The 288358-nt window shown below is 39.4% G+C and overlaps 1 protein-coding gene across 1 annotated transcript; it reads right to left on the reverse strand.

The window, feature by feature from the left end:
* Positions 1-6634: 6634 nt before the first annotated feature.
* Positions 6635-165515, reverse strand: DOK6 (docking protein 6). Its single transcript, XM_070748635.1, has 8 exons — positions 165435-165515; positions 116357-116464; positions 97506-97620; positions 79635-79754; positions 70315-70504; positions 65130-65268; positions 46577-46694; positions 6635-8991 (listed from the first exon to the last, which is right to left on the reverse strand). The coding sequence occupies exons 1-8, from the start codon at positions 165513-165515 to the stop codon at positions 8858-8860; spliced, it is 1005 nt and encodes a 334-aa protein (XP_070604736.1). The 3' UTR covers positions 6635-8857.
* Between the last annotated feature and the right edge of the window lie 122843 nt (positions 165516-288358).

Consider the following 288358-nt stretch of genomic DNA (forward strand, 5'->3'; position numbering starts at 1 on the left):
CCTCCTTTTGGCACGCAAATCAAAAATGGGTTGCCATCACTGTTCTAGATAGTCAGGCAAAAGGCTGCAAAAATCAGAGAATTCATATAGATGACTCAATCAGGAGCAAGTTTCCCCTTCAGGTGTGCCTTAAAAGAAGATGGGAAATTTCTACTTTGGGTTGGTTTTCAATGTTCTACCTTAAGATGACTGTTCTTGTTGGACTGGCATCCCAACCAAAAGAGATCTGGAGAATAAGAAGGAACTAACCATTTGGGAAATATAGAGATAGGTGTACATTAGATTCTTCAAACAAAAATACATTCTGGATTTATCTTTATCTGAACTGATTTTGTTTTGTGAAGTTAGTGTAGACCTGTGATGGCGAACCTATGGTGTGTGTGCCACAGCTGGCACAGAGAGCCCTGTCTATGGACATGCAAGCTATTGCCCATCTCAATTCCACTGTGCATGCATGTCTCTGCCTCTTGCCAGCTGATTGTTTGGATGTGTGGTGTGTCACATGTGAGATGTATGTACAGGTGGTGCGCATGGATGGTTGGGGAGGGTAGGGGTCTCATATGCATGCATGGGCATAGGAGGAGCATGGAGGAGCATGGGGATGTGGTGCACTTGCCTATAGCCCATTTTCAATCCCAGGAGACTTCAGAGAGGCATGCTAGGCTGAAAATGGGGTATAGGGATGTGTGTGTGTGTGCCCGCAGTGGCACATTTTTGGTCCCAGAGAGATGCTGAGAGACCTACTAGGCCCAAAACGACCAGCTAGGTCCCACAGAGTTGGCCTTCTCCGGGTCCCGTCAACGAAACAATGTCATCTGGTAGGACCCAGGGAAAGAGCCTTCTCTGTGGCAGCCCCGACCCTCTGGAATCAACTTTCCCTGGAGATTAGGATTGCCCCCTCCCTCCTTGCCTTTCACAAACCCCACCTCTGCCATCAGGCATGGGGAAATTGATTCCCCCAGGCCGTTTCCCATTTTATGCAAGGCTTGTCTGAGATGTGATTGTTTTTTGTATACTAAGGGTTTTAAATTGCTTTTTATTGTTGGATTTGTACCGTGTTTTGTCTTGTGAGCCGCTCCGAGTCTCTGGAGAGGGACGGCATACAAATCTAATAAATAATAATAATAAAACATGTGTGTGTGTGTATTGCATGTGCGGTGGAAGCGGTGGAAGTGATGTGCCGGTGCCTGGAGGCTGTTGGGGCCTGGATGGGTGTCAACAGACTCAAGCTCAACCCGGATAAGACGGAGTGGCTGTGGGTTCTGCCTCCCAAGGACAATCCCATCTGTCCGTCCATCACCCTGGGGGGAGAATTATTGACCCCCTCAGAGAGGGTCCGCAACTTGGGCGTCCTCCTCGATCCACAGCTCACATTAGAACAACATCTCTCAGCTGTGGCGAGGGGGGCGTTTGCCCAGGTTCGCCTGGTGCACCAGTTGCGGCCCTATCTGGACCGGGACTCATTGCTCACAGTCACTCATGCCCTCATCACCTCGAGGTTCGACTACTGTAATGCTCTCTACATGGGGCTACCTTTGAAAAGTGTTCGGAAACTTCAGATCGTGCAAAATGCAGCTGCGAGAGCAGTCATGGGCCTACCTAGGTATGCCCATGTTTCACCATCACTCCGCAGTCTGCATTGGTTGCCGATCAATTTCCGGTCACAATTCAAAGTGTTGGTTATGACCTTTAAAGCCCTTCATGGCATCGGACCAGAATATCTCCAAGACCGCCTTCTGCCGCACGAATCCCAGCGACCGATTAGGTCCCACAGAGTGGGCCTTCTCCGGGTCCCGTCAACTAAACAATGTCGGTTGGCGGGCCCCAGGGGAAGAGCCTTCTCTGTGGCGGCACCGACTCTCTGGAACCAACTCCCCCCGGAGATTAGAACTGCCCCTACTCTTCCTGCCTTCCGCAAACTCCTTAAAACCCACCTTTGCCGTCAGGCATGGGGGAACTGAAACATCTCCCCCTGGGCACGTTTAATTTATGCATGGTATGTCTGTGTGTGTGACTGTTAGCATATGGGGTTTTTTAAATATTTAAATATTTTAAATTTGTCTAATTGCTTATGATTTGTTTTTTACATGTTGTGAGCCGCCCCGAGTCTTCGGAGAGGGGCGGCATACAAATCTAAGTAATAAATAAAATAAATAAAATAAATGCATGGGGGGTAGGGAGAGCATGGGGCGGTCATGTGTGCATGCCAGGTGGTGGGAGTATGGGGGTTTTCGTGCACGCATGCAGGTGGGGTGTATTGCATTATGGGTGCCAGCACACATGTATGCTGTCTCACACGCACACATGCACTTTGGCACATGATGAGAAAAAGGTTAGCCATCACTGGTGTAGACAATGTCTGGAGAAATATTTGGTCTGTTTCCATTTTCTCTAAATCAGCGTCATGCAACATGGCTGAGTCCTGTGCTCTGAAGGGAAGGGAAGGCCCCCAAGGAAAGTTAATTTAATTGAACTAAAATGAAAAATGATTAGGGCCCCATATTATTCAAGATTTTGTCTGCTAGCACACAAAATTAGTTTGCAATCAGGTTGGGATCACAGCAGACATTTTCAGTGATCACAAATGTTATCATGTGTAATATGAATAATGCAAATAATATAAATATCAGATATTTGATTGTGGCACCACATTCCAAGAGTCCTCAAAATTTCTTGTCCAGCTTTTAGAACTTCATAGTGACACAGCAATAAAGACACTTCTTCATATAAAGCCTTTTCCAATCCTGTGCTCTGTTGGGCACGTTAAGAGTTCGATTCTTACCAACCTATGCCTAACATATTTCTATTTTGTTTGGTGAATAGCTTTTGTTCCAAAATTTTGAGCTTTATGGAGATGGCAAATTACACACTACATCTTGGTACTTGTTTAATCTGATTTAATTCAAACTTCATAGATGGTTTTGTTCACAGGGAAAACTGGATCATCACATCACACAGAGCAGAAGAGAAGTGTATTTAACTCTTTCCATTAATAGAACAAGAAACAACAGTAAATATATCATTCTGCCAAGACAGCACATCAGTGGACAGTAGCTGAACGCCATTTTAAGCCACACAAATCCTGCTTCTGCCCCAAATATCCTTAAAACAACTTTATTCACCCAAGGTGGCAGAAGCTTCTCTTAAGGAATCAACAACATCTTAGAGAAATATATATGGCTCACAATTTTTTCTTCCTCCAAAATGATTTAACTTTATTGACAGTTTACATTGTGAATTTTCAAGTGTGAGATTCTTAGTTTAGCTTATCCAAGGAAAATGAAATGGTTGAAAAGCAGATCAAACACGGGAAAGGAAAAAGTGAGGGTTGATTGATGATCTTAGTATTCACTGTTATTTTGAGAACATTTGGAAAAGAAGCTGGGGAATGGGGATGACAACAAGGTTTCAAATAATAACAAAGATGAGTAAGAGGTAGGAAGGCAGTTTGTGTTAATTCTATTTGATTCCAGTATTCAAACTTCACAGCATCATTGAAAACCAAAGACTAAATTACTAGACTGCACCAGTTAATTTTGAATAAATAATCATTCTAAAATGCCTTTAGTCACTGACAAAAATGTAGAGATCAAGGCATATCTTACAGGTGTAATAAAATGTTTGCAAATATTATTAAGAATAAAGAGAGTGGATCTCATTTAGATGGAGACCAAAACCTTCTCTTCCATTTCTATCAAAATAATGAGGGGATATTGCTGCAAAGCAATCCATTTCTTTCAATAACCCAGATTTACAACTTTAGGATGATATAACATGACCATTATTCATTTCAGTGTTTAGATTCCCTTTTACAGACTTTTCATTTTTATGTTTTGGTTTGATCAGCAGTTGTCTTCGGTGGTCACTATGGAATGCTGAGTGAACTCTCCATTCTGTGAAACTATTAAATCAGGCATGCAGAGATGCACTTCACATATGGTGCAGTATACAGGTGGTCCTTGACTTACAATTACAATTGAGCCCACAATTTCTGTTGCTAAGCAAGACGGTTGTTAAGTGAATGGCATCCCATTTTTGCCATAGTTGTTAAGTGAATTACTGCAGTTGTTAAGGGAATCATGCGGTCATAAAATTAATCTGGCTTCCCCTATTCTTGTCAAAAGCCTGCAGTCAGCTGGGACAGTGCAATTGTCACAAATATGTGCCAGTTGCGAAGCACCCAAATTTTGAACACATTATGGGGATACTGTAATGGTTGTAAGTGTCAGAACTAGACCTAAGTCACTTTTTTCTAGTGCTATTGTTACTTTGATCACTAAACAAATGGTTGTTAGTCGAGGATTGCCTGTAATTTAGTTCATGTACATAAAATGGGGCAACCCCCCCTTTCTTTGAAAAGAAACGTACAACCAAAGTAATATTGAGAGCATTCACCTTGAATTAGACCAAGCTTGCAGGTAAGTACAAAGAATTGCAACAGGATCCTCAAATAGCAAGTCAATAGATCTGCCTGCCAACTGGGAAACTCTGTGTAGTAGAATAGCTGGTTTCTCTTCGGTGAATGGGAAAGGGCAAGACTGTATAGACATGGAAGGCTGTATGCTCTTCTAAACCCATTTTGTAATTTAAGCCATTGCTTTGCCTTACTCATCTGGATACCCCTCCCCTTTGTTTAGGTCCAAATACACATATCTGTTTTCTTTTAATAATTTAGTTCATTTAAGGGCATTTCAATTATGGCCATCCCTGTAGATTTTTTAAAAATAGAAATTGTACAACAGGAGATGCTATGAACAAGTAAACACCCAGGGTTTTGTGAATAGTTTGCATTAGGCTGACCTTCCTTAATTGCCATTGTATAGGAGTGTTAGAACTGCAGCCCTTAGGTAACATAGGAATGCTAGCTGGGAAGTTTATGAATTAATATATGAAAGACACTTGATTGAAAAAAAGTTGCATTCATAGTATTTGCATGTGCCTGTTGCTTTGATCTTCGTTGGTCTCTCACTGAAGTTCACCATCCTAGCAATTCTGAAAAGAATGTGCGATAGGTAAATGAAAGCAGGTTCCAACAATGTTGTGACAATGACAATTATGTAATGGGAATATAGGAGACTTTTCTGAATGTTATTTTCTTAGAGGAAAACAAAGAACAGTAGTATTCTGGTTTGGGACATATCATTTTTAGTCATTTTGAAAACATTCGGTGGAAATCATTCTATTTTCCCCCTTTTGAGTTTAAAGAAAACTTGTTTGGATGAATATAATTTGTGTATAATGACACTGACTAATACCCTAATTAATCCAGAACAGTGTGACTTCATATTGAAATTGTCAAGTAGATGACCAGAGCTACGGCAAGGGAATGGCTGCATGATAGCACAAGCAGGAACAGTAATTTTGCATTGTTGTAGTCGGTAGCTTATCATTCTCCTGCAGAGGAAGTTGTTCTCTTAGTCAGTGGAAACATGGTGAGCAAGATAAAAGAAAATAAGGGGAAAAGATACTGGCATGGAGGGAAGAGTGATTAATTTCATCAGATCACACACTAGTTTCATTCAGCAGCTCTTCACTGAGGTGTATAAGCCTGCAAGGGATTAGACTGCAAGAAAAGCTTGGGTAAGAAAAATCTTCCACTGTAATGTTTTAATGAATGTTTAATTGAAGTAGACATTTCCTCCTCGTTGCTTACAAAAGGAATAAAAGCAAATCCCTCCCCCCCTCAAACTGAGGTAGATAAAACTTGATCTTTTAGTGGAATAGGAAACTTGATTCTCTTCCTCCCAACATGTTCTGTGCTGGTTTGAGAAAACAATGAAAAGCAGAAACTTCAAAGATGGAGCAGTCTGCTGGCAGTAAATAATTTCTGATGATTGCTTACTTACTATGCGTTTGGTTTGACAACATTTATGGAGGCTGAAGGACACTGGATGGGAATGTTTCTTTTTTGTTTTCATTTTTGTTTCACCATGCCTACATCTCAACTGGTTTCTTATACATCTCATTTTATGGCCGGCGTGAGTGCTATTTCACCTCATAAATGGTTGGGGACCCTACTTGATTTCTTTCTGCGCAATTTATTTGCAAGTCATAACATGTAGACCTTCTCAAAAATAACATTCTTGAGTATATGCCTGTGGGGGAGAAGATTCATACGTTGGATATGCTCCAATACAAAGCTTTTGTTAGAATTTTGTTCATGACTGGAAGAGCCAATGGTAACAAGCTCAGCCAATGAATAGACATAGCAACTAAGTCAGCCAATGGAAGTTAAACACTTTTGAATCTGTGTAGAGGATTGAAACTAAAAACTTAAGCTTTGCTCTCTGTCCACTCTAACTCTGAACTGAAAGTTTGTCCATTGGTGGAAATGAAACTGCTTGTAACTGTTGCTACATTTTAGAAATAATCTACCTATGGTATTATATACGGTATATATTACTCTGTTTATAAAGCAGTTATTGTATCCAGCTGAATCAGTCATCTGTGTGTGCTTCTGGACATTTATTTTTCTGATAGCTTTACTTTATTTTAGTTCTTTTGGCCTTGTTCTATCATGGAAAGGACTTCAAGGTTGATACCTTAGATAAATTACACATGAGCATTTACCACCACTGTCACTGTGACTTTCTTTTATTTTAATCTGTTTAGAATTGGACTATAGACAAAAATGAAGAAAGAACCTCTTTTATCTTGAAGAGTAATACCAGACATTCAAACATTGTATGGAATGCAGAATAACATTGCCAGATACTGTTTTGACAAGGGGACTATTGTATGATGCATGTGTTTCAAGTTTCAATATTTCTTTGATCTAATTTAGTTTGTTTCTAAATTCAATTCAAAGTTGTTAAAAATGCCACTCTGAGTAGTTTGCATTCCAAATGGCCAGGCTTGCTTTGGAGATCATCTGCACGAGACCATTTTTGTGTTCCTTTTCTTTAGTGCTTAAAAGATAATCAATGATAATATTTTCAATGTTGACATCATCAGTTTGCAGGATTCTGATTCTGGTATGGAATAATATTCAAATGATGGGTGACAGAGGATAGTAACAAATGATATTGTATTGATGAAAAAACCTGAAGAAATGGAGTTAAATCTGACAAATTAATATAACCATGACACATGTGGAATTTTGTAATATATTGTTCTGAAAAACATATTCAGATCTTCAATAGTTTCACTTCTTCTACTCATGGCTGTCACTGTTCATTTTATCTAGTTGGAAAAATTCGTAACCGTTAAAATATACTATTAGAAGACTACAGTTTTAAGCAATCCAGTTCCATGCGATTGACTGTAGGAAGGACTAACAAGTCATTGTTTATAGATAATCCTCACTTAACAAGTGCCCTTAACAAGTGTTTAATGACCATTCAAAGTTGTGACCAGCATTGAACAAATAACTTTATGACCAGATGCACTTGTCACATTTTTGTGACTGTTGCAGCATTCCTATGATCATTTTGTGTTGCTATTTGTTCACTTCACAGCCCACAAGCAGAATCAGTGGAGAAGCTAGCGAGAAATTGCAAGTTGCAGTCACATGATGCTTGGCTTAAAGGCAACATAACTTATTGACAGACTTGCTCATCCCAACAGTGATTGTTAAGTGAGGATTACCTAAATAAAATGTAAGTGCGAAATGGCTCTGGTATAAAACTGAGTAAGATAATACAGAAAATCCACCACAAAATGAATGCTTTCAAAATGGCAGCTGATTGGCCAGATGCATCACTTGCAAGCTACGCCCACCTCAGCTCCATGAAGGGAAAATCATTGTGATATATCACACGATGGCAATGTGATGCCACGAATTTGACACCTGTGCTGTATCAGAAAGAGAGAAAATCCATGTTGTTGCTTAAATTACATCCATAAAAAGAGCTGCTCTTGAAATTATTCTACCAGGCATTTTGCTGTGTAAAACTATGGAATGTTGGGCTGCCATCAAGTAATGTGATGTCAATTCTTACCTCCACAGTATACAGGGTTAAAAGTATACTGACTACAAATTCAACTATCCAAAAATTATCTACAAAAGGAAGACTTTGACAAGTGCATTGTAAACACGGTCTTCCTTGACATCTATAATCACTGTTCCCAGTAGAAAGCTGTGGATTATTAGGTTCAGAATGCACATAGATAAGAGCAAATCTGGGCATAAAAATTCAGTGTGGCAAATATTCTAGGCAAATTACCTCTTAATAACACAACACAATCTATTTTCTGAAAGGCTACTAAGCATCACCATGCCATCCCATTGACAGTATCTATCTATTTATCTATCTTGGGTATTAATTTTAATAATGAGAATCTGATTAAGAGTCACTGGCTTCTTCTCACAAGTGAAACTTTAGGCTATTGTCCTAAAGATAGACATGCATAAATCCCATGGAGGTTAATGGGACTAAAATGTGCATAATTATCGGAAGGAAGCCTTCCAAACCCTTTGACGTTTTGTAATATGTAAGAATGAGCCAGGCTGATGCCTTGGAGATAAAAGTGGTTACTGTCATGGACAAGCAGATCTGATGGCAGTGTTGATCAAAAGCCTAATATTGCAAACATGACATCCACCCTCTTAGAGCACATAATGTTTGTGGTTATGCAGAAACATCGACTGCAAACATCGATGGTTTTCAAGGGGAATTCTTCTTTTAAAAAAACATGGACCGAAACAACTATAAAATTTAAATAAATAAAAGACTTAGACTTCTGCCTCAAGGAAGCAGTGATCCAAGCTTTCACTTCCACTGTCATCAGGCGGGAGACTTCTTGGTTTTCACTACCAATTGTCTTCTCTGGACACCCAAGAAAAGATCAATGGCTTCCAGGGCCTGCAGGTAGGTTCCACATTAGAGTGTCTCTCTGTTCAAACACCAGATGTGTGTCATTGCACAAGGTCTGAGCTGTAGCTGAATCCATAGCTGCTGGAAAGGGACAGGCGTGGCTCATGCTCCTCAGCCTGTTCTGAGGTGTAGCTGGGAAATGTCTGTGCACGAGCCACCTTTGCAAGACTGTGTCCTAGAAAGGAAGGAGACAGAGTTTATGAATATTCTTTTTCTTTCTTTCTTTCTTTCTTTCTTTCTCTCTATCTTCTTTCTTTCTTTCCTTCTTCCTTCTTTCCTTCTCTCTCTTCTTTTTCTTTCCTCCATTCCTCCCTCCCTCCCTTGCTCCTTCCCTCCCTCCTTCCTTTTTCTTTTAATAATTGAAACCATTGCCCTATCTTTCTTTTGCTTTAAATGATTAGCCAACATCTTACCAGATCTTTCACCATTCTCCCAATATTTCTATATTTGTAACATATTTGTAAACATGTTAATGTGAATTCTTTCCCATGCGCTATTATAGTATTTAGCTTGTATTTCTTCTTTAGTTTTTCTCTGTACAAGTTAATAAATGGACATCTATTCCCCGTGCCCATTCAATTCACCGTTCAGGTCATTTTCCCCTTTAGTTTTTAAGCTTATTTTTGTACAACTTATAAGCAATAATTCAACCTCGGAATAAGATGTATGTGCTGTACATTCCATAATTCAAGTATTTGATGTTTCTGAATTGAAAGCAAATTATGATAAAGTCCCTACCGCATTTCCTCTACAAATTATTGAATAAGGAGACACAGAAATATCCATTTCAGCCATTTTATCTCTTTTACCTATTATTTAGAGAGGGCTGCATAAGTATATAGGTCTAAGTGCTAGGTCTAAGTGCTAGTACTATTTTTTATTTTATACAGTATATTGTTTTCAGTAACAACCGATCAATAACAACAAATAAGAATAGTTTCTAATAGCAGCATGGACAACAATTTTGGGCAATTAATGTTTAAAGCCATTTTTAATGAACCACTAATCATTAATGAACAGACCAATCATAAAACATTGTGAGTAGCAATATTATTATGAATGAAGGGAGAATGGAAAGCAGACTCTGAATCTGTAACTGTACTTTCAAGGGCAATATAATCATTAGATAATTGACTTCATGACATCTAATGTGAGAAAGCACATATAGCTTTATAACTTACTTATTGGAGTCTGTCAATTTGTTGACTCTCAGAATGTAATGTCACAGCTTAGATATCTTTCAGCTTTAAGAAGCTAATGCATAATTGTATTAAATGCAAGGTGGCAGCCAAATAATGAAAATAATGCGTTAGCGTACAGTTAGTTAGAATATTAGAAGGTTGTTTGTAAGTTCTTCCTGCCAGTCATTACTCATTCATGAGAGTCCATCTGAAGAGCTTGTAATAAACCAGAGGTTGAGTAAAATGCCTGTTAAATTAAACTTACCCTATTTATAAAACAGAGTCGCCTGGTCTTAATTTTGTGCTTGTTATCGCAGATATGCCAGAATTCCTTTGAAAGTATAAATCTAATCCCCATATACTGTGCCTTTTAATTACCCAGCATCTTTAAAACAGATATCTTATTTGGACTGTGAAGATCCACAAAGAAATGAAGCAACTTTATTTCTAAAGGCAAAGTATGTATTAAAGAACTTAAAGAGAAACCTGTGTCCATCCAATTACATACCTGTGGTGCTCAATGCTATGAATCAAGTAAGGTTACATTTTACATACAGCAATCCTCTAAAAAACGAGGGGTGTCTAATTCGTGGCTCACAGGCTGGATGCATCACATTCTGACCACGCCAACCCCCACTTTGACAAAAGGGGAAAAAGTGATGATAGGTCACGTGATGACATGAATTGGACACCCCTGCTCTAAAGAATGAGGGGAAAGTTCAGTAAAATATAAGTATGTATAGCCTAAGCCAGAAGATAAACTTTACACTTTATTGCCAAACAGAAGATTCTGATTTTGTAATGCTGAATAATGAAAGTACAAAAGGAAAGGGAAAAAAGAAACAAGAAATAATCATAATATTGCACATTTTCCCTCCAAACGCATCCTTAGTTCTATATTCACTGGGCTATAACATGACACTATCACCAAACTATGGATTGCTAAACTAGATGACCCCAATCCATTCTTTATGACATATATTTTTGCCCTTTCATTCATAATTAAACTATATAGAAGCTTCCTTTCCCTTGTGCATTCATTATCTCTATAAATCATTCTTCTCTTTCTCTTGGTTTTGCAGATACAGTACATATCTATTTTATTGCATTTAATTAATGCTCTTTAACATTTACTATTCTTACACTGCATGTCATTAACTAATTTATGCCTTGGTTGCTGTTCTGCCGGCGTGTCTCAACTGCCCGTAATTACAGGTTAATTAATCCAGGAAGACACACACCACACAATAAAAAGAAAACCCAAAAGTTTTTATAAACAGAACAAACGAAACAGCTCCCTTTTTAAATGTCAAAGGGATTTTCTGGTACACACAAAGCACAGGTTAAATGCAATCCAATTGCTCACCCAATAACTGGGAAATTGAGTCCAATTCTAAAGTCCAGAGAGTCCACACACACAATCCTGAACAACAAAAACCAAGATCTTGACGAAACAAGGCTGCACTTTTATCTGTAGCACTAATTACAGCAGCCTCACCCAACCACAGGTGGCCTCATTTTCTCTTGTAATAATCCTTCAGTTGTTGTCTCCTATGCATCACTCTACGCATGCGTGGATGTGTCATTAATTCTTGTTCAGAATCCACGGATGATACAGATAATTGATCTCCTCCTGGGCTGTCTGCCAAACTCCCCTCTTCCCTGTCACTCATGCTTCCTTGGTCAGAGGAGACTTCGTCAGCAGATTCTACTGGGAGCAAAACAGGCCTGCGGCATGTGGACCCACCTCCATATTCCTTGGGGCAGGAGCTGGGCCAGAGCTAACCACAACAGTTGCCGTCAACTGTGCTAAGTGATGCAGTATTGAACTTTACCATCCTCTATCCAGAGGTGTCAAATCCTTGATGACACATTGTCATTACGTGACGTATCACACCTTCCCCCTTTGCAAAATTAGGGTGGGTGTGGCCAGTGTATAACACATCCAGCCCATGGGCCACTCTATGCTTGCTCTATGCCTTTCATCAATCAAAGCCTTCACACATGTAATATATTTTAAAATGACAGATGATTCCACTAGTCTTGGTAGCACTGTTGTCATATTTTAGATACTCTTAACTATAATATTAGTTAATTTTGGCATATTTTGGTCAGTAAGGACAAGGTACTCCAATTCAGGAACTGTAACTGCTGCCCCCTCCCCCTCTGCAATTGCAACAGTAAAATGAGGATCCAAATTGTTCGGAGCAATATAATGACTCTGTAAACTGCTTAGAGAGGGCTGTAAAGCCCAATGAAGTGGTATATATGTTTAAGTGCTATCGCTATTCCTAATTCACCTAAGGAAGATGCTTCTCAGGATACGAAATCTAGAGACTCATATATGTGACTTTAAATATCAAATACTTCCACCAAAACTTGTAGATCACTAACACTTAATGAATTAAAAACATAATGCATTTAATCATCAGTTGCATGACTCCAACTCATATATTCAACGATGCTAAATAAATAACAAATGTATATTGAATTGAGTTTTTAATTCTTTATAATCTGGTAAACAAGCAAACAAGGAACTCATTCATCCTTTTGTAAAAATATATCCCTTCAAGCTTATAAGATTTATAATGTGATATTGGCCTGGTTCTGACTGTTGCATTCTGAAGATAATTTACCATCAAAGAAAATCCACTTTATTTTCTATCACATTTGATTTTTTAAAAATTTCTGATGGTTTAATGTTGCTTCAATCATGCTGACTCTTAGGAGCTCAGAAACAGAAATATAATACAACATACTATAAACTTAACATAAGTAATAATGATCATACACCATGATATAATCTTTAGGATCAACTGTCATGAGTAAAGGAATCAGAAGCCAAGAGGAACTTATTTGTAGGCTAATATCTAGAAAGGTAGCAATAAAGGTCTTAAAAGGGGAAAAAACTCTAAAGAGACACAGTTACTGGTATCAGAAAAAAAATTGCAGCTAATCCAATTGGTCTTATCCAGATTTGAACAACTGCAGGTATTGGACCACAAACCTGGCAGCATCATTTGGTTGACCAGTAATTGAGATATATTGCTGAGTATTGTTGTGGTTAGTTCTGGCCCAGCTCCTGCCCCAAGGACTGTGGATGTGGGGGAGACATCCACATGCTGCAGGCCTGGTGTGCCCCCCCCGGAGGAATCTGAAGATGAAGGCTCCTCTGACCAAGAAGACATGAGTGACAGGGAGGAGGAGAGTGTGGCAAACAGCTCAGAAGGAGATCAATTATTTAGCTCCTCCTTGGATTCAGAACAAGAGTTAATGATACAGCCACGCATGCGGAGAGCGATGCATAGGCAACAACAACTGAGAGATTATTATAAAAGAAAATGAGGCCACCTGTGGTTGGGTGGGGCTGTGGTAATTAGTGAGGCTGCTATAAATAGCAGCCTGTGGGTTTGGCCATTGTGGAGGATTATCTGATCGTTGTGTTTCATGACTGCTTTACTGACTGACTTGTTGTGTGCTGATTTTTCCCTGCTTTGAAACTAAACCAGAGCAAAGTGTGTTTCACTTTGTAAAAGAAGGACTTTGAATTGCCTCACAGCTGCAAGCTAAGTATCACAGGACTGATAAGGGACTTGTATAAATTACCAGTTTGTTTGGAGACCAGTGCTCTTTGCTATACCAAAAGAGGGCTTACTTTAAGTGAATTTTCATTATAAAGAACATTGTTTTGAATTTGCAAACATGTGTGTGTCTGAAATTTGTACCTGTGAATTTTTGGGAGGATTCTACCAGAGAGCCCGACAGAACAAGTATCATCAGAATATTGATGGTATCTGATGGGTAAAATATGACCTCTCCTAACCATTTTATATATTAAATAGCTTATTGAATAGAAAGGTAAGAATATCTATCCCTGAGACACCCAAAAAATCAGGGATCTGATTTGGACCACCTATCAACAATGGAACTGCCCATTCAAAAAAGAGAAGTCTTGTAACATTGTGCTTCCCATTCCTTAGCTCCTTTGTGTGTTAATCCTTCAATAAATGATTCTTGACAAATGTATCTTTTTCTTTTATGTACGCTGAGAGCACATGCACCAAGACAAATTCCTTGTGTGTCCAATCACACTTGGCCAATAAAATTCTATTCTATTCTATTCTAAATCAAGTCAGATTCATAATGGCCATGAACTCTGGACCCACATCAGATTATACACATCAGAATTGTCACTCTTGGAAATTCCACAGCCAACTCAGCAATGAAATCAAGCAGAGTCATTGCAAAAGAAAACACAATAAATGCAATTTCCATGAGGGAAATCAATTTCAAGTCTGTTGAAATTTAATCAAAAGATGGCAAAAGTTCCAAGGCTGCATATGCATGACAGCTGTAAGCTACAGACTGCTCATCTCCAAAATAGTTTATTTCATATTACAAAGAATGTGTAGTTTGAGCAGCAATTACATAAAGGCACTGTGGTTTCAGTTCCTAACCATTTCCACACAGTTTTACTCAGCAATCACAAAGTATAATCATGTTAGAGAAGTTCATTTCTTCAGTACAATAGCACTTCAGTGAGTCATGCAGCAACTGATTGCTGGGTTGCCTGGGCTATGTAACTCCATAGAACTCCATAGCTGATGTTTTATGAAATCTACTTAAGAAGCAACTGCAACAGTATTTAATGTCTTTATTAAGCCTATATGGAATCCTGTTTATGTTACTGAACAAAAATAGTTTGATTCAGGTACAGATTGGAAATATTACTTTTTTTTTAGAATGATTACTAGCTTGAGATGGGTTTTAAGACACAAGCCAAGATTGAGTATTGCCATGCTCATACTACCTCTCCTTGTCTGGAAAGCCTAGCTGGCATTACCCCAACCAAGTGATGCAAAAGCAAGTAGCTTTCAACTAATTTGTCTGTCATCTAGACATATATGTTGTAATGTAACAAATAAGTTTAAGCATAGCAACAAAGTTTCTGTAAAGATCCAAGAAAAAGTAATGCTGTAGCTGTAGCTGCTCAGCTTTTTCTTTCATTCAAATCTGTTTCAGTGATTGCTATATTCACAAAAGATTCACTATAGAATGGTTTTTTTTCCAGATTTATGGGATTTTACATCTATACACTGAGATATATGTAGCCTAGAGGTGGAGCTGTTGCGTCACAATCCAGAGGTTGTGAATTCAATCCTAGGTGGAGGCTGATGTATGGTCTCCTGCTTAGTCAGGTGGAAGGTCCCTTCCAACTCTTAATCTGTGAAATACAGTATAGACATTATAGCTATACACTGACACATGGACATTATATCTATACACTGAAATGAAATGTAGAAGTAAGCCATGGAAATTAATAGGATTTCATTCTGATATGACAAGCATAATATTGCTCTCTGAATCACCTCAAAACAGTGACTTGAGCACTGGGATGTTATTAAAAATATTAACAATATTTAAGCATGGTACTTTTTTAAAAAAAGCTTTAATTCTTAAGAATACCTATAAAATGTGAAACACTGATATGGGGACATAACTTCCACTGACAGTCTGAATGAAAGCAACCTTCTTCAGTAGATGAAAATGAAGTGGACATAATTTATAGAAACATAGTATATTGCTTACTGTTCAAATAATACTTGGTTCTTCTAATCCCGAAACATATGAATGACAACCTCGGGTTCTGGGGCCTTATTTCTCCCTTTTGGTCCATTCATTTCTTTCTGCTACACAAAAGGCTGCCCATGCCTGTAGTACTTAGTAAAAACTTCTTAATTCATCCTTTGCCAATTCAATTCACAACTCAGAATATTTAGTACATTTTTATGGACATCTGCTTTATTGTCCCAGTATGCACAGCCGAAAAATAAATAAAGAGATGATCACTTAATAAGCATAAGGGTGACAAGTTATGAAGAAGAGAAACAGTAAACAATCACGGGTCATCATGAGCCAGAGTTGCACTTACAGTTTGTCTTCCTGGATAATAAGGTTGTCTAAAAGTAATTTAGCAATTATGGCTATAGCTCACTTTTAGTTAATGCCAAATCAATTGGATAGCAAAGTTAAGTGGTGTGTTCAATTGAATGCATCAGGCTGAATATGAAACAGCCAATGCCACTAATGATCATGTGCAAATGATTACTTCTGAAACGACATCTAGAATTTATTATAATAGTGCTCAGTCCAATAATGTTTAAATCGCCTTGATTACTCAGGAGAAAACCATACCATTTTCATCCTTTTACTATTTAAATAGTTATTGCTAACTCTGCTTCCAGGAGGATACTTTGTTCCTTAACTCTTAGATAGTCAATAAGGCACATGCTGCATGGTACAATGATTATCCTGTTCTTTTCTAATTACAAAGAAGTAACTATAGGTTAGTAATAACTTATATACTTTGCAGATAAACTATTGCGTATGAACGCAAGACCTGCAAGAGAGAATAAACTATAATATATTTTTTAAATTTAAAATTAGAATACTTAAATTCAATGAAGGGAGCTCCATAAAGAGTGAAGGAATCAGATCCATATGGTAATCTCATTGTCTATACCAGGGGTCACCAACCTTTTGGACCTCAGAGACCACTAAATTCATAATTTTAATTCATTTCTTAGATATTCATGTATTTAATCTTAAATATTCATCTTAAATATTCATGATGTAAATATTGATAGGGACCATCTATGTCCAGAATAGGGGCTATTCTAAAGGTACATGGTCCTCCAGGCATCCCAACCCTCTTCCTTAAGCTATTCCCACAAAGCTCCATGTTGCCCATCTATTTCTTTCTCCATGATCCTGTATGAAGAAATGCTTCTATTGTCCCACACAGAAGTGAAAAAAGTCATTGTACCCTGGAATTGTCTTCTGAAAAACTGAAGGAAGACAAAATTCACTGAAGAGTCTTCCATCATGCCTCAAATTAGGGTGACATTAATTAGTTATTTATTAGAAAAATTAACTATTTTTTAATATTCCTAGAATTTAAATTGAACCTTGCTTTTTGAGGTGGCAGATAATAATAATGAATTTATAAAATACTATGAAATACAGAAAGTAACAAGGACAGGATGTCCATTTTTGCTACTGTTGTTCATTCTGGTTTTTGAATTTTTGAAAAATATTTGTATTATGTGGTATAATGCAATACAGTATACAATATTGTACAATAGAGATTTAAAACAAGATGGCAGAATATTTGGGTTGAAGATTAAAACAGAAATGTACAAGCTGGACCATTTCTGAATGATGGTTTCAATGCTTTTAAAATTAATAATGAGAAAACAAGATGTTCACAAAACATGACAATAGAATGGCAAAAAGAATTGATGGTGAAGACTGGGTTTCAGACTGAAAAAAAGTCAAATACTGTGGCATTACTATGACAAACATGAATTGTATGCCATTTCAAAATAATTAAATAAAAATAATTATGTCAAGATATGGAGTGAAATTAATACAGATCTGGAAATGAAAGAAAATTTCACTGTCCAGAAATACAATCCCACTATATATTTTCAGATTGATGCCTGAGAAGAAACAAATAAACTTGCATCAATTAATCAATCAATCTAGTCAGACTTATATGGTCTTGCCCTATCATTTTACTTACATTTATGTTCACATCAATAGACAGAATCTTGCCAGACTAAACCTTTACTAGTACTCTCACCCTAACAGATATACCTTGGGAGATTCTAGGGAGTGGCTATCCTAACAATCTTTCTCTACTGTGTTGACTTTTGTCTCACTCCCTTCCTTGGAATGTGTACCCTCCTTCTTGGAAAAATGTCACTTCACTGTAGTCCATCACATTCTATTTTTCTTTACAATGCCCACATATGGTTTAATTAACATGGCCTTTTGTTTTCTCCATTGTCTGGTATGTATTAGAGATAACATGAAAGCCAATGCCTTTGCATCTTACTTTACCGAAACCATAGAGTTGCACATTGCAAAACAAAATTGGAGTAACTACATTTATTTATACTTATGCATTACTACCTCTATGTTCTCCCAATAAAGTGGTGAGTGGTTACTTCAAAGAAATGTCCAAGCGGTTTTCTTATTATTCTTATACAGAATAATATATGAGAATGGCCTTGGGAAACAAAAAGAAAAGCCAGACTGAACAACAGGTATATAAAATATATTTCTGTCCACAGAATGGGAAGTTACATGGGAAATATTTTAGAAGACATCCTTCCCTAGTTCTTTCAAGACTGAAAGGAAAGGAGAGAAGGAATTTCCAGTCTTGCAAATTTCTTTTAATGTAACCTATTTATTATTTTGCTTGTTATATGAACTACCTGGTGTTGTGGTTGGCTCATGGCCAGCTTCTCTGGTCATTGATTTTGAATCAGAGGAACCAGGTCTGTCGGATCATAGGAGACCTGTTTGGCTTGCAGAGGAGTCAGACAGTGAGGGGGAAGAAGAGGGGGAAGTGGAAGTAGAAGGTGCCGGAGAGGCAGAGGCTCCTGCAGAGCCTATAGAATCCCCAGTCAGAGTCTTGTCTGGGTCAGATGAGGAGGGGGGTGATGGATGACCGCATCCTCAATGTTAGGGTGCGTAGAATGGTGGGACGCACTTTGCGCAGATGCAGACAAAGATTCTAGAGCACAGCTGGAAGAAATTAGGAAAGCTTGCAGCTGGCTTCAAAAGGGGAGGGCTTGCGAGAAGCTGTGTGGGAGTTATCATTTGGCAGTTAACAGGAACAAGGATACAGGAGTTCCTCAACTGACTTTTGAATCTTGAGACATTTAAGCCTCGTTGTTGGACATTTGATTTTGAGAACATTAGAACTCTAAAACCCAGTCAAGTGAGTATTTTGCAGAAGCTCCTCTAAGAGACATTTGTTGCTGGCTTGGGCTGTTAACCCTGACTTTTGGATTGTAAACCAACATTCCTGTGCAGTCATTGTGGTTCTAAGCCAATTTGTACAGAAATATAACTGAATTTATATGAGTCTCTCTGTCTGTTTGTACACTGCCTTGTTGCATGGCCAGCCTGTCAGGCAGAACACCTTGAGGGGCTAACAAGTGGTTTCTCACTGCCTTATTCAGGGACATTTCAACAATTACTGGTCTAAACTGCACTCTTGCTATTCCCTGGTAGTTATCATCCAAATAATAACCAGGCCTTTCCCTACTTAGCTTCCAAGACCAGATAAGAAAAGTAGGTGAAGAAACACTGATTTTTCTGTCTCTAGATCAGTGTTTCCCAACCTTGGCAACTTGAAGATATTTGGACTTCAACTCCCAGAATTCCCCAGCCAGCATTTGCTGGCTGTGGAATTCTGGGAGTTGAAGTCCAAATATCTTCAAGTTGCCAAGGTTGGGAAACACTGCTCTAGATAACATATGAAAATTGAATAGTTAGGTGCCAGGATTTATTTTCCAAAGCATTATATTCCTTACAATAAAATAACACATAGTATAGTATGCATTGAGTCATTTACTATTGTCAGGTTATGAGTCTATTGAAGAACTTTGAATTAAGGTTCACTTGAACATAAAATGGTTTCCTTGAATAGAGATAAATAGCAGCAGCTGTGTGTGTAACCCCGGTGCCTGCTGACTCAGATTAGCAAAAGTATTTTACAGTATGTTACATTCTTCTATGTTTTTTTTCTTTTCTGTTTTGCTGTGAGATAACAAAGATAAGAATCTAGAGAAGAGATCAAAAGAAGAAAGGAAAATTGTCTCCATGTCTTTCAGAGGTTGTCACAAAGAAAATGTGCTCCAAAAGGAAGAGATTAGTTTCAATTAGTGGAAATTGCTGGGAAATTTCATAACAGACAAGGTGCGAAAACAGTACTCGTACACTAGCTTATACTTTTTTCATTTTGGTTATGAAATGTTATGCATTCTGATACCTGTACAGTTTCAAATGGTATCATATTCAAGAGAAAGTGTAAAACTTGTGCTGTCTGATAAATGTGATTATGACACTCACCTTTATTTATAGCAGGTATCTTCAGGCACACTAATCAAAACATCACTATGCAGAAGGATACTGTAATCTTTGGGAGTTCCTCTAGAGCAGCAGCCTTGGTAGACAGCTTCACTGAGGCCATCCTTTAGCAACCCATCAAAGCTTTGGCTGAATACCCACATATATAATTACAAGCTTGCAAAACTCTTGGGTATATTCAGCCACTGATCTCCTCCCCTGGATCAAGGTTTTTATCCTGGTTCTAGCCTTGCATTCAGCCTGGGGATCATCAAAACACACACGGGGACAGCCATAAAAGCATCATAATCCCTCATCACTGGGGCATCCTTATTATGGAGGCCCACCTTCCACTCAACCTTCTGGGGCCATGGTAAGGCATTGTACCTTTGCTGTCTCAGTAGGGAAATTCTCCCTATATTCTTGCATATGATTCCACACTTGTGTCAAGAAAAAAATTAAAGCCTTGGGATCCCCATTGCATTTTACTCCCAGAAGATGAACCTTTGGAATTTGATGCCTCCAGGGAATCACCCCTGGTTGGTGGAAGGGGGGGGGGGGGCTTGGGCTGCTGCTATTGCTGGTGGTATCCCTGATGCCCCTGCTGGGTCTGGCTGGGTTCCCAAGGTATTTCTGGGGTGCCTGACACCCCTGCCTCCTCCCCAAATTCTTTGGCTCCCTTTCCAGCTGGCAGTGTATAACTTTCATGGCTTCTCTGATTCTCCAAAGCTCCCTTCAGCAAATTCAAAGCTTGGGTCAGCAGCAGGTCTTCCTTGTCCTCCTCTTACCAGGCTGCCTGCCCTTTTTGGTGCCTGCAGGGCATCTAGCCGCCCCATTCCCAATGACCATTTGGCACTCGCTGGCTTCACTTCGACCAAAGGCCCACACACCCACTCTGACTTCTCTCAACTCCATCTATATTGAGGAGGGGCGGATCCAGCTCCCTGGCCCTCCAGGTTGCTGTCTTGATTGGACATATTTTGCTTAGTCCCCTTGGTAGAGATTTTCTCCTGGTTGACTAATAAAGAAGAACTTGCTTAATGTCAGGCGTGTTTCCATTCAAAGTCCAGGAAATAAAAACCCCAACTCCATGTTGACAAAGATGAGTGCTTTTACTAGACAAGAACTGACAGTGACAAAAGGAAAGCAAGATCTGAAATAAAAGGTGCATAAATGCTTATATAAAGAACCCTAAAACCCTCCCTGAGAGCCCCCCTAGGCAATTCATCCAATCCCCATGTCCCAAGATGTCAGGTGGGTGCACTGACCGTTTGGGCTTCCACATCTGGTCCATGGAAGCCGTTGACCTTGAGTAGACTGTAAACATGTCCATGTAGCCTGGCAGTACGTGATTTCCTCCCTAGCCTCCTAATCAAGTAGAGATATCTTGCCCAGCATATTTCCCCATTCCTCACTCAGATATCTAACCTCCCCCCCCCCATTTCTATGGCAGCTGAAGTAAGCAGGCAGTGGAGGATGAAGCCATGACTTAACCCATGCAGTTTTTGTTCCATGGAATCCTACTTCAGCTGCAAAGATAGTCCTATGAATCTAGGCTTAGGTTGTTTTGAGTGAGTTGCAATGCTCTTAATGTTCCACAGCAATTCACTCAAAAGCATCTTTTCCCTTTGAATATGAAGTACTGTGTAAGCCTGTTATGCTCAACATTTTCTTTATATAGACTTGAATTTTACTGTATTATTCTGGTTCAAAACTATGAAGCCCAGCATTCATTCATAGTTAAAACATTTTAAAACACACACACACACACACACACACACACACACACACATATATGTTTTAAAATGTTTTAAATATGAATGAATGCTAGGCTTCATAGTAAAATTCAATACAGTAAAATTTAAAAATATGTGATATATATATATATATATATATATATATATATATATATATATATATCACATATTTTTGCTGAATATTTAAAATTAAGGGAGACTAGGATAGCACTATTTCATTATATATATATAATATTTCATTAGTCTATATCAGTGTTTTTCAACCAGTGTGCCGTGGCACACTAGTGGGCCGCGAGACATGGTCAGGTGTGCCGTGAAGCTCAGAGAGAGAGAAAGAAAGAGAGAGAGAAAGAAAGAGAGAAAGAAAGAGAGAGAGAAAGAGAGAAAGAAAGCAAGAGAGAGAGAGAGAACAAGAGAGAGAGAAAGAAAGAGAGAGAGAAAGAGAACAAGAGAAAGAAAGAGAGCAAGAGAGAGCAAGAGAGAGCAAGAGAGAGAGAGAATGAGAGGGAGGGAAGGAGAGAGAGAGAAAGACATAGAGGGAGGGAGGGAGGGAGAGAGAAAGAGAGCAAAAAAGAGAGGAAGGAAGAGAAAGAAAGAGGGATGGAGAGAGAGAGAAAGAAAGAGGAAGGAAGGGAGAGAAAGAGGGAGGGAGAAACAGAGCGAAGGGGAGGAAGAGAGAGAGAGAGAGAATTTTTTTGTCCAAACATTTTTAGCGCCCCCCCCGCTCAATGTGCCCCAGAGTTTCGTAAATGTAAAAAATGTGCCATGGCTCAAAAAAGGTTGAAAATCACTGGTCTATATACCGTATTTTTCGCTCCATAAGACGCAGTTTTTTTCCTCCCAAAGTAGGATGAAAAATCAGCCATGTCTTATGGAGCGAAGATGCAGTCAGGGGGGGGGGAGGCTCTGGAGCAGGGGGGGGGCCGGCGATATACTTATCTGGAGACCGCCGCCTCTGTCGCCGCCTCTCCTCTTCCCAACCCCGAAGAGAGCCGCGCCTTTTGGCCTCCGGAAGTGCTGGGCCGGGGGACGCCTCCACCCCGCAGGTTTAGGAGACGGAGCGGCACCGGAGGAGCGTTGGCGGTTCCGAGCCTTTGGGAAGGCTACGGGAATTGCTTCAGGAGGCGGGGAGGTCTCGAAGACCCAAAACCCAGCCAGTCGCTCGCAGCCGGCCGCCGCCTGTGCAAAGTTTGGCTGCGAACTTGGCTGGCTAGCTGCTGCCTGGTCCCCTCCCTCCCGGAGGAGTGTCTCCCTTCGCACCACCAGCGGCGCTCCCCCCGCCAGCCAGCCAGCCAAGCCCCGCGCCCGCCGGAGCCGGCTCTTCGCTCTCCCCCCGCCACCCGCCGTGTTTGCAGGAGGTGGGGAGGGTCGGGCGGCCCGCCAAGGCCAGGAGGGACGCCGCTGTCCCCCCTTCCCTCTCTCCGCCCGCCGCTGCGCCTCCTGCTGAGCCCCCTCGGCCCCGCGCGGCGCCTGTCAGAGGAAGCTGCCCTGTCCCGGCCAGGATCCGGGGGCGAGGTCGTCGGGGTTTGAGGGGCCCTAAACCGCCCACAGCAGAAAAACAGAAAAAATAAGGGAGAAAGAAAGAGAGAGAAAGGAAGAGGAGAGATACAAAAGGGGGAGAGAGAAAGAGGGAGAGATAGAGAAGGAGAGAGAGAAAGAGAGAGATACAAAGAGAGTGAGTGAGATAAGGAGAGATAAGAGAGAGAAAGAAAGAGAGGGACAGAGAGAAAGAAAGAGAGGGACAGAGAGAAAGAAAGAGAGGGACAGAGAGAAAGAAAGAGGGACAGAGAGAAAGAAAGAAAGGGACAGAGAGAAAGAAAGAAAGAGAGGGACAGAGAGAAAGAAAGGGACAGAGAGAAAGCAAGAGGGACAGAGAGAAAGAAAGAAAGAGAGGGACAGAGAGAAAGAAAGAGGGACAGAGAGAAAGAAAGAGGAGAACAGAGAGAAAGAAAGAGAGGGTCAGAGAAAGGGAGAGGAGAGATAGAAAGGGGGAGAGAGAAAGAGGGAGAGATAGAAAGAAAGAGAGAGGGGGGCTTGTTTGTATATTTTCCCAATTCCCCTAGGGCAGTGTTATTGTAATAAATATTTTAGCCTACTTTTTGGCTCAAAATATTTTTTTTCTATTTTCCTCCTCTAAAAACTAGGTGCGTCTTATCAGCAGGTGCGTCTTATAGAGCGAAAAATACGGTAATACGTTCTATTATTAAAGTAGTTCTATGGTACTAATATATATATAATTAGAACAGAGGAAATGTTACAGTCAACCACAGTGTAATGATGTGTAGGAATCACTGAAGATGTTCAAGTTTAAAATAGAATATTTTTTAGTAATAATTTAGACAACTAATCCACCAAATGAAGTAATTTGGCCAGTGGCAAAACAAGAAGAAAAAATCTCCCTTAATTCATGAATTATCACAGAGACTGGCTTCTAGTAATACAGTACCTCTGTTATTGAGGTTGGTAAGTGTATCCTATCTTTCACTATGCAATCTTCATTCTGTTGACTTCCTTTATTTTTGTTAATTCCCAAGAAAGGGATCATCTGGAACATGTTCAAGGGGGTATTTGTTCCATGGGGTATTTGTGAACAAAAGTGTGGACAGGCAGCCAAACAATGATTTTATATGTCACAGAACAAAGAAGAAGCAGCACTCTAAGGATTATCTTGTAGCAATAAAGCTCAACAACATTTCAAAAGAAATTCAGAAGTACAGTAATAGAAAACAGAAGGCTTTTTTTTTGCAACAGGAAAAAAGAAGAACTATAGACAGTTGGAAGACCCATTTAGGTATAGTGCCAGTGATTTAACACACTTTTTGTGAACTTCATGATGATATCATTTTTAAAGTCATGCCAACAAAAAAAATTCATATAAATAATTGCTTGATTTATTTTTGTGTTTGGGTTGGAAGAAAGAGAAAACTTGTACATTGGAATTCAGCACACTTAATGAGAACAATCTATGTAATCTATGAGAGCCGGGGTGGCGCAGCAGGTAGAGTGCTGTACTGCAGGCCACTGAAGCTGACTGTAGATCTGAAGGTTAGCGGTTCAAATCTCATCACCGGCTCAAGGTTGACTCAGCCTTCCATCCTTCCGAGGTGGGTAAAATGAGGACCCGGATTGTGGGAGCAATAGCCTGGCTCTGTTAAGAAATGCTATTGCTAACATGTTGTAAGCCGCCCTGAGTCTAAGGAGAAGGGCGGCATAAAAATTGAATAAATTAAATAAATAAATAAATAAATAAATAAATAAATAAATAAATAAATAAATAAAACCAATGTAAAGAGATTCAATTTACATTTTAAAATGTTCATTCTTTGTCTGCAATGGGAGGTGTTTTGGGGTTGTTGTTTTTTTGCAAGAAACTGGAAATAAATGCTTTCTGGCAAAAAAAAAAAAAGGCTTAAATCATGGTCGTGTGACTGTGGGATACCGCAAATAGCCATAAATGTGGGCAGTTTCCAAGTAACAAAAATGTGAGCATGTGACCAGGTGTGCGTATATACATGTTTGTCAGAACTTTGAATCTGGGTCATAAGTACCTTTTTGAAGATTTGTCATAACTTCAAATGGTCTCAAAGCAACCAGTCATAAATCAAGAACTAACTGTATGGCAAAAGTCTACATGGAAAAAAAAATACTAATGTTTACCTAATTTGAATTAAAAATCACTAAGTGTTGTATCTTATGATTACCTCTCTCCTCCCACTCATGACAATAACCATGTTGCTTGTATTTTTACAATTTATATTATTTTGTTTGTTTTCTTATATGAATTGATTGCTTATTAGTAACCTATGACTATCACTAAGTATTGTATCTTATAATTCTTGATGAATGTATTGACCCCACCCACCCTTTTATCTACACTGAGAGCATATGCACCAAAGACGAATTCCATATGTGTCCTTGGCCAATAGAGAATTCTATTTCAGCTGATGATTCCTGATTTCCATTGACTACCTAATTCATCAAGACAGGTCAAAGTCAGATGTGGTCTTAGCAAACACCAGGAGGAAAACAAACCAGATTATATGGGTGTTTTGTATAAAGATCGGTGGCGGGTTGCACTTGCTGGCATACCAGTGTGATATGCGTGCATCATGGCAATTCTATCTCGCGTGTCTGCTTGCACAATTTTGCTTCCATGGATGTGTAGGAAGCAAAACAGCACCAAATTCTCATGATCACGTGTCTGTGATTTCACTGAATTTTTGCATTTTGCATTTGTGCAAGAAGCAAAAAAAGGAATCAAAAATTTGAAAAAAAAGATGGCGTTGCTCAATGGACCAGTAAAGACAGCACTGGAGCCTCCGGACACAAATTGTGCAATCTGTAGGCTGCTACCGGAATGGCACATCATTGCATACAGTAGGAACCCACCCCTGATACAGATGCTGTGAACAGTATAAAATATGTTGCCTCTTTATTAAATAGATATAGTATGAAATACTGTCTTATGCTGTTAGTATAATACATTAAAATGTGACAAAAGATGAAAAAGTACATTTTCAGAAAAACTGTTTCCAGCTTATTCTACCTTATTCCAAAATGTTACATATAGTGAAGTCTACTGCCAAATTATAGGAGTTTCCCCCCCTTGTGTACTAGTAAGTATACAACTTTTGGGAGAAGAAACACATTTGCTTTTGTTGCATTTTTGTTGCTATTTACCAGATGACTTGCAAATAACAATATATAAGAATAGAGAATGAAATCTTTTAAATCTTGTAAAGTGATCCTATGGAGACCACTCTATAGATACTCAAGATGCTCTATTGAACAGATTATCTCTTAAATATTGGCTCCATCTGATGAACCATAATATGTCCCTTTAGTATTCATAATAAATTACCAGCATGGCCATCCCTTGCGCAAAATTTGACTACCATTTTTTTCTAAGCAGTTTGCTATTCAGCCCTTGAGAACTATAACCAACTTGCTTCAAGAAGCCAGCAGAATATTTAGACAACATTTATGACTGAACTCTAAAAAATCTTCATGACTAACTATAATCTTAAAACACTTTGGGGGATATTACTTACACTCACATCTATTTTAGTATTTCAAGATGATGAAGATGAAGTATATAAAGTGAAGTATTACAAAGAACTGAAAAAGGAATGCTTGGGATAGTTAAGTAGAAGGATGCCAATATTAAACCCTCTAAAGCCATTGCTTCAACACAGTTGATCAATTGTTGACTGTAAAGGCCCCAAGCAAATCCAATAACAATCGTAACAAATATTAAGCATTTTCACAATGTTTGTTCTGTTAAAACATACAAACATGTGAAAAAATAACAAAAATAATCATTTAAAATGATAATTTACAGGTAACCTTTGATTTATAACTGATTGTTTAGCAATCTTACCCAAAAGGTACTTGCTGGTTCAAAAGTACTGATCATTGCACCTCTCAACCCAGTATTTTGGCCAATCAGCAACCAGCCCACATTTATGGCATTCGTAGACAAATTGGCACCAACATGCATAAAAGTGTTAGTGAATATAAAATTTAATCTTGCAATAGTTCAAAAGCCTTTGGGAAGCCACCGAGAAAGAAAAGTAAAATAATTCAAAAAAGGAATAAGCTTATTCATTGGGTGCATTGTACACTGAAAAGATTAAAAGGAAACATTATGAGATACTTGAAGAGGTTTATTTCTATGCTGAAATAATTGTGAGGAGATTCAAGGTGGGTATAGCCTTAACATCTACTGAAAACAAAGTTGTCCTTGACTTCATTAAGCAAACTTGTTTTCTCTCTTTTCCAACTTGCAAACTTATAAGTTATTTTTATAGCAGGGATGACAAACATTAGTAGAAAGGATATTTATAGATTGTTGGTGTATATTTGTGCTGGTAGGATTAAGGATAAAAATTCATGCAAAAGCAACGAAGGGACGATGGCAGGAACGTTGTGAAAACTTTGGGTGGTTTGTAAAAACTCTATTTTTTAATGGCAAAAAAGTACATTCTATAAATAATTTTTAAAATTATTTTAAATTTAGTACAATCAAAATGCATACTTTATCACACTTTCTAAACACATTAAGGTCTTTAGCCATGCTGAAAACTTTCACCTATATATATTTTCATGTTTTGCATTAATTTCTACACATCTGTGCATTATATACAATTCTCTGTATAACACTAAGAAATTATGCAGTACAAAGTAATTGATCATAAGCTGTTTAATGGGTAATGACAATAATTAATCTTTTATAAGAATTCCCCAGGGTTACTTTCTTCCCAGCCATACCCTTTTATTCTGACCAAGTTTTGTGACTTAACAAAGCTCCATCAAAGCTACTTGCATTTTATGTATTTCAAAGTTTGAACTTGATCTAATTCTTTTCCTCTCTGAACATTCATTCATTTATGTTCCTTGTATTTAATGATCCTCCAAGGGGATGAAAATTACCAGCGGTCTGCAAGGAATATCAATCCTTCTATTCCCCACTATCCTGTCAGAGCTGAAGAAGCTTCTTGGATGAGAAGTAAAACATCTTCAAAATAAAAATAAAAAAACCAAGAAAGTCCAGTTGCCTCCTGAAGAAGCCCGTTTAAGTCTCTGAATGAATGTTTCAAGAGTGAAGTCATATTTGAGAGAATTACTAGGTTCTGTCTCTCACATACATATCTCTCATTTGGATGCTGGTATATAATTTTATCATGTACAGAAAGCTGCTCTTTCCCCAACCAGACAAACCAGACAAAAGAGATACAATAATTCTTTTAAAAAGAAAAAAGTACATGGCAAAACTACAAGAACAATTGAAAGAGAATTTGGAGGAAAAGGAAGGCAGAGTGTAAATTCGCAAAAAACTCTGTCTAGCAATTAGGTAGATAGATAAATCTTTTGTTTCTTTTTCCTTCTTTGTGCTTTTTAAAATACCACTTAAAAACAAGTTAACAGCCCATCATGATTATTATATGGAAGCTGTAACTTCTCTTTTAACAGAATGGCTATGCAGCCATGCATGATTGCAAATGATCAAGACATTTTTGCTAAAGCTATAACAGGGAAGAAATAATTTTTATTTTTAGTTGCCTATTAGCATCAGTAAACAAAGTGCTACAATACTGAGAAAAATGGTTGCAGAGATAATGGTATCTTGCTGCCTAAGAATATTATATTATATTGTTGACTTTTAATGCAACAGCATGTGCTACCTCTCTGGATATTATTATTATTTTGGGGGGATGGTAGCAAATGAAACCTTAGCACAATATCATGCTGTGAGATGCTATTGAAAATGGAACTATGGACACTCAACAATTTCCATGGGGCTTTCCTGATACTGTAAGTTTATTTATTTTTATTTGGTTTTCATTTCCCACTCCCCAAATAAGGTTTTTTATTAAAGCAAATATGGAAATACAAGGAGAAGGTAACATTGTAGCATCTCTGGCAGATAAGAATTGCAAATGAATGAATGACAGAAGGAATTAATGTCATTGGCTGTTTCATCCCTAACCCATAGATCAGGCAATTTATAAATGTTCCAGTTTAAAAGTTTTCTCTATTTTCCTAACATACAGTACTTTCTGCCATGATCACAGTTTAGGATGTTAAATTGACAGTGTGGTTGACATTATCCACTTTAAGATTACAGCAGTGGATTGTCTTCTGTTCCATTCACTGGGCCTTACTCTTCCGTAACTTACAGAAATGTTAGATATATTTCTAGACATCTAGAAATTATGCAGAAGAATCACAACAGGACTAGAAAAAAAAGGAGATTCATGACTGGTTCTCAGACTTGCAGTTGTTGCAACATCCCAACAGTTATGTGATCAATATTTGGACATTTGGTAATTAGTGAGCACTTACAACCATCACAGGATCCTATGGTCACATGATCACCATTTGTATTCTTCACAGCTGTTGTGATTCCGTCTGAGGCCCCTCAGGGAACGGCTGATCCTCTGTCGGCTTCCTGCTCAGAGGGGGAGGATGAGGAACAGGAGGTTCAGGCAGACGGGGAGGAGGAATCTCAGGCTGAGGGAGAGGGAGGACAGCCAGCGTCCCCCGAGAGGGAGCTCTCCCCAGCAAGCAGCCTGGATTCCTTAGATGAAAATGCACAAGCAATAATCGATCTCCGGCAGAGAAGAGCAACACAACGAAGGGGACAATTAGCCAGGTACTTTCAGCACTAAAGAGGCAACAGCTGGGTTTGGGTGTGGTGCTCTCTGGAAAGGCTGAAAAGGCAGACCCACCCTTTGGGAGTCCTGGGACCTGGCTGTGATCTTTGGCGTCTTGGAATTCTGGTTTGTGACTTTGAATACTGAAACCTTGGGGGGGAAAGGTGTGGGTCTTATTCTCTACAGTGGTGGGTGTGCCAGCAAGAAGTCTGCTGTATTGTCTGGCCATCAGGACTCTGCTGTGAAGTCTCATAGCCTGCCTGTTGGGAAGAACAGGTTTTTCTCTGTGTTTATGTTTCAAACTATAAAGTGCTTTTGCTTTTACCAGCGTGTCTGGCTGCTTTTTTCAGTTGGTGTTGAAGTCTGGGGGCACCCAGACAGAACAACAGCCAGCTAGCGACAGGCAAAGTCAACCAGGCAGCTGGCAAAAGCTGCAAGTTGTAGTCACTTGATATCATGCTTAACAACCACAGATAACATCAGGATTTAAAACCACAACTGGAAGTGATGTTGTAAGTTGGATGTGGTTGTATGATATTTCATTTATCAAGCACATCACTTAGCAACTGAGTTGCCAGTTCCTATTGCAATCATTAAGTGCATTTCAGGATTTTTCCATTATCTCTAAGATTAATGATTTCAGTTGAGTATTTGAGTTGTTAATTATTGCTACCATTGAGATTTTTTAGTAAACATACTGGATGGAATTTGGAAAGAGTTTTATTAATTGGCTTCTGCTGTCCAGAATAAAATAATACCAGTATAACTTCCTCCAAATAACTGCATTGATTATATATTTGATAATTATTTTAAGAGGTTTTTCTTCTTGATGTTTCATAATAATCAGGCTTAAGAATTGTGTCCGATTTTAATGGATTGCAGGTAATCCTCAATTTATAGCAATTTACTTAATGACCATTTGAAGTTACAATGGCAGAGAAAAAAGTGATTTATGATTATTTTTCACATTTACTATTGTTGCAACAGGACTAGACTACTTACGAGAGCGTCTTCTATCTAATACCTTCCAGCGACCGAAAAGAGTCTACAGAGTCGGCCTTCTCCAGTTCCTGTCAGTCAAGCAATGTCAACTGGCGGGGCCATGGAGAAGGGCCTTCTCTGCGGTGGCTCCTGTCCCCTGGAACCAACATCTCCTGGAGATTCATATGGGTCCCACCCTCATGGCCTTTCAAAAGGCCTGAAAAACATGGCTCTACTGGCAGGCCTGGGGCCGTTGAGTGTTATATTCTGCTCTGGACAGTAGATATGAATGCATGAAGTATGAATTTTAAATTGTATTTTTATAACTGTATTTTATTATTGTGTCTTTTTATTCTTGTAAGTTGCCCTGAGTCCATATGAAGAAGGGCGGACTATAAATTTAAACAAACAAACAAACAATAACATAATGCCTTTTACTAATCACCTGTCATAGTTATGTGTTGACCTATTTCATTCCTTAAAACCTAGACAGCAACTGCCATATTTTTTGGACTAGAAGACACGCTAGTGTATAAGATGCACCAAGATTTTAAAGAGGTTCCAGACCTTCTGTACATCCTGGTTTTTTTTCAAAAATTGACCCGTTTTTGTCTGGAAAGTCTGCAGAGTGCTCCTGGGGCCTGGGAGAAGGTAAAAAATGCCCCCCTTTTGTAAAAACAGTCCACTTTTTCACAAAAACGGGGGAGTTTTTGCCCTCCCCCAGCCATCAGGAGCACCCAAACTCTCTGTACACCCATTTTTGCAAAAAATGGACTCATGGATGAGAGGCGGGGCTTTGGGAGGCCAAAAATGGCTGTATTCGGTGTATAAGATGTACCGACATTTCCACTCTCTTTTAGGGAGGAAAAAGGTGCACCTTATGCTCCGAAAAATGCAATATTTATTTTGTCATTATTGCACCAAAGTATATTACATAGATGAAAACCAGAAGAAATTTGTTTATAAGGGCTTTTTTCCCCATGCTATGTTAATATTTCCCTGATATATTACAAGATAGTTAAGCCAATTTTCTTAAGCAAGATTTCTTGAAAAGAGATAATAGGATAAGTTCCTACATCCTACTAATCTATGAATGGCTATACATGATTTATAAATAGTTTAGAAACTGTACAACTATTGTATATTGGTTTAGGCAATGTATTAAGCCCAAAGCAAGTAAATCATATTATAGTTTAATGCAATACATGAATCTTTCATTGGGAAATTCTGCCATCTTTTAGAAGAGAGGAAAAACAAAACTAATTTTATGTACCATTGGCTGTGTGGCTGGATTACTTGTTAATGACTTGTACCTTAGGCTTTAGCAAAAATGTTGTTTTTCCTAACATCTAAGGAAAAAATATGAGATGCTGGTCTATAAAACTGTATTCATTTTATATAAAATATATTTACTATAGCACCTCTTAATAAATATATTTTATAGGAATTGAACTAACCTTTGCAGATCTCAACATAGATAATTATTTGCATCTAGCATTTCAAAGTCATCCGTTCTATTGTCAGGAATAATGAAAAACTATAATTAAGCTCTATAATGATTATCCCCTTGTATTTTAATTAGAAATATTTTAAAATGTTTTGCAGAAGAGACGGAGTAACGACACGGACACCAGAGCTGGATTTAAACTTGGGTCATTTTATTAAAATAAATTTGCATAATTTATTAATTAAATTAGCATGAATTAGCATAAATTTGCATAAATCAACATATTCAACTATGACCCGGAAACAGTGGACCTGCAGGGTCAAACAAACACTTCCGGGGCGGAAATGACGTAAAAGGTCAACATTCCTGGGCAACTAAGGGCGTAGTCGATGCTGGTCCAGGTGAGGGACCTCTCCCTCACCTGAGACCCTGCCATGCACTCGCATGAGGGGGGTCCCGCCGGCTCACCCCTACCCTGGGACTTCAATAACGGGACCCAAAGACAGGTTCCCCCCAAGTGCGCAGGTAGCACCCACCATGAGCTTGGAGAGAACCTGTCAATCATCCCCAAAGATGCCCAAGGGAGAACGCGCAGTTGCTGAACCACCACCCAGATTTCCGCCCCTAACCTGCCTACCCAAATGACCAAAGGTAAGCCAATTAACCTATTGAATGCAAGCACCCCCTAACCGCACATCCATCTCCCCAGTGTGGAATGGGCGAAAAAACAGCCATGCCAAATGGGCGAGGCTGCAAAAAATTCCCATTCGGCCCCCGAGGGCGACCCACCAATAGCACACTGCAAATTAGGGAAGGGCGGGTGGGTGTCTGCTCCTTTGACTGGGTCCGGGCGACAGGCTTGGCCCAGGGCCTGCGGCCCTTAAATAGGGCCAGCAAGCCCCGCCCGGTCCCCACGTCATTCCAGGCCACGTGGGCCTGGCTTTCCCGGCCGAAATCTCGTCTCGCGAGATTTCGGCCGAAAACAAAATGGCGGCCGCCATGAAGAGTCCGGTGTCTGCCCGGCCCTTCCGCAAAAGCGCCGTGGCCGGTAAGTCGAGCCGGCGATATTGCAGAAGAGACGGAGTAACGACACGGACACCAGAGCTGGATTTAAACTTGGGTCATTTTATTAAAATAAATTTGCATAATTTATTAATTAAATTAGCATGAATTAGCATAAATTTGCATAAATCAACATATTCAACTATGACCCGGAAACAGTGGACCTGCAGGGTCAAACAAACACTTCCGGGGCGGAAATGACGTAAAAGGTCAACATTCCTGGGCAACTAAGGGCGTAGTCGATGCTGGTCCAGGTGAGGGACCTCTCCCTCACCTGAGACCCTGCCATGCACTCGCATGAGGGGGGTCCCGCCGGCTCACCCCTACCCTGGGACTTCAATAGCGGGACCCAAAGACAGGTTCCCCCCAAGTGCGCAGGTAGCACCCACCATGAGCTTGGAGAGAACCTGTCAATCATCCCCAAAGATGCCCAAGGGAGAACGCGCAGTTGCTGAACCACCACCCAGATTTCCGCCCCTAACCTGCCACGGAGCGGGGGTCAGATCTCTATCTTGGCCCCCCGACTCCCCCCTCTAACTGCGCCAGCTCACGCAGAGACACTGCAGGTCCTGTAATAAAGTGGTGTTCCTCAGATCTGACAGAGGAAGACCAGCAGCCAGGTAAAGCCACAGCTGATCTATGGTGATGCGGGGATGGGCCACAACCACCCCGCCTAACCCTCTGACTACCGTACCCAGGGCCTTAACTCCCCTCCTAACCCGGTGAAGGGCCCTAAGGGAAATGGCGTCCCACCAAGCGATCCCCGTGAGGATCTTGACCACCCCCCTGCGTGGAGGGGCACACAGTGCGAAGCCACCGCAGGCAACGCGAGCCTGGCAGATCTGAAGTAGACCCCCAGGCCCACACAGGTCCTTGCCACCGAGGTGCAAGACCCACCACCGGGGCGCCGCCAGAGGATGCAGCCCTCCCAGTACCATCTGGGCGCAGCAATGGGATGCCGCCCTCCCAGCACCAACTGGGCGCAGCAATGGGATGCCGCCCTCCCAGCACACATCCAGGCACAGCAATGGGATGCCGCCCCCGGCACTAACTGGGCGCAGCAATGGGATGCCGCCCTCCCAGCACCGACTGGGCGCAGCAATGGGATGCCGCCCTCCCAGCACACATCCAGGCACAGCAATGGGATGCCGCCCCCGGCACTAACTGGGCGCAGCAATGGGATGCCGCCCTCCCAGCACACATCCAGGCGCAGCAATGGGATGCCGACCCCCGGCACCGACTGGGCGCAGCAATGGGATGCCGCCCTCCCAGCACCAACTGGGCGCAGCAATGGGATGCCGCCCTCCCAGCACACCTCTGAGCGCAACGATGGGATGCCGCCCCTGGCCACCGACTGGGCGCAGCAATGAAATGCCGCCCTCCCAGCCCAACTGGGGGCAGCAATGGGATGCCGCCCCCCGACACCACCTGGGCGCAGCAATGGGATGCCGCCCTCCCAGGACCAACTGGGCGCAACAATGGGATGTCGCCCTCCCAGCACCTCCTGGGCGCAGCAGTGGGATGCCGCCCTCCCAGGACCACCTGGGCGCAGCAATGGGATGCCGCCCTCCCAGCAATAGCGGTAGAAACGCCCGTCCCACCGCACACCCCGTCTCCCCGCCAGACAACAAGGACCCAGCCGCCACGACGGCAGGGTCCCCACCCCCGACGGTACCTTGTTGCTGAGTGGTCTCGGAGCGCTCATGACCCAAAGCAACACCCTCGGTTGCGTCCTGGCGGGGTCGAATAGAAAGGGACCAAAGGGGAACCTGGCCTAAGATCTTACCCCGGACCCTCAACAGGCCGTTCGTACCCTAAAACAGGCCGTTGACCGCCAGCGGTCGACTTCCCCGAATCCTCCGTATCGAGAACGCCGTTACCGCACTAGTGGCAGCGCCCCTCGAGAACAACGTTCCCTAATGGCGGGATCCATACTTGGCCTGGCCAAACCCTACATACTAGCACCCACCTACCTGAGGTAATGAGGTGGAAGGTACAAAATGACCTGACGGCCTGCGATAAGGCCCTGGCCCAACCTTCCGGCACCGTCACAATGCGGAAGTCACCGTAAATCAATAACCCCGCCCCCGCCTTAGACAAAAGGCGAAGCCGGCCAACCTGGACCATAATAGTCCTAACTGAAAGGCCACGCTGCCTAAGCTGGACACAAATATGGCCGGGTACACAACTGGGGCAGGCCAGCTATAGGGGTAACCCGTATACTGCCTGCAATCCCCAAACTCTTCACCTGCCTGCTGCTAAGCCCCCCAGAGTGCCAGACACTCCCGAGAGTGCCGTATCCCAGCAAGCCTCTACTCTCCACTGCCCAGGAGCCCACCCAGGCTCCAAAGGTGGACAGGAAAAAACCTCTGGCGACACACGTGCCCACGGGGCCAGGGTCCGAAACCGGGACAACTGACCACGGGACAAGGCGTCAGCAACCCCGTTATCTAACCCGGGGACATGCCTAGACAAAAGACAATGTGTTCAGGGACAAGGACCTGGCACAAAATGGCGGAAAAGCCGCATGACCCTGTCACTCTTAGAGGACAGGGCGTTCACAACGTGGACAACCACAAGGCTGTTGCACCAAAATGCACAGTCTTGCCCTAAACTGCTCACCCCAAAGCTCTAGGGCCACTATCAAGGGGAAGAGCTCCCAAAAAAGGTCAAATCCTTAATCAATGAAGAGGCCCTCCATTCTGGAGGCCACGCAGACCAGCACCGCTGGTCACCTAACACAACCCTGCACCTAACACAGGTCCCTGCAGCATCAGAACACAACTGCAATTCAGCTTCCAAAAGAAGCTCTTGCCTCCAAAAAGACAACCCCTTAAAACTTTCTAAGAACTCCCGCCACACGCAGAGGTCAGCCCTGACCCCTGCACATAAGCGGGTACGATGATGGGGCAAACAGAGCCCCTTCATCGCAGCATATAACCACCTAGAAAAAACCCTGCCCGGCACCACGACCCGGCGGGCAAAATTAAGTATCCCAACTAGTTTCTGGAGCTGCCAAAGGGTGACCTTCCTGCAGCCCAGAACCGTACCCAGGTTATCCCTAATTTTAGTCAACTTGTCCAGGGGCAATCTAGAAGATTGCACCTCTGAGTCCAATTCAATACCGAGGAAGGTAATCCCGGTGGCGGGGCCCTCGGTCCCCGCAGGGGCTAAAGGCACCCCCAACAGAGCCAAAGGGCTTCGAAGACCCGCAGCAGAGCAAAGCAGTGCTCTGCCCGCGCAGTCCCCGCCAGCAAGAAACCCTCGAGGTAGTGAACGCCGAGCCCAGACCGCTGCGCCTCCTGAGCGCCCACTCCAATAAGGTGCTCGAGCTCGCCCAAAAGAGAGCATGAGACGGAGCCACCCGTGGGTAAAACCCCGACCACATAAAAACACCTATGAAATGGAAGCCCAAAAGCCCGAAGCCGTCCGGGTGCATGGGGAGGAGCCGGGATGCTGACTTAATGTCGCATTTATCCATAAGGGCTCCAACCCCACACTGCCTTACCATGGCCACGACCGCATCAAAGGATGCGAGCCGGACTAAATAAAGTTCGTCAGGAACGAAATCCTTCACTGACTCCCTTTTAAGAAAAGACAAGTGGTGAATCAACCTAAATTCATCACCCACCTTGCAGGGGACCCCCCTAATGGGGAGACCCCAAGATTCGGGAAGGGCGGCTCCGGGAAGGGCCCAAGGCCCCTCCCCATGGCCACCTCTTATGCTATTCCGGACCGAACAATGCCGTCATGCCCCACAACCAACCTGTGGTTGTTGAACCCAAAGGCTTGCTCGAACCCATGTAAGGGATCCTGAATCCCTTGGAGAAACCTAGCAAGAGAGCGGCCGCTCTCGAGCGAGGGTGGTCGTCCCTCAACCAACCCCAATGTTGTTGTTGTTTTGTAAAGTAATTGGGCAGGGCCCAGCTTTCCCCCCAGTAGGTGGGGTTGGTACCCTGGACCCCCTCCCCTCCTAACCGTCCCCTTTTAGGGGCAGGGGCACATTGAAGCGGCATGAGAGCCCCGCCTTCCCACACGCATGGCTGTACATACAAAAGGGGAGAAACAAGCCCCTCTGCAGCAAACCCATGACATGCAGTGAACGGGTCCCACACTGTGGTGGCCCCCATGTCCAATCTCCCTGGCCCCGACGGGTAAGCCGTCAAAAGAGGCGAAGGCCCTACAGCCTGGGTTGGCGGGGTCAAACCCCCCGCCCCCGACACACCAGGCCCTGGCAAAAGCAGCCCCAAGGGCCTGTGTTCCTGCACTAGGAGCCAGGGAGGGGGGGCAAACCTGGGTACAGGTGTCCCCCCCCCCTGAAACAAAAAACCCCAAGAAACTGGGACCGAGTGGCAACAATATTTAAATAATTAAGTTAGACCATAACTGTACTGAAGTTTGTCCATGATTTCACTGAAATAGCAAAGGCTTGGAACAAACTTCCAGCAGGCCCGGTAGATGAATCCACAGCAACGGAATTCAAACATGCCTGGGATAAACACATATCCATCCCAAGATAAAATACAGAACAGAACAAGGGCAGACCAGAGGGACCAATGGGTCTCTCTTGCCGTTATATGTCCATGGTTCCATATAAATATGTGAAATAATTGCAACCATCATCAGTCCCATTATTATTAATATAATCTTGTGTACCCGTGATTCTTATTTTACACCTGAAGGAACCGGGGCCACCCGGGCCCCAAGAGGGCAGCAAAAGACCGCTGCCCAAACAGGCAGCGCAGCAGCAGGAAGCTGCCGCCACGGGCCCAACTGTCCTCCATTTTTATTTATTTTATGTTTATTTATTTTTCTTGTTTTTCGGGGGCCACGAAACGGGAGGGGCCGCACACGCGAGCCCTCCGCCCGAGCCCCCCACGTCCCCAAGGGGGCTTCCAGAACGATCCCCCCCCAGAAATAGGGGGGGCAACAGCCAAACGGCGCCAGGCCTGGCCTTCCCGCCGGACCCGAAGCCCCCCAAACCATTCCCCCGAGCCTCCGATGAGGCTCTCAAAATGGCGACCGCAACACGCGGCCGCCTTTCAGCTGGGTGGGGGTGGGAGGCCTCACACGGGACTCCTCCGCAAGCCCGTTGCTGCCCAAGAGCTCCTTCGGAAGATGGGCAGACCGCCAGCCTCGGATGGGCCGAAGCCTGCTGCCCGCTACGAGCAGGCCACCTCCAGCCTCCAACGAGGCCTCCAAAGCGACGGCCGCCTCCACGCGGCCGCCGAAAGGCTCCAGGAGCAGACAGCCAAGTGTCTGCTCCTTTGACTGGGTCCGGGCGACAGGCTTGGCCCAGGGCCTGCGGCCCTTAAATAGGGCCAGCAAGCCCCGCCCGGTCCCCACGTCATTCCAGGCCACGTGGGCCTGGCTTTCCCGGCCGAAATCTCGTCTTGCGAGATTTCGGCCGAAAACAAAATGGCGGCCACCATGAAGAGTCCGGTGTCTGCCCGGCCCTTCCGCAAAAGCGCCGTGGCCGGTAAGTCGAGCCGGCGATAATTTCAAAAAGCTAAATTATAATGTATTTTTCTTGTGTTCACAGAAATTAAATTATTAAACTATATTGTACAATTGAGTGTGGAGACAATAAAATTTGGACATAAATAGACAACATTTAGTCCATTATTATTTTCAATGTTCTTATGATATATTTATTCACTCTTCTATGCTAAGAATTCCAATCTTAAATACATTCATTTTGACACCTGCATATCAATCAGATACATATCTAAGAGTTTCAGTAGGAATTGGTATTAAATGAGTCAGCAATGTTAATCAATCACTTTGGTTAATTTTCAAATCTGGAATAAGGTATTTTCCTTCCACTAAAATATATTTTTTTACTTAAAAGAATTGTAGCAGTTATAGAAGAAAGAGAATTATAAAACAATTCAACATGCCCATATTGTGTTTACTTGAAAAATCTGTTTCAAAAAAATTCTTTGTTTTTCTTTATCAATTGCCTTTAAGACATAAAACCACATGCTGCACTATATACATGCATTTGTCTTTTGCAGTATTTTTAAGAGCTGACCACCTGCTGATGTTAATTTAAGAATAGAGGTATTTTTAAGAGAACTAAACATTTCATTTCTTATTTTCCTCACTTCACATTGTTCCAACTTAATCAAAAACAGTTAAATATTCTCTTAGGCAATACAGTTTGTAGGTTTTGTTATTTTCTAAATCCGAATCCCGGTTTTCAAAGAGATTATATAAACATATATTCAAAGGTATGCATATTATTGTAGCTGATAACAAGAAATAGTGCATAAACCATGTCATTGTCAATATAAAAAAACAGATCTTTAGGCCTTCTTAATCCATTCTTACCTAGAAAATGGCCAAATTAAGAAATGAGAAAAATACAAATAAAAGTAAAGATGCCCACAATTCAACGTGATTTGGAAGAAGTTCTTCAGACTTCATGTGAACATGAATATAGCATCTGTCATTCACTAAAACTACCCACATTTTAGGCTTTTATGGGAGCATGATGGAATTTTATGATCAGATTAGGTTGTGTGCTATTTGTACTTCTCTTTCCACTATACAAATGATTGCATTTCTAACAATCCATCTGTTAAACTACTGAAATTTGCAGTTGACACAACAATGATCGGCCTCATTCGAGACAATGTTGAATCCGCATACAGATGGGAGGTTGAGCAACTAACCTTGTTGTCAGTGTTCCCTCTAATTTTTTTGGGGGGGGGGCGGAAAAGTATAGTGTCTGAGCGGCAGTCCCTTCGGGACTGGGCGGCACAGAAATAATAAATAAATAAATAAATAAATAAGTAAATAAGTAAATAAATAAACAAACAAACAAACAAATAAATTAAAAACCCACCCTGTTTTGCCCCAGAGAATTTCAAAATAAAATACTGTACTGTGTGTTTGTAACAGTGAGATCATAATAGGGCAACTCTATCAATATCAAAATGCCACTTAAATAGTTGAGCTAGTTTCAAACTAGATTTTGATTTTCTTTCTCTCTTCCTTACTCCCATTCTTTTTCTTTCTCTTTTCCTTCCTCTCTTTTTCTATCTGTTTCTCTCTCTTCCTCTCTTCCTCTCTCTCTCCTTCCCTCTCACTCTTTCCTTCTCGGCTTCTGGGCAGGTTTGGAAAACTCTGAGTTGATGATGATTTTTAAGTGAGCGATTGCTCACTGCTCAGCTTAGAGGGAACTATGCTTGTGGTGTGACTGGAACAATCTGGAACTGAATACACTCAAAACTGTAGAAATTGTGGTAATCATAGTTTTCGGAGAGGGGCGGCATATAAATCCAATAAATCTACTCTAATCAGTGATGGGCCCCTACAGATACGGCAGGTACGCAGAACCGGTAGAAAAAAATTGATTCCTCCCCCCCCCCTATTTTTTTCTTTTGGGCATGATTTTCCTATCGCAGTAAATGAGGTTGAATGTGTATAATTTTTGAGGAGCTGTGCGTGCATGTGTGTGCACATACACATACAGTTTATATAGTAGATAATGTATATTTTTGTGTGCCTGTTGTAATATGTATGTATGCCATACATATGGCATATATACATAGAATTAAATAGTATATTTTGGATGTTCAATAAGAGAAAATAGATAGGGAAATTGTATCTCTTTGAGGTGAAGAGAGGCCAGGCACCCTAACCCAAACCCTTGACATGAGTGACATCAAGTTGGCCACCTTTAAGCCAGTTACATGACCTTTAAGCCACCCTGGTCACATAACCATCAGTCCTCATCCACAAAAGAAGACACACCCACAGTGTGGTAGTAAAAATATTTTCAGTCCTTCACTGGTGGTAATGTTTAGAAGAAACTTGCCCATACTTCTACCTCTTACAATATTATCGACACAGACTTCAGAGGATAATCAGAACTGCAGAAAAAACAATTGCTGCCAACCTGCCTTCCATTGAGAACCTGTATACTGCACGAGTCAAAAAGAGGGCGGGGAAAATATTTACTGACCCTTCACATCCTGGACACAAATTGTTTCAACTCCTACCCTCAAAACGTCGCTACAGAGCACTGCACACCAAGACAACTAGACACAAGAACAGTTTTTTTCCGAACGCCATCACTCTACTAAACAAATAATTCCCTCAACACTGTCAGACTTTCTACTAAATCTGCACTTCTATTCTACTAGTTTTTCTCATCATTCCTATCACCCATTGCCTCCCATGTTGACTGTATGACTGTAACTTGTTGCTTATATCCAAAGATTTTTATTAATATTGCTTCTTCATTGCTTATTTGACCCCTATGACAATCATTAAGTGTTGTACCACATGATTCTTGAAAAATGTATATTTTATTTTATATACGCTGAGAACATATGCACCAAGACAATAAAAATTCTATTCTATTCTATTCTATTCTATTCATTAGACAACACAGTTTCAATGGTAGAGACTTTCAAATTTCTAAGTGCTACCATATCGCAAGATCTAAAATGGACACCTAACATAAAAAAAAACATAATAAAGAATGTTCTTCCTGGGAAATTCAGAAAGCTCAAATTGCTCAAAGAACTGCTGATACAATTCTACAGAGGAATTATTGAGTATGTCATCTACCCCTCTATAACTGTCTGGTTTATTTTGCAACCCAACAAGACAGACATAGACTTCAGAGTCCAAAAGGAGTTGGGCAGCTCACAAATTCAATAAATTAAATTACATTACATTAAATTAAGAGGATAATAAGAACTGCAGAAAAAACAATTGCTACCAACTTGCCTTCCATTGAGGACCTATATACTGCATGAGTCAAATGGAGGGCTGTGAAAATATTTACAGACATCTCACATCCTAGACAATTCTTACTCTCAAAATGACACTATAGAGCACTGCAAACCACAGCAACTAGATACAAGAACATTTTTCCGAACACCATCACTCCGCTAAACAAATAATTCCCTCAACACTGTCAAACTATTTACTAATTCTGCACTATTACTAATCTTCTAATTATTCCTATCACATATCTCCTCTCACTTATGACAGCATGGACGTAACTTTGTTGTTTGTATCCTTACAATTTATATTGACCATTTCCTAATGTGATTTTATTGCTTATTTGTGCCCAGACCAGCTGCGGGCCACCATTCCTGGCGCTACCATAATGGACTGGTAGTGCAGGAGTGTGCGAGTGCCCGGTGTGCATGTGCACCCGGCGCAGGATTCAGCTTCTGAGCATGCGCAGAAGCCAAATCTCGTGTAATTAGGTGTGTGCAATTTCTAAGGTTTTTTTTGCTTCTGCGCCTGTGCAGGCACGGAAACTGGCAAGTAAGACAGCCACCACTCGCCCTGCTTGTGGCAGCTCTGCTGAGAGTGGCTCATCTGCTTTCTCATTCCCACCTGCTCCTGCTTGCTGCTCATGGTGGCCCTGTCATGAATGGCAGCACAGCTCCGCCCACTCGCCTGCTTCCCCTCGCTGCTCATGGTGGCTCCGTCACGAGTGGCAGTACAGTTCCGCCTGCTCCCCCTTGCTGCTGCTTGTCCTGTTGCTTGCCCGGCCATGCCGCTTGCCACTGCTAGCACTCCCGCTTGCCCCACTGCTCGCAGCACGTCCTGCCTGCCCACACCACCACTCCACCATGCAGCTTGTGGTGGCTCCGCCACAAGCAGGCTGCCCAGCCCTTACCTTACTCTGGTGTTCTGCCTCGAGCTCTGGTCACATGGCCTGCTCTGTGCTCTCCCGTGTCTCAGGCATCTGTCCTGCAGCCCGGGAGATCAAAGAGAAGGCCACGCGGCTGGAGCTAAGGCAGGCTGCTTTTGCTTCTGGCCCCAGCTGCTGCTCTCATCACGGCATGTGCAGCAGCAGAAATCTCCTTCTGGCAGGAAAAATTGCTGGTTTCTTTGCTTCTGTACATGAGGAATCACGCTGGTTGAGCGTGCACGGCGCATGCATGCTGGAGGGCAATGGAGCAAGGCTAGGCACTCCATTTCCGCCACCAGAACGGCATTCCCAGCGTTGTGGTTGAAGGCCCATCCCTGACCCAGACTATCATTAAGTGTTTTACCTTATGATTCCTGATAAACTTATCTTTTCTTTTATGTACACTTGATATGCATCAACAAATTCCTTGTGTGTCCAATCACACTTGGCCAATAAAAAATTCTACTCTACTCTACTCTATTCTATCAAAGGGTCACCACCTGCAATTTACACTACTTAAACATGACATTGTATATTGTTATTATTATTGTTGTGAGCCACCCCAAGTCTGCGGAGAGGGGCGGCATACAAATCTAATAAATTAGTAATTAATTATTATTATTATTATGACAAAATACACACATGCCTTCATACAAAATTATGCATATACTCACTTATATTATATGTCATGGAGAAAAAGCACGGTCTAGTTTGGATGTAAACATGTAAATAGCAAGAAAAACAAATTCTGCAGGTTTAGAAGACGGGTGGCATAGGGAACTAAGCTGGTACACAATCTGGTAGTCCTGCTAGAAATACAGTGGTACCTCATCATACGAACTTAATTGGTTCCAGGAGGAGGTTCGTAAGGTGAAAAGTTCGTAAGATGAAACAATGTTTCCCATAGGAATCAATGTAAAAGCAAATAATGCGTGCAAATCCTTCAGGAAAATCCCAAACTTTAGAAGGGAGGCGAACAGAGGGCAGGGAGGAGCAGCTAAAGGGTGCAGGTGGAAGAAGCAAGGCTAGGCTAAAGGGTGAGTGGGAAGGAAGAAAGGCAAGGGGGGCGCCCCTCCCTTTTCTTTCTTCAAAAGATACCGTTTCAGTGCCTTTGCAAGCATGCAAAATCTTTACTCCTCCAAGCTGCCCCTCCCTTTTCTTTCTTCAAAAGACACCGTTTCAGTGCCTTTGCAAGCATGCAAAATCTTTACTCCTCCAAGCTGCCCCTCCCTTTTATTTCTTAAAAAGACACCATTTCAGTGCCTTTGCAAGCATGCAAAATCTTTACTCCTCCAAGCTGCCCCTCCCTTTTCTTTCTTCAAAAGACACCGTTTCAGTGCCTTTGCAAGCATGCAAAATCTTTACTCCTCCAAGCTGCCCCTCCTTTTTCTTTCTTCAAAAAAGGGGAAAAAAAGAAACCCCTTCATCCCAGCAGCAGCTGCTTGGGTTCGTAAAGTGAAAATAGTTCGGAAGAAGAGGCAAAAAAATCTTAAACACCGGGTTCGTATCTTGAAAAGTTCGTTAGAAGAGGCGTTCGTAAGATGAGGTACCACTGTACTTTGAAACCTTCTCCCAGAGGGCAGCAACGGAAACAAACCATGAAATGGGTGTGTGGGGTCTCTAACAATGCTTTGAGCTCTAAGCACATAGCACTCATAAGTAGTATCCTGAATGACAGGAAGCGGGCTTCCTATAATCTTCTCGGCTGCCCTTACCACTTCTGTATGAACTTCCTCTCTGAGGTACTGCAGCCACCAAAGCAAACAGCGTTGCTGTTTGTTAAAAGGAACTTAAGCTGAGCTAATTAGAGGTCCAATATGTCTTTGGGTCACTATTAAAACATAGGCAGCCATACAGAATCTCAGCCAACAATATCTGGGGTAATGAACTGTAAGGGCAATAAGTATTGTTGTAGCAAGCATTTCTCTCCCCCCCCCCTTTTATTGTTTGTTGGAGGTGCACACATGCACACATACATACACATACTCCATAAATTCTCAGAATACCTCCATCTTTGGATTTTAAGTAAAATAGTGACACTGAGGGAGAATCTGATTCCACTCAGCCTTGTTTTTCTATTACTTTAAACAGAATTGTATTTAAGAAACACAAGGCAGTCACAAAAAATGACCTTGTGCTAGGAGCACTTAATTCTTCTTGGTATGTTTTTATTTCATCAAATTATGAATGTCCCAGATGATTTAAGGCTGTACAATTCTGTACAGGAAGAGAATATGACCTAAAGACATTGCTTCTGACAGTCCATCACTTTCTTTTAACAGGTAATTTCATTTCCCCCCCTACAAGACATCAGCAAAAAGCCATCTCAATTGAGGATTAACAGAATGTTAACTCTCAATCTCTGTACTTTGATTTATATACATAATCACATTCCCACTTATTAATATACCATGAATATTAATATACCAGAAGTATATTGTTTGGCAGATGTTATCAACTATAATGATTTTTATTGTGTCAATGTCAGTAAGTTAATAATTACACATGTGTGTTTCAGTAAACTGCTCATATAGTAGACTGAAATGATGATAAAGGCAAAAGATGATAACAAAGTAACCCAAAGACGGGAGGGGAGAATATGTAGGCATAAAATCATAATAATTTCAGTAACTAAACTGGATCTTATGTACGGTCCATCCTATAATTTTGACTGACTTGAGTGAATGAAGATATATCTAGAGGAAGCTGAATATGTGCCTATATTTCTCTCATTTTTCAAACACAAACCTCATCATTTTCTGGATTTTTTTGATAAAAACACAACTGGCATTTCTTCTTTGTTTGCAACATCCTGCCTGTCAACAACTACTTCAGCTTCAACCGCAATAACACAAGAGCACGCAACAGGTTCAAATTTAATATCAACCGCTCCAAACCTGACTGTAAAAAATATGACTTTAGCAATCGAGTTGTTGAAGCGTGGAATTCATTACCAGACTCCGTGGTGTCAACCCCCAACCCCCAACATTTTTCCCTTAGACTTTCCACGGTTGACTTCTCCAGATTCCTTAGAGGTCAGTAAAGGGCGAGCATAAGTGCACTAGTGTGTCTTCTGTCCCCTGTCCAATTGTCTCTCCTATAATAAAATATTATCTTATCTGAGGTGTACCTTTACATAAAAATAATTTGTCAGCAACCATCTTTTACCCAGAGAGTTACAAACCAATCTAAAAGTTTAGGGAGACTTTTTTTTTGTCCTTCAGTCATGATTTCAATAGAAATTTATTTTAAACCATACAAATATATTATGAATAAAAAAACACTTTTAGATTTCCCACGCTATACTTGAAGAATAGTGCTTTGAGTTATTATTTATTTATCTATGGTGACAAATGACCCAAATTCTGTGGAGAATATGCCAGTGTAAACAAAATTAAATCTTCTCTACCAGCATTTTCTATGGTAAATTCCATATGACCCTTCCACATTAGTTGCCAAAACTCAATACATCCACCCACTCACTCACTCACTCACCCACCCATCCATCCACCTGCCTTAGTAATTTAAACAATTTATGAGGTGACATTAATTGACATATTTTTTTTCACTGTTCAAGCATCTTACCTTGTAAACTATATATTTCTCCCACGCTGTTCTGCCGAGTGATGTGATGCCAGTATGCACTGCGAGGAAGTGAGATTGACTTAGGTAACGTCATGGGTTCAGTTAAACTGGTCTGAAGCTGTAAAAATAAATGAAATACACCATGGCATGTTTTTCAGTAATTTGCCATATGTGTTTCAAGCTAGCATTATCACAATCAATTTGATTTATAATTTAATTTATTTGACTTCTATGCTGCCCAATCCCATAGGACTCAGGGCAGCTTACAACAATAAAAAACAATACAATGATACAATGAAGTACTCATTGTACTTCCTCTTTGTAGCAGTATACTTGCTATTGTAGTTGCATTTCAAGAGGCAACCTATCTAGCAAACAAAAGAGAATTTGCTTTTCCACTCAAGGTTACTTTCAAACCTGTTCAGAAATATGATGTGTTTTATTTTTTAACAGAAATAAATAAAACCATTAACTACCCATATATTGAGCTGCATTAATAGCTGCAAGTGAGCAAAATTTCAGATATTGTCTAAGGGATGTTCAATTAGAATATAAGGATATATATTGTATCCTTAAGACTTTTATTAATATTGATTGATTGATTGATTGATTGATTTGATTTGATTTGATTTGATTTGTATGCCGCCCCTCTCTGGAGACTCGGAGCAGCTCAAAACAACAAAACAGTACAAATCCAATAGTTAAAAACAATTTAAAACCCTTAATATAAAAAACAATCATACATCTCATACAAACCATACATAAAGCGGAATTGGCCCAGGGGAATCAATTTCCCCATGCCTGACGGCAGAGGTGGGTTTTAAGGAGTTTGTGAAAGGCAAGGAGGTTGGTGGCAATCCTAATCTCTGGGGGGAGTTGGTTCCAGAGGGTCGGGGCTGCCACAGAGAAGGCTCTTCCCCTTGGTCCCGCCAGACACCATTGTTTCGTTGATGGGAACCGGAGAAGGTCAACTCTGTGGGACCTAGCCGGTCGCTGGGATTCGTGCGGCAGAAGGCGGTCTTGGAGATATTCTGGTCCAATGCCATGAAGGGCTTTATAGGTCATAACCAACACTTTGAATTGTTTAATATTATTTAATATTGTTTCCTCATTGCTTATTTGACCCCTATGACAATCATTAAGTGTTGACCTCATGATTCTTGACAAATGTATCTTTTCTTTTATATACACAGAGAGCATATGCACCAAATACAAATTCCTTGTGTGTCCAATCATACTTGGCCAATAAAGAATTCTATTCTATTCTACTCTACTCTACTCTACTACACTATAAACTCCCTATCTGCTCCAAGAAAAGGATATGTGATGTCTTTGGTATAACCAGCTCCTAAGAATAATTGTGATCTATGTACAAAGGTGTGCTCTCTACACATTTGTCTTTCTGAAATAGGGGGCAGATGGATTTTAGTTGACAGATTTGTTGGTAACAAATAACAAAGAGCATGCTAATCAAATGAAGTAGTGACTAAAGATGAAGGTGAATGAAAGTTACATGCTGCAAAAGCTACAGCGATCAATTCAGAAGGAGAGTGGTGCAATATTTTCCAATAGACAGCTGGTGCAATTAGTAGAAAAGGTTTTTTCATATAGTGTGAGCTGTGTGACCTGATGTTGAGACCTATGGTATTTGTAACTACTTCTGGTGACTAGGAGGACTATGAATAGCTGAAGTCAAGGGGCTGCAAATGTTTCTTCCAGAAAAGATGCAGTGTAATCAATCCTGAAAGAGTTGGTAATGCATTGTCTTCTGAAGAAGCTTGACAAACTTTGACCAATACCCAGCCTTTCCTTTCTGGGGGAGATTTTGGAGAATGTCACGAGAAGACTAGACTAGAATTCTTTATTGACCAAGTGTGACTGGATACACAAGGAATTTGTCTTAGGTGTATATGATCTCAGTGTACATAAGGAGAATAAAATACATTTCATCAAAAATAAAAAGACACAACACTTAGTGATAATCAAGGTTACTAATAAGCTATCAAATTATACTAGGAAACAAAAACAATATAATTGAAAGATACAAGCAAAGTGATCATAGTAATAAGTAGGAAGAGATAGATATTAGTAAGGAAGAGAAGAATAATAGTAATGCAGTCTTAAATTTTTGAAAGTGTTGTGGGAATTAGTTGTTAAGCAGAGTGATAGCTTTCAGGGAAAAACTGTCCTTGTGTCTAGTTGTTTTAGTGTACAATGGCCTATAGTCTCTTTTTGAGAGTAGGAGTTGAAACAATTTAATGTATGTCCAGGATGTGAGGCGTCTATAGATATTTTCACAGCCCTCTTTTTGACTCATGCTGTATACAGATCCTCAATGGAAGACGGGTTGGTCGCAATGTTTTTTTCTGCAGTTTGGATTATCCTCTGAACTCTGTGTTTGTTTTGTTTGGTTGCAGAGCCAAACTATACAGTTTTGCACCTGACTAAATTTCATTCTTTGCTATTGGAACATCTTATTCTCAAAGTTGAGGTGAGCCTCCATCCTTCTGGTTTTCCAGAAAAGTGTAAAGACCTGGCTCTGCCAAATAACGTGGGAATTTAAGAATATGATGCAGCCTTGGGAATGGCTGGTGGCTTCAGAGTATTTACTCTACCTTGCCATTTTTTTAGTCTTTTGAATTTTTAACTCTGAATTCCACCATTATCTTGCAAGTTTCTTAACTCAGTTTTAATTTGTGTTTTTATTCATGGTGTTTATTGTTCTATTTTGTTGTTATAAAACATCAAAAGATTAGATTAGATTAGATTTATTGGATTTATATGCCGCCCCTCTCCGCAGACTCGGAGCGGCTCACAACAATGGCAAAAACAGTACATAGTGACAAATCCAATACCCACCAATTCAATTACAGTTTTAGGTTAAGAAATTCATAAAAACAACCCCAATATATATAAAAAACAATCACACAATCAATCAAACACCAAAACAACATGGGCAAGGGGAGATTTTCAATTCCCCCATGCCTGACGACAGAGATGGGTTTTAAGGAGTTTACGAAAGGCAAGGAGGGTGGGGGCAATCTTAATCTCAGGGGGGAGCTGGTTCCAGAGGGTTGGAGCCACCACAGAGAAGGCTCTTCCCCTGGGTCCCCCCAGACGACATTGTTTACTCGACGGGACCCGAAGAAGGCCAACTCTGTGGGACCTAACCGGTCGCTGGGATTCGTGCGGCAGAAGGTGGTCCCAAAGATATTCTGGTCCGGTGCCATGAAGGGCTTTATAGGTCATAACCAACACTTTGAATTGTGACCGGAAACTGATTGGCAACCAATGCAGACTGCGGAGTGTTGGAGTAATATGGGCATACTTAGAGAAGCCCATAATTGCTCTCGCAGCTGCATTCTGCACGATCTGAAGTCACTTAGGTGTGATGGGCAGTGTAGAAACTTAATAAATGAAAATAATTATTTGGCCTCCAGTAATAGAACCACTACAGAAGCAAATCGCTTTTATTTTTTAAAATCTTACAATGGCTGCAGTACTGTTCTATGCCTTTGAAATGGCATAAGCATTTTGAGCTTTTAATTAAAGTAAAGTGGGGTGGCAGGCAGTGTTCCCTCTAATAGTTTTTGGGGGTGGGCAGAAAAGTATAGTGTCTGAGCGGCAGTCCCTTCGGGACTGGGCAGCACAGAAATATTAAATAAACAAACAAACAAAAAAACCACCCTGTTTTGCCTCAGAGAATTTCAAAATAAAATACTGTACTGTGTGTCTATAACAGTGAGCTCATAATAGGGCAACTCTATCAATATCAAAATGCCACTTAAATAGTTGAGCTAGTTTCAAACTAGATTTTGATTTTCTTTCTCTCTTCCTTACTCCCATTCTTTTTCTTTTTCTTTTCCTTCCTCTCTTTTTTCTATCTGTTTCTCGCTCTTCCTCTCTCTCTCCTTCCCTCTCGGCTTCTGGGCAGGTTTGAAAAACTCTGAGTTGATGATGATTTTTAAGTGAGCGATTGCTCACTGCTCAGCTTAGAGGGAACTATGGTGGCAGGGTGGTTTCTAGTTAGCTTTACTATCAGTTCAAGGTTGCGCTGGAAGTGCATGCTTTGTGCCCCCGTCGCTCCCAGGTTAAACTCATCCACCACGCGCAGGAGGCTTTGCGCATGCGCAGAGAGTTATTTTTGATTAAATTTGGCTCTGGTGAATGGGTTTCAAGCCAGGGAACCAGTATGGGGCGTGACCAGTAGGCCCTCATTGCCCGTTTGATGAGCAGAGGGAAAATTCCTGCTATCGGTTCTAGAAAACCGGTCTGAACCAGCAAGAACCCACCTCTGATATAAATGCATTAAAAGATCAGAAGACACTCCTCCACTAAACTTTTTTGAGATTCCAGGGCAGCCGGAGGGTGGAGGGAGGGAAGAGAAAGAGGGAGAAAGGAAAAGAGGGGGGAAGATGAGAGGAGAGACATATGTGAAAACTGACCCCTCCTCTCATTATTGTAAGACTCTTTTCTCATTATTGCTTAATGAATATAAACCTTGCAATATATAGACAAAGCTGTCTATCTAGCACTACTTCTAAAATTTCAACTAAACTTTACAGTTCCTATATCTGAGAAAGTGACCCGTGACATCTTTTCATTGAAAAAAAAGTGAATTGTAGATTTTGTCCAAGCCAGACCGGATTTGTGGGTAAGGCTGAGTAAAACTGGCTTACTACAGAAACTCTAAAAGGCACCATTCTTTGTAAAGTTCATGGGATTGCATGCAGCAATCTCGTTAGGAGATAATGATTCTGAAAAACAGCATTAATTCTCATGTGGTCTTTCTACTGCAGCCATTGTACAATGATTAAGGGACATCAGGGATGGGAATTAAAAGAACTTACAGGGTTATATGTTTGCATCTCACAACCTAATTTAAAAATATATAAAAACACTATAGATCAATACTTGCAGACATGGCATTCATTTAAACCATGTTTTGAAGTAGTAGTAATTTATTGATTAGCCTTTGTAACCCTTTTCAATAAAATAAAATAACAATAAAATACAGCATATAGTGTGATGGCGAATCTATGGCACAGGTGGTATGCGGAGTAATAATAATAATAATAATAATAATAATAATAATAATAATAATAATAATAATAATAATAAAATAATAATAATAATAAATAATAGTAATATATTAGATTTGTATGCTGCCCCTCTCCGAGGACTCGGAGCGGCTTACAACAGGACAATACACAATATACAAATCCAACAGTTAAAAAAACAGTTTAAAACCCTTATAGAAAATAATCATACACTCAAACAAACCATACATAAATTATAGTAGCTAAGGGGTATATTAATTTCTCCATGCCCATATTTTAGGGCATACGAGGCGTTGCCCTATCTCAGCTCCATTGCACATGTGTATGCTGACCAGCTGCCGAGAAGTCGTTTTCACCTTTCCCAAGCTTCAGGAAAGCCTCTGGAACCCATGGATGGCACAAAACAGAGCCAATAGGCATTTTTGTTGGGCCATTTTCCACCATCCACCATTCTGTAGGCTTTCCTGAAGCCTGTGGAAGGCCAAAATGACCTGCCCTGCCCTCTGGAAACCCCAAAATCAGATGGAATTCATTTGTCATCATTCACAGGTTCCAGTGGCTTCAGTGAATCGTGGGGGCAGTGCAGAGAGTTGTGCATGCATGCATGTGGGAAGGGCATTGCATTATGATTGTGGGCACATGTGCACATGCTATTTTGCACGCATGTGCCCTTTGGGCACCCGAGCAAAAATAAATAAATAAATTGCCATCCCTGGCATATAGTCTGTTTCTGGTGTAAGGTAGGAAGAAACAGTTGTAAAATACATATGTATATATATTATATGGCAAGTGGTAGAAGTGATCATATTTAGCCAGTGTTCAACAACTCAAAATATTGCTCTAGAATAGGGCTTTCTTAAAATTTATGTGTGACTCAATGACAAGCCTTCCCCATTTTTAGTTATATTAAATAAGTAAATATTAATTAATTAATTAATTGAATAACATGACAGTAATAGATAGAATGTAATAGTTTAAAAATAACAAAAATATAGAGTATTTTTGCAATATCACTAATATTAATCTATTATCTTTTAATATTGTATTATTAGTTTAAGTATTTTATATTTTATAGATAAGAAAATCAATTAAAGTTATATAATCTACAACATATAAACAACAGAGTTAAATTTAATAAGAATATAGAGTGAGAGTGTTATATTTCTGAATCGATCTGATTATAGTTAGGTTTTTTTTTTTTAGTAGTTAGACTTCTATGATAAGCGGAGCAATGGTAGCTCCTTGGATGTTGAATGTTGTCTGTCTTTGTTTGTCTAATGAAAAATAATAAAAAAATATTTTTTTAAAAAAAGAAGAAGTGATCATATTTAACCAGAGTGTTCAACAACTCAAAATATTGCTCTAGAATAGGGCTTTCTTAAAATTTATGTCTGACTCGATGACAAGCCTGCAGAATGGTGGATGATGGATGGTGAAAAATGGCCCAACAAACAAGGCTTTTAGGTCTGTGTTTTGCCATCCATGGGTTCCAGAGGCTTTCCTGAAAAACTGCTTTATTCTTTTGAATAAAAAACAGCTTTATTCTTAACCAACCAACCTAGGGATTTTTTTTTAGCCAATAATACCATGTTGGGTTGAACACTGATATAAAGGACTCTCTGTTTAAAAATTTCCCTTGCCTAGGAGATCATTGGGGGTAAATGCTGCAAAGAAAACCCACATTGTGAAATAACTTTGGGAAGTTGGCTGATCTAGGAGTTGGGCTGGGCCATGCTTACCTGTCCTGCTAAGCATATTTTGGGAAGTGTATCAGGGTAACAATAATGAGAATTCTTATATATTTTATATTTGGTCAATTTCTTTTCAGAAGAAAGCTTCATTTATGAATTCCTATACATCAAAGACAACTAATCCTATGTAAATTAGATCCACTGGACAGGAATTTTAAGGATTCCAAGTTCAGAATAAAGTGTTCCTTTGTTTTCCCCGAACGCCATCACTCTACTAAACAAATAATTCCCTCAACACTGTCAGACTTTCTACTAAATCTGCCCTTCTATTCTACTAGTTTTTCTCATCATTCCTATCACCCATTTCCTCCCATGTTGACTGTATGACTGTAACTTGTTGCTTATATCCTAAGATTTTTATTAATATTGCTTCTTCATTGCTTATTTGACCCCTATGACAATCATTAAGTGTCGTATCACATGATTCTTGACAAATGTATATTTTATTTTATGTACGCTGAGAGCATATGCACCAAGACAAATTCCTTGTGTGTCCAATCACACTTGGCCAATAAAATTCTATTCTATTCTATTCTATTCTAACAGTTTCATTTTATATTTCAGGTATATTTTGTGACTGGCTTGCTCATTTAAATTTTTTTAAACCCTCATTCATAGAGATTATGACAATATATCAGTCAACAGAGCCCATAACAGATTATATCCCTGCTGCTAATAGCTGGTATTAAGAATATGCCAGTAAATTTCATTTTCAGAAAGTGGGAAAAACATGTGGGATAGAAAAATTATCTACTTTCCTGGTAGATAGCACTTCTTCTTTTGCTACAGGCAAGGTAAAAATAAACGAGATAAAGTATAATCCCTGTATTTTCTCTTGTGCTTCCATTTGGAACAATGTGCACCATATATGTGCAATACAGATACTGCTGAATTTTCAGTTTGTAAACACAAAGTTTCAGTAGTTTTGTTGCCTAACATATTTTCCCTGTTGTTTGCAGACTCTGCTAAAGTGAGTCTGACAGATTGTTCTTTAGTTCACTGACGACATCAGTTCTGTGGATATTATATGAGGCCACACAAAACATGTTTACTTGTTTCCAATATGACTTTAAAACATATTTTTTCTCTAAAACTTCTCTTTATGCAGTTTTCAATACATTGACTGATTTGTTTACTTTCATGCTTTAGAATGAAAATTATTGTTCCCTAATCCACATGACACAACTTCATGTTCTATTTTGTGAAAATCAAGATTATTTACCAAATGGCAAGCTTTGGGATTTATAATGAATATGCATTATATATGATAGAGATAGATGATAAACAGATAGACAGATGGACGGACGGACAGACAGACAGACAGATAGAAGGAAAAGATAGGATAGGACAGGATAGATCAAGAGTGTCAAACTCGATTTCATTGAAGGCTGCATCAGGATTGTGTTTGGCCTCAGGGGGCCAAGGTGGGCGTGGCCAACTCAATTTCACTCATTTTTGGCCACAATGGGGTCCTGCAGCCCTCTGCATAAATTCCATTTTTGCTGGCAGAGGGCTTCAGGAGGCCACTGCAGCCAAAAATGGAGCCTGGGAGGGCTACATGGCAAAGGCACTGCAGAACAGTCCTAAGCACCCTGTGGGCTGGATGTGGCCCACAGGCCTTGGGTTTGACATCCCTTGGATAGATGATAGACAAACAGACAGACAGATGTTAACACTATATGTAACCATATAATATATGTAAACGTTGACATCTTGTAAAGTATGATACTTTACCAGAAGAGCCCTTCACTCCTCCACTTGTAACCGAATTCCTTACGAAACTAGATTTACAATCCTAGGTTTAGAAAACTTAAAACTATGTCGCTTTAAACACAATCTAAGCATAGCCCATAAAATCATATGCAACAACATCCTTCCTGTCAACGACTACTTCAGCTTCAACCACAACAACACAAGAGCACATATGAGCACACAACAGATACAAACTTAATGTAAACTGCTCCAAACTTGACTGTAGGAAATACGACTTTAGTAACCATGTAGTTGATGCATGGAACTCACTACCAGACTCTGTAGTATCATCTCCTAACCCCAAAAACTTTACCTTTAGACTATCTACTCCTGACCTTTCCTGGTTCCTAAGAGGTCAGTAAGGGGCATGCATAAATGCACCAGTGTTCCATCCCCTGTCTTAATGTTTCTTTTTATTTTTTTTACTAGTATAATGTACAGTGTTCCCTCGCTTTTCGCGGGGGATGCGTTCCGAGACCGCCCGCGAAAGTTGAATTTCCGCGAAGTAGAGATGCGGAAGTAAATACACTATTTTTGGCTATGAACAGTATCACAAGACTTCCCTTAACACATTAAACCCCTAAATTGCAATTTCCCATTCCTTTAGCAACCATTCAGATTATTACTCACCATGTTTATTTATTAAAGTTTATTTTTAAAAAAAATTATTAAAGGTAGACGAAAGTTTGGCGATGACATATGACGTCATCGGGTGGGAAAAATCATGGTATAGGGAAAAAAACCACAAAGTATTTTTTAATTAATATTTTTGAAAAACCGTGGTATAGACTTTCCGCGAAGTTTGAACCCGTGAAAATCGAGGGAACACTGTATATGAATATTATTATATCTAATGTTTCTTCTTTTTCTTTTTACTAGTATCATGCACAGTGGTACCTCCACTTAAGAACGCCTCTACTTAAGAACTTTTCTAGATAAGAACCGGGTGTTCAAGATTTTTTTGCCTCTTCTTAAGAACCATTTTCTACTTAAGAACCCAAGCCCAGAAAAATTTCCTGCCATTCCCTCTTTAATACCAGACATCTCGGGCTTTTCTGGGCTGCCAGAGGAGCCTTTCGGTGGCTCTTAAGGAGGCGTTGGCAGTCCAGAGCAAACGAAGCATTTTACTTTCTCTGGGCGCTTGAACAGAGAAAAAAAATGCTCCCTTCGCTCTGGGCAGCCAAGGAGTAACCACAGCGAAGAAAAGGCACAGGTTACAAAGCGAGTGAGCAAGAGGAGAGGTGAGCACTTCAGCATGGGAAGGAAGAAGCAGCAGGTAGCAGCAGCAGCAGCCAGTATATGGGAGGCAGTGTATGGGAGGCAACCTCGCACCGGGTGTATTGGAGGTGCATGCTCCTCCTCGCTGCCTCAGAGTCCCTTTTTTTTAAAGCCTTAAAGTTTTGGATTTTTTAAAATTCCCCTCCCCTCCCCTTCTTCCTTCTGCAGTGCCTGTCCTCCTCCTCTTCTTACTCCTCCTCCTCCCACCCAAATTCCAAGCTTTTATTTTTTTCCTAATGGATTTGCACGCATTATTTCCTTTTACATTGATTTCTATGTGAAAAATTGCTTCTTCTTAAGAACATTTCTACTTAAGAACCTGGTCATGGAATGAATTAAGTTCTTAAGTAGAGGAACCACTGTATATGAATATTATTATATCTTTACATACCTCTAATATGTACTTGACAAAACAAATAAACAAACAAATAAATAAAATAAATAAATGTAGATATATATTCCTTTCAATTTATCATCAAGTATACATATACTGGTCATCAAGTATATAGTTATCCAAAGTATATAGAGATAGATTTTCAAAAATGCTTGATACTCCCTTTCCTAATAGAAGCTCTTATAGATTGGTGACTAGTTAAAAAAAAAGTACAAATAAATAGACAATTTTCACTTATGGAAGATATGAAAAATGAAGTCTCCCACAAATCAGATAATTAGAAACCAAATAGTCAGAAATTCTTAATCAACATAAGTAAAGTTGAAAGTGAAGTGGATTCAATACCAGCTGTTGGGGTAAAGGCAACCAGTTTGGGTGGTTTTAAAAAGGAACTGTGCAAGATCATGGAGGATTAGTTTATTTATGACAATTAATATCTTGTACTACCTCTTGAATCACAGGCAATGTTTTAAATGCAGATTACTAGAAGCAACAGTTAAGAGAGTTGTATCTATTTCCTGTTATTTCAGATTTGTGAGCTCCACTAAGCCATCTAGTTGTTTACTGGGTGACACATAATTCTGGACTATGTTTCAAATATTTCATGTGTTCCAGATCATTTTCTGTCTTTCCGTGTGTATATGCAGTTTTTTCTCTTATTCACAAGCCTTTTTGGAACTCATACTGAGAGTTCTGAAAGCATTGGTACTACTGTTCATGGATCCCTTTTGAGTTTCAGTTCAAATAAGGAAAACTACTTCAACCTCCAAGGTTGCTTTTGAAGTTTTAAGAGCTTCAGTGCTACAGAATACAGGCTATTTGATCTCATACATTACCTAAATGGTATCTGAGATCAAAAGATCTTTTTACTACAAAAGAAAAAGCTTTTCTTCCTTCAGAAGAAGCAAAGGAGGAAATTTTACCTTGAGATGAATAGAATTCTCCCTCCGAAACAAATACATCCCATATAATGGTACAATTTCTTGCTACTGAAATCGTAGCATTTGTTTATACAAAGGATTTTGGCCTAAATCAGTGGTTACTTAACCTGTGGGTTGTGACCATTTGGGAAGTTGAGATAATACATATTTCCAATGGCTTTAGGAACTGAGACACCACTCCTCTATCTGTGTCCAAACGGGTCCACCCACATGCAAATAGACTACTGCAAAAAAAATAATAATCTGTACCATGGAAACTTCTGAGCATGCACAGAAGCTGAATTTCCAGCACTGCGCATTCATCGCCATCCTGTTTCCAGCTCTTTTTTCTTTGCACGTTAAAAAAAAAATTCTGCACTGTACCTGTGTGAGCCTGCAAAGTGCATGCGCAATCACGAAGCGCAGCCACATAGCACAGGAGGAAGCAAACAAGCAGCGAGGTTAGTTGGAAGCTACCCCTGAGTCTCCTAATATATTCATTTTATTATTTTATGGTTGGAGGTCACCACAACATGAGGAACTGTATTAAAGGGTCATGGCATTAGGAAGGTTGAGAACCACTGTTCTAAATAACAAAAGATAAAACTTGACCCTTGAAAACTAAAGATCAGTATAGTAATATTACATATTCACCTTAAGGCATCATCAGGGAGATTGACAATGTGCATGTTTTAATGTCCAGTAAGCATGTATGTATGTATATATGTATGTATGTATGTATGTATGTATGTATGTATGTATGTATGTATGTATTTATTTATTTATTTATTTATATATATTTTATTTATTTTATTTATTATATTTTATTTATTTAACTAATTTTATTTATTTATTTATTAGATTTGTATGCCGCCCCTCTCTGTAGACTCGGGGCATCTAACAACAATAATAAAACAACATATAACAAATTTTAATAATTAAAATAACTAAAAACCCTTATTAAAAACCAAACATACACACAAATATACCATGCATAATAAGGCCTGGGGGAAAGAAATATCTCAATTCCCTCATGCCTTACGACAGAGGTGGGTTTTAAGGAGTTTACGTAAGGCAAGGAGGGTGGGGGCAATTCTGATCTCTGGGGGGAACTAGTTTCAGAGGGTCAGGGCAGCCACAGAGAAGGTTCTTCCCCTGGGTCTCGCCAAATGACATTGTTTAGTCGACGGGACCCGGCGATCATATTAATGTAACTTTTTACTGTTGCCTTTTATTAGTTAATTTATTCATTTTTTTTCCTATGTCCTCTTCTTTTGGCTCCTCAAAGTATTTATTTAAATGTTCATTTAAAGCTGTAAGGTCTGTAGGGCAGAGACCCTTCTTTTGCTTATGTTGCCCTACCAAGAGCATATTGATAGCTGCCTATTTATCACCTTAGCAACAGAGTGCACCCTGCTCTGTTTTGTCTCAGTACTATAAATATCCTGCATCAGATGATACCAAATTGTAGTATATCCTCCTCACTGGCCGTAGACTAACATTTTAAATTCCAAGTATTTTGATCTTTAATGTGTACTTAAGCAGTTTTTCATCGCACAATTATTAAAATGAGTATTTCTCCCCTGTATCAGTATCCAGCAACTCTGTTTATTGTAAAGTTTTTAAGAGTATTTCTTTCTTTCTTTCTTTCTTTTAAGGATAAACTTTTTTTCCTTGATAGACACTGGGTCATTTTTATCATTTATCAAAAAAGAAAAAGAAACAAACCCAACCACTAATAGCAGAGGATGTAAAAGAGCAGGTCTCTTAAAAAAAAAAACTTTTACATTTTTTTTTTAAAGTTGGTTTTTAAATAAAGATAAAATATTTTCACAGAAATCTACAAGTTTTTTTGCTGATGTAACAAAATATCCTGCATCAGATAGTAGCAAATTGCAGTATACAGTATCCTCCTCACTGGCAAGTAATTTTTGCCATCTTGGGTAATACAATATTAACATTTACATTATTGAACACATTTCAAAATACCAAAATATCACTGATTTATTAGGAAAGATACTATTGATGATGTATTTGACAAAATATATCATTCATCACTGTATTATATAACACAATCCTTTTATGTCATGATGGACATAGCTGTTATATTGTTTAGGGGAAATATATCATCCACAAAACACACTTAATACAGAGTAAAGGCATGAGTAGTGGTAGCAGTTGACTGTTCAGGCAAATAAACCAGACTATAAATATAGAGTATATATATTATATGCAGATATAGCAGGATAATCTCTAAATACTCTATGTCCCCACTTTTCCTTCTGTCCTCCATACTATACAGATTGAGTTCATTAAGTCTTTCCTGATAAGTTTTATGCCTAAGACCTTCTACATTTTTGTAGCCCATCTTTGGAACCATTCAATTTTATCAATATCTTTTTGTAGGTGAAGTCTCTAGGGCTCAGTTTTTACTTTATTTATTTATTTATTTATTTATTTATTTATTTATTTGTTTGTTTGTTTGTTTGTTCGTTCATTCATTCATTCATTCATTCATTCATTCATTCATATATACTTCTATGCCACCCAATCCCGAAGAACTTAGGGCATCTTACAATAAACAATATAAATTCAAAAACAATAAAAAAGAAGTTGAATATAAAATCTAAACAATAAAACACCCATTAAAACCTATTATAGAACAATAACAACAACATGCATACATACCATTCATACAATTCGGCCATGATGGTTGTTAGTTGCAAAGCCAGGTCTTCATGGCCTTACAGAAGGCCAATAGGGTGGGAACAGTATGTACATTGGGGGGAGTTGATTCCATAGAGCCGGAGCGGCAACAGAAAAGGCCTTTCCCCATAGTCCTGCTAACCTGCATTGCTTAGTCGATGGGACCTGGAGGAGGCCAACTCTGTGTGCTCTTATTAGATGGCCTCTTTACCTTCTCTTTTTTAAAATTAACTTTTTATAATAACCTTTGTTGCTGAACAAATAGACATAACTCAAGGACTACCGGTGTATCTTTATTTGCACATAAATGCATAGTGGCAAAACTATAAGGTATCCATAATATGCAAAGACAGACTTCCTATATCAGTTAGGCAGAAATGTTCCAGCAAATAAATTCTAATATGTACCTTGCATATGGTTTAGAATGTAACCGATTATGCATCAAGCTGTGGATTACATATGAAGAATATACTGGAATAGTAGCGTTCTCTTGATGTGTCCTTACCAGGTAAAATTTACACTTATTGCATAATTGAAATAGTAACATAGTAAATCCCTATTTGTTTTTAAAAAATAAAACAAATTAAACTTAAAGTGTTACTTTTATTTTAGAAAAACTCAAAATATCCTCTCTTGATTGACCATCAAGGTTTCTAAATTTAAGAAAGAAAAAAATAATACAGTATAAAACAAAAAAGATTTATTGCTGCCTTGGCAGCTGGTATTTTATAAATAAGTCTGCCCACTTCTGCTTTGTGCATTATTTATACAAAGTGAAATAACAGATTTTCCTTGCGTGAATATATAAGCTGGTAATACCCAGCCATAGGTAAATCTTATGCCTTATAAACTTTAGGCATTTGGAACAATTCAGTTTGTTTACTGTATTGATTCCAAATATTGTCCAATACAGATAACAAAATCAGATTTTTAAAATTTGAGTAAAACGCAAGCATGAGAAATAGAAAAGCTTTTTCTTTGTTCCCTCTTTCTTCATCTTTTTTCCTTACACTTACAGTATTATTATTTATTTATTCCTTTTATTTAATTTGACTTCTATGCCTCCTTCAGGGCAGCTTACAACAATATAAAAAATTACAATTAACAGCAATAATAAAAAAAGTCAAGGAAAAAAACTAATTCCTAAAATCGTAATTAAAACTGAGAAAAGCCTTGTTGTTTTGGTTGTGGATGATGGGTGACTTTTTTCCCTTTCCTCTAATGTAAGATACAATATGATTGTTTACATAAAGCAGGGATTTTTTGTTCGCCCAAGCACAAAGTCAAAAGCACCAGCCTGAAGATGACAAGTGGGACCTTGTTGAAATGTCACCAGGAATCTCTGAAACTTGCGTGGGAAGAAACCCGAATATGCTAAGTCCTACACACACACAAACACACACACATACACACAAGCACACACACTACTACATACCTACACACACACATACACACACTTTTAATCATTGCCGGTAATCATATATTTTCTTTGATAAGCAATAAAAAGTTATGGGAAAAAAATCACTTGTGACTTTGTTTTAAAATTATTTCTGCACAGAACAGAATTCCTGAAGGCATGCTAAAATACCTTTCAATGTATATTCTAATGCAAATATTGATAAATAAATATGGGGAATAAATACATTTTATATACAGAAATTTGAAGTTTTATGTCTCATTAGTTATATCTGCCAAATTATATAGAATATCTTTAATTTGTACATAATTTCCATGTTTCCTCAAATTCATTACATTTTTCCTATTCCTCCAGAACATTAATAAAGTTCTGTAATAAAGACACTGCACTCATATTTCACCTTTCTTGCATCCAAATCTTCCAAAATTTCACATAATAGTTATTGTGGCTCATTCTTTAAAAAAATTGGACAAAGAAAGCAAGAAATTAGGCCAGCACAAAGCCTCATGGCTGGTTGAATTGCCTTAACAGCTGACGTGTGGTGAATGAGACTTAAGATACCATAACATATTTAATTTCAAGCGATATTTGAGTTCTATGGACTAAATTATATTTCCACTACAAATCTCCTCCAAGGGTGATTTGGTTTCAACTATTAGCCCGTGTAATTTACGGGAATTGTGATATAAGTAATATGGAAGCTAACTGGAGCAGAATGATTTATAATATGTTTTTAGAGAGACCTTGTTAGTTACTTTCAGACCATATTTAATATATCAGAAATGTCATAGAATGTAAAATTCAATTAGTAAGATAAATTTCATACCAGAACTATTCTTCTGATCAATAGATTTGAAAAGAGTACTTGGCCATATTTTTTAATCCTTTTTTTTAGAGCTCTTTAGATCAACTTTCACAACTGGCAAGAGAAAAACTAAAAGGAAGTACACAGTAATTTAATGTGCGATAACATACAGCTGTTCTCCTAAATGGGCTTTTCTATTGAAAATGCCTTGGTCTCCTAGAATTAAGCACTTAAGTCAAACTTAGTAGAAGAGAAAATGTCCATGTGAATCAGTCAGAAAGACAAATTACCCTCTCAATTTGCTGCAAGGCTGCTTGGTGAAACATGATGTAATAAGGCTATTTACCTAGTGGTTCAGAACTTTACAATACAAAGCCTCCATGATTTAAACATAGAAACATAGAAGACTGACAGCAGAAAAAGACCTCATGGTCCATCTAGTCTTCCCTTATACTATTTCCTGTATTTTATCTTACAATGGATATATGTTTATCCCAGGCATGTTTAAATTCAGTTACTGTGGATTTACCAACCACGTCTGCTGGAAGTTTGTTCCAAGGATCTACTACTCTTTCAGTAAAATAATATTTTCTCATGTTGCCTTTGATCTTTTCCCCAACTAACTTCAGATTGTGTCCCCTTGTTCTTGTGTTCACTTTCCTATTAAAAACACTTCCCTCCTGAACCTTATTTAACTCTTTAACATATTTAAATGTTTCGATCATGTCCCCCCTTTTCCTTTTGTCCTCCAGACTATACAGATTGTGTTCATTAAGTCTTTCCTGATACGTTTTATACTTAAGACCTTCCACCATTCTTGTAGCCTGTCTTTGGACCCGTTCAATTTTGTCAATATCTTTTTGTAGGTGAGGTCTCCAGAACTGAACACAGTACTCCAAATGTGGTCTCACCAGCGCTCTATATAAGGGGATCACAATCTCCCTCTTCCTGCTTGTTATACCTCTAGCTATACAGCCAAGCATCCTACTTGCTTTTCCTACCGTCCGACCACACTGCTCACCCATTTTGAGATTGTCACAAATCACTACCCCTAAATCCTTCTCTTCTGAAGTTTTTGCTAACACAGAACTGCCAATGCGATACTCAGATTGAGGATTCCTTTTCCCCAAGTGCATTATTTTACATTTGGAAACATTAAACTGCAGTTTCCATTGCTTTGACCATTTATCTAGTAAAGCTAAATCATTTACCATATTACAGACCCCTCCAGGAATATCAAAATTTTCATTATCTTTCTACTTCTTGATACCATTTTTAAAAACCAAATAAAAATAAAGAACACTGTGATGTGTTAGATCAGGATGTCAAACTCGGGCATCACATTGCCACCACATGACATATGTTGAGCTTTTCCCCCTTTGCTAAACCATGGGTGAATGTGGCCAGTGTGTGACACATCTGGTTTGCTGGCTTCAAATTTAATACTCCTGTCTTAGATGGTTAATATATACAGTAGCAAATTGGTAAGGATTGGCCTTTGGAAGTCCATTTTGAAACTACTTACCGTAAGGAAGATCTGAGTAACTGGTGATTTGGCAAACAAGGAATATGAATAAAGTTTTTAAAATTTCATGACATCTTTGCTATCATTGTAAGAATTGTAATAGATTCCTGCGCACCATGGTCATGATCTTCATAAAACAGGTCATCTGTGTAATTGGCCTGATTCTATGAAAAATGCAGCAGTTCTAAAGCAAATGTTGTGAGGTGCCCCAAGTCCACGGAGAGGGGCAGCATACAAGTCTAATCAATCAATCAATCAATCAATCAATCAATCAATCAATCAATCATTCAATCAATGCCACAGTCTTAAAGGAAATCCATTGCTTGCTATGGGTATAGTTTTTCTGAAACCCGATAAAGTATATGCATTTATCAGCAAAACTATAGTAAAATGTGTTCATTGACCATGGGAACTGCACACTTCCATAAATGTGAGCCAGTTGCCAAGCACTTGACATGAGATCACATGATTACAGGTGTAATATGTGTGTGGCCATTGAAACTAGGTTGCAAGAACCCCCTGAGAGGTCCGTCATAACTTCAAATGGCGGCTAAAGGACCACTCATAACTCAAAGACTACCTATTGTATACCTGATTCCACATAGAAGAAAGAAAACACATTTAAAAAACTTTAAAGGCTCTGTTTTGTTCTGATAAATTTAGGCAAAATTTACATGCATTTACATGTATTTTCACCCTGTATCTCATTAGGAAGAAAAATAAAATCTCACTGATGGAAATTTCTCACTTCTATAATGGTTATGGGATTCTGTGATTAATAAATAAAACCATAATTTTTAACAAAGAGTAGTCTTATATGAATGATATAATTTCTTTAATAATTGTAAATTAAGTTAAATATAAAGTTTCTTGTATAAATATGATTTTATTTCAGAAATGGTTTCCTTCTAAGAAACAATTGTTTAATAATAACAAGGGTCTTACCCGTGCTTTCTGTTCCATCTCCATCATCAATCTTTCATGTTGTTCAGCTATTGCCAGTGTTGCAGAGTGGACTTTCTGATAGATCATCTCACCTTCTCTTGTCTGAAAGGTAAATAGCCCTTCTCCTGTGTCACACATCCTGAAAAAATGTATATACATGCATATTTATATCAAGAAGAGTTTCTGAAATTTCAACTAATATTTCAGAAATTTGTATGCTTAAATTTGTAGATGTGTGTGTGTGTGTGTGTACAGACACACACTTATACATACATACATATACATTCATACACATATACATATGAATACCAATGATGGTGAATCTTTTTTGGTTTGCGTGCCAAAAAGATGTGTGTGCACACAATAGCATGCCCACACTTACCCACATCCATTTCATCCCTTCCACAAATGTGCACCCCCACGCTACAACCACCCCATATGCATACAACTCTGTCCTGATAAGAAAGAGTGGCTGTGGGTTTTGCCTCCCAAAGACAATTCCATCTGTCCATCCATTACCCTGGGGGGGGAATTACTGACCCCCTCAGAGAGGGTCTGCAACTTGGGTGTCCTCCTCGAGCCACAGCTCACATTAGAGAAACATCTTTCAGCTGTGGCGAGGGGGGCATTTGCCCAGGTTCGCCTGGTGCACCAATTGCGGCCCTATCTGGACCGGGACGCACTGCTCACAATCACTAATGCCCTCATCACCTCGAGGCTAGACTACTGTAACGCTCTCTACATGGGGCTACCTCTGAAAAGTGTTCGGAAACTTCAGATCGTGCAGAATGCAGCTGCGAAAACAATCATGGGCTTTCCCAAGTATACCCATATTTCACCAACACTCCGCAGTCTGCATTGGTTGCCGATCAGTTTCCGGTCACAATTCAAAGTGTTGGTTATGACCTATAAAGCCCTTCATGGCATCGGACCAGAATATCTCCGGGACCGCCTTCTGCCGCATGAATCCCAGCGACCGGTTAGGTCCCACAGAGTTAGCCTTCTGTGGGTCCCGTCAACTAAACAATGTCATTTGATGGGACCCAGGGGAAGAGCCTTCTCTGTGGTGGCCCCAGCCCTCTGGAACCAACTCCCTCCAGAGATCAGAATTGCCCCCACCCTCCTTGACTTTTGTAAACTTCTCAAAACCCACCTCTGCCATCAGGCATGGGGGAATTGAAATATCTTCCCCAGGCCTATATAATTTATGTATGGTGTGTTGTGTGCATGTTTTTTAAATTATGGGTTTTTAACTTCGTATTATTAGATTTGTATTGTACATTGTTTCTATCACTGCTGTGAGCCGCCCCGAGTCTACGGAGAGGGCCGGCATACAAATTTAATAAATAAATAAATAAATAAATAAACTCCCCATGCATGTACACATCCCTGTGCATATGCATAGGCCTCACTGAAACCTGGGAAAAAACGGCCAAACCAGAAGTTCAGAAAAATGGATTTCTGATTTGCCTTTTGTGCTGTTTTTCTCACTACAGAGGTTTCAGGGATATTTCCTGAAGCCTGGAGTGAGAAAAACAGCACAATGGGCAAACCAGAAGTCCATTTTTTGGAACTTCCAGTTTGCCCGTGGGGTCATTTTTCACACTCTGGGGCTTCAGGGAAGCTCCGGAGGGCAAAAAGGCCTTCCCCAAGGTCAAAAATCAGCTGGCCAGTTGAGCTAACATAGGTCAATACCTCATGTGTCCTCCGATATGGCTCCACGTGCCACTGTGGCACATGTGCCATAGATTCGCCATCATGGAAATATACATTCATATATACCAAGATTATGTGAATAATCAAGAATCTTCTTTAGAGACACACATATTAAAATATTGAAGGAAATGTCCAAGCCATCACCTTATTTATAATATTTTCCTAATACCCCAATAATCACTTTCTATATTAGGTCTTGAATTTGGAAACAATAGTTTTGATGCTTGGCAACTGCACAAAATGAGTTAAGGACTTTAGCTGTACTACTCAATATGACAACATCCAGTAAAGTTTTTGCCTTAGCATATTTTGCAGTCATGCCAAAAAAACCTGATTTAATGCTAACTAGGACATAATGAAGAATCCATGATTAGGAAAATCATGGCTTAGCATGCTGTGTGATGTCCCAATCAATGAGATTTAGGTTTACTGCCAATAGGAGGAAATGCAGAACATGGAGGTGGAGTCAAGAGAGGAATCAGCCTGGAGTTGTTATATTCACACAAGCAGTGCAGGCCCAGTTCCTTTTGAATTCTGTTAACTCTTATCTAGCACAAATTTAGTGCTGATCATTAGTTGAGTAGATTCTTGTATATAGGAATGAACAATAAATCAGCTTAACTGGAACTTAATATGTGGCCCTGATTCTTCATACCTGACACTGCATACAATTATGATATAAGATTCAGATAACAAATTTGTCTGTATAATTTATAATATAATATAGAGATATAGGATTGCAGAAGCTCATTGTATTCTCAACAATAGCTTTTCTTTCAACTGTAAAGCAGCTGTTCTATTTCTAATATGTAACAGGTAACTTCTTGTGGAACCCATCACATCCCTTCAATTCCTAGTAGACAAGCCTATATTCAATATGTGAATCTCAGAAACAGTACTGAACAATATATTTGTGAGACCAAAATTATGGACATAAGGCATAAATCATTGTGATTAAGTGGGTTGCCTTGCGATGCTGACCAATTTTACAAACTTTTTTGCAGCAGTTATAAGAACGTGCTGGTCATTAAGCACACATAGAAGTTGTTAAGCGAATCTATTTTATTGAAGTGGCATTTTTTGTTGGAAACCCAAAATAAATTCTAGAAACAGGCAAAAAACACAAAAAATCATGGTAGTATGACTTGGATAACGTGAATATCTATAATAATGCACCAATTGCCAAGTACCCAAAACATTGTATGACTGCTGAAACAAGGTGTAGAAACGTAGACATTGGGCCTTGAACACCTATTAGGGGATCTGTCATAACTGATCAATCACTAAGTTACTAGTCATTAAGCAAGGACTGCAGGAAAGATAACTCTGATGCATATAAAATATGCAAGACCCATTATATATTCTTCAACATTGTTTGAAAGTTTCTTTAAAAGTTCACTATGCAATAGTAGCATGAAATCAAAGTTATTTACTTAGACTATTGTAATGCTAGAAAAAGCCAGAAATCTTTGAGAAAAACAAAAATTAAGTACGTTACCCTATTGTCAATAAACTAAAGGTTAAAGCTATGAATGATTATAATTAAAGTTCACAAAGGTTAACCAATAAAAATGAAACTGAAGCCCAGAAAGACTGGGCTTTTAATCAGTGTATATTGACAGCTCAAAAGCCCTAAAGTTGAAAAAAGGGCACAGAAGTAAATAAGTCTGTAGATCAAAATGAAGATTAATTTATTTAAAAGTGAACAAAAAAATCCCAAGAAAATAGATAAACTGCAGTTCAACTTGTGAAGATTTTATTCAACTCTTTATCAGTTATCTTTTTCTTTTATTCATGTCAAGGAACGTTCTCTACAAAAATAAAAGCACTATTACCTTATGATTATAGTCTGTGAACGTGATTCATATTTGAAATTTGACAAAAAGAGTTGGTAATCTTGGATATGGAGCAGTTAAGTATGAGTTGCTTGTTTTTGTTATTCCTTCATGCTTTAATGGATTACTCATAAAACCTGTTTTCATAATCTATAATTCTGTGAGATTTTGTTTGCCATGTATAAGTGGTTCAGTGCATTGCTTTCCTTCATAGTAATTCTGTCTTCACATCTGTTACATTCCTGTGGGACTGTAACTCAATATACAGATATTGGACAGAAAACTAAGGCAACTTAAAACTTAATTGGCTTGGATTAAACACAAAATGCTGCTGATTGATCAGCTGATCTGTATATTTGGCTACTGAAAAGGAACATTCCTTTTATTTTTCATCAGTTCCCATCTGAATAATTGGAGGAATAACATCCCAAATACTGTTCCACATTAGGAACATCCAAAAGGAAAAAGGCCTAGCAGTTTAAACACCAGCTTCTGTAATCAACAGAAGTATGATTGACCATGGAAGTTCATCCTTTTTTGGTGAAAAGTACATTAAATGATGTAGCTGATAAACAATCTATGATGACTTGATGGAATGTCTAATATGTTAATTAACCAACTGATATTATCGGATGCCTGATGTCCTTTCATGAAACCAGATTGTGTAGGATATATTATTGAGGTAATGCATTTTGAAAACTTTATGCCAAGGCTGCTGTCAACATTTTGCAAGTATATTTACAGCTAAATTTAGGATTTGGAGAAGAACTCTGTCACTTTTCATTGATTTAATAGAATTAATTACTGAAGAGAATACCATGCTTGTTAAAGAGACATCTTAGTCAGAGTAATGTTTGGACATTTTATCTTTAAAAAATCTTTAGTTTATTCCATAAAGATGCTTGAATCTAGATTATACAGCTGACTAAAAAAGTATAAAGCATCTATGAGTTTTTTATTGCTTTTATCCTGAAAAATCATTTATTGCAGGAACATCATTTTGTTGGTATAGTTTCAACTTAGAAGACTATTTATCAATCAAATTTGTATACTGCCATAATTCACAAACACTCTTGCACACTCTCGCATATCTTCTCCAATCTGTACCTCTTATGAACTCTTTGTCTATTTTTGTAGATCTTTACTTATTTTTTCCTCTATCCAGCATGAATTAATTTAACTGACAGGTTGTCAATCACAAATCAATACCAAATAATAAAAATAATATAATTACAGTGTGCCTAATAAAGCATTTAAGATATTAAAAAAATACAAAGTCGACATTTTATTAATTTTTAATAAATGTATCCAGAATGTGGATACATTTATTAAAAATGTATCCACATTCTGCTAATGTGTCAGAGATACAGCAACCCCAGATAAACCCAAAATGCTTACAACCAGGATATAATATCTAACTATAATTTGTGGACTTGAAATGCAAATTAATTAAAACAACAACAACAACAAAAACCTAACCATACATAAAAAACTTTGCTGATAATAGGTAAAGCAACTATTCTTGAATGTGTCCCTTTCACACTATATCATGCATGACAAGGCTGTCATTAGCTGCAATACACAATTATTTGAAAGTAAAGTATGTTCTTTGAGTTTTATGAACTGATACTTACCTTCCAGATTCAAAAGTGAACCATGTTGAATCACGCCCATATCTTCTCAAAGAACTGAGAGGCCACATGACTAGTTTAACTTTAGCATTATGGATATCCCAGAGATAAATGTTTTCATGTGTGATTTGCATTGTACATTCACCATAGATATCTAAATTTGGTGTAGGCATAAGATATACATTGAATCGTTCTGGAAGACAGAAACAGAAATAATACAATCATAGTAAAATTGTGAACTGGTTTGAACTATGACCACAATTTTCCATTTTGCCAAATGATTGAAGCATTATTAAAATAAAAGTTATTTAAAGAGAAGAAGGGTATAATGGATTTAGAGGATGGGCTAATATTTTATTCCTACCACATTTGAAAAAAGAGTTGAGATCCTGTTGATGAAATAAACTTTGCCTGTTTTTATGAACTTCATAAAATTATATAATCACTTTCCTTTTTAGCATTTGTAATTTTAATTAGTTCCTTTACTGTCTTAGTAAGATGCATCTGTTTTCCCGATTTAAAGAACTTGGCACATTTTAGTAAGACTTGTAATACACACTTTAAGCTTTGAAAACTACTGTTAAATAAAAGAAAACATTGGAATTAAACTCTCTTTTTGTCAAGCATTCAGTTTCCATGTTTTCTTTGTGTAGATAAAGAGAGACAGTTAAAATATATTTCTCAAGTTGTTTTATTACATCACCTCCTAATTAACGTATCAAAAAGTGATAGGTAAGCAACTTTTTGTAGATAAACAAAGTGCTCTGCCAAAGCCATTTATTTAGTTACTTAATTTATTCTTATTGATTGGATGCATGCTACTATACAAACTTTTAATTTCAAATTATATACCGGTAATACTAAAATTTTGTCCCCAAAGATGCTTTTTCAAGAGGCAACTGGACTTATTTGCTTTGAACACTAAGCTGGAAATAAGCAACATAATTAATATGACATATTAGGCAATGAACAGGAATGAAAATTTGAAAAAGTCAGTTAATGAACAATTTCATGTACAATATTATTAAAGATGTCAAGCTAAGAATAAAGTTGCATATATTAATACAATATATACATATGTTTGTTTGCCCCTCATCTTCTCTCTCTCTCTCTCTCTCTCTCTCTCTCTCTCTCTCTCTCTCTATCTATCTATCTATCTATATATATATATCCCCTAGCCTATTTCATTTTACTTTATTGATAAGTTCTGATGTTAATTCACTAAGTTTTATACTTTCCATACAGATTTTCATATAGATGTATTTCTCACTAATCAATTTATGATGTAGTTTACAGGGCCTGTAAATTAAAAAAAAACATTAGTAATGTTTATTAAAATGTATTTTGGTTTTTTTATACTTTTCAAAATATATTGCTACCAACTCAGGCTTCTTCCATTACTTAAGTATACTGTATAGCCACTCCAGTTTATGTGAGATGTTTCTTTTTAAAGAATACAAACACTACTTTTTTAAAAAAAGAAGAAGTAAGAATTGATGTCAGTGCTTCCTGACATCAAAATTCCTACCTACATTTTCATAAACATAACCCATGGATTATATTACTAAAGCTATGTGGTAATACCATGTATGTAGATGATATTAAAGGTATTCTTCTTAATTATGGAAAGCTGGTTGAAGTATATTCTGATTACAATATTAACTGGAATTAACATAATCCACTATTCTAATTATTTTATTGTATCTGTAGACTATTGTAAGAGATTAGGAATTAACAATTTGTATAATTCTATAAACTACTTGAGTTTTGCATCTTTCTCAAAATTATTCACAATATGTTGAATTAAATACTTTCAAACATTTGGATGAAGATTCAAAAGACATCAGTTGATAGTTAAAAATACTATTGAGTCTTTGGGATAAGATTAAAGTTGCTAAATGTGTTTTGCATCAAGATTAATATATATTTTAATAGAGATCCAAAACATGTATTAGATATTTCACATATAGATTAACTTAATTAGATTTTCTTTTTTTACAGCAATTTAAAGCCTCTAGAGATTTTATTTCTTTATTTATTTTGCAAAATTGCAGTCACCTTGTAAGGATTTTCAGCTATATAATTGGGCTTTTATTTTTATTTATTAGAATAACATATTACAATTGTTTCCTTTTTTTGATCCATTTGAAAGGAAATATGTAAAGTCTTTGAATCATTACAAGCCTTAGGGACTGTATATTCTAAACTAGGATCTTATACTGTAATTTGAAAGGGCTAGGCCTATTTGGTTACTAATAGGTAAGTGGTAAGTTTTGATCCCAAGTCACATATGAAGAGGGCAATGTGAAATAACTCAATTTTAAAAATAATGGAACAGATTTTCAGCTGGAATATTTGGGTTGACAAGGGATTAATATTTCAAACCAGTTTATTCTTAATAGTTGGTTTAAAGATTTTAGGTCTAATTTGCTTTCAATATACACTTGGTAATGTATGCAACTGAAACAAATATTAACTAAACTGCATGGTCTATGTGCATTAATATGTTTTGGGCCACTTGCAACTTTGGTTTCTTTCAAAGATGCTGCACTTTAACAGAAACTCAGTCTTTTAAAAATTATTAAAAATTCAAATGAAAAGTAGAATTAATTATTTATCTGATCTGTTGAAGAAAGTTGGAATAGTACATTTTGGAAAATCAATGGATTATTTCAGGAAAATATTTTTTTTTTAAAGAAATGTTTGTTTTGAGGTATGGGAAGTGCTCTTTGAGAATACTAAAACACTTTAAAAACTTACAAAATGTATATTGAGAAACCAGATCAATTTTTTGTTGAATTCAAAATCATAAAGCAGTTGTCTGAATGGAGAATACTCTATCAATGTCCTGTATCTGTTTTCTGTATCTTTTATTTCATAGTTGCAATTAACTCCCAGCTGGCATCTGTTAATTTTTGTGAGTAGTTTAATTTCAGAATTTAGTATTTCATGAACAGTATTGTATCAAATCAAATCAAATCTAATCAATCTTTATTAGTTTTAGTCCAAGATATATCAATTAGTATTATAATTGGGAGGGCTTTAGATATCTTTTTTCTTGGAATCTAATTCAGTAAATCTGGAAAAAATATTTCTTGCCAGTTAAACTATTTGTGATTATTATTAGAAAAGAACATTTGGAAACACAGTTTGATCAAAAAGTCAGGATACATTTTATTTTATTTTATATTGAACATCAGTGTTTTAAAGTGAGTTGTCCTTAAAAAGAAACAATCCTGATTTGGCTAAATATTAGCTGTGAAACAAAGGAATGGAATCAATAGTAATTATCCAAGAGTAGAAGACAAATAAAAAGTATGTAGTGAAATTTAGAAGAATTAGTTCTAATTCTTCTAAATTTCACTACATACTTTTTATTTGTCTTCTACTCTTGGATAATTACTATTGATTCCATTCCTTTGTTTTGCAGCTGATAAAAAACCCTAGATGTTTGATATACCAAGCTACTGGTAAACATGACTATCACAAGAGATCCTGAAGTAAATCATTTTATTATGTCTCTCTTTTGTAACACTAATGACATTAAACATACAAAGAAACAAAAATCCTACTCCAGATCAATTCCAATTTTACCCATTGTAATCCAGAATTGAGTAAAATATACAAATGTGGTAATAAAATAAATAGAGATGTCCTGCCTTGCTCAAATCCTTGCTCAAGCCAAGGATGCAGAGTCATAAGGGGAATCCTTTATGCTATAATGCAAAAATATGAATTTAAGAATCAGCTAAAAGGAACTGAAATGTAAAATTAATGTGAATTAATAGAAGCTGAAATAAACGGGAGTAAATGTGACAGCGTAGATGAATGTGTTGCATATTTTCCAGTTCACAAAGGCAGAACCTCTGGGAGGTTTTACAAAACTGGCATTGTAAAAGAGTTGATGGTAAACTATCAAACCAGACTTTCAAATATACAGTGGTACCTTAGCCTACAAATACTTCTACTTATGTTCAAGATATTTTTGCCTCTTCTCAAGAACCATTTTCCACTCACAAACCCGAGCCTCTGAAACTGTAACCGGAAAAGGCAGGGAGAAGCCTCCATGAGGCCTCTCTAGGAATCTCCTGGGAAGAAACAGGGCCTCCACCCTCCCTGTGGTTTCCCCAATCGCACGCATTATTTGCTTTTACATTGATTCCTATGGGAAAAATTACTTCTTACAAACTTTTCTACTTAAGAACCTGGTCACGGAACGAATTAAGTTTGTAAGTAGAGGTACCACTGTACTCCTAATGTTTGGGAGATTTAGACAAATATATATAAATTGCTGGACTAGATCTTTAGGAATTCCTGAAGGGTGAATGGATCTCTGAGGTTTGAGTCCATCTATTTTCAGTACTGAATGTACAGAACCGGCCATCCTGCTATTTATTTAGCACAATTACTGCTTTGAGTCAACTCAGAAATGTAATTATATCTTAAAGAAAAAGAAGAAAATGCAAATAACTTTCAAATGACACAGTGAAATGAATGTGATAGTCTGTGATATCGAATGACATTCATAAATAAATACAATTAATAGAAGAGGGGATATTAGGCATGAAAAACAAAATATTCTTGTCAAATCTGCACTGGCTTTAAGATTCTGATTCCATAATATGAGCTCATTCATAATAAATGAGTAATTTAATGCGTTAGTTGGCAATCTAATCATACATATTTGCAAATGATATTTTAGGAATAACCCAAGAAATAAACTATAAAAGAACAGGCATCATCTGCTCTCCAGATCGTTTGGGCTATAATTCCATCTCTTGCCAGCCAGGACTGATGGAAATTGTAATTCAAAACGTAAGAAATATACCTGGATGTACAATCTGGTTTTGTAAGAACAATTATCTTATTTAGATGACCTACCTAGTCTGTGACCGTTCCATAATATGGATGAATTTGAAGAATAATTAATCAATAAATATTCATATGAAAATTAACATAATTATGTTAACTAACTTTGGTTAGAATAAAAGCATTCTCTGAATTTATAATTGCACAGAACTGAACTTGCTATAAATCAGATGACGATTTCTTTATTACTTTTTTTGCTTCCAGTACAATATGTTTATGTACAATTTTATCACTTTTTGCAACCTTAATTTGCTCCATTCAAGAGCTTCATTGCACAGAATGTTTTTTTTTAAATATATGGATATTAGCATACAATTATATTCCATTTCCTGATTCATATGCACATATAGGTGAATAATATGAATCAGCAAAAGGGTGTACTCCATCGGTAGATTGCTCCAAGTTTGGCCCAGTTCTTCAAACTTGTAGCGATGGCAGCGGGAGACTCTGCCCACCTTCCTGGGATATTTCTGGGCATGTGCAGAAGTATCGTGCATGAGCATGAACGGTAGCAACGGGATTTAAAATCACTACTGGTGTACTCCATTAATAATATCAGATTACTGTTGGTTCTAATTTGACTGACTGCTATGTAAAGGTAGCCATTGATAGTTTATTAGTAACTTAAACTGAAATATGGATGGTTCCTCCTGTGCTGGATTTCAGAATGGCCATCAAAATTTAGATTCTTCAGCAGACTTTTGGGGTAGGAAAGTAAGCTGTGCTTCATTTAGAATAATGTGGTTTATAATAAGCATAATTTTTATCTCAGCAACATTGTTATCTGTGTAGAAAACCTTTTATGTATATGTGATAGTCTAGAGGTTCAACTATTGCAACGCTCTCTACATGGGGCTACCTTTGAAGAACGTTCAGAAACTTCAGATTGTGTAAAATGCAGCTGCGTGAGCAGTCATGAGATCTGAGGTATCCATTTTTCTCCAGCACTCAGTGAGCTGCATTGATTGCCGATTGGTTTCAAAATGCAATTCAAAGTGTTGGTTATGACCTATAAAGCCCTACATGGCATTGGACCAGACTACTTATGGGAGCATCTTCTGCCTCATATATCCCAGCGGCCAGTCAGATCTCACAGAGTTGGCCTTCTCCAGGTCCTGTCAGCTAGACAACATTACCTAGCGGGACCTAGGGGAAGAGCTTTCTCAATGGTGGCCCCAGCCTTTTGGAACCAATTCCCTCCAGAGATTCGCACTGCCCCCCCCCTCTGCAAGTCTATAAAGACCTATTTTTGCCAACAGGCCTAGGGCCACTGAGACCAATATTGAGCCCCAGCTGATGAATGAATTCATGTTTGATTGCCTGAATACTAGTGACTTTATTTTTAAGAAATTGGGGTTTTAGTATGTATTTTAAATTTAGATTTCTACAATGTTATGTATTACTTTGTTGTGAGCCACCCTGAATCTGCGGAATAGAGTAGCATAGAAATCCATCCATCCATCCATCCATCCATCCATCCATCCATCCATCCATCCAATTAATTAATTAATTAATTAATTAATTAATTAATGTTGGTTTCAACTGAAGTAGCAGATCAGTTGCATAAAAGCTCTGCAAATAAATAATAAATTTGACCCTCTCTCAAGAAAATAATAATATTCAAACTAATAATTAAAATAGTAATTAAAACTTATGTCTCTCTCTTTGAAGTATTTTGCACATAAAACTGATGAATTGTATTAAAACCTAATCTAGTGGTTTCGTCTAGTGATTAAGTACCAAATTAAAAACCAGGAGAACGTGAGTTCTAGTCCTGGTTTAGGTGGGGAAACTGGCTGGATGATTTAGAGCAGTCATTCTCTCTCAATTCAACTCATTTCACAGGCTTGTGACTGTGAAAAAATAGGAGGAGTAGGTATGTCTGTTGCCTTGAATAACTTAAAAAAATAAAGGTACAATTACATATAAATTATATATATGTAAATGTAAACTGTTATTTTTTTTAAAAGTTAGTTTCTTAAATACAATTCCGATTCCAGCCTAGGACACAGTTTAGATATCAGAAGTCCTTTTTGTAATGAAAAACTAGTCAAATGCATCCTATGTATTGTTGAATAAAAGGGAAAATATTTCTTAATTAAATTATTTCATTCAATAAAACCTTGCAATAGTCATTAATATTTTATCCAGTCTTCTGATTGTGCATTTATATTTTGTTTTGTCTTGATAAAGATACAAAGCACAGCTAGGTTTCCTAAGTGAGTCACTCACTTAGGAAACCTAGCTGTGCTTTGCTATCTTTATCAAGAGCAATTAAAAATATATTTGTAAAAAAAAAAAGGATTCAATGCATTTGCTAATGTTCCTGTTATAGATGGTTTATCCCGTCCTGATACCTGATTTAAATTTATTAATAAAGATTTTGCATCATGTCTTGCTGTGTGTAGCAACCGTAATGCTTGCTTTTCTTTCTAGAGTTAAGGTGACAGCTAGCTTTAGCTCTGCTAATTTAAATGCAAATTTTGGCACTGGGGGATATTTATCAAAATTGCAATGTCTAGGGTAGTGAAACAAATGATTCAATTCTGCATATTGCTAAAACATCCATTTTGTTCGGGTCTTGATTTTAAATGCTGCTGTTAATTATCGCTACTTGGAGTCTTACGGGTACATTATGAATGGAGAACCTGGGGATAATGTCCTAAATAGATTTGTTTTAAAACAGTTGTTTAATCCAGAACAATAAATATGTTTTCGTTATCTATACTGAATAAATACATAAGATAAATAAGTGTTGGTTTCTTTATTTTGACTGTGGTCTATTGGCAATTTAAAATTGCCAATTCTAACCTGATGCCTCAATTGACATTTGTGCCGATATATTGCAGCAGAGGCGGAGTAACGACACGGACACAAGAGCTGGATTTAAACTGGGTCATTTTTATTAATTAAATTTGCATAATTTATTTAAATAAATTTGCATAAATTAACTATAACCCTAAACAAGGACCCGCAGGGTCACACAATTGCTTCCCGGGTGGAAAATGATGTCATAAAAACTTTCGGGGCAACATATGGACATAGCTCCATGTTGATCCAGGTGAGGGGCCCCACCCTCACCTGACTCACTGCCATGCACTTGCATGTGGGAGGTCCCGCTGTCTATCCCATACAAGGGGGAAGCGATGGGCAGGACCCAAAGACAGGTTCCCCCCAATTGCTCAGGTCACTTCCACCATAAGCCTTTGGAGAGAACCTGTCAATCATCCCCAAAGATGCCCAATGGAGAACACGCAGTTGCTAAACCACCACCCAGTTTTCCACCCCAACCTGCCTACCCAAATGACCAAAGGTATGCCAATTAGCCTGAACATGAGCGAAGCACCCCCTAGCCGCGTATCCGTCACCGCAGTGTGGAATAGGTGAAAAAACGGTCGCAGAAAATACCGCGACTGCCAAAAATTCCTATTCAGCCCCCCGAGGGGTGACCCTCACTGGCACACTGAAAGATAGGGAGGGCGGGTGGGTGTTCGCCTCTTGTCATCCAGGGCGAAAAGGAGGCCCTGGAGCCTGCCCAGCCCTTTTATAGGGCTGCAGGCTCCGCCCTGGATGATGTCACTGGGAAGGCCAAAGCCTTCCCAGGAGGTGGCCGAGATCTCACGAAATATCACGAGATCTCGGCCAAAAACAAGATGGCGGCCGCGCCAGAGGCCGTGTCTCCCTGGCCCTGTGGCAAAATGGGCCGGGGATCAATCACCGGCCTGATATTCTTTGGCCTGAGTTGGCTCAAGAGAGTCCTACAAAAAACTCAGAAACATTTCAGCCTGCTGTCCGAAAGATGCTTTTTCATATCATTCCAATTTTAGTATAGCACGCACCCAAAGGCATCAGAAGAAGCTTCTTGGATGAGAAACGAAATGTTTTCAAAGAAAGTCCAGTTCCTTCTTGGTAAAACACCTCTGGGATAATCATTATCTGGATGAATGAGAATCCCCATAGACATTTCAGCCTGCTCTTCACCAAATTATGATTTTGCTTATAGCATTAGTAAAACTGTCTCAGGTCCATTCTGAGAAGTCTTACACCAAATTTTCAAAAGTTCCATGGAATTTCAGAAACTATAGAGAGTTCTGTCTCTAGTCTTAGTGAAAATCATTGATATTGCTTGCTTTTCACTGCAAATTTATTCAGAAAATATTTCATAGTGACAATTATTCTTTATGTAGTAATGTCTGTATTTTCAGAATATGATTAAAAAAAAACCTTTTGGCACCTTCCTTGCCTTGTAAATTACTCATAAATCACAACTTACTTTAGTCCATAGTTTTGAAGGAAGTCAAACCTCCATAATAAATTTTACTGACCTTATCTGAACTGCACCCATTAGTAAAATCAACTATTTATATGGCACATAAATATCCCAATAAGCCTAACAATTTGACAAATGAGCTTCTAATTTTGAAGTATGTTAGGCAGATTACCTAAACACATACCATTTTGCTCTCTTTGAACTCCAGCAGCAAGTAGATCCGGTTCACCAAGGCTTATATCATTAAGTCTAGTTCCAAGACATTCTATGCAAAGATGCTTGCACCACTCTTCTGCTTCAAGCTCTGAAAGAAAAAAAAAAACCCCAATGTACCAGGAATCTTATCAATAGAATAATATCATTCATAGGGGATTGTGGAACAAATCAAGTACAGTAAGTTCTTAATGATGAATGTGAGAAGAGACTGCCAAGAAAGAAAGAAAGAAAGAAAGAAAGAAAGAAAGAAAGAAGAAAGAAGGAAGGAAGGAAGGAAGGAAGGAAGGAAGGAAGGAAGAAACAGAAATAGATAGATAGATAGATAGATAGATAGATAGATAGATAGATAGATAGATAGATAGATAGATAAATAAATTGCAGATTGGTTTCTGGACATAATTCAAAGTTTGGTTATGACCTATAAAGCCCTACATGGCATAGGACCAGATTATCTGTGAGACCGCCTTCTGCCGCACGAATCCCAGTGTCTGGTGAGGTCCCACAGAGTTGGTCTTGTCAAGGTCCCGTCAACTAGACAATGTCAGCTGGCGGTACCTAGGGGAAGGGCCTTCTCTGTGAGGGCCCCGGCCCTCTGGAATCAGCTCCCTCCAGAGATTCGCACTGCTCCCACCCTACCTGCTTTCTGAAAAAGTTTGAAGACTTATCTTTGCTGCCAGATCTGGGGCCATTAGATCTCTCCCCTCCTGACCAGCGAATGTGTTTAGAATGATCTATGGATTGAGTGAATGAGAATTGAATGTTTTTAAGCTTTTAGGATGTTTTTTAAGTCTTGGATCAAATTGCTTTTTTAAGTCTTGGATCAAATTGTTTTATTATGTATGACTGTAACTTGTTGCGTATATCCTAAGATTTTTATTAATATTGCTTCTTCATTGCTTATTTGACCCCTATGACAATCATTAAGTGTTGTATCACATGATTCTTGACAAATGTATATTTTATTTTATGTACGTTGAGAGCATATGCACCAAGACAAATTCCTTGTGTGTCTAATCACACTTGGCCAATAAAAATTCTATTCTATTCTATTCTATTCTATTCTATTCTATTCTATGTTTGTGGTGAGCCAACCTGAGAGAAGGGTAGCATACAAATCCAGTAAATAAATAAATAAACTACTTAAAAAATTGAAATCACAAAAGGTTAAGTATCTATAAATATTGTACGTTAGTTACAATAGACCAAAGAGGAAGAAACTATCTATGTTTTCCCTAGTTTTCATTTTTTAATTCTTAAATAACAAATAGTGGAGATTTTGGGACGTCACTCAAGAGACTCAAACCTTTTCTCACATTGTTAAAATAATTTAATCTGCATAATGTGCTTTATGGATAATTTTTCTTAAACAAAATGAGCACTAACTGTATCATCACAGTAATTCCTTTATCCGCTTACTGATTATTTTATTTGCATACAAATTATTTTCTTTCTTTTTTCCTTTTACTTGCTAGTGCTCTTTTTAATGATTAATGAATGAATTTAAGGAAAAAATTACCTGGGACAAGTTTATGGTAATATTGCGGAGATGAATCTCCAGGCTACATTACTTCCCTTCCTCCACCAGAAGCATTGGTGCTGAAATCCCCCTCTCCAAAGGCCAGAGAGACTCCAATATTAGCTTTAGAATGAAGTTCCAGGAGAGTCACTGCAGATCAATGGAATGATTAGCCTATCAAAAGAATCCATAGATTGTCCCAAAAGGCCAGTTTCATGTATAGTTTCATACAGTTTGATGCAGAGGTGGGTTCCTCCTGGTTTGGACTGGTCCGACCGAATTTGTAGCGAACCTCTAGTGATGCCTGTCACGCTGAATATTGCCAGTCCCAGAGACATTCAGTAATTAAAGAGTTAACTTTGTGTGCTTTACTAAGATCCTCCTATTATGATGTAATATCCTGCCAAAAACTAACATCACTTCCTCCTTCTTCATCCTAAAACTCCATTCTCTCTTTTTACCTCTATCATGTGAAGACATATTCGTTGTGTTGTACCTCATGACATGTTTTATTTTTCTACTTTTATAATAAAAGAAATCTTGCTTTGAACAAATGACTCAAGGCTTAATCCATCTCCTCCGCGGGGTTAATGTTCTAACGGACATTAATCACTTTCAAACCGCGACAATGTCATGATGAACTGTTAGGTTGGTGCCAGTCTGTGGATGCCACCACCTTTTCTTAAATTTTTTTTTCTTTTGAGCATGCACAGAAGCTGAGTTTCCAGCACTGCACATGTGTTGCCATCTTGTTTATCACTCTTTTTGGGGGGATTAAATTTTTTTTTTCCACTGCACATATGCACCCGTGAAGTTTGGCCACGCGGCACAGGAGGAAGCAAACCGTCAGTGAGCTAAGTTAGAACCCACCCCTGGTTTTCATGTATAGTATTTATACAGTTTCATCCAGACATTTCCTGTATAATGTTGCCAATTGTTACCATGGATTTGCAAATAACAAAAATGTTTGACCACTTAGACCAGTGGTAGGTTGCTCTCAGTTTGGACCAGTTCTTAGAACCAGTAGCAACAGCGGTGGGAGACTCTGCTCACCCACCAGGGATGCTTCTGCACAAGTAATTCAGAACCCACTACCGACTTAGACCCAAGTATGGAGTTTATGGCTTAGAAGGGATCTGCACAAATGTGTTGATCCCCAATCTCCTGTAATAATGTCCCTAGTGCCTTGGCCTTTCATTCCTACACTCATTGCTACTTAAACGTGGGACCCACTCTCCTCATCTCCAGTTCCTCTTTCTGTATCATGTTCAACTTCTGCTATATCTCCATATGAGAGTTCCTGTGCTCAGTCACTCAGGTCCTGGTCTTCTCACATTAATATTTTCTCACGTTGCTTCTGATTCTTCCCCCAACTAACCTCAGATTCTGCCCCTTTGTTCTTGTGTCGACTTTCCTGTTAAAAACACTTCCCTCCTGAACCTTATTTAACCCTGTAATGTATTTAAATGTTTCTATCATGTCCCCCCTTTCCCTTCTGTCCTCCAGACTATAAAGATTGAGTTAATTAATTAAGTCTTTCCTGATAAGTTTTATGCTTAAGACCTTCCACCATTTTTGTAGCTTGTCTTTGGACCCATTCAATTTTATCAATGCAAACAATTCTTGGGGGCCCCCAGGGCGGCCCATGTCACACCAACTTAAGGTGCGGCTATTAGTTTAAAGCCCTTTAGGCATGGGTCCAAATTATCCAACATATCTCATTGTAATGGGATTATCTGCCCCATCTGCACCAGTAGAACAGACAAGCTGCATATCCCATCTGCTGTGCCTCCCACTGCATTCACCTCGTCCTTTTGAAAGGGCCTGAATATCTGGATCTGCCAATTTGCTTAGAGCCGTGATGGGAGCTTGTCATACTGGATTGATATAAGACTATACTGCCATTTTGTGTATTTCTTAAAGAATGGTGTGGTGCAGTGATTAAAAGGCAATAATGCAGGCTATTTCTGCTGACTGCCAGCAGTTTGGCAGTTTGATCCTGATTGGTTCAAGATTGACTCAGCCTTCCATCCTTCTGAGGTTGGTAAAATGAGGATCCAGAATGTTGGAGGGCAGTATGCTGACTCTGTAAATTGTTTAGAGAAGGCTGTAAGTAAGCGGTATATAAGACTAAGTGCTGTTGCTATCTTGCTTTTTTTCTTTTTTCTTACCATCTTTCTTAATTTTACTTACATTTTTATTTTATTTTAACAGTTTAATGTTTATCTTGTTGTTTTTATTTGGCTGTAAATCACCTAGAGTCACCTCTAGGTGAGATGAATATAAATTTAATAAATAAAATAATATATAATTCAGCTTAAAGATACCACTATGCAGGGGTGCTTCTCTAGGCCCAATGAAGCAAATTTCCTCTATTTAATCAAGTCAAAGCTCCCTACCATGAATACAACTACAGTGGTACCGCGTGATACGAACCCCTCGTGATACGAACCCAGGGTTCGGAAATTTTTTGCCTCTTTTTACGAACTTTTTTCGGCTTACGAACCCACCGCAGATCGCAAAATGGCGCTCCGCTGGCCGCCGCCACCCAGCTGTCACCTTTTAAAACAGCCGGGGGGGCTTCTCAGCGTTCTCCCGAACCCAAACCCAAACTTTTCGGATTCGGGTTCCGGACACTGCCAAGAAGCGCCACCGCCCAGCTGTCACCTTCTGAAACATGGCCTCCAGGAAGGACGTTTTCGTGATGTCAAAGCTCTGCCCATGGAATTCCCTATTGGGATTCCCCACCTCCTTTCCAGCCTCCAGATCGGCCAAAAACGCCGCTGCCAATTGCAAAAACGGTGCTCCGGAACCCGTTCGGAAGAATGCCGAGAAGCCCCCTGGCTGTTTCAGAAGGTGACAGCTGGGCGGCGGCGCTTCTCGGCGGCCTCCCAAACCCGAAAAGTTCGGGTTCGGGTTCGGGAGAACGCCGAGAAGCCCCCCGGCTGTTTTAAAAGGTGACAGCCAGGCGGCGGCGCCCAGCGGAGTGCCATTTTGCAATTTTTCCCCCTTTGCATGCATTAATCGCTTTTACAAACCTACTTCCGAAACCAATTAAGTTCGTAAGACAAGGTATTACTGTACTTACTCTCAGTTAAAGATAACTGTTAAAGTGCAATGTCTAAAACTCTTATGAAGCAGTTTTCAGTGAGAATTTCTTCTGGAATTTGCATTGAGAGCCTTCTAAGAAATTTTTAAAAAATGTCTTTCAGTATTTTGCACCAACCAGAATTGTCAGCATGTAAAAGAATGAAGCCACATATTGTAGGAAGACCCCCTCTCTAAAATAAAATATTATTTATTCTTAATGTTAAAAAGAAGAACAGAATATTTTCCCTGAATGAAAAGAAGGAACATCAATGTCTTCCTGCTTTAGAAGAGCAGCCTCAAGCAGAAACCCAGAGAGGCTAGTCTTTAGAAATGGATATTTTATATCCATTCAGAAAGCTGGCCCACTCTATTCATAAGCAAAGAAAAACCAGAAACTCCAAATAAGTAACACAATAGGCAAGGAGCAGAAACTGACAAGATTAGCTCATACCAAAAAAACACCCCTAGCTAGGATTTGCATTTTTTTTCTTTTTTTGCCTACACGACCCATAGAAATTTGGCAACAGCCTTTAAAATATTAAAGGAATATTCTTGCACAGGAGCAGGCATTTCTATCACCCAAATAATGTGTAAAAGCCCACCTACTCTCAACCCCATTTTGTCAGCCACCCCAGAAACATGCAGCTGTCACTACTTTCTGGCTGCCAAATAAACAGAGCCCCCCTTTCCTGCAATCGGCCTTCATTTTATATCCAGCCTCTTTCTCTCAGTTTGGAACTGGGCCTTATACGTTTTTGGGCATAGAAGTGATACTGCCAAGGACAAGAAAATTGTGATCTTTAGATGATATCAAAGAAAGAGGTTCTGGGAATTTTCATTCCTGATCTTTATGAATAAATTTTACCAAAAGTTCTTTTTTTTTTTAATGGTACGCAATGGGGATGATGTTTGATGTCTTTGTCCACTCCTGCAGCTGACAATACAAACTGAGATCTCAAAGAAGGCAGAGCTATGGGATTGAGGACTTGCAACTTTATTTATAAAGGCTTTATAAGAAGGTACTTGAAGGAAGAAGAGAGGTTCAGCAAAGTCTCTGGAGACTGGCTGCATAATTGATGAAGTTGGGAAATATAAATTCTACTTTCTTCTTTTTAAATCGCTTGTCATCAATATCTTCTCAGTGCAGTGAGAAATCAATACACTGACCATATGCTTTAGCCATCCAAATCTTCTGTTCCCCGATTAGGAACCTTAACCGTAGTAACTTAAGGTTAGCTACAGCTCAAGATAAATACTCTTGAATACTCTTTAAATCATTAAGTTTTCAGGTTAATTTCCCCCATCTTTTAAAAATACAGTTTTAGAAAACTAAGTGTACTATTTCAGGTTTCAAGAGTTAACAATGCAGCAAAGGACTGTAAGAAAAGAAAAAGGCTTCATTGAAAACTTTGCTTTGAAATACTAGTGCAAGGGAGTGCAAGGTACTAGTACAATCATCACGGCTGATTGGATCTCTTCTATGGATAAAAAACGGGTTCCTTTCATGGCTGGAAACAAAAAGGTGACGTCAGGACTATAGGGCAGGTGGGGCAGCGTTGGCACCTGGTGTTTGGCCAGGAACTCGCGGACTCGTATTGCGTTGTGGCAAGGCACATTTTTTGTCCATAGAAGAGATCCAATCAGCCGTGACGAACACCTTGCGAGAGGTCCCCAAAGACACCTTCCAGGGTGCATACCGGTCATGGCTGGAAAAAATGTGTAGAGGCCCAAGGACAGTACTTTGAAGAATTTTAAGTGTTTGTGCAAATATGTTCAATAAATTACTTTTTAAAAAATTGCATTACTTTTGGAATGCACCCTGTATGTCCAGGTGGGTGGGTGGGCAGGGCCACCCACAGTCAGCACAACTGATTCACCCAATTGGGATAGAATCGGCTCAATACCACCACTGCTCAGAGGGCATCAAGGACCCTTCATGTTAACCAAGAGCTACAAATATTCTCCTTTCTTAGTATCGTTAGTTAGAAAGTTTACTCTTTTGCTTAATGAGAAACCCAGGACAATTTCAGTGTTTTGCTGTCTTCTCTTCTTCTGTCTGATGGGGAAGTTAGGGAGGACCTACATCAGCATCACCGGACTTTTCAAGTTGCTCAGATGATAACGGTGTTTGTTCAACTTGGTAGGATTCCCAGGTTTGTGCTCCATATAGTCACCTTGAGCAGAAAAGAAACTTGGAATATTCTGGTCTTTATCATCTTCAGCTGAATACATTTTTTCACTTAAACCTAGTCATTATTATCACCTTATATATAAGTTGTAAAGAATTACAGAAAAACGTATCCTGGATTCAGTACAAAATTGCCTTTTGACAATTTCTTTGGATTGGGATGAATATAAATCTGATCTTTGATAAGCCTGTATACAACAAACCTTCTACATTAGAGCTTTATTGGGGTGCAATTAGACATTTACAGTGTTTATTTTTTTAAAAACAAAGTATAGAAAAACCTGCACATTATATCTGAAACCAGAATGAGACCACATTTGGAATACTGTGTTCAGTTCTGGAGACCTCACCTACAAAAAGATATTGACAAAATTGAACGGGTCCAAAGACGGGCTACAAGAATGGTGGAAAGTCTTAAGCATAAAAACTATCAGGAAAGACTTAATGAACTCAATCTGTATAGTCTGGAGGACCAAAGGAAAAGGGGGGACATGATTGAAACATTTAAATATGTCAAAGGGTTAAATAAGGTTCAGGAGGGAAGTGTTTCTAATAGGAAAATGAACACAAGAACAAGGGGACACAATCTGAAGTTAGTTGGGGGAAAGATCAAAAGCAACATGAGAAAATATTATTTTACTGAAAGAGTAGTAGATGCTTGGAACAAACTTCCAGCAGATGTGGCTGGTAAAACCACAGTAACTGAATTTAAACATGCCTGGGATAAACATAGATCCATCCTAAGATAAAATACAAAAAATAGTATAAGGGCAGACTAGATGGATCATGAGGTCTTTTTCTGCCGCCAGTCTTCTATGTTTCTGTTTCTATAACATGAATAATAATAATAATAATTAATAATAATAATTTATTAGATTTGTATGCCGCCCCTCTCCGAGGACTCAGAGCAGAATTACAATGTATATGAATCCCAATGGATATTTAATTAATATAAATTTTATCAATATTGCACCTGTATTTTGCATAATGTATTTACATTATGTAATGTATCTGCATTTTAAGTAATTGATTTAAAAATGACAATGCATATATAATTATTTTAATCCAAAATACTATTTTGCCAAGTAGTGAGCATATTAGAGAAAACGAGAAAACAGCACTTGTCTTTGGAAAGTAGGTTAGCTCATTGAAGAAATCTGTAAAAGTATGACCCATTGACTACCACAACTTCAAGACTCTTCTGAGAATAATACACATTTAGAAACAACACACAAAATGACATAAATTTATATATGGAATTTAAACTATTGACAGATGATGCATGAGTTTCTGGGTTTGGAGAGATTCCAGTGAATAACATGGTAATTTACTGCATCTAACCTGAAATGCCAGATCTATTTTTCATTTTCTGTTTTCTGTCACTGTTTGGTCTCACTTGCATTTGGCTATTTATGTTGTATTTGCAGTACAGGCAGCTGTAAATAGATTAATCATTTGGGGACTTTTTCTGAGATTCAGCATCCTTTACTGGCTGAAAGTCTGCTAAAATGACTGGAATACTTAATTCTAATACACAGTACAATAACTTATCTAACGGTGAGTTCTTGTGCTGAAGGCAATATAGTCTAAATAATGCTACTGAGAAATGGAAGACAGTTATTAGCATGCTTGGGGGATTGCAGGTATAACTTTAAAAGAAATAAACACACAGATATAAGGGAACAGTCCTAAACCCGCAATATATATTTACAATTAGACATCTTGATATGAAAAGACAGGAAGGGAAGAACAGAGTGAACAGAGTGCCACAGAATAAAGCCTAGCCCTGTAGTCCAAAAACTGCCCAATGGGCAAACCGGAAGTTTGGAAAAATGGACTTCTGGTTTGCCCATTGAGCTGTTTTTTGCACTTCAGAGTCTTCAGGCAAGCTTCCCGAAGCCTCGGAGTGTGAAAAACAGCACAATGGGCAAACCGAGAGTTTGGAAGACAGACTTCTTCCTACCCTCAAAACGACACTATAGAGCAGCGTTTCCCAACCGGTGTGCCGCGGCACACTAGTGTGCCGCGAGACACCGCCAGGTGTGCCGCCTAGGCGGGGTGCTGCGGTGCCTCCGACCTCTCGGCTCCTGCCCGATGCCGCGGTTTCTGGGGCTCTCCTGCTGGGCCCCAAAGAAGGAAGGCAGGAAGAAGGAGAGCTCCATTCTTCGCGCCTTTTTCCCGCCTTCCTTCTTTGGGGCCCAGCAGGAGAGCGCCAGAAACCACGGCATCGAGCAGGAACCGGGAGGTCGGAGGCACCGGCACGGCAGCGCCCCGCCCAGCTGAAGCTTCCCTGTCATCGTCGGCACACCTGGCCATGTCGTCGTCGGCAAGTGTCCTTTGGGGCCCGGCGGGAGGGCACTGGCGGTGGGAGCGGGGGGGGGCGCGGCTGCAGCGGCGCAGGCAGTCGCAGGGAGATGGCGGGGGGCGGCTAAAGCGGCCCCGGGCACCGTTCCCTGTAGGCTTTTCCAGGGGCGCGCCTGCCGGATTTCCCTCCGCGCGGCTGGGGACGCGGATCCACCGCCCTCGCCAGCCCGATCTCCCTCCACCCGGCTGGGGAGGTGGATTCGCCGCCCCCGCCAGCCCGATCTCCCTCCAGTGGCTGGTGACGCAGATCTACCGCCCTCACCAGCCTGATCTCCCTCCGTGGGGGGGTGGGGGGCGACGAACCGACGACCGGGGGCTGTCCGTCCATGTTGGGTGGTGCAGGGCAGGCACAGGCAGCCCCAGGGGAGAACAAGGGAGGGAGAGAAAGGAAAGAGAGAGTAAGGGAGGGAGAGAAAATTGAATGAAGGAGGGAGAGAAAGAAAGAGTAAGAAGTAGAAAGGATAGAGAAAAAGGAAGAGAAAGGGAGGGGGAGAAAGGAAAGAGGGAGGAAGGGGGGGAGAGAAAATTGAATGAAGGAGGGAGAGAAAGAAAGAGTAAGAAGTAGAAAGGATAGAGAAAAAGGAAGAGAAAGGGAGGGAGAGAAAGGAAAGAGAGAAAGGGAGGGAGAGAAAATTGAATGAAGGAGGGAGAGAAAGAAAGAGGGAGAGAAAGGAAAGAGGGAGAGAAAGGAAAGAGAAAGGGAGGGAGAGGAAGGAAAGAGATGAGAGAGGAAGGAGGAGACAGAATGAGAGGAAGGAAGGAAGAGAGAAAGAAAGAGGGATGGAGAGAGAAAGGAAGGAAGAGAGAGAAAGAGGGAGGGAGAGAGAAATAGAGCGAAAGGGAGGAAGAGAGATTTTTTTTGTCCAAACTTTTTTTAGCGCCCCCCCCTCCATGTTCCCCAGGATTTTGAAAATATGAAAAATGTGCCGCGGCTCCAAAAAGGTTGGGAAACACTGCTATAGAGCACTACACGCCAAGACAAATAGACACAAGAATAGTTTTTCCTAAACACCATCACTCTGCTAAACAAATAATTCCCTCACCACTGTCAAACTATTCACTAAGGCTGAATCACTACTACTATTAGTCTTCTCATTGTTCCTAATCCATCTCCTCCCACTTATGACTATATGATTGTAACTTGTTGCTTGTGTCCTTAAGATTTATATTAATTGTGATTGTTTCCTGATTTCTTATTTGTACCTTATGACAATCATTAAGTGTTGTATCTCTTGATTCTTGACAAATGTATTTTTCCTTTTATGTACACTGATATCATGTGCACCAAAGACAAATTCCTTGTGTATCCAATCATAAAGCATTCTCTCTTCTTCTCTCCTCTCCTCTCTTATTATTCTCTTCTCTTCCTTTTGAAAGCTAATATATTATATCACTACCACTGTTTTCAAAAGTTTCTATCAACAATATATTGCTCATCTAATACCATTTTCATTGCATGATTTGCTATTTGCCAATTCTTTAAATCCAGCAATTTTTAAAACATTAAAATCAAGTGGACCAATAGTTTCACTCTAATGTTAACAAATATTGGCAAATACTGTGAAATATTGGTAGTATGCTTTTTAAAAGATCAACAATGAATCTGAGCAGCCCCAGGGTTTGAGACTATTATAGATTTTAGTCAAAGTGATGGGTAAAAATTATTGACTTAGTTGAAAAATATGGTGACTCTCCATTTTTGAAAAATTAAACTAATCATATTTGAAATTCACTTGACCAATATCCAGCTGCCAAAGAGTCTTCTAATTAATAAACTGGAATAACTAACCTGAAAAAATATATTCCCACCAGATGTGATACATTCATTTGCAATAGGTTTACAAGATGTATTGAAATCGTCTCACTCTTTTTTAAAATTTGAAATTTCTCTAACTGTTTTCTGCATCATCTATGAAACATCAGTTGCCGTTAATGTAGTAGAGCTTTAATTTCTTTCGGCACTGCCATCCTGAATATGTATTACATAAAAAAGACAGAAAAGAATTGCAAAACACCCTAAATAATTTTTTAAAAATAAAACCCTTATGAAATTAGCTCCAGGCCAGGGATTTGGTGACTTTTCAGAATTTGCTGAATGACAGTTTTTATAATCTTTGATCACTGACGATTTAAGATTAGTCTGAAGAAACATCTGGAGCATGTCATTCCTGATATAGCCCAATTAGCTGCATTTAAATAATAATAATCTAATTTTTCCCAAATAATCTTGGTTTAAGTTAAGTGGAATTAGCCTACGTTTGTACTTTTATGAGGATCTTTGGGATTTGTGCCGGTCTGCCAGACTGGGGAAGAAAGAAAAGATAAGCATACAAACTAACAACCTTTTGGGAGAAGTAATTAGGAAGCTTTACCTGAATAATATTAAGAAAACTGTATGTCATCACAAGTTCAGCTCAAGGCTTCTTTTAAATGTACAGTAATATCAATCAAACATTCTTAGTCAATATTATGAATTATTTTATTATTTGTTTATTTGTTTGTTTGTTTTGTCAAGTATGTATTGGTAGTATACAAAGATATAACAATGTTTATATACATTTTATTTATTTATTTATTTATTTATTTATTTATTTATTTAATTAATTGGTTAATTAATTAATTAATTAATTCAACTTCTATGCCGCCCAATCCCAAAGTACTCAGGGCAGTTCACATCAATATAAAATTACGAATACAATAAAAAGAAGTCAAATATACAGTCTAATACTATAAAGCCCTAATCAAAACCTATACATGTATACCATTCATACAATTTGCCCATCATAGATGTCAATTCATGGCCCCCAAACCTGCCCACAAACCAGGTCTTTGTGGCCTTCCGGAAGGTGAGTAGGGTGGGAGCAGTGTGGACGTCGGGCAGGAGTTAATTTCATAGAGAGAGTAAGAGAGCAAAAACTAAAAACTAAAAGCCACCACTTCCTATCCCCTAATTGTCCTTCTGTTCAGCGTTTCTGAGTCCCTTGTGATATATTCAGGGTGGTATCATTTGTTCTCAGATGTATCAGTAGGATAGATATTTCTTAATGAGCTTAAAGAGTCTTGGGATTCTTTCCGTCACATCCCAGGTGTATGTCTAGGGACAACAACTTATTTCTCTTGACAAACTATTTAGCCAAAAATTGCTTTTTCAGTCCCTGTCAGTAAGGAAACTCATCACCACCCACTCTTCTGCTTTTTTGGGGCGAATTGATTTTTTAAAAAAGGCTATTTATCCTGCTGCAAATGCCAAGTGGTCTATCTATCTTTATTCTGGTGAGTAGTCATGCACACATATGCACACTTCACATTTCTAAGCAAAATAGTTAACTCTTAGAAGGCATGAAAAACAAGAAAAATGTTAGAACAAAGTAGTCAATAGTCCAAACTGGATTAGTATCGTAAAGCAGTTGTCAACCCTAAAGCTGAAGCTTAGGGATGGGAGGCGGAAATAGAAATAGCTGCAGTTTTATGGTTAAAACAAAAATATTTTCTCCTGGTAACCAAGGACATTCCCATGGATGGCCAGAAAGAGGGGAAGTGAAGTTACCAATTAACCGGATAACCGGATGGCACTTTGCTTGTTGGGTTGGTTGGTTTATATGCCACCTCTCTTCGAGAACTTTGGACCATGTAACTGACTATTTGGGAAAGGGGAAAAACTTTTACTTTAAATTAGGTAAAAATGGCGGGAACATTCAAAGTCAGTTTTCACCAGCCTGTGCCAATATAAGTCCAAGAAAACTATTCTTTGAGGAACCTACCTGGCGTGGAGTTCTGTTTGCTTTGGGCATATTACTTGGAAGCCTGACTGTAGCCTACAATGTCAGGTAAGCCAAATCTCTCTCCAGAGTTCATTTGTTTTGAAAAATAAACCCATGGATCAAAGTGAAGTCTTTTCAATTTTATTTATTTATTATTTTTCTTTCAACATGCCTGCGTCAGCATGTATGACAGTCACAACCATTCCTTTAGTGACCACTTGAAGTTACAATGGCACACAAAAAAATGATTTATGACCGGTTTTCACACTTATGATTGTTGCAGCATCCTCATGGTCATGTGATCAAATTTTGGGTGCTGGGCTACTCTGGTAGCATGTATTTATGACAGTTGCACTGTCCTAGGGTCAGGTGATTATCCTTTGTAACCTTCCCAAGTGACTTCTGGCAAGCAGTCAATGTGTGTGTGTGTAGGGGGGGGGGGAGAGAAACCAGATTTGCTTAGCGATCACATAATTCACTTAACAAACGCAGTGATTCACTTAACAACTGTGGCAAAGAAGGTTGTAAAATGGGAAAAAACTCCTTTAACAACTGACTTGCTTAGTAACAGAAATGCTGGGCTCAACGATGGTCATAAGTAGATTTCCTTACGTGCATTTCTTTTTGCATTGCATAAAAATTGTATTACAAACAAAAGGAAGGATATATATAAAGCCCTACGTGGCTTAGGACCTGACTATTTATGGGCCTGTCTTCTGCCATATACCTCCCAGCTACTGATTAGGGCCCACAGGAGTAGATCGGCCTACTCTGAGTCCTTTCAACTAGACAATGTAGGTTGGCAGGGCCAGATGGGAGGTCCTTCTCTGTGGCAGCTCCGGCTTTATGGAACCAACTGCCCGTGGAGGTCTGCACTGCCCCCATCCTCCTAGCCTTTAGGAAGGACATGAGGACTTGGCTTTACCAGTGGGCCTGGGGCTGTTGAGCAGTATCATCTAGCTCTGGCCAAGTAGAATGAATGTTTCTTTTATATTCTGAGGTTTTATCGTTTTGATTGTTTTAAATTTTTATACGCCATCCAAAGTATGCAAGGAATTGGGCGGCTTAGAAATTTAACAAACAAACAAAAAGATGGAATAAAGAAATGAATGAATAAAACAAATTTACCATTCTCAACTTATATAATGAAGGTGAAAGGATTATGTAATATTTCTTTCTGACAATCTTTATTTTGGAATTTGTTAGATCCATGACTCTACCAAAACTCACGTATTCTTGTTTGATTGTGTGACAGTATTAACAGTATAGAAAACAAATAGTTTTTCTATGTCAAAGATAGTTCAATAAAAATACAACAATGTTATAGACACATTTTATACCCTGTATGCTTCCATGCAATATGTACCCCCTTCTTTCATATTTTCCTGGCATAATACAAGGATATAGCTATGGAATTTTTAGAATGCCGATATGCTCAAAGACATATGAAACATTGCTTGCTTTAATCCATATTATGTTAAGTCTCAAAGCCGTTAGCTCCAACTTTAGTTTTTAAGTTTTTGCTACTATCTTCTATATTTCAAATGGTGCCTCCCATCCCTAACCTGGAAGTGTATTTCAGTTTCTTAATTATTACATTATTAGCAATTAAAGAGTTAAAATATAAAGATATTTTATAATACCACTTCTTAACCAAATAACATATTCACTTTTGGCTAGAGGATTCAATTCTTACACTTTCACCTTGCAAAATAATTATTGACTATAACCAATCTGTTAAATGATAAATGAAATAAAACTTTCAAAAGAGAAAAAAAGAAAAACATGCAAAAAATATTTTAAAAAATTTGCTTTTATTTATTAGGTTAACATTTTGATATCCAGTGTTTAAAGACAAATTCACAATGTTATTCCGTTCATTAGGAAAAAACTGGCGACTATGCTCTGGACAAAAACCAGAAGGCATTAGTCTGTTTAAAAAAGATATGAGTTAAGGAGTTTGAAATTAATATTACTCTTTATAAAACTGTAGAAAATAGATTCTACAGAACAAACAATATTTTTGAAACCCAGAAATTTATAGTAAGGGTGTAATACAATAATAATAAGAAAAAAGGAACGTTATTTTATTTATTGCATTTCTTTAAATAATAAGTGTTATTATTTGCTTATATAGTATATGACATGGTTTGGTTTATTGTCTTAATGATGAAGATATATAACTGATGCTTCTAATGTAAAGCCAAATAATCCTTAAATAAATACAAAAGTTCTATAGTAAGGACTAATTATTAACTATCACAATTGCAGTGCTATGAATAATGCATTTATAATTGTGTGTATTCTACAACTTGAAAATATTATGATTATTTGGTCTTTATATATTTTCTATGATGCATGGCATCATTTCTTTCTACTTCCTTTTCTTCTTAGCTAATTATGAAGCTACTTTATGAAATCATGTGGAAATATCAAACAATTTAAGATCAATTTGCTGATTAAGCTTGGCTTTAAATTAAAAAAAAACACATGGAATTGATGATGGTTGACAGTATCTTTAAAGAAGAAAGGAAAGCAATCACTTGATTCGGCCTTCAACTACCTCTTACTGTATTTTGGCCATTAAATTGGTTCTAATTTAAACATCTAAATTCTTTTTTCCCCGTGTGTGTGTGTGTTCTATTACAATTTCATACAATTTTCTCAGTTATACCTCTATATTTCATTTGAACCACATTATGCTTTTGTGACACTATATTTTTCACCGACTCTTGAAGCTTGTCTGCAGTTTAACATTCTCAGAGTCTCGAAACATTTATGATAAGACATTTATATATGGAGTTGAGCCATGTAAAGCATTAAAGTGGTGAATTTTAAATCATGTTAATGCAAGCTAAAGAATCTTCCTTGAAGTATAAGCAACCTATACTATTTGGAAGACTGGCAAAGCTATTTCCAAAGCCATATCCAGCTCTCTATAAATGAATGTGTACACAGAACTAGAAGTACCTGCACAGAATGATATAATGATGGGGCCTTGAGTATATGCCGGGAGCCGTTTCTTGGCTGTGCTAGTGATTATGGGGTATATTTTTTGACTGCTGTATGTTTTCAATTTTGTATTGTTGTAATTGTGTTTATTTGTTTTTGCTTTTTAGCCTCCCCAGAGTCACTTGTTGAGAAGGGCGACTATAAAAATTGAATAAATAAAATAAAAATAAAGATCCCACAAGGGGGAGCAGTGAGGCAGTCATTTTTCTGAATGACCTTTAGCTAGTGATGATAGTAAAATTAGGGATTATAAAGACTCCTAATACTAGGAGAACAAACATACAGGGAAAAATCCTATCCAAAATATGGGATGTGATGAATAGGAATAGCTATAGAATTTGAGTTACAGTAAATAGATGAGTAGATGCAAAAATTCAGCTGCTGTGAAAAATAGACCAAAATACTATAGGTATATCTCATACCAGTAGTATGTACAGTATACATTCCATAATGCATCGCTGGCTAGATAATTCAGTGTAATTTTGTTCACTGCATTTCAAAATAAAATAAACCTAAAGAAACATTATATGGGTAATCAGTGTATGAGATGGGAGCTAAAAGCTTTATTCCCAACATTACATTTCACACACAAGTTACTGGATTGAATTCTGGTCCATATATCTTAAAGCCGCAGAGGTCTTTAATGAGTTTTCAAATAAATGAAAATCATGTTCTGAGGTACAGCAGATATTAGGTTTTGATATGGAATCCAGTAATGGGCTGCGGCCCCCGTTGGGGAGGGAGGGAACGCAATGGGGTAGCAAGTTTATGCACTATTTATTGAATACTTAATAGTTTTTTTATTGTCCTTTCATCTCTAGTACCTTAGTATGATCCTTAATTACTTTTAAAATAGGAAACAATTATATGGTATGTTTTAGCCCTAAAACCTTTAATAATTTTAATCATTATCTAGAACTGAACTTTTCCAGCAATTAAAGAAAATTAAGCCACTTGCCTAATCTGTTATCATACTGAACCTTTGGGGTTCAGTACAAAACCTTAAAATGTTACTGTGCTCCTCAATAAATAATGCTGTCTATCATTTTTCCTTTTTGTGGCTATTCAAATAATGTGACTTAACCAACTGAAAAAGAGTCCAAGCACCTATTTGAAAACTTATCTTGGTTGTTAACCACTCCCACCCAGTCACATGACCTTTAAGCCACCCCAGCCACGTGATTGTTAAGTCACTCCCACTTGGTCACATGACTGGCAAGTCACTCCTACCCGGTCACATGATCATCAAACTACACCCACAAAATAAGCCACACCCACAGAGTGTCAGTAAAATTTTGGGCAGCTCATCACTGACAGTATCTATCCTTTTGATTAGCGCCACTGCACTATATATTTTGCTTTTCAATGTTCTGCAATTGTTACCCTTTTTTTCTTTGTTATATACTGCTTACTGGCAGTGTAGACACGTGAGAAATAGAGTTCCACAACATAAGCACTTTAAATGAGGCTAAATGATAAGAGATTTAGAGCCTGAAAAAGGCAGTACAATTTCACATAGCACATAATAAAACAATGCTATTTGTGTCCTCAAAATATGATGACAGCCACCAGCTTAGTTTTAGAATTAATGAAGGAGATGGGAATCAACAGTCGGACATCATGCTGGGAAACATGCTTTTGAGAACAAAAGGAGTTGGTATAATTTATTTCCACTGGAAACTTGAAAGGGACCTTTTGTCCACCTGGGATATAACAAAAATGATAAGTAATAAATAAGAACAGAAGATTTTTAAAAATCTTTAAAAGGGGAAGATATTCCATCCCATCATGCAACAAACCAACAGTTATGACACATTCCTATTAAGATTAACAATGTATTTTAATCATATTACTATTTCATAACTAGCAAAATTTACTTAAGTTAAAGATATGGTAATAACTGCTTACCTGACTCACAGGCAAATGTTTTTGATGTCTTATCATGAAAGATAATTGCTACTGCATGCTTCTTGGTTTCTCGAGGCAGTCTGGTTATGTTTTTGATGTTGTGTAACTCTGTTACCTTAAAATTAAGGGATACATAGTCTTGTTTATAAATAGCAGGATAAACAAATAAAACCCTCTCTATTTTCATTATAATATTTTCCATCCATCAGAGTGGACTTAATTGCAAAGTAACAGTGTATCACTGTAGGAGTGTACAACCCACTTTCTCTAGCCTATGCAATTACTTATTTTTTTTTATAAGAGAACTTTTGGAAATAAAACAGATATCCCTATCAATTTTCTCAGCCTTGATTTTGAAATTGTTCACAGTATAAAGCACTTGTCAAAATTTCTAAAGTGGTAAATTTGTTGTGGAAGCAACACCAAATAGCTTCTGTATTCTGAAAGTCTACAGAAAAATAAAGAGAGCATATCTTTCTGCTATACATCACACAAATTAACATGACACGGAGATTGGCTTTTTTTTGCTTGTTCTATTGACAGTCAAGCTTGACTCATAGTATACAAATTTAACTTTCATCTTGAGTATTTCAATATCAGCCATTCTACTAATTCCCACAAAGGTATTTTTTTCCATCTGCTGAAGAAATAGACTATCAATATATAATAATAACTGGCAGGATCAGGCAAATACAACTGAAAACATATTTTTCATTTATACTTACAAAACAGGGAGAGGTTAAGACAACAATCAATATATATTCAATAATTTGATTAAGGAATCATTCATAAATATGAGTTTTTAGCTGCTATTATTATTATTTATTCCACCTTTTAAAAGTATAACTCAAGGCAGTGTACATACCTAATACTTTATCCTCCTATTCATTGTATAGTGGATTCAGCATAAACAGAAAGCATGTTGAAATATTTTTCTTTAATGCTTTCCCCTCAGTACAGATAGTCCTCATCTAACAATGCTATTTGGACCCAGAATATTAATCGCTAAATGAAGTGGCTGTTAGACTCACCTGACTGCGAAGCTAAATCAAAGCAGTTATGGTAGCCCAGTTTGTGATCATTAGAATAACTTCTAACTTTATAACGTCATTGTCACTTTTAATGTATGCTAATTGGCATCTTGGAGGCCTTTGAAGTATGTGCTGGAGAAGACTCCTGTGACTACCTTGCACTGAAAGGCGATCAAACCGGTCAGGCCTAGAGGAGATCAACCCTGACTGCTCAAGGAAGTATCAATAGAGAAGAGTCTAATGTTGGGAAGGATTGAGGGCAAAAGAAGAAGGGAACAACAGAAAGTGAGGTGGCTGAAGCAGTAGGCATGAGCTTAAATGGACTCCAGAAGGTGACAGAGAACAGGAAGGCCTGGGGGAATGTTGTCCATAGGGTTGCAATGGGTCAGACATGACTTCACAACTAACAACAACAACAAAAACAACAAGAAATCAGCATACTTGGGTGACTATATTGTTAGATGAAGGTCACATCCTTCGTTTTTTCTTGCTGAGCCTCCACTTCAACTCACAGTCTGACATAGTCTCCCCCCACCTCAGGGAGCTGCCTTGGCCAGGTGAAGGAAGAGGAGGAAGAAGATGGGGATGGTATGGTAAGCAGCAGTGGTAAGACAGTCAAAAGGATAGATTTGTGAGTGAGTGGCATACTCAACCATAGACTCAGACTATCTATTTTTGCCCGCAGCCCTTCTGATAGAATTAATTATGGAAAATGATTTTCAGACCAAATGAAAAAAGGTAGTGAGAACTTAAAATTTCATCTAGGGTTTCCTTGCAAGTTTTCTACTCAGTGTGGAATATGATCAGGCAAGGCACTCATTAAACCATGTGTAGCAGACGGGGTGCAACCTGGATCTAACTAGGTCCTCAACCTCTATTGGTAGTGAATCCAACAAGTATTATGTATCAAAAGAGGGTGACAATGTGGGTGTGTCTTATACACTGAATGTAACTCCACTCAGCCACCTTACCCTTTGGTCTCTGTTTCCCCAAAATTTACCTTCTTGCAGCAAGCAGCCCAGAGCCTGATTCGCACAAGCCACTGATTATATGCCTCCCGAACCTCAGCTGATTGATGAAACTGCAGGCAAACCCACTTGCTAGAATGAAAATGAAACTAAAGCTGCATGGAGGCAAATTGCTGACAGGAAGATGCAGGAAAGAATTGCATTTCATGCTAATCAGACTGTGCTGAAACCGGCTGTTTCTTGTTTGCTGCAAGGAGGTAAGTCAATTACTATTAATGCCTATAGGATGCCTATAGAAACGCTCTCTATATGGGGCTACGTTTGAAGAGTGTTCAGAAACTTCAGATCATGCAAAATGCAGCTGCAAGAGCAATCATGGACTTCCCTAGGTATGCCCATGTAACACCAACACTCTGCAGTCTGCATTGGCTGCCGATCAGTTTCCGGTCACAATTCAAAGTGTTGGTTATGACCTATAAAGCCTTTCATGGCATCAGACCAGAATGTCTACGAGACCGCCTTTTGCCGCACGAATCTCAGCGACCAGTTAGGTCCCACAGAGTTGGCCTTCTCCAGGTCCCGTCGACTAAACAATGTCATCTGGTGGGACCCAGGGGAAGAGTCTTCTCTGTAGCAGCCCTGACCCTCTGGAACCAACTCCCACCAGAGATTAGGATTGCCCCCACCCTTCTTGCCTTTCACAAACTTCTTAAAACCCACCTCTGCCGTCATGGGGGGAGGAATTGAGATATGGGGGAACTGAGATATCTCCCCCAGGCTTATATAGTTTTATGTATGGTATGCTTGTGTTGTATGTTTTTAAAATAATGGGTTTTTAGATATTTTTTAAATATTAGATTTGTTTATTGTACACTCTTTTATTGTTGTTGTGAGCTGCCCCGAGTCTGCAGAGAGACATACAAATCTAATAAATAAATAAATAAATGTTCAAATTATTACTTATTTTTTAAAGACTGTTTTATTATTGTTCAAGACAACTTAACAAAATGAAGAAGCTTTTTAAAATAAATGCTTGATCTGAACAAGCCCAATGGTATTATATCTTCTTTTAAATAGTTGAGAATAACTATACTTCCGGAAAGCCACATCAATTTTAACAGGATCGGTAAAAGTATCATTTGAAATGTAGCAGAAGTCCTGTTTAATATTAAGGTATTAAGAGTCTGTAAGGAGTTGGGTGGCCTACAAATTGCATAAATAGATAGATAGATAGGTAGGTAGGTAGGTAGGTAGGTAGATATAAAATAAATAAATACATACATACATACATACATACATACATACATACATAAAATAAAGCAGCTGAGTTAAACCCTCTAGTAGGTTTAACCCTCTAGTAGAGAGTAGATCTATTTAAATAATTGGGAGGAGTTAGTGTGAATACATTTAAGAAAACGTCCTGGGATTAATATACTAACATAATGTACATTTTTCCAATTCTTTGTTATTTCTATGGGTCAAGCACAAATGCATACAAATACACAGCAAACAGTGTATATCATCTGTGCTGTTTGCTGTTTGGCAAATTGCTAGGAGGCAAAGGCCTTTTTTCCTTGTTTTCCTCCCCCCAAACTAAGGTGCGTCTTATATTCAGATGCATTTTATATTCCCAAAAATACAATATATAACTAAACTAGACTTACTCAACTACTATTGGCATGATATCAGATCCTCTCCTCAACCTTTCTTGAAGGCCGATATGGGAAGATTCCCTATTCAGAGATAAAGTGCCACTATGACTCTGAACATTCAGAAAGCGTATGATTCTCCATATGTCTGTATTGTAGAGTCATGTGTACTTGCTTCATTTCATCACTTCATCACTTCATCAATTCATCACTATTCCACTATTCCATAAACACCCTCCCAAACAGCAGCAAGGTAATTCTATACCTTGCTGCTGCTTTCAGATATTAACCATGCTATAATGTAATATTACCAACTTCTATACTTCTATCAACTTCCATCATATTGTCCTGTGTCATAAATTAGGCTTAATGAGTATCTCAATTCATCGTGCCCATCATTCTAAGGTACAGTACAGTGAGCAGTGTGATAGATCTATTCTGCTCAACTTTTATGCTCCTTCTATACCCATCCAAACGCTCCTACTTCTCCTTAGAATTATTTTATGCGTTATTTTTTCATCTACATTTTCTATTTTATAACTGTGATTATTTTTAAGACAGATATATTTTGTATGGTTTTCAACAGATTGTACACCACAATTCTTATGCTTTCTTTGTAGTAAATACATGGCTTGATTGTGATATAGACAAGTCACACAAGGACTTCAGATTATTAGATACCTAGAATAGTTCTACATACCCCAACACTGTTATTATACATTTTGCTATTTGTTGGACATAGAGCTGCTTCTGTGCTTAAATTACTATGATTATAATGTCTAGTCAGTTTGACAGTACTAGTCTCCTTTATAAATAATCATTTTCACAGCACTAATGCAGGAAACTCTTAGTTTGGAGGCAATCTACTTTGTGTATTATTGCTTAGATCCATTTGCTAGAATTATGGCTATACAATGTTGTATTGTGAATTTCAAATAATAGCTATCATATCACTATTTCTGAAAATGCCAAGGTCAGGAAAATTAAAGAACAAGGTTCTGAATTGTAAAAATTGTCAGTAGGTAAATAGTATCAAAAAAAGTTTCCTGGAACTCTTGTATTTTTTTCTGAAATAAGTTGCTTTGTCCCAAGTTATTCAAAAAAGCCTAGGACCTTCTTGTTTTAATTTTGAGTCTTCCTAACTCCTGAGGACATAGGTCTTCATCAACTTTTTAGTGAAATTCTTTGCTACTGCACCATACAAGACATGTGAACATACCTTACAATTCAAATTCTTGGCAGCAACTATTTCATGAGAATTAAGCATGTATTAATCATGCTCCATATCTGAAAGGAATAATGAATTAACAACAATCCACAAAACTTTCACATTTGGATGAACATGGCAATATCACCAGAGTGGGCAAGGAGTGACAAGGAGTTACAAGTTTACAAAGAAAAATATATTTTGAAGACTTCAGGACATGGTAGGCAGTATTTTACTCCTGAAATTCCTGAAATATAAATAATGGCGAAGAACAGACTCAATATTGATTATACAAAGGCTTTCAGTTCTGTGACCACATATAGTTTAGGAATACTCCTATGATAATGGGAACCTTAGAATATCCCATTGTTCTCTGAAAACCTGTACACAGGATAGAAAGCTGCAATCTGGATAAAATGTCTTAAAGCAAATTGACCTCATATCAGTGAAAGAATGAGACAAGAATGTAGGCTGTTATCTGACTAACCTAATTAACCTACCGTCTTAAATAAATATCTTACTTGAAAAGCTATGAAGATCTTTCCTGGGAATTAGTGAGAAACCCGAATAGAAGAAACATCATATATTGATAGTCAGCATTTATTTATTTATTAGATTTGTATGCCGCCCCTCTCCAAGTTCAAGAATGCATCAGAAAACACTGGCCATTGTTGACTTCATATATTAGCATTGAAAATCCACCATTCCCAGATATCAAAAAATTGTGGATGAGTGGCTTATTAAAACAATCATTTTGCTTGTACAATCCTCCAATACTTCCTTGAATATTTCCTCCGATTTTTTCCCAGTTTTTTTCCAGGCATCGCCCTCTTGGTTTTTTTTTTACTTTTTTGTGGGGATTTTTTTATTTTTTGCTACTGTGCATGCATACATGCTTTGCGCACACTGCCACAAGGCACAGCCACACAGTGCAGGAGGAAGTGAACCGGCAGCGGTTCCCACTCCTAATTTTTACCATGTGATTTCATTGCATAAATCTTATTTCTATTAAAGTTATGAACACGATTCACTAACACATGCTCATGTAGATTTTCATTTTTGAAAAAAAAAAAACCATGCTACAAAAAGTACAAGGTCAAAATGCTGTCCTAAACAGAGAATATTGTTCCAAATTAGTAGTACTATTCCTGGCCCATGGGAACAAACTATATGCTCAACCAACTTTCTTGGTTTATTAGTCTATAATTTCTTATGAAAGCTGAACCAAAAATAATTTACTACAAAAATAAGTTTAAAACTAGGATCAAATGTGTTTGCAATCCTAGAGGGAAAAATACTTTTAATTAAGCTAGAAATCATGGGAAATGGGGATTTAATAACTGTGAAAATTACTTATATTGGTCATTAATAACAGATCCAAGAAATCTAGGATTAGAAACACTACAGTTAAACCAAGCTATGTTATCACTGACTGTACTGAAGTCATACTTTGCTATCTAATCCTAAACCTATCACTGAGTAATTTCTGTGCTAATTGTCTTATCCATTTTAAGCCATTTAAGTAAGTTAAAAGCTATTATAATATATTATAAATCTATAAATTAATTGCATAGTACATGAAAGGGTAGTTTTTTTCTTTCTTTCAGACTCTGATCTCTTTTAATCCTTTCACTTGCCTTTATACTTGTTTCTAGCTCCACAACATATAATGTGATAAAATTTTCTATTAGGAAATCAACAAAAGCCTCAATCTTACTTCAGATTAACTCAGAAATGTCTGAAATCTTCTGAAAATAGTTAAACTATATTAAACTAGTTAACTATAGTTTGTTTCATGGATAGTCTAGTAGAATTGAGAGTGCTTTTGTACTCATATTTTACTTGTATAGCAGAGGTCTTCACACTGGGCAACTTTAAGACTTGTGGATTTCAATTTGGGAAAGAGCCTTCTCTGTGGCGGCTCTGACCCTGTGGAATCAACTGCTCCCAGAAATTTGCACTCTCTACTGGTCTTCCGGAAAGCCGTTAAGACCTGGCTTTTCTGGCAGGCCTGGAATTTGGATTGACTGTTAGTACACATGGTTTTTTTATGATATAGCAGTTTTTATGGCATTGTAGATTTTATTGATGCATTTATTGCTCTTTTTACTTGTACAGTAGTACCTCTAGATACGAGCTGCTCCACATGCGAGTATTCCAAGTTACGAGCCAAGATGCAAGCAAAATTTCTGTTCAACACCCAAGCTCAAATTCGGGATACGAGCCGAGCTTCCACTAGGTGGCGCAAGAATTCCTTGCTTCCAGTTATCTCGGTGCGAAAAACAAAGTCTAAAGGCATTCGTTCGAGATGCGAGTTGATCAACATACGAGCTCGGGTCTGGAATGAATTAGACTCGTATGTCGAGGTACCACTGTATTGTATCTATAACTGTTGTTAGCCACTCAGAGTCCATTTCAGACTGAGCGGCATATAAATGCAATAAATATGTATAAGTGCAATAAATAAATTCCCAGGATTCTCTGGCTGGAGAATAGCTGGCTGGAGAATTCTAGGAGTTGAAGTCCACAAGTTTGGGGACCCCTATCATATACAGTGATGCCTCATCTTATGAACCCCTCGTCATACAAACTTTTCGAGATACAAACCCAGGGTTTAAGATTTTTTTTGCCTCTTCTTCCAAACTATTTTCACCTTACGAACCTGCCGCCGCCGCTGGGATGCCCCACCTCCGGACTTCCGTTGCCAGCCAAAGCGCCGATTTTCATGCTGGTGGGATTCCCCTGCTGGGATTCCCCTGTAGCCTCGCAAAATCCTGAGGTGGGGTTTCCCATGGAGGGGAGCCTCAGGGAAATCTCACCAGTGCAAAAATGGGTGTTTCAGCTGGCAAAGGGGGTGAATTTTGGGATTGCATGCATTAATCGCTTTTCCATTGATTCCTATGGGAAACATTGTTTCATATTACAAACTTTTCACCTTACAAACCTCGTCCTGGAACCAATTAAGTTCGTAAGACAAGGTATCACTGTAGTTCTTAATTGGAGCTTTTTCAAGAAAATAGTAGAAGTGGATAATGCAGGGTTAAATGGCAAATGATTATTATTAGGGTTTTTTTTTTACCAATCAGATCTCAATGGAAACAGATTTGGGGAGCGAGGTTCATCACTTCCATGAAGCAAATATTTATATACTTCTGAAATGTCCGAAATGTTTAAGAACTTTTCAAGCCATTTGAATTTAGGATTTTATGTGAGGCTAGTTTAAAAATGTGACATACATTTTTAATGGCAGAAAACATAGTTTCAATTTTCTTTGGAAATAACTGACATATGTAACTTGGCAACTTAATTGTTCAGCCGTGATTGTAAATATTTTATAGACAAACACTATGGTGGGTTATGAAAACTACTGATTTATTCAGCAATGTCTGCAGGGAAAGCAAGGTGTAATTGTTCTTTTCACATCCCCTGTTGGTAAGTGTGTTGATGTGGCATAGAGGGTGGATAGGAATTCAATTATGCTGCCATGCCTATCATCTTGTCTTTTGTACTCCTAGGATGCTGCTGGATTTTATTTCTACAAATGTTTTGAATATAAACACTCTGGTGTGCAACTATGAAATTCAACCTGTTTAAATGGTTTACTTTTTCTGGAAAAAGTTCAAGCTTCACCCAGTAGCTATTTTCACAGCAGGATCTACATTTTTAATAGTTCAAATGTGGTCTGTTATAACAGTTTTCCGACTAACTTGACGGACTAATAAGGCCAAACATATATGCATCTCTAAGTCAAAATAATGCTTAATTTTTCCTAATGAAAATTGTTGTTGAAATGCAGCATATTTAAATATTCCTAAATATTTCTGTATGTTACAAACAGAATGTTGCCATTTTGTTTTGAATCTTTTTTCTGGTTGATACCTGGGTCATGTATTTATAAAGTAGGTTGATGAAACAAGCATCAGCTTTACATTTTATAAAATGGCAGAAATGTATGAAATTAAAATTATTCTAAAACTATATAGCCAAACATCTAACTTGGCAAAGAAGGGAAAAGATCACCTATTGAAGCAAGAATATGAAACAATATTAAGTTGGAAGTTTTTCATTATTGTAATATACCAATAAAAGTAAAAGCTACCAATGGTTCTATCAGATTGAAGAATGGAAGCATTCCTAAATGGTCATTTCAGAAACAATTCAATTCAAACTAAAAGCAGCAAGTAGCTGGTTGATTTGGTTCCTGGATATCTGATAGGGCAGCTCATATATCTTACCCAACAAGAATTTAAAGAGCTGATTTACAGCACCATAAAGATGTTTTTTATTCAGGATTTTAGACCCAAAACTCTACATCATTCTAAAAAGTAGAGCCAATGATATGAATGCTTATATCATTATAGCTCTATTAGTCATTGAGATGTCAAATTCTTTGATTCTGTGATATAGTCTAGCACCATGATGGGAAACTTATGGCACACGTGCCACAGCTGCCACACATGAACCGTCTCTATGGGCACGTGAGCCGTCACCCAACTCAGCTTCACCACGCATGGACCTCCCGCCAGACAACTGATTTTTGAGATGTGTGGGAGGATGTGGGAGATGCATGTACATCCGCAGAGATCATGTGTGCATGCATGTGGGTGGGGACCGCGTGCATACGTGGAGTGGCATTGTTAGTCCCAGGAGCTGCAGTGAAGCCTGCTAGGCCCCAAAGCCAGGGAGATCACATGTGCATACATGGGAGGGTGGGGGGAGATTAGGATTGTCCCCCACCCCTTGCCTTTCGTAAACTCCTTAAAGCCCACTGCTGCTGTCAGGCATGGGGGAATTGAGACATCTCCCCCAGGCCTATAGAGTTCATGCATGGTATGTTTGTGTGTATGCCTTGCTTTTTATATAAGGGTTTTAAAGATATTTTTAAATATTAGATTTGTTGTACATTGTTTTTTATTATTGCTGTGAGCCGCCCCGAGTCTTCGGAGAGGGGCGGCATGCAAATCTAATAAATAATAATAATAATGCATGGGGGTCACATGCAGATGGGGAATATGTGTGCATGCACAAGGGGGCAAATTGCATTATGGGTTTCGCAACACGCACAGGTGCTTTTGGCACATGACGAGAAAAAGGTTAGCCATCTATAGCTAGCACTCTAAAAATAAATTTGGATAACTTAATCCTTACTTTCATTTTATTTTTGCTAATCGTTTTAAACAGTTTGAATACAGTGGCGCCTCTACCTACAAACGCCTCTACTTACAAACTTTTCTAGATAAGAACCGGGTGTTCAAGATTTTTTTTGCCTCTTCTCAAGAACCATTTTCCACTTACAAACCCGAGCCTCTAAAACTTTAAGTGGAAAAGGCAGGGAGAAGCCTCCGTGGGGCCTCTCTAGGAATCTCCTGGGAGGAAACAGGGCCAAGAAAGGCAGGTAGAAGCCCCTGTGGGGCCTCTCTAGGACTCTCCTGGGACAAAACAGGGCCTCCACCCTCCCTGTGGTTTTTCCAATCGCACACATTATTTGCTTTTACATTGATTCCTATGGGAAAAATTGCTTCTTCTTACAAACTTTTCTACTTAAGAACCTGGTCACGGAACGAATTAAGTTCGTAAGTAGAGGTACCACTATACTGTGCACTTCATTTACTGTACTATGTAATGCCATAAAGATAAAGGAAGAGCAGGAATGCACTTGAACATGGAGTCCAAAGCTGGGAGGAGTGGGGGAAGAACACATTTTAAAAGACTGGCACTGTTTATATTACTTAGGAACATACTTAAGCATGACAATGTCTCTTTCAGCCAACACAATCAATCTACTTGATCAGTACAAATTATGCATATTGGTAGCTTCACCAAGCAATAAGGCAGTGTCATCAAGCCAAGATATTTCACTTTGTTTCCCAAAACACATACCAGTAACACTGCCAGAACTGCAGAACTGCTGCCTAATCCATAAAGGCTGCCAGCAGAATAAAATTACATACTCTGTGCCAACAGCACAGTGGAAAAGCCAAAACATAATGTATGACTGCTATGCAAGGTTTCTAAAAACCTGAGAGAATGAGAAAGGTGTTCATATATCAAACCTCATTGCACAGTTTAACTGCTATTTAAAGACTAATATTCACCATTTTAATAATACATTAAAATTATCCAGATAGCATTGAAAAATGATTTCACCAGCTGTTATGTTAATGAAAAAGAGGTAAAACCGAAGCAATATACCATAAAACAAAACTGTCAGAACATTTTCCTCTGTCACCAATGATGCTATAAAAATCTGTTTGTTCACTAATAATGAGAAAATATCACCCACACTTCTATTCCTGCCCTCATCTTTAACCCTTGAGGATAAAACATTTTCAAATCTGCATAAGTCTTGTGGTTTTTCCTCATGTGGCATTTATAATACACTGAATATACACATTTGTAATTCTTGGTACAAAAATCTGGATAGGATGGAAAATATCATGAATACAACAGACTGCAATTTTAGTGTAATTTTGAAACAAGGAGGCAGAGAGGTTTTCAGCCTGTAAATTCATGTTTAGAAATACTAAGAATATACTGTGACCAATTTTAATGTATTTCTAACAAATTATTATCTGTTCTTTTTGTTTCAATTGCATATTGGTATCTTTGAAAGTTAACTACATTTACAGTAATTATAATGCATTCTATTTCATGTAAATTCATGTAATTTGTGTGTGTATGTGTCTGTTTGTGAATTTCTGGTTAAATATGCTGTTCTGTTTTAAACCTTATGATTTTAAAAATACATTTTTTTCTATTGTAGGTTGCCCCAAATCTCACCATGTAGATTGTGTAAACTGATTGCACAATCTGTAAATAAATGTAGAACATATATTAAATATACCACAAATGATAACCTGCTTCCCTACAAAGTCAACTCTTGCTCAATGAGAGACCAATGAGTTAACTCAGAAAGGCAAGAAGAAAATCTACAACCGGCCTGCACAACTTGTAGATGGGAAAGGCTCACATTGATAAATTTTAAAGTCTTTGTGGGATGCAAAGGAATGCTGATTAGGTTGGCTAATTAACAATTAACAGAGGAACATCTACAGTGTTGGAGTGGGTGGTCATGGTAGGTAAGGCATGGAGAATTCTGGGAGTTGAAGTCCACTAGGCTTAAAGTTGCCAAGGTTGGAGACTCCTGCACTAGAGCAGTGGGGGTGATTTTACTAGTTTTTTTAAAAAAGTCTGTGCTCTTCCTAATTGTGCATTACAACTATCTAGAGACATCCACGTTTTGTACTGGAAAGTGCCTTTCATTTTTTATCTTTGCATGCAAAAAAAAAAGATTCTAAATTAATTGAGTCATGTCTGACAGCTTAAATTAAAGAGCCTATAAAATATCAAATCACTCCAGTTGTTTTGTTCATGTATGCTAATGTTCTAAGGTAAATATTATTCATATTATATAATATCCAGATGAGCACCTCAGCACCATGTGGTAGATCCATGAGGTGTGGTGGCCTTCCTAATTTGTTGAGTTGAAGAAACCTATCATGCCATATGTTTTTATGCAACTGCCATTATTTTTCAAGTTACATTAATTAAACACATGGCACATATCACAAATCAGATTCCTCTTTAATGGATTATTTCTTTGCATGACCGTGAGACATTTAGAAACTCAATTACATTCTTATGCTTCCAAACCATTCTTCCTTCTCTTCCTGGTACATTAATCACCATAAAAACAGTCAAGGTCTTCTTGGGATAAGAATAAGTATGGTATTTACAGAACACAATAGACAGAATTCACAATGCACAATATATTTAGATTTCATTTTGTTTGAAGCAACTTCTTACAAATTGCCATTAATTTGTTTTAATAAAATAATTTAAGCTGCTTCTACTTTCACCTGATTTCAAATTAAATGAGTTATATTGGTTGGCAATGACATTTTTAATACAATTATCAAGTGCAATAAACTTGTTTTAGATATATTATGCGGGTACTAATTATTTCAACACCAATTCATTTTAGCAACACATTCTATTTGTAAATGAATGCAAATGCAAATTGTACAATTGTTTTGTATAAAAATAAAATAAAATAACATAACAGATTTAAGAACTATTATCATTAGTTATCCTTAGATTTTTTTTAAAAAAAAAACCATCCTCCAAAGTGATGTTATATTAAAGGAACAGATGCTTTGGTATTTTAAAATAAAGGCTGACTACATTTGATTGTGCATTACCATTGCATTAAAACAAAATCTGAACAGTGTATGAAAAAATAAAGGTACCTAAACCTCTGCTGGCAATATCCATAGATATTTTTGGCAGCACTCTATTGTTTTCTTTTCAGCATTTTTTTTTTCAACTTCCCAGCTTAGCCAACAATTATGGAATACTTATGTTGTTCCCCCATTCAACCAGGCCAATTTTGCTTGGTTTCTAAGATCAGTCAAAGTTAGCTACGGGTTACATCTGCGATTGCAAAAACAATTTTTGTGCCAATATTATGGAAGAGCTTTGACACTATAGTACCTGTTTCAGTTTCTAAGCCTGGCATTCTAATTCCCTAGCAGTCTTCCAGCCAAATTATAGTTAGGATTTGCCTATTTTAGTTTCTGGTTACAGTTTCAGAGGCTCGGGTTTGTAAGTGGAAAATGGTTCTTGAGAAGAGACCAAAAAATTAGTTTCTGAGTAGACAAGTTTGACTAGGCATTGCCATCTAAGACCTGAAAATTCAAGTACTTACTTTGTTTTTCCTAAAAAAATCAACTAATTTATTTTCTTCCAGTTCCTCTCTACGTGTACATCTAAATAAAGAGTTCACTCTTTATCCTGCTATTTCTCCCTCCTTCCCTTTTCATAAGACTTGATATGGGAAAAGAAGCCAGCACATTTTTTTTTCAAGTCTGAAGACAGGAGGAGGAGGAGGAGGAAGAGGAAGGGAGGGGAATGGGAAGGGGAAGAAGAAGAAGAAGAAGAAGAAGAAGAAGAAGAAGAAGAAGAAGAAGAAGAAGAAGAAGAACAACAACAACAACAACAAGAACAACAACAAGAACAACAACAAGAAGAAGAAGAACAAGAACAAGAAGAAGGTCACAGCGCAGATCACTGGCGGTAGCTTCATTTTCAGTTATATCACTTACCTTCTAATGTATAAGACAATACAAATACCTCTGATGATAACTGTTACTAAAAGAATGAAAAATGTTCAAATAAATTCTAAAAGCCATGCGCTGTATGTCTTCTCTACTCTTTTTTAACAATGCTAGTTTTAGAACATTAAAGGAATTAAGAAAATTAGAATGGATGTTGGTCCTTATCTGACACGTCCCTTCTCATGCAGATCAATGGGGGATTTTAGGATGGGTCACTCTAGTCCAGCGGTCCCCAAACTATGGCCCGTGGGCCGCATGCGGCCTGCTGAGGCCATTTATCTGGCCCGTGGGTGAGTGACAGGAGCTCTATCACTGTATTGAATAACACATCCCTGGTAATGGCCTCCAGTTGATCATGAAGTTGAAGCAAATCAAGTAGAATTGTACACATGCTAAAGAGAACTCCAGAACCAGAAAACAATCAACAGCAGCAAATGAAACAACCATCTCTACCACCCTGAAAAAACACCAGACCACACACCAGGCAGGGCTGGACTCCCCTGTCAATCCGCACGAGAAGGGATGTGTCTGGCAAGAATCAATGACCATTTTCCATGCTCTGATCGGCGGGGGAGTCCAGGATGGGACAAACCAAACAGTTTGGCAGCCTCAAGGGTGGGAAATGGTCTCGTCTGGAACTTCTGCCTCCACCAAAACCTGTTGGAGGATCCTCATGCCAAAGGCAGTCTCAGATGAAGCATAAACATTAAGATGATAATGTTGGATAAATGGAGACGGGTATGACTAGGTCACCACTCAGCAGATTTCCTCTACCGACACCTGAGAGGCCCAGGCCACTGCAGTGGCCACACTCCTAGTTGAGTGGGCCTTGATGCCCCAGGCACCAGCAGTGCCTGAAGCTTGTAGGCCTTGGCTGTACATACAGGCCTGCAGCCACTGACCCATCATGGAAGGTGTTACATTTTGGCCCAGAGTTGATGGCAAGAAAGAGACAAACAAGATTTTGACTTCTAGAAGGAAAAGGGACTAGTGATGTAGATGTGGAGGGGGTCTATCTCACATCCAGGGTATGCCACTTGCACTCCAGGGAGTGACTAGGCTTTGGAAAGAAGTCTGACAAGATAGACTCCTGAGCTCAGTGAAACCAGGAGCTGATCTTGGGAAGAAAGACAGGATCACCCTGTTAGAATGGAAAACACAAAGGTCCCTATGTACCAACAGCACTGCCAACTCAGAAATCTGTCTAGTATCCACCAGCCACCATCTAGATCAGCAGGACAATAGACTGATGGTCCTCCAGACCGTACAGTGTCAGCAGTTTGCCATGACTGTACCATCTAGCCAGGAGAGCATTGTGGCAATGGTGCTGCCATCTCACTGCTGGCAAAAAGGCTGTCTCCTAATCTGACAAATTCCTTCTCCAAGGCTCTTTGTCTCTGCTGTTCTGCCTTTTCTTCCTTCCTCGATAAGGACCAGTGAAGACTTGACCCTAATTTTTGCTGCAGCTGCCCGCTCCGCAGCTCTGGGTCTCACTGAAAATCTGCTAGAAAGTTTGGATGCTAGGGGTCACCATGAACCCCTTTGTGACCTCCCAAAGCCATATCTGTCCTTTTCCATTGAGAGGCAGTCAGGAACAAGCCAGGTAAGAGGCTGGCAAGCCCAGGCTCCAAATAATCAAGGAAAAAACAAACTGCCGGCAATCAACCCAACCAGGTGTGAAGCTAGGTTAAGGAAAGGCACAAACCTAGTTGCAAAGAGAGGTAGCAGATGGCACTCCTAATTGTCCCGGTGATGGGGGAAAGGAGAATGTGGGAAAGCAACCAAAGCTCTCACTTCACTAGACCTGGACAGGAACTGTAGGGAGAAGGAAAAAGCTTCACCTCTGTCAAAGGAGGACATATTTCCAGGAGGAAGGACCTAGCAAAAAGTGGCAGGAAACCAAAGAAAGACTCTAAGCTACAGAATGATTGCCAGCTACTAAACAAACTGAGTAGACTATAGTGGGCATAATGCCAGGAAGATGTCCTAAACAATAGATCTGTCATATATATTTATGGTAATGATCTGCATTTTTATTTCTGCCTTAGGCACAGAATAAAATATTTGCCAACCGAGCATAACATCATTGGTTGATAATGCTTTCAGCAACAATACTTCATCTTAAAAAATGTATCTGCCGGCATAAAAAAGCAGGACCCAAGGTTCAATAAAACATTGCTTTAATTTATTTACTACCTAACAAAAACACCTATAAAAACCTTAGAGAAACAATCATCCCCTTTTAATCAGGATATGTATAGACTAAATTTATAAATTAAGTAACAATTAACAGATACCTACTGACTATGCAGAGATTAAGGTCTAGCTTCGAACCATATTTAATAGTAATACAGTGGTACATCTACCTACAAATGCCTCTACTTAAGAACTTTTCTAATAAAGAACTGGGTGTTCAAAATTTGTTGGTCTCTTCTCAAGAACCATTTTCCACTTACAAACCCGAGCCTCTGAAACTGTAACCAGAAAAGGCAGGGAGAAGCCTCCGTGGGACCTCTCTCGGAATCTCCTGGCAGGAAACAGGACCTCCACCCTCCCTGTGGTTTCCCCAATCGCACACATTATTTGCTTTTACATTGATTCCTATGGGAAAAATTGCTTCTTCTTACAAATTTTTCTACTTAAGAACCTGGTAATGGAACAAATTAAGTTCGTAAGTAGAGGTACCACTATACCCATATTGTTCTTGAATAATAATAATGATGATGATGATGATGATGATGATAATAATAATAATAATAATAATAATAATAATAATAATAATTTATTATATTTTGTATACCGCACCTCTCTAGAGACTCGGAACAGCTCACAACAATAATAAACAGTGTACAAATCCAATATAAAAACAATTTAAAAACCCTTATAATTAAAATAATCATACAACTCAATCAACCATAATATCTGGGGAGGCCCAAGTTGTGGATCCTCTCCAAGGGGGTCAATAATCCCCCCTCAGGATAATGGACGGACAGATAGAATTGTCCTTGGGAGGCAAAACCCACAGCTACTCCGTCTTGTCAGGGTTGAGCCTGTTGACACCCATCCAGACCCTAACAGCCTCCAGGCACTGGCACATCACTTCCACTGCTTCACTGAAACTAATTTGAATTCTTTTTTAGCTCCAGCAGGCAGTAGTCCCAGACAATAAGAAATATATTTTATAAAAAATTGAAAGAAGTTTTACTAAATTCCTGGTAAGTCCATGCAAGTCCATGCAATCCTTTAAAAACGGAATTTGATGAAATATCTTATCTCAGCTATATTCTGTGTGAATGAAAGCCAAGCATTATAAGAGTTCAACAAAATTCAAGTGAGAGGTTGAAATAAAACCCTAAGCCAGTGATGGCAAACCTTTTTTTCCTTGGGAGCCAAAAGAGCGTGCATGCACGCTATTGTGCATGTGTGAGTGTCCACACCTATAATTCAATGCCTGGGGAGGGTGAAAACAGCTTCCCCCGCCCCCCAGAGGCCCTCCGGAAGCCAGAAATGGTTGTTTTCCAACTTCTGTTGTGCCCAGTAGGCTTGTGTTTTGCCCTCTTTAGGCTACAAAGGCTTCCCTGGAGTTGGGGGAGGGTAGAAAAACCCTCCCTCATCCCCCCAGAGGTTCTCTAGAAGCCAAAAACCAGCTGGCCGGCACACAGATGCATGTTGGAGCTGAGCTAGGGCAACAACCTGCATGCCAGCAGATATGGCTCCGCATGCCTCCTGTGGCACCCGTGCCATAGGTTCGCCATCACCGCCCTTTTCAATTCTATTTAATAAACTTCCTAGAGCCACTTTTTAATTTGTGTGACATATAAGCTCTCATCAAAAACAATCCATGTCCTTCAAATTCAGTAGATAATTATTCTAGGGGAAAGATGATAGTAGAGCTTCCAAGCAAAATATAGCATTTTTATATCTATAAAATATGTAACATTTTCTTGGAAATAACTTCCAAAATTCAGCGATAATGTAAAGATAATGTAGTTCATAAATGTATACCCTTAATTTTTCTCTTAAAACTCTGACACACGTATTAGAATATATATGTTTGTAGGCAGTAATATGTAGAAGTAAAATGCCTTCTTCTATGTGGTTACTATAAAACTTTACTTCATACTAAGAAGGCATTTCACCCAGTCTGTCTTAAATGGTTGATCAGATAGTGTTTTTGCTAGGCAATTTTCATCTTCTGTGAACCACAGCCTGAAAAAATATAGAATATATAGAAATAGAGAAAAAATATAATATAACACTTTCACTAATATAGTATATTTAATTCCTAGGAAGCTCACTATAAGATGTCTACTCAAATATGTAGCCATTCAATTCTATTGAGCTCATATCATATATAAATTATATTTGCTATTTTTTTTGCTCAAAATCACTATAATATATTACTGTAGCTCAGCCTTAAGAATATTAAAAGAATTCTAAGCAAACATAGGCTCAACAGAATATTGAATGTATTACAGTACTTTTAATGATATACAAATTGAAGAAAAAGTTTCCATCTCCCGAATGGCAGACAGTGGACAGTAAATGTCCTATATCTAAACTATGTTAGTTTTATACATGATTTTTTTCAAAATCTTTTCAGTCACAGGCAGGTGTTTAAATTTCTTTGTTAGTCTCTTAAGAAAATGGCTTCAGATATTTAAAGGCACTGATATTTTGTGTTTAAACTGTATATTGAATTACAGATAATTAGTGTAGATTACAAACTTGATCATTAATTAATTGTGTACAGTACAGATGGAAAGGAGGCAATCATGTTTCATTATCTGAGCCTACATCAACAGTGTCAAGTAATGTTGCTTCTACTTCAAATGTGTGAAAAGTGGTTTAGCTTTCTGCCTAATACAGTTGCTACTTACCTTGTGAAAATTTCTGAAATATGCTGCCTTCTCATCTGGAAATTTTTCTAGCCTTCGAGGTCCTTTACTTGAAGCTTTCTTGAAGACCAGCCAACATCGCCTGAAAATCTATACACAAAAAGAAAAAGAAAAATTACCATATTTAGAAAACTCATATTGTAGCCACCTGATAACAACAGAACTTTGATATTGTGAGATTTCCCTCATTTTATTTCTAAATAAATATTTATTTGTTTCATGTATGATACAGATAGTGACATACATTCATTATTTTTAAAGAATTTCATGACTCTGACTTCATTCTTGTCTCAAAAATACCTAAATAATTTGGACAAGAAAAAGTTAGCACATTAACAGTACTTAATTATTTTTCAAGATCATGTATTATATTATTGTGAAATTGGTTTGGGTACACATACCAGATTCACTGATAAACATACCTTGGGCACACTTATTCAGACGTAGAATATATTAAATCAATAGAATAGAATAGAATAGAATAGAATAGAATAGAATAGAATTCTTTATTGGCCAAGTGTGACTGGACACACAAAGAATTTGTCTTGGTGCATATGCCCTCAGTGTACATAAAAGAAAATATAGATTTCTCAAGAATCATGTGGTACAACACTTAATGATGGTCATAGGGGTCAAATAAACAATGAAGAAATAATCAATATTAATAAAAATCTTAGGATACAAGCAACAAGTTACAATAGGCTTTGTTCTGAGCTGAGCATGTACCAGATTGTAGCCAATGTGTTCTTAAAATATATGTTGTACAAGAAAAATCATTTTTATGCATTGGAATATCAGTTTTTAGACATGTTTTAAAGTCAGGTATTAAAGTAAAACTAACAACATTTTATTTGATATTCCTCCAGCCTCTCTTTAGCATTTGCAACTATTTTAACATCACTCTGCATATTCACTAACCAACTTGATCCCAGCCCCTAAAGGAACATAAATTATTTCAGTGTGGGGACTGCACGAGGTGTTTGAGAACAGGCAGATATTCGGATGAGATGGAAATTGAACTAGGAGACTGCACTGAGTTACTTGTAACAGCAACCTTATCCTACATTATTTCTAGAAATAATGATACAATGTGGCAGACTTCCAGTAAACCTAATGGAAAGTAAATATCTAGAGGTAGTGCTTTTCATGTTCTTTGATATTCAGTGTACTTAATTTATAATGGTTTCACTTTCTGATCCTTGAGTAACAAGAGGCTCTTTTGTGTTCTGCATCTCCAAGGTATTAGAATCTCTTTCTTTCTTCTTTGTTAATTTCTCTCGCTATTGTTAATGCTGATCAATGTAGTCAATGTCTGTTCTTCTTTAATCTAATTTACACCTACTCCTTTTTATTTAAATATTTGAAACAGAGGAGATCAAAAGTAATGCTTTAAAATGTACAATATTGTGTTAGGCCTCCAATATTTTCACAGAGACAACTTTTATAGATTATATAATTTATTTTACCCTGAACTTAAAAGTCATTAAAATGATTTTAAAAACCCTTCTGTGCAGCAATAATATATCCAATTATTTGTTAAAAGAAAGCTGTTAATTTATTTCTTTAACTATGGACAATGATAGGCAGGAATTCTTTTCAAGAAGCTTGCCTGTATCAAATTATAATAAAAACAGGAGGTCCTTTTGTCAAAAGTATAATATTTTAAAGAAGATTTTAAAAATCTCATAGTATTTCCATCCTCAATTCAAATGCTAATTCCATCCTCAACTCCATGGTTATTTTTCTGAAAATGAAAATTTGAACGTGTCTAACTAGAAATACAATAGAAAATAAGCAAGGGATGAACTTAAAACTTTTCTTTGCCAACCTTTAGCTATTTCAAACTCCTTGAAGTTTTTAAATATCCACATATCTTTCCTAACTGACTCTCAATGTTAATGACAAAATCCCTGTGACTGAATCTCCAAACTAATTCAATATGCAATCACTTAAATGATAGTTGAGATAAACACTGTGAACTAAATTGAATGACTCTTGGTTATGTCTCAATGAGCCTATTCAAATACAATTCATAATGAGCCTGCCCAAATACAATTCATAATTAGCAAACTATCATGAATTATTACTTGGGACTGCGTGAACTCAGATTTAAAGTATGATGCTTCCACAAAGCTCACACAGGATGACTTTGGGCCACTGTCCAACTTTCAGACTAATTTATTTCAGAGGTTTGCTATAAAGTTAAAATAAAATGAACAATTTATGCTTTCCTGAGCTGCTTGGAGGAAAAATACAATATCAATGAAAAAAACCACTGTCAATTTAGTGTGCACTGACATTATTAAAGTGTTGAAAGCAATGCTATCTGGACAATCTAACTTTGTTAAATGTATTTGCAGCTGAGTGTGTAGCTAAAGTAAATTATAGGCTTTTAGCATTTATTTCAGCTGATAAACAAATCCAACATTTTAAGTTTTCATTGTTTGTTCCAGGATTCTATTTTTGTTTTTAGTTTAGCCTGTAAACAATCAAATAGGCAATTTTTGTAAAGTGGAATAAATAAATAATAAGATCAAGAAGATATTGTGCATTACAAATGAATGTATATTTACCCAAGACCTCTTGTCCAACAGAAACACAGTTGACTATTCAGGTACAGTTAGTTATTGCATTATTTCTGATCCACCATTAGTTGCACCGATTTCTCAAACTTTCTTAGTTCACAACATCCTTACTGTCCCTGTAATCTTTTCATGGCATCTTTAGGCCAAAACTGTGATCAATCTTGAGTTTGGAATTTGCAATCCTATAAATTCCCCTTATATTGTGATCCTGTAGCACCATGGACAGAGTTTGGAAACAGATGTCCTACTGAAGCTGTGAAAATAATTGAAGGAAAAATTCACTCAAATCCACTTAAGAGTTCGATATTAGCTGAGTAGCTCCAATGTCAGAAAATGAGTGATATCCATACTGCGGTATTATAAGAAATGAGTTTGTTCTTGTAACTTCTGAAGAAGTGGACAAGATCCTCTGCAATTTTTCTGTAGGATGGACCCACACCTAATCTGGTTAAAGAAAGCTTCCAGAGATGTGATTGGAGCTTCATCAGAAAAGTAATAAATGTATCTTTGGGAGAGGAACTGTAATGGACAAGCAGGGATTGTTACGCATTTTTGCAAGTGGCAATTTCATAGGAAAATATAGTACACTTCATATATATGGACAATTATTCAACTGTCTCGAATCTCCTCTTCAGAGAAGAGGAGATTGTAGACAAAGTGATTGAACTGAAATTGAAGAGAGCTCTGGATGAAACATTATCTGGACCAGATAATGTTTAGGACTTTAGGATAGTCAAAAGTCCAGAGAAGTGAGCCCAAAGGTTGTCTGAATTATAGTCTGAGGATCGGTGAACTGTAATGAAATTGTCACAAGGCAGCAGAGTTCCCATAGGCAGAAATTCACAGCAAAAAATTGTAGATATTCTGATAAATGGAGTAGTTATTCCTATTGAGGGACAGGCTATGATACAGAGCTTAAGTCACTCAATCAAGGCTGGAAATGACCCTGGTGTACAAAGAGATATGATGAATACCATTACTCTGTTCTCCATTGTACACAGCATGCTCTGGGCCTGAGTGGTCTTTCCAGCTATGACTCTTCATCCCCTGACAATGGACGCAGCTGAACCTGGTGGTTTTTAGGATAGCCTCAGGTGTCTAGATGCTCAAAACTTCCTCAAGCTTCCTCAAAACTTCCTCAAGCTGAGATCCAAACATCTCTATGAAGCAGGCTCAGTTGCGTTAGACTGCTCTGAATTAGAGTTGGCCATGACTTATAATGCATCGGATGGACATTTTGCTTGCCAATTGGTTTCTGGAGCAATTCGCGGGGTGTTTTTCATAATTTGGTACCTAGGTATTTATGCAAATGTCTTTTCCCAGCTCAAACTGTTGAAAAGAGGTTGTAGGCTGTGCTTTCTATGTGTCTCATCAGAGCTCCCAATGCTCTCTGGAATATTGCCACCTGATACTCAATTGGATCCTTTTAGAAAACTGGTGAAAAACTGTCTATTTCTTCAAGTCAGGAAGGCTAGATTGTTTTAAATGGCTCTTGGATAGGAAAATAAGTTTCTTTTTATTCTTTATACTTTTAGTTATGACTTTTGGTTCCACAGACATACTTCTAGTAGTTGTTTTTAATTGACTGTATGTTTTAATCCCAATTATGTCTTGGTGAATGGTCTGTTGCTCAACTGGCAGAATGGAGTGTCCCATCAGTCAATCTTGCTTCACAGAATGTCTCTTACAGGAACTCATCCAGGGTTCAGAGGCAGTGACTTGGTGCCTCTTCTTATATATGTGTGTGTATGTGTATGTGTGTTCGGGTATACATTCATGTACATACAGATGTGTGTGTATCCCTATTTATTTTATAATTAGTTAAATATTTCCATATTTATCTAGCTGACAGTCAATATTCCATACCTACCAATTATACCTAGGAATTCTATCACAAGGGGATTCCCTTCTGTTTATTTTATGTTCTGTTACACCTATAAACAAGTTATTGTACAGATATTTCAAAATAAATGCACACTGACCTAGGAATCATTAGGTTATGTTAATTTATTAGATTTGATTTTCAACAGACCAACACAATATCTATTTGCTGCAAAGCAAGCAGGTTAAGATCCTCTGAATTGTTTCCTTAGAAGATAGATTTTAATATCAATCTAAGATTGTGTCTTAGAGTTCATTCTATCTGTTTATTCCTCTCTGAATCTGAACAATAAACAGGACAGAGAGGTGTGGCACATGGTATTATAAAACCAGATTAATCTAATATTGTGATAACAGGATAGAAAAGTAGATAAAATCATCTTTCCAATCTTCACTTCAGTGTGCACATAATCTGCTTTACATGTTTAATTAAAGGATTTAACACAGACCTACTTTTTCCCATTTTGTGCTCCCTATCCCCTTATTTATACCATGCACCAATTTTGGGGTTTTGCTCCCCTTCCACAGCCCTTTTCTTTCTCCATGTTGTTTGATCTGAATGAAGCATAATTAGAAGGCATGATTGACTGACTATTACATATCTGTATCATGTCAATCCTTTATAAGGATACATTATATTATTTTTATGTATAGTAAAAGCTACACAAGGATCAGCATACATCAAATAAAAGTATGAGATGAAATTGCACAGAAACTATCTTTCCTTTGGTTTAAAGTCTGCCATATAAAACAATTATTACATGCATATGTATTAAGCATTCATATAATGCTTACATTTATTCCAAATAATAATAGAGAAATTCAGACACTGATAAAGTAAATGTAATTTTCTTGCATATAGTTTTAATTAAAATAGTTTTACTAATATACTGGGGATGTATTACAGATACACACAAGCAAAAAAAAGCCTGCTAAAACGAATAAAGAGATATGTAGATATTCATGAGTCCAAATGAAGTCTGGAGGTATATGAATAAACTAAATAAACGAAATTAGAAAGACTTTCTAAAACTGTGATTAGACATTCCATTTACAATAAATGTATCAATATGGTTTACTTCAGCAGTGAAAAACTAATATTGTATTATTAAATATATATATCTCAAATATGTAAGATATCATTGTTCCATTAAAAAGTTTAGACAAAATTAGTATGCTATACCACAAAGCTAATTTCCTTAAAGCAGCCAAGGATAATTTAAAAATCACAAACTTTAGTCTACTACTCTGAAAAAGGCAATATTATTTTTATTTTCTTTTTTAGTTCTTCACATAGAGAAATAGCAGGCAAGTTTCTCATATCCTGCTGAGTCACTACTGACTCTTGGCATCTTCATAACCAGTAAGTGATGTACTCCAGATTGTGTTTTGGTGGCAAATTACAACCAATAATGCAAGTTAGTCATAAAGTAAACAATTGACTGGTAAGGTGCATATTATGCCTTTTCCTATGAACCTTATAAAATCATAATTGACTATTTCACAGAGCAGTACTATCACTATTCTCAATATTGTAGGAGGACAACTAAGGCCCCGATAGTCTGGTAGCATCTTTTTCAAAGTAGCAAATGTTAGTAAAAGTCATAATCTTTCATGAACTCTCTTATCCAATACAGAGTCCAGATGCATAGATACAAAGCATCATCAGGGTCCTTGATGTTTTACACTGAATATTATAAATCAATATGAAGAATATTCACTGTAGTAGCACAAAGAACTACAGTATTCTACATGCAGAATATAGAATATTACTCTACAACTTCTGTATAACAAAGGAACTCATTACTGAGAGGTCATAATGGGTGACACCTTGCACAGAATAGCATGTTTTAACTTTCATTGTACAACTTTCTTTAAAAAAGAAATTAAACTTTAATGTTATACTTACATGTTAGGGTATGGATCTAATATTTGACTGGTTCAAAATTAATCAAATTTGATGCATTTTGACATGAAAATGTTGCCCCAGTACTAATAATTGTTTTGGTACTAGATGTGCTGCAAAACAGCTGTATATCCCAAGGCAGCATACTAGGACCAACATTCTTTATACTCTATATAAATGACCTTTGCAATCACATTAGAAGCGACTGCATTCTCTTCACTGATAATGTAAAATTTTTCAATACCACTGACAACACTGCTACCCTCCAAAAAGACCTTGACTTTGTGTCAGAATGGGCAAACATATGGCAACTCCAAATCTTAATCAACAAATGCTCTGTACTACAAATTGGCAAAAAGAATCACAACGTCAAATACAAGCCGAATAAACAAGACTTTGCAGAGAACCCTCACTCTGTCAAAGATCTTGGAATGCTCATATCAAATGACCTAAGTGCCAAAGCCCACTGCAACAATATCCCCAAAAGACTTCAAGAGTTGCTAATTTAAACTTACGTAGCTTCTTCTCTGGTAGTATCATACAACTAACCAGAGCATACAAAACATTTCCCAGACTAATCCTTGAATACAACTCACAACATATACAAACTCAAAGTGAACCACCTTGGCTGTAGAAAATACAACTTTAGCAACAGAGTGGTTAATGCTTGGAACTCACTATCTGTGGTTTTGTCATCAAACCCCCAAATCTTTACCCTTAGACTGTCCACTGTTGATCTCACCTGATTCCTAAGAGGTCAGTAAGGGACGTGCATAAGCACATCAGCATGTCTACGGTCTAATATTCCCTCTTATCAGTACCCATCTTATGTATATAAACAATGTCATATCTATGTATATTACAAATACATACTTGGCTAAATAACTTAAGTAAGTAAATGGGAGGCAGTTGCAGAGGGTGGACAAGTATGCTGGGAAGGTCACCGCAAAAGGAAACAGCAGACAACTCTTGATGGCAGGACAGGAAGTCAACCATGCTAGGAAGACTGCTGACATAGGAAAAGGGACAGGTAGGAAGTCTTTCCTGGGTGAAACAAGGGAATCATGTGGCAGGTAGCATGGCTTGATGTTAATATTTGATACTCAAAATTAATATTTGCGCATCCCAGAACCAATTAAGGACAAATACTGTTGTATAATATTAACATGTGTGTGTATATGTGTGTGTTACCAAATAAAGTATACCAGTGGTTCTCAACCTTTTTTTCACCACAAGCCCCCTTTAAATAACTTTTGTGGCTATGGACCATGGCCACAGACTACCAAGACTTACCATATTTCTCTGAGTATATGCTGCATATCCCCCCCCAAAGAGGCAGGAAATGTCAATATATCTTACACACTGAATACATCCATTTTTTGCCTCCTGAAGCCCCACCCCCATGTCCCATTTTTGTAAAAAAAACCGGGCCCATTCTTTGCAAAAATGCTGTGGACAGAAGGTCTGGGAATCCTGCAGAAAGCTCCTAGATGCTGGGGGTGGCAGAAATTCCCTCATTTTGTTAAAAAAACAATAAAAAATTGTCAATTTTTTTGCAAAAATTGGGGCATTTTTGCCATCCCCAAGCACCCAGGAGATCTCTGCAGGCCTCCCAGACCCTTCCCCCCCTTTTGCAAAAAAGGGAGGGGGCAAGAAATGGTCCATTTTTTTGCAAAAACTGAGGGGGGTTTGCCTTCTAATTATCCCATCTAGCAAGACTGGATGAAGAAGTTAAAGACCTCTAGTATTAAAGCTGTCAAGTTTGAAGACCCCTGGGCTACGGGTGCAAAGGTCTTCAACCTTGGCAAGTTTGAGTCTTGTAGACTTCAACTCCCATTCCTGAGTTAGCATGACTGGAGGAGGAATTCTGAGAGTCCACAAGTCTTAAAGCTTCAAGTTTGAAGTTTGTTAAAAGTGTACATAGTTGTAAAAGTTATGTATGATTGTAAAAAGTATTCTGCTACACTGGTATTTTATTAAATAATATATTACCACACCATTTGGTTCAGAATACTTTTTTTCTTGTTTTCCTCCTCTAAAGTCTAGGTGCGTCTCATACTCTAAATAATACGGTAACTCAATATTTAAATCATAACATCTCCCTGTGATCCCAGGGGTATACACACAGGTACAGTGATCCCTTGCCACTTTGTGGTTCACCGCTCGTGGCTTCGGTGCATTGTGGGTTTCTGTGAGAGGCATATGCACATGCACGGTTGGGGCTTGCGGTGTCTACCGGGATTCTAGGGCTGCCCGGAAGGTCGGAAGGCTGTCGCGGAGCCGAGAGGGAAGCGGAAGGCTCACTGTCCTCTGCCTTGGTGGCTTTCCTGCTTTGGACAAGATGAGGGGAAGCATGGTGGGCATCTCATTTCTTCCCCTCCGAATCCCTGAGCACTTTCAAGGAGGCGGCTGCAGCAGCATCGATACAATAAGGCTTCGCTGTTTAACATTTCTCATGTGATCTCTGCCTTTAGAAAACCCTTTAATGTTTCAAAAAAGCCTTACATCCCTACTTCGCGGTTTTTTATTTATTGCAGGTGGTCCTGGAACCTAACCCTTGCGATAAACGAGGGATCACTGTATACAGACTACAAACTGAGAACCACTGAAATTCTCTCCTCTCCTTCCCTTCTTTTCCTTCCTTTTCTTGCTAACATTTGTATTTGGAACTGAAAGTGAATTTAATATACGATTTTTATATTTGTTAATTTTTATTTTACTATATCTGTACCAATGGATTTTTTAAAAACTACACTAGTAATTTATTGTTTGCAGTCATATACTGATTTAATACTGATATTTAATACTGCCACTATACAAGTGTTATAAAAATTAATGAGCAACATTTACAAATCAATATACAATAGTATCAGGTATAATAAGAGATTTCTATATCTACTTGATTTTCTTTTTCTCACTCTAATGCTGTTCCTGATATATTCATCAGTTCCTGGTATATTAATCATGTTTTGTAGGACATATATAATTCCACTGACAAATGTTAAAGATTAAAAAAGCACTTAGGCCTAATCCTATTTTTGATACTCCAACACAATGCCAACAACTTTTTCAACATCGTAATGTGTTGCTTGGGCTATTCAATGGTTTCTTACAGCTGTCCATTTCAGCAGTATAAACTGAAATAAATATTCAGTTATTTAAACTTCTAGTGTTTAGCATGGTTTCTGGAACAACGGCAAACTACATTCACTTACATCAGTAGCTAACAACAATGCATTTAGACTTCACACTGTAGTGTGCTCTTCCAACTGTACATCTTGTTGAAATAAACAGCCTGCCTGTTTATCAAGGTTTCATGCAACACAGGAGCACAAGGAATATTATTAATTGGTAAAACTCAGAGCTACTGTATCTCATTTAATATAACTAACATGTTTATTTTCTCATTACAAATGCCTCTGTGAGGAACATCTGAAACAGGATGAAAAAGCTTTTTTTTTATTTTACAGTCACAGGGACTGTGGATCAATGACATTTTAGAAGAATCTTATTTCTCCCAACTCAATTGTAGTCAAATTGGTGTGATAGAAATGTTGGAAAAATAGTTGGAAGCAAAGGCCGGAAGAAATATTACTGTTCTAAATAACCAATGTCCTCTATTAAATCTACTGGAGAAAATCAGAAAAAAATCTGATAAGCTTGAAGCTGACAATACTGTTTTGCTGTTTCTTTTAGGTTTGACTGGTCTTGACTACCTAGTAATTAGTCTGTGTCTAGCTATCCAATATGCCAATTTGCCAAGTAACTTGAAAGTCACAATCCTGAGCTTTTATTAAAAACCATCAGCTTGAGGGCTTCAAAGTCATTTTTAATATGCCAAGTATGCCAAGTAATAATTTAAAATGACAATTACACTTTATATTGTTAAAATACATAGGATAAATCTTTCCTTTGTATCAATTTGTCTTATTTCCTACTGAGGAGAAATTAGTTTTACAAGGAATTCTTTGGAAAGGAATTTGAAATGAAAAGATTGGAGGAATTTATTTATTTATTTATTCATTCATTCATTCATTCATTCATTCATTCATTCATTCAATTTTTATGCCGCCCTTCTCCTTAGACTCAGGGCGGCTTAGAACATGTTAGCAATAGCATTTTTTAACAGAGCCAGCATATTGCCCCCACAATCCGGGTCCTCATTTTACCCACCTAGGAAGGATGGAAGGCTGAGTCAACTTTGAGCCGGTGATGAGATTTGAACCGCTGACCTTCAGATCTACAGTCAGCTTCAGTGGCCTGCAGTACAGCACTCTACCTGCTGTGCCACATCTTCCAAATATTAGAACAGAATAGAATTCTTTATTGGCCAAATGTGATTGGACACCGAATAATTTTTTTCTTTGGTGAATATGCTCTCAGTGTACTGTACATAAAAGAAAATATACATTTTTCAAGAATCATGAGGTACAACACATAATGATTGTCATAGGGGTCAAATAAGCAAAAAGGAAACAACCAATATTAATAAAAATCTTAAGGATAGAAGCAACAAGTTACAGTTAATTCCTTTAATATAGAAGAAGCAGCTACCCATATGGGAAATTGTTCATCCAACTCTAATTCTAGCACTAATTTTAGCAAATCATATTTGGTCAGAGTTAGATGTAACTGAATTTATCCAGTTTGATCCTTGATTTTATGTATGTCATTTTTCCTCAGAAACTATTGTCATTTTTTTAATTCCTTGCCTGGCTTTCAGTCTCAAAGGGAGCGCAAAGCTCCACCTACCTGCCTGGACACCACCATTTGTGTTATTTTAGCCTCTATGCATGCACAAAACGCTTTGCATATGCGCAGAGGGTAAAAGAACCCAAATGGCGCCATCTGGGCAGGTTGGCAGAACCTCACACTCCCTTCACAACCGACACTCCAATGACCTAGGGGCACGAACGAACCGGGAGCATTTCACCCCTGCTGGCTTTGCAGAAATCAAAGAGACTTAATAATAATAATAATAATAATTTATTAGATTTGTATGCCGCCCCTCTCCGAAGACTCGGGGCGGCTCACAACAAGCGATAAAACAATATTGCACTGTAATTAGCTTATTACAGTGAAATTTATTCTTTTCATACCAGTGTTGGTGGTACTAATGTATCAGGGATATGCAAAATATTCTAGGCACAAGCTATTTCATGAATGAAACAGCTATCTGGATACAATATAGTCCAAACCAAAAGATGCTTGTATGAAACAAGCAATGCTATTTTGTAAAGAATAAACAAAAAATGTTGTTGTTCCAGAAAGTGGTTTGCAGGGAAAGGAACCAGAAGTAAGTAGCAGAAGAAAGATGGCAAAGGAAAGATGAATGTAGATTGGGTAGTATGCTAGCCATACAGCAGGAGGGAAATAAGACCCCCCCCACACACCCAGCTTTGTTCTGCAAGTAGTCCTGGACTTACGACCACAATTGAGCCCAAACTTTATGTTGTTAAGTGAGAATTTGTTCAGTGAGTTTTGTCCCATTTTATGACATTTCTTGCCACAGTTCTTAAGTGAATCACTGCAGTTAATAAATTAATAACCCAGTTGTTAAGCAAATCTGCCTGCTCCATTAACTTTGCTTGTCAGAAGGAGATCACATGATTTTGGGACATAGCAATGGTTATAAATAAAAACCAGTTGACAAGCATTTGAATATTGATCACATGTTCATGGGGATGCTGCAAAGGTTGTAAGTGTGAAAAAATGGTCATAAGTCTCTTTATTCACTGGCATTGTAACATTGTAACAATCACTAAATGAACTATTATAAGTCAAGGACTACCTGTAGGTGCACCACAAAACCTTTCTAGGATCCCTCTGGATGTTTTTTGCCTAGTCAAGAGCTGGAAGAAAACATTCTAATAAATAAAATAAAAAGATTTCCATGTTATGTAATGCAAGCTACGCTCCATGTTGTGTTCATGCAAGCTAAGCATTTCCATAGATTAAAATAACCTAAGAAAAACCTACAAATGAAATGGAGAGTGATGTGTAAAACAGTAAAGCAGTAGTGCAATAATAACAGGTAAAAATGAGCAGAAAAAACAAAAGGTTAAAAAAAATAAGGAAGAGCTAGATGCAACAGTAGCTGCATGCTGGATGCCATCTTGCAATTTGATATTAGCAGCAACACTAAATTACAAATCTTGTTAGTTAACTCCCAGATCCTTTAAAACAACAGGCAACTGATAGGGAACTAAGAGAGAAAAGGACATACACAGCAAGCAAACATTTAAGAAGTAATTTCCTTCCGTTCAAGGAAGCTGAATTATCAAAGCTTGACATACAGCTGCAATTAGAGAAGTTCCAAAAATCAATCTCTGAAACTATTATTTATCCCTCTAGACATGTTAAACATAAGCCATAGTTAAACTAACTTATTGTTTCCAACAATAATAGTAACATCAACAACAATACTGTACATACATAGACTTCAGAGGATAATCAAAACTGCAGAAAAACAATTGCTGCCAACCTGCCTTCTATCGAGGACCTGTATATTGCATGAGTCAAAAAGAGGGCGGTGAAAATATTTACTGACCCCTCACATCCTGGACACAAATTGTTTCAACTCCTACCCTCAAAACGTCACTATAGAGCACTGCACACCAAGACAATTAGACACAAGAACAGTTCTTTCCTGAATGCCATCATTCTACTAAACAAATATTTCCCTCAACACTGTCAAACTTTTTACTAAGTCTGCACTTCTATTTCTACTAGTTTTTTCTCATCATTCCTATCATCCTTTTCCTCCCACCTAGGACTGTATGACTGCAACTTGTTGCTTGTATCCTAAGATTTTTATTAATATTGGTTGTTTCTTCAATGCTTATTTGACCCCTATGACAATCATTAAGTATTGTACCACATGATTCTTGACAAATGTATCTTTTTCTTTTATGTCCACTGAGAGCATATCCACCAGGGCAAATTCCTTGCATGTCCAATCACACTTGGCCAATAAAGAATTCTATTCTATTCTATTCTATTTTATTCTATTCCATTCCATTCCATTCTATTCTATACGACTATTTCCTATTTTCCTTATGAAGATATTTACAAACACAGTTTGGAGTAAAATAGCTCCACCTTGAATTCCATGATTGCACATTTTGACAATTATATCAAGTCTGCTTTGCAAGCCCAAAATTATTATCAGTTAAATCACTTTTACTGTACTGTATAGCAAAACATCACAAGATGTAAAGAAGAGCCTAGGCCAGTAGTGAGTTTTGAATTAATTTGCTACTGGTTCACACACACGGTCCCATGTGCGCTACTTTTGCACATGCACAGAAGCATCCGGGGTGGAAGGGCAGAGCCTCCCACTGCTGCTGCTACTGGTTCTAAGAACCGGTCCAAACTGGGAGCAACCTACCATTGGCCTAGGCCCAATGAAGACCAGGTGGCGAGAAGATCTGGTTTTTATATTTCTAACAATGGAAAAGGAAGATCTCTGTCTAAATGTTTCACTTTTGTATTTGGTTTGCTTATTTGACAACTGCTGTCTGGAAATGAATCTTTCTGTTCGGTAAACAGCATATATCAAGAAATAAAAATCAATATTCTCTGCTACATACACTATTTATTGAGTTTTGAGTAATCCCTCTGCAAGTATAATGCCATATTTTCCTCTCTGCAATGTCACTTACATTCTACTGAAATAGCATTTTTTATTACAGATGCTTAATACATTTGCATTCTATCAGGCAACTCTTACTTGACAAGATAAATGTTGTTTACCACAATGAAAGAGTGTGTCATACTATGAGTACACGTAATTACTAATATGTGTTTTGAGTTTTTAGAATTGAAGATTCTGACCTTCACATACAACATAAAACATAATATTTATGCTGAAAGACAGAAACTCTCTATTTAAATCTCAAGTATTGCATGTTAAGGGAAAAGGGAATTGTCAAAATAAATATTACATTATCCAAATCATGGAACAGAGTATCTTTGGTTTAAGCAGAGATTCTGAATGGAATAATAATCACCACCACCTGTTCCAAGCCACTGAAGGACAAATTCAATCATTTTTACTGCTCTAATTGAGAGTGCTACAAGCTTAAAATGAGCCCTGGGAGCAATAAAACTATTTTTATATTAGCAATAGCTGATACTAGAATGCTTTGCACAACTAACATTATTTGTGTCAATGCTATTGTATGGCACATGTCTACATTCTTGGTGTCACACAGTCTTCAACTATTTAGAATGTCAAGATGGGAAGAAAAAGAGAGTGTTTCGTAAAGCCCTATTGGTAGTAATACAAACAATGAATTCTTAATTCATAACATTCTTAATTTTATAACAAGCAGGAAGAGGGAGTTGGGGATCCCGCTATATAGAGCATTTGTGAGACCACATTTGGACTACTGTGTTCAGTTCTGGAGACCTCATTTACAAAAAGATATTGACAAAATTGAACGGGTCCAAAGACGGGCTACAAGAATGGTGGAAGGTCTTAAGCATAAAACTTATCAGGAAAGACTTAATGAACTCAATCTGTATAGTCTGGAGGACAGAAGGTAAAGGGGGGACATGTTTGAAACATTTAAATATGTTAAAGGGTTAAATAAGGTTCAGGAGAGAAGTGTTTTTAATAGGAAAGTGAACACAAGAACAAGGGGGCACAGTCTGAGGTTAGTTGGGGAAAAGATTAGAAGTAATGTGAGAAAATATTATTTTACTGAAAGTGTAGTAGATGCTTGGAACAAACTTCCAGCAGACGTGGTTGGTAAATCCACAGTAACTGAATTTAAACATGCCTGGGATAAACATATATCCATCCTAAGATAAAATACAGGAAATACTATAAGGGCAGACTAGATGGACCATGAGGTATTTTTCAGCCGTCAGTCTTCTATGTTTCTATGTTTCTATATCCAGATCTCAGTTTCAAATTTGTTTGTGAGCGCATACATATGCACACATTAATTCAAATCTCTCTTCTAGAGATTTGAATTAATAACTTTATTAATCACACTTTAATAAATAACACTTTAAGGTGTTGAAGTAAAACATTCTCCACTGTATGTCTTCAAGGTACAAAATGATTATACCTTAATTACTGACAGGAAAGTTTTAACTTGCAGGGTAAATTCTATTTATTTATGCTCTTAAGGTAATTATAAATTACTAAGATAATTTTTCGGGTAGTTTATAGATAAGGTCATCACAGTGAAATATTTACTGACAGTGAAATTTCAACTGGCACTTTGGCAGGGTACATTTTATTTATGGTTAATCTTAAAAAAAATAGACTATAAAAATACAGAACTGAGAAAGATTCTTCAGGCACAACTGTTTCATTGTCTAATATATAATTGTTTAAAGGGAAGGGTAGTTTTCCACAACTGAAAGAGGAACAAGAGTGAAGGTGCTCAAGAAATAAAATTAAGTAATTGGTAATAAAATCTGAAAAAGAAGAAAAGCAAAGCGTATTTACTTATTGCTCATTTTTCATTCCCAGCACCACAATTGCACACATAAATAACTATCATGCTAATCCCTTTTGGGGTAAGCATCATTATTCAAAGCACAGAAAACAGTAAAGTTGTAACAAGCAGAACAATTTGGAGGCAGGTGTTTAAGAGAAAAGAAAAAAGAAATTTGATTAAATCTGGTTTATGCCATTCATTATTCCTTTCATAGCTCCTTATTCTTGCAGAAGACTTCTACCGTTCTCTTACACTTATCCATATCTCATCCTTCTTTCTTTAAAATTCCACCTCTGTCTTTTTCATAGGGGTTTGAGGATCCATAACTCTATCAAATCATGGGTGGGAGGGAGGGAGGAAGAGAGAGAGAGAGAGAACCAGAGACAACATACACAAACTTGATCTTCATTCAATCTACACAAGCTACCTTAGAAACATAGAAGAAGACTGACGGCAGAAAAAGACCTCATGGTACATCTAGTCTGCCCTTATACTATTTCCTGTATTTTTATCTTAGGATGGATATCCCAGGCACGTTTAAATTCAGTTACTGTGGATTTACCAACCACGTCTGCTGGAAGTTTGTTCCAAGGATCTACTACTCTTTTCAGTAAAATAATATTTTCTCACATTACTTCTAATCTTTTCCCCAACTAACCTCAGACTGTGCCCCCTTGTTCTTGTGTTCATTTTCCTATTAAAAACACTTCCCTCCTGAACCTTATTCAACCCTTTAACATATTTAAATGTTTCGATCATGTCCCCCCTTTTCCTTCTGTCCTCCAGATTACAGTATACAGATTGAGTTCATTTAGTCTTTCCTGATAAGTTTTATGCTTAAGACCTTCCACCATTCTTGTAGCCTGTCTTCGGACCCGTTGAATTTTGTCAATAACTTTTTGTAGGTGAGGTCTCCAGAACTGAACACAGTATTCCAAATGTGGTCTCACCAGCATTCTATATAGCGGAATCACAATCTCCCTGTTCCTGCTTGTTATACCTCTACCTCTACCTTCAAGTATTTTTTTTGTACTAAGGCTAATTTCTATACAGAACTCAATCCATATTCATTTATCATTTGCTTACTGTTGACCTTATCTCTTTTAGACAACACAAGTAAACTATTTGCAAAGCATTCAACTGTTTTGCTTTCCCTTTCAATATGCAGCTCTAATTTCTGTATAACAAAATGCACATAAGCATGTTTCTTTGCACAGCCATTTTTGCTTTTTTCCCCCAACAACAGCCATTCCTCACAACAATGCACACATAGCCCACTGTCTTCTACCAGCATCTGCATGTGTTAAATGTCACCATGCATTTTCTTAATTTAGTAAATACCAGATGTTCAAGCAGGCTGGTGGCACTGATGACCATATTGCAAATCTACACTGGATCATGGCAAAAATCTCAAGAAAAACAAAAGAACATCTACATCTGTTTTACTGACTACATAAAAGCCTTAGAAGTCCAGTGAGGATGCCAACACATCTGGTCAAGTTGTGCAGTCACTATAAAATAATCAGGAAGTTACTGTCCAAACACCATAGAGAGAGGACTCCAGCAAACTTGTGTTCTTACTCCTTTCTTATTCAACCTGAATGCTGAAGTGATCGTGGAAAAGCTGAAATGTGAAGAATAAAAAATTGGAGTAAAGACTAGATAAAGGAACATCAGCAATTCTTCAATATGCTGATGACACCATTCTCCTCTAAGAAACCAAAGGCCTGAGACATCTGATCAAAAGCATTACAGAAGAAAGTGAGTTCAAGATCACAATCACCACGAGGAATGGAAATATGAAAATCATAATCAACAATGAAGAAATTGAATGCATGAGAGAATTTACTGTCATAGGATCGCAGATTAATCAAACCGGTGAATGCAATCCAAAAATAGAGCATCAAATTGCTCTGGGCCACACAGCAATGATGAGCATGAATCATGTATGGAAAAGCAAGGACATCTGCCTAGCAACTAAATACAAATTATCCACACTATAATATTTCCCAAAGCTACCTACTATTGCAAACGTTGGACCATAAAAACTAGACAGGAGGAAAATCAACTTGAAGGAACTTTGAGTTGTAAAATGGTGTAGCAGCAATTCAGATTCATTTTTGCCTCAAGAAAAAAACCATTATATTCAACTTTTATTTTTCAAAATGTTATAATTTTTGAAAATAGAACAGTAACTTTTCTGCTTTCATTTTCTATTTACCATTTTTTTAAAAAAAGATTTATATAAATTCAAGGATTCAAATTAAGACTTGAAGTACAATCCAAAATAAACCTTTAAAAGCTTTTTAACTGTTTCAAATTATGTTTCAAACTGTTTCAAACTAAGAAAATCAATTTTATTTAACTTTTACATAACGTGACTGTGTAAATGTTATTTTACATGTGTTTTATTTATGTTTTGAAACAATGAGCCGGGGTGGCGCAGCAGGTAGAGTGCTGTACTGCAGGCCACTGAAGCTGACTGTAGATCTGTAGGTCAGCGGTTCAAATCTCATCACCGGCTTAAGGTCGACTCAGCCTTCCATCCTTCCGAGGTGGGTAAAATGAGGATCGGATTGTGGGGGGATAGGCTGGCTCTGTTAAAAAGTGCTATTGCTAACATGTTGTAAGCCGCCTAAGTCGGCTGAATCTAAGGAGAAGGGCGGCATAAAAATTGAATGAATGAATGAAGGAAGGAAGGAAAAAAGAAAGAAAGAAAGAAAGAGGCCTATAAATACTGAATTTGTTTGTCAATGTTTGAGATAAATAGATGAAATTTTCAGGCAGACTGGTTCCTTATGAAGAAATAAAGCTTGCCAAATTTCAAATAATACAAGGGATTTTATGCTGAGCAGTTCTGGGTGGTATTGAAACTGAACTAAATATCAGTGATTTTACCAGCAAAGAATAAAACAATTTGTTAGACTACAGCAATTAATAGCAAAAGCATGTCCTGAACTGTTTTGATATGGAATAAATTGTAATAGCCCTTTTTAACTGGACACTACTTGACATAGAATAGTCAATCCAAAATAGACCAGAATGTAATCTGTCCAAGATGCTTGTATGGCAATAGAATAGAATAGACAATAGAATTCTTTATTGGCCAAGTGTGATTGGACACACAAGTAATCTGTCCAAGATGCTTGTATGGCAATAGAATAGAATAGACAATAGAATTCTTTATTGGCCAAGTGTGATTGGACACACAAGGAATTTGTCTTTGGTGCATATGCTCTCAGTGTACATAAAAGAAAAGATACATTTGTCAAGAATCATGAGGTACAACACTTTGTACCTCATGATTCATAGGGATCAAATGTTTCCTCATTGTCATAGGGGTCAAATAAGCATTGGGGAAACAATCAATATTAATAAAAATCATAAGGATACAAGCAACAAGTTACAATCATACAATCATAAGTGGGAGGAAATGGGTGATAGGAATTAAGAGTCTATGATAAAAGTAACCCCTTCACTAGCACAGGCTGTTGCTAAAAATAATATCTAAAATATAGTCAAGACAATAATACTGTCTTGATATGAAATTATAGATATTCTCAAACAGTCACTTTCATGAGTAATAAAATTGTACAGATTACATTATCTGGAATAATCTAATGGTAGCTCATATTCTCAGATAGATTAGCAGATGGACAATGGGTAGAATTTAAACAAAAGCAGTTGTCCAAATCCATTCTTTCAAATTGGTGTTTTTTATTAGAAACTGGCAAAAAACCACAGAAATTGGCAAAACCTTTCACATTGTAATTACCTGACCATGGAACACAGCAACTAGTCTAAATGTGACCTGGCTGCCAAGCAACTGAAATACAGTCATATCACCCTTAGGGATGGCGCAACATTTTATGATGTCTGGAAATTTTTTATGGGCCATAAAGCATCGTATCTGAAGTTGTTGTAACTCTGAACTGCCATTAGTGATTGGTTGTAAGTCAAGGATTACCTCCAGTATGTAAGTTTATGTTCTAAGACACTAATTGTTTATTATCCATTTTAAATAGCATGCTACATAATCTTCATTTTATAACCAACAATCCTATAGGAAAAGCACTGCGAAGCTGATAACCCACTTATGTAAGAGCATCAAGAAATAAAAGCAAATCTGGTTGCACAAAAGGACACAACAGAAATGAATTTCTTTGGCTGAAGGTTTAAAAATCTCTTTAAAATTGTTCGTTTCAAAATATAGGTGAAACTTGAAAAATTAGAATATTGTGCAAAAGTTCATTTATTTCAGTAATGCAACTTAAAAGGTGAAACATAATATATGAGAGACTCATTGCATGCAAAGCAAGATAGTTCAAGCCATAATTTGTCCTAATTGTTGATGATTATGGGGTACAACTCATAAAAACAGCAAATTCACCATCTCAGAAAATTAGAATAGTACATGCGATCAATAAGATTGATTTTAAATAAAATAAAAGAATAATATTGGACCTCTGAAAAGTGTAAGCATGCATATGTACTCAGTACTTGGTTTGGGCCCCTTTTGCAGCAATTACTTTCTCAATGCAGCATGGTATGGAAGCTATCAGCCTATGGCACTGCTGAGGGGTTATAGAAGACCAGGATGTTTCAATAGCGGCCTTCAACTCTTCTGCATTGTTCGGTCTCATGTCTCTCATCTTTCTCTTAGCAATGCCCCATAGATTCTCTATGGAGTTCAGGTCAGGCGAGTTTGCTGGCCAATCAAGCACAGTAATCTCAGGGTCACTTGAACCAGGTTTTGGTGCTTTTGACAATGTGGGCAGGTGTCAAGTCTTGCTGGAAAATGAAGTCAGCATCCCCATAAAGCTCATCTGCAGAAGGAAGCATGAAGTGCTCCAAAATCTCCTGGTAGATGGCAGATTGTGGAAACTTCACACTGGACTTAAGCATCTTGCAGTGTGTGCCATACTCTGAGTTCTTGGTTTCCAAATGAGATGCAAAAGTTTCTACACTCTGTGTTAATTTGGGGACCCATGTCATCTGCTGTGTCTAGGGTCAATGTAGTTGTCTACCAGGAGATTTTGCTTGAGGTTTATCAAAACCTGATTCAATGACCGTGGGATTATGTGCTTGATTGGCTTTGCCTGACCTGAATCCCACAGAGAATCTATGGGGCAAGCCAAGAGAAAGATGAGAGACATGAGATCGAAAAATGCAGAAGAGCTGAAACATTCTGGTCTTCCATAACACCTCAGCAGTGCCAGGCTGATAGCTTCCATTCCACCCCACATTGAGGCAGTAATTGCTGCAAAAGGGGTCCATACCAACTACTGAGTACACACACATACATATACTTTTCAGAGATCTGATATTGTTCTATCCTTCTTTTATTGATTGCATGTAATATTCTAATTTTCTGAGATGGAGGATTTGGGGTTTTCATGAGCTATACCCCATAATAATCACATAATAATCACAATTATGACAAATCACCGCTTGAACTCTCTTGCTTTGCATGTAATGAATCTCTCTCAACTATTACATTTCACCTTTTTAGTTGCATTAATGAAATAAATGAACTTTTGTAAAATATTCTAATTTTTGTCTCACCTGTAGTTGATAACGTTACTTTAATGTGGCTCTCAAATCCATCAGCAGAGAATCTGAGTACTGTATTAGCAATAAAACGAAAGCTCACACATTATAGTTACCCCATGCAGCAAAGTATAAATGGTTCCATATGGCAGTAGCCATGCAAGAACCCATTAAAATACATTTTTTTGCAACAGAGAATAGAAAAAGTTTTAGTGTTCCAAGAAAAAAAAATCTGCTATAGTAACTGTTGTGGTTGGCTCTGGCCCAGCTCCTGCCCCAGGGAATGTGGAGGTGGATGCAGGGGAAACTTGTCACAGGTCTGTGTTATTGCCGACAGAGTGAGTTCAGAGTTTAGTTTCCTCGGATGAAGAAGAAGGTGGGAGTGACTCAGCAGAGGGGGCTTGGCACACAGCCCAGGCAGTCAATCTCCCTTATCTTCCATTGATTGGATGAAGACGGTTTGGATCCACGCAAGCACAGAATTATGCGTAGAAGAGACCAAGTAAGGACATATTACAGGTGATAAGAGTGGCCACCTGTGTTTGGGTGGGGCTCCAGTAATTAGGGCTGTTGCTATAAATAGCAGCATGTGGGTTTGGCCATTGTGGAAGAGTATCTGATTGCAGTTCGTCAGGAATCCTGGGTTGCTGGTTTCTGGACTTTGCTTGTTGATTTTTCACACCTTTGAAAACAAAGCAGAGCAACGTGTGTGTGTGTGTCTCACTTTGTTGGAAGAAGAAGGGGTGTGAAGTTTCTTCACAGCTGCTAGCTAAGTACTTAATGACTGCTTAAGCTTAATTGTAAAGACTACCCAGTTGTTTTGGGACGAGTGCTCTTTGCAATACAAAAAGAGTGCTTAGTTTATTTTGAATTTTGGGATAAAGAACATTGTTTTGAATTTTGAAATGTGTGTGTGTCTGAAATTTGTAACCTTGAATTTTCGGGAGGCTCCTACCAGAGAGCCTGGCAGAACAGTAACCAGTTAAACTGAACTAGAAAATTGGTATATAAAACTCACTGTATGGACTGCATCCTGTTTTGGAGCACATAGAATTACAAATACCACCATGTTCTGCATCATCTTAAAGGAGCAGATATAAAGATATTGCAAATAGGTATCACTTTTGTGCTCCTGCATGCTCCAGAGCACTCCATGGAGACTGAAACAAAACTGTTAGAGAGACCTAGTTAGTTTTCCGTGCCAATTTTCAAAATGTAAACATGGATGTGAAGTACATAGCTTAGAAAGCAGAAAATCACAACTAATTAAACCATTCTTCCCCGATACACGTAAGTAGTCATTATGCTTCTGCGTGTATGCATTAGGTTTAGGGACCCTACAATAAAGATTCAGGTATACAACAAATAGCATCAAGTTTGACTATTAACACCAGAAGAAGCATGGTAGAAGCACAGAATTGGCATGAAAAATGAATACATTTTTATTCAATACAAAATTGTGTTCTGGAAGAGTTCCCGCAGTCTAAATTTAAGTGTTCAATATTCCATGACTAATCCTTTGAGCCAACCATTCCCTCTAATTATATTCCATTTATACTAGAATACCTTTTATCCATCCCATTCAGAACAGAATGAGCAACAGGATAAATTTTGAACAACTCACAGCATTCAGCACAGATAGTCCTTGACTTACGACCACAACTGATCCCAAAATTATTGCTGCTAAGCAAGGCAGCTGTTAAATGAGTTACACCCTATTTAAGACTTTTCTTGCTACGGTTGTTAAGTGAATCACTGCAGTTAAGTGAATCATGAGGTATTAAGTTACTCTGGCTTCTCCCTTTCATTTTCCTTGTCCGAAGTGACAATCCCAGGGCCCCAAATTGCTACAACCATTGTAAATACATGCTGCTTGCCAGTGGGCGTGGCTTGGTGGGCATGGTGCGGCTTGGTGGACGTGGCTTGGTGGGTGTGGTTTGGCTTGGTGGGTGTGGTTTGGCTTGGTGGGTGTGGTTTGGTGACATGCCAGGGGGAGGACATTGCCTCCCTACTCCAGGAGGACGATAGTGCAAAATTCCCATTCCCTCCCAAATCCTGGGGGAAGGATATTGTAAAATTTCCATACCCACCCCACTCTGGGGCCAGCCAGAGGTGGTATTTGCTGGTTCTCCAAACTACTCAAAATTTCCATTACTGGTTCTCCGAACTACTCAAACTTTTTGCTACAGTTTCTCTAGAACTTGTCAGAACCTGTTGTTTGCCAAGTGTCCAAATTCTGATCATATGATCATGGATATTCTGCAACAGACATAAGTGTGAGACCTGGTCATAAGTCACTTTTTCAGTGCCATTGTAACTTCGAACGATCGTCAAATTAATGATTATAAGTCAAGGATTCCTGATGAGCTAATTCTCACTATCAGAACATTATTTTCCAAACTGAGACATTACATACTAGTTAAGTGATGGCGAACCTTTTTTCCTTCGGGGGTCGAAAGTGTGTGCGTGTACACTGTCACATGTATATGAGTGCCCACCAGTGAAGGGCTACCAAAATTTTTACTACCATACTGTGGGCATGGCTTATGCAGGACGCCTTGCATTTTCTTTTAACATCTTTGCAGTGCAAATTGGGTGCTCTGGGGTGCAGCTCCATTTTTACTACCTCAGTGCATTCTCCCCTGTCCAGGCAGTGTTGTATATACTCCTGATCAGTTGGAGGATGATGAAGATATTGAGGACTTGGATTCAGATAGTGTTTATGAAGTAGTGGGGGGCCCGGGGTTACAGGTAGTAGAACAGGTGGGAGGCCAGCCACAGGATGGGGCTATGAGTTCAGGATCTAGTGAGGGAGAATCAGACGCTCGCTGGGTTAATCCTAAATTCAGAAGGGTCCAGAAACGTAGAGAGCAGAAGTCTGGAAGAAGATATTAAGAAGAGGAATGGGTTAAATATTGTAGTGATGTATTTGGCACGTCAAAGGGTCAGTGGAGTTTCAACGTTGCCGAAAAGAATAATGGATGTGTTTTTGCCATGCTAAAATAAGCCAAAGTATTTTGTATTGTATTTAGTCAGTGCTGCTGTTTTTTCAAAGTTATTTGGTTATGAAAATAAATCTTTTTTAAGTGAAGCAGGAAAAGGAATGTGAGAAATGCGGCTAAGAGAGAGATAACGGACCGAGTGTTGTATGGAATGTGTTGAAGTACAGGAGAACAGAGAAATAAACGGAGTTGCTTTATTCATGAAATGATGCATTTAATAAGAGTTATTTTTAATTACTAAATTTCTACCAGAAACCAGAATAGGCAGTAGCCTACCCCTGGTGCCAACACACATAATGCAATGCCCCTCCTGCATGTCCCACCCCCTGTGCATATGCGCACAATCCACTGCACATGCACATCCCAAAACAACCATGGGAGAGGTGAAAAGCCTCCCTTCCCCAAACAGAGCTCGGAAGGGGGAAAACCTCTTTCCCCAAATTGAGCTTTGATGGGAGAAAAGCCTCACATGTCCAAACAATGCTGGAGTGGAATCTCCAGAGATCTGGGAAGGCACGGGCTGCATGAGCTTGTCTGACCCCAAAATCAGCTGGCCAGCAGGAGGAACTTGCACATGCACTGTGGGGCTGAGATGGTCAACGGCTCATAGGCCTACAGAGAGAGCTCTTCATGCTACTTGTGGCATGTGTGTCATAGGTTCATCATCATGGTACTAGTTCCTTAAAATAAGTAACAAGAAGAGGAACCTGAACCCATCTTTTGGGTTTTCGGTTCTCTCCAGCTATCAATAAGAGACAGACATACAAGGTTGATATACTCTAAGTTGGAGGAAAGAAAGGTCAGTGGTCCCTTGTAACTCTGCAGCATTATGATTTTATACAATCATCCACAATAAACCATGTTGTGGAATGAAATTATGCTATAGATTCTAAAGTTCAGAAGAATGCCCAAAGAAAAATCCATGTTCATAAAATTTAAAAAAATGGCCAATGACTTAATAGGTGGCAGAGAACTTAAAATAACCCAAATTTTCTCTCATTCTGCCCTCAAAATGTTAGCAATTACTCATTTTGAAGGAGAAAAAAAAAGGAATAAAGATATTTCTGCACTGGTAACTTACAATGTCTTCACAGCATCAGTCAGCCATTGCCGAAGTGATATAAAGCTTGTCTTCATTACTTTATTTTGGCCCAGCAATGGAGGGATGAAATTAGAAGATACTTTACATCTCTGATGGAAAAATGATGAAAGTCATTCATATTTTTTCATATTTTTTCATCTAATGTCTTGTAATGTTTTTATATATACCATGTTTCCCCGAAATTCAATTCAATTCAATTCAATTCAATTTATTTGATCTATATGCTGCCCCTCTCCGAAAACTTGTCTTGATATTAAGCCCAACAGGGCTTTTCAGGGCTTGTGCTGAAATAAGCCCTCAACCACCACCCCCAACTACTTTCCATGGAAAGTGGGTACATGCTCAATGCGCCTGGGCTGAGCCTGCTTAGAGACAATAGAAGCAGCCAATTCCTCGCCCATTCGCTCCCATTTGTTCCAAGGCATCCATCCTTTTCTCAGAAAGGCAGTGGCAGAGGCAGCAAGAACTCACACAGTGGGAGGAAATGTTTGGTATTAACTCATGCCCAGTGGTGCACCATGACGATCATTGGCAGGAAAGAGCTGAGGCGGCAGGAGAGCCCCGCTATGGAACCCATTGAGAGAGTTGCCCGCTGAGCCAGAGGTGCAGGGAGGCGGATCCTGGGTGGGCAAGTAGAAGGTACTTTTGCATTGTGTGGGGGGGTCGGGGCAGATCCCAGAGGAGCCGAGCCAGTCCCGGGTCAGGGCTTGCACACATCTGCCTCTCACTTGCTCTCTCTCTTTCTCCTGGCCAAGAAAGTGCCTCCGGGAGAGCCACACACACGTACACATACAGAGGGAGAGAAAGAGAGAGGGAGGGAGCGAGAGGGAGGGAGGATAAGTGAGAGATGGATGCATGCAGGACTGACACAAGACATGCGCACCCTGCGGGACGGGCTCGACTCCTCTGGGCTCTACCTCTGGTGCCATTTTGAAATGCACTCCTGCAAGGAGTTTAGTTTCAAGTTTAATTGGATTGTATGCCGCCCCTCTCCAAGGAGGAAGTGAGGTAGGGATCGAGGCTCTAGAGTGACTGTGGTGGGAGGAGGGGACAACCCTGCCCGCCCCCATTCCCCACCTCACAGTGAGACATGCCTCTCACCCAAGTCTGCCAGCTCTGTGGCATCTCTCAGCTGGTCTGTGAAGAGAAAGAAAAACCTTGCAAAGTACAGAAAAACTTCTCACAATGGTAAGCAATTAACAACTTCTCACAACAAGAAGTTTTTCTGTACTGTGCAAGGTGTTCTGCAAGGGTTTTTTTTTCTCTTTCTGCACAGATCACTGAGAGACACCATGGAGACGCCAGATTCAGATAAGATGCATGTCTCATTGCCCGGCCCACCTCCTGATGCCAAAATAATAAGACAACAACAACAACAACAACAACAACAACACACTGATAATAAGTCCAAGGTCATATTTTGGGGGTCCAAAACAAGCTAATGTTCCACAGAAATTACATTTGTTTGACTTCCTTACTTGATTCTGATCTTTGTAAGGGCATACTCATCATGGCATCTGAAAATCTTTTCCAAGGTCTTCAAGGCTGCTCTGTTAAGGGTTAGTCTGTGGCAAATTACTTCACTTTTGGTTCCTTTTTGTTGATGGTTCCTTTTTATTCCTTCATTGTTGATGGTTGATCCTAAGAGACAGAAGCTATTTATCATTTTCTTCATTGCCAGTTCTAAAGCTGATTGTGGTATCTCTTGTCATTAGTTCTGTCTTCTTTATATTTATTCTTAGCTTCTCACTGTGTTCTCACAACTCTTACTAGAGTTGCAGATTCTTTGCGTTTTCAGCTATCAGAGTAGTATTATTAGGATAATCCAAGTTATATGCGATTGATGCATCTTTTTCCAATTTTAAAACCACACCCATCTTCCCTTAATATATATTTAGCATACAGATTGAATAGATAAGGGGAGAATATACAACCTTGTATTACTTCTTTTGCCAATCTGGAGACAGTATGTTTCCTCGTGTTCTGTCCATTGTAGTTTTTATATAGGTTTTTATATAGGTTTCCCAAGAGTACGATGCTGGTATTCTATCAGTAGTCTCTCATTCAGTAGTCTTCTGACTTGGTAATGATCAGCTGTTACTATAAATATGGTGTTCTGCCTGGGTCACTCCGGAAGCTATAACCAACCCAAAAAGATAAGCCAGACACACCTGTTGAATCCAAACACATTTTTATAATAGCAAAGAGAAAAGAAGCCAACAGAAAATGTCCTTACAGGTCAGGAAAGCACTGGAACTCCAAATAGATACATGAAGGCAATTGTTCATACAGAAACACAGGATCCTTAATGCCAGACGAGGCTGTTGAGCTAACAGACACACACCTCCCACAAGTCTTCAAGGCTGCTGGGCCACGAGCCAGGAACAAAAACGCTGAGAGAAAATGCAGATAACACCAACTCCCCTTTGATAACACTCCACGCTGCCAGAATGGTTCTCATGCCTTATAAACCCTTCCCTGCTAATGAGGACCACACCCAATCCCCTGGTGTTCCTCATTCACCACTGATAATATCTACACAGTTGAGATCTCCTTTGAGCTATGCGTCTCTGCCGCATACTAATGATAGCTTGTGCGTCGTCATCCAGGGACTCCAGAGACTCACAGCTACTTGCATGAGAGAGCCCTTCCCCAGGGCTCCCAGGCCTTGCAATCTCTTCACTTTCGTGACTGCTGTCTGCACTGTCCAACTGCCAAGAACTCTCCTCTCCGCTCTCAGCCTCCCCTGGGCATGGAGCCAGCAGAGACGTAGCTGGTCTTTGATCTGGCTCAGGCTGAACCACAACATATGGGAGTATCTTCTAAAGTATCTTGGATGAGATATTTCTGTATACTTCCATATTTTTTGTTATCTTTGAATCAGTTACTGCCTGGTGGCCTTCAGCAAACCAATTCAAGATTAGAATCTCCTTCAGAATTAGAGGTCTTTTGTGTCACCTTTCCTTGTTTTCTTGTACCTGTTTTCATCTTTGATGTCTTTACAGTATCTTCTAGTATCCTCTGAAATTCTTTATTAAATTCTTTCCTGAGCTATTTGTATTTCTTGGTTTGGCTTCTTTTCTCTTTTTGACTTGTCTTTTTGGCAGTTTCCAAGTTCTGATGTCCAGTTTGTTTTCTTTTATTTGTTCATTTTTGGCAGTCTCTTTTCACATTCATCCTGTCAATACATTGAATTTTGCCAGGTTCAAGCTTCACCCATTGTATATTCCTATTGTAATTCTCACTTCTTTTTTCTTTATGGCAACATCAAAAACTAGGCATCTTCAAGGTTTTAGTTGTACAGTACTTTATTTAGTAGTTATTAGGCCATATTAGAATATAAAATATAACACAGAGAACAATGGTATTATACATGAAAATAGAATAAAAGGAACAGGAAAAATTCAAATCAAATTGCATATCACCTCTACAAGTTATCCAAACAGATCCGCATACACTGTTCTTAACTGTACTATGTTCAATCAAAGGACTGCATTATATATAATTTTCTAATTCTGATCATGTTTGTGTGGTGTGCAGTCCAAGGTACTGATTTTTCTCTTTCTTAAACAACTGATATTCAAAAATAATATATGAATTATTTCTTCTATCTCTAAGGCTCTGCAAATAGAAGTGCATTCATTATAAGGAGCCAAGATTTTCCTCTAGCCACATCATAAACACCATTAGTATTCCAAAAGATCTTCGGCTCTTTGTCAGTACCATGTTGAGTGCCATCCAACTTGATGGGCTTATCATCCAACATTATGTTGTCAATCATTCTACATTTTATATCCACACATCTTTCTTGGTAAAAATACAGGAGTAATTTATATTGTCATTGTAACTAAAGTGATAATCTATCTCCAGCATCTGCCGTTATTACTGCTACCCAATAAAAGTGTCTGTTTGCTTTAGTTGAGTAGCAGGATTATCTTCACACCTTTGATGATCCTGTTGGGCAGGGATAGGCAAAGTTGGCTCTTCTATGACATGTGGACTTCAACTCCCAGAATTCCTGTGCTAGCATGATTGGCTCAGGAATTTTGGGAGTTGAAGTCCACAAGTCATAGAAGAACCAACTTTGCCTACCCCTGCTGTTGGGAATTATATTCTTTGTATATACCCCCAACCTTCTTGGCTTATCCAGGAACACACAGACACATACATCCCTGCTAAGATAAGGTAGGATGAGGGGTGGCTTCCTACTGGTGGAGTCCAATGTGAGTGCTCTTGTAGTGGCCTGCCAATGATGCAATTTTGGGGTGATGATTCCAGTGCGGTCTGTGCCGGTTTGTGCATGCTGCTACAATTTCTTTGTAATTTTTGGTGGTTTTTTTTAACCAATCTGAGCATGCATGGAAGTAAAATTGTCACTTTGAGCATGTGCAGAAGTAAAATCGTGCAAGGGGATGCAATGCGCACTGGTAGGAAAATGTAAAAGGAACCCACTAAGGCAGGATAAGGATCTTAGGTCCCTTGAATCTCACTCAAAAAATGAGACAGCCCAGGTACCTTTTAACACTTCAGTTATTAGGAAAATATAGGGGAAGGAACACATTGAAGAAAAAATCTATGGCGGGGGTGTCACAAAGCTGTAATTTTATTGCACATCCATATTTTACTCATCTGAATCTTCTTGAGGATTTTTCTCCTTTTGGTGCATTGAGGGAAAATGCAGATTTTGCTTAAGGTTTCTTAACTGCCCAATTTACCTTTTGATCTGGTAGTCATGATACTATAAATTAACTCAATATTGGTTTCCTTTAGCTACCATTTTTAATTCACTGGCATATGGAAAAATGTATTTGATGATGGAATAAAGTACCCTTTCTGTTTCTTTGCTTTGGTCTAACTAACATTTTCATATTAAAATGTTTGAGATCATAACAAAACAAATATAAACAGTAGAATATTATATCCTAACCTGAATACACTGAGGAAGACTTAATTACAGTTTTAAGTGCTTAATCAGTATAACTACATATATAATAACATCAAGGTATTATAATTAAGGATGGGACTATTTATCTATAACTACAAATGAATTATTGACAACTTGTAAAAATATGTGTTCCTAGTAAAATTCACCACAAATATTAACAATATGAAAACCTTGAGTCTGAAAATTCATAATTGTTCATATTTAAACAGAAAAGTAAATTACATAAATTAAATGTTGTACTTCACTGAATTTTAAACAGTGAATTCTGATCAAATTTACCAATATGTCGACCTATTTCTTCATATAAGTGCATTTTTGTTTATCAGGCATACTAATAGAGCTCAGATTTACACATTTTGATATCCTTCAGTTATGTTGGAATAGTCAAGTACCCCCTCAACTTAAGCTCAACATTTGGTGACTTTATAGACTGTCCAGGCTGTTTTCCAGTCAACAAACCTTACAATTGCTGGATTCAGAATGCTTTTTTTCCAGTCTAGACATGGTAGTCTCCAAGTACGGTACTAACAAAATGCAACCCTGCTGTTATACTTTGTTTATACTTCTGCTTTCATTGCATTTATACTGCTTTCAAATTTTAAAAGCCTTGTACATAAATTATCAAGTTGTAAACTTTAACCAGTTGAGCTGTAGTGGGCCAGTTTGGTTTGCCTAGGGCCATACTGATGTCATCACAGTGTAAGTAGTGTCAGTATCCATCAGTATTATAATGTTTTACATTCTCTCTCCCTCTCTTTCTCTCTCTGAGGGAGGGAGAAAGGGAGAGGGGGGGGAAATGGAACATTTGAATTTTGAATTTTTTAATCTAAGGATCAATTCCTTAGATAATCTACTTTATCAATACATATAGCCTTCCTTCCTTCCTTCCTTCCTTCTCCTTCCCTCCCTTCTTTTTCTTTCTTGTTTGCCAAAACATATCCATACTCATAGTAAATCATATTGGAAGATGTTTGGCACATATATGTATACAGTATATGTATGTACATATGTATGCAACTTTATAGAACATTTGGATAGCATAATAGTTATATCATATCAAAATCAATATTCTAACATAAAGGTGGAAAGTTGGCTCTTCATTAGAGCAACAATGTTTTAACTATCTGGTCCAATATCCAATTATAGCAGCCATATCAAGCAATATATACTTGTGTAGTAAGAGAAAGTAAAGAGAAAGTAAATAACACTCTTCCATTGACACGTCTCAGCAGTCAAATACAAAGAGAGGTAATCAGCCATCATGAGGAATAAATTTATTTAAAAATAAATAGATTTTACCATCATGTATTTGCTAAAACATCAAAATTGGTAGTAGCTCACATTTCATGGCAGTGAATTGTAGGTCCTATAAGATTATAGCTTTAAAGAGAAAAAGTAATATACCCTCCCATCTAAATTATTAGTATAAAAACTACAAATTCCAGAGTTCTAAAGGTTGTCTTATTATTCCATTAAAGGGCAGGGAGAACAACATGATGTAATCTATATTACCATTAAGACCAGTTCTTACCATACAATTGAAGAACATGGAAATAAATGATCAGAGCTTCTACTTCCAAAATACACAAAATAACTTGGATATAAGGAAAAAAACATGCATAAAGAGCACTGGAACTTGTATTTAATAATACCTTGTCTTACAAACTTAATTGGTTCCGGGATGAGGTTCATAAGGTGAAAAGTTTGTAAGACGAAACAATGCTTCCCATAGAAATCAATGGAAAAGCGATTAATGTGTGCAAGCCCAAAATTCACCCCTTTTGCCAGCCGAAGCGCCCATTTTTGTGCTGCTGGGATTCCCCTGAGGTTCCCCTCCATAGGAAACCCCACCTCTGGCCTTCTGTGTTTTTGCGATGCTGCAGGGGAATCCCAGCAGGGGAATCCCAGCATCGCAAAAACAAGCGCTTCGTTGGCAACGGAAGTCCAGAGGTGGGGTTTCCCATGGAGGTGAGCCTCAGGGAAATCCCAGCAGCACAAAAACCGGTGTTTCGCTGGCAACAGAAGTCCGGAGGTGGGGCATCCCAGTGGTGGCGGTGGGTTTGTAAGGTGAAAATAGTTTGTAAGAAGAGGCAAAAAAATCTTAAACCCCGGGTTTGTATTTTGAAAAGTTTGTATGATGAGGCGTTTGTAAGATGAGGTATCACTGTATATCATATAACTTATATTTGCTTAAAACTTCTAACAGGTAACCAGAAACAAAATGTATGTAATAAAGGGCTTAAAGAAAATGGATATTGGAGATTGAATGCCCTTTAGAAAACTGTACTATCTCTGGAAGACTCTAGAAGTCTTTCACTTAAAATTATAAATGGGACAAGAATCTCTTTTAATGAGCTAAGTAAGGTACCTTGTGACTGCTTTGCCTTAACTACCAAAATTTTGATTCTTCCAGTTTCAGTTGTTAAATAACTGGGTGAACCAAGACATACCTGGGTGGCATGGACCCTTTCCTCATCCCATTGGGGATAATGATCACAACAACATTCATTAACATTTTTTGCCAACATTTTCCATCCTGTATGGCGGGAAAATCTCTTATCACACTGGGGGAACAGGCCTCAAATAAACATCTGCTCTAATTAAAACCTTGCCTGCAAGATTAGCCATTGACCTACTGGGGAAGCCAGCACTGAAAACTGCAAAACCTGTGGTCATAGAACAGGCAGCAACTAGTTGTTAAAGGAAACTGCCAAGCACCTGAAATATGTCATGTGACTTTGAGTTGGGCAGTGTGACTTTTCTGCTGGAAGTGCTTATGGTTGAGGCCATGTTTATGACAATTAAACAATTAAACAACCAATTTTAATTTGAGGATTGTAGAAAGAAAATTTATGCTTGACAAAAGACACAATTCCAACAACAGTAACCTAATAATTAACTAGGAGTAAGGGATACTAATTTAGTTTTAGCAGTTGTGACAAACTATTCTGCATTGAACAGGTAAATATGCAACTTTATCTGATGTTTCTCCCATTTCTGATTAAAATTAAAAGGATGCATTAGTTAGTATAAATGTACTTATATTTCAAGCTAATACTCCTTCCTTTCTTGTAAAAGGGACATTCTCTTTTCAGTTTCAGAAAATGAAATTGGCAAATGCTTTATCCCTTCACTGAAATAAAATACCACAGACTCTGTTGTTTATAAAATCAAAATAATCTAGTTGTTTACACTCCATGAAACTGTGCCAAGGAGGAGGATATTTTATTTCAAATTTTGATTAAGTTCTTGTTAGCAGTGGCTCCACACTAACTAGGCCAATTATTTGAAAGACATAACCTTATTTCCCCATTATTATCTATGAAGACCATAGGACTGACATTTGAACACTCCATGCAAAAGCACTCAAATTATCTTAGTTAAGCCTATTTCCCTAGCTCTGTTTATGCAGGAAATGTGTATTAGTGTCTATCCAACACAATTTTAATTGCCATTTACAATTCTGTAAAGAAAATTATTTTGTTAAATTGGGTGGAAATTCCTTCCAATAAAATCCAAATGGCTCCCTAAATGCAGCCCAGAAATTTAATTTCCCTTCTTTAATACTCCTTTTCTAAAATGAAAATAAGTGTTCCTTTATATTTCTGATGTTTAGAAGGGAGAAAAAAGAAAGAAAGGATACATTTGGAAATATTTTAGAAGCACAGAACTCCATAACAATTGATATCACACTCTTATTTATCTAAATGTTTTTTTAATGCTTCTTTTCACAAATTGTTGCACTGTTTCACAGTTAGTTTCCTGAAGGGATTCTTTAAGGAAGAAGTGGTAGATCAACATACCAAATACTTTTCTGCACAGTTTGTGCCTTAAGGTCAAGGCCTCCCCCTTTTAATAGTGGGCCTATTTAACATTACAGAAATGTGTCAAGGAAATTGTTACAGTGACTATAAAATATTTACCAGAAGAAAAACCAATAAGGAGGAACTGAATTCTGAATTATAAGACGTGATGAGGACAAATCAGATTTATTTATTTATTTCATTTATTTTTTATTTAGATTTGTATGCCGCCCCTCTCCGCAGACTCGGGGCGGCATACAAGATTTGTAGTCATAAACAACCTTAAAAATCCTATTTCCCAAAACCTCAGACACAAATAGAAAGACGTGTGGAAAGGGGAAGAACGTATAAAATATTGGATTATTACAATGCACTCTACATGAAGCTGCCTTTGAAAACTTTGAAAACTACAACTAGTCCAAAATGCAATGACATGGCCTGGCAAGTGACATTACTGTTCAATGAGCTGCACTGGTCTCCACTGGGCACCGGGTGCAATTTAAGGTCCTGGTCATGAGAATTTTTTATGGTAAGATCAGGCAAAGGGATATGCTCCAAAACACCTCAATTAAATAATGTCTTCTACTGTGATTGAGGAAGCATGATTGAGGGTTCCTCTTGCCTTCCTACCGATGTGCTGTGTGCACATTATGATGTTTCACATCTGTGCCCACCCCCTTGCGTGATTTTGCTTCCACACGTGTGCAGGGGGATGATTTTATTTCTGTGCATGCTCATAGAGCAAAAAAGTTGCTGAAATTTAGGAAAGAAAGATGGCACCATGCACAGACTGGCAAAGACAGCACTGGAGCAGTCACACACAAGTTGCGCAATTGCACACAAGTTGCGCAATTGGCTGGCCACTACCAGAGTGTACCAGGCACAAGAAACCAACCTCTGGATTGTATGTTATTCTTTCCTGTTATGTTTGGTTTTATCTTTTGGATGTGCAAGGTTTATTTCTCTATTTTTTCCTTGCTTTTAAAATGTGAGCTACCCAGAGTTATTTGGAATCAGAAGACTTCATTATTTAAGTAAATACATGTATGGTGTGGTCACCACACAAGCACTGAGGTTTCTATATGTACATGCGATGTTGGGGAGCAAATTTTCATCATTATGTTATCTGGAGTATCAGCACATTTCATGTCTTATTGTCAGCAGCCACCTTGAATTAGCTCTTACCTCTTGCTTGCTAAGCAATATATAAACTACACTGTAGATCAGGGATCTCCAACCTTGGCAACTTTAAGACTTGTGGACTTCAACTCCTAGAATTTCTCAGCCAGCAAAACTGGCTGAGGAACTCTGGGAGTTGAAGTCCACAAGTCTTAAAGTTGCCAAGGTTGGAAACCCCTGAACTAGATTACTTTTACTATACTTTTGAATAAGTAACAAATTGAATGGAATGCAACAGCCTAATTACTTGGATATCAAATTTCTCAACTTTATCTATCCTGTCATAGATAAATTGAAATGTAAAATCCATCCTCCATAGCACACTGAATATTACAGAGGTTGTATCTAATACATTTGGATTAGTTATGGCTTTGAGGGTCTGGACCATGCTAGACATTCATATAACAAAAACAGGATGTAAGAAAAAAATAACTGAAATTTGCAGATAAGTTACTCTAAGTTTTGAGTATTTAATTTTTTTTCAAGAACAACCATTTTAAGTCAGTGAAAAAAATTACAATTTACTTTGCATTCTACCTTTAGATTATATATGATCAAGACTGATTGCAACAGAAATTAATAATTCTCTGAATCCAATCCTGCTCCAAGAATCACTTACTGATATATAAAATTTGAAAGAATTATTTGCTAGAAACATAGAAACAGAAGATTGATGACAGAAAAAGACCCCATCTAGTCTGCCCTTATACTATTTCCTGTATTTTATCTTAGGATGGATATATGTTTATCCCAGGCATGTTTAAATTCACTTACTGTGGATTTACCAACCACGTCTGCTGGAAGTTTGTTCCATGCATCTACTACACTTTCAGTAAAATAATATTTTATCATGTTACTTCTAATCTTTTTCCCAACTAACCTCAGATTGTGCCCCCTTGTTCTTGTGTTCATTTTCCTATTAAAAACACTTCCCTCCTGAACCTCATTTAACCCTTTAACATATTTAAATGTTTCAATCATGTCCCCCCTTTTCCTTCTGTCCTCCAGACTATACAGATTGAGTTCATTAAGTCTTTCCTGATAAATTTTATGCTTAAGATGTTCCATCATTTTTGTAGCCTGTCTTTGGACCCGTTCAATTTTATCAATATCTTTTTGTAGGTGAGGTCTCCAGAACTGAACGCAGTATTCCAAATGTGGTCTCACCAGCGCTCTATACAGCGGGATCACAATCTCCCTCTTCCTGCTTGTTATACCTCTAGCTTTGCAGCCAAGCATTCTACTTGCTTTCCCTACCACCTTACTGCACTGTTCATCCATTTTGAGACTGTCAAAAATCACTACCCCTAAATCCTTCTCTTCTGAAGTTTCTATTCTGCAACATGCAAATTTGATATATTGTATTTCTATTAAATTGTTCAGTGTTACAATAGCTTTTACCACTCAAGTATTCCTGATTTTTTAAAAATTAGATACAATATATTCTGCATGAATGTATTTATAAGACTGAATATCATAATGAAATAATATTAATGTTTAATATTAATACGCCCAGAGAAAGGAAAATGCTTTGTTCGCTCTGGACTGCCAAAGCCTACTTAAGCACCACCAAAAGGCTCCTCTGGCACCCCAGAAAAGCCTGAGATGGCCGGGATTAAAGGGGGAATGGCAGGAAACTGGTTGGGTCTTCGTGCCACTCTCAAATTTCCTGCGAAATTTTTCCAGGCTCGGGTTCTTAAGTAGAAAATGGTTCTTAACAAGAGGCAAAAAACTCTTGAACACCCGGTTCTTATCTAGAAAAGTTCTTAAGTAGAGGCGTTCTTAAGTAGAGGTACCACTGTATTTCCTTTTTACCCCCCCAAAGAATACACTTTGGTGAGAATTTCTCAAAAACCATTTTTTATTTAATAGACATAAAACAATAACATGTACAGTGGTACCTCGAGATACGAGTTTAATTCGTTCCGGACCTGGGCTCTTAAGTCGAGCAGCTCTTATCTCGAACAACTTTTCCCCATAGGAATTAATGTAAATAATTTTAATTGGTTCCAGCCCTCAAAAAACTCACAAAGTTAGTCTAAATTATGCAGAAAGACATGTTTTTAATGAAGAAATGTACATGTACATATAAATGAATAATGAAGTTTCTTTCACTTAACTTGTAAACTTTCTTAAACTTTTAAATTTACATATGTTCAACTTCTCTGCAACCCAATCCTGTAGGACAGAGGTCCCCAACCCTTTTTGCACCAGGGACCGGCTTTAAGCGATCAAGAGAGGAATGGGTGAATGAATGGACGGAGGGTGGGAAGGAAGGAAGGAAAGAGGGAAGGGACAGGAACAGAGGAAGGAAGCAAGGAAACTTATGAAAGGGGAGAGTAAGAGAGGAATGAGTGAAGGGAGGGAGGGAGGGAAGAAGGTGGGAAGGAGAAAGAAAAGAAGAAATAGAGGAAGGGAAGGTAAAAGAGAGAAAGAAAAAGAGCAAGAAAGAAAGCAAGAAAGAAAGAAAGGGGGAAGGGACAGGAACAGAGGAAGGAAGCAAGGAAACTTATGAAAGGGGAGAGTAAGAGAGGAATGAGTGAAGGGAGGGAGGGAGGGAAGAAGGTGGGAAGGAGAAAGAAAAGAAGAAATAGAGGAAGGGAAGGTAAAAGAGAGAAAGAAAAAGAGCAAGAAAGAAAGCTGCAAGCACCCCCCCGAGCCCCCCAGGCCAGCTGCAACCTTTTAAAACACGTGCGCCGCTTCGCTGCTGTCTCCTGAAGCCGAACGCGGAAGTTAGCGTTTGGCTTCAGGAGACAGCTCCTTGGCGCTTGTATCTCGAATTTGGGCTTGTAAGTAGAACAAAAATATCTCTCCCCTCCCAGCTCTTATCTCGAGTTGCTCTTAAGTAGAGCAGCTCTTATGTCGGGGTTCCACTGTATTTGAGAAAAATTAGTGAATGAATGAATGCCCACCCAGAGTCTTATGTCAGTGATTTATTTCCAGGTTTACCAGAATAAAATGTATACTCTGCATAGAGGATTCACACATTTTCTCTTGCTAAAATTAAGGAACATTAATACCTAAGTAATTTTCCATTCCAAAATTATCAGCCTTAGGCTCTGTATCTAAATAAATTTATTTCTTGGTGTTTTATGCTATGTACTGTTATGCCAATGTTTACTGGAGTCATAACAAGCACATTTGTCATAAACATTATGGAAATTATGTTTCCAAGTTGATAATATGTGTGACCATAAATAAAAGTCACCTAAAGCAATAATTCTTAAATGTTTTTCCCCTCTCAGGACCCTTTCCTACTTTTAAAAGTTATGAAGGTCCCTAAAATAATTTTTATTTATATGGGTTACGTATATTTAATGTATTAAAATTTTAAATGCATTCAATGCCACTGCTTCTTTGCAAGAGTTCTTGAAAGAGGTTGATCTAGCCCTAGACTAGTAATAGCATTGTAAAGGGTTGAATGTATGGGTTCAGTTGTACATTCGTTTAAGATCCAGTTTATATGTGATAGATTTAAGTCACCAAGAAATATATGGGTATGAGAAAATGGGTAGGAGGCTGCCCAACAAGGTTAGCTTGTTTGCATGTGTGATATCATAATCAGGGGCTCTATAACAGGAAGCCAAGTGTGGCATTTAAGGTCACTTCACAGATGATAGTTTCTGGAAGATCAAGTTCGTGTTAAAATTGCACCTTTCTTCAAAATGAGATGGCAAAAAAAAACAATAAAAGGACCAATGAAGAAGAAAATCAAACAACAATATTTGCCCAAGTCTTATCTTTTTTGATGTTCTCTTATTTATAAATTCAACTACTCAGATAGGATGATTAAATATGCAAAATGTTTTTGTGATACTATTATTTATGAGATTTTGTTTTAAATTAGTCATAAGCAACATTAGCAGGTTTTAGCCAATGCCACCTGGAGCAGAAGATCTAGGAGTACCTATATTTATATTAAGTGTGTACTGGTCAAAGATGGGTTAGACCCTATAGAGGATATAAAAAGACACTCAGAAAATAAGCTTTTTTAGCAATTATTTCTTTCTTTCTATGATAGCTTTTCTTTTCAATAATTCAACAGTACAGTTTTCTGCTTCTCTTCAATGAATTGTTTATGAATTGTCTAATGCTGCATAGAGCCATTGCATTTTAAGAATTCAAACAATCCAGTCATCATTACTATTATGTGGTAAATGGATTGAATCAGCCTTATGTATGGTCAAGGAAGGATATTGGTTCAATTTCTTTTTAATGAAAAAGGAGTAGACAGTTTATTTTCCAGTTTCTGTGAATTTTAAGGAAACATGTACAATTCCAAACAAAAAGCATTCTGTTCATTTGAATTTTAAAACACTGTTACTCTAACAATTTTTATCTATATAAATATGACCTTTCTTTACGTTATTCTCTTTTCTATAATTTAAGCTGCAACGAATAATCCGCTTGAAGAAACTTAACATGCAACAAGCCAAGCTTTGCTGCCCTAATCAACTAAGAACTGGATTAAAGAACAACCTCTTAAAACAATGTGATGCACATCACAAGGACATCATGAACACAAAAGTAGGCAATCACAATTGAGGTTCTCTTTATACATTTCAATGGTAGTAAGAATACGCAATATAGAAGCTACCTCTCCACTAATGAAGAAGTTTGGATAATATGACAGTAGCATTCATTTGTATGCCAGCATTATTATCTCTAGAATAGAGGTAATTAGTACTTTATAATTTAAAAGTAAAATGTAAGAACGGAATAGAATACACAGTTGAAAGGGACCTTGGAGGCCTTCTAGTCCAACCTCTTCTCCAGCAAAAGACTCTATACCAATGGTTCTCAACCTGGGGGTCGGAACCCCTTTGGGGGTCGAATGACCAGGGAAAAAGACAAATTTCTCATGGTGTTAGGAACTAAAGCTTCTATTCTGGCACCTTGGAACACATTTTTACAATCCGACCAATCAGGCATTTACAGTGGGGGTGTCCCTCTGACCTTCCTGCCAATCAGCTTGAAGCTCTGTTGGGAAAATTGGCACTAGACTTATGGTTGGGGTTCATCACAACTTGAGGAACTATATTAAGGGGTCGCGGCATTAGAAAGGTTGAGAAACACTACTCTATACCATTTCAGACAAATGGTTGTCCAATCTCTTTTTAGAAACCTCTAATAATGAAGTACCCACAACTTTTAAAGGCAAGTAGTTCCATTGATTTATTAATGTTAATTAATTACTGCTCTTGATAAGAGAAAACAGCTGAGTTGTTTTCTATTAGAAATGTATTTCACAATCTTACCAATTTCTCAGAAAATGAAATACAAACATATACCGCTGTTTCCTTGAAAATAATTCCTAACTTAGCATAATTTTCTTAGCCACCTTAAATTGAACATACTGCACAAATGTTGGTGATAGACCCCAATAACAACATTATATGGCACTGAGCACCCTATCTTTGGTCCTATAGGAGCCCTGGTGGCACAGTGAGAAACTGCAGAACTGTAGGTAAACTCTGCCTACAGTCTGGAATTCAACCCTGACAAGCTGAAGGTTAACTCAGCCTTCCATCCTCCTTAAATCCCAGATTGTTGGGGGCAATATGTAACTAATGCTGACATTATACACTACCTAGAAAGTGCTGTATAGCACTATGGAGCAGTATATAAGTCTAAATACTGTTGCTATTGAATACAATTTCCATTGCTTGCAAACCTGATTTGAAAACATGGCATTAGTAGAACATAGAGGGTAGTAGCTGAAACTGAAATGAAATGAATTAATGTGAATATCATTGTTATGGATTAGAGATAATTGCTAGTTGAAGGTTTTATCTTGGTTATCTGTTCAAGTGGGGAAATACTTTCTCCCGATTGGTTGTTGTCTGATTAGTTCCCTATAAAAAGAACCATGTCAGCTAGGGAGTTTTAAGTTGCCTTACAGGAAGTACTGTACTAAATAAAGAGTTGTTAGAGGTAACTGGTCTCAACTCCATTCTTCACCCAGAACATAACAATTATGGTTTCTGCATTATGAGAAAGTCACAAGAATAGATTTTCATTGTAACTTATGAAAAACTGAAAATAGCACACATGGATAAAAAACACAAACCTGTATTGTGACAAATACAGGTTTCTTTCATCTGGTTCATCTCACCTGACATAAATATATTCTTGAGCACATAGTAACAACAGTTTTTGAACTGCTTTTCAAAGGCCTCAACAAACTGTAGGACCATCTGCCTATGTGATCTAGCAACTGAGCTGATTGGGATTGGGGCAGGCAGCAAGTACTCAGATGTTAAGAAATAAACAGCTTTATAAGTCATATCCATACTTTAAGTTTTTCCCAGAAATTTACCAGCAACCAAAAACTCACAATATCACTATTGTGAGTTCTCAATGTCCGATAATGTCATGAGGAAAAAGAAAAAACTCAAGAAATGAAAGAGCTGCTACCCCAACACAACAATCAAAGGTAAAAAAAATACGAGACTGAGGCAGAAATGTAATTTGAAAAAGCATTTCAGATATGACCCTCCCTAGTTCTTGTGAAAATAAAGGGAGGGAGAGGGAAAGCACATTCAAACTTGCAAGATTCTGTTACTACAGTGTTCCCTCGATTTTCGCGGGTTCGAACTTCGCGAATAGCCTATACCATGTTTTTTCCCAAAAATATTAATTAAAAACTACATCATGGTTTTTTTCCTATACCACGGTTTTTTCCACCCAATGATGTCATATGTCGTCGCCAAACTAATAACTTTTGCAAATCAATAACAAAAAAAATAATTATTGTTAATAAATATCAGGATCTCTAAGTGTCTTATTCAATGGTGAGTACCAGTAATAATGGTGAGTAAATGGTTGTTAAGGGAATGGGAAATGGTAATTTAGGGGTTTAAAGTGTTAAGGGATGGCTTGTGATACTGTCCATAGCCAAAAATGGTGTATTTACTTCCGCATCTCTACTTCGCAGAAATTCAACTTTTGCGGGCGGTCTTGGAACGCATCACCCATGGAAATTTAGGGAACACTGTATAACTTTATAATAAAAGTAATATTAAGTTTGACTTTGGTTTTCTAGTTGAGTCTACTATGGAAGGTACTGCTTTACACAACAGCTGCTCTAGTTTCTAAACAGTCTTCAAAAGTAGCTCAATGTAAAAAGTATTGTAGTAAACTACCGTATTTTTCCCGAATAGGATGCAATGGAGTATAAGACACACCTTAGTTTTGGGGGAGAAAAATAGGGAAAAGAATCTGCATGTTCATCTGACTAGCATCCTTAGTCTGGTCAGTTTTGGCATATTATTTTATCCCCTGGTAAAAGGACTTTAAAAAACTTTATTCTGAGAGAGTAACAATGAAAGAGCTTGCAAGCCAGTAATAGTTGGGAACTTCATTAGCACCTTGAAAGAAACAGTCGGAGCAAGTAGAGCAATGGAAAAAACCCTGCAAACTTAGGGCTTGGAAAATATTCTTCTTAGCAGAGAGTAACAATGAAAGAGCTTGCAAGCAGGTAAGAGCTGTTTGCACCTGGTTAGGGCTAGAAAGAAACATTTGGAGCAAGTAAAGCAATTAAAAAAAAACCCTACAAAGACAGGGTTTGGAAAACATTCCTCACAGAGAATAACAATGAAAGAGCTTGCAAATGGATAAGAGCTGGGAACATCATTAGCACCTGGTTAGGGCTGGAAAGAAACATTGGGAGCAAGTTAGACCAATGGAAAGAAAAACCTGCAAAGACTTAGGGCTTGAAAAACATTCTTCACAGTGAGTAAAAATGAAAGAGCTTGGGAACATTAATAGCACCTGGTTAGGGCTGGAAAGAAACACGTGGAGCAAGTAAAACAATGAAAAAACCCCTACAAAGGCAGGGTTTGAAAAACATTCTTGGCAGAAAGTAACAATGAAAGAGCTTACAAGCCAGTAAGAGTGGGAACGTCGTTAGCATCTGGTTAGGGCAGGAAAGAAACTTATTGGGAACAAGTTAGAGCAATGGAAAAACCCTTGCAAAGACTTGGGGCTTGGAAAACATGGAAATAGCCTGCAAGGTAAGAGCTGGGAAGATCAAGTTTTGTTTTGTTTTTAAAAAAAGCAAAATTCAGCGTATAAGACACACCCAAATTACCGGCCTCTTTTAGGGAGGAAAATGGTGTGTCTTATACACCGAAAAATACGGTAATTGAGAACTTGCATTGCTGTACTGCCTTACTATAGTATAAGATCCCTTCTACTTACAATTGTATCTATAAGACAACTTCTTCTGATAGAACGCAATAATTTGTTTGTACAAATCGCTCCACTTGCCCGTTCACCCGAGCGGGCGGGTGAACGGGCAAGTGGAGCGGCCGGGCGGGCGAGTGAACGGGCAAGCGGAGCGGCCGGGCGGGCGGGTGAACGGGCAAGTGGAGCAGCCGGGCGGGCGGGTGAACGGGCAAGCGGAGAGGGCGGGCGGGCGAACGGGCAAGCGGAGCGGCCGGGCGGGCGAACGGGCAAGTGGAGCGGCCGGGCGGGCGGGTGAATGGGCAAGCGGAGCGGCCGGGCGGGCAGGTGAACAGGCAAGTGGAGCAGCCGGGCAGGCGGGTGAACGGGCAAGCGAGCAGCCGGGCGGGCGGGTGAACGGGCAAGCAGCAAGCGATCTTGGGGTTTCCCCTTTGCCTGGGCGGCGGGAAGACCCAGGGAAGGTTCCTTCGCCCACCCAACAGCTGATCTGCTCCGCAGCGCGGCAGCAGCGAGGAGCCGAAGATGGGGTTTCCCCATTGCCTGGGCAACGGGGAAACCCCATCTTCGGCTCCTCGCTGCTGCCGCGCTGCGGAGCAGATCAGCTGTTGGGCGGGCGAAGGAACCTTCCCTGGGTCTTCCCCGCCGCCCACATGCAAACTCCACCATCTGCGCATGTGCTGCCATGAAAAAAAAGGCGCGCATGCGCAGATGGTGTTTTTACTTCCGCACCGCTATATCGCGAAAAATCGAGTTTCGCGAGGGGTCTTGGAACGGAACCCTCGCGAAACCCGAGGGATCACTGTATATTTATTGATCTGTCCAACAGATAGATACATGTCTACATAAGATAAACTCACTACCCTTTTGATATATACTGTTCTTTTTGAACACTCCTGTTCTTTTTGAACAACATATTACGTCTACAGCTATAAACTACAGCTATAAATCTAGAACCATATATACCATATTGCCAACATGATCTAATTGACAATCTTCACTGAACTCCAGCCATTTCCCTCTATCTAGCAAAACAATATTGAATTTTCACACCACCTCCCATTCCTCTTATTGAACAATAAATCAATTAGCACTGAATTCTACAAAGATATTGATTAGAATCTTTCAGCCTTGGAGGCCAGGACAAAATTAAATATGTTTTACAAGCAATCATTTTGAATCATTTTAAAATATTGAAAAGTGCAATTTTTTTATTGCTATAAAACCTTCTAGGTGTATAAATATTTGTTTTTGCTGTCATACCTAAAATTAGCACACATATGAATACTAAAATTTCATGTCACCTATTTGTTCTGAGGTTTTCTTTGCAATAATACAAATATAAACATATGGAATATATTAATATAATTAAATATTATAAATAAATGCCATATATTACTGGGAGTGAGTATGGTTCAATAATTAGAGTCCTGGACAAATAACAAAGAAATCCTCTTTTAGACATAAAAGCCAGATCAATGCAGTTGGGCACAGACTCTTTTTTTCAGTCCTTCCCAATTCACAAGATTTATTTATTTTATTTTATTTATTTGTTTATTTATTTATTTTGTCCAATACACAATGAGGGTTTTAGTGGGTATATATCTATATACACATAGTAAAATACATGATGAAGGTTATAGAGGAGATACTCATAGTAAAATATATCTAAGAAATAATAGAAAAGAAGATATAGTAATAGAACGTATCAATGAAGGAATAGAAGAAGAGATATAGGAATAGAAGAAAAGTATAGGAGATATGACAGGGAACGGAAGGCACTCTAGTGCACTTGTACTCGCCCCTTACTGACCTCTAAGGAATCTGGATAGGTCAACCGTAGATAATCTAAGGGTAAAGTGTTGGGAGTTTGGGGATGACACTATGGAGTCCGGTAATGAGTTCCACGCTTCGACAACTCGGTTACTGAAGTCAAGTTTGAAGCGGTTAATATTAAGTTTAAATCTGTTGTGTGCTCTTGTGTTGTTGTGGTTGAAGCTGTAAAGGAAATAGGGACAGTGAGGATTATGCACCTCACCATGTGTTGTACTAAATAAATATTTTTTCTTTCTTTTAAAGACCCTCTAATACAGTGTTGGCGAACCTATGGCATGTGTGCCACATGTGGCGCACGGAGTCATATCTGAGGGCACATGAGGCATTGCCCTATCTCAGCTCCAGTGTGCACTAATGCACTAGACAGCTGATTTTCAGCCTTCTTTTCAGCTATTTTTGCTCTCCCCAAGGTTCAGGAAAGCTTCTTGAAGCCTGGACATTTCCAAACTTCTGGTTGGCCCATTTGGCTTCTTTTCGCTCTCCACAAGCTTCAGAAGACTTTCCTGAACCCTGGAGATGGCAAAAAAACAGCTCAACAGGCCTACTGGAAGTTTGGAGGCTTCAGTAAGGCCTGTGCGCATGCGTGGGGAGGCAGCTTGGGGGGGGTGTTATGTGCATGCATGGGATGCCATTGTTATGGTTGTGTGCATGCATGGGGAAGGGCATTGCATTATGGGTGTGGGCAAGTGAATCCCAGCGACCGGTTAGGTCCCACAGAGTTGGCCTTCTCTGGGTCCCGTCGACTAAGCAATGTCGTTTGGTGGGACCCAAGAGAAGAGCCCTCTCTGTGGCGGCCCCAACCCTCTGGAACCAGCTCCCCCCAGATATCAGAGTTTCCCCCACCCTCCTTGCCTTTCACAAGCTCCTTAAAACCCACCTCTGTCGTCAGGCATGGGGGAATTGAAATTTCCCTTCCCCCTAGGCTTATAGAATTTATATATGGTATGCTTGTATGTATGAGTGGTTCTTTAAATTGGGGTTTTTTAGATTGTTTTTAATATTAGATTTGTTTACATTGTCTTTTTATATTGTTGTTAGCCGCCCCGAGTCTTCAGAGAGGGGCGGCATACAAATCTAATAAATACAAATACAAATACAAGTGCATGCACGCTATTGTGTGCTATTGGCACCCGAATCAAAAAAGGCTCACCATCACTGCTCTAATACCTTGCATTGGAGTGGAGTCAGAGCAATTGAATGGAGCTGAGCGTTTACTGGCCAGATGACCCTGCAGAGTTCACAGCAAATATTTTCTCTTCACCCTCAGAGAGAGAAATATCTGCTGCTATCTAGGATCGAATTCACAGCTCCTGGTTATGACATGACAGCTCCACCTTTATGCCAACATGCCACTCAAACTCAAATAAATAAAATAGGTATATAGAAACTGAATCAGAGAGCTGAATCTGAAGATAGAGTTCAACGTACAAAGCTCATGTAAAGGGAGAAGGTGATAAAGCATTTTTCCTATTTTGTCTTGCAATTAATTGGCATAAATATTCTTATTTTGCCTTGGCACTGTTTCATAAGATACCACAAGAAGATATTGTCCCGTTAATGTTTCATTTAGAATGGAATATTTCTTCTTAAAATCAAAGCAATTACTTTTAAAACAAATGTTGGATTTGAATTGGGGGTGGGTGGGTTTCTAAAGTAGAAATATAAATCAATCCAGTTTCAAACCGAAGTTCAGAATCACCAGAAACACTCAATCTTGATCAGCAGTCAAATCTTTAACCGCCCAAATATCAAGGAGAGGAGCATCACTTCAAAAGGCTTCATCTAGTAATGGTGCTCTAAAATTAATGGAAAATAAAAGATCTTAAATGACTCAGGCTGTCTGTGCTGTCTGAAGATTTGTACTCACCCAAAACATAGAACAAAGCAATACTCAAAGCTCCATGACCTTTTCAGACACTGAGTCACTGCTATGGCACATTGGATTCTACAGCCACAGACGGCAAAGCCTGTTGAGATTCTTCTTCAAAATATAAGCAGTTAAAAATCCTTGAAAAATGTTGAACAACATTTGCTTTTCAAATACAGTGGTACCTCATCTTACGAACGCCTCTTCTAACGAACTTTTCAAGATATGAACCCGGTGTTTAAGATTTTTTTGCCTCTTCTTCCAAACTATTTTCACCTTACGAACCCAAGCCGCTGCTGCTGGGATGAAGGGGTTTCTTTTTTCCGCCTTTTTTGAAGAAAGAAAAGGGAGGGGCAGCTTGGAGGGGGAAAGACTTTGCATTAACAAAAGTAGGAGAACAGCGTGCTTGCAGAGGCACTGAAAGGGTGTCTTTTGAAGAAAGAAAAGGGAGGGGCGCCCCCCTTGCCTTTCTTCCTTCCCACTCACCCTTTAGCCTAGCCTTGCTTCTTCCACCCGCCCCCTTTAGCTGCTCTTCCCTGCCCTCTGTTTGCCTCCCTTCTAAAGTTTGGGATTTTCCTGAAGGATTTGCACGCATTATTTGCTTTTACATTGATTCCTATGGGAAACATTGTTTTGTCTTACGAACTTTTCACCTTACGAACCTTGTCCTGGAACCAATTAAGTTTGTAAGACAAGGTATCACTGTATATTTTGATGCTGAGCCATACTGATATTTTCCATCAGGTCCTTTGTCTGTTATGGGGCCACTATAAACCTGTGCACTTGGTCTGTTATGGGACCACTATAAACCTGTGCACTTTATCTAATTCTCATAGCTAACATGACTGGATTTGAGAACCAAATTCAAGAATAAAAGGACACCACTTTTGAAAGCTATATATAGTGCCTCCAAGTTAGTTTTGACTCCTGGCTACTGGACAAATCTCTGAAGCTTTCTTGGCAAGGTTTCAGAATGCCATTTCCTCCTTGCTGGGGCTGAGAGGGAGTGACTGGCCCAAGGTCAGCCATTGGCTTTGTGTCAGTTGCTCACTCTCCGGTTTAAGAAAAAGGCAAATAGCAAATCACTTCTGAAAATCTTGCCAAGAAAATTTAGTTTAGGCAGTTGGCAGGAATCAACACTGACTCAAAGACACAAATAAACGAATAATTAAATAAATACATTACACAGAATAAATCTTTGCTAATATGGTCTGAACTTAACATAGTGTACAATTCCATTTGGTAATTCAAATTGTATAGACCATGGGTTTTATGCTCATGTTTGGCTTAATTTCTACCGTGATTCTTAACTGCATAATATAATACTACAATTAATTATATTTAACAAAGTCCCAACTATGACATTTGAAAAACTTGTGTTTTATTATTTATACATGCTGTATTTTTTCATGTTTACTCTTGTGTGTGTGCATGTGTGTGTGTGTATTCAAAGCGTTTGACCAAAAAATAAACATTAAAAATGAGGTTTCTTAACTGGACCTGAATTGGGCTGTAAAGGGGATGCTGGAAAAAAGCATATAATCTGTTTTCCATTTGCTGGCAAAAATAGAAAAAAAATCTGTAGCTCATGCAGATCCTCTTAAGCTCTATGCTATGATCTGAAAGGGAAAAAAACTTATCATATTTTGGTTCCATTACATTTATGGTGATATCTTGAGGCAAAAAAAGGCCAACAACATCTCCTCTCTTGTTTCTTTTTCTTTCAGTAACAAGATAGTTATCAGAAAAAGTCTCTGATTACCTGTAAGAACCCAAATTGTTGATTCACCGTTATAATTTCATTTCTCAAAATAATGTACCTCAAGCTATTATTATGACTCATTGTGTCGCAAGTAAAGTTGAACTCTAGCCCATTCAATAGCTAATGCAACCTCACTTAAATAAATGGAAAAGCAAGTGGGATAGGTCAAGGGTTGATAACAGATTCTAGCCTCATGTTGGTGAACCTGTGGAACACATGCTGGAAGTGGCACGCAGAGCCATCTCTCCAGACATGGAAACTGTCACCTGTTGCTCTTCTGGGTTCAGGCATGACAGCCAGCTGGTGTTCAGGACAAATGTGCTCCAGAAACCAGAAGATTAGGTCAGAAGATCTTCCAGTTTCTGGCATGCATGCATGCCGCCCCTCCATTTCGGCACTTTGTGTTGAAAAGCTTCAACAACACTGTTGAAGCCTATTGAAACCACGACACAAACAAGGCTGTAGGTACTGAAACCTGAAAGAGATTTGGGATTCTGAAAGAGATCTGATATAGAGAATAAAGAAAATGGCCTTGATAGAGATTTTTATAGCCAATGTCAATATAGGTTTTTGTAGATATTATTGGCAACCTTCAGTCTTGAAAGACTATGGCACTGTGCTCTGGAAAGAGTTCCTAGAACAGCATCTAGTGTGGCTAAAAAGGCCAATCCGAGAGTGATAATCCCTTCCACACTGAGTGCAGATCAATTCTGTCCCTTGTCTGGCCCCTGGATTTCACTGATTCCAGGATTGCCTCTTTGCCTCAGCCTGCTGAACAAGTTAGGTCCCACAGAGTTGGCTTCTCTGGGTCCCGTCGACTAAACAATGTTGTTTGGCGGGACCCAGGGGAAGAGCCTTCTCTGTGGCAGCCCCGACCCTCTGGAATCAGCTCCCCCCAGAGATCAGAATTGCCCCCACCCTCCTTGCCTTTCGTAAGCTCCTTAAAACCCACCTCTGTCATCAGGCATGGGGGAATTGAGATATTCATTCCCCCCAGGCCTATACAATTTATGCATGGTATATTTGTGTGTATGTTTGGTTTTTAATAAGGGTTTTTAGTTATTTTAAATATTAGATTTGTTATATGCTGTTTTATTATTGTTGTTAGCTGCCCCGAGTCTATGGAGAGGGGCGGCATACAAATCAAATAAATTAAATAAATAAATAAAAAAACAAACAAACAAACCAAGTTTCTCCTTGAAATGGAGAAAGCTATGCAGTGTCTTTAACCTTCAAGCTGAACGATCAGAGGTCAAGGTTTCCCAGATGTTAATGTCAATTCCCAAAGCCTTTAAATCCCTCTTACAGATTTCCTTATATTGCAGCTGCGGTCTTCCTCTGGGGCGCTTTCCTTCCACTAATTCATCATACAGGAGATCTTTTGAAATCCACGCATCATCCATTCTCACAACATGCCCAAGCCAGTGAAGATGTTGCTGTTTCAATAGTGTATATATGCTAGAAATTCCAGCATGTTTCCAGACTCTGCTATTTGGAACTTTGTCATGCCAGGTGATGCCAAGGATGCTTCGTAAACAGTGCATATGAAAGGTATTCAACTTTCTCTCTTGCCGTGTGTAAAGGGTCCAAGACTTGCTGCAATACAAGAGTGAGTTCAGGACAAGGCTCTATAAACCTGGATCTTTGTATGTTCTGTCAGCTTCTTATTAAGCCATATTCTCTTTCTGAGCCTAGAGAATGTGGTGGCCACTTTACCAATATGTTTATTCAGCTCAGTATCTAGAGAGAGTGTATTGGCAATGGTTGAGTCAAGATACACAAAGTCATGGATGACCTCCAATTCAAGGGCAAAATTTGTAATATGGAGAGGTGACTCCATTAACTTAATACACGATTCATTGTAGGTATTCTATGGAGTTAATATTATGGTCTGGTCTACTGAATGTGACTGTCAGATGATTTTGAAATTTCCAAAAGAGAGCTGTTTATTAGTGAAGCCCTTCAAATTCCAAAGCTTAACAAGTGATTAATGAGAGAAGTGACAAAGGTATCTGTTTTCACCAGCTTTTGTTAATATTTGTAACAGTTGCCTCAGGGGTGAAATGTTCCTGGTTCAGGCGTGCCTGCCAAAGGTCGGAGACCTGGTAGCAATGGCAGCGCAAGGATTCACCCACCTGCCTGGATGCTGCCATTCGGGTTCTTTTACCCTCTGCGCATGCACAAAGCATTGCAGCAGAGGTGGAATAACAACACGGACACAGAGCTGGATTTAAAACTGGGTCATTTTTATTAATAAAATTAAAATTAATTTAATTCAACCTAACATGGACCCGCAGAGGTCAATGGAAATACTTCCGGGGAAGAAATGACGTAATAAAAACTTCCGGGGCAACTTAGGGCATAGCTCCATGCTGATCCAAGTGAAGGGGCCGCGCCCTCACCTGAATCCCAGCCATGCCATGCATGTGGGAGGTCTCGCCGTCCAATCCGTGAAAGGGAATTGAAATGGGCGAGACCCAGAGGCAGGTTCTTCCCAATTGCTCAGGTCGATTTAAAAGGCACCATGAGCCCTTGGAGAGAGTCTGCCAATCATCCCCAAAGATGCCCAACGGAGAACATGCAGTTGCTAAAAACCTCCCAATTTCCGCCCCTAACCTGCCAACCCAATGACCAGAGGTAAGCCAATTAGAACTAATCGGGGAGCGAAGCACCCCCTAACTGGACGTTCCGCACCGCAGTGTGGAATAGGCAAAAAAACGGTCGCAGAAAATACCGAGACTGCCAAAAATTCCTATTCGGCCCCCTAAGGGCGACTCCTGTAGCACACTGAAAGATAGGGAGGGTGGGCGGGTGTTCGCCTGCTCATTGTCTGGGACGAAAAGGAGGCCCCGAGCCTGCGCAGCCCCTTTTATAGGGCTGGCAGGCTCTGCCCCAGCAACGTCATTGGCAAGTGCCGATGACAAGGCATGGCCGGGATCTCACGAAATCTCACAAGATCCCAGCCATTCAAAATTGCGGCAGAGGCCGAGAGCCACGTTTCCCTGGCCCTGCCGCAAATCCTGGCCGGCATTAAGTTGCCGGCTGGGCATTCTATGCATGCACAGAGGGTAAGACACAAAATAACCGTGTCCAGGTGGGTGGGTAAAGCCTCACACTGCCATCGCTACTGAGTCTCCAAGCACTGGCAGGCATGTCTAAACTGGGAGCATTTCACTCCTGAATTGCCTTGATTAAAAATTAAATGCACAATATACCTCAAAGAAGTTTTTTTCTCACAAATGATTTAATCACTGCCACTCTTTTAAAAAATATGCTCTTATGGGGCACAAATGTAATAGGGCACAAATGCAATTAAATGTAATGGAATTAATACCGATAACCCCTCTTTAATAATAAAGATTTAGCCCCATGACATGTAATCTCTTATGTATTTGTTGAAAAGACATCAGGCAATGAGATCTTTGCTCAATATCCCATGTCTAGAGAGAAACAGATCAAGACAGGAAATGTAACTAAACACTACAATCTTAGGTTCAATTGCATGTGAAAATGATTAAATGTGTTCAGATTTGCAAAGCTGTTACAAAACATTCCTAGCAGTTTGTTTAGAAACTGCTTCTATCTGAACAACGTAGAAAAATGGCCAGAATGACTAGACAGAAATACACACAACCAAAGATTCAGCTGCAGTCAATATTTGTTGCTAACGGAACAAAACAGCTTTGAAATGAGAAGGGAATGAAAGTGCAACTGTCAGAGAGAAGGCGAGGTTTTACAAAAAGCTTTCAGACTCTCTAGTTTTTAATCCTGAAATATAATTTTGCAAATCATTTATATGTTCCTAAAACTTTGTAATGAAGAGCATATTCAGATCCTTGATGGAAGGTGTATCTATTCTTCAGAAATAGAAGCACCTGCCACTGGATTGCAGGGAAGAGACAAAATACCTCTAAATAATTTGATGCTTTTTATACCAATGGGGATATTATTGACTGATTGATAGTCCTAGGCCAGAGGTCAGCAACCCATGGTTGTGGAGCCACATGTGGCTCTTAGAGCCCCCCGCTGTGACTCTGTTGTGGTTAGCTCTGGCCCAGCTCCTGCCCCAAGGACTGTGGATGTGGGGGAGACATCCACATGCTGCAGGCCTGTTTTGCCCCCGGTGGAATCTGATGATGAAGGCTCCTCTGACCAAGAAGACATGAGTGACAGGGAGGAGGAGAGTGTGGCAGACAGCTTAGAAGGAGATCAATTATCTAGCTCCTCCTTGGATTCAGAACAAGAGTTAATGATACAGCCACGCATGGGGAGAGCGATGCATAGGCAGCAACAACTGAGAGATTATTATCAAAGAAAATGAAGCCACCTGTGGTTGGGTGGGGCTGCGGTAACTAGTGAGGCTGCTATAAATAGCAGCCTGTGGGTTTGGCCATTGTGGTGGATTATCTGATCGTTGTGTTTCGTGCCTGCTTTACTGACTTTGACTTTTTGTGTGCTGATTTTCCCCCGCTTTGAAACTAAACCAGAGCAAAGTGTGTTTCACTTTGTGAAAGAAGAAGGACTGTGAATTGCCTCACAGCTGCAAGCTAAGTATCACAGAACTTAGGGACTTAGTATCACAGAAGTAAGGGACTTGTACAAATTACCAGTTTGTTTGGAGACCAGTGCTCTTTGCTATACCAAAAGAGAGCTTAGTTTAAGTTAATTTTCATTATAAGGAACATTGTTTTGAATTTTCAAACGTGTGTGTGTCTGAAATTTGTACCTGTGAATTTTTGGGGGGAGTCTACCAGAGAGCCCGACAGAACAGACTCCATATCCCATCATTGTCTGGCCTTGCCTACCCCTCCCTCACCTGGCCTGAGAAGGTAAGGGTGACAGCGGGAATTGAAAAGTGGCTTGATTCTCCAGCATTGCTTGAGGAACATAACCCCTCCTGGCAGCCCTCTTCCCCCTCTTGTGACTCCCTGACTGGCTGTGGCAGGGCCAGGAGGGTGCACATATGCGGAAAGACCCTCCTAAAGCAAGCACCAAAATGCAGCAAAGCCATGCACAGAAGGTGGGTGGCTGCTCATTTAAGGAGAATCCTTGGACTCAGCTTTTCTGCTGCGCTAAGGATCTGGCCATCACCTTGCCATGTACATTTCCCATAGAAAACAATGAGCCACAAAACCTGGATAGATGTGGCTGGAGGGTGTCATGTTACTCAGTGGGAGTGAGTGACATCGAGTTGGCCATGCTCATCCAGGTTTTCTGGTGTTGGGTGTTTTGTTTTCTTTGGGAAATGGGTCTAAATGGCTGGGTTTTTAAGGTTGCCAGCCCCTGTCCCAGCCCAATAGTAAAAGTAAAATAAAGCAAACAATGAAAACTAATTTAAAAAAAATAACATTATATAACTGAACCAGCTGGTAATGTTAAGGAAGCACCAGGTGGTTTTTGAAAACCATAGCTATCAACAAGACTTTTGCAACCTTCTTTAGAGATTTCTGAGAATTGATCACTTAGGAAAACAGTTATCTCATTTCTGAAAAAGGCTACATTATATGTTCTGCAACTGCAAACAATAAATTATTTGCACACTAAATAATCAGATTTTCTTTCGTGTTTTTTTTAAGTTTGTTTGCATTGCAATACAAATTTTTTTCACCAATTCATTTGAAAAAACCCTAAACTCATTATCTCAAATCCTTCTTTATCTGCCTTTCCTTCTTCATACTATTCCATCCTAATTCCCCATCAAACTAACTTGATGGATCAGTGTTCCAAAGCAGGTGACAAAGGGCTCATCAGAACAGAAGATGCAACACTGAGCATCTGGCTAGCTTATAAATGATGCACAGAAGCTTTTTCTTTTCCCTTGGACTCAGGAAGATTGACTATAATTCTCTTGAGATCTCTTGGTGAGATATGGTGCCCTACATAATGTCTGTTGCCAGTCTGGCAGAGAATATCTTGGCAGATAAGGACACATGGGGCATAATCTCCTGCAGGTAATCAAAGTCTATGTAGTTGAAGGCCAGAACATCTGGCACAGAATAAAGTCCCATGCATTATTTACTTATTATTTGATCATAAAGATGTTTTAAAAGTTATTAGAACATATGAATATGCTCAGTTTTGTACCATAATCTTTAATATAGTCAAGAATGTCTGTTTAAACCTGAAATAAAATTGCACTCCAGGGCAGTTTTAGCTTGCAACAGGCTGGAGGGAAATAGTTATTAAAAAGAATTGAATACTAAAATGTTTTGCTGTAAACAGCGGTCTTCTCATGCACTTCTCTGGAGTAAAATTTCTAAATATTAAGGGAAAATCAAGATGTTTGCAGAAGCACCTTATTACAGAAATGTGAAAAGTTATTGTTTTAAGGGGAAAACAGCAGTGTTATACTTGAAAGGCATTATTTTGATAATTTTGTGAGTATTTTGAGCTTGAAACATAATTTCAACATTAGTCCCATTACATTAGTCTGTCCCATCAGGCAGGGAAGCTCTGAGGGAGATGGAAAATTAAGAAGTGTAAGAGGAAGAAAGAGGAGAGGAAGAAGGAAGGAAGGAAGGAAGGAAGGGAGGGAAGGAGGGAGGGAGGGAGGAAGGAAGGAAGGAAGGAAGGAAGGAAGGAAGGAAGGAAGGAAGGAAGGAAGGAAGGAAGGAAGGAAGGAAAAATATGAAGATATAAAAAATTGTCTTTTAGAAACCAGAGGTGAAAAGCAAGTAGAAATGAAATTGGGCTATAAAGAATATTTAGAATATATAATGATGGGAAATGAAAATGAAGAAAATGAAAACCAAGGAGACCCTACAGATGACAAGAGAACAGAAAAGACAAAACAGATTGATGACTACATTGGTATCTACAATGATAAGAAAAATGAAAAGAGAATTGAAAATGACACACAGATTGATCATTACGTTGTAATTTAGAGTGATGTGAAACATGAAAAAAGAATCAAAAATAATAAACAGATTGATGATTCTGCTGGGAATTACAGTGACATGAAAAGAGCAAGAAGAGAGTATGGGTATCAAAAGAAACACATTTAAGAATAAGAGGAATAGCAGGGAGAAGAGGCTAGGAGGAATTGAGAGCAGACTTATGGTATAAAAACAAAAGAAAGAAAAAGAAAAAGTTAAGAGAAGAGGTTGGGAAGGGAAAATTTATAAGTAGAATTTGTGAGAGACCCAGAGCATGGATGATTGATAGCTGAATATTGTAAGATTTTTTTCTTTAGAATTATTATGCTACATCTAATCATGTTAATAACATAATTATCTTGTTAAGGTTTTTTTATATAAATTACATGTTGGCTTGAATTAAATTTTGATACTTTTTATAAGATTTGTTTTTATATGAGATTTGCATATGTTATACATTTGATTTAATGTGGAAAAGAGTAAGACAATTATAGATATTATTGGAATATTAAAAGATTTGCATAATTATTTTTAAAGGTCTTTATATAACATTATATAATTTACATGTTGGTTTGAATTAAGTTTTGATGAATAAAGATAAGAAGAGAAATGAATTTGATTATAGCAGTTTAATTGTTGGAAGGATATAAAATTTGAATAAGTATCACCATACTCTACAAGACATGCTTCTATATAAGATTTGTATAAATCATAAATTGAATTTAATGTTGAAAAGGATTCAGATAATTATTGATATTGTTGGAATGTTAAAATATTTGTATAATTATTATCTTTAAAGGTATCTATAAAAGATTATATAATTGACAAATGGGGTTTTTTTATTCCAATGGACAGGGAAGCTAGGCACCTCCTTCAGGTATACTTACAAGCCTTAAAATGTCTATCCTTCAAGGTCAACCAAAGCATTTTAGGAAATAAAATGGTGGCTGCCTGAAACCCAATGCAGACTAGTATTCAGTTTAAATGAAAGAACAAAAATGTAAGGAAAAGTTTTACAGTAACTAATACCTAATTACACTGGTTTATACAATACAAAGCATAATTAAAGTTGTCTAGACCGCAGCATAAAAAGTATAAAAATCTCTCTGCACTTTTCTTAAAAAATAAAATCATAATCAGCTTTGGCAGCATCTCTGATTTTCTATATAATGAAGAACTTTGCAACATGATTTCATGGCATCGGACCAGAATATCTCCGAGACTGCCTTCTGCCGCACGAATCCCAGCGACCGATTAGGTCCCACAGAGTGGGCCTTCTCCGGGTCCCGTCAACTAAACAATGTCGGTTGGCGGGCCCCAGGGGAAGAGCCTTCTCTGTGGCGGCCCCGGCCCTCTGGAACCAACTCCCCCCGGAGATTAGAACTGCCCCTACTCTCCCTGCCTTCCGTAAAGTTCTTAAAACCCACCTTTGTCGTCAGGCATGGGGGAACTGAAACACCTCCCCCGGCCACGTACAATTTATGTATGGTATGTTTGTGTGTGTGCTTGTTACTATAGTGGTGTTCTTTTTAAAACTATTTTAAATACTTAAATTTATTGAATCTATTTGGATTTGTACGATTGTTTATATTTTTGTTGTGAGCTGCCCCGAGTTCGCGGAGAGGGGCGGCATACAAATCTAAATAATAAATAAATAAATAAATAAATAAATGATTTCATTCCTATTTACTACAACTAATAATAATGTAATGAACTGAAAAGTAATTCTTTTCCTTAAAAATCCTACATAAATCCTACATAAATTATAGAACTAATCCTCAAATAATATTCTCAGAAGATGGATATTTATAAAAAGAAAACCTTATATTAAAACACAGTATTTTTTATTTGATAAGTAGTCCTTGAATGACCCTAAACCTAACCTAAATTGGGCCTGGACTTTCCATTGTTAAGCAATATATCACTGTAAGTTAAAGAGTTGCTAAATGAATGGTTGTAACTCAAGCACTACCTAAGGTCTAAACTGGGCATAGTATACTTACATTTTCTACATATTCCATTGACAACATATCCCATTAGAAATATACTACATAATTAAAACTGAAAAAGATGCTTGTTTTTTGTTAATCATAATACTCTATTACTAGCTGTATATGTAATACAAAGTATAATTAAAGATGTCTAGAATGCCACCATAAATTTGCTTACATTTTTCAAAAGTGGCAATAGAAACGGTGATATGTAAGCATGAAACAGATCATTAACAGAAGTTACTGTATTAATACATTCTAATATCCTTTTAATCTTTCAACAACTAAATTAATTAGCTACTACACTCTGTTCATGAAACCATCCCACTGAGTAAAATTCAGTTGTAGAAAAATTGCTGGTGTCTTGTTTTAAGAAAATCATATTCTCAGAGTTAATCATGGTAAATCATCTTGATCTTCTCCGTAGCAATTTCCTTGTTGCAAAAAATATGCTTAGGAAGATCTCTTTAGGGGACACTTGAATGAAATCTAATTTAAAGGGCTGAAAAGAACAGCTTCTACACCTACTGTTATTTTCTCAAGATATATAAACTCTTACTACAGCAAGCTTTTTGGATCTGCAAGTTTATAGAATTAAATCATAGGAGAAGCTTGGGAAACAAAATACTATAAACAATATATACCACAAATAATTTTTGGATAATAAAAAAATAGTATTTATTATGACTCAACTTTCTTTATCCTTATAATTAGTATTTTGGAAATTCCCCTTTTCAGATACATCTTACAATGAAGATGTATGCATATGCATATACTAACATGCATATAGTGGATAGGTAAATAATCATTTTGTTTGTCTGGTGTCTAGTCAGACAAATAAAGGTGTATAGTATTTAAAAAATAGGTGTCTTTTCAGAAAAATAGATTGGTTGAACAATGGGTTGTAATGTCTCTGGAACCAGCTACCTCCTGAGATCCGGGCTGCCCCTACCCTACTGGCCTTCCGGAAACTTGTAAAGACCTGGCTTTTCCGGCAGGCCTGATCTGATGACATACTGATGATATGGATGGGTTTTAACTGTTGGATTTAAACTGTTTTTAAATTGTTTTTAGAAGTTTTACTATTATCTGCATGTTTTAATTTTGGTTGTGAGCCGCCTAGAGTTCCTAGGGAAATGGGCGGCATACAAATTGAATGAATAACTAAACAATAACTAAATCAATGTTTTAAGCCACCATTCAATGAATATATAGACAATTTTAAAATAAAAAGCAAACAAAATTGCACGAGTAACAAAACTAGAAATTTCATTTTTTAGAAGTCAATTGTTTTATAGATGACTATAAATTTGGGGTTACACTCAGAAATTAAATGAGATGTGAACATTTTTTTTTATGTTCAAGTTAAGTATATTTTTTTCATTTCCTCTTCTGAATAGTATATTGTATTCTCTTCTATTTTCCAAGTTCAAGGTGAATTCAGCCTTCCATCCTTCAGGGTCAATAAATTGAGGGGCCAGATTATTGGGGGCAATATGCTGACCTTGTAAATGAAAAGAGAGAACTCTAAAGCACTATGAGGCAGTATATAAGTCTAAATGCTATTACTATTGCTATAGGAAAAATGATACACCATTAACTGTTGTGGTTCAGCCTGAGCCAGATCAAAGACCAGCTGCGTCTCTGCTGGCTTCATGCCCGGGGGAGTCTGAGAGCGGAGGGGGGAGTTCTTTGCCGCCAGACAGTGGAGACAGCAGTCAAGAAAGTGACGATGAAGCAAGGCCTGGGAGCCCTGGGGAAGGGCTATCTCAAGCAAGTAGCTTGGATTCTCTGGAGTCCCTGGAGTCCCTGGATGATGAAGCACAAGCTATCATTAGTATGCAATAGAGACGCATAGATCAAAGGAGAACACAACTGCGTAGATATTATCAGCGCTGAATGAAGAGCACCTGGGGGTTGGGTGTGATCCTCATTAGCAGGGAAGGGTTTATAAGGCATGCGAACCCTTTCGGCAGCGTGGAGTGTTATCAAAGTGAAGTTGCTGTTATCTGCATTTTCTCTCAGCGTTTTTGTTCCTGGCTCGTGGCCCAGCAGTCTTGACGACCGGTGGGAGGTTTGTGTCTGTTAGCTTAACAGCCTCGTTTGGCATTAAGGATCCTGTTTTTCTGTAAGAATAATTGCTATGGTGTTTCTTTTGGAGTTCCAGTGCTTTCCTGACCTGTAAGGACATTTTCTGTTGGCTTCTTTTCTCTTTACCATTATAAAACTGTGTTTGGATTCAACCGGTGTGTCTGGCTTATCTTTTTGGGTTGGTCATAGCTTCCGGAGTGACCCAGACAGAACATTAACCAATCAGAAAAAGGCAACTTACAGCAGCACTGCAACAAGCTGTTGCACAACAACAATGTTTAAGGTGATTTGGAATAAGAAGATTTTAGGATAAAGAAACAGACTTCTCATTAAGCTTCCCACACTGCTTCTTTTTTGTTACATCATGTGGTGTGTGTGTGTTTTAACAGCAAAGTTTATATGTCATATTGAGGCAAGTTTATATTAATCACACTTTAATGGAAAGCTGTACTATATTCATACAAACCATTAAACTAAATCCAGGTATATCTTAATATACTCTGTGAATTAGTCCAGTCATACTTCTAGTATGCCTTCCCAGATTCCCAGATGCATGCTTCTCTCCCTGGTAGATATCTTGCAAGAAGGATCTCCTATGAGAATGAGCCATGAGAATTGGCATCTTGGGGCAGACAGTATATTGTCATTCAGTTGCTTTAGATTGTAATTTCCCCTAGCTTTAGGGTGATGCTGGCTTTGGTAGATAGAATAGAAAGCTAAAATACAGTGGTACCTCTACCTAAGAACACTTACCAACTTTTCTAGATAAGAACCGGGTGTTCAAGATTTTTTTGCCTCTTCTCAAGAACCATTTTTTACTTACAAACCCGAGCCTCCGAAACTGAAACCGGAAGGCAAGGAGAAGCCTCCGTGGGCCTCGATAGGAATCTCATGGTAGGAAACAGGGGCAGAAAAGGCGGGGAGAAGCCTCTGTGGGGCCCCTCTAGGAATCTCCTGGGAGGAAACAGGGTCAGAAAAAGCAGGGAGAAGCCTCCGTGGGGCCTCTCTAGGAATCTCCTGGGAGGAAACAGGGCCTCCACCCTCCCTGTAGCTTCCCCAATCACACACATTATTTGCTTTTACATTGATTCCTATGGGAAAAATTGCTTCTTCTTACAAACTTTTCTACTTAAGAACCTGGTCGTGGAACGAATTAAGTTCGTAAGTAGAGGTACCACTGTACTGCAAAATCACTTAATTACCTTGCCTTGCTGACTTGTAAAACTCAGTCCAATCAAACTGTTTTCTGTAATGCAGAGGTACCTGTCAGGGTTCTGATGGATGCCCTAATTAAATCATGAGTCTCAAGCCAGGTTTTAAAAGAAATCCAGTTGTTTATTAGGAGCAACTTATCGGCACGTATCCATGTTAAACCAGCTCTGCCTGATGTAATTTATGCCCCAATTATGACCCTCTTCCCAGGATGTGTCATAAATCACATTCTCCAATGAAGCACTTTTGCAGGCTGTAGAGATCACGCTCCTCCAGTTGTTGTGAGTAACCTGGGATACAGCCTTGATACAGGTGTGCATGACATGTGCTTCTATTTGTAGCTGCCATGCTGCTCTGTCAGTTTTCTCCCCCTGCTATGCTAACTCGAGAGCAGGCCAGGGATGCTTTGCGAGTTGACAGTAACAACAATATATTGAACTGTGCTAGTATTATTATAAAAACAATTTCCCCCCAAGGAATTATATTTCTAAGGCTGTCTAAAAGGTCCAGCCAGCAAGACATCAGGGTTTTTTTCCCAGTTTCCCAGAAGTTTGGTAGTGCTTAAGTGGCAGCACTAATTCTTTCAGCCATTTTTGATACTGATGATCAGAATATCATTCTGAACTGCCTGTAAGGCTCAGAGCCTATGCCACACTGTTTCTATTAGAAATAGTTTCTGCTCCTACCTGGGCAGGCAGGTCAGAAAACAGTTGTGCGAAAAAAAGGTTGGACCCTTAGTTCTGTATATAGAGCACCTCAGGGTTCAGCTCTTTCTCAGTTAATATTTTAATAAAATAATGGGAGAGGTTTTCATATCCAGGTAAAGTATCATCATTATGGAAAAGATACTCAACTGTTCATCCTGGCTCACTGGAAGTTGCAATGGAAATCATGACCCAGTGTCTGCAGTCTGTGTTTGGTTGGAAAACTCAAACGGAACTCATAAATGGCATGGTAGATATTGATTCAAAGTCCAACCCCTGCCAGTACATACCATCTTCTACTGTTGATCAGATTGTGTGTGTCAGAAGGAGCATCTTTGTAATCTGGAGGTTATTCTAATTCATAGCTTCATGTTGAAGAACAGGTAGCCACAATGACCAATATGGCTTTGCCAAAGCCTCAGCTAATGGATGAGTTCTGGCCTTATCTAAAACAGGAATGCAGTAAAGATGGTTTCCCAGGTCTTTGTCATCTCTAAATTAGACTAATGCAGATTAAAAATCAGATCATTGTAATCCACATGACCACATGGAAACTTTAGCTGGTCCAGAATGCACAGCATATGTGCTGTAGTGTCACACTACACTTCTATTACATATGCCGTGCTGGGCATTTACGTTATTCAAACTGCATTGTCACAGGAGTGAATTGTACCTAGAGTGCCATTCAAGATGGTAGTCATTACTTATGAAATCTTATATGGTTTGGAATTGGGTAACTTTGGGACGGCCTTTTGCTAGTAGTCTGTGCCAATCCTACTTGAATGCCAGCTAGCAATCCCTATCCAGCTGGAGATATGGTATAAGACATAAATGTTACAATGGTAGACATGGTAATTCCCTTCCTCTGGATTGAATTTACAGTTGAATTTCCACCTTCCTGACTTTTGGAAGAGGAAATATACAATTCTTCTAAAGAGCCTGTGGGGGTTAACTGTACATAGCAATAACACTATTTACACTAGCCGTCCCGAGTCTGCGGAGAGGGGCAGCATACAAATCCAAATAATAATAATAATAATAATAATAATAATAATAATAATAATAATAATAATAATAATACAGTTCTACAACATCCCAGTTTTATACTCCCAGATATTATTCCAATAATATTATTTCTGATTTGTATTCCTTTTTTAACATGTAAACTTCATAAGCCACTTGGAGCCTGTCTGATTTTCACATTGTAAGGGATATTTCATAAATAAATACAAAGCAAGTGCATAATATAAGAAGAATGGTCATGATCAGATAGCTGACAGATTCCAAGAAAATTAAGTATCTGACTGTTGGAAAAGGGGGTTGAAAAGTATTAATGATGTTGTTTTGTGGGAATGTACTATATAAATAAATTACTTTATTTATTTCAAAAATATTTTAAGTCTTTATGTAGCCTGCATCCATTTTCAACGTACAACTAAGATATTACTAAAACAGGAAAAATAATGCCAATAATACATGGCTGGTGAAGAATTAAAGCATAAATGTCTTTTCCTGGAAGGATTTACAAAGCAATGTCACAAGCAACTTTCATTAATTCTTCTTAAAAGGGATTTAATGTAGGAATTCTCCAAAATATACACATGTATTGTTGAAGGTCAATAAGATTTAATGCTTGACTAGTGCTGAAGGAGTGAAGCCATCATTTGTAAGCTGTCATAGCTATGTGACAGCAAATATGTCACATGAGAATAATAAATAAAGGGTTTAGGAAATAAGCTAATTTCAGGATATATACATTTTTATATATCTCCATTATTTTATATATATATATGTGTGTGTGTGTGTGTGTGTGTGTGTGTGTGTGTGGGATCACCCTGGTATCACATCCCAGTAAGGAAGGGTGTGGCTAGCTGATGAGGCCAGAACAAGGCCGAAATGGGACCATCCTAGTCTCCCTTAATTTTAAAATTCCAGCTAAAAAAAACATTTGACACATACAGAATATAGTTGTCGGCTATAAATAAATTAACTGCCTTGAAGTGGCCCTGGGTTGGGCCTAGAGGCAAAAAGGAGCTGTGACGTTCCTTGAAATATACCAGGGTGATCCGACATAAAAAACATATAGCCCCTCCCTGGTACACAGCTGGAAGGGATCTGATCTGATAGCACCTCTGCTAAGTCTCTGCCTTACAAGGCAGAGTCCACAGGATCAAATCCCAGTAAGGAAGGGTGTGGCTACCTGCCTTCCTTCTATAAATACTGGTGGCTGGGTGTGGTTTGATGGCTCAGAAATTGCCTGCTGTGTAGAAACTTCCTGGTGAGTCAGTGGGGAAACATCTAGGGTCGTGGATGTAGCTGAAGTATGCTGATTAGTTAATGGTTGTTGATTAGGCGTGATATATTTTTCTTAATGCATTCTTATGTTCTGCAACACGTGCATTTACTCTTATGTTGCAGAACATAAGAATGCATTAAGGAAAAAAGAAAAAAACTCCTCCCTTTTCCAACACTTCCAAACTACAGGACATGAAATTGATTTTGACAGTACTAAATTAATTTCCAAAACAGAACACTACAGCAAAAGAATAATAATGGAAGCCATCGAGATAGAAAAACATCCCCAAAATATGAACAAGCGGGATGATACCTCCTGCCTACCAGACATCTGGAAACCAGCCCTCAAACATAACCCAGCAATAAAAACAGAAACTAGTAGCCTCCAAGCTCCAACAATCAAGTAGCCTCCAAGCTCCAACTACTCAGGATATCACGCCTAATCAACAACCATTAACTAATCAGCATACTTCAGCTATATCAACGACCACAGATGTTACCCCACTGACTCACTAGGAAGTTTCTACACAGCAGGCAATTACTGAGCCATCAAACCACACCCAGCCAACAGTATTTATAGAAGGAAGGCAGCTTAGGTCTCGCAGTGTTCGCCTTAGAACAAGGACAGAAACACCAGCCTGAAGATGATGAGTGGGATCTCATCGAAACGTCGCCAGAAATTTCCAAATCCTACACGGGAAGAAACCCGAATATACCAAGACCGTCATACCTGTACCCGTGAAAATCTACGAAAACAAATATATATATATTTAAATATATATAAATATATATAAATATAAATATATATATATTCCATTTTACAACAGCACGAAGCTTGGAAACTTCAGCCTGATGATGGTGAATGTGATTTCACCGAAACGTCGCATAAACATGCAAAATATTACACAGGGCAAAACCCGAACTCAGAACTATCTACACACACACACACACACACACACACACACACACACACACACACACACACATATATATATATATATATATATATATATATATATATATATGTTTTCGTAAATTTTCACGGGTATATGTATGTAGATTGTTCTGAGTTCGGGTTTTGCCCTGTGTAATGTTTTGCATGTCTATGCGACGTTTCGGCAAAATCACATTCACCATCTTCAGGCTGTAGTTCCAATCTTTGTGTTGTTTTAAATGGAATGTTTGCAACTGACATTTCTTCCTAGTATGTAGTGTGGGGGTGGAGATTTGCTTTGAATGTAGCAAATAGATTGGGTGACCACGTTTCAGTGATCTGATTGGTTGGTGTAATCATAGTTATTAGAAGGAATGATATGGAGATTTTTTTGAGGTGTTTTGTTTAAGGCTGATTTCCAAATATAAAATTCTAAAATCATAATTATTAGAAGGATTGACATGCTGATTATTATGAAGTGTTTATTTTGTTTAAGGCTGGTTTCCAAATCTCTGGCAGGCGGGAGGTATCATCTCTTTTATTTAGACAAAGGGGTCTTCTCTCAATTTCGATAGCTTCTAGAGAAATTCTTCTATATAAATTCTCTGTTTTGTGGAGTAATTTAGTTTTTTCAAAGTCAATTTCGTGCCCTGTTTTTTTAATGTGCTGGACAAGGGAGGAGGTCTTTTCTTGTTTTTTGACTGCATTCACATGTTCTGCTATGCGTTGGCTCACTCTTCGGTTAGTTTGTCCAATGTATGTGGCTGCACATGTTTTGCAAGGGATTTCATAGATTCCTTGGTATTCCAATTGGATTTTATCTTTGGGGCTCCTTAGGATATTAGATATTTTTTGGTTAGTGCAAAATGAGGTTTTGATGTTATGTTTGTGCAGAATTTTACTAATTTTATCCGTGGTGCCTTTGATGTAAGGAAGGATGGTGGTGCCATTGTCCTGTTCTTGATCTTGTTTTTTGGGGGGTGTCGCTTTATTGATTAGGTTTGTTATTGTTTTCTCTTTGAATCCATTAGAAATTAGTACATCTTTGAGTTTGTTCAATTCAGTTTTTAAGTGCTCATGGTCAGCTAAGCGTTTGGTTCTGTGTGAGTGTGCATTTAGATAACGGTTGGTATGGGTTTTCTTTTGGTAGATAAAAACCCAATGGCAGCCTAGGACATACTATCTACCAAAAGAAAACCCATACCAACCGTTATCTAAATGCACACTCACACCACCACCCCGCACAAATCACCTCAGTGGCCAAAACTCTCATCACCAGAACCAAACGCTTAGCTGACCATGAGCACTTAAAAACTGAATTGAACAAACTCAAAGATGTACTAATTTCTAATGGATTCAAAGAGAAAACAATAACCGGAAGTAAACTCCACCATCTGCGCATGCGTGCCCTTCCACGCATGCGTAGATGGTGGAGTTTCCCCGCCGGGCAGAGGCTTCCCTGGGTCTTCCCCCTCTTGCCCCGGTAAGACCCCAGCGGCGGTGGGCTGGAGCGTGAGCTTGGGGCACCCTAGCTCCGCTTCCCAGCTGGGAAGCGGAGCCGGCAACAGCGTGGGCGGGCGGGCGGCGCGCGCGAGCTTGGGGCAGCCTAGCTCCGCTTCCCAGCTGGGAAGCGGAGCCGGCAACAGCGTGGGCGGGCGGGCGGCGCGCGCGAGCTTGGGGCAGCCTAGCTCCGCTTCCCAGCTGAGCGGATCTGGGGTTTCCCCAAGCGCGCGCGCGTTGCTGGGGCCGCTCCCCAGCTGGGGAGCGGAGCCGGGGTTTCTCCAAGCGCGCGCGCGTTGCTGGGGCCGCTCCCCAGCTGGGAAGCGGCCCCAGCAACGCGCGCGCGCTTGGGGAAACCCCAGATCCGCTCCCCAGCTGGGGAGCGGCCCCAGCAACGCGCGCGCGCTTGGAGAACCCCCGGCTTCGCTCCCCAGCTGGGGAGCGGCCCCAGCAACGCGCGCACGCTTGGGGAAACCCCAGATCCGCTCCCCAGCTGGGGAGCGGCCCCAGCAACGCGCGCGCGCTTGGAGAACCCCCGGCTTCGCTCCCCAGCTGGGGAACGGCCCCAGCAACGCGCGCACGCTTGGGGAAACCCCAGATCCGCTCCCCAGCTGGGGAGCGGCCCCAGCAACGCGCGCGCGCTTGGAGAACCCCCGGCTTCGCTCCCCAGCTGGGGAACGGCCCCAGCAACGCGCGCGCGCTTGGGGAAACCCCAGATCCGCTCCCCACCTGGGGAGCGGCCCCAGCAACGCGCGCGCGCTTGGAGAACCCCCGGCTTCGCTCCCCAGCTGGGAAGCGGCCCCAGCAATGCGCGCGCGCTTGGGGACACCCCGGCTCCGCTCCCCAGGAAACCCCAGGCGCGAGCAATGGGGTGGGCGGGCGAAGGGCGGGCGGCGGTGGAAGTAAAAACACCATCTGCACATGCGCAGATGGTGTTTTTACTTCCGCACCGCTACTTCGCAAAAAATCGATCATCGCTTGGGGTCCTGGAACGGAACCCTCGCGATGATCGAGGGTTCACTGTATATATATATATATATATATATATATATATATATATATATATATATATATATATATTTCTCTGCTACATAAACATTAATGTGCTGCTGGGGTAAACTTGAAGACCTTTAATGAATTATTGTCTATTATTCCATATATAGTGACATTAATTAAGCTATCTCTAATACCATTTCTGTCATTGAAAAGAAAAGCTACAAAGAAAAATAATTACTAAGATTATCTATCTATCTATCTAACTATCTATCTATCTATCTATCTATCTATCTATCTATCCATCCATCCATCCATCCATCCATCCATCCATCCATCCATGCCACCCAACTCCCTAGGTATTCAGGGCAGCTCACAACAAAAGCGAACATGAATGAGTATAAAAACATTTCAATTTAAAATAATTGTAGTCATTCATACCTTCATGGGCCAGCCTTGCTAGTCATCCCCGAGGTCAATGGCCCCAGGCCTGTCAGAAAAGCCAAGTCTTTACGGCTTTCCAGAATACCAATAAGGTGGGGCTAGGAAGTAGCTGATTCCAGAGAGTCAGAGCAACCAAAGAGAAGGCCCTCCCCTGCGGACCCACCAGCCGACACTGTTTTGCTGATGGGACCCAAAGAAGACCAACCCTGTGGGATCTTACCAGTCATTGGGAGGTATGTGGTGGGAGGCAGTCTCAAATATACTTTGGCCCTGAGCCAATTAAAGTAGAGCTTTAAATAATAACCAACACCTTGAATTGTGACCAGAGACCGATAGGAAGCCAGTGCAGCTCACGAAGAATTGATGTAGTGTGTATGCATCTGGGCTCACAATTACATTCTGGACAACTGTAGTCTATGAACACTCTTCAGCGGTTGCCCCATGTAGAGCGCTTTGCAATCGCCCAGCCTTGAGGTGATAAGGTGCTCTCTACATGGGGCTACCTTTGAAAAGTGTTTGGAAACTTCAGATCGTGCAGAATGTGGCCGTGAGAGCAATCATGGGCATGCCCAGATATGCCCATGTCTCGTCAACACTCCACGGCTTGCACTGGCTGCCGATCAGTTTCCAGTCACAATTCAAAGTGTTGGTCATGACCTATAAAGCCCTACATGGCCATCTGGCAGGATCCAGGGGGAAAGCCTTCTCTGTGGTGATCCCAGCCCTCTGGAATCAACTCCCCCCAGGGATTAGGACCATTTCCACCTTTCATCTCCCTGCGCAATGCAGCCTTGGACTGCAAATTCCCAAAACTCAACGATGCTCTGTTGCAGCAGCTGGTGTGTGACATGAGGGACCTTAGACTGCAACATTGCTCACACAGAACTAACTTTAAACATGGCTCTATATGAAGCATGGGCAGCAGAAATGTCCACCCATTTCCTGAAGACAAACTGCGACTGAAATTTCTGTTTCTAAGCAAAGTGGTTGTTTCGTAAAACATAAATCCAGGCCAACTGCCAAGCAATCAAATTGTAATCACGTGAACATGCAAAACTTCAAGGATCAGCTGTAATGGCTATTTGTTCAGTGTCATCATAACGTTGAATGGAATTACACAGAAGTAGTTATCCATACTTTTCTTAAAAACCATTGATGGTAGACAAACTCCATAGACTGACTATTATATGGATCTTACATTAGGAAAAACCAGGAGACTGAATTTTAGTCCTGCCTTAAAGGCATGAAAGCTGGCTGAGTGACTTTGCACTAGACATTTTCTCCCAGCCCAACCCACCTCAAAGGGTTGTTGTTGTGGGTAAAATAGGAAAGAGTATTATGTACTGCATGTTCAATGCCTAGAATTATTTATAAAAAATAATAGATGAGGCATAAATGTCTAAAACACTAAATACTAAATTGTGTTTCAATGTTAACACCTACAATGATTCCTTTTCACAGAATAACAATTTTGTTCCATCACAAAACATTGTATTTTAATGAAGCATTATTGTTATTCAAAATAATGTGCATGCTCGATCATTTCTAGAAGTAGTTAAACATCTGTTGCCTGTAAAATACCATTTGAAGTGCCTCTTCTATGTAAACCTGCCAATCAACAAGCTTCTCCTTTGATGCTGACACTTCCAAAAAAATTGGGAAAGCATTTTCTGTCCTTATTGTTTTAGATCAACTGTTGTACCTTGTAATTACTCCAAGCTGCATCTAGTTAATGACTTCCCTGAGGTATTCAATTATTTATATACTTTTTCCAGATAACATTCGTTCAATCAAGTTTACTTAAGCAATCATCTACAAAATCTTTTGGAGTAAAAACAGAGAGGATATTAGAAGACTGCAGTTATTATCTGTCAGAACATTGATAAGATAATGGATGTTCTAAATTGTTTTGCAAAATTTGCAAGGCAAACTGTGGCTCTGGCAAAGTCAAAGTAGAGATAGTAATACTAGGAAAACAGAGCATACATAAATTCTATTGGTTTGCCCCTTTAATGAACTTTTTTTTTAAAAAAAAGATCTCATAACACAATGGTTATATAGTTTCTAAATGTGCAGTTTTAAATACATATTGGCTTCAAGCACAAAGATGGACTAAAATGTGCTGTGGATAATATGATGAAGACAGAGTGGGTCCATTCCATGTTTGAAGCACGTCAGATTCAAGAATTATACATTTCTGATAAGGAACTTAATGCAAACTAGAATGAATTGGTGAAAAGGTTACAGTTTCCCACTTGTATCCTTGCTAATTTAAACCCACTTTTTCTTCCACCTTTTCATGATCTTGAAGCTGAACAACTATTAGTTGTTTACATAGCTTACACTTCTCTACTGTGAATCTGGACTCATCTGTCACACCTACATCTATCCAAGATCATTCACAAGTCACAAAATACTGTAAGTATGATATAGTGAACGTTTAGTTTTAACATATAATAAATATTTCCTGATAATACTACGTAACTTCAATAGAAAGAAAAAGAAACTTTTCTAGAAAATACAAAGTCAAACACTATTTGTTTCCATGTATTTTTGAATCTGTCATAAAATTTAATGCATATAATTTTAATGGATCTGGAAAAATTGCATCTTTTGTGTTGTATAGTTTGAAATATAAACAAACTGTCAAAAAAGCCAGGCTAAATTATTAATAATCAGAGTATGGATAAACATTATTTGTCTGCAAAGCATTTGTACACAATTATTTTGTTATATTTACAGTTTAAGAAAGAAAAATGCTGCACGGCACTGAAAAGTACAAAAGAAATATGTATTATTTCATCAAAACACCAATATGATCTCAAAACCCAGCTTTCAATGTCTATTTTTTAATTTTAAAAATAAGAAAGTGTATACTCTCTCCCAAAAACACATTAGACCAGTGATGGCAAACCTTTTTTTTCCTCTGGAGGCTGGAAATGGCCTGTTTCCCAACTTCTGGTGACACCAGTAGGCTTGTGTTTCACCCTCCCTAGGCTCCAAAGGCTTCCCTGGAGCTGGGAGAGGGTAAAAACGCCCACTCCCATCCCCTAGAGGCTCTCCCAGAGCTTCTGTGCAAGCCAAAAATCAGCTGGCCAACACACACATGCACGTTGGAGCTGAGCTAGGGCAAGGTTTGTGTGCCAGCAGATATGACTCCACATGCCACTTGTAGCACCAGTGCAATAGGTTCGCCATCACTGCATTAAACTGAATAAACAAAAAGTCAGTAGAAACCCTCCCAACAAATATTGAAAAGTAAACCCTGTTCTTTAGACATGTTATGCATGACATGCTGAAACACTATTCTATTGTAATTAGTGAATCTTCAGACTCAAATAAGAATCCAAAATATGCATTTTAAAAAGTACCAGAACAATATAAAGAAAAAAAAACTCCTAAAGCAGTTCATTATAGCCATCCCTAAATCCCAATCACTATTCAAAATAAAATAAATAAATAAAAACAATCCATTAAATGTTTCAGGTAGAGTAGAGAAGTTTAGAGTAGAGTGAAGTGAAGTGGAGTGGAATGGAAAGGAATAGAATAGAGTAGAGTAGAGTAGAGTAGAGTAGAGTAGAGTAGAGTAGAGTAGAGTAGAGTAGAATAGAATAGAATAGAATTTATTTATGATTGGACACACAAGGAATTTATTTATGGTGCATAAGCTGTCTATATAAAGATGAAATTGTTAAAAGACAGTAGACAAACTGTGATTCATTGCATCACTGTTTAAGAGATAATTCCTTATATAAACTGCGGAAGACACAAAAGGGTGTCTGCAGGATTTTGGATTCATTCTATAAGTAGCTCATTGGAGGTACATTGATTCAAAAATTGTTGCCCTTTGATGAAGTATTTCACCCAAATTGAAGGTTATAAACATTCACAGACATAAGAGTTTTAGCAGTAAATCAATTTAAGAGATGGTGGCATTGGGACTAATGTATTAAAGACAATATATTTTTGATTTTTTTAATTCTTATTTTACTTATTTATTTATTTATTTGCAGAGGATAAGTACCTCTATGGATAAGGCCTTCTCCTTATCACACAATTTTATTTTGCAGTAAATGAAATCATTTTCTCAATTTTTCTGTACCATTTACTGTAAAGTTCTTTTTTTAAAAAAATGTAATTCTGTGACTGCTGCATTATATACTCTCCAATGTCTTTGTTTGTTTTCCAAATATATAGTTTATTCTGCAACATAATCTTTGCTTTGTAACTTTTCATCTTTATTTTTGGGAACGTATGTGAAAATATATTTTGAAAAATTATCTGTAAAGATTAAAGCGGGGTGGAGGGGGGGAATCTTCCAGCTGTATTTTTGGGATAGTATCCATAAAATTAACTCAGGATAGGTCTTCATTTTTTCTTGTTTTTAATGTGAATATTAAGTACCTTGCTCAGAGTGCATTCCATTTAATACAATCAGTATATTTTAATTCAGATGAGTGAGATATAATATTAAAACTCTTTATTAATTGTTTTCTCCATTAACTTTCACTGTTTCTGTGACTCAATCTTGATGCCAAATCTTTATGAAAATACTTATTTGCAGTATAGGCCTTTGTCATCATGCATTCTGCTTTTTACAAAAATCCTCCTTTAAAATTTGCTTCAGGGTCTTCCTCTCTGACAAATATAATTGTATAAAAACCCCTAAACTTTCTCTAAAAAAATCCTGTATATAATTAAATCTGCTTTTGAGCTGGTCAAATACAGTGGTACCTCATGATACGAACCCCCCGTGATAAGAAAATTTCGAGATACGAACCGGGGGTTCGGAAATTTTTTGCCTCTTCATACGAACTTTTTTCGACTTATGAACCCACCGCAGATCGCAAAATGGCACTCTGCTGGGTGCCGCCGCCCAGCTGTCACCTTTTAAAACAGCCGGGGGGCTTCTCAGCGTTCTCCCGAACCTGAACCCAAACGTTTCGGGTTCGGGAGGCTGCGGAGAAGCGCCGCTGCCTGGCTGTCACCTTCTGAAACAGCCGGGGGGCTTCTTGGCATTCGGCAAAGGTTCGGGTTCGGGTTCCGGAGGCCGCGGAGAAGCGCCCGGCTGTTTCAGAAGATTACAGCCGGGCGGCACTGTCCGGTGGAGCGCTGTTTTTACAATTGGCAGCAGCGTTTTTGGCCGATCTGGAGGCTGAAATGGAGGTGGGGAATCCCAATAGGGAATTCCATGGGCGGAGCTTTGATGTCACGAAGACGTCCTTCCTGGTCGGCCGAAACGTGGAGTGCCATTTTGCGATTTTTTCCCCCCCTTGCACGCATTAATCGCTTTTACATTGTTTCCTATGGCAAACATTGTTTCGTGTTACGAACCTTTCGCCTTATGAACCTCCTTCCGGAACCAATTAGGTTCATAAGACGACGTATTACTGTATATGGGAATCAGCATATTCTTTATGAAATGTAATATACAGGTAGAGAGAAAGGCAAATAATACAGTAATTTACAGAATGACTTCTGAAGACTGATGCTTATCTTTAAAACAAATAATATCTAGCTGCATCTGAAGTAAAAGAATGAAACACCATTTACTTTGGTAGACAGAGTCCGGCATGATATCTATAGTAAGACCTTGCTTAATACCTGTCCTGTTTAGCAAATGTTTCAAGTAACTTCATGTCGAGCACCCACATTTATAACCGCTGCAGTGTCCATCTGTTCATGTAATCGAAATTTGAGCATTTACAAATTAAACCAATTCTATTATTTTAGATAAATATAATTGTAATTCTGGTTTTTTTGTTGTTGTTGGTCTGCTGAAAAGATATATATATTTCCCCAATCAGGAACTATATTTAAATTCTTCCATTTCTGTATAATAAAAGGAACTTTGGTCTTACCTGAACGTTCTTTCTCTATGTGCTACAGGAGAACATTTTTTTCCCTAGAGTTTTTCATTCAAGTGCAGGGTCCACTTTTTTTCTTTTTTTGGCAGAGTTGAACTGAGTGTTTATCTGGAGCAACCAAGTGTTAGGTCCATTGCTTACAAAAGGAATTAACTGACAATTTGTCACCTAAGCCTGATCCTGTGGAATGAGAGAGAGCAACTAGCCCAAAGTCACCCAGCTGCTTTCATGACTAAATAGAATTAGAATCTATAGACTGCTGGTTTCTAACCTGGTGTCTTAAGCATTAGTTCACACTGGTTCTCCAATAAAACAAATATTATAGCAGCTTTAAAATCTGCTACATAATCTTTAATTTCAATTTCTTATTTTTAACACCTTTGTTTAAATAAAATGTGCAAGAAAGAAGAAGAAAGGAAGAGGAGGGGGGAAACACATATGCATACATAAGTAATAGTTATTAAAAAATTGGATATTTTTTTTTTGGGGGGGGGGAAGCAAGATAAAATAAAGGGCATTCCAGTAGCCTCCCTTCCCTTGATTTCTTTATCTAAACTGCAAATTATTGCTTGAATATGTTTACACTACAGTTTGCATATCTGCAACTGTTCCTGATGAATGTGATTAGACCTCTGCCATTTTTCCATTACAGCATTTAAGTGATATAGCAATATCAATAGCACTTATACCATTTCACAGTGGGTTACAATCCTCTCTAAGCAGTTTACAGAGTCAGCATATTGTGCTCCCAAAATCTGGGTCCTCATTTTACCAACCTCGGAAGGATTGAAGGCTGAATGAACCTTGAGCCTGGTGAGATTTGATCTCCCAAATAGCTGGCACCCAATGGGCAGCAGAAGTAGTCTGCAGTACTGCACTCTAACCACTGTGCCACCACAGCTCATGAACCTGAGTATGTTCTTCATTCTGCCAGTAACTCTTCAGATCATCCATATTATCCACCTGTTCCTTATCTCAGGAATGTCATCAGAGAGGACTGCAAAGCCAAGTCTTCCTAATTCCACTTTCTTTTCTTAGAAGCAACATTTCCCCCGAATCCTGATTCCACCACCACCACCTCCCCATCGTACTAGGATTTAGAAAAGTCATTAAAACTTAGCTGTTTCAGCAGGTCAGTAGGCCTTGGAGGCTGATAAGTTATGAGATAGATTTCTCCCACAGTCTAAATGACTACCTGAAGTATTACTGCTATTATGCTTTTTTCTATAGCTATTATTGTTTTCATCTTGTGTATGGATTATGGGTATATAAACTGCTGAGTCAGTAACAACGGGAGTGGCATAGAAAAGCAAACAAACTGAAATAAATCATTATACAGCTTTTGAAAGTTCAGCTAGAAGATGAATAAAGGACTTATTTCACACAGATATTATTTTAATATATGAACCTATAACTCTAAAACTGTCCGCTTGAGGCTTATTTGCAAACCACAGTTATATTGTCATGTACCATTATTTATAAATTATAGTTATGTAAAGCCATGTAAAACTTCTTGGCTGTCATTTGTTTCAGTAACTGAGAACAGGCAACGAGATAAAAAATTATAGATGTTTGTTGTGTATGTGAAAATCCAAACTATGCTGTGGTTCCTAAAAATGATTCTAATGAGCTATAACTTGTTTAGTTAAGTCATAAAGTGAATTATACCTTAATATGATATTCTATTAATTTCTATTTGGCTTCTCCAATAACCTGCATCTGTGATGACCAGCAACATTTTAGTGTCAAACCTAATTGTCAAAATTTATGACCAATTTCAAACAAAATAATTTTTGCGTACTCAGTGGTTGCCTGATTTTTAAATGTCCTCTTCTGGTTCCAGCAATTTATATCTGAAGAAGTAACTTTACTTTTAAAAATGGTAAAATGCACTCAGAGACTGCTGTTAAAGAGCTGTCAATAATGACACAAGAATTAAAATTAAAACCCTTACCCACAGGTTTAACAATATAGAGGCCACTTTTAATTTGAGCTTAATATTACAAGGCTCTATATCTTATGACTGGAGGAATGTAATGTAATTTTCACATTAACTTTATGGGCAGATCATGGTACAGCAATCAATAATAGGTAGTTACATTCAGGAACATTTTAGTTTCATTTAGCCTCATTTCAGAGGTCAAAAGGAAATGTCTTTTTCTTTTTTAAATCTTCAGAAAGTACAAAGGAATGGAAAAAAACCCTCAGCAAATCTTAGCCTTATAATACAACTCTCTGTTGTCCCCTTCTAGACTAAAATCTTCAAGGTTCAATGGGATTAAAAATTAGCTGAAGTTATTGTTCCAACATCCTCAAGGCAGTTCATTCTCCATGCCCTTAATTAGTGTTTAGATTTTAAAAGTTCCAGACATTGCATTTTGAATTGGATTATTTTAAGGATTTTAGAATTTTAAAATCCACATCTTTAGCCCATAATGGCAGCTAAAAATGGCAGCATTTCCAACAACAACAAAACTCAGCAGTAGAGAAATGCAATCCAAAGTCCCTTTGCTGAATGTCTATGAATGCTTTCCCATTCTGATGATACTTGCTTGATATGGAGGGAATAAAGGAGAAATGGATGCTTTCCCCTCCCCTGCTTAGTGAATGGCATCTAAGTTTTGTTTTAAATACAGTGGTACCTCATCTTACGAACTCCTCTTCTAACAAACTTTTCAAGATACGAACCCGGTGTTTAAGATTTTTTTGCCTCTTCTTCTGAACCCAAGCAGCTGCTGCTGGGATGAAGGGGTTTCTTTTTCTTTTTACCTTTTTTGAAGAAAGAAAAGGGAGGGGCAGCTTGGAGGAAAGATTTTGCAGAGAACAACGTGCTTGCAAAGGCACTGAAATGGTGTCTTTTTAAGAAAGAAAAGGGAGGAGGGAGTGGCAGCTTGGGGGAGAAAAATTTTGCAGAGAACAACGTGCTTGCAAAGGCACTGAAACGGTGTCTTTTGAAGAAAGAAAAGGGAGGGGCAGCTTGGATGAAAGATTTTGCAGAGAACAACGTGCTTGGAAAGGAACTGAAAGGGTATCTTTTTAAGAAAGAAAAGGGAGGAGGGAGGGGCAGCTTGGGGGAGGAAAATTTTTGCAGAGAACAACGTGCTTGCAAAGGCACTGAAACGGTGTCTTTTGAAGAAAGAAAAGGGAGGGGCGACCCCCTTGCCTTTCTTCCTTCCCACTCACCCTTTAGCCTAGCCTTGCTTCTTCCACCCGCCCCCCCTTAGCTGCTCCTCCCTGCCCTCTGTTCGCCTCCCTTCTAAAGTTTTGGATTTTCCTGAAGGATTTGCAAGCATTATTTGCTTTTACATTGATTCCTATGGGAAACATTGTTTCATCTTACGAACTTTTCACCTTACGAACCTCCTCCTGGAACCAATTAAGTTCGTATGATGAGGTACCACTGTACTAGGAAGCAGAGACAAACTGTTTTAGAAAAGTCTTATCCTAATGTGCACCAGTATTTGACAGATTAGGCATCCAAATGGGAATCTATTGTCCTTCTCTTTCTAATTGAGGCAGATCAATAAATTATCTTCACTTTCCTTTTACCATACTATTTTAAAAGGATTTTAAATATAATTACAGTATATTGAATTGGGCATGCCATTCAGCAAAGCAATTTGCCAGGTATATACCATATGCAACTCTTTAAAAAAATAGAAATAAAAACAAGAGGATGTTTTTGTCAAAACTGCCTGATGCTTATGATGTAAGACAAGCAACCAACACAACACAAGGAGGAACTGTTTTCAATAGTATTTTGATCAAAAAGCAAAACTTTAGTAAAAAAATAATTATAATTCATAAACAGGCTCATCTTCCTCTGGTTAAACAAATAATCTACTTTCAATAATTTTCATAAAACTATTTTTTTAATTATCCATGTTTTCTCAAAAATAAGATCAGGTCTTATATTAATTTTAGCTCCAAAACATGCATTAAGGTTTATTTTTCAGTTAGGTCTTATTTCCAGGGAATAAATGCATCCATCTGGCTGAGAATCTTAACTGGGGGGCTTATTTTGGGATAAGGCTTATATTACAAGCACCCTGAAAAAAACATGCTAGGGCTTATTTTGGGGAGAACATGATAAAAATCAAATATTTTCAGTAGATGTAGTTTTGTGTGGGAAAAAAAGCTGTAAAAATTTGAAGGTTGACCCAAATTAATCACAATTTCTGCATTTCTTTTTCTTCCTTTTCCTATCTGTGTACTTCCTGATCCATCTGTGAAAAAACCCTCTAAAATTCATGGGTTTTAAAAACACGGCCCAAGTATAGAATTAAATTATTAATAATGTTACATTTTCCTAAAATATCTGTTTCAATTTTGTATTATAAATCTGTACATACTTTTTCTCTATTTACATTTATTCTTGAGACAAATTATTAATAGACTTATGAGATATTTTCATTTTTCAGAAGTCAGCTGGCACAATTTATACTGAAAATGTAGATTGAATAATACAGGCATAGTGTACTGCTATTCTGTTTCCATAAATAACTTTGATGGATTATTTATAATAATATGGCAACATATATTCCACCAGTGCAAATGCTTGAAAATGATTCTAGTAGAATTTTAATGTGGAATATTACAGATATTTAAATAAATCTGTAACCCTAAGGACAAATACTTGAATAGGAACCTCACTGCAACAACTGGCTTATTTCTAGGTAAGAACAGGAATATATTTTTGGCATATAAATGATTATTTGCTTGCTAATATCAAACAATTGTTTATACTTGGCAGACTGAAATGTTTTTAAAATACTAAAAGTTCAAGACCAACTTAAATGGCAAACGTGAAAGAGATAGGAACAACATTGAAATACAGGATTCTTGGCTTCCAAATATTTTCAGTTTCTTGCAAAGATGATGCCATTGAATGATAAAATGTAAGAAAAGAATGACTGATTTAGGCAGCCTGCTTTCCAGAACCAACTCATATAGAGATAAAACACAAAAAATTAGAATATCATGCAAAAGTTCATTTATTTCAGTAATGCAACTTAAAAGATGAAACATAATATATGAGATATATGTAATATATTACATGCAAACAAGATAGTTCTAGCTGTGATTTGTCATAATTGTGATGATTATGGGGTACAGCTCATGAAAACCCACCATCTCAGAAAATTAGAATATTACATGCAATCAATAAAACATGGATGGTACATAGAACAATATACCTCTGAAAAGTGTAAGCATGCATATGTACTCAGTACTTAGTTTAGGCCCCTTCTGCAACAATTACTGCCTCAAAGATATCAGCCTGTGGTGCTGCTAAAGTGTTATGGAAAACCAGGATGCTTCAATAGCAGCCTTCAGCTCTTCTGCATTGTTATGTATCTTATCTTTCTCTTGGCAATGCCCATAGATTCTCTATGGGGTTCAGGTCAGGTGAGTTTGTTGGCCAATCAAGCACAGTAATCCTATGGTCATTGAAGCAGGTTTGGGTGCTTTGGGCAGTGTGGGCAAGTGCCAAGTCCTGCTGGAAAATTGAAGTCAGCATCCCCATAAAGCTTGGCTGTGGAAAAAAGATGAAGTGCTCCAAAATCTCCTGGTAGATAGCTGCATTGACCCTGGACTTAATGAAGCACAGTGGACCAACACCAGCAGATAACATGGCTCTCCAAATCAGCATGCATATGTACTCAGACATGGCTCTCAAAATCAACACAGACTGTGGAAACTTCACATTAGATTTCAAGCATCTTGCTGTGTGTACCTCTCCATTATTCCTCCATACTCTAGGCCCTTGGTTTCCAAATGAGATGCAAAAATTTCTACAGTCTGTGTTGATAGCTGAAGGGCCGTTATTGAAGCATCTAGGTTTTCTATAACACCTCAGCAGCGCCACCGGTTGATAGCTTCCATGCCACACACAGTAATTGCTGCAGAATGGGCCCAAACCAAGTACTGAGTACATAATGAGTCTCTCTCATATATTAAGTTTCATCATTCATTCATTCATTCAGTTATTTATTTGGACTTATATGCCAATCAGTCATGCAACTTTTAAGTTGCATTACTGAAATAAATGAACTTTTGCACGATATTCTAATTTTTCGAATTTAACCTGTATATCTGATTTAAGGTACTAACCTAGTCCTTTTGATTGGATTATTGCAATGTGCTGAACATGCTCTGAAGATCATCTGAAAACTATAGCTGCTTCAAAATGCAATGGCACAACAATAACAGGCACCACTGATGATACCTCTGAGAGTGTATTTATTATATACTACTTTAATTTTTTTTTTAAATGAAGAGCTGCAGAGAAATTACTTTTTAAAATATAATATATATTTGGTCTGTGCTCAAAGCTTCTGATTAAATTCAGAATATAATCCTTCTTGCCTGATCTTTTCCAGTCTGTCTTCAGTTACTTTCTTGGCCTTATCTTTTTTTTTTCCAATGAGGCTCCACTTGGTATTTTTAAGGATGTTTTAATCACACTTTCAGACATGTCCCAGTTGGTTAGTTCCCAGAAGATATTTAAGCTCTTTATCACACAGCACCTTTTTACCTTACTTCGTATCCCAGAAGGATACGCATTGAAACCAGTTTTTAAAGCAGAAGAATTGTTCAGAAATCAAGAATTCAACATTACAAATCTATCTGATATGCTCATTTCTGTATGCCTCTGATTATGTAAAAGATAAAGGCCGGGCTGAGGGGGTTGCTGGGAAGCCCCCCAGCCCGCTGTGACCTTTTAAAACAGCTGCACGGCTTCCCAGCCGTCTCCCGAAGCCAAACGCCAAACCCAAACTTCCGCGTTTGGCGTTCGGAGGCTGCTGGAAAGCCCCCCAGCCCGGCTGTCACCTTTTTAAACAGCCGTGCGGCTTTCCAGCAGCCTCCGAACGCCAAACGCGGAAGTTTAGGTTTGGCGTTCGGCTTCGGGAGACGGCTGTTTTAAAAGGTCACAGCCGGGCGGCAGCATTTTTTTTGCGGTTTTTTTTTTGGTTGCACGGATTAATTGACTTTACATTGTTTCCTATGGGAAACAATGTTTCGTCTTACGAACCTTTCGTCTTACGAGCCTCCCCCTGGAACCAATTAGGTTCGTAAGACGAGGTATGACTGTATTTATAAATGACCAAAGGCAGCAAACATACTTAGACTCCCCAATTCTGCCTCTCAACAGCAACCCTGTGTGATTAGCTTTCATGCTTAAGGCAGGACTAGAACTTACATTCTGCTGGATTCAAACCTGGTATCAATCCACAGTGGTATAATGCCCTTTGTAATGAATAACTCTGAGGTTTTTCAATTTTCGAGCCTGTACTTGAGAGTGTAGCAGGCTCCAAACTCATTAAAACAAGTTCTGAACCAAAGAGATATCTAGTTCCCATGCCTCTTCTCTTCTAGTCCAGTACTTTAACCACTGTAATATACTGGCCAGGAATGGTGAACCTTTTTTCCCCATGGGTGCCCACACTCATAATTCAATGCCTGTGGAAACTGCCTCCCCCTGTAGGTCCGTTTTTCACTCTCCCCAAGCTCTAGAACAGACATGGGCAAGGGGCGGCCCTCTGTCTGTGACCGGCCCGCCTGCTATCTGTGAAAAATGACCTGTTTTTTTTTAAGTTCTCCTCCTCCGGGGCTGTGGCGGGAGCCTGAAAACGGCAGTCTGGAGGCAGTTGCGCAGCTCCTCTTCCCATGGGAGGCTCAGGACATTGACAATAAGATGAGCCCTAGGCGATGAGATCACTGTGGGTGATGTCAAGAGCCTGAGAGAGACATTTTGGCAGAGCCAAGCGAGCAGCCGAAAGAGAGAGAAGCAGCAGTGGCGGCAATTGGGGTGGAGGAAGAAGCAGTGACAACGGAGGGGAGGGCAGCAGCAGCCATGGGCCAGGAAGAGCCAGCTCCTGAAGGGAGAGTCCACCAGGGAGGCCTCCTCTGCACAGGTGCACTGCGGGGCCCCTCCCTGATGAAGCGCTAGTCCAGCCCTCTAAAACCATCCCAATTTCTCATGAGACCCCATGGCAAAATTAATTGCCCACCCCTGTTCTAGAGGCTTCTCTGGAGCCTGGAAAAGGCAAAAATGCCTTCCTCCATTCCTCTGGAGGCCTCTGTAAGCTGAAAATAGGCGTTGATTGCTTACCTGAACGCCTCTTCTCGTACGGTGAGTGGGTACAGCAGTCACATGGGGTTGCTCCTGTCCAATCCGTTGGAACTGAGCCTAGTATTAAAAAAGACTGCTGGATCCGCCCCTTCCCCAGAATTCGCGAATCCGTAGACTAGGCTCAGTAGTGAAGCTCTTTAATGTTCAACTCTCATGTGTTATAAGAAATTAGAATAGAAGGTAAAGAAGACCACACAAGGGAGGGAAGTGACTGCTGTACCCACTCACCGTACGAGAAGAGGCGTTCAGGTAAGCAATCAACGCCTATTCTCCGTACTGAAGGAGTGGGTCCAGCAGTCACATGGGACATACCCAAGAGATAGGTCCCTAGGGTGGGAGTACATTGCTATCGTGAGAGATAACGGATTGGAGTACTCTTCTTCCGAAGGCAGCGTCTGCTGATGCGTACGAATCAATCTTGTAGTGTTTTATAAAGGAATTTGGCGAGGCCCAAGTGGCTGCTTTGCAGACTTCTTCCAACGGAGCCTGAGTCGCCCAAGCGGCAGATGTGGCAGCACTTCTGGTGGAATGCGCTGTAATATTCCTTGGAATGGAGAGGGAAGCTGTCTCGTAGGCCTTTGAGATGGCCCCTCTGATCCAACGACCTATTACTGTGGAAGACACTCTGGATCCCAAGGATCTGGGATGGTAGGCTATGAAGAGTGCTTCAGATCTCCGGATGGATCTTGTGCGTTGGATATAAATCTTTAGCGCTCTAGTGAGATCTAGAGTGTGCCATCTAATCGCCAGGGGATGCTCTCGTTGGAGACAGAAAGAAGGTAAAACGATATCCTGAGATCTGTGGAACATGGAACTGACCTTGGGTAGAAAGGTGGGGTCCAGCCGCAGAACCACCTTATCCTGATGAAACTGACAGAGGTCCTGTCTGATAGAAAGGGCTGCCAACTCAGATATGCGTCGGGCGGAAGTAATCGCCACCAGGAATGCTACCTTGAAGGATAGGTACCTGAGGGACGCAGAGTTCAGGGGTTCGTAAGGTGCTTGAGTAAGAGAGTGGAGAACCCGTGGCAAGTCCCAGGTTGGATATCTGTGGATTTTAGAAGGCCTGAGATTGGCCACTCCTCTTAGAAATTCTTGGATTTCTGGAAGGGAGCGTAGGGGCTGCCTGCGAGGCCCCGCCAAGACGGAAGAGATAGCGGCCAGATGGCGGCGGATGGTGCTGGTAGAGAGACCTTGGTGGAAACCTTTCATAAGGAAGGCGATTATCCTGTGTATGGGAAGACACAGGGGGGATAAGCCCTCCTGCGAGCACCACTGATGAAATTTGGACCAAGTATGGTCGTAGATCCGATTGGTAGATCCCCTTCTAGATTTCAGAATGATTTCCACTGTGTCTGGGTCATACCCTCGCAGGTCTAAGTCCCTCCGGATAACAGCCAGGCGGTGAGGTGGAACCACTCTGGATCCGGATGGAAGGAGGCCCCCTGCCGCAACATATCCTCCGAAGCGGGGAGTCGCCAGGGGTCCTGGACGGACAGTTGTTGAAGGTCCGCGAACCAGGGCCTGCGAGGCCAGTGAGGGGCAATCAGGATTACACGTGCTTTCTCCAGGAGGATTTTGTTGATCACGTCTGGCAGAATTGGAATTGGAGGGAAGGCATATAGTAGGCCTGGAGGCCAAGGACTCCTGAGGGCATTGACTGCCTCCGCTCCCGGAGACGGGAACCTGGAGATGAAGCGGGGAAGCTGGGTATTGTCTCTGGTCGCGAATAGATCCAACACTGGATGGCCGAACCTGAGGCAGATTTGGTGGAACAGTGACTGATGGAGATTCCACTCGCCTGGATCTATGGTGGCTCGTGAGAGCCAGTCCGCTTGGACGTTGAGGCTCCCCGAGATGTGATCGGCTAGAAGCGATTGGAGATTTTTCTCTGCCCAAAGACCCAACTTCAGGGCCTCCCTCATGAGGGCCTTGGATCTTGTGCCTCCCTGTCTGCAAATATGGCTTTTGGTGGCTATATTGTCGGTGAGAATCAGCACATGTTGGTTGGATATGTGAGGTTGGAATTGCTTTAGAGCTAGAGACACGGCTCTTAATTCTAGCCAATTGATGGGCTTGGAAGCCTCCTCCGGTGACCATGTGCCCTGAGCTAAAAGACCTTGGGCGTGGGCTCCCCAGCCCGAGAGGCTGGCATCTGTGGTGACTACAAACTGGTCGGGACACCGGAAGGGGGATCCCTTGTCTAGGGCTGGAGAAGTCCACCACTTGAGGGATCTGCGAACCGTCGGTGGGATGGTGATGCGTCGGTTCGAGTTGCTGTGGCCTGATCTCTGAAATGGTAATAGTAGCCATTGAAGTTCCCTGGCGTGAAGGCGGGCCCAGGGAACAATACCAATACATGACACCATCTTACCCAAAAGGGAGGATAGGGTGACAATGGAGGCCGATTGCTGGGGCAGGATGCGAGCAATGAGATCCAAAATGCTGCGTTTTCTCTCATTGGAGAGAAAAACCTGGGATATTTCGGAATTAATGATAGTCCCCAGATGCAGGATGGAAGTGGATGGATCAAGATGACTCTTGTTAAGGTTTATGGAAAAACCATGGTTCTGTAGAACCGACATGGTAGAGGAGAGGTCTGCAGCTACACCAGCTCTGGAATTACCATGAATTAAAATGTCATCTAAATAACATAAAATATGAATGGGAGAGGCCCGGATATGAGCCGCCAAGGATCCCAAGAGTTTAGTGAAAACCCTGGGAGCTGAGGAGAGCCCAAAAGGCATAGCCCTATACTGAAAATGCCTGCCTTGAAAGGCAAAGCGCAGAAATCTCCTATGGACCTTGGCAATGGGGATATGGAGGTAGGCCTCAGTGAGATCTAGAGACACCATAAAGTCTCCTCGATGAAGAGCTGATAAAATGGAAGATAGGGAGTGCATTTTGAATTTTCTATATTTAATGAAGCGGTTTAATTTCTTTAGGTCCAAGATGGCTCTCCAGCCTCCAGAAGTCTTAGGGACCATGAAGAGGATGGAATAGAAGCCTAAACCTCTCTGGAGAGAGGGGACCGGTTGAATAGCTCTAATAGTCAACAAATGAGAAATAGCCTCCTCCATTCGAATACGAGATGGAGAGGAACTGGGAGAGGGACAAGAAATAAAACGGTTAGGGGGAGAAGAAATAAACTCTAACCTTAGGCCCCTTTCCACTGTGTCAATGACCCAGGGGTCCTTACAAGAGCGGTGCCAGGCGGAAGAGAACCAGGCTAGGCGACCGCCTATAGGCAGGTGAGAAAACTTACCATCTGGTTCTTTTGGAAGTTCTGGTAGTAGAGGATCCTCTCTGATAGCGGGACCCTCTGCCCCTGGTGGTTCTAGCTTGGGATCGAAAGCGAGGGGAATACTGACCTGGGCTCTTGTGAAATGCGAAGCTTTGATCCTGCTGACGCCCGGTGCGCCGAAAGGACTGCGGTTTCGGGGCCTTCTTGGTGGTAGGTCCCAAGACCTTTTTCTTGTCTGCGTTTTCCGTAAGGAGAGGGTCCAGAAGATCTCCGAAGAGGAGGTTACGTTTCAGTGGACCCATAGCTAACTGCCATTTCTGTCTTACCCCCGCCTGCCAAGGGCGGAGCCATAGAAGCCTTCTGGCCGTTGTGGAGGCTGCTACTGATCTGGCTGCAAATCTGGAAGATTGGAGAGTAGCATCTGCTATATATTGGGCAGCTGCGAAAATTTTGTTGAAATCCTGTTGGCCCCGTAAGTCATCTGGAGGCAGGTGTAGTTGGAGCTGACGAAGCCATAAGAGCATAGCTCTGGAAAAGAAGGATGCCGCTGCAGCACTCTTAATGGCCCATGAGTCTGCAAGGAGACTTCTTTTGAGCATTTGTTCAAGTCGTTTGTCCTCTGGCCGGAGGACCTCCTCTGCCTCGCCAGGCATGGCAGCCGTTGAGTGGAGCGTCTTCACTGGTTCATCTGGCCTGGGACATGTTAGGAGTTCCTCATAGGAGGGGGAGAGCTTGTAGAGCTTCTTGTCCTTGGGAGTGGGAGTGAAGCCTATGGTTGGGTGGTCCCACTGTTTAAGCAAGGCATCCTTAAACAACTTGGGCATAGGAATTACCTCATTGTCTTCCTGTTCCTCCATGAAGTAAGGAAGATTTTCCTCTGGGGGGTCTGTGGAAGGAGTAGCTTGCTTCTCTTGCCCGGCTAGCCCCGTGGAAACTCTAGCTTTTAGCAGGAGAGATTTGAAAAGCTGCGAAGGGAAAATAGCAGCTGGGGCTGGAATCTTAATCTGAGATTCCTCATCCTCCGACAGACGCTGAAAGGGGTCATCATCCTCTTCTGCATCCACGTCCTCATCCTCTTCCTGAGAGGAGTCAGAGACCTCCATGACTGGGGCTCTGTAGGAAGGAGAAGAACTCACGGGACGGGAGGAGCGAGGGGGAGGATGAGACAGAGGAGGTACATTTAAAGATGAGAGTCTAGCATCAATAGTGTTAGTCAGAATAGTCAAGATAGACTGAAACTCCGGTGGCAAGGAAGAAATATCAGCCGGAAAAGCCTGAGGATCCCTGAGGCCCTGAACAGGTTCTGGCTGGGGGAAATCCTCGGTAATATCTGGCTCCTCTGGACCTAAACCCCATAGGTTAGGTTGGGGTGGATTTAGGTTTGGCTCATCCAGGGATAGCACAGGTACCCCAGAGGGAGGCAGGTTAGAGGCCTCCGGGGGGGTAGGGTTGATATGCACTTGGGCCTGCACCTTAAAACGTTTGGCTGATTTATCATGTATTTTTTGTAGGGCTAGGTCCCTTCTCTTCTCAGCCCTAGTGGGCTTGGCTAAAGACTGAGAGCCTGAGGAAGAGGAGGAAGAGGCCTGGGGAAGCTCAGAAGGATTACCAGTAGGCCTAACCTCTTTGGAACCTTTGGTAGTGCCTCTCTTGGGAAGGGAAGCCATAGTCTGAGCAATTACAGAAGACAAGGCTTGAGCCAAAAAATAGGGGAGAGAAGAATTATTTTGTGGAATTCCCAAGAGGATAGGTGACCCTGCTCCTAGGCCCAGGAGCAGCTGCGCCTTAAGAGGCAATCCTGGGCGATACCAAGAGTTCTTGTCCTTAAGTGCAGCGTGGCAGGCCTCACTAACTTAACTTTAAGAAAAACCAAGGCACACTGGTTGGAGGCCACTTCCGTGGAGAATAGGCCCGAGGGAACTCAAAGCGACGACTCCAGGGTCAGGCGGCGGGCTGTAGGCACTAATGGCCGACCCCTTAGGGCAGAACCGAAAGTGCAACTTACTGGGCGTCAGAGCCTTGGCGCCAAAATAACTGCTCCGTTATTTGCAATAGGAGCGACTAAGCCCGGGAGACAAAACAAGTCCCACACCGCGGGAGGTAAATAGCCCTTAATTAGTTGAAAAAAAAAAATAAAGCTTGCTCACGGCAGGACCTCCAAGGCCGGAATTAACAAACCGGCCACGGCTACAGCACGAAGGGAAAAACCGCAAATGGCTGAGCCGCTAACTTCTCCCCCAACTCAAAGCCCTGTAGGGCTGAGAAAAAAACTGCCGGCAAGCTGAGTAATGGAAAAATCTTACTTGCTATTGAAGAGAGATCGAAGGGAAGGTGTTTTATCGAGAGGAACGAGCATTCACACACATCCGAGGATGCGAACTGAGCGAATTCTGGGGAAGGGGCGGATCCAGCAGTCTTTTTTAATACTAGGCTCAGTTCCAACGGATTGGACAGGAGCAACCCCATGTGACTGCTGGACCCACTCCTTCAGTACGGAGAATGTGCTCCCATGGCCTCCATTTGAGCTGAAAATCAATTGACCGGCATGCACATGCATGTTGGAGCTGAGTTAGGTCAGTGACTTGTTTGCCAGCAGATATGGCTCCACGTGCCACCTGTGGCACCCATGCCATAGGTTCGCCATCACTGACACTGGCTATTACCTTGTGTGTGTAGCCATCCCCAAGTACATTAAAATACATAACGGAATACAACTCTCCTCCTTTTCAATACTTGCACTGATTCTCATTGAGAGCAATCTCTTTTTCACTTCATTTCTAGTTCTATATATCAATGTGGTGCAGGGGTGAAATGCTCCCAGTTCGCTTGTGCGTGTCAGTCATCAGAGTACCAGTTGTGAAGGCAGCATGAAGCTCTGCCCATCTGCCTGGACACTCCCATTTGGGTTCTTTTACCCTCTGCACATGCACAGAATGCTTTGTTCATGCACAGAGAGTAAAAGAACCCAAAAGGCAGCATCCAGGTGGGTAGGCAGAGTCTTGCGCTGCCTTCATGACCAGCTCTCTGATGACCAATAGGCATGAACAAACCGAGAGCATTTCACCCATGATGTGCTGGTTAAAAATAAATAAAAATTAAAACTACACTGAAATATCTTTTATTTCTTATAGTTTTCCACAAATAGAAGTTATGCCTTGAGCATACATTAAATAATGTAGTTCAGCAACAACAGTGCTTATAATAATGTCACCCATCAGTATATATTGAAGGTTTTTCAATATTTTGAATGTTCCTGGTGGGCTGGCAGGGGGATGGGGAGTGCGTGCGTCCGCGCGCCCAACATTGAAAATCACCTTTGCCAGCCTCCACTGTGAGAATGCCTGCCCTGCCTCTCCTGCAGCCCCCTCGCTGATAGCCCGGGACAAAAGCGCTCTCAACGAAGGGACTGCGAGAGGGGCGGGGCGGGTGTTCCCGCTGCGGGAGGAGCCATGCCCCAAGGCGGGAAGCGGAGGAGAAAGAGAGGCAGATCGGGCAGGGGGTAGTGGTGAGAAGCCAGGGGCCCGAGGGGGCCAGAGGTGCTGGGAGGGGCGGGGATGGCTGCGGCTCCTTGCGTGCCCTTGGAAAAGGGTGCATGGGGGGTGTTTTGGGGTGCGCGCACGTGCACGCATACAGCTTAGAGGGTACAGTGGCAAACGCCTGCTTACCACAGCCAAAAGATGATGTTTTAAAGTCAGCTGTGGATCGAGGAGGACACCCAAGTTGTGGACCCTCTCTGAGGGGGGGGGTCAGTGATTGCCCCCCCAGGGTAATGGATGGACAGATGGAATTGTCCTTGGGAGGCAAAACCCACAGCCACTCTGTCTTGTCAGGGTTGAGCCTGAGTCTGTTGGCACCCATCCAGACCCTAATAGCCTCCAGGCATTGGCGCATCACTTCCACTGCTTTTACTGTATAGTCAATCAAATTGAGGAATTAGAACTAATTTCCTCAAAATATGATTGAGCCAATATATGTTGTATTTTAATTGATAGAAAATTGTACACACGCATACACACACACACACACACACAATTACATGTTCTCTACCCATTCCAAGATAGCAAATCTCATCAAACAAAAGCAACATTAAATACTATTGTTCATGGATGAAGGGGGCTATGAAGCAGAATGACCCTTTGATAAGGTCTGCTTAAGTTTGGATCAACTTCTTTCAACTTGGACAGCTCAGGAACTGAACTTGGAATTTTTATATACAAGAATAATAAGCTTTGCCTCCAGCTCCCTAAGCTTTGCTATATTTCCTCACAGCAGGGATGCATAATAATCATATTCTGAATTTAATATGAAATTTCAGAGGTAAAAAAGAATTCTGTATCATAGCATTTGAAAATGAGCAAATTTGTATTTCTGATGACATAGTTTGAGAGTACTAATCCTAAAACAAGTAACAAAATTTGTTTCAAGATTAGAGAAATAAAAAATATTATAGTTATTGCAACAATTTGATATTGGTCATGTGATTCATACACTTTCATTTTCTAATGATTATCAGCATAAATATATCACAGACATAGTTCATGTTTACGGTAATTCCAAAAAAGAATTATACATGGTGAATAACTTTTCTTTTAACTGTGGCAACAATTTGCTTAAAGGCAATTTCTTATGATATCACCAGAAGAATATATCTGCTTAAATTTGGGTGTCTGTATCCTGGCAACAAAAATATATATACTTCTCATCAAAGTATGCTATATTTCAAATCTGTAAAAACTTGGTCTCTATAATCATTTACTGTTAAGATTTTTTCTTTATCTTGACAGTAATTAAATGCTGAACTACATTCAAGTATTTTTACTTTGGAAGTAATTAAGCAACTGAGATTCTTTTAAACTACCTTATAATTAATACATGATGGTAGGAAGAAGAACGAACCTAGACTGGCAACCCTGAGTTGTTGTTTTTTTTAATGCTAACTGGAGATATGAATATTAATACACACATGCAAGCAGGAAGTACAGACTCAGCAGCAGTTGCAACTGTGAATAAAAGTTCATTAATTACACATTCAAAATAGACTGGTACTTGCAGCTGGAGTATCGCTATAAGGATTTTATCAATTATTAGGTTATTATCCAAATAACTTAAAGGATATTATAACAAACATTTGCATTTCAATTCAGTGATTTTGTGTTTCTTAAAATTCTTTTCAGGCCTTCCGAGTCCATGGAGGGGGGCGGCATACAAATCTAATTTATTATTATTATTATTATTATTATTATTATTATTATTATTATTATTATTATTATATAGTTTAAAAAATTAAGCAAATTCATCACAATCTGGAACAGTGTATAGATGTAAGATGCTTTGTAATTATTAAATATCCAACTAAGAGTGAGAACATAGTGAAAACTCTTTAATTGAACAACATTTGGACAAATTTAACCATAGTTTCAACAAGGAAGCTATGTGCATCTTAAACCAAGCTAGGTCCCCCCCCCCCCCAAAAAAAAACTAGATAATTCATGGAAGTCTGGCACTCTGATAAATTGACCACCATCAAGCACAATAAACAATATCTAAATACCTGTTCAAAAAGATAATCAAAAAGCTATAAAAGAAACAAAAAGACCAAAACACCTCCCTGCCAGCAATCAACACTCAGATAAGCAGAGATTGACACCAAAATTAACATTAGACCAACAATCAAGAAGGGAACAGTACCCCAATCAAGGAACCGCCAAACAAACTAACAATAAACAACAACCCAATCAAACAGCCGGAGACAACTCCCATCAATATTGCTAGGGAAAGCTACAAGTACTGTATACAAATAAGATCAAACCCCACTCCGAACCTTACTAGTTTGGTAATGAGATGTCTGCAAAAAGCCAACAGAATTCGCCAAAGATTCTGCAGTTCAATCCCGAGTTACAAATATTCTGTTCCAGCGATATAGCAAAGTGTTTTTGTTTTTGGTTTAATGTTGGTTTACTATCTTATCGTTTTATACATTTTACAGAAGAAAAGTCAGGCAGGTATTCACAGTATTAAAATTTCCTTGTTATTGAGATGTTGCAGAAATGGAACAGGGGATACAACTGACTCAAAATCTCTGTAATAAATAGCAATATAAAGTTCTATTTTTTTTCTATTAACCCTTTCCCCTACAGATTCTTTGACTTATAATCACTAACTTACCTGACATACAGTATTCCATATAAGAAACAGGCCTAAACTTGCCTGCTATTTCAGAAAGCAAAATAAATCACTTTCACTGGAATAAAAACCAAAGAAAACAAAGATTTGTCAAAGTTCAAAATAAGCAATTTTCCCCTTCCATTCTGTTTTCAATTATCATAGTTCCTGGCTTCATATAAACTATTGTTCCATCATTTGTGGAAGCATATTTTTAACTGCTGCTTCACAAATATATGCTGAAAAGAAGGAAATTTTTACTGGTATCTTTGACTGTTGTGTGATATTCCTGCCTATTTTCATTCACTGGATTAAGTTTTCAAACCCAGGCTCACTAAGAAAACATATGTGTTTCTAATATTTTCTGCTGCTTTCAGGAAGATTCTGATGCTTCCAAACAAGACTGAATGGGAAACAAATATCTTTCTCAAGTTCCTTTTCTACCTCTCACTTCCTCAAATCCTATCTTGTCTGCAACAATAACCGAGCAATATATGGTTTTAAGAGTTGTAGCCAACTAGTCAATAGATGACTAAGTTAAAAGTCATCAGTTACTGCAGACTCTAGATCTACTACAAGCAGAATGAAATACAGTGATAACATGTCTTACAAACCCCTCATCATACAAACTTTTCGAGATACAAACCCAGGGTTTAAGATTTTTTTGCCTCTTCTTCCAAACTATTTTCACCTTACAAACCCAAGCTACCACCACTGGGATGCCCCGCCTCCAGACTTTTGTTGCCAGAAAAGCGCCCATTTTTGCGCTGCTGGGATTCCCCTGAGGCTCCCCTCCATGGGAAACACCACCTCTGGACTTCCGTGTTTTTGTGATGCTGCAGGGGAATCCCAGCAGCACAAAAATGGGCACTTCGCTGGCAATGGAAGTACGGAGGTGGGGCTTCCCAGCGAGGGGAGCCTCAGCGAAATCGCAGCATCACAAAAACATGGAAGTCCGGAGGTGGGGTTTTGAGGACTTCCATGTTTTTGCAATGCTGCAATTTCGCTGAGACTCCCCTCGCTGGGAAACCCCACCTCCGGACTTCCGTTGCCAGCGAAGCCCCAGTTTTTGCGCTGCTGGGATTCCCCTGCAGCATCACAAAAACATGGAAGTCCGGAGGTGGGGTTTCCCATGGAGGGAAGCCTCAGGGAAATCCCAGCAGTGCAAAAACGGGCACTTCGGCTGGCAAAAGGGGCAAGTTTTGGGCTTGCACGCATTAATCGCTTTTCCATTGATTCCTATGGGAAACACTGGTTTGTCTTACAAACTTTTCACCTTACAAACCTCGTCCTGTAACCAATTAAGTTTGTAAGACTAGGTATCACTGTACATTAGAATAGTGATAGTGAACCTTTTCGGCACCGAGTGCCAAAAATGGAATGTAAGTACACATGCAAGAGCCAGTGTCTAAAACCCAAAGACCTGTTCAGGCAAAAATATTTTCTAAACACAATTACATTATATGTTGCACTGTATAATCCTGAGACATTAATAATGTTGATTTAGTAATAAAATTATGCATGCACATAATATGCCTTTGATGTGCACAAAGTAGAAATAATCTGAATGTCTGTGAAAAGCTTTTCACAGATCTTTCCAATGTAGCAGCAGCAAAAAAATTCAAATTCCAAGGGATGATTTTTTTTCTCCTGTAAATGAGTAGAAACTTACACTATTAAAAGGAAACTGAAACTGAAACACTTTGCAACCAAGGCTTCTAATTAATTTACTATTTAATTCATTTAATTTAAGACTTAATTGATTTTCTTTTGATTAGGCAACTAAGTCCCAAAGAAACTGTACCATGAACTAGTGAACCAACTGAAGTTTCCTTAAGTCAGAACAAATAATGCAGATCTGAACTGTATTGTACTCTAACATTTGTACCAATATTGTTTTTAAATTAATCTGTACCAATATTGTTTTTATATTAATTCCAATTTATATTTCTCATATGTTTGCATATTAGTGCATACAAAAAGACAGCTTTACAGCACCCAACTGGAGAAGAGTTCAGATGGAATTTTCCATTCTAGGCTATGCTCTGAGGACAATATTATTAATTATGAATAATAATTATTATTATTAAGTATGAATTGTAAAAATTATTAAGTATGAATTGTAAAAACCAAAAAGAGTTACTTAAACAAAATCTCAAATTTTCTTTTTCAATCCCTGGAGCCCTTAGGATCATCCATCAATATCTGACAGTAAATCATCTGAGAACAGTTCTAGTTTTGGAAGAAAGATAGAAGACATTAGTACCTCCATAAGGATTATGTATTACATTAAGATCCAACACAATTTGTTTCATTTTGTTTTGGCAAATATGTAAACCCAACCACTATGATGTGGTTTCTTTGTCGAAATCCCAAAACGGTACCATACCATCAGCTCCACTGTTTTATATGTCGTATCACAATACCCATACAAAGGAGCAGAACCTGAGTACAATGCTGATTTCATCATTCATCTATTAACCCATCACAGAAATTCTTCAGAAGGAAGAAATGTGACTCCCATTTTGCCATAATGTGCGAACCAATTCCACATCATTCATGATACTTTTTAAACATGGCTCCCCAAATCAACACAAACTGTGGAAACTTTACACTAGACTCAGAAGCATCTTGCTGTGTGTGCCTCTCCATTCTTCCTGCATACCCTGGATCCTTGGTTTCTAAATGAGATGCAAAAGTTTCCACAGTCTGTGTTGATCTGGGGAGCCAGGTCATCTGCTGGTGTTGGTCCACTGTGCTTCATTAAGTCCAGGGTCAACGCAGCCATCTACCAGGGGATTTTGGAGCACTTTATGCTTCCTTCTGCAGCTGAGCTTTATGGAGATGCTGACTTCAATTTTCCAACAGGACTTGGCACCAGCCCACACTGCCAAAAGCACCAAAACCTGGTTCAATGACTGTAGGATTACTGTGCTTCATTGGGCAACAAACTTGCCTGACCTGAACGCGATAGAGAATCTATGGGGTATTGCCAAGAGAAAGATGAAAGACATGAGATCGATCGATGCAGAAGAGCTGAAGGCCACTATTGAAGCATCCTGGTCTTCCATAACACCTCAGCAGTGCCACAGGTTGATAGCTTCCATGCCATGTCCCATTGAGACAGTAATTGCTGCAAAAGTGGCCCAAACCAAGCACTGATTACATATTGTGCTTATACTTTTCAGAATTCCTTATTGTTCTATGTACAATCCTTGTTTTATTGATCATATGTAATATTCTAATTTTCTGAGGTGCTGGATTTGGGGTTTTCATAAGCTGTACCCCATAATCATCCAATTATGACAAATCACAGTTTGAACTATCTTGGCTTGCGTGTAATGAGCCTCTCTCATATTTCACCTTTTAAGTTGCAATACTGAAATAAATGAACTTTTGCATGATATTCTAATTTTTTGAGTTTAACCTGTACAGTGGAACCCCGACATAAGAGCTGCTCTACTTAAGAGCAACTCGAGATAAGAGCTGGGAGGGGAGAGATATTTTTGTTCTACTTACAAGCCCAAATTCGAGATACAAGCGCCAAGGAGCTGTCTCCTGAAGCCAAACGCTAACTTCCGCGTTCGGCTTCAGGAGACAGCTGCGAAGCGGCGCGTGTGTTTTAAAAGGTTGCAGCCGGCCTGGGGGGCTCGGGGGGGGGTGCTTGCAGCTTTCTTTCTTGCTCTTTTTCTTTCTCTCTTTTACCTTCCCTTCCTCTATTTCTTCTTTTCTTTCTCCTTCCCACCTTCTTCCCTCCCTCCCTCCCTTCACTCATTCCTCTCTTACTCTCCCCTTTCATAAGTTTCCTTGCTTCCTTTCTCTGTTCCTGTCCCTTCCCCCTTTCTTTCTTTCTTTCATTCTTTCTTGCTCTTTTTCTTTCTCTTTTACCTTCCCTTCCTCTATTTCTTCTTTTCTTTCTCCTTCCCACCTTCTTCCCTCCCTCCCTCCCTTCACTCATTCCTCTCTTACTCTCCCCTTTCATAAGTTTCCTTGCTTCCTTCCTCTGTTCCTGTCCCTTCCCTCTTGCCTTCCTTCCTTCCCACCCTCCGTCCATTCATTCACCCATTCCTCTCTTGATCGCTTAAAGCCGGTCCCTGGTGCAAAAAGGGTTGGGGACCTCTGTCCTACAGGATTGGGTGGCAGAGAAGTTGAACATATGTAAATTTAAAAGTTTAAGAAAGTTTACAAGTTAAGTGAAAGAAACTTCATTATTCATTTATATGTACATGTACATTTCTTCATTAAAAACATGTCTTTCTGCATAATTTAGACTAACTTTGTGAGTTTTTTGAGGGCTGGAACCAATTAAAATTATTTACATTAATTCCTATGGGGAAAAGTCGTTCGAGATAAGAGCTGCTCGACTTAAGAGCCCAGGTCCGGAACGAATTAAACTCGTATCTCGAGGTACCACTGTATATGTATACAGTATTTTAAAGATAATTAGTTGGCTTCTGATTTACTGACACTTCATAACCTTATGATAAAGCTAAAGAGAATCAGAATAAAATTATGGAGAACTTATTAAGAATAATATTCATGTCAGGATAAGTCCAACTTTTGGGTTACACTAGTCTACAGGACTGTTGGAAACATGCAGAAGAGGCTTTCATCTTGCAGTGGACAGACAGTGCCTAAAGTGATGATGATGATGATGATGATGATGATGATGATGATGATACCTCTTATATAACAAATCTATAGGAGAGTATTTGTATTTCCATTTCTAGCGGTAATAGTGTAACATCCACTCTGAGCTAGCAAACCATACTAACAAAAAAGCCACAGTTTTTGATAAAAACATGCAAGCATAATTAATGTTGACACACTGGAGAGGGCTGTCTATTTAACACTAGCTAAATTATTTTCCTGAGAAAAGAGCAGATGTTGGAAGAGTAATACTGTCATAATGTGATATTGCTGAAATACTATTGATATGTGAGAAGTTTTATATAGCTGATGGGCAGCTCCAAAGGCATGACATGCAAGCTCATAATAATACTCATAATACAGTAGCTACCATCTGTATCAGCAAACTGTTAAAAAATAATGATAAGGAAATCATAGTTCAGTATAGCTTTTGCCAAAATAAATAAAGCATTTGCTCTAAGATTGGGTCCATCTACATACTGTCACTGCTTGGTACCATATAATGTTCAGCTGTTCCACCGAAGACAAATACATTTGTTGGCTCTTTTTGTTTATTTTTATTTTTGTTTTGGAACAGTAGCAATGAAAACCAACCAATTATTGAAATTATGTTAATATAGCAAGAATAAAAAATATTTATAAAAATGCTAATAATTTCATCTGTAGCTAAAGCTAATTATTAGTGGAAGCCAATACACTTATTTTTACAGGATTTTCTTATAAATGCATTCAATTAAAATCCAATCTTGAGAATACTAGTTAGGTTATATATCCAAAAATTTAAAACACCAATGCATAATTGCCAATTGAAATACCATAAATCAGACACAGTATGTAAACAAAGGTGTGTGTACAATACAGGTACAGTACATGCATACATGTTTAGAATTTTGAAAGTGTTTTAAATAAAGTCACATGGTTAACATGTAAACATGCCAATTTCTTAAAAAGGAGGTAAGTGGAAAATATTTTAAAAATTAACACATGGCAGTGAAATATTACTTTTCCTGTGTGAGAGTTATTTGTAATTCCCTGTAATATTTGTATTCATAAATAGTACGTAACACATGATCCAAAGCACCTATTTATCTATAAATATAGTGTTATGTATCATTTAGACTTATAACACTGGGTGATTAAAAATATATATTTTGATTGACAGTAATTTAATTCATGCTCAGGGCATTGATACAAAGATATCACAAGCTTAGCTTTAATCAAAGCCATATTTTAAATTACCAAGACAATTTAATTCAAAACTACATTAGTGTTATACCTTCACTTAAATATATTTTCATTTGACTAGTATACCAGAAGAAAAACATGTTACTGCAACGTTTTCTGCCTTTATATCCTTAAATGACTTCACCCACGGAAAAGTTAGCTATTTAGTCAGCTAATTTGTGTTCCAGCTAGATAGTGGCAGTGTTCAATTAACCTCATGACTGAGTTCACACACTATGATTGGGCTGAAAAATGCCACTTTTCATGGAAAAATCTCAGGAAATGTTTATAGAGGCTAAAACTGAAATGGGAAGTGATTTGTCTTTTAGGAGCCCCCCCATTGTCTTTCTATCTTTTTTTGTTTGTTTTTTGGAAGAAGCATCATATCTCTATCTACTGAATTTTAGCAATCCTGTTTCAGGATGAGGGTAACCACAAAGATACATTTCCCCAGGATGATTTGCCCCTAACTTCATGCTTCAGTGGGATGCGTAACATCAGACTGTAATTACTGTACTTCCATTCATCATTTATGTTATTTCTTATATTTTTCTATTTAGCCTTTGTTATTTTTTACAAATAGCTCAAGGTGGCAAACATATCTGTTAGGTATAGCACTAGTATGTGTTCTGACCCAGCCTTAGCAGAAGCAAGAAACAGCTTCCTTATCACAAAAAACCCTTATTACCTCTTGTGAATTGATGGTATTTGCCCACCGAAAAGTCCAAGCTAAAATCCTACAAGGAGTTAAATATATTTATTTCCTTGCAATAATTGTAAGGCTATGAGCTCCCAGCCAAAAAGCTGAAAATTAAATTCTAGCAAGCAGTTTTTGATTCATGAAACACAATGAGCAAAATCTTCAGAAATACCAACTGTTGTCTCCTACAACAACCACTCTACTTTCCTTCTATTTATTTACTAGCCAGGTAGGGGGTATTCAGCATCCATGTGTGCTTTGCTTCCTGAGTCGACTCCTTGTCCTCTATTGTTCACCTCTCCTAACTGCTCTGCACCTACATTCATCTGGAACACGCCCCAGCTGTTCTTCCGCCTCACTTATCTCAACCTCCAAAGGCAGCCTGGGACTTCCAAAATTTCCCAGCCACCAGAGAGGTTTGCCTCTCTGGAGGCTGGGAAATGTTGGAAAGCCCTGACTCTATCTCTGCGTCCAACACAAAGCATCCATCAGAACTTTCCACAGACTCCAGAACTGGCCCAGGTTCCTCCCCAACCTCCTCATCAAGTCTGCCACCCACTTCAAGGGGAGCTGGTGGACCACAACACTGTGGTTAAATTGTCTTCCTCTTTCTATTTTCCCCACAGGAACCTTATAAGATGGGTTGGACTGAAAGAGAGTGACTGGCCTAAGATCACCTAGCTGGCTTTCATGGCTAAAACAGGACTTGAACTCATACTTTCCCATTGACTAACCTGCTATCTTAACCATTAGACAAAATTAGCTTTCTATGCTGCCGGCTATCCTCTTCCCTTTTCCCTTTCTTCAATCTTTCCCAGCATTATAGGTTTCTCCTAAGGTGTCACATGATGTTTCCAAAATATGGTAATTTTGATAAATTGATACTTGACTGAATTCTTAATTGATTTGTTCCCTGATACACTTGTTTCTTTGATCTATGATATTCTTAGAAGCCTTCTCCAACAACAACATTGAAAAGGATCAATACTCTATCCAACTTCTTGAAGTGCAACTTTCACTTTTCATAAAGTGTCACAAGAAAAATAATTGCCTGAATAATTCTGATTTTCTCAAAGTCGAGAAACATGGGAGCAGGGGGATCATGCATTCATGCACAGGGGATGGGGCAGCAGGGAGGGATCACATGTGCATACACAGGGGGGCAGAGGGGCATTGAATTATGGGTGTGGGCACTCACATGGGCACAATAGTGTGTGCACACCTGCTTTTGGCATCCAAGGATAAAAAGGTTCACCATATGATTTATTCAAGAAACTTTAGTGAACTACATTATAATTTATTATGTGAACTGAATTCTTATATATATATAAAAGTACTGTACAGTATATCCAAGCAAGATAAAATTTGGCTGTAGAGGTTTGATTACTACCATTACTACCACTGTTATTAATTACATCAATATCTTCTTGTTCGCTTTTAATACTGGATATAAATTCATCACTCCAAAGCTACAAGTTAAACTGATTCCAAATTCATGAGAATATGATGGTGAAGAATGACGAGATGTGATTATTCCTACGCCAAAGTAGCAACACTCACACAAAATTGTTGATCACTAACATCTCCAGATCAGATAGCTAATAATATAATTTTATGTACGCTGAGAGCATATGCACCAAGACAAATTCCTTGTGTGCCCAATCACACTTGGCCAATAAAATTCTATTCTATTCTATTCTATATGCCAAGGTCTCAGATACATCTCCCAGTCACAATAGAAAATACTGTGGTGATTTACAAATAACGTGCCCTGATATGCAAAACAGATCCTGCAGTGATTTGTTTTGCTGCAACTATGGATATACAGTACTGTAAACCAGTATTGAAACCAGGTACTGTATTTCTTACTTACATTCAAGCTATTTTAATATCAGTTTGTATCCTACTTGAGAAAACCTATTAACTTAGTTACTGTGGTCACTAAGAATCAATGCCAATTTGATGGCACATAATTAATCAACCAGTTTATTCCACTGAAAGGGAAGAGAAAGCAAATATTACTTAATTTGCTTCTGTTAAAAAGATATAAAATCTCATAAGCAAATCAAATTGCAAAATGAAAGTCACAGTTCTTTTTAAAATTATAGCATATTTGGGAGGAGGGGGGGAAAGAAATATGAGTGACTTTTATTTCTTTTCTGATTAAAATGACATTGGAAGTAATCAGCCAGCTTTAAATATAAATGAGTTGATTTGGAAGTCAAATCAATAGTACTTTGTTTTTTTGCTCGTAAAGACATTATATACTGAAAATAAAAATAATGTCACAAATCACAGTAATTTTTCATTTGAAAATAGATAAAGTGGGGCAAATATTTTATACTCCATCATGGCTTTTGCAATAACATCAACAAAAGCTTTTCAATTAGTTATTTGATCAGCTTACATTATAATGAATACAGCCCCCTTCTAAATGATATTCTTACCCATTTTAAAATTGGCTTAAAATTAATGGCATGCATCTATGAAATATAAAATCCTGACTGAAAATCCAGTGACATACATTCCTAATAGTGCTTGCATGTATAAATCATGAATTTTAAAGAAATGATTCCCAGTACTCAAAGCTTTTATGCAACTACAGCAGAGGTGGATTTCAGCAGGTTCCAACCAGTTCTGGAGAACTGGAAGTGGAAATTTTGAGTAGTTCGGAAAACCAGTAGCAGAAATTTCGAGTAGTTTGGAGTATCAGTAAATACTACCTTTGACTGTCTCCATCCCCATCTATTCTCAGCCTCCCGAATCCCAGCAGATCGAGAGGAAATGAAGATTTTGCAATAACCTTCCCCTGGAGTGGGGAGGGAATGGAAATTTTACACTGTCTTCTCCTGCCACACCCACCAACCCACACCCACCAAGTCAAGCCCACCAATCCATGCCCACAGAACCAGTAATAATTCTTTTTAACCCATCACTATCACTAAGGAAATGGCAGTATTAGTCAAAAGTAATGCGATGGGAGAATTTAGAGAAATAAAACAAGCCGTGATAGAAAGCGCTTAGACAATAATAGTCTAGGGTTGGAAGGATGCGACAAAATGGACAATGCAAAACTGGTACCAGTACATGGTGGACCACATTCAATTTGAGATTATGGATAAAATGATGAATTTAGTTAATGAAACTGACTTGCGACAATTGATGGGACGATGGGACAAGTAAGACAATATATGGCAAGTAGAATCGGAGACCAAGCTACAAGAAACAAATTGGAATCACTTTACAATATGCAAATAGATACTTTGCTCTTGGGTTAAAATGGTTTATACAAGAAACACCCCTGAATTGGTGGTGGGGTATGAATGTTTGTCTGGTGGTGGGCACAATACACAAAACACTTGTTTTATGTTGCGTGAGTCTTTATATTGTAAAAAATCAATTAAAAATATTTTTTTTAAAAAAAACCCATCACTAACATTGACTTACAACAATTCACTTAATAAGCATTCAAAGTTACAATGTCACTGAAAAAAATCACTTTGGACCCTTTTTCACATGTATGACCACTGCAGCATCCCCATGGTCACATGATCAAAATTAGGATGTTGGGCAACTGGTTTATATCTATGATAGTTGCAGTGTTCCAGGATTATTTAATCACCCCTTGTGGCCTTTTGACAACCAAAGTCATTTGGGAAAGCCAGATTCACTTAACGACCTTGTTACTAATTTAACAACTGCAATGATTCACTTAACAATGGTTGTGAGAAAAAAATGGGGCGAAACTCACTTCACAACTGTCTCACGTAGCAACAGAACTTTTGGGCTCAATTTTGGTTGTATGTTAAGGACTATCTGTAGTTGTTATTAGTGCTACTATAACAATATTAGTGTTTTATTATTAGAATACAGCAAATAATAATAACATTAAACTTTTTCTCTCTCAAACCTTCTCCTTTTTCATGCTCTAACCAAGTTTTCTGCCTTTTAGGGTGAAACCTTATAGAACCATGATGGCGAACCTATGGCACATTGAGCCATATCTGTTGGCACATAAGTTGTTGCCCTAGCCAGATGATTTTTGGCATGCACAGAGGTTCTGGGAGGGTATTTTGGGCCTGCAGAGGGCTTCCAGGGGCATGGGAAGACCATTTTTACTCTCCTCAGGCTCCATAGAAGCCTCTGAAGCCTGGGGAGGGCAAAAAACAGGCCTAATGGGCCCACCAGGTCAGAAAATGGGGGAAGGGGGGATGTGCACACATGTGCATGGGGATGGGGCATTGAATTATGGGTGTGGCTACGCACCTGCATGAGATAGCACATGCATGCTTGCTTTTGGCAGCCAAGGAAAAAAAGGTTCGCCATCACTGTTATAGATCATTCTGCCACCTTTAGGGAGACATAGAAATTCATCTCACTTAGAATCTTCAAGTAAGCTAACTCTGTTTTCACATTCCATGCTGGCTTTCTGGAAACTAAAAGAAAAGAAGAGCATTTCTGTAATGCAATCAGCTAGCCTTGTTTCAAATGGCATGGTTATGGGTTTTAGCACACTTCTTCCATTTTACAACACAGGTTCCAAAAAAATGTAAGCTACTATCTTTAAAAAAAAACATAAAACCCATAACAAAAATATTGAAGATTCCGTAGCAGGGATTTCAGCAATGTTAATGCTTTTTATTCAGAAGTAAAGGACATGTCAAGAAAACATGTTTCAAAGGTCAGTTTGCCATTAGATTTGCCTTAGTCATGAACTCCCTTTTTGCAAAGAAAAGCACACCCAAGCAGAGATAATATATGCTATCAGTATGATAAGCTTTTAGTCATTTACAGAACAATCTGAAATTTCTCAGGCTTCCCTCCTACCTCTCTTGAAAGGGGAATACATTCACATAATATATTAACTACATATAATCCATTGAGATAATAACAATTTTAACGACACAGCTAACTCTCCTCCTAATGCAGATTATGAAAACAATGAAAGTTTTATCTAACCCAAGGCAGAAATGAAAATTCCAGATGTTATAGTGTAATTGGAAAAATATAGAATCTATATGCTGCTAGAATTCTTAATGTCATGACCTTTACCTGGTGAAATGGTGCAACATGGAACAACAAAGTTTGAAACAAGGTACCTTAATTGGGCTAATTGACATCCAAAATTTGGGACCGCTGACTCCCTAAATTCTGAAGCCAGCAGAAAGTCAGAAGGTGCTCCAACAGTTAATACTTTGTTTGGTTTTGTGGGAGTTGCTTTCCCTTGATCTTTCTGTTTTTCTGTTTCATTATCATCACCACCACCATCATCATCATTGTCTATACACTGCAGTATGAAGGTCTCTTCCACATGTTTCCAACCAACATGGTCCTGAGCTTTCTTTTGCCAATTGGGCCCCCAATACTTGCTCATGCCATCAATCCATCTTGTTTTAGTCTCTTTTGTGGATGCTTTTTATCAAGTGGGTCCCATTCTATAACTTCCTTAGTCCACCTTCCATCAATTCTTCTTTCTATGCGATCAACCCATTTCCATTACAATTATTTTATTGTCTTGGTAAAATCATATGCTTTTATTTGTGCCATCAATCCATCAATCCATCAATTTATTTGTGCCATCATGCCATCAATCCATCTTGTTTTAGTCTCTTTTGTGGATGCTTTTTATCAAGTGGGTCCCATTCTATAACTTCCTTAGTCCACCTTCCATCAATTCTTCTTTCTATGCGATCAACCCATTTCCATTACAATTATTTTATTCTCTTGGTAAAATCATATGCTTTTACATGTGCAGGTCTTTCTATCTTGTCTTGTGAGGTTAGTGTTTATGATTCACTGGTATATGTTAGAGCAGATAGAACACACTGATCTATTTTTTTTCTCATTAGGCATAAGGGGAGGTTGCCTGTCAACCAAATGCCATTCAATTTCCTTTATGGTATCACTGCATTGAGATCCATTGGCAAAGGTATATGTAATGGTCTACTATGTGTAGTTGTCCTCCAAATAGATAGATGGATGGATGGATGGATGGATGGCCAAAGGGAGAAAGAGAGATATTCAGAGATACAGAGATGTATATGTATATGTATGTGTATGTGTTTCTGTATATGTATATGTATATGCAAATGCATATGCATAGTATATGTTGTTTCTTCAGTTAATTTATTAAATTAATGAAAGGTTCTCTAATTAAACCATATGCATTTCCAGAAACACCTTAAGGCCCAAAACGGAGCCTTATTGTGGTATAACAATAAACATTAAAGAGACACTAGAGAGAGGATCACTTAGCTCAATAATTTTATCAGGGCAAGTCAATCCAGCCAACAATGATCCACATATCAACATAAACAATAAAAACTATTAGGTACAACGACCAATAAGTGTTGATTGTTGTGATGATTAAATATGTTCCGATTCTAATTTGGTAATAAATCTAGCAATTTTTAGCAAAATCTTAACTACTATACTTATTCTGTATACCAGATCTTGTGGGGAAAATCCATTTATCTGTTGTTGTTGTTGTTGTTGTTGTTGTTTTAAGGAAATAACTTTTTGTAACATAGTAGCCATTATTATTAAATACTTAAAATTCATTTACATCATCTTAAAATGAAAATATGTATCATATCAAGGAATGGATAAGCAATCAGGTGTTGGTCAGTTGTTTTGTTTTAGAAATACTATCAACTTCATCTTACATGGAAAGGGACTGAATGAATTGAACAAAAATCTGGAGAGCATCAGTGTATATACCACTGCTATATATCAATGGTATAGGGAACATATTTGAAATTAGTCATTTCCCATGCTAAGTCAAAGAAAAAAGGAAATGTATTGTACTAAATAGAGAATGGAAAAAAACCATTCTAAATAATTTCTAAGTCATTATTGGACTTGGTGGCAATACTATTTTTCCAATCTGATGTTATGATCTTTGTAATGTTGAAGAATTCTTTGCTAACGATCATGCTAAAAACCAGGTTAGATAAACATAGTTAGATAATAAACCAGGTTAAATAGAGAAGGTCTAGACAGTTGCCTTTTCAGACAGAAAACAATTCAAATATATTGGCATGCAAAAAAAATCTCTAATTAAATATTTAAGCATTTGTTTAGCCTATAAATTGTTTTGCCTTTAAGCAACATTTCCATCAATTTATATGAGATTTTTTTTTTTAAAAAAATGATAATAGTTCAATTTTTTTTAAAAAAAGACCCTTTAATTGAAAGAATAAGTATTGTTAAGAATGACTAGGTACTGAATTAATGTGGTTTGGGTACTTTTGTTTATATAAAATGAATTAATGAAGATTGAACCAGAAAACAAAAAAGCAAAGGAAGATTGAATGAGTCAAGGATAACTGACACAATTTTTGATTGGATGAAGTTGATGAGATCATGAAAAACCAAGAGAGAAAAAGCTCAAAGAACAAAATGTATGAAGTAGTATACGTTTCTGAAGACAGCATTGATAGTTTTGAAACCAAATGGTATGGCATGGTATCATGGTTGTGATATCAACTAGAATTGACTATGTTTCCTTTTTTTTCGTTGATGCTTTAATTCCCCTTGATAACTATTTCTTACACCTTTCCTAGCCTTTCCATAGCGTTGTTTGAAATAATAATAATAATAATAATAATAATAAAATAATAATTATATAATAATAATAATAATAATTATTATTATTATTATTATTATTATTTTTTCAAACAATGCTAATTATTATTATTATTATTATTATTATTGCCATGGATAAACAGGTATGTGTAATTATTTATTGTGTTTTTATGGCAGCTATATTTATGTTTCAAACTTAAAAAAATTAAAAAGAACTGTCATTTTAATAGCTGTAGCCTATCTTTAAAATTTAGTAGCCCGTTAAGCAAGAGGCATAATTTTAGACCACTCCTTACAAATGCTTCAATTAAGTGTAGTGTTTTCAATATGTATAGAGCAAGTAATTGGAGACAATCTGGCTTTAATATTGTTTGACAAGTAAGATGTAAACTATACCATTCATAGCATAGAGTACTATGCAAAGCAAACAATAATTTCTCAGGAATCATAACACTTTTTAAATTGAAAATGGTACTTATTGAGTGCATTGTATATTTTATCATTAAAAGCATCTAGTAATTGGTCAGGTTACAATAATAAACATTTATTTCACTTGTAGCAGGATAAAATTCTTGTAACATGCAACAACAGCAAATATCTCCATCTGGGTATACACAAGACTTTGTATAGTATTTGCCTTCAACCTGTCAAATACTGTCAGAACAGCCATATTTCCTAACAAATTCCTAAAGAACTTTCTATTCTGGGTAAGTATGATGACAGCATTCAGTAAGAGCTACAGCCTTTTTTTGACTCTTGATAGCCAGCCAAATTCAAAAGCTGAGGATAGTGCCAAAAATTAGGTGAATCCCTTTTCATTACTTATCATCATTCTAAGTGACGGTAATGTTTTCTTTAAAGCCATAAATCTTCCCTTTGCAAGCCTATACAATCTTTCAGCTGAAGTGAAGAGAAAGCAACTGCCACCTGCCAATTCTCTAGACCATCTGCCCTGTGTGCTGAATCTGCATATTTTCCACCAGTGATGTTGAGCCTTAGCTACCTGAGTAAAAGTAAAAGCCTTAAGTTACATTCTACCAGTGTCCAACTACATCCAGGGATAGTAACATTTTGGCAACAAAAGAGTAATTTGCTGTGCTTTCTCCCATTGTTGTTTTTAATTTTTTTTCGCAGTGTAGAATCCAGGAATTGCCTCATTCAAAGCATAAGTAGATTCAACCCTGCTTATCTTCTAAGCTTTTCCAAGGTCAGCCAGGTGCTGCCACCTGCCGAGAACCTTAGCTAACTGGGGTTCCCCTGTTGTCCTATCAATCCAGTATCAGACCAAGAGGCTTTTGTGCGTTTTTCTCTTTCCTGTTCACCACCATTCCCGCTTGCTTTCTCACAGGAGCTGTTCAATTTGAAAACTCAGCTCTGTCAAGCTTTCTCCTGGTGGCTGGAGGAGGAGAGGAAGAGGAGGAAATGTTTCTGCACGAAGTTTACAACTGACCTGACCTCTGACCCAGTCACACTCCAACCTGTTAATCGCTGCTATCTGAACCAGAGAAAACATCAGGGGGAAAGTCTCTCTGCTTCCAATTTCATCAAGGCATTTCCCACACACACAATGCTCAGTCCTATACAATCTTTCTCCTGAAACCCCATTTACCTTCTGGGGATTTATTCACTGGTCCAAATCATTTAGAATTTCGGCCTAAGATGGTCTCTTTTGGGGGGGGGAGAAAGGAAGTTTAACCAACGTGGCCAATTCCACTCAAGATCACCATATAAAATGATGGTGATGATAATGATGACAATATTGATGATGGTGATGATGATGGTGATGATGATGATGATGATAATAATAATAATAATAATAATAATAATAATAATAATAATAATAATATGGGCTAGCAGCAACCCATATCAACCATTAGCACCAGTCAGTGGTTTTTGTGACACTTTTAAAAATGTTCAGTTGACTGAGTTTCACGTTTAATGAATAAAAGAGATTATCATCATCATCATTATCATCAAACGTGTACGTACCCCCCAACCCCCCCAGATTGAGTTAAAAAGGATAATCTTCCTGGATGATTTGAGTCAGATTTTCTAACCAAAGCACAGTCCGGCAGCCGTGTAAATGCCCGCCGCGGTAACGAGCCGCAGTCCTAACCACACATCAGCCGAGATCAATTCCCACTGACAATCCCCGGGGCTTCTTCTCCCCCCCCCCCCCAGCGCAGACCGATACCTTGCCCGCACGCCTCCCGAGATGCCAACACTGCGCGCCGGCTTCCTCACGGGAAGCGGGCAAGGTAGACGCGCAAGGCACGGGAGAAAGAGAGAGAGAGAGAGAGGGAGAAAAGCCGAAGTCAAGAGCGAGCAGCTCCGAGGGCAAGCGATTGGGGAGGGGGAAAATCTGAGGCAAGCGAGAGCCCCCCCCCCCCGCACCTGACCTCCCCTCGCCAAGCCGGACCCAAGGTCTCCTAACCTACCGCCGGAGACCGACCGACCGCCTTTTCACCTCCGCCACCCAACCCGAGAGACGGCGGGGGGGAGGGGGGGTTAGAGAAACAAAGCGCTCGGCTCCCGCTTCTCACTCACCCCGAGCTTCCTGCTGCGGATTTTCACGTAGCCTTGCTTGACTATATCGTTAAAGTTGGAGGCCATGGCCAGGAGCAGCTTGCCCCGGAAAGGCCCCCCGTTCCGCGCCCAGGATCGTCGCCCTCTTCTTCTTCCTCCTCCTCCTCTTCTTCGTCTTCTTCCTCCTCCTCCAGCTGCCGCTGAGTGCCCTTGGCCGCCGGCTCTCGGGGAGCCTCTGGCATCCAGGCGGCGACGACGGCGGCTGTGCAGGACCTCTGGCGCGCGCCGGGCGCACCACCGGCCCGGCGCAGCCCGCCCACTCCGCCTGCGGGGCGCCGCGCTCAGCGCTCAGGAACCTTCCCGGCCGCCTTCAAGAAAACGAGCGGTTGCTTGGACCTTCAGCGGCGAGCGGTGCCCAAACGCTGCCAAGCGGGAGGAGGCACTCGCCGCGCCATCGTTTGCCTCAAGCGCGGAAGAAGGACCCGCTTCCCCGGCTCTTCCCGCAGCTCCCACCCACCCCTCCGCAGCCAGCGTCGCTCCTCCGGCACCTAGAGGCTCTGGAGCTGCTCCCGCCGCTCCAATTTCCCTCCAGCGCGAAGGGGAAAAAGGGGGAGGAGGAGGGAGAGAGGAGGAGGGCTTCCCGCTCGCTTCCTCTTTTTCCCCCCCACGTCGTCTTTCCCCTTAAGGCACATCTCGGCCCCTGGGGAGGGTGGCTGGGAAAATGTCAGTCTTGCTCTTCATGCCCGAGCGCACCTTTCCCTTTTTCTTCTTTTTCTCTTTTTCTTTCTCGCTCTCTCTCATCCACCCACTCTCCCTTTCCTCGCTCTTTCTTCGCCTCTACCTTAAGCTGGCCAAGTTCCTGGACCTAGCCAGTCACTTCTTCCCACCTCAAGTCTGGACTATTTATTTTATTTATTTATTTTGTCAAGTACCTATTGGTAATATATAGTGATGGGCTCCTACAGGTACAGTCGAGTACACAGTACCGGTAGCAAAAGTTTGGTCAGGTACACAGTACTGGTAGCAAAATTGTGATTTTTTTTCTTTTTTTCCCTTCTGGGCTCTGGGTATGTTTTTCCTATTGTAGTAAATGAGGTTGAAAGTGTATAGTTTTAGAAGAGCTGTGCGTGCGTGTGTGTACATATGCTTTATATAGTAGATAATCAGGGGTGGGCTATGGCCCAGAGAGGGGAATGCAATGGGGTAGCAAAAATGGAGCTCCACCCCAGAGCACCCAATTTGCACTGAAAGATGTTGAAACAAAATGCATAAGCCACGCCCACAGTGTGGTAGTAAAAATTTTGGTAGCCCATCACTGATAGTATACAAAGATATAACAATGTTTATATACATACAGAATAGAATAGAATTCTTTATTGGCCAAGTGTGATTGGACACACAAGGAATTTGTCTTGGTGCATATGCTCTCAGTGTACATAAAAGAAAATATAGATTTGTCAAGAATCGTGGTACAACACTTAATGATTGTCATGGGATCAAATAAGCAATGAAGAAACAATCAATATTAATAAAAATCTTAGGATACAAGCAACAAGTTACAGTCATACAGTGCTACGTGGGAGGAAAAGAAGGATAGGAATGATGAGAAAAAGCTAGTAGAAATAGAAGTGTAGATTTAGTACAAAGTTTGACAGTGTTGAGGGAATTATTTGTTTAGTAGAGTGATGGCGTTCGGGGGGAAAACTATTCTTGTGTCTAGTTGTCTTGGTGTGCGACGTTTTGAGGGTAGGAGTTAAAACTAGTGCATGATACTAGTAAGAGAGAAACATAAGGATAGGGGATGGTAGGCATGCTGGTGCACTTATGCACGTCCCTTACTGCACTCTTAGGAATTGGGTGAAGTCAACACTATGGCTCTGGGAAATGTCTTTTAGCTAGTTGACCATACTTGGAAAACTGAGGATGATTTCATACACCAACAGAGACAGAAGAAGGCCTGAAGGAACGTTGTCCATGGGGTGGAGATGGGTTGGACATGACTTCGCTACTAACAAGGACACCGACAGAGGCACAAACCTAGATATTGGGAAGTGTTATTGCTTTTTTCTCACATTGATATGAGGAGATTTCTATAGACCAGTCCATAGCATGCCTTCTCTTTCTTCCTTCCTGGGATTTGGATGCAAATGTCATTCATGCTCATTTGATGATTAATTCGTTAAAAGAGGATAAAATACCATAGGAAGCAATATCATCTTTTTTTTCCAGGATGGTGTCCTTTAGAGAAGTTGAGGTTTGGTACCATTATCAGAGCTGAATGCCAATATACCCATAAGGCCTCAAGCCACTACTTTATATTCTGAAGTCCTTTTAGGTTTAGAATAGTTTGTTTCAATAAATTATTGTCAGAATTTTACTTTTAGTCTCTTGGAGTGTGCAGTGTAATACTGAGGAGTTTTACCTCTACAGTTATGCTAGTAATAATTGCCGTAACCAGAAAAATCCATGCACTGTTTATTCAAAAGTAAATCACATTCATTCAGTGGTATTAATTACATCCAAATAAGTATGTGAAGATTGCATGCTTCCTTCTTGAAACTGTAGGGAAGAAAGCCTGGATCATTCTGCTATCAGAAAAATAGATTTTGTATAAGAATGCACAAAATAATAGCAACCTCTCTCCTAATTAAAAGATGAATGTTTGAGGAATCCTTTCTATATCATTTTATATTCCATGGAAGAAACCCTGAATTTGTTTGAAAAGAACTCTAATCCATATTTCTGATTGCTATAACTCACATATTATTCAGAAAAAAAGTCCCTCATCCCATGTGTCACAAAATCAAGCGTCCAAAAGCAGGAACATCTCCAGATAGGCTTCTCTTTTGGAGCTTAAAAACTGGAGAAGTTCATAACAAAAAAAAAGTGGAATGATTCTCAATTCCTTTACGGTAACATTTCTATAATTATTTCAGATTTGCCTCCATGTATTTTGTTCAAAATATTCAAAATATTATTATCTGGATTGTGGGATCTGGGGAGAAATTGGAAAGATTATGTAATATAACCTTCCTTTGGAGAAGACAGAAAGAAATATGTTAGGTTTATGTAGGGAAGGGCTTAAAAATGGGCGTGGCTTTTGCAGGATGCCCTGCATTTTCTTTCAACATCTTTCAGTGCAAATTGAGTTCTCTGTGGTGGAGCACCATTTTCACTGTCCCACTGCATTCCCTCTGATCCGGGCAGTAGCCCACCCCTGGGTTTATAGGAAGGTTCAACATGCTGATTGCAATGAGAGAGAGGTTTTGGTGGGAGCGTCCACATATTTATAGAAGTTGCTCCTTAAAAAAGGAATGTACAGTCCTATCAATATTCATCTTTAAATGAGCTATGATGACTATCATACTGACTTAACAATCCTTTAATACATTTTTTAATGAAAAGAGATATCTATAAAAATTTTCTGTGACCATATAAAATTGAATTGTCCCTCATTTGTTCCTCAGATGAGAGAATTTATGACCCTTGAACAGAGTGCAACTTTTAAAAGCAAGATTTGAAGGAGTCTTCAGAGAGGGGTGGCATACAAATCTAAATAATAATAATAATAATAATAATAATAATAATAATAATAAGAAGAAGAAGAAGGTTCAATAGTTATTATTATTATTATTATTATTATTATTATTATTATTATTAACATGAAAAATCAGTTGGTCAATCACTCATTTTATTTTGGACACTGACCAGAAAAACAAAAGGGTCCCAATGATTGGAGTAAAACAAGCTATAAAATCATATAAAAATATAAGTAAAATTGTAAATTAAAATTTAAGAGTTTGGAACATTATATAGTGTAAAAAATAGGATGCAATTTTTATAAAGCAACTAAAATTATTTTGAATAAGTATATGTAGAACTATTATAATATTAAATATTACCTCAGGTTGCTACTATTAGGTCAATCTGCTAGTACTTCAATAATTACAGCCAAATACTATGCCATAGTTTGTGTAATGTCGGATGCAATTCCTTAAAATAGTGAGTAAACTTGTTCCTAAACTTAAAGGTTAATAGTAATGTTGGAATAAAGACCTGGTCCGATTCCAAGCCCAGAGAAAGATGCTGGAAATAAAATGAAGGTTAGCCATAAAGAAAGAAAATCTCTGTTTATTTGGATTCTAGAAACTTCGGTGACAGCAGCATGTTTCTGAGGTGGCTGACAAAATGGAGTTGAGGTAGGTGGGCTTTTATACATTATTTTGGTCCTTGTGATTGAGATATCTGATCCTTTGAAAGAACATATCCTATAATATTGTAATGGCTATTGCCAGATTCTTAGTGGTCCTCTAGTAGTCATGGCTTGCTCTACAGGTAAAAGAGGGAAATGCAAAGGTGTTTGATCTAATCTTGTCAATATTCACAACTTTGCCTTTTTGCTTATGAATAGAGTGACCCAATCTTTCTGAATGGATACAAAATTTCCTAAAGACTGGGCTCTTCATGCTTCTGTTTGAGGCTGGTTTCCTATAGCAGGAAGACTGGGGCATTCTGCCTTTAATATTTTTCTCAATTTCTCCCTTGGGGAAATATTCTATACTGCCTTTATAAAAATATTAAGAATATTTTAATCTGGGGAAGGGTCTTTTCTCCTACAGTAATATTGTATCTAAAACTGTGCTAAGTAAACAATTTGCCAATGTGCTATCTTAAATATAATTATCTATATCATCCTTATGTACTTTGTACTGTGAAGAGTCTCAATTCATTTTACATCAGTAACAACTTTCAGACACTTCGAAAGGTGGTCCAGTATTGGTAGCAAACTACAAAATATTTTGTAGTGAAAGGAATTGGTAATGAAGTTGTGGGTAATCCGTTAAAACTGAAGCAGCTCAGGAAAACTCACAGTTTCTGTGTTATGTGTAATCATGTAATGACTTCCTCACCAAATTTGCTATCTGTTTAACAGTTCCAGATCATGAAGAAATCCTAGACCTAAAGATGTTTTTCAAGGTAACTGCAACTCAATCAAAAGCAATATGTACTTGGAAACTTGGGAAACTTGGTATTTGGAAAACTTAGGGTTCTGCCCTGGCAAGAGCCCCCCAGGAAATATTTAATTTAAGCATTTAATTCTAACATTTTAGGAGCAGTGAGGTTTGGATTTAAAAGTTCAGCAAAAATCAGGAAATAAGTCTTTTTGCTGCCAGTTTCTAATTAGAATTCTCACAATGGACCAGAGTCCAAACAGAAAACAAAACAAACCATTCTCATTCATAGACTCACTCTGATTTGGCAGGAAGCCAGGAGATAATTAGTCCAACTTGCCAGTTTGTAATTCATCATTGAAACAATAATATCCAATGAGAGAAGTCAGAGTGAACAGCTGGAACATAACAAAAGTTGACTTCTGTACTGAATCATCATGTGGCTAAGCCTTAAATAGTCTAAGGACGTGGCCAATTGTTCTACAGATCTATTCATGCAGAGACCTCCTCTTTCTTAGCCACTCCTGCCTTCTGACAGTGCTGTGTGCCCTAGCATCAAGAAGAAGCTCCTTCTCTTCTCCTGAGTCACTCATGTATACCTCAGGAGGTTCAGAAGACCCTGGTTAACTTTTAAGTCTCTGACACAACTTCCTCTCCGACCTCTTCGCTATCGGACTCGGGTGCCGGGAACACTGGCCTAGAGTATCACACCACAACCACCTCTCAATCCTCAGGATCCGTGACCAGCTGCACATGACATGGACAGGCCACAACAATTAGTTTCCAATTTATTAAACTTGCCTGGATTTGATTTCAACCTGTTTTCTATTATTAAGACCATTTTTAAAGTTAAGTATGCATTTTATAGAACCGGTAGTGGGAATTTTCTCTCGCTCACTGAAACAGCAGTGACCCATGCCTGCCACGCCCCCAAATTGGCTCACTTGGCACCGTAGGTGGTGCTATCTTGTTTTTTTGCTTCTATGCATGCAGAGAAGCTGTTTCTTGCTTCCGCACATGTGCAAATGCTGGGTGTTCAGCATTGTGTATGCATGCATGTGCATCACATCAGGAATCAAACCGGCAGCAAGGTAAGCCAGAAACCACTCCTGATCTAATGAAAGTTTTGTACCATCGTGTATTTTGTATTTTTATAGTCTGTATTTGGTAGAATTATTTTGCTATTTAAAATTAGAAGATAATAACCTTTTTTTCTGTATGATCCTTAGTTGTGGAAAGCAAAGTGTATCTTTGGATATCATAGAAAAGGAAATACATAGGCAAGAGCTTCCACCTTGCTAGAACCACAAGAATAAAGTCTCCGAGGATGAAGAGTCTTCCTACTAACAGTAAGAAGGAAAAGTGTTTTAAACAGGAAAAAAAGGGTGCTGAGTCTTAAATTACTAAGAAATGTCATGTAATCTGGGGCCATTGGGGGACGGACACAGTGGAGTAGTAAAAATGGAGCTCCACCCCAAAGCACGCAATTTGCACTGAAAGATGTTGAAAGAAAATGCAGGGCGTCCTGCATAAGCCACACTCACACTATGGTATTAAAAAATTTGGTTGCCCTTCACTGCATGTAATAGGTAATATTCAAGGGTAAAAATAATTGCTTGGATTGGTATGGTGAGAAGGAATAACATGCTGATAGCACTCCACTTTAAAGTTCTGACAATTTTTTTATCTAGAAGTTGAACAACATGAGGAATAAATCAAATTCTATGGAACATCATAAATTCAGTGTTCTATATAGTGTCCCAACACCAACATTTGGATACATCCTGATTAGAAGGACTGGAAATTTAAATTTCAATTCCACCAGTCAGGCCAGACTGACACCATAGTTGAGAATGCTAGAGCTCGATGAGAAATCTAGGAGAATTGGCCAAACTCCCTAATCCACTTTTCACTATAAGTCACTCAAAAAGTGATCAATTTCAATATTATATCCCTACCAAAATGCCAGACAAAACTGGATTTTGTTTATTTGAGATGGATTCATTTCATTATATTCCGAAAGGGATTATATTCAAGTACTTTCCATGTACTGGAAGTATTGTTCTCTAGCCTGAATGTATTACCAGGATTATATAATAGTTTGCTACGGATTCTGAATTGATCATTTATGACTGCGGGATACATTACCCTTTACCTATCATCTCCTATTTTAATATTTGTTCATTTTATACTTGATTGTTTTAAATTAATGGCCTTCGGACTCCATTTCCTTTCATATTTTAATAAGGTCAGCAGTCAATTTGCTGAGAAGAGAGAGAGAATACTGATATTCTGGTAGTTGAATAAGAATAAAAACAGTATTTTTTTTCACAGCTTTTTTTTTTAGTCTGTAATATACAGCTTGACATCTATAGCAAAGCTTTTGCTCCTGAGTGAAGAATGGATGGAAAATGTACATGATTCATGCTTTCAGTCTCTAATTATATTGCCAAACTTGTCCATCAGAGGAAAATAGGAAATCATTGGAAAGATAATAATATGTAAATGCAACTCATGGCATTAGGAAATGTAATTGTGTTTATAGGATATAAACGAAGCAATCATACTGAGATATCTTTGTGTGTTATGTGCATATGCACATGCCAAGGGCTAACTTGGAAGAGTTCCTTATATATAATAAATGCAACATGGATCACTTAAAGAGGGAGTGGACTCAATCATGCAGCCCTTACCATTAATCACTATGGTCCAACTAGCTAGCTTTCCATGAGCAACTATTTACAATACTACAAGAGATGTACCACATGTAGGCCTATGCTAAATATTCACATGCAAATATTTTTAGTATTGAAAAAAATAATGTTTGGGATAAAGGAAAAATGAGGCAGCACCCTTTAAATGTCATAGAAAGGCACACACCCCCTCCCAAAGAAAGGGGGAGGGGGGAACCACCAATCCCCATCCTTAATTTTTTTTGTTAAATGTATCTTTTCAGATTTTATACCATTTTTATCATTTTATACCATTTTATACTATTAACCGTTATTTATATTGTGTCATATTTATCAGCATTTTTATCTATTATTAATCTAATCCTTTTTTAATACTGGGGGGGCTTTCTAATTAATGGATGAATGGAGTAGATTCAATGTTGTGCATGGAATGAATGACTGGTATGAGTGTGATGGTTGGGGTGGGTGGGAGTATGGTATGGGTGGGATGAGTGACAGTAGTATGAGTGATAGCTTTGGCCCACCTGACGCTCGGGAGACAGGGGAGGAGGGGGCATCGATCTCTGGGGTGGCAGAGGGCCGGAATATCCCTGTGTTGCTGGGGAGAGGCAGATATGGCGGGGGTCACAGAGTTAGCCGTTCCAGGGGAACGAGAGACCGTTGCTTAATAACGGTCCCTTGTTCCGGCTCTTTGAGCCCAATCTTGGGTACTGGTGATGAGTGTAACTCTGGCCCTGGGCTCAGGTTGCTGCTGTTGAATGCCAGGTCGGTGGTAAATAAAGCTCTCCTCATCCGGGATTTGATCCTGGATGAGGAGGCCGACCTGGCATGTATTACTGAAACCTGGCTGGGCCCAGAGGGAGGTGTTCCTCTCTCTGAAATTTGCCCAGCTGGGTTTCAGATATGGCATCAACCTCGACCCCAGGGAAGGGGGGGAGGAGTGGCTATTATAGCCAGGGAGAGCCTTTGCCTACGTGGACTCATTGCTCCGGAAATTGCAGGTTGCGAGTCACTCTTGATGAAGTTGGACTTAGGGGTTCAGGTGGGCTTATTTCTCACGTATCTGCCTCCCAGCTGCGTGTCAAAAGCCCTGCCTGTGCTACTCGAGGAGGTAGCCGGGTTGGCGGTGGAGTTCCCCAGACTTATTGTCTTGGGGGACTTCAATCTGCCGTCACTCGGCGAAACCTCTGGGTTGGCACAGGAGTTCATGGCCACCATGACAGCCATGGACCTGACTCAAGTAGTACGGGGTCCGACTCATGAGGGGGGGCACGCACCTGACATGGTATTCCTTTCCGAGCAATTGAGTAATGGTCTGAGACTAAGGGGCTTAGAAGCAGTGCCTTTGTCATGGTCAGACCATTTTCTACTACGGCTTGACTTCCTGGCTCCAATCCTTCCCCGCAGGGAGGCAGAACCAATGAAGATGTTCCGCCCCAGACGCCTGATGGACCCAGAGGGCTTTCAGACGGCGCTTGGGGTCATTCCAGAGACACTCATCCACAGTTCGGCGGAGTCTCTTGCGGAAGCCTGGAATACGGCTGCTGCGGAGGCTCTCGACCGGATTGCGCCTTTGCGACCTCTCCGTGGCGCTAGACCCCGTAGAGCCCCATGGTTCAATGAGGAGCTCCGGGAGTTGAAACGCCGAAAGAGACGTCTAGAGAAGCGATGGAGGAAGAGTAGGTCTGAATCTGATCGAACACTTGTAAGAGCTTTTATTAAGACTTACAAAGTGGCGCTCAAGGCGGCAAGATGCGCGTACCATGCCGCCTTGATTGCATCAGCGGAATCCCGCCCGGCCGCTCTGTTTAGGGTGACCCGCTCCCTTCTTAACCAGGGGGGAGTTGGGGAGCCCTTGCAGAGTAGTGCCGAGGAGTTTAACACGTTTTTCGCTGATAAAGTCGCTCAGATCCGGGCTGACCTCGACTCCAATTGTAAAACAGAGTCGACTGACAACGAGTCAGTCGAGGTGACTGGGGCACGTACTTGTCCACCTGTCTGGGAAGAGTTTGATCTGGTGACACCTGATGAAGTGGACAAGGCCATTGGAGCTGTGAGTTCCGCCACCTGCTTACTGGATCCGTGTCCCTCCTGGTTGGTCTCGGCCAGCAGGGAGGTGACACGGAGCTGGGCCCAGGAGATTACCAACGCTTCCTTGGGGAGGGGAGTTTTTCCATCACTCTATAAAGAAGCGCTTGTGCGCCCCCTCCTCAAGAAGCCCCCCCTGGACCCAGCCGTACTTAACAACTATCGTCCAGTCTCCAACCTTCCCTTTATGGGGAAGGTTGTCGAGAAGGTGGTGGCACTCCAGCTCCAGCGGTCCTTGGAAGAAGCTGATTATCTAGGTCCCCAGCAGTCGGGTTTCAGGCCCGGTTACAGCACGGAAACTGCTTTGGTCGCGTTGATGGATGATCTCTGGCGGGCCCGGGACAGGGGTTTATCCTCTGTCCTGGTGCTCCTCGATCTCTCAGCGGCTTTCGATACCATCGACCATGGTATCCTTCTGCACCGGTTGGAGGGGCTGGGGGTGGGAGGCACTGTGCTCCAGTGGTTCTCCTCCTACCTCTCTGGCCGGTTGCAGTCGGTGTTAGTGGGGGGTCAGAGGTCGGCTCCGAGGTCTCTCCCTTGTGGGGTGCCTCAGGGGTCGGTCCTCTCCCCCTTGCTATTTAACATCTACATGAAACCGCTGGGTGAGATCATCCAAGGACATGGGGTGAGGTATCATCAATATGCCGATGATACCCAGCTTTACATCTCCACCCCATGCCCAGTCAACGAAGCGGTGGAAGTGATGTGCCGGTGCCTGGAGGCTGTTGGGGCCTGGATGGGTGTCAACAGACTCAAACTCAACCCGGATAAGACGGAGTGGCTGTGGGTTCTGCCTCCCAAGGACAATCCCATCTGTCCGTCCATCACCCTGGGGGGGGAATTATTGACCCCCTCAGAGAGGGTCCGCAACTTGGGCGTCCTCCTCGATCCACAGTTCACATTAGAAAACCATCTCTCAGCTGTGGCGAGGGGGGCGTTTGCCCAGGTTCGCCTGGTGCACCAGTTGCGGCCCTATCTGGACCGGGACTCATTGCTCACAGTCACTCATGCCCTCATCACCTCGAGGTTCGAGTACTGTAATGCTCTCTACATGGGGCTACCTTTGAAAAGTGTTCGGAAACTTCAGATCGTGCAGAATGCAGCTGCGAGAGCAGTCATGGGCTTACCCAGGTATGCCCATGTTTCACCATCACTCCGCAGTCTGCATTGGCTGCCGATCAATTTCCGGTCACAATTCAAAGTGTTGGTTATGACCTTTAAAGCCCTTCATGGCACTGGACCAGAATATCTCCGAGACCGCCTACTGCCGCACGAATCCCAGCGACCAATTAGGTCCCACAGAATGGGCCTTCTCCGGGTCCCGTCAACTAAACAATGTCGGTTGGCGGGCCCCAGGGGAAGAGCCTTCTCTGTGGCGGCACCGACTCTCTGGAACCAACTCCCCCCAGAGATTAGAACTGCCCCTACTCTCCCTGCCTTCCGTAAACTCCTTAAAACCCACCTCTGCCGTCAGGCATGGGGGAACTGAAACATCTTCCCCGGGCATGTTTAATTTATGCATGGTATGTTTGTGTGTGCGTCTGTTAGTTTATGGGGTTCTTTTAAAGCTTGTATAAATTTTAAAGTTTTCTGATTATTTATGATTTGTTCTATTCTGTTGTGAGCCGCCCCGAGTCTTCGGAGAGGGGCGGCATACAAATCTAAATAATAAATAAATAAAAATAAATAAGAAGTGGAGGTTATGGGTTTCTTTTTAATTTCAGATGCCCAAATAATTGAATCAGCATAATCATGCAATCTGGGGCCATTGGGGAGCCCTTGCAGAGTAGTGCCGAGGGGAAGGTTGTTGAGAAGGTGGTGGTGCTCCAACTCCAGTGGTCCTTGGGAGAAGCCGATTATCTAGGTCCCCAGCAGTCCGGTTTCAGGCCCAGCTACAGCATGGAAACTGATTTGGTCGCATTGATGGATGATCTCTGGTGGGCCCGGGACAGCGGCTTGTCCTCTGTCCTGGTGCTTCTTGACCAACAAAGCAGTGGAAGTGATGTGCCGGTGCCTGGAGGCTGTTGGGACTCAAACTCAACCCGGATAAGACGGAGTGGCTGTGGGTCCTGCCTCCCAGGGACAATTCCATCTGTCCGTCCATAACCCTGGGGGGGATTATTTATTTATTTATTTATTTATTATTTGGATTTGTATGCCGCCCCTCTCCGAAGACTCGGGGCGGCTCACAACAAGTGAAAAAACAATCCAATACATAATCCAATTAATTAAAATATTAAACGTTTTTTTAAAAAACCCTATACTAACACACACACACACAAGCATACCATGTATAAATTCAGCGGGCCCAGGGGGAGATGTTTAGTTTCCCCATGCCTGACGGCAAAGGTGGGTTTTGAGAAGTTTACGGAAGGCAGGAAGAGTAGGGGCAGTTCTGATCTCCGGGGGGAGTTGGTTCCAGAGAGTCGGTGCCGCCACAGAGAAGGCTCTCCCCCTGGGGCCCGCCAACCGACATTGTTTAGTTGACGGGACCCAGAGGAGGCCCACTCTGTGGGACCTAATCAGTCGCTGGGATTCGTGCGGCAGAAGGCGGTCTCGGAGATATTCTGGTCCGATGCCATGAAGGGCTTTAAAGGTCATAACCAACACTTTGAATTGTGACCGGAAACTGATCAGCAGCCAATGCAGACTGCGAAGTGATGGTGAAACATGGGCATACCTGGGTAAACCCATGACTGCTCTCGCAGCGGCATTCTGCACGATCTGAAGTTTCCGAACACTTTTCAAAGGTAGCCCCATGTAGAGAGCATTACAGTAGTCGAACCTCGAGGTGATGAGGGCATGAGTGACTGTGAGCAATGAGTCCCGGTCCAGATAGGGCCGCAACTGGTGCACCAGGCGAACTTGGGCAAATGCCCCCCTCGCCACAGCTGAGAGATGGTTTTGTAATGTGAGCTGTGGATCGAGGAGGACGCCCAAGTTGCGGACCCTCTCTGAGGGGGTCAATAATTCCCCCTCCAGGGTAATGGACGAACAGATGGAATTGTCCTTGGGAGGCAAAACCCACAGCCACTCCGTCTTATCCGGGTTGAGCTTGAGTCTGTTGACACCCATCCAGGCCCCAACAGCCTCCAGGCACTGGCACATCACTTCCACCGCTTCGTTGACTGGGCATGGGGTGGAGATGTAAAGCTGGGTATCATCCGCATATTGATGATACCTCACCCCATGTCCTTGGATGATCTCGCCCAGCGGTTTCATGTAGATGTTGAATAGCAGGGGGGAGAGGACTGACCCCTGAGGCACCCCACAAGGGAGAAACCTAGGAGCCGACCTCTGACCCCCCACTAACACCGACTGCGACCGGCCAGAGAGGTAGGAGGAGAACCACTGTAGAACAGTGCCTTCCACCCCCAACTCCTCCAGCCGGTGCAGAAGGATACCATGGTCGATGGTATCGAAAGCCGCTGAGAGGTCAAGGAGCACCAGGACAGAGGATAAACCCCTGTCCCGGGCCCGCCCGAGATCATCCATCAACGCGACCAAAGCGGTTTCCGTGCTGTAACCGGGCCTGAAACCCGACTGTTGGGGACCTAGATAATCGGCTTCTTCCAAGGACCGCTGGAGCTGGAGTGCCACCACCTTCTCAACAACCTTCCCCATAAAGGGAAGGTTGGAGACTGGACGATAGTTATTAAGTACGGCTGGGTCCAGGGAGGGCTTCTTGAGGAGGGGGCGCACGAGCGCTTCTTTATAGAGTGATGGAAAAACTCCCCTCCCCAAGGAAGCGTTGGTAATCTCCTGGGCCCAGCTCCGTGTCACCTCCCTGCTGGCCGAAACCAACCAGGAGGGACACGGATCCAGTAAACAGGTGGCGGAACTCACAGCTCCAATGGCCTTGTCCACTTCATCAGGTGTCACCAGATCAAACTCTTCCCAGACAGGTGGACAAGTACATGCCCCAGTCACCTCGACTGACTCGTTGTCAGTCGACTCTGTCTTACAATTGGAGTCGAGGTTGGCCCGGATCTGAGCGACTTTATCAGCGAAAAACGTGTTAAAATCCTCGGCACTACTCTGCAAGGGCTCCCCAACTCCCCCCTGGTTAAGAAGGGAGAGGGTCACCCTAAACAGAGCGGCCGGGCGGGATTCCGCTGATGCAATCAAGGCGGCATGGTACGCGCATCTTGCCGCCTTGAGCGCCACTTTGTAAGTCTTAATAAAAGCTCTTACAAGTGAGCGCCGCGGAGAGGTCGCAAAGGCGCAATCCAGTCGAGAGCCTCCGCAGCAGCCGTATTCCAGGCCTCCGCAAGAGACTCCGCCGAACTGTGGACGAGTGCCTCTGGAATAACCCCAAGCGCCGTCTGAAAGCCCTCTGGGTCCATCAGGCATCTAGGGCGAAACATCTTAATTGGTTCCGCCTCCCTGCGGGGAAGGATTGGAGCCAGGAAGTCAAGCCGTAGTAGGAAATGGTCTGACCATGACAAAGGCAATGTTTCTAAGCCCCTTAGTCTCAGACCATTACTCAATTGCTCGGAAAGGAATACCATGTCAGATGCGTGCCCTCCCTCGTGAGTCGGACCCTGTACTACTTGAGTCAGGTCCATGGCTGTCATGGTGGCCATGAACTCCTGTGCCAACCCAGAGGTTTCGCCGAGTGACGGCAGGTTGAAGTCCCCCAGGACAATAAGTCCGGGGAACTCCACCGCCAACCCGGCTACCTCCTCGAGTAGCACAGGCAGGGCTTTTGACACGCAGCTGGGAGGCAGGTACATGAGAAATAAGCCCACCTGAACCCCTAAGTCCAACTTCATCAAGAGAGACTCGCTACCCGCAATTTCCGGAGCAATGAGTCCACGTAGGCCAAGGCTCTCCCTGGCTATAATAGCCACTCCTCCCCCCCTTCCCTGGGGTCGAGGTTGATGCCATATCTGAAACCCAGCTGGGCAGATTTCAGAGAGAGGAACACCCCCCTCTGGGCCCAGCCAGGTTTCAGTAATACATGCCAGGTCGGCCTCCTCATCCAGGATCAAATCCCGGATGAGGAGAGCTTTATTTACCACCGACCTGGCATTGAGCAGCAGCAACCTGAGCCCAGGGCCAGAGTTACACTCATCACCAGTACCCAAGATTGGGCTCACAGAGCCAGAACAAGGGATCGTTATTAAGCAACGATCCCTCGTTCCCCTGGAACGGCTAACTCTGTGGCCCCCGCCATATCTGCCTCTCCCCAGCAACACTGGAATATTCCGACCCTCTGCCACCCCAGAGATCAGTGCCCCTTCCTCTCCTGTCTCCCGAGCATCAGGTGGGCCAAATCTGTCGTTCATACTATTTTCATTCATCTCATGCATACCACAACCCCACCCACTCCAACCATCACACTCACACCAATCATTCATCCTATGCACAATATTACATACACCCCAGTCATCCATTCATTAAGAAACCCCCCAATAATATTAAGATTAAATTAGTAATAATTAAAATAGATTAACTTGATTATTAAAATACAATAAGAAAAATATCTAAATTTATCTAATTTAAAAAACTATAAATATAATATATATATATATATATATATATATATATATATATATATGTGTGTTAAAATGTTTTCAGCTGGAATTTTAAAATTAAGGGAGACTAGGATGGTCCCATTTCGGCCTTATTAGGCCTCATCAGCTAGCCACATATAAATATACCAGGGTGATCCGACTTAAGAAAAACATATATATATATATATATATAAAATATAAAAAATATAAAAAAATATCAGAAATTAGTCAGCAATAAGATAGTGTAAAATTCTTAATTAGTTCTTAATTGGAAGTTCTGGATTATAACAGTGTTCAGGGTCCCAGGGGAGTATCTCAGCCTTGTTAAAAGGAAGGATCTCTTCTTAATATTAGTCACCCCTTTTTCTGGTGCTATGATGTCTCCCAGGTCTCTTCTCAGTCCCTCAGTTCCATCACCAGTCTCTTGGCTCTCATAGGACCCTCGCCCCTCGCTGGTCACTCCTCGGTGGCCTCCGATGGCGTCGCTGATTTCCGAGCGACATTTCCAGTTCTCTGTCTGCCAGACCCCACTGCATGGCCTCCAAGAACTCTCTTTTCCACCTCGATATCGCTTCGACATCTCCCCCAGTCTCCACGCTCCTCTCACGGACCACCACCTCCTCCTCCTTGACAGCAATATCCAGTCTAATCTTTCCATGCCGGTCTTTTCACCCCGTAGAGCCTCCGACGCTTGGGCGCTCCCACCAAGCAGCTCACAAGCGTCCTTAGTTCATGGGGGGGGGGAGTCGTTCCAGCAGCAGCACCTCCAGCCAGCGTCACCTTCGCCTCTCGGTCCCATCTCTCCTCGTTCTCTCCTCCCTTCAAGGCTCCGCTTTTCTCAGTATCAATCTCTCCCCCCAGTCTCAGCTACAGCCCCCTCAGAGAGGGTCCGCAACTTGGGCGTCCTCCTCGATCCACAGCTCACATTAGAGAAACATCTTTCAGCTGTGGTGAGGGGGGCGTTTGCCCAGGTTCACCTGGTGCACCAGTTGCGGCCCTATCTGGACAGGGACTCACTGCTCACAGTCACTCATGCCCTCATCACCTCGAGGCTCGACTACTGTAACGCTCTCTACATGGGGCTACCTTTGAAAAGTGTTTGGAAACTTCAGATCATGCAGAATGCAGCTGCGAGAGCTATCATGGGCTTCGCAAGGTATGCCCATGTTACACCAACACTCCGCAGTCTGCATTGGTTGCTGATCAATTTCCGGTGACAATTCAAAGTGTTGGTTATGACCTATAAAGCCCTTCATGGCATCGGACCAGAATACCTTTGGGACCGCCTTCTGCCGCACAAATCCCAGCGACCGGTTAGGTCCCACAGAGTTGGCCTTCTCGGGGTCCCATCGACTAAACAATGTCATTTGGCGGGACCCAGGAAAAGAGCCTTCTCTGTGGCGGCCCCAGCCCTCTGGAATCATCTCCCCCTGGAGATTAGAACTGCCCCCACCCTCCTTGTCTTTCGTAAAGTTCTTAAGACCCATCTCTGCCATCAGGCATGGGGGAACTGAGACATCTCCCCCGGGCCTATACAGTTTATACATGGTATGTTTGTGTGTATGTTTGCTTTTAATAATGGGGTTTTTAGCGTTTTTTAAATTATTAGATTTGTTTTTACATTGTTCTTGTTATTGTTGTGAGCCGCCCCGAGTCTACGGAGAGGGGCGGCATACAAATCTAATAAATAATAATAATAATAATAATAATAATAATAATAATAATAATAATAACAACAACAACAACAACAACCAACACTTTCATCATGATGGTAAAAGAACACCATTTTCTGCTCCATCTCGGGTATCAAAAATCATCTTAGAATAGCCATGACATAGCATGTTATTATCAACAGCAGATTTATTACTTTTCATTACTCAAAAGAGTGCAGAGGAAGTACAGAATGAAAGAGTATATCATATGCTTTGGGCAGTCAGAAAATAAACCTGTCTACAGAAAGTTTCTGATCCAATCAAGAAATCCTGACTGAAATGGGAGAGTTGATAATAATTCTTGTTGGAACTTTTCTTGCTGCCTCTGAGCTATTCCAAAACAGACTCTAGAGTAGATTTTCCTAAACTGGGTATATCCATTTGTGAAAAAAACCCTTAATAACCCCTGCCAGCCTAGTGAGAGCGGATGATTTTGGGAACTGAAATTTACACACTGGATATGTAATAATGTTGGGAAATTCAGCTTTAGAAATTGGAGGATACATTAGAATGTTAAGAAATGTAATGGTGGGAATGTCAGGCAGGCAAAGTTTGATGTCAGTTCATTTTTTATTCATTTTTCTTTCTTTTTTTGCTGTTGCGAATAATCTTTTAAAAAAATTAATGAAACTTTTAATTACAATAGTAACACATAATATCAACTAAAAAAGAAAGGAAAAATTGAAAAAATGAGTAAAGACTACAAGAAAACAAAAAAAAGAAAGAAAAAGGTAGAAAGAAAAACCCTCAAAAAACAACTTTCCACTTGGATCACAATAAGTATGTATATTACAGGGGGCTTCAACCTCCAAGCCACACACTGACACTGGTCTGTGGCCTGCCACACACCAGACTGTAGAAATGAGGGAATCCCCATCCACCTACATGAGGGATCCAGGAAGTGTGCTTAGCCTAAGGTGACCAGACTTCCCACTTTTGGGGGACAGTCCTGTTTTTGAATGATTTGTCCTGCGTCCTGCCAGCTTTCCAAAATGTCCCAATTTTTTAATGGAAAAACAGGACAGCCAGTGGCTGAGGGAGAGCAGGAGGGGAGCATCTGGGGTGCTTCAGCAGATCTTCTCTGGGTAACCCCCGAGGCTCCTGAGCTGGACCAGACCGGGCGTGCTAGACCGGGGAGGCTTGGGAGGGATGCCACCACCCAGGCAGAAGCCACAGTCACTCAGCATTGCAGAGACCCCTCTGGGGTGCTTAAAGACTGAGAGAACTTTTCTCCGGCCAACTTTTCCTGCCTGTTTCCCAGCCCCCGCCCACCTCGCCATGGCCACTGCCTTGCCTCAGTCGCTGCTGGCCTGCCATGGCCTCGGGGCTAGACCTGCTTCACCCCTTCTGCAGCACTCACCCCGCACCCCCCGGGCTCTTTGCACAGCTTTGCTCCCAGAGCGTGAAGCCCATTCGAGATGTGGCACGACGACTTCCTGTTCGCGGGAACCACCGAGAGAGAGAAGCGGCGCTGCTTCGGGGAGGGGAGGGAAGGAGTGGCCAGATCTGCTATGGCGTCAATCCCCCCCCTCGGCAGACGTAATCACTGGCCGGTCCTTTTTCTTCAAAGTGGGAAGCTGCGAGGAGGAACCAGATGGGGAAATGAAAAGGTGGCCAAGAGCGGGCACACTTTTTGCATGTACAGGCACACACAGATGTGGGAATAGAGGAAAGAAAAGAGAGAAAGAAAGAGGGACAGAGGGAGAAAGAGGGAGGAATAGAGTTAGAGAGAGAAAAAGATTGTTTTTTGCTCGATATAAGCCAAATTTTTAATCAAGCCCCCTCCCCCCCCAATGGTGTCCCTCTTTAACAATGTAAAAATCTGGTCATCTTAGTTTAACCATGCCCCCTTGTCCATGAAAAATCACTCTCCACAGAATCGGTCCCTGATATATTACACACAACCATCTTCAACCCACAAGTCTTCCCCAGAAGTAGCCAGCAGAAAGAATCTGAGTGGAATTCAATTTAGGCAGGGGTGAGCTTCAAAAATTTCAGCAACGGGTTCACTACCTGGTTGCTGGATGGCCATAGGAGGGAGGGCGTTTTCACCTTTCCCAGGCTCCAGAGGCTTTCCTTGAGCTTCTGGGAAGGTGAAAATTGCCTCCCATGGGCTCCAGAGGCCTTCCAAAGGCTGGGAATGGGCTCATTTCCAGCCTTCTGGAACTTCTGGGAGGCCTGTTTTTTCCCCACCCCAAGCCTCTGCATGGGCCCTGCCCTTACCTCACATTCAAAATGGACCATGTGGACCCTCCTGGGAGGGGCAGGGTGGGGTGAGAAGGATAGTGCAGGGTGGGTGGTACCACCAAGGGATGGGAGTTGGACATTCTCCAAACTGACCATAATGTTAGCTACAGATTCTCCCGAACCCAGGCTCACCACTGAATTTAGGTAAATATAGCCATATGAATGCAAGAGTACTGATGGGCGAACCTAACCCGCACAATTCGGGTCCGCACCGAATTTTGCTGTGTTCGGTATGCCGAACATGAACCCGAAATTTTTTGAAACTTTGGGCAAAGTTCGGGGCCGCGTTTGGCGTTTGGAGCTTTGACATCACCAGCAGGTTGCTAAGGACGCCAAGGTGATCACTTCCTGGATTCCATGGAATCCAGGAAGTGATCACCTTGGCGTCCTTAGCAACCTGCCGGTATATGTGACATCAAAGCTCCGCCCCCGTAATCTCTTGGTGGGATTCCCCATTCGGGTTCGGTTCGGGTTCGGCCGAATTTTGCATAAAGTTCGTCCAAACTTGCCGAACCCGAACACTGTTGGGTTCGCCCATCACTATGCAAGAGGCTAGAGGAATTTATAAAATCTCATAAAATCTCAATGTATACTGCATGTGATAAAATTGGGAAACAGAGTAGAATGGTGGACATAAATTTACATGCAATAGAAAATGTTACAACATATATTTGTGCTAATTTAAATTAAAACACAAATATATATATACACGTACGCTTCACAAAGTGTATCAGAAGTTAAATGAGTAACTACTTGAGCTTGGATTCTAAACTGTTGTAATTGCGAAGTATGTCAGATTCATTTAAGAAGGACTTGCAAATTGAAAGTGAAAATTTATTTGCTCTTTTCTGCCTTTTCAAAAGTTATATGTATTTTTCCACTCCCACGCCACCCCATGTCCCAGCTTTCTTTCTGTTCCACTCTTCTCCTTTGCTGCAGTTCTTATATATTTATAGAAAATTATGCATTTGAACCTGACAAACGCATCATCCCATACCCTTATAATCATGGCTCATTAGTGCTCAAGCACACAACAGCAGGTGAAAACGTTCTCAGGTCCATAAAGGTTAAAATAAAGGCCCTCGGAGCACCATTAGGGATTCATAAATTTTGTCATGCAGATGGAGGTCTGTTTTCTCAACAAGACACAGACCTGAATTTTATTTAGGATCCATTTGATAAATATCATAGAAGATCATTAGACCATTTCATCCCCATAAACATGTATAAAAATTATCTAAGTATGACTACTGAGTCAAAAGTTATGAGAGGCTGTTGTTACAATTCTGCAGTGCATGTTTCAAGTGAAGTGTGCAAACTTTCAGTTTCCCAATTTTACAGGTGGAAACGTTTGGATGGAATAGTTCTGCCCACCAACTGCTTTGTTAATATGTTTTCTTAAAACTCCTCCTGCATCTCAGTTTTAGTTAGTGATACCTGCAAATATTTCACAGCAATCCAAAGAAGATGACTACTATAGTAATTAGAATAGAATAGAATAGAATAGAATTTTTATTGGCCAAGTGTGATTGGACACACAAGGAATTTGTCTTGGTGCATATGCTCTCAACGTACATAAAATAAAATATACATTTGTCAAGAATCATGTGATACAACACTTAATGATTGTCATAGGGGTCAAATAAGCAATGAAGAAGCAATATTAATAAAAATCTTAGGATATACGCAACAAGTTACAGTCATACAGTCAACATGGGAGGAAATGGGTGATAGGAATGATGAGAAAAACTAGTAGAATAGAAGTGCAGATTTATACAGTGATACCTTGTCTTACAAATTTAATTGGTTCTGGGACGAGGTTCTTAAGGTGAAAAGTTTGTAAGACAAAACAATGTTTCCCATAGGAATCAATGGAAAAGCGATTAATGCATGCAAGCCCAAAATTCACCCCTTTTGCCAGCCGAAGCATCCGGTTTTGCACTGCTGGAATTCCCCTGAGGATCCCCTCCATGGGAAACCCCACCTCCAGACTTCCATTGCCAGCTAAGTGCCCGTTTTTGCGCTGCTGGATTCCCCTGCTGGGATTCCCCTGCAGCATCACAAAAACATGGAAGTCCGGAGGTGGGATTTCCCATGGAGGGAAGCCTCAGAGAAATCCCAGCAGTGCAAAAACCGGTGCTTCGCTGGCAACAGAAGTCCGAAGGCGGGGCGTCCCAGCAGCGGCGGTGGGTTTATAAGGTGAAAATAGTTTGTAAGAGGAGGCAAAAATAATTTAAACCCCGGGTTTGTATCTCGAAAAGTTTGTATGATGAGGCGTTTGTAAGACGAGGTATCACTGTATTTGTTTGCAAGATATGGCAAGTTTCTGATAACAATACTCCATTGGTTTAACACCTGCTTTAACATCTTGAGATATTGGCTTTCTAACTTAAGAGGATATACTTCTAAATGTCTGTGCAGGCTGCTGTAGTAGGCCAGTAGGCAATGGGACTACAAAGGACTCAACAATTACAATGCCCTGGATGTAATTTAGCAGTTTATCAGATCACTTTCAAATGTACTTCTCATAACAAGAGACGCTGTTCCTTGGAAAAATAGTTTCCTTTCTAGCTTAACAACCAACTCATTGAATTACTACTATTTACAACAAGCTATGATCTTAATTTTTTTGCTATATCATCCTTTATTAGTAAGAATCATGATGACGAAGTGGAAGAATGTGTACCCACTGCTGCAAATTAGGTATGCCTTTTCTTTGCAGTGTTGTATAGTGGTCCTTTTTAGCCAGCTCTTATGACACAGCCATTGACTGTACTTGGCACAGTATCTTGATAGATTCCAAATACTAGGAAAATAGCCAAGAATAGCATATGAATTTTCAACACAGCAATTGATCTCAAGTCAAATTAACAATCCTAATGATGTTATCCTAAACAATATTAGGATAAGACCAAATCATATGAGTTATTGTTCCAATTCCCAAATTGTATCTCCAAGAGCATTTGGAGTATTATCATTCATATGTTTATTAAACATTTTATGTGGTGTTCAGTAGTTACATATATTTTGTTCTTGTTCTTGGTGTAAACATAATTACAAGATCTTGGACACTTAATTTCCTAATATTTAATCTGATGCTCTTCTGATTTATCAAAACAGGACATTCAAGGTCATTAATTTAGAATATGGGTGGAGAACCTTGGTCCTTTAATGACTTGTGGCTGGCTCAGGAATTCTGGGAGTGGAAGTCCAAATCATAAAAGTACCATGGTTCCCTACCCCTGTTTTACAAACTGTATAAACAGCAGTGTAAAATAGACTATTTAAGGCTGCAGAGGCAGTTATATGGAACACATAGACGTGTTTTTTAAAAATTGTCCATTATTATTTCCCTTTATAAGTCTTATCTTGATAAGTATCTTGCTCTGTTGAATGATAGGTCCAGCAAATTAACAGATTAACAGAGTTGGAAGAGACCTTGAAGATCATCTAGTCCAACCCCTTGTCCAAGCATGAGACATTTGCCTCTACCTGGGATCCAATTCCCAATCTCCTGATTGTGAGGGAAGTGCTCCATCTCTAACCACAGCAGCTAAACTAACTGTGTTAGTTTGCAGACAGTTCCTCAAGAACACATTAATTTACTGAAGCCATGCAAGTTATAAAGCCAGCTGCTTTTTTCAATATGATAATGTGTATTTATTAGGAAATGGTAGCTGCTGTTTATAAAAGAACCCAAGTATAAGTACACCATCTAACTTGTATAATATTGTGAACTAATAATGTGGAATGTAAGGGAAATGTTTAGAACTACAACAAAATTGTATTACAGTTGAAAAGTTAAACATAACAAAAGTTTATTTTAAAAATTTTGTGGCAGAATTAAAATTCTAATTGAAGTAGACCCAGAGACAGGGTTTTGAGCAATCGGTACTTTTATTCAGCTCAGAGAACAAGTGACAGCTCAGCAAGGTAAAGTGACAATTCAGCGAGTACCGACTGGCTCTGCCGGGAGAAACCGCTTCTTTTATACTTTTGCGGTTCCCGCCAAAGCTAGAGCCGGCCGCGTCTGAGCCAATCAGGAGCGACTTCCTGCTTGGGCTCAGACAGCGCTGGAAAAGAGGAACAAACTATTTACCACGTTACAAGGTAGCCATTCCAGGACACAACACCCCTCCCCTCATAGTTGGACTCATCCATCAGAAAGCCATGTGACGAAGTCGTCCAATCGGTGAGGCCTCCGAGGCTCTCGCGCTGACCTGCGCAGTCCAATTTCTCCTTCGCCACTGACTGTGGAGGATGGCTCGCCGCTGCTCTCCCGGTGCGGCGGACTTGGCCTGGCGGGCCCAACGAAGGCTTCGGAGGACGAGGATGGCTCGGCGTCGCTGGATGGTTCCCCCTGGCCCGATAAGTCTCTTTGCGTGTTTATTAGTTCGGGCAATGTACTAAAGTCTGTTGAGGGGGGAGAGTCCCAGTCAGCGGTTTGTTGCAATTGATTTTCAGTTCGTTTCCGAATGTGGTCTATGTGTCGTTTCCACAAACGACCATCCTCCAGTTTAACAACATAAGTTTTGGGTGCGTTTTGCTTAACAATAATTCCCTTCATCCAGTTTACATTTCCATCAAAACATTTTACATATACATTTTGTCCCAAATACATTTCTCTTTCTGGTTTCATACACATTTGGTTATTATTAACACAGAACCTTGGATTTAACCTGTCTAATGGTGACCTCAACTTTCTTCCCATCAATAACTCTGCAGGGCTTACATGTGTGTGCGAGTTAGGGGTAATGTGCTGGGTTAATAAGAATTGGTCCAAGTTCTGTTGCACATCCCCAGGGCCTGACCTGTGCAATGCCTCCTTTGCCACCCTTACGTAACGTTCTGCCAACCCGTTAGCCCAGGGCGAGTAAGGCGAGATGAGGGCATGCCTGACCCCTAGGCCATCTAGGAATAATTCGAATTGCCTGGCTGTTAGCTGTGGCCCATTGTCAGACACTAAGAGATCAGGGCAACCATGGGATGCAAACAGTCTGCTCAATACCTTGATAGTGGCACTTGTGGTTATGTTGTTCATTGCTATTATTTCCAACCATTTGGAGAAGGCATCAACCACTATTAGAAAGTACTGAGACCCCACTGGGCCAGCAAAATCAATGTGGATCCTAGACCAAGGACCAGCAGGCTGTTCCCACTCAGCCGGAGTTGTTTTGGGGGGACTGGGCCTTGACTCTTGGCACGGGTCACACTTTGAAACCCAACTTTCAATATCAGCATCTAGCCCTGGCCACCATAAATGCCCCCTTGCTAGGCTCTTCATCCTGACAATCCCAGGATGGCCCACGTGTAACATTCTGAGTACCTTTTCCCTTAGGCGTTTGGGGATGATCACTCTATCCCCCCACAGCAAACAACCTTTTACATATGATAATTCAAGCCTTTTGTTTTTAAAATCACACAATTCAGGTTTAACAATATCATTTTGCCATCCCTTTAGAACACAGTTCACCACTTGTTTAAGGATTTGGTCTTGCTGCGTGTGTGCAGCTACCTCTTTTGCTGTGGTTAGTGGGTTTTCCTCGAGTTCTATCATTAACACATCTGTGGCAGGAACAGGGTCTTCTACTAAGTCTGCTATGGGGCATCTGCTGAGGCCGTCTGCATGATTGATTTCCTTCCCCCCCCTTGTGGGTGAGCTCATACTGATACCCTGAGAGGAAAAGGGCCCATCTGATTAGTCTTGGAGACATAAAAGGTGGAGTGGGCTTGTTGGGGGCTAGCAGGCCTAGTAGGGGTTTGTGGTCAGTGACTAGCTCAAAGCTTCTTCCAAAAATGTAATTGTGAAACTTCTTTACCCCTGCCACTAATGCTAGAGCCTCCTTGTCTAACTGGCTATAATTCCTCTCCGTGCTGGTCATGGTTCTTGAAAAAAATGCTATTGGGGCCTCTGTCTTATTGGGTAGAACGTGAGCTAAAACTCCTCCTATGCCGTACGGCGAAGCGTCGCACGTGAGCCTAATGGGTAGTGAAGCACTATATTGGACTACTACACTTTTAGAAGTTAATAAATTTTTTATTTGACAAAAAGCTTCACGTTCAGTTTTCCCCCATGACCAGCGGGCTTCCTTCTGGAGTAAACGATGGAGAGGCTCTGCTACTGTTGCTTTCTGCTTTAAAAAAACGGAATAAAAATTAAGGAGGCCCAAAAATGCCTGCAACTCATTCTTATCTCGTGGCTCTGGGGCTTCTCTAATTGCTCTCAGCTTCTCTGTTGTGGGGTGGATACCTTCTTTATCTATCTTATACCCAAGGAATTCAATACTGTCAGTTCCCCAGACACATTTATCAGGCTTGATTCGTAACCCTTTGTCCTGTAGCCTCTTAAGTACTTCCCTTATTCTTTTGTTCACTTGTTCCTGGTTTTCCCCTGCAATTAAGATGTCATCAAAATATGGAATTGCCCCATTTACCCCTGACAATAGGCGTTCCATGATGCTCTGGAATATTCCTGGGGCTATGCTTACCCCGAACTGTAACCTCGTGCATTTGAAAGCCCCCCTGTGCGTTACAATCGTTTGAGCGTTTGCTGTTTGTTCATCGACCGGAAGTTGCTGGTAAGCCTGCGCCAGGTCGATCTTTGCGAACCTTTTCCCCTCCCCCAGGGAGTGTAAGAGTTGTTGCACAACCGGAATGGGGTAGGGGTGGTGTTGGAGTGCCTTATTCAGGGTTGATTTGTAATCAGCGCAAACTCTTAAGGAGCCATCTGGCTTCAGGGGTGTCACTATGGGAGTTTCCCATGGCCCCTGTTCCACAGGGACCAAGATACCTTGACTAATGAGTTTGTCCAGCTGTATGTCTAGCTTGGGGAGAAGCGGAAGGGGGACCCTGCGAGGTTTCAGTCTAACCGGTGGGACCTTGGGGTCAATAGAGAAAGATATAGGGGGTCCCTTATACAATCCCAAGGTGGGGCTGAACACTTCAGGGAACTCTTTCACAAAGTTAGGCATAATATCACAGTTTACATTACACACACCCGAAATTTCGATCCCCAACGGTTCCATCCACGCTAGACCTAGCAGGGAGTGTTTGGCCCCCGTCACAATAAGCATGGGAAGGGTACATTTAACATTCTTAAATGCAATAGGTACATTTGCTGTTCCCAGGACCGAGATTACCCCCCCTTGGAAGTCTCTGATCACCAACGAGGTTTGAATTAGGTCAGCCTTAGACACATTAGGCATATATAGCTTAAATTTTTCCCAGGGCATGATGGTATATCTCGAGCCCGTATCCAGCTCCATTGAGCAAGGCTGGTTATTTAGTAACAATGAGATAACAATTTTAGCCCCCTTTTTGGTTGCAGTGTTATTCACGGAAAATTGAGAGTTACCTCTATTGTAGTCTCGGTTAGCGGTGGAGTAGTTCCTTTGACCCGCGTTGCGGAACGGTCTCCTTTCTCGCGATTGGGGGGGGTGGTTTTGAGGTCGCTGGTATTGTTGTGTGGCAAAAGTTTCTTCTGGTGCCGTTGCCCTGCATGCGATGGCGATGTGGCCTCTCCGGTTGCAACGGTGGCAAGTAGCGTCTCGGAAAGGGCATCGATGGCGCTGGTGATTTCCCCGGCAGCCCGCGCAGGGGGCTGGGTGAGTAGCTCTAGGGTGTCTCGGCTGGTCTTGCAGGAGGAGGCAGTTGTCCCCGTTGCTAGTTGGCTGGCTGCGGTCGTCTGTTCCCATGGCGCTGGGAGACTCGGCGTCGATTTTGGCAATGATTTCTCGCCTTCCGTGCTCTCTTAATTCTCTTGCCGCTGCGTCGGCTGCTTCCGCGGTTTGCGCTAATTTAATCACGGTTTGTAGAGTCGGCTCTTCTTCGGTGAGGAGTTTATTTCTCACTGTGTTGCTCTTCATGCCGAAAACCAAGGCGTCGGTGAGGCGAGCTTCCGGGTCTTGAAACTTGCATTGAGCAAGTACCGTTCGAAGCCGCGTTGTGAATTGGCTGATCGACTCGGTTTCTCTCTGAGCCATCATGTGAAATTGATGCCGGTAAACCATGGCTGGTCTGGTTGGTTTGAAATGGCTCGCTAGTTTCTGTTGAAGGACGTCCCACGCTGTGGCTCTTGCTTGTTCTGGTTCGGTGAGAGTTTGGGCAAGTCTACGGATCTCTGCGCCGCAGTAGTTGAGAAAAATAGCCCGTCTGCGATCGGCTCCGGCGTCCTGCATTCCCGCCGCCTCGAGGAATATCTCGAAGGTGGCCATGTACTCGTCCCATGTCATTTTCTCGGAATCGAAGAGTTCTGGAGCCTGGCCGATCTGGATTTTGTCCATGTTGCACGCGAAGTTTCTTCCGTTCGTTCGTCGCCAGTGAAGTAGACCCAGAGACAGGGTTTTGAGCAATCGGTACTTTTATTCAGCTCAGAGAACAAGTGACAGCTCAGCAAGGTAAAGTGACAATTCAGCGAGTACCGACTGGCTCTGCCGGGAGAAACCGCTTCTTTTATACTTTTGCGGTTCCCGCCAAAGCTAGAGCCGGCCGCGTCTGAGCCAATCAGGAGCGACTTCCTGCTTGGGCTCAGACAGCGCTGGAAAAGAGGAACAAACTATTTACCACGTTACAAGGTAGCCATTCCAGGACACAACACTAATCATACAAAACAACAATTTAAAATTGCATTACTTTTAACATGTATTTCAGCTCTTCACTGAAAAATGTGTTTCATCAGAAATAAATAGAAGATTAGATGGATAGAGTTACTGTTTGTTTTTAAAACAAGTATAAACAACTGCTTTTGATTAGGGACTCTTTTCAAGGTCAACACATTCTTAATAATTTTAGAGTTTTTAAAAAAGAATGTGAACACACTACAGTCTTTCCAAATCCAGCAATGAGACACAGCAGGAGGTGTTTTACCAGATCATTAATATAAGCCTCCAGTATGCTGTTAAGTTCAGGACTCTAGTTCCAGTAAGCGCATTCATTGCTAAATAAATCAAGCTCTGAAGTCCAAAACATTACATTTCATTTAGACTTTCCTGCACCATTTCTTCCCTATTTCCCTACATTTGTATTTTTAATGCTAAACAAACTTGTTTGCAGCAGAGAAGGCAATGTTGTTTGCAGGTCTTCTAAAAACTTTAATGAAATAGTTTGCAGTACCTATCTTGTTGGATTATCTGCTCCTTTCAAGTGACAATTTACTTTCCAACACTATCTGCCACATTGGACTTTCAACCTCAGTTATAAACAAGGCCTTTTCTCTTAGGCGTATCACTGAAGTAAGCAGAATTTGCACATTAAGTCAAAATGATATAATGACCTTGAGATATTTGGCAGGGGTGGGACAGTGGTATTTTCAGGACAGAAAATTTGTTAATGGTAAAACTAATTAACCTCTGATTTATTTATTTTTTTATCCCAAATCTTCATTAAGCCAAGTGAAGTTTCACAAAACAATTATGATAGCTTTTGAATTTTCATGAACTTTTTATAAGATTTGACAGCCACGGAATAAAGTAGAATTGTTATTAATTGTTATATGGAAACAATATTTCAGATGAAGTCATCCAAACTCATAGTAAGAGGGGGGGGGGGGTTTACAACCACATTATTTTATTTATTTTTATTTTATTAATTCGATTTTTTATGCCATCCTTCTCCTATCAGGGTGGCTTACAACACATTAGCAATAGCACTTTTTAACAGAGCCAGCATATTGCCCCCACAATCCGGGTCCTCATTATATTGCTTTGTTCCATATATTAGGGAACAAAGCATGACTATCTTTTGCTTTTTAAAAAATTATTATAATCAACCAATAGCCCTTTATAAAGTGATCCATTCCCAGCTGGGAAGAGATGATCCAAGGAACATCTACAGGGTTGTGAAGAATATTCTAGATATCTGATGGATAAAGTTGCTCAGATCTGTTTAGTGGTTAACCCTGACTTGAAAAGTATGGTCAAAATGATCAAAGCACAATCTTGCTTGACTATTGGGAAGATATTGATTTTGTGACTTTTGAAGCAATGGACAAAGTCCTTGGGACTATTAAGCCATCCACATGTTTATTACAAACAGTTTTTTTCTGGTTGGTAAAGGCCTTCGGGAAATATGATTGACGGTAATGAATTCATCATTGAATGAGAGACTAATCCCACCAGCTTTGAAGATGGTGATGATAGGTGTACTAAAAAAGCTGTGGTTGGACTCAGCAGTCTTGGATAACTTTCATCTAGTTTCCTCTCCTTTTAGGGAATGTTGTTGAGAAGATGGATAGGCTAAAAAAGCTAAAAAATAATGGCCCAATTTTGTTTTTCAAAGAACCATGAAGCTCCATCAGTTTTCCTGCCCTTTAGGCTAGGTGAAATATAGAATCCCTCTGTGAGTGACTTTACAAACTTTAAATGAAGGTTTTTGCCATCAGGAGACCCACCTTCCTTTTCTGTTTTGTTCAATGTTTATATTTTGGTTTTTATTCTGCATACCACTCAGAGTCATAAAAGACTTGGGCAACTTTTAGAATTCTGAATTAATAAACAAATAATCCCAATTATACATATTTTTCACATGTATAATTGCAGAGCCTTCCGGTAATACTGAATATTTGATCCATTTAAATTTGAGATGTTAGGGCACCTAAACATAATCAAATGTTATGATAAATATTCAATCCCCTTGTGTATTTTTGTGTATTATGAAATAATTAAATTTAAGCTATCAAAAGTTGTGAAATCAAAAACCTTAAATGTCGACACAATTTAGAATTACAGTTATGAGTACACTGAAGATCTTGATTTCATTCATCTTTGAACTGCTGTAACAAGCAGGGTTTGCCTGACATATTTTAGTCTCCAGAGCAAGTATAAAGTACTACATTGTATGGAAAAAGCTAGATTGACATCTTCCATTGCACTCAAGGAAGCAAGCTATATTAGGTGTTTAGGACATTGCTTATTTTAAACGTGGGAAATAAAGTATCAACATATCATTGAAATATAAATGTAAATACGCAATGCATATTTTTTGGGAATATGTTATTATTTTCAAAAATTCTCTTTAAAGAACTAATGCTGCCGTATTTTTTGTTTTATTAGGTACCTGTTGTTTAACATGGCTTATATATTATATAAAACATATGATATATTACAATACTGTGGGGTTTGAAAATCAAATTTACATATCTTTCTAGAAATGGCTAACTATTCAGTTTTTAATATTTTTTAAAGTCCACCAAAAATAAAAATCACTGCTTTATAAGTGCAGTTGGATTTCTAAATGCAAATGTATATGCTCTCAGTCCAACTTCTCAGATACCAAAGTCAACAAATCTGAGAAGACTTGGTTAAATTAAATTAGTTGAACAAATGGAACTATTCTGTCCCAGGATCGAGCCCCCCAAAATAAGATGCACACCACCGGATTAAATACTAAAGATTTTACTATTTACAAACATCATGTGCAGTTTGGGTCTTTTCAAAAAGAAAGTAAAATCTAGCAAAGGCTTTACAATACTGATTATGAAGTCTTATCAGCTGGCCAGAAACCCAAGATGAGATAAACACAACAGTGATTAATAGATTGAATCAAATTTCAGTAGCATAGACTTACAGAGGTTGGCTGGAAGCCCAGAGCTAATTACTGCAGCCAATAATGTGGTTCTTTTAAAGACAAGCCAAAGAGAAGAGCTGCAACAAGATTTCTGAAATGAACTATGTTGTTTTCTGTGCCAAAGCGTTGTGTGACTCCCCTTAAATAGCCTGAGGGTGTGGCCCAGTAGCCAGCAGTGCTACTCACAAGAAAGCCTCTTCCTGAGTAACCACTCATGCCTCCTAGAGGCCCTGCGAATCCTAGCTTCAAGAAGAGGCTCCTCCTCTCCTCCTAAGTCACTCATCTCAGGAGGTGAAGAAGCCTCAATTGCTCTTCATCCTTTGACACCGTGTCCTCTTCGCTTTCAGTCTTGGGTGCCAGGAACACAGGCTGCCTGCACTGCACCTCCACAGACTCTGAGTCTTCTGAATCCATTATTAATTGCACAGGATACAAATGGGCCACAATAGGAACATAAAGCACTACATCAGGTATACTACACCAGAACAAATGGTCAATAAATGCACACTTACACTGATAACAATTTCCATAAATCAACAGAATAAGATATTGATATTTCTTGGAAGAAGTTGCAAATCCACGTTGCCTGCAAAATCACAGTGCTTTTAAAAGTGTTTTGCTAACATAAACATTTCTCTATCTATCTATCATTTTCAGACATTGCTTGAAAAAAGCATCATGTAATTGCTGGAAAACCTTTTTAATCTTAATATACACATTTATTATTTACTTAACCTCAAATGTAATATAATTTCTCCAAAAAGATAGAAAACAAGGGTAGACCAGGACTAGTGAGAGCGGGGAGAGGGAAAATCCTGCATAACGTCTGCATAATAGAAGTTTGCCAACTCCAGCTAAAACCAATTTCTTTTGTAAAATACATCCATTTTTTTTATTCATACCTCCCTGAAAGCATAGCCACATAAAATGAATTAATATATATTACTTAAAATGTATTGCCTGTAGAATAAGATACTCCTCTTATAAAATCAATTGAGCTCTATCTATATGTACATTCTATTTTCACATAGACCAAATTGGATGTAAATAGGTTTGGGAGGTGGGAAAGTGCTATTTAAACCAATTTGGGGTCCTGGAAGAAACAAGGGTTTTAAAATTGTTTTTTAAATATTGGATTTGTACACTTTTTATCATTGGTGTGAACCGCCCTGAGTCTATGGAGAGGGGTTGCATACAAATCTAACAAATTATCATTATAATTATTAATTAAGAAGTATGATGTAAGAATTAAAGGAGGTGAGAAAAGATTTGACAGGACAGGGTTCTAAAGAAGAAACAATGCCTGGTTAGATGTTATAAAAATGTGAAAACATATCAGCCATCAGCCCTTTCCCAATGCGGCTTACATAGAAACATAGAAGACTGACGGCAGAAAAAGACCTCATGATCCATCTAGTCTTCCCTTATACTATTTTCTGTATTTTATCTTAGGATGAATATATGTTTATCCCAGGCATGTTTAAATTCAGTTACTGTGGATTTACCAACCACGTCTGCTGGAAGTTTGTTCAAAGGATCTACTACTCTTTCAGTAAAATAATATTTTCTCATGTTGCTTTTGATCTTTCCCCCAACTAACTTCAGATTGTGTCCCCTTGTTCTTGTGTTCACTTTCCTATTAAAAACACTTCCCTCCTGGACCTTATTACCTGTAAGCAGTGAAGGGCTACCAAATTTTTACTACCACACTGTGGCTGTGGCTTATGCAGGTTGCCCTGCCTTTTCTTTCAACATCTTTCAGTGCAAATTGGATGCTCTGGGGTGGAGCTCCATTTTCGCTACACCACTGCGTTCTCCCCCCCTCCCCCCATCTGAGCAGCAGCCCACCCCTGCCTATAAGGCACACAGGCTTTTCAACAGGAATGTCTGCGGTCTTTAGCATTTCCTGATATTCCTTACTCAACAACTCCTTTTGTTCTTAACCAGGAATGTCAGATGGCCCTTCAGGTCACACGTGATAAAACACTGTACATGATCTTGTGATATACTGGAAGAGTCACATTACAGTGAAATAAATAGCTTGCATTGTTTTGTTGCCATCTGAAAACTTATAAATTCTGTCAAAACAGGACCAAAAAATTATTTTTTAGTGATTTAAATAATTAATAGGCAACCAAGAGATACACGCTTGGGGCCTTTGCCAACAGTGCCTACAAGAAAAGCTACACATGCATATTATTCATGAGCGTTCACTGCCTTCATCCACCTGTTCATATTCCTATTCTTGCTTCAATGAAATGAATAATTTAGGCTGCCAAAATTCTTATTTTTTTCCCCTCAGACTATGTCCTACTGACATATAACAAGCTCTATTCTACCAGAGTTTATTAAAGGAATGCTGAGTGTGGCTTGTTGGCTATACCTGACATATGCCTAAAGACCAGCATGCAACAATTGCACTACGTTGGATACCTCCTGAAGGGAAGAGAAAATGAGGCTGACCTCAAAGAACCTGTTGCCAAATACTAAGGAAGACCTTAAAATTATTAATGCCCTGGGGATGTTGCAGAAGATACTGCCAATGACTGAAACTGCTGAAAACATTTGGTGCCCAAAGTGTTCTGCCCAGGACCTAATGATGATGGAGATTGGACTGTCATTTGTCTGGGGTAGTGTAGGGTCTCCTGCTTGAGCAGGGGGTTGGACTAGATGACCTACAAGATCCCTTCCAACTCGAATGAATGAATGAATGGCGATGATTCTAACAGAATGGAAATGCAATGTCAGAAAGCTTGCACAAGATGTTTCTTTGATTAAAAGTTTATCAGATAGTATGTAACCTTTAAATTACTATACAAAAAGAACCGGTCCCTTTCTTTTGGCTGCTATTTAAGGATGGGCTGAAGATACTTGCTGCTTAGATACTGCATTATGTCAATTCACCTCTCCTTTCATTATGTCCATAACCAGGTGAGTTATATTGTCATATGAGATGGAACATCCCATAAGTATATTTTCTTATCCTAGGCAATAAAAATGCCATAAGTAACTAATTACCTAACTGTCAATCTGCTTCCTTCTACATCACCCAGAATCAGCAGCCGGGAATGCTAATTTCATTTTGCCTGGTGATAGAGCTGTCCTGAACAATTGAATCTTTAAACTGCAAATGGAAGTAACCTGCAGGGTTCAGATCCATTTGTCAAATAAAGGATTTCTACTGCCAGTGCAAATGACCCCAGAGTTGCAGCTAAAAGGGCTTCTAGATGTCTGTCCCATTGATTTAAACCAGAAGGTTAACTCTGCTTGAGCTTCACCATTTTGATGTCTGCTTGAGTCATGGAAATCACTGTTTAAATATGAGGAATGCATCTTTTTAAAGTTGATATAATTCCATATAAATGTTATTTTAATATGGTGACATCCCATTTCTTATTTCTTTAGGGTGAATATTTATTATATAGATCCATTATCAATGTGCAGTGGGAACCCCATTTAAAATATTCTGGGAATATAATGGCTGCGGCTATAAAATATTTATTCATTTACAGCTTTAATTTAAGTACAGTACATTAAGAAATAATGCATATGAGTCAAACTATAAAGGCTACGTTGCTAACACATTTCATCCTCAGTGGCAACCTTCACTGAACTTTTAAATCATACTTGTAATATAGAATTCAGTTCAAAATTTATTACAGTACATAAAGGTCTTTGCATACATGATAAGCTGTTTTATGGAGATGGGATGTGATCTTGTTACATTAATGCAAAAGGTAAGCTACTTTTCCATTAACACAAACCTTATAGCTGAAGACATTACAATGGACATGGCACACACAGTATACATTAATATAAAATAGCATACCTTTTTTAAACTATTTGATTGGTTGCAACTCCTTTATATTGTCTTTTTGAATGTACAGTGTTCCCTTGCTTTTCGCGGGGGACTGCCCATGAAAGTCGAATTTCTGCGAAATAGAGATGCGGAAGTAAATACACTATTTTTGGCTATGAACAGTATCACAAACCTGCCCTTAACACTTTTAAACCCCTAAGTTGCAATTTTCCATTCCCTTAGCAACCATTTAGATTATTACTCACCATGTTTATTTATTAAAGTTTATTAAAAAATATTTATTAAAAGCAGACGAAAGTTTGGTGATGACATATAACGTCATCGGGTGGGAAAAACCATGGTATAGGAAAAAACCCATGAAGTATTTTTTAAATTAATATTTTTGAAAAACCATGGTATAGACTTTTCGCGAAGTTTGAACCCACGAAAATCGAGGGAACACTGTACTGTTTTCCATTAGGAAACCTTTCCATAAAAAGTTTAACTTTTATATGATCTGTTTGAAAATTAGGCCAGTGAGACTTTCTTGATACAATGAACGTTACATGCCCCCCCCCATCAAGCATCATGGAATTAAGTTAAACTAGGCATAAACCACTGTCTCACACAACCTATGAATGGCCTTGCACAACACATTCTTTGGCTGTATTGCACTGGACCTGTGGTTAGTCATGCATCAAATCACAACTGGCTGAATTCACACACCAAGCTGAAATGTAACTACTGATTTACAAAGTATATCTAAAGAAATCTCAGGTGTGATCTAAGAATTCAGCTCTTATGATTTGCAGTTTCCTATTTTTTTCTATGTTAGTATGGAACCAAACATATCAAATTTGCTTCTGACATCAAAACAGCCATAAAAGTAGAAATGTTCTTTTATTTGTCCCATTCTCCCTGAATTTAGAGAGATGTGTGTGTGTGTGAAGAAACTTATTATTTCTTTTTCTCCTAGCACGTAGCCATGCAATTTTCATTTTAAAAGTATTAACCATTAAATCTATTTTTGTGGCTGTTGTTAGTTAACATACAGTATTAATGCATTTAATAATGATAGATAACTTTATTGTTTGGGGTTTTTTTTAACTGAGCACACTGGTCCACATTAAAAATGAAATTCTGTTGCCTGCTCTCTCTCTCTCTCTCTTACACACACACACACACACACACACACACACACTTCTCTATAGTACTCTTACTGACAATGAAAGCAATAAACCAATGGAACAGCTTGCCTTGAGAAGTTGTGGGAGCTTCTTCACTGGAAGCTTTCAATAAGAGACTGGTATCAGGCCGAAGCCATTTTAGTTGAGGTCTTTGGTCTGTCACACTTTATGCCATTTAGCTTTATTCTTTACTGTGGAAATCTGGGAGTGGGGACTTGCACGAGGGCTGTCCGCATGCAGCCATAACAAATTCTTCATACTCCTGCACTGAAGGAAATGGGGGGATCTGCCAAGTTAGCCGTTGGCCATTGGTTGACATGATGAACTTGGGGGTGTGGGTACAAGGACTTGAACTTTCAACAGATTCAGGATTCATCCAAAAGTGCCAACATGGCTCTGTTAATAAATTAGAACTTTGAGGAAGAAATTGTCTCTGATTTAATTTTAGATGCTATTTGGAACTCTGACAACTGGACTGTCATCTGTCAGAAATGACTAGATGACCTACAAGGTCCTTTCAAACTCTGTTCATCTGTTAAATCTGTTAAAGATAGATAGATAGATAGATAGATAGATAGATAGATAGATAGATAGATAGATAGATAGATAGATGATTGATAGATAGATAGATAGATAGATAGATAGATAGATAGATAGATAGATAGATGATAGATAGATAGATGGATGTCCATTTTGAATATGTAGTGGAAAGAGAAAACTTGATAATTCACAAGATTGATGCTGTATGGAAAAAAACTTACTGAATCTAGATGTTCTGCTTTGGCTACCATGAAGTCTCCCCTCAGAAGGTAACAAGGAAAACAAGTTGTGAAGAGGATGTATTGCTTATGTGCTATATTCTGGATAGAAGGAAGTAAACCACCAATGACCTTTTCTGCCTTCCTTACCATTCTTCTTGTTGTGAGTGATCCTTGTCCTCCTCAGGCCATGTCTGATTTTGAGGATGATAAGCTAGGTCCTTCAGGATATCCTGGGTTAGGGAGGCTGTCAAAGGAAATGGAAGCTGAGAGAGAGGCAGAGAGTGATTTGGGAGTACCAGATGGGGGTTATGTTACAATGAGAAGTTGGTCTCTGTCAGATAGTGAGGGCGATGATGATCCATGCTGTAGAAGGATGGCCAGAAGATTAGAAGAAATCCAAGGTAAAAGGTATTAATCCACAGTAGTAGCTCTGTGGATTGTGTGATGTCACTTTCAGGATACAATAGAAAGGGGAGGCATGGTCTGACAACATTGGGGATAAAGAATGGCTGAGACTTTGTGGTGTTCCTGAACAAAGGTGTAAAAATCCTGAGCTATGCCATTCCAAAATGAGCTTGAACCTGCACTGGTGTGTTTATTATGAAGTGTGGTGATCTAATTGACTTTAAGCTTTGATTTACAGCCTTGTAATCTAAGAATTGGCCAAGAAATGGAATGTTGGCACGCTTCCGAGAGAGTTTGAGTTTCAAGCCGAGATAAACTATATTATTCTTGATACTTGACATTTACTTTGCAAAAGATTCATATATTAAGCTTGTGTGAAAACAAATAAAGAGAATATTATTTCAAGAAGTGGGTTTTGGAGTCCTGGAAAATTACTGGAGCCCATGCATAGAATACTTCTGCGCTGCAGTAGTAATCTGGTGTCTAGGTATTTCATTCAAAAACCTTCATGGGCTTCAGAGATACAAATTAGTCACTATTACTGTTGAGTTGTGGGAATAACAACAACAAGAGACAGACTTCAAAGGAACTTCTTTTCTGGGCAACTTCTCTGTACAACCAGCAACTTGAAATCTGACAACTAGCTTTTTTATAGGGAGCTGTCAGATGCATCAACCAATAGCATTTGAGCATTCTTCCCCTGAAATACTGGACTTGGGTGAAATCATGTACTCAGCTAGTACATAACAATTACTGGTTTTGTTATATCCAATTTATACAAATGTTACCCTAGAATCAATTTGGTAGTGTGAAACATGATATTAACTGTGTTAATATAACTTGGTAGTGTAAAACATATAAACATGATATTAACCTCTCATTAACTGGACCCTAAATGAATGCACGACTGAAACCATCCTATACAACATTGTTACCAATCTAGGATGTAACCAATTAATAATGAACAATAGTAGACTCAACAATGTTTTTTATATGTTTTTTAAAAAAATAATGGGTCTTTTAGATATTTTTAAAATATTAGATTTGTTTATTGTATACTGTTTTATTGTTGTGAGGTGCCCCGAGTCTGCGGAGAGGGGCGACATACAAATCTAATAAATAAATAAATAAATAAATAAACTGCCTTGACCTCATATTCCACAACAGTAAACCACAATTTATGGACTACAAATAAAAGAACCCTTTTCCAACTGTGACCACAGCATGATAGACTTCATCCTCAATCTATACCATTGCAAGGATCACCTTTATAATGGTACAGCCAATTACAACTTTAAAAAAGCCAACTATGAACTCATAGATCCCAACCTCTCAACTCTTGATTGGCAAACTCTATTCTTTAGCTGTAACATTGCTGATGACCTCTATAACATCTTCTTGCTCAAAGTCAAAAGAGCTATCTGACTACACGTACAATTAATAACCTCCATAACAAAGAAAAACAGACTCCCCATATCAATAAGGAAGCTACAATCAAAAAAGAAAAAACATTCGAGGCTATGTAGCTAACTTCAAAAACTGCTACAAAACTATATGCCACCAAATAAAGATGGAATGTTCCAACTATCACAGCAAACATGAGGAAAACCTTCTGTGTGCAAAATCCACAACTTCGTGAATAACAAACTCAAGGACTTGAGACCCCTCTCATCACTAAAAGATCCAACAACAAAGAATTCTACCATGAAACAGTCAAAGCTAATCCTTTCAACACATTCTTCAGCTCAGTCTTTATAAACAGCAATGCTCATGCCCAAAATTCCGTAGATGTACCACAAATACTCACAATGATTTAACACAAATAGACTTAACTGAAAACAATGTTGAAAAATCATTGTGTGGCCTAAAACCTCTCTGTCAATTGGACCTGATGAACTATGCGCATAGTTTCTAAAAAAGCTCTCCACAACCATAGCTGAACACTAAGCATAATCTTTGAAAAGTCCTACAGGACCAGATCCCTACCAAACCTATTGTCACTAGCCATGTTCATCCCCATCTTCAAAAAGTGAGATCCCAATCTAGTTGAAAACTGCAGACCCTCCAAAAAGACCTTGATTTTGTGTCAGAATGGTCAAACATCTGGCAACTCCAAATCTCAACCAACAAATGCTCTGTCCTACACATTGGCAAAAAGAATCAGAACATCAAATACAAGCTGAATAAACAAGACCTTGTAGATGACCCTCATTCTGTCAAATATCTTGGTTTGTAGGCTCCCCAAAAAAGTATCTCTGTCAAAGATGAAGTACTCATATCAAAGGATCTAAGCGCCAAAGCCTACTGCAACAACATTGCCAAAAGGCTTCAAAAGTTGTTAAACTAATCTTACATAGCTTTTTCTCCAGTAATATCACACTACTAACCAGAGCATACAAAACATTCGCCAGACCAATCCTTGAATACAGCTCACCAGTCTGGAACCGCATATCAGACATAAACACATTAGAAAGTGTCCAGAGATACTTTATGAGAAGAGCCCTCCACTCATCTACTCACAACCAGCCTTCAAATCCTGGGCTTAGAAAGCTTAGAAATAAGTTGCCTTCAGCATGACCTGAGCATAGCTCATAAAATTATCTGCTACAACATCCTACCTGTCAACGACTACTTCAGCTTCAATCATAACAATACATGAGCACACAACAGATACAAACTCAAAGTGAACTGCCCCAACTTGATGTAGAAAATACGACTTTAGCAACAGAGTGGTTAATGGCTGAAAGTCACTACCTGACTCTGTGGTTTTGTCACCAAACCCCAAAAACTTTACCTTTAGACTGTCCAATGCTGACCTCACTTGTATAAGCACACCAGCATGCTTACCATCCCTGTCCAATTGTTCCCTCTTATCAGTATGTATATGAACAAAGTTATATCTATGTATATTACAAATACGTACTTGACAAAATAAATAAATAAAATAAATAAATATGCTACACAAACATTATTCCCTAAACTGAGTTTGTTAAAGCCCTGTATAATAATCAAGTTGTGGCTTGGCTAGTTGTATTTCATATTCTCATGTCACATTTCATTAGCCTTGTTTCACCTGTAAGCAGGATGAATGGGACCATGCTCTGTGCTCCTGCAATGGAAATAATGCTTTGTTACTGTAAATATTTCCAAACGCAGGTATTAAACCAGCAGCATTTTTAACCAATGCAATTCAAGAAGAATCTACATTAAATGAAAGTTAATGTTATGCAGTCAGATCTCATTAATTAAATTAGTCCTGTGATAGCAACATTGATTATTCTTAGCACAGATGATCCACACAATATTGGGAACAGTGGCTAAATATTTTGCAATATTGAATAAACAACATTTGTTTGCAGAATTACTGATTAATTACTACAGAACAAAATAGGTAATTTCTTTGGAAGTTACAATATTGCAGAGAGACACCAAAATATCATTTGTAATATGACTGCAGACAGACTTAAGCAAGTCACATGAATTACGATTAGATTAAATGTTAATTAAATTAGAAGGCATTATACATTCCATTCCATTTTTAACTTGGCTTCCCTTTGCTTTGTACAGCTCCCAATATATAAATCAAGGGCCAAATGCAGCTTTCAGCCTGATAGCTCTGTAATTGTAAATACTGCAATTTTAAAAATATTTTGGAATGATTTTTAAAGATTGTTTTCTAAGTCAGATGATTACAAAGATGCCTTTTTCAAGGTTTTTTTAAAGCCTTTTTCAAGCTTAAAAACACAATTCATGTGTTAGCGTAAGGGATTCCCATCAGCTTCACCAACCTAAGTTGAAAAATAGACTTCATTTTGGAAGTCTGATTTTCTGTGGAGACAGTAGCAGGATGCTTCACAATCATCCATCATGAGAGCTTGTTCCTGTCATATGGGTTTAAAATATATGAATTTCATAAAGACACCTTCCCATCTCTATAAGATGAAAAGTTGAGTCAAAGAGATGAGACAGAGATAGGGTGTTACTGGGTATTTTTGAGCTGCTGCTTGGAGGAAATATAGTAGAGTATAATGGAGCATTTACAATTTTTTTAATTATTAAAAATATTTTTATTTATAATATAATACAAGCATTGTCGGCTGATGGGGCTGCGGGGAAGGGTATTTTTTGTGGTGGCTCTGGCTCTCTGGAACTAGCTACCTCCAGAGATCCGTACCATCCCCCCCTACTGGCCTTCAGTAAATTAAATAATTAAATTAAATTAAATTAAATTAAATTTTAAGTAATAATAAATAAATAAATAATATGATTCAAAATGTGACATACACAAAACAATACAATGCAATACAGATGGATGGGAAAAAAGGTAAAAAATGGACTATCCAGAATATACATTAATTCATCCTTTCCCCCCTCCTTTTAATTTTCCAAATATTTATCAAAATTTGAATTAGTTTTGAACCTCTCTATCATATTCTCTGTTATCTGATCCTGGTTCTACTTTTTTCTATCCAGTCATACAATTTATTCCACATATTCCACATGGGGGTAAAGGATGAATTAATGTATATTCTGGATAGTCCATTTTGTACCTTCCCCCCCCCCCCCATCCATCTGTATTGCATTGTATTGTTTTGTGTATGTCACATTTTGAATCATATTATTTATTTACTTACTTACTTACTTACTTACTTACTTACTTACTTACTTACTTACTTACTTACTTACTTACTTACTTACTTACTTACTTCTGTGTCCAATTTGTCCTTCAACTCTAATGTCAGTTTGTCCATCTTTGCGCATTATAAAATTTTAAATAAAATTTCTTCTTCTGTAGGGACATCTTTACTTTTCCATTTCTGAGCATATGCTATTCTTGCCATGGTTAGGATATGCAACATTAAGTATACAGTACTTTATTTTTTTTTCATATTTGTCGATGGTTATTCCTAGCAGGATTAATTCGGTTTTCAAATTAAATTTCATCTCTAAGATTACTTCCAACCGCTGTCTTATTTTTCTCCAGTAATCCCTTGCTTTGTGGCACTCCCACCACAGATAATAATAGGAGCATTTATAGTTTTGATAAAGAAGTCACTGTACATGTGTGGGATAAGGTTGATTCAGCCTTCCATCCTACCAAGGTGGGTAAAATAAGGACCCAGATTATTGGGGGAAATGTACTGACTCTGTAAACTGCTTAGAGAGGGCTGTAAAAAGCACTATGAAGCAGTATATAAGTCTAAGTGATATTGGTATAAGGAAAAATGCAGAACTTGAACAGAAATTCAAAAACATCTAAAGACTTGGCTATTCAATAAATTAGTGACTAACATCAGAAAAAGAAGAGAAGGAAGAGAAAGGAAGGAAGGAAGGAAGAGGGAAGGAAGGAATGGGAATCATTGATAATAGAGGAAAGATTTCATCATAGTGCAAATATCTGAATACTAAACAAATTAATCCAGAATTATCTGGGGAATCGAGAGTATGATACCATGGATCTTTGAGACTGAAGGATGCCAATGCCAAAAGCAAATTTATCATTTAGACTGGCATACATTGTTCCAGTGATAAGGACCCCACACTATCTTTTACCATACCTTACAAATATATTTATATAATTCATACTCTTATATACTTCCAATACTACCCCCCCCTTTTTTTGGGAAAAGGTGGTTCTCTCATTTGCTTTCCCATTCTCACAAAATCATAAATAATGTCTAACTTCTCTATCTCCTTTCATTAGAAGTTTATACTTTAAATTATTGTTACAGCTTAAAACTGAAACTCAGTTTATGAGGCATGATAAACTGGTTTTATTCTTTTTGCTCAGTTTTTAAAAGTGTCCCTACATTTATTACCTCCTTGTACTACTGTCGGGCTGAACGATATAATGTGTATTTAATTGTTCTCAATTTATGTTCGTTTTAATGTAACTTCATTATTTACTTCATTACAGAAGACTAAGTATGACATTTTGTACAAATCCCCTCGCTTGTTCATACTGTAATAAGAAATGTGTTCTCTTGAGATGAACATGGAAATCCTTCAAGCTTTCTATAAGGTAAAATGATTATTATAAAATGATAGCTCTCTCATAAAACAGAGAGAGTAAAATTCAATGTTTATTTTATTTAAGTGTGGTTAAGAATTTGCATATATTAAGTAGAAGGCTTCCTTGGTAAGAAATTGGGATCCAGAGCAGCTGCCACTTGAAGAAGGAAGAAAGAGGAATTCTCATCAATTTCCTTTCTCCTTTCTTTCTTTGGGATATAATAAAGTATCTCCCTTATTGCATGAAGGATTCCTACCTTTCAGATTAGATATTTTCAGGAATTTTATAAGGGAAAGAGAATAATTGAAAATGATTTTATATTTCCTTCAGTTATCAACAATATCAATAGAAGGCAGAAAAAGTGAACAAAACATCAAGATAGTGGCTATGAACTTAGAACAATATTGCATGTATGTACAAAAGAATGGTGCTTTGGTCATGCTGCCTTTACAGCTTCCCGGATCCAGATTTCTCTTTTGAAAAAAGCAAAACAACTTTCAGAATGGTTGCTAAGAATAAACTTATGTTCAAGCGATCAAGCTTCTGTTCTTGGAGTATGGGTATGTTATTGCAGTTAGACAGAGTTAAGGGAAAGGTAACAAAACCTCTGGGCTGGCACAGGAGTTCATGGCCACCATGACAGCCATGGACCTGACTCAAGTAGTACAGGGTCCGACTCACGAGGGAGGGCACGCACCTGACATGGTATTCCTTTCCGAGCAATTGAGTAATGGTCCGAGACTAAGGGGCTTAGAAGCGTTGCCTTTGTCATGGTCAGACCATTTAATACTACGGCTTGACTTCCTGGCTCCAATCCTTCCCCGCAGGGAGGCGGAACCAATGAAGATGTTCCGCCCCAGACGCCTGATGGACCCAGAGGGCTTTCAGACGGCGCTTGGGGTTATTCTAGAGGCACTCGTCCACAGTTCGGCGGAGTCCCTTGCTGAGGCCTGGAACAGGGCTGGGGCTGGGGCTCTTGACCGGATTGCGCCTTTGTGACCTCTCCGCGGCGCTAGACCCTGTAGAGCCCCATGGTTCAACGAGGAGCTCCGGGAGTTGAAACGCCAAAAGAGACATCTAGAGAAGCGATGGAGGAAGAGTAGGTCCGAATCCGATCAAACACTTGTAAGAGCTTTTATTAAGACTTACAAAGTGGCGCTCAAGGCAGCAAGATGCGCGTACCATGCTGCCTTGATTGCATCAGCAGAATCCCGCCCGGCCGCTCTGTTTAGGGTGACCCGCTCCCTTCTTAACCAGGGGGGAGCTGAGGAGCCCTTGCAGAGCAGTGCCGAGGATTTTAACACGTTTTTCGCTGATAAAGTCGCTCAGATCCGGGCTGATCTCGACTCCAATTGTAATACAGAGTCGACTGACAACGAGTCAGTCGAGGTGACTGGGGCACGTACTTGTCCACCTGTATGGGAAGACTTTGATCTGGTGACACCTGATGAAGTGGACACGGCCATTGGAGCTGTGAGTTCCGCCACCTGTTTACTGGATCCGTGTCCCTCCTGGTTGGTCTCGGCCAGCAGGGAGGTGACACGGAGCTGGGCCCAGGAGATTACCAATGCTTCCTTGGGGAGGGGAGTCTTTCCAACTCTCTATAAAGAAGCGCTTGTGCGCCCCCTCCTCAAGAGGCCCTCCCTGGACCCAGCCGTACTTAATAACTATTGTCCAGTCTCCAACCTTCCCTTTATGGGGAAGGTTGTCAAGAAGGTGGTGGCACTCCAGCTCCAGCGGTCCTTGGAAGAAGCCGATTATCTAGGTCCCCAGCAGTCAGGCTTCAGGCCCGGTTACAGCATGGAAACCGCTTTGGTCGCGTTGATGGATTATCTCTGGTGGGCCCGGGACAGGGGTTTATCCTCTGTCCTGGTGCTTCTTGACCTCTCAGCGGCTTTCGATACCATCGACCATGGTATCCTTCTGCACCGGCTGGAGGGGTTGGGAGTGGGAAGCACTGTTCTTCAGTGGTTCTCCTCCTACCTCTCTGGCCGGTCGCAGTCAGTGTTAGTGGGGGGTCAGAGGTTGGCTCCGAGGTCGATCCCTTGTGGGGTACCTCAGGGGTCGGTCCTCTCCCCCCTGCTATTCAACATCTACATGAAACCACTGGGTGAGATCATCCAAGGACATGGGGTGAGGTATCATCAATATGCCGATGATACCCAGCTTTACATCTCCACCCCATGCCCAGTCAACGAAGTGGTGGAAGTGATGTGCCAGTGCCTGGAGGCTGTTGGGGCCTGGATGGTTGTCAACAGACTCAAACTCAACCCGGATAAGACGGAGTGGCTGTGGGTTCTGCCTCCCAAGGACAATCCCATCTGTCCGTCCATCACCCTGGGGGGGGAATCATTGCCCCCCTCAGAGAGGGTCCGCAACTTGGGCGTCCTCCTCGATCCACAGCTCACATTAGAAAACCATCTCTCAGCTGTGGCGAGGGGGGCGTTTGCCCAGGTTCGCCTGGTGCACCAGTTGCGGCCCTATCTGGACCGGGACTCATTGCTCACAGTCACTCATGCCCTCATCACCTCGAGGTTCGACTACTGTAATGCTCTCTACATGGGGCTATCTCTGAAAAGTGTTCGGAAACTTCAGATCGTGCAGAATGCAGCTGCGAGAGCAGTCATGGGCTTACCTAGGTATGCCCATGTTTCACATCACTCCGCAGTCTGCATTGGCTGCCGATCAATTTCCGGTCACAATTCAAAGTGTTGGTTATGACCTTTAAAGTCCTTCATGGCATCGGACCAGAATACCTCCGAGACCGCCTCCTGCCGCACGAATCCCAGAGTGGGCCTTCTCCAGGTCCTGTCAACTAAACAGTGTCGGTTGGCGGGCCCCAGGGGAAGAGCCTTCTCTGTGGCGGCACCGGCTCTCTGGAACCAACTCCCCCCGGAGATTAGAACTGCCCCTACTCTACCTGCCTTCCATAAACTCCTTACAACCCACCTTTGCCGTCAGGCATGGGGGAACTAAGACATCTCCCCCTGGGCATGTTTAAATTGTGTATGGTATGCTTGTGAGTGTGTATGTATTATATGGGGTTTTCTTTTTAAATCTTAAATGTTTTAAATGTATTCAGATTATTTATGGTTTGTTTTTCTCTGCTGTGAGCTGCCCCGAGTCCTCGGAGAGGGGCGGCATACAAATCAAAATAATAAATAAAATAAAAATAAATTTTATAAGTATATCTTGCATTAAATAGGGAAGGATGTTAAACCGTATGACCTCACAAACTTTGTAACCATGTTTGGTATATGATTATACATTACAGTCTAACTAGGAATATTGAAATTATTATATCAGAGCTTCTTGAAGCTGTACCTGCCAGCATTCTTATTGGGGTTTTTGGGGTTTTTTAAAAAAGCATTTTTAAAAAGACATTACTTAATTTCTCCAACCTTGTACCCTCCAGCTTTTGGTAAGGTCATAAGAGCACAGAAAATTGTGTTAGGTGCTATGCTCAGGATTTTCAAGCACGGCAATTAAGAACAGATAAGCTTAAATGTCACAGCAATTTCTAACCACTGAGCTTGCCATCTGTAACTCCACTAGATTAATATATGTAAATGGGTCTGCTGGGGTGGAAGAGACAGATATAATCATAGATGAATGCTAATAAGCATCTTCAACGGCCCAAGTTATATCTAGCTTTTATCATTTGAGTGGGCTCAGTCATAAACAAGCTACAGAGGAATTGCAGATGTTCTGAGCCATGTGATAGAAAGTATAACTTTAAACTCACTGCTTTTTTCCAATCAGTTAGCAGTGCTATCAAGAGCTAGAATAGAATAGCTTAAAGTATTGTCATGTCTATCTGGTGACATATTAGAATGTCTACTGATTTGGTTTTAACTCACTGTCAATTTATTCTGACTCATAATCTTGTACTATTGTATTGATACTAATTGTAGTATTGGACTGTAATGATATTAATTATATGCATTATAAAATTGTTCTCTAGTTTCCAGGTTTGTATGGATGGGGGAATATTTCAGGACTTTTGTTTTTGCTATAACATTTTATTGCCCTTATTCTAGGTCATGTCATACACACACACACACACACACACACACACACAAACATATATACCAGTATATATATATACTGGTAATACCTCGTCTTACGAACTTAATTGGTTCTGGGGCGAGGTTCGTAAGGTGAAAAGTTTGTATGTTTCCCATAGGAATCAATGGAAAAGTGAATAATGCGTGCAAGCCCAAAACTCACCCCTTTTACCCATTACTGCCGGCATTCGGATCCTTGTTCGGGTGGTGGCGGGGTGGTTCAATGTGACATTCCCGGTGGTGCTGCTGCTTCTCAAAGGAAAACCGCTGCTGCTGCCACTATCCTCTTGTCCTGGAAAGAGGGATGGAATCTGCCCGGGTGTGGAAGCCCCACCCTTTGGGAGGGCGGGGCTGGAGCAGAGGGGCAGCTGTAAAGGGGCTGGCTCAGTGAAAGCGCTCCCAGCGAAGGGGCTGTGAGAGGCTTTTTGCCAAGCACTTCCGGAATGCCCACCCCGCCTCTCCTGCAGCCCCTTTGCTGGAAGCACTTTCGTCCAGGGCTGTCAGTGAAGGGGCTGCAGGAGAGGTGAGGCAGGCATTCCCAAAGTGCTTGGAGAAAGCACTCTCACAGCCACTTCGCTCGGAGCACTTTCACCAAGCGCTTCCGGAACGCCCACCCCGCCTCTCCTGTATCCCCTTCGATGACAGCCCTGGACAAAAGTGCTCCCAGCGAAGGGGCTGCAGGAGAGGCGGGGTGAGCATTCCGGAAGCGCTCAGCAAAAGCGCTCACAGCAAAGCGGCTGCGAGAGCGCTTTCTCTGAGCCCTCCAGTCGGCACAGAAGGATACCATGATTGACGGTATCGAAAGCCGCTGAGAGGTCAAGAAGCATCAGGACAGAGGATAAACCCCTGTCCTGGCCCGCCAGAGATCATCCATCAGTGCAACCAAAGCAGTTTCCGTGCTGTAGCTGGGTCTGAATCCTGACTGCCGAGGGCCTAGATAATCGGCTTTAACCTCTAGGCCATAGGTTCTCTTCCTGTTTCAGCTTCTACCAGGGAAAAGTTGTATGTTTTTTGCTGACTTGCAAAAAGGAAGCAGCATGTTTCCTTCCATATTTGGGTATACCAAGGTGATTCAACAGAAAATAACATATATCTATATTCATATACTCCTGCGTAATAACTATTGACCTAGAACTATAAGGTGGAGGCAGAGCAACTGGGGAACAGCCCAGTGAATTAAAACAGCAAGAATTCAGACTTAATTCTTTGCAAGTTGTTTCCAAGGTAACTCAGCCCACACTTGTTTTTCTTAAGCCAGTTTGGACTACAACTGCCATGAACCCTGGACAAGAGCAGCTTCAAAGGTAAATGTGGACATGGTCTCCAGTTGTCCCACTCTGCCTTATGGTAGAACTACCATAGCTTTGTGGTAATATGGATGTGAACCTGAAGTTTAAATAAGAAATACAACTTACTTACATAAATGTGTTTTTTTATTAATTTTTTATTAGTTTTAATTACAATATAAGACTCGCACAACATAAAACAAGTGTTTGGTGGTGGGCACAATTCACAAAACAATTACATAAGTGTATTACTGATAACGTAGCAGTTTATTCACTGAACATGTTGTATAGTTTGGTTCACATTAATTTTCTGCATGTCTTTCCCTCCTCCGCAACATCTATCTTGTTTTGGAAGGTCAACATATACATTTTTAATTAAGTAGATCCCACACATTGCCACTCTTCTATCTTAAGTTTTAAATAATGAGAAAGGAACAAAAATAAATAAATGATGATAATCGACATGAGCAAGGATAAAAGAATCGTGCCTACTAATCTAAGGGCACCATTGAAAATAACTTTATTGCTCAAAGTGGATGAATGATGTGCACATTTTAGGAAAGTAAACAGTTGGTGAACTCTAATCCAGAATGCAAACTTGCAAATTTATTTTACAGGGATATAAATGCAAAATATGTAGTTTGAATATTTTTAAAGGGATTAGACAAATCAATAGATGAAAATATTTTGGTGGCTGTTTGTAATATTCTATCATGAAAGATATTCCTCAATTATATTGTAGTTTAATGACCATGCTCCTTGTGTTTGCTATTAGTTATATAGTTCAACAGCCTTTGGAGAATTGCAATGGTCAGCAAATGATTCCAAAAATCAAAAGTAAATATTTTTGCTGCTTGCTTTACTGAAATTTCTGGAATAACTAACTCTAAGTCTGCAAAAAAAATGTATACAATATAATGTACACAAGCCAGCCAAGGTAACTGAGTAACAATGCAAGATTGTGTACTACATATACTTAAACAGTAACAATAATAATGTAATATACTGTTGCTGCCAAGATGCAGATATTATTTATATAAATCTGTGCACTGTGGTGAATTCCATATGCAAATAAGATAACATATCTCAACATACATAGGAATGCTTGGTATGTTCTGATGACCATGGAGCAACAAACTGTTGCCCCTTACTTCTGAATTGGTCTGTAATAAAGCTTGCCTCTTCCATGATTTAATAGTAGATGAGAGGACTTTTCTTTGGACACAGGGATAGTTCAGGGTCTGGGTGGGCATGGCCACAAATTGATGTCACTCATTCACTCCCACCCAGTCACATGACTATGCTTACCCAGCCATGCCTACACAGCCATTCATTAGGGCAGATAACAAGTTGTTAGAAAACACTGGGAGCCACAAAAACTTTTAATCCCCCCTCTCCCCTTCTCCCTCTCCTTCCATCTCTCTCCTCTTCTCTGTCCCCCTCCTTTCTAACTAAGGAAAGTCAGGGATTCTGGCTACATAAGAGATTTTCAAGACCTCATTCCTCATTGAAAACAACCATCCTTATTCCAGTGATATCCCTTGCTCTGTGAACAAATATTTGGCTTCATTTCTCAATTGGATTTTGGAGTCTTCTTAGCTCTAGACCAGGGATGTCAAACTCATGTTGCCAAGGAGGTGTCATGTGACATATCAGGATTCCTCCCCCCTCTTTGCTAACGGCACAGATGTGGCCAGCGCATAATGCATCTGGCCTGTGGGCTACAGATTGATAGCCCTGGGCTAGACACATGGCCTGTTCTTGTATGATCCAAGTTTTCCTACCTGCAGTTTTTTCAAGCAAATAGTCTTGCTCTGATGACATAGTTAATTTTACATAGTAAGAACTCAGACTTTTATATTTTCAAACCTGTCTAATACTCTCTCTTACTTTTGCTAGGTTACTGTTGGAAGATTTACAGTAGGTTAGTTAAAGCTCACCAGCTTGCTGTCTGTTTGCCTCAAAATCTAAGCTTACATAGCTTGGGCTGTTTGTTTTATGATGTCAGACCCACAGTTGTGAAGTACAACTCAACAGAGATTTTTACTGTGGACTGTATTCTATGTATTCTGGATTGTTGTGTAGACTTGACACTGTTGTGTCTCTTCTAATTTCTCTTTGAATCATTTTAGCTTTGATAGAAAGACCATTCATCTCTGTGAGAGCCAACTTGTCAAAGAAATCCCTATCTGACATGGATTTTCAGACTGCTTACTCTCTAGAGGTAAACAAGACAATCTATCCGCATTAGCATGATTACACATCCTTTTGAATTTTGTTTTATATCTGCACATGCCAAGGAACGAAACCCAAAGCTGTACTTGGGCAGCTGCTCTAAACAGAATCCCTTTCTGTAGCTGAAAGAGTGACAGACAGTAGTGGTTGATAATCATTGATGAAAGTACACTCCTTCCATACTAGTGGAGGAAACATTTAATTCTCTAAAATATTTAAATTATATTAAATTATTTATTTGTATATTTTATTTTTTTCTTTATGTACATTGAGAGCATATGAACCAAAGACAAATTCCTTGTGTGATCAATCACACTTGGAGAATAAATCCATTCTATTCTATTCTATTCCATTCCATTCCATTCTATTCATCCCATCCCATCCCATTCTAAAGCAAACCCAGCACCTTTTTATTGTACATTGTACATATTTTGGGGCAGTTGTGAGGACGATGCAAAAGCTGTTATGCAAGTACTGCCATCTTTCATGAAATGTGCCATGTGATGCCATATTGTGAAGCATGACAAGTCAGACTCACTTAGAAACATAGAAACTTTAAAGAAAGTGTAGGTTATAATGTGCCAGCACAATATTTGATTAGTTTGCACCATTTTGTCCATTTTGCAAAGTATTTGAACACCTAGAATTTCTTATTGGACAAGTGCACCTGCAATTTGTCTTTTGTGCATAAGCTCTCAGTGTACATAAAAGCTATAAGTGATATATAGTTATGTCATAATTTGGTGCAGTCATAATTATCATAATTTTCTCAGTATGCTGAAGTAAGCTTTGCTCATTAATAGCATGTCCACAACTGGTAATGAAAACTTTACAGAACTTATATATGTTGCGTTCTGTTCAAAGGCCAAACTTATCTGATCTCTGCAATGCTATCTTGAAGGTTTTTCAGATACATATCAACATTTTCTCTGGTATTAGTGATCTCATTTAATGTCTGGACATTCTTGTAGCATTTATTCCAGGGCCCTCTGGCAAAGTGTTGGCGAAGATGCTATTTTACAAATGAGTTATAATAATATAACTCGTCATAAACAGTTATGAAATAAACATTTTGGAATACTCCTGTATTTCCATTTCTGCAAAATTTCTGCAAAATAATCAACCTACTGACCTTGCCATTCAATAACTTTGAAATTGTCATAGATCCTATTTATGATCCCATAAATCAACATAGATATGTTCTTTTTAGTTGCTGCAATCACAAGTAGAGCCCATGGATTCCAATAATCTTTTGGAAGAATTCTCTCTGCTCAGATTGTACTGTTTCTGCATCTGTAAAATGGAATATGCCTGGGTTCAGCATTTTCCTATAATATTATCCTATCTTTGATGTGTTTGAATGTCCTATCCAATATCTTTCTTCAATTTATTCTCTGTAGCCTCCATGATAGAAAATATAGCTTACAAGCTGTTGATTTGACAATAATCCTGCAGCAACTTCCTCAGCCAGATATGATCTCACAGTGCTGGCCAACTATTTTCACAGCATCTAAGCTCAATACGCCTTGTTGATTATTGTGTTTTCCGCTTAGAAGCATTTTTTTTTCAATGTGAATGATATTTTCTCTTGTATAAGTTTTTAAATGGATTCCTGACAGCTTTAGTTTAGCATCTCAAAAATGCTGCTCAAATTCCTGCTGGGATATACAACAGAACCAGTGACCAATTGCCTTGATAAAGCTTTGCTATTCACTTTTTATGTTATAGAGTTAGAGCTTGTATCTTCCTTTCAGGTTTTTTTTTTGTCACATTCTCCACCAATGGCACAGAATTTGTTGTTTTAAATGCTTGTTTATCCCTTTGTTCTCCTATACCAGTGGTGGTGAACCCTTTTTCCCTCGGGCGCCAAAAATGTGGGCACGTGCATGAGTGCCCACACACATAATGCAATGCCCTCCCACACATCCTGCTCCCCACATATGTTCATGCAATCCACTAAACAGCACATGTGACCCCCCGTGTTAGCCTCATATCCCAAAACATTTTGGGGGGGAAACCTCTTCCCCCAAATGGACTTGGCAAGCGGGAAAAGCCTCTTTCCCAAAATGAAGTTAGGAGTGGGGGGAGCTCTTTCCCCAAATGGAGCTGGGAGTGGGGTAAAGCATTGCATGCTCAAACAGTGGTGGGATGGAATCTCCAGAGATCTGATAAGGCACGGGCTGCAGAAAGTGAGGAGAAAGCATGAACTTGTCTTACCTGAAAATCAACTGGCCCTCAGAAAGCACTCACACATGCGCAGTGGAGCTGAGCTGGTCAACAGATTGCATACCTGCAGAGAGAGCTCCATATGCCACTTGTGGCACGCATGCCATAGGTTTGCATTCATAGTCCTTTACTATACCTCATTCATCATTCCTATCGCCCATCTCCTCCCACTTATGACTGTATGACTGTAATGTTGCTTGCATCCTTACACTCTATGACAATCATTAAGTGCTGTACCTCATGATTCTTGACAAATGTATATTTTCTTTTATGTACACCGAGAGCATATCCTTGTGTGTCCAATCACACTTATTCTATTCTATTCTATTCCATTGTCTTCTCTTCAATTCTATTCTATTCTGCATTTTTTTACACCTTTTTTGTTTAAATCCACATTGAGTTGATGTATGTGAATCTTTGCCACAATCACAGTACAATTCCTTTCAGACTGTTCCTCTCTGCCTGTAAGTGATTGCAAGCTTATTTTCATTTGTTTTTACTCCTGACTGCAGCTCTATCGTATTTCTAGCAGCAGTTTCCATGGAGATAATAAATCCTATGGACAACAATTTCAAATGCTCCATCTGCCTCTTAAATATTTTTTTTAATTTTAATTTCTTTTTCAGAATTCCATTGACTACCTGCTCTTTACTGCAGTAAAATTTTTATCAATTTTTCAAATGTTCAGACAGCCCTTTTATCAACAGCAGTTGTTGCAGTAGGTTCTCTTTGTGTCTTTTAGTTTGCACATATTAAATTAAAAATCACTTTGCAAATGTTAATGGTTTGGAAATGAAAGGTTTCCACACTGAATTTTCTATTTGGAAAAGCTGTATTGCAAAGTTTTTTTGGGCAGCAGTTAAGCATCTCAACAACCTGAACATTTTCTGTATCACACAGCAAACAGGCACCATTTTTTAACCTTGAAAACTTTCACTTTTATATTTTTTAGCTTTTTAAAAATTATTAATTGTTTGTATTCCATTTTCCATATGCTCGTCTGTGAAGAGCTGATAGGTAAAGAGGCACCTTTTTTTCAACATCACATTTTCATCAAGAATTGTTCATATCTCAGTACTGGTACATGGTGGAACACATTCAATTTGAAATTATGGAGATTAAAATGAATATGATCAATGAAAATAAAGTGAAAAAAACTGGTGGGAAGACGGGACAGGGTTAGAAGTTTTATGGTCAGTAGAATTCGAGACTGAGTTATAAAGAATAAATTGGAATCACTCCATATTTTGTAAATATGCTAATGTTCCCCATTTAAAATATTATTAATCAGTACACCCTCATTTGGTGGAGGGATAGAATGAATGATGTTGGATGGTGGGAACATATATCATAGTGCACTGTTTTTGTGTTGTGTGTATTTGTTTTATTATTATTATTATTATTATTATTATTAATATAAAAATCAATAAAATGTATTTTTTGTAAAAAAAAGAATTGTTCATGTCTCCTCAGATGAATGTCCTCAACCTTCTTACCTCTGCTCCAGTGTATGGCTTCCAAAAATTTTACTACCACACTGTGGGTGTGGCTTATGCAGGATGCCCTGCATTTTCTTTCAGTGCAAATTGGGTGCTCTGGGGTGAAGCTCCATTTTCACTACCCCACTGGGTCTTCTCCCCGCCCCCCGGGCGGTAGCTCTGCTCTGCTCTGCTCTTATGTTTTTACTCACTGTAACCAGTTTACCATTATTCTTCATTTATTTATTAGTTCAAACTGCCTTTTCTCCCTTGCTGAAGAAAATGAATGGCTTGTTAAGATTTTTTTTTTAGAAGTCTTCTTTGTTGACATTGCTGTGTCTTTTTTTACTGATTAAAAAAGACACTGGAATCAGGAATGCATTTTCTCAGTTGCTTGACTGAACCTTCTGGAAGTCTGGAATGACAGTATATGCAGGCAGTCCAAGCTAATCAAATGACAATATACAATTTCAGGCATGCCTAATCAATCAATAAAACCCAACCCATAACCCACAAATTCCCTATTGTAGTCCAGCTCTTAAATTTATAGGTGGCAGACTGCTGAAATAGCAAGATAGAAAAATGTCTCATGTCTTGCTTGTGTTTATGAGAAGCAGGTGTTTGGCCACTGTGCAAAATGAGATGTAAGACTAAATGGATCCTTGGTTTAATTTAGCAAAGCATTTCTTATGATTGTGTGTATAACTGGAGGCAGTCTTCTCTCCAATACACATCACAGGAGAGATTGTTTTGTTTCCAATTTACATATCTATCCTTCCATGTGAATCTCCCCATTAGTCTCCAAAATGCCACTATAAGACATGCAAGTGCATTCCTGTATTAGTCATTTGTTTTCTTGAAGCCTTCTAAGATGGATTTCATTTATTTATGAAGTAATCCTAAATTACCTAATAAATCAACATTTTTTCATTTTCATGTTTAGCATCAAAACAATTTAAAAGCAACCAACATTTTCTCCTCATATTTGCAAACAGGTTTGTCTCAGCAAGAAATAAAAGGTTTTGTTGGTAGTGAATGTCAATTTTTGGCTTTAATTCAATGACTACTTTCTATAAATCTCTATGAGATTTTTTATTGGGTAGAGAGGCAAGCTGGAACAAGAAGTTGGGCCAAAATTGTAGTAGCTGTCCCTGGAAACAAAACAACTTTCCAAGATTGTATATGGATTTAAGGAGATGAACTGAGTAAGGATTTGGGATTTTTGTTGAGGAAGAAGGGTTATAGAACATTGGCATCCATCCTTGGCAACGTTAATATTTGTAGATTTCAACTCTCAGAATTACCCAGCCAGAAGTCTTACATTTGCCAAGATTGGACACCCCGATGTAGAAAACGATGGTTAATATTAAAGTCATTTGACATATTCCTTTCAACATTACCTCTGATAGACAGTCCTCAACATGCCACATGTTGAAGGTGGCTATCATGAATGCTCACATAGTAGCCAAACAATTCCAAAATCCCTTTTAAAATGGAGACATAAAATTTGTTGCAACCCCCAGATATTCCTAAATCACAACTCCTACCATTTCTCAAGATTGGCAAGAGACAATGTTTGTATTTATAATGCAGCAGTAAGGATTTCAAAATCATGTTAATAAAGAGTTTCTTAATGAGAAATCTAGCGACTGCGTGCTAGCTTCCATAAAAATTATTGCTGGGCACACCGCTTGCCACCTAAGGACTGATATATTGTCTGACTTCAAAGAACCCATTTTTAATTCAAGTGAGTTGACAGCTAGCACCCCAGTCCTCAGACTCTAAGATGTGTTAATGAGCCAGGGTGGCGCAGCAGGTAGAGTGCTGTACTGTCTGCAGGCCACTGAAGCTGACTTGTAGATCTGAAGGTCAGCGGTTCAAATCTCATCACCGGCTCAAGGTTGACTCAGCCTTCCATCCTTCCGAGGTGGGTAAAATGAGGACCCGGATTGTGGGGGCAATATGCTGGCTCTGTTAAAAAGTGCTATTGCTAACATGTTGTAAGCTGCCCTGAGTCTAAGGAGAAGGGCGGTAAAAAAATTGAATGAATAAATAAATAAATAAAATAAATGTGAAGCATAGCATAAACAATGTGAATTCTGAAAAACGTACGCAGCCGTGGAAGAGATTCTCAACGCAAGAAACTGAAAAGTTAAATATTATAATGGGAATATGAAAGGAAACTTTCCACCATCATAGATACTCTTATATTTTACTGTATATTTCATCAGCAGCGGCACTGCATGACAATCCAACACAAGTGAATTCCGATAAGCTTTGCTTTTGTTTATAGCTGCACATTAGCAATACAATGGCATAACTCAACTATTAGTGATACCAGGAAATTTAGAGGACAGCATTAAAAGGAAGATATGACAATAACAAAGAAAGGCCCTTTCTAAAAGAAGTGAAGGCTCTTAATTTCATTCCGCATCTTATAAACCTCAGAGTTTGAAATCAAAAGTTTATATATACATTACATATACAATCATTATTTGCTGATTGAGATTTTTATCCCCACACTTTTTGACAGGTCTAGATGTTTGGATGAATCCTCTCTTTTGGAGGCAACTGCAGGTTCCTTTACTTATTTTTATTTATTTATTTTGTCAATCTTGTATTAGATCAGACCTTTTCTTGACGCTAAATTATATCAGAAATAGGAGTCTCTGTTAAAATCCCACTACAATATTATATAGCTTTTCTTCTTGAGACTAGAATTCTGCAATTGCTAATTTTGTAGCACAAAACTTTCAGGTAGACATCATATTATACAGATGAGTTTTCATTATTTAATAGTCGTTTCACTATTACGTTGGTAAGAAGTACTGCATTTTTCAGAGTGTAAGATGCACCTAATAGAGGCTGTAAATTCAGGTGCATTTTATACTCTGAATGGAGCTTTTTTCTCTAGCCCTAATTAGGTGCTAATAATCTTCCCAGCTCTTACTTTGCAGGTTCTTTCATTGTTACTCTTTGTGAAGAATGTTTTCCAAGCCCTAGGTCTTTGCAGGGGTTTTTTCATTGCTCTAACTTGCTCCAAATGTTTCTTTCCAGCCCTAACCAAGTGCTAACAATGTTCCCAGCTTTTACCTGCTTGCAAGCTCTTTCATTGCTACTCTCTGCCATAAATATTTTCCAAACCCTGTCTTTGTAATTTTTTTTAATTGCTCTAGTTTGCTCTGAATGTTTCTTTCCAGCCCTAACCAAGTGCTAACAATGTTCCTAGCTCTTACTGGATTGCAAGCTCTTTCATTGTTACTCTCTCTGAATAAGGTTTTTTAAAAGCCCTAACCAGGGGATAAAATAATGTGCTGGAGCGACCAAACTAAGGATGCTAGCCAGATGAATATCAGGTAAGCAGATTCTTTTCCCTATTTTCCTCCCCAAAAATTAAGATGTGTCTTATACTCCGGTACATCTTATACTCTGGAAAATATGGTATTTTCTAATTAAGTTTCGATGAAGAAAATACATTTTAGGCAACTGTTGCTATAATGCTTGCACAATTCACATCAAAACTAAAAGTTTTCACTTGAAAGATGTGTGCTGTAATTATAATAGAAACTCTCAGAACAAACATTTTACTTAAAAAGTATATGCTGGTCTTCAAAACATACTTCCCTTAAGGAAATAATAGCATTCTAAAAGCATTCTAAAATTAGCTAACATTTTCAGAAAGTGGTGCTATATTGGGTGGGTATGCTACACTTTAAAAAGAAAAGGCTGAATTTTCAAGAACTAATGCATGAATAATATAGAAGAAAAGATGATGAATACGGAAGCATTTGTGTTATGGTATTATAAAAAAATCCTTTTTCCATAAGATGCTGGTGAGTTTGTACATGATGAGAACCAGTTTTTAATGATGCAGTGGATTGAGTGAGCCTGAAAAACTGAGATTTCACATAGGATCAAAACAGTGTTGTTTAACTTTGATACACATGAGTGAGTTCTGTTCTAATAGCTTGCATGGGCTCACATCCTCCGAAACATGTATGGCTGAACACTGTCTTAGAAAGGCAAAAATATCTCTAAACTTTATAGCAAAGACCTTGTAAAAGATATTCAAAGCCCATGATGTATTTATACCAAGATTAGGAAATTATAAGCCGTGATATTTGCTGTGACAAAGGACAAAGAAAGTTGGTACTTGATGATCCAAGATAGAAAGAGTATTGAGATATTTTAACTCTGCTGTTAGAGAAGAGTCCTGTGAATAGTGTGGACAGCCAAGAAAACAACCCAACAAATAATTGAACAAATTAACACAGAGTTCTCACTCAAGGCGCAAATACTCTTATATTGGACACTTTATGCAAAACATTAGCTCTCCAGAAAATAGCGATGGGGGTGCTTACCCACCGGCACTTTTTGCTGGAGGCTCAGGGAGACGCAGCACACGTGGCATAGCCGCCATCTTGAGTTTCAGCCGAGATCTCGCAAGATTTCACGAGATCTCGGCCGATGATCAGGCCAGGGTGGCCTGATCAATGACGTGTCCGGGCGGGGCCTGCATGCCCTATAAAAGGGGGTGCAGGCCCGAGGCTCTCCCTTTTCACCCGGACTCGTCAAGCTCGGCAGACACCCACCCGCCCTCCCTATCTTACAGTGAGCTAATATGGGTCGCCCTATGGGGCCGAATAGGAATTTTTGGCGGTCTGGCCCCTTAGCCATGACCGTTTTTTTGCCTATTCCTCACTGGGGAAACGGATAGAGCAGTTAGGGGGTGCTTGCACCCGTTTAGGTTAATTGGCTTACCTTTGGTCATTTGGGTAGGCAGGTTAGGGGCGGAAAACTGGGTGGTGGTTTAGCAACTGCGTGTTCTCCGTTGGGCATCTTTGGGGATGATTGACAGGTTCTCTACAAAGCTTCTGGTATTGGCAACCTGAGCAGTTGGGGGGACCTGTCTTTGGGTCCCGCCCATTTAATTCCCCTTTTAGGGGGTAGCCGGCGGGACCTCCCACATGCAAGTGCATGGCATGGTCTCAGGTGAGGGAGGGGTCCCTCACCTGGATTAGCATGGAACTATGCCAATAAGTTGCCCCGGAAGTTTATTATACGTCATTTTCCACCCTGGAAGCAATTGTTTGACCCTGCGGGTCCATGTTAGGGTCATAGTTAATTATGTTAATTATGCTGATTTAATTAATAAATTATGCAAATTTATTTTAATAAAAATGACCCAGTTTTAAATCCAGCTCTTGTGTCTGTGTCGTTACTCCGCCTCTCCTGCAAAAGCTCTAATGCTGGGAAATGTAGAAGGAAACAGAAGAAGATTACAATTAGCAGAAAGGGAGATGGGCTCAGCTACAATGATAATGAATGGATCAAGTTAGGGATACATTGTCATGAAGATCTATAATGTAATTGCTAGGAGTAAAAAAAGTGACTTGATGGCACATAATCAATCAATCAATCAATCAATCAATCAATCAAAACAATATATGAAAGTCTTTTAATTAGTGGGGTAATAATAATGGTGGGTGGTCAATGTTAGTGTTTATGCACTGATGTAATGATATCAATGTCATATAAAAGATTGCATATTAGAATTTATGAATTGTAAATGGTAAGGAGCAAGGATTAATAAATGGAATGAAAAGTAAATAGTCAAGTTGTATTTTTGAAACTATGTACAAAAAGAAAGGATGTAATATATCTAAATGAAGGTGCTCTGATCTTCTACAGCAGAAGATTCACATGGGGGAGTGAAGGTGTCTTTTAAATTAAAAATTAAAAATGCTATTTTTTTTATCCAGGCTGTTGTCGATACATAAGAAAATAGGAATTCATATGTTATGATAATTACATTGTGGAAGTGAATAGTGATAATCAGTATAGAAACAGACACTGCACTATTTGGAGGAAAAGAGAAAAAAAACTTTATTGTGTGTTTGTTCATTTAGAGAAAGCTTAGCCAGAGTGATTAAGCTTAAATTATGGATCATTTTGTGTGTATAAAAAGCTGAAATAATGTAACTGAAAATAGTAGGAATAGTATGATGGATATAAAATGTACATGATAATAAATGGACAGTTTAGTGAATGAGGCAGAGTATAAGCAGAGCATGTGTTCATTCCTTGGTTTTTTAAATTTGTTTGTGGATAAATATATAAGAAATGTGATTTTGTTTGAGGTCTGTTGGATGGGTATACATGTTTATGCAGATGATCCCAGCTGGTTGGCTGAGTACCCAAATATCTTGCAGCAATGTTGGATTGTAGAAATTATGGATCTCAAAATTAATATAGCAAAGACCAAGACACTTCTTTAATTGGGAAATGGAGAGAGTCTGCAAGTTAAACATACATGATGAAAGCTAGAGAAAGCAAATGAATTTCTGTACTTTGGTCTAAAATTTACCAAAGGTGGGAAAATTTGGAAATTCTCAGATGTGCAAATGCTAGTAGAAATGTGCGGTTTCTGGTGATATATGGATGCTTTACTAAGAAACTAAAAAGGCAAAGATAAAGGTTTCTCCTCTCCAATTGTATCCAAATTTAGTGCGTGCTACTCATCTCTGTTTCTTCGCCGAGAGAGCTAGCATAGTCTGAAGACTATTTCCATGGTCACGTGGTCAGCAGGACTATATACCAAGGCACACGGAACACTGTTCCTTTCCCACCAAAGTGATACCTATTTATCTACTGTTATTTGTATGATTTCATTATTATTTGTAGGTTAGCAGGATCTGGGACACTGAGATCTCAGTGCTCGGGTCTGAAACCCAAGCTTAGCATTTTTTACAACTGAGCTATCACTTTTCCCAAAGAAGGTAAAATGTCTGTATATTAGAGGTTTTGGCTGGTGTATTATATAGATGTAAGAATTAGTTACATTGAGTCAAATATAGAAGAAAAATGTAGTAGAAATTGGTGTGAGATAAAAGAAGAGACAGGATAAATGTAAAGTAATGATTTGCTGAAAGTGCCTATTAGATATCAAGAGCTGCCTGTTTACAAGCAGGTCCTCTGTTTAAGTGGGAAAATACCAGGGTTCTGATTGGTTGAGCCATCTGACAGCTCCCTATATAAGGGCAAGCGGTCAGCCGGTGTCTCTGCTGGATTTGTACATAGTTGTAATAAAGAACTGTTGCACGAACATTGTTTCCAGTCTCTTCACTCACTCTATATAACAGTACCCTTGGAAAAAACATTCACAGCAAAGTGACTTGATGTTGAGTGAAACAGGAATGAGGATCTGTGGCCTAGTACACCAAAATGTTTTGATCCACTAACCATATCTGAAAACATAGTACTGTATGTGAATATACTGACTTCATTGGGAGGGATACATAATACAATCAAACAAATGGGTTTATCTAAAATATTTTCAATGTCATGCTGTAATTTCCAATTGTATTTGCATTTTTCCTTTGTTTCTTTTTTTTTTACAATGTAGTGGATGAAAGATATTTAAGGTTCTGCTTTTGCTCATGGCCACTTAGAAAAGTGTATAAGTTTACTGAGCTTCCAGTATGTAGTTTCCAATAATGCACTTGGGGAAAAGGAATCCTCAATCTGAGTATTGTATTGGCAGCTCTGTGTTAGCAAAAACTTCCGAAGAGAAGGACTTAGGGGTAGTGATTTCTGACAGTCTCAAAATGGGTGAACAGTGTGGTCGGGTGGTAGGAAAAGCAAGTAGGATGCTTGGCTGCATAGCTAGAGGTATAACAAGCAGGAAGAGGGAGATTGTGATCTCACTATATAGAGTGTTGGTGAGACCACATTTGGAATACTGTGTTCAGTTCTGGAGACCTCACCTACAAAAAGATATTGCCAAAATTAAACGGGTCCAAAGACGGGCTACAAGAATGGTGGAAGGTCTTAAGCATAAAACGTATCAGGAAAGATTTAATGAACTCAATCTGCATAGTCTGGAGGACAGAAGGAAAAGGGGGGACATGATCGAAACATTTAAATATGTCAAAAGGTGAAATAAGGTTCAGGAGGGAAGTGTTTTTAATAGGAAAGTAAACACAAGAACAAGGGGACACAATCTGAAGTTAGTTGGGGGAAGGATCAAAAGCAACATGAGAAAATATTATTTTACTGAAAGAGTAGTAGATCCTTGGAACAAACTTCCAGCAGACGTGGTTGGTAAATCCATAGTAACTGAATTTAAACATGCCTGGGATAAACATAGATCCATCCTAAGATAAAATACAAAAAATAGTATAAGGGCAGACTAGATGGATCATGAGGTCTTTTTCAGCCGTCATTCTTCTATGTTTCTATGTTTCTAGTGTATTATTGTTTGTGTGGATGCAAATTGTGTTGTATCTTCAAAGTGATTTGGTTGGATTAAGTGAGTCAGCACCTGGCTGCACCAAGAGTCAAGAATGAATGGCCGTTGAATGTATATGAACTGAATAAAACGGAGTAATTTCTAGGAAAAGCTACACTCAGGCCAATCCTATAAATTTTATTTATTTATTTTTATTTATTTATTTTGTCCAATGCACAATAATACACAATGAAGGTAATAGAGGATATACTCGAGTAAAATATATTAGAGAAAGAATAGAAGTGAAAATATAGGAATAAAATATATCAATAATAGAAAGAGAGTATATGAGGGGGTTGAATGTTAGAACAATTATATGAAGAAAGAATTAATGGATTTGAGTGAAGGAAAAGAGCAGAAAATTGGTTGAATGGACTTGATGAAATTCTTGCAAAGACTAAGATATTAATGTGAAGAACAAAAGGCAACATATGGTGAAAGTAAGATATTGAGAATTATAGTGAATGTTGCTGGTTTGAAATAATTTTTAATAGTTTAAAAAAAATTCACAACTTTATTTTGCTTAGTAAGGAAATGAAAACATTTCTTAGCTAAGAATGGGAGCATTTAGGTTTTATTATTGTCTATAGGAAACATTGCTGAGGTCATCCCAGCACCCATTATTGATTCAGACATAGAAGGATAATTGCTTGACCATTTTTGTATATTTTATTGAATTGATTTATTCAAACTATTACCTATATGTCCAGCAATATAGTCTACTCAAATCATTTTTCAGCAATGATAAATTTATATATTCAGAGGTATGGTGTAAAGATATGCAGAGTGTAAATATTATGACTGCATCCACTAATTTACAACAAAATTTGTTTTATTGAAGTCCCTCCTGGGAAAACAGTTGTGTGAGGTGATAAAGAAAGTTATTTATGGCTGCTTAATCATTAGCATAAATTTCAAACAAACATATTTGCTGGTAACAAGATATAATGTGGAATTAATGTGTGTATCACTCAATTGCAAATACAGTTCAATTGCATGTTGTTGCTCATTGGAAAGATGGACATGTTGATAGGGCATAGGTTCTACCTCTAGTTTTCTAAAATATTTAAATGGAATGTAATATATGATTTTTAAAATAGGACTGCAGCAAAGAACATAATCATGTTTTTCCAGATTAAATAAATTTGAAACACAAAATGATCATGTTTGCCCTCATTGATTTTAATTCAAAATTAGGGCTGGTCTTAAAGAAGATTTAAGTTTTCTGTGCCTAAAAATATCTTCACTTGGCTATAATGATGAATCCGCAT

This window comes from Erythrolamprus reginae, chromosome 3, assembly GCF_031021105.1.
Source record: "Erythrolamprus reginae isolate rEryReg1 chromosome 3, rEryReg1.hap1, whole genome shotgun sequence".
Classification (NCBI taxonomy): Eukaryota; Metazoa; Chordata; class Lepidosauria; order Squamata; family Dipsadidae; genus Erythrolamprus; species Erythrolamprus reginae.

Excerpts from the sequence above, each read along its gene's own strand:
- DOK6 (XM_070748635.1), bottom strand. The coding sequence starts at position 165,515 with ATGAGTCATAATAATAGCTTGAGGTACATTATTTTGAGAAATGAAATT. Across the intron at positions 97,621-116,356 it reads ATTTCAGAAATTTTCACAAG|GTAACAGAGTTACACAACAT; the intron begins GTAAGTAGCAAC and ends CTTAATTTTAAG. Across the intron at positions 65,269-70,314 it reads TTCACTTTTGAATCTGGAAG|GATGTGTGACACAGGAGAAG; the intron begins GTAAGTATCAGT and ends ACATTTTTTCAG.